Here is a 281382-nt window from a genome sequence, read left to right as displayed (position 1 = left end):
CCCACTTCTGGGGGGAAAAAAGTGCGTCTTATGGTCCGAAAAATACGGTATATTTGAAACAACCAATCTCCCCCTTCTGTTCCATATTGGTTCTGCCCATGAACAGACCCTACCCAGCACGGCGTGCTTACTTTCATGTTGCCCTTGCCCTGTGCTCTCAATCTGTCGCTTAATCGGACACAAGCTCTGCTTGACCCTTTGGGCAGTGGCACGCAGTGAGATTTGTCGGCCATTGTTAAGTTTCGACTATCGGGGGCAACAAGTCTCCCAGAAATGCCTTCCCACTGGCAATAAAGGGGATCGCTGGTGGGAAGGTATACGCATTGTTTCACTTTCCAAAGTCACGTGAAGTTTCCTTCAGGAGGATACTTGGGAAAAAGTCTCTTCAGGTCGCCAGGGTGGAGACAGGGCACTCCCATGAACCCACAGGAAATCAAGCTGAGGGATTACCTTATATCTGGTGTGGTACCCTGGCATAAGCAATAATTACTGTGTATTTTAAAATAGCAAATATACTGAGCGTAAATTGGTTTCTCCAGTACTGGTGTGGGTATGGTACCAGTAAAGCATTACTAATGAATTGCCATGCCACACCCTGGCCTAATACCTGCTCATAATGCTGAACCCCAAACATTTGCATTCTGTACAGACTGCGCCTCTGGAATTAAAGCAGCGCTTGTTTTTTCTTTCGTTTCCTGTAAATGTTCATATATTCTGCACGGAAGCAAGCATTTTATTCATATAGCGTTGCTAAACACAGATTGATCTGTCCCCCTACCCACCCCCCAAGCTGGGAGTGGCACAATGGGGCCCTGGGGAGGCAGTAAGGGGAGTGGCACAATGGGGCCCTGGGGAGGCAGTAAGGGCAGGACTCGTCTGAGGCTGCTCTCTGCACCCCATGGCACAGCTCTTGTGCCCCTTAGCTCTCTAGCACTTGCCCCCTGGGGTAAAGCTAGCCACCCTTTTCCCGAAAACCCCAGGTCCTGAGCATTCTGGATAACCGGTCCCATACCTGTATAAAATCTGGTTGTTTGTAATGAATGCAGTTGTAAAGTAGACGTATCAGTAATTATGCAGCAGCCTCTCCAGTTTCACTTACACCCAATTGCGCCTCCAGCCTTCTCTTTCTACCTCCTGGGAAATGAAACCAAAATCAACATAGAGGACTAGGAATCTTTTCTTTGTACTCTTTTTGTGTCTTTTTTGGGAATCCCCCAAGGCAGTGTCTCCAGCTGATTGCTTAGAAGTTGCTCCACTGTATTATGGATTGCCGAACAGCAGACCTGAATAAATCCCCTAGAACAATCTTGCTAATCTGGGAAGCAGATCCCATGCCTTGGGGTAGTCTGTATCCCTGCCTGCAGGGGGGCTTTGGGTTTCAAGTTAAGAAGATATAATTAAGGAAGATTACTGGAGAGAGAGCTCACTGTACAGTGGATACAGGGTAACATTTCCCAGGTTTAGCCCAAGATGGTAATAGAAAACCTCCCATTGTTGTTGAGTTTGAACATCAGACCTGAAACCACCAGGTGGCGTATGCAGGCATACAACAATGGATTAAAAGGTCAGGCCCCAGTTAATCCCATTTTTCTCCCTGGAAGTGGCCATTTGCACCCCCTGTACATTAGCGTACACACCTATTCCAGAGGTGGAAAAAATTCTCCCACCCAAAGCTAGCCATACACATACAGATATTGCAATCAGATACTAGGGTGTGTACGATTCAGAGGTCTCTTGTCTAAAGCTGGCCATACACATACAGATATTGCAATCAGATACTAGGGTGTGTACGATTCAGAGGTCTCTTGTCTAAAGCTGGCCATACACATAAAGATCTGCTTGTTTGGGAGGTCACCAAAAAAGCAAAACTTTCACCAATGTGCCCACCTTGGGGTTGGTGATATCGGATTGATCTGATTGTTCGGCACAAGGGCCAAACTATTGGATCACATTGAAGGGATGCAGGCAATCGGGATAAGGAGCACATCAAATCACCAATGCACTCCCTGCCCCGGTGGAATTTAGAAACCTGCCCGATCGTCATCTGCCCAATTTTCACCAGACATTGATTGGACAGGCTAATCTGAGGGCCTCATATATAACCATCTGCATCTTTTATCAGCCTGTGTATGGCCACCTTAAGGAACAATCAGATTCTTATAACACGGATATTGTTCATTTTGTTAGTTGGGCAGGTTTGAAAATGTTTGTTAGTTTGAACAATGGTGGCAAAGTGTGATGTTCCTGGCAGGTGGTGGTGTCTTTGGGTGCATAGTCATTCTGCTGAGAAATATTTTCTAGGCAGGATTATATATTGACCTACCCCATGTTTACATCCCACACTCAAACAATGTACAGGCAGGTTAATTGGCTCCAGATAAAACTGACCCTATTGTGAATGTGATAGGGACCTTAGATTGCAAGCTCTGCCTCTATATAGATAACATAGGAGGTCAGTTGCTCATACATCCCCACTCATTAAACCTACTTGTGCCAAAATGTGCTCCTTGCACCTCCATATATTTGTGCTCACAGCTGCTCCTGCTCCGAATCAAACCCTGGAGCTCCCAGTACCTCTAGACCAGATGCTAGCTCCAGGGTTCCCTCAGTGCCCTACACCTAAAGGATCAGGTACACGTCAATCTCTGAACACTGGAAATGATGGCAACTGAAAATTTTCAGAACAATTTTGTACATTTCAAAGTATGAGCACAGTTCATCTTGCTGGCAACCACAACAAGAATTCTAAGAAACAGCTGCATCATGGGGAAAAAAACATGGTGATTGTGCTTGAAATTGCACTTTGCTTGCTGCACTTGCCATCGTAAATGACAGTTATAGTCTTCAGCTAATATACATGGGCTTCCACATGTATGAATGTACTTAAGGTGGCCATTCACTGACCAGTCCTCTATGGTATTCAAGCAATTGGCCACAAATGGCAGATACTGTTGTGTATGGCTGCATTCTATTGATCCAAACGATAATTGGACCTATGAGACCTATCGGTAGAGGATTGCATCAATGTACCAGTAGGCCCATCCACGAGTCCCATATACAGGCAGATTATCTAGCAGCTTGGTCTAAGAAGGCTTAATCAGTACATGAAATCTGCCGATGTATGGCCACCTTAAGTCCCATTGAGGTTATAAGTGGCTGCATACTTTTAAATCCCAAATGACCTTACATTTCTCAACATTAATTCTCATCTGCCACTTAGTCGCCCAGATTGCCACATCCCGCCTGAGACTGACCTATCGTGAATGGAATTAATTGGCCTGCGTAGTTTTGTATCATCGTAAAAACACAGATACATGACTTCCAACAACCTCAAAAGTCATTAACAATGTCATGAACAAAATGAATATTTCTGTAGATGAAGAAGAAGCCAAGAACAATTCTGTTTTGCCTGCACTTGGTCGCGGCTGCCAGGTGCCCAATCTACTAAATACTGACTTGTTGGATTGGGGGGAGTCAGAGCGGCCATGTAAGAAGTAGAGAAGTAGTTGCTAATCAAAGTGTGGACATAACATGGGTTATATTTAGCCTTTGATGAATCCATGCTGCTCAGTGCAAAAGTGAAAGTGAGTTGGGTGACTCATCCCGTAGCTATGGCCGACGTCACAGCAACCAAATAAGAGCATTCTCTTTTTAATCCTTACATGAGGAAATAGCAGAATTAAGGGATCGAGTCACTGCACAAACTACGGCCAACTTCAAAGGTCTCACATAACATTTCCAAAAGTGGAAATCTATTACCGGCAAAGCCACAGAGCATGGGGATTTAATGGAGATAGCACAGCCAAACAGTGGAAGGGTTAGAGGTTTTACAGGTATCTGAAATCTCCCCAGGCATCCAAGTCATTTTAATTGAATTACATAACAAATTGGATCAAAGTTCAATTTTATATGAATTCAATTTATACTGATCCATAGGAAGGCAAAAAGGCCTTCTCATTGCCCCCCACCTACGGGTGGGCGATATTGGGCTAATTGAATGGTATAGGTGTCCTTCAGTTCGGGGACAGCATCGGCTCATTGATGCGGTTTCTGAACCGACGGACGCCGATCCGACTAAATTTCAAACCTGCCCAATCAAGATCTGCCTGATTTTAGGCCAGATGTCGGTCGGCCAGGCCCGTCGGTAGTGCCCATACACGGGCCGATAAGCTCCCGAATCGGTCTAAGGGGCCGATATCGACACCTAGAATGGGCCCGTGTATGGCCACCTTTACTTAGTAGCATGGTGCTCCTGATGGCAGCCATGACGTGATATATAGCATATGAGGGGAGTACTATCATGACTGTTATAATGTAGAAGAAGGCAGCACATACTGTAGCTTTTATAAAGACAAAAACAGTCTTTAGTTTAAATATTGTAAAAATGTTGCATATGTGGAAGTAACAGGTTGCAATACAGGCAAACGTCATAAAGGGCAAGGTCAGATCTGACTTTAAAGCTGACTATGCACGTAACAATTTTTCTTTTCTTAACGACCAATTTCAGTGCAACCTGGCAAAACGAACAATCGTACATCTAGCGATCTTTCATCTGACATCAGAAAATCGATTTGTCCAATGGTTTGCAGGACCAAGTAGGCAGCTACCCAAGGTTTTTCCCAGCTTCAACCAGACAGTATTGCTTGAAATGGTTGTTTATGTTGGTGGACAAATTGTACCTTTGTTTCAAGGTAAGCTTGGTTGTACGATATCAAACAGATCTTTTATAAATCTACACGTGTGTGGCCCTCTTAAGACTATGGGTTTGGTAGTACATGTTGCGTTCATTAGTCCAGAATGATGAACCTTATTTTGAAGCATATAAGATGAAGTTTACTGAAAAACTGTGATCTAGATGAACAATAAAGTAAGGGGCTCAGTATATGGTCTAAAGCAGGGATCCCCAACCTTTTTTACCCATGAGCCACACTCAAATGTAAAAAGAGTTGGGGAGCAACACAAGCATGAAAAATGTTCATGAGGGTGCCAAATAAGGGTTGTGATTGGCTATTTGGTAGCCCCTATGTGTACTGGCAGCCTACAGGAGGCTCTATTTGGCATTATACCAGGTCTTTATGCAACCAAAACTTGCCTCCAAGTCAGGAATTCAAACATAAGCCCCTGCTTTGAGGCCACTGAGAGAAACATCCAAAATGTTGCTCACGAACCACTGGTTGGGGATCACTGGTCTAAAGGGACAGTGGCAGATGTGGATAATAAACCACTGTGGGGTACACTGAGTGACTATGAAAGTCATGCAAGTCAAAAGGAAAGAGATTTTTTTCAGTGTGAACAATGAGGTCTAGGAAAATAATAAGGAGCTTATTTGCAATGACTCTTTCCTGGCAGAGGTCAAAAATTTCTAAAAATGGTCTAAAAATATGTGCCCTACATATGTGGAATATCAGGAAATGACGTGACTTGTTCAACAAGGGTTTGAACTGGGTCTCTAGACTATCCCATAAAAGATCTAGGCCAACAACATAAAAAAGAAGCTAGTTGAGTGAAGGTTTCTTAAGAACTAGACAGGAGTTGGCTTGTTGGTACCTGTATGCGGTGGGATGGCTGAAGAAGAGCCCAGAAGCCATAGAGTTTAGGCAGGATGTTATCAGGCAAATGGAGGAGACTTTTGTCTATTGTAGGGGGTTGAATGAACTGGGGATTAGTTTTTCACAGTCCGGTGTAGTGAGATGTCATGACCAGTCACGTGATGCTTATCCCTAAAATAATTGAAGATAATCATGGTAGGAACTAGGGAAGGCTGCAGGTCCCTGGCATTATTAAGGTACAGGTCCAGCCTCAGCCTGTTTCCAGCTGCTCAGCATTAGGCAAGAGGTGCTACTTACTCTCCACCATCAAACAGAAGCCCTCCCTTATACACAGAAAGCTAAGCTTGTGGATAACTGCAGTAAAGCAGTTTGTTCCAGTTTTGTTTTGTCTGCTCCTAATCCTGCTTTCTCTAGCTGATCTTGTCTCCTTACTGCCCTGCTTCTAATTTTGCCTTCCCTTGTGACTAACCCTAATGTCTGACCTTTATCTTTTCCTCAACTTTCACTATTCTATGCCTGTTAGGCTAACATTCAGCCCAGCACCACCAAACATAACGTTACATAATCATATAAACATCTCTATTGTTATTAAAATATATATTTATATATAAAAATGTACAAGGACATTAGACCCTAAGCATTTCGTGCTTATATGGTACTTGGTCATAGACACTAAAGCTTGCGCATACTTATGCTGGCCCTACATCTAAAGATCTGCTCAGGGGTCCCCAACCTTTCTTACTTGTGAGCCACAGTCACATATAAAAAGACTTGGGGAGCAACACAAGCACCATAAAAACTCATGGAGGAGCCAAATAAGGGCTGTGATTGGCTATTAGGGGCCTCTATGCACACTATCAGCTTACAGGGGCTTTATTTGGTAGTAAATCTTGTTTTTATTCAACCAAAACTTGCCCCCAAGTCAGGAATTCAAAAATAACTCCCTGGTTTGGGGGCACTGAGAGCAACATCCAAGGGGTTGGGGAGCAACATGTTGCCCCTGAGCCACTGGTTGAGCATCACTGGATCTGTTCGTTAGACGAGCAGATCTTTTACCTATAAGCCCACCTTGACGTATCAGCTGATCACAATGCAGTACAAGCAGCTTGTTGGAGGGAGGACTGCATCAACGAGCCAATGCTTTTCTTGTCCCAATTGGATTTTTAAACCTGCCCAATTGACATCTGGCTGTTTTCACCCATATTTTACTCAGGGAGGGCCCCATACATGGCCAATAAGTTGGCAATGCGGTCTGATGGAAGATTTTATCGGCCCGTGTATGGCCACCTTAAGTTTAAAACACACCCCAATTAACTTTTATCCAATCATTAAAACCAACAAATTGTTTCCTTATCCGAGCCATCGGTCTCAGGAACGTTCATCTTTGCACAGAACCTTCACTTTTAACCTCCGTTTTCTTAAACGTGTTCATTCCGGAGTCGCAGGCAAGTCCAGCATTCTTCGCTCCAGTTCAGATGATTTGCAACTATTTAGGCACCAATTGGTGTCAATTTATGAATTCATGTTTCTCGACTGGATATCAGTTCAGAAAGCAAATGACTGTGTTTCCTACGAGTCGGTGGGACGATGGTGACAATCCCGGTACAAATGAGGAGTGCAAGGAGGGCAGCAGAGGAATGATGCCGTGTGTATCGCTTGTACAATAGTCCCTCTGTCTCCTCTCTCTCGCAGTTCATGTGCATTGCGGAACTGGGGCAAAGGTTGTGTGAACTCCTACAATTCCTTAGTATTTGTTGGCTTTGTGCATTATAGCCCAGGGTTCTGCACGGAGTCGGTGGGACAGATTTGAGCCGCGCAAGGGTTGGCAATGCCCCAGGACTGCAAACTCTGGCTCCAGTTGTCTAACCCTAGGCTGCTGGGGGCAAAAGTTACATTTATAAACAATGAAAGCAGAGTTGCCAGAGAAATGAACCAATAAACTCTTTATTAATTACATATTTATGCTTCAAGATCTGGCTATCCATGCACTGTAAGCCATTATGGTGTCTCGCCTCTGGGCAGTGGCATAACTACCAGCAACTGGGCCCCTGCTAAATAATCTTCAAGGGGGTGTTTCTAAGCTGCACCCACCACCCATCAGTTCAGGGGATTGGAATACAGCAGACCCCGCAGTACAGGCCCCTGCAGTTATGGGGTCTCCTATATTATAGTTATGCCATTGCTTCTAGTCAATGTCAATGCTTACCCCACCACCACTGCTTACCTCTAGCGCACACTGGCTATGGGGCCTCTTGTGCAAACAGGGCTGGGAAAAGCTGGAATTTTGGTTAAATAGAAACAGATAAAAACAATAGAAATTGAGCTCCTGAAGTTACCAGGGGCTTTTGCAGCCTGAGGCCTCACAATATTTTCTTCCCTTGATTCAATACTGAATCATACATTGCACATGTAATTCCATTATGGGTGATAATAGTATTTAGATTTTACAATCCAAAATATTCAGTTTATTTACACTGCAATTTTCAGATTCACAAATTGCCATATTTTAATACCAACAATGCAACACGTTTCCCATAATTCCAGCAGTAAAGTGGCTCCTTTCTGGGGTTAATAGCTACATTGGTGATTTACTTTGCCAGGAAGTAGTGCCCAATGACACAACCTGCTAGTGGAACCCTGGAACAAGTGCCATGTTCTCTTGTGTCCAGCAGAATTCAAACCCTTTCAAACTCAGGCAAGGGGTGCACTCAGTACACAAATACCGAAATTTGAAAAATTGTAAACTGAACCCAGAACTGCACTTTCAAGTTCAGTTGTTCAGTTCTTTGGATGTGAATTCAAAGGATAACTACACCCCCCCAAGTCAAAAAGCCCCCTTAACTGGCCTATTTCGACCCCCGTCCCCCACCTCTCCCTTATCGCATAGTCTGTAACTTAAAAATCTGGCCCTATAGAACACCCCAACCTAAGAGCAGCGCAGCAGCTTACCTGGGCCCCATCTTCCGTTGAAACATACTTCAGGTCACACTGCCGACACCCTGCTTGAGCATGCTCAGTTGGGACTAGCCGGGAATCAGCTTCAACTGTGCATGCTTAAACAGGGTCCATGTCGGAGGAGAGACCTGAAGTATGTTTGAATGGAAGATGGCGCCCAGGTACGCTGCTGCGCTGCTCTTTTAGGTTGGGGTGTTCTATAGGGCCAGATTTTTAAGTTACAGCCTATGCGATAAGGTAGAGGTGGGGGGGGTCGAGGCAGGCCAGTTAAGGGGGCTTTTTCGGCCTGGGGGGTATAGTTCTCCTTTAAATTCACGTCCAAAGAACTGAACAACTGAACTTGAAAGGGCAGTTCTGGGTTCAGTTTAAAATTTTTCGAGTTACAGTATTTGTGTACTGAGTGCACCCCTTGCCTGAGTAATGCTGATTATACAGGGAAAGCCAGGAATATTGCTGAACAGAAACAGCTTAGGGCACCCTCTTTTCTGGGGCCCTTGCTTCCCTAAGTCAGCCTTTCGCCACCTCCCTTCAAACCCCTTCCTAGTGTCGCAGAGGATCGGGGGGGGGGGGGGGGGTTGCATCACTAGTGCAATTGTGCTCCCTGCACTAACAGAGGAAAAATTCCAATTTAAATTTATCAGGAGTGGCTTTTTGCCACCACTGGTAACTTGTGGGCTGCTGCCCCTGAGGTGAGTTTCTCAACTTACTTCATGGCAGTGGCGCCCCTGCTTTCCTCCAATTTCCCTGCCATTCAGATGTGGGAAGTTAGGGAGCGGGGAAAGGACACAGGCCACAAGGAAGGGCTGGTCTCAGCGGTATAACTAAGAGGTGCTAGGCTCCATGCAAGTTAGGGAGCGGGGAAAGGACACAGGTCACAGCAGGGAAGGGCTGGTCTCAGCGGTATAACTAAGAGGAGCTAGGCTCCATGCAAGTTAGGGAGCGGGGAAAGGACACAGGTCACAGCAGGGAAGGGCTGGTCTCAGCGGTATAACTAAGAGGTGCTAGGCTCCATGCAAGTTAGGGAGCGGGGGAAAGGACACAGGTCACAGCAAAGAAGGGCTGGTCTCAGCGGTATAAGTAAGAGGTGCTAGGCTCCTGCAAGTTAGGGAGCGGGGAAAGGACACAGGTCACAGCAAAGAAGGGCTGGTCTCAGCGGTATAACTTAAGAGGTGCTAGTTCCATGCAAGTTAGGGAGCGGGGAAAGGACACAGGTCACAGCAAGGAAGGGCTGGTCTCAGCGGTATAACTAAGAGGTGCTAGGCTCCATGCAAGTTAGGGGCAGGGGAAAGGACACAGGTCACAGCAAGGAAGGGCTGGTCTCAGTGGCATAACTAAGAGGTGCTAGGCTCCATGCAAGTTAGGGAGCGGGGAAAGGACACAGGTACAGCAAAGAAGGGCTGGTCTCAGCGGTATAACTAAGAGGTGCTAGGCTCCATGCAAGTTAGGGAGCGGGGAAAGGACACAGGCCGCAAGAAGGGCTGGTCTCAGCGGTTATAACTAAGAGGTGCTAGGCTCCATGCAAGTTAGGGAGCAGGGAAAGGACACAGGTCACAGCAAGGAAGGGCTGGTCTCAGTGGCATAACTAAGAGGTGCTAGGCTCCATGCAAGTTAGGGAGCGGGGAAAGGACACAGGTCACAGCAAAGAAGGGCTGGTCTCAGCGGTATAACTAAGAGGTGCTAGGCTCCATGCAAGTTAGGGAGCGGGGAAAGGACACAGGCCAGCAAGGAAGGGCTGGTCTCAGCGGTATAACTAAGAGGTGCTAGGCTCCATGCAAGTTAGGGAGCGGGGAAAGGACACAGGTCACAGCAAGGAAGGGCTGGTCTCAGCGGTATAACTAAGAGGTGCTAGGCTCCATGCAAGTTAGGGAGCGGGGAAAGGACACAGGTCACAGCAAGGAAGGGCTGGTCTCAGCGGTATAACTAAGAGGTGCTAGGCTCCATGCAAGTTAGGGAGCGGGGAAAGGACACAGGTCACAGCAAGGAAGGGCTGGTCTCAGCGGTTATAACTAAGAGGTGCTAGGCTCCATGCAAGTTAGGGAGCGGGGAAAGGACACAGGTCACAGCAGGAAGGGCTGGTCTCAGCGGTATAACTAAGAGGTGCTAGGCTCCATGCAAGTTAGGGAGGCGGGAAAGGACACAGGTCACAGCAGGGAAGGGCTGGTCTCAGCGGTATAACTAAGAGGTGCTAGGCTCCATGCAAGTTAGGGAGTGGGGAAAGGACACAGGTCACAGCAGGGAAGGGCTGGTCTCAGTGGCATAACTAAGAGGTGCTAGGCTCCATGCAAGTTAGGGAGCGGGGAAAGGACACAGGTCACAGCAAGGGAAGGGCTGGTCTCAGCGGTATAACTAAGAGGTGCTAGGCTCCATGCAAGTTAGGGGGCGGGGAAAGGACACAGGTCACAGCAGGAAGGGCTGGTCTCAGCGGTATAACTAAGAGGTGCTAGGCTCCATGCAAGTTAGGGAGCGGGGAAAGGACACAGGTCACAGCAGGGAAGGGCTGGTCTCAGCGGTATAACTAAGAGGTGCTAGGCTCCATGCAAGTTAGGGAGCGGGGAAAGGACACAGGTCACAGCAAGGAAGGGCTGGTCTCAGCGGTATAACTAAGAGGTGCTAGGCTCCATGCAAGTTAGGGAGCGGGGAAAGGACACAGGTCACAGCAAAGAAGGGCTGGTCTCAGCGGTATAACTAAGAGGTGCTAGGCTCCATGCAAGTTAGGGAGCGGGGAAAGGACACAGGTCACAGCAAGGAAGGGCTGGTCTCAGCGGTATAACTAAGAGGTGCTAGGCTCCATGCAAGTTAGGGAGAGCGGGGAAAGGACACAGGTCACAGCAGGGAAGGGCTGGTCTCAGCAGCTGGGCCCCCACAAGAAAACTTTGCAGAGGGACCCGGTGTCCACAGCCAGCCTGGCCAACCTCTCCACCCTGTCATGTCCCCTGCTCCCCTACGGCTCTCAGGTAGCAGAGGGGAGTTGGTCTGGGCCATTGGCCACTGTGCACCTCACCATTCCAGGGAGATGTTCTTGCTTTGTGGGATAACTTTATATTTTGTCCTCCAGTTTTATAATTCAGTCTCCAGTTGTATGGGGCCAATATATTAATGAAATTTAGTGCACACACCGATCCTTTATGTTTTGGTTCTGTCTCCATATGAGCGGATCTGTGGAACAAGTGAACCACCACCGCTGCCATTAATCCTCCTACTGACAAGCACCAACCTGTTCAGCCCGGGACCTGTGATCTTTTACTCGACTCACAGTTCCCCTTGACATTAATCTGCAGATACTCGCACATAGCTGTTATTGTTCCACCTCATTACTAGGTTGCCTTCAAAGAACGCACGGCTTCATTTCTAAAGGTGCCATGGCAACCAACCCAACGGGCCTTCTCATTAGCAACCTACTCAGCAGGAATTCCAGTAAAGGGGTCCTCCACCCAAAAAAGGACTTTTTTTTTTTTTTTGCATAAGCAACTTTTCAATACACATTTAATAGTTATAAAGTTGTCAGTGTAATTGTAGACGAAAGCAGCGTTTGTCCATTTTTGTTCTCTGAGTGTTAAAACAGGGGTCAGGGCTTCTTTAGGATTTTTAATCAGCTGGCTTGCAACACTGTTTCAGGAGTCAGAGCCGGGGGTGCAGAAAATGTATACGGATACTGCTTTTCATATCAATGACTGGTTCTTTTTTCACTCTTCCCCTGTACTTTGCACAAATAATCCTTAATTTTATTTTAACGGAGGCAGAGTCCTGGGTTCCCCCATGAATACAGTGCTGGTTCGGGGGGAGGCTTATAGGTAGGCCCAGATTTCTGGCAATCCCACAAAGGCCCAGGCCTAGGGCAAAAGGGACAAGGGAATTGCTCATAGAATAGCGTTATTATGTTAGTTGTGCTATATACACAAGTCCTCAGCAATATCACATGGAACCTCTCGATGTGAAGTGACCTGCACCCTTTACGTTCACGGTGACTTGGTCCGTCAGTCAGTCATACGTTCTGCAAAGGTCGGTAGTACTGACTGACTCATCCCTACTCGCACTGAAGGTCACCCTTACAGCAGCACAAATGGGTGGCTCCTACAAAAGAACTTTAGTGCCGCATTGAACTTTATGGCCCCTGGAATATGGTACAGCCCTATAGCGCTTGTTCTGCTCAGGAAATATCTATAAACAGCATTGTAAAAGCTCTCGTGGGTAGGGCCCTTTTTATCTATCAGTGTCTGTAAGCAGTCTATTCACCTGTCTGTTGTGCAGTCATATATTAAAGGGAAACTCTACCAGAAACAACTAATTCTAGGCAACTTCCCAGTATACATTTATGCATTTGATACCGTTCCCCATTTAATACCGATCCCCACAAACGACTGCTTTCTAAGCTAAGGTCTATTGGTCTTAGTGAAGTCGTTTGCACATGGATAGAAAACTGGTTACAGGATCGGGTACAGAGGGTGGTTGTTAATGGCACATTCTCTACTTGGAATAAGGTTCTCAGTGGGGTCCCTCGGGGTTCTGTACTGGGTCCACTTTTGTTTAATTTGTTCATAAATGACTTGGGGGAGGGTATTATGAGTAATGTATCAGTGTTTGCAGATGACACAAAACTCTGCAGACCAGTCAATTCTATCCAGGATGTGACATCCCTGCAGCAGGATCTTGACCAACTGGCAATCTGGGCAGCTAAGTGGCAGATGAGATTTAATGTGGATAAATGTAAGGTCATGCACCTGGGATGTAAAAATATGCAAGCCCCGTATACCCTTAATGGGACTGCACTAGGCAAATCCATAATGGAGAAGGACCTTGGAGTCCTTGTAGATAATAAACTTGGCTGTAGCAAGCAATGCCAGGCAGCAGCTGCAAGGGCAAACAGGGTTTTGAGCTGTATTAAAAGGGGTATAGATTCACGGGAGGAGGGGGTTATTCTTCCCTTTTACAGAGCACTGGTAAGGCCCCATCTAGAATATGCTGTTCAGTTCTGGTCTCCAGTGCTCAAACCGGACATTATTGAGTTAGAGAGGGTCCAGAGAAGGGCAACAAAGCTGGTAAAGGGTATGGAAAGTCTCAGTTATGGGGACAGACTGGCCAAGTTGGGTTTGTTTACACTGGAGAAGAGGCGCTTAAGAGGTGACATGATAACTATGTATAAATATATAAAGGGATCATATAATAACCTTTCTAATGTTTTATTTACCAGTAGGTCCTTCCAACGGACACGAGGGCACCCACTCCGTTTAGAAGAAGGGAGGTTCCGTTTAAATATTCGGAAAGGATTTTTTACTGTGAGAGCTGTGAAGTTGTGGAATTCCCTCCCCGAATCAGTCGTGCTGGCTGATACATTATATAGCTTTAAGAAGGGGCTGGATGGCTTCTTAGCAAGTGAGGGAATACAGGGTTATGGGAGATAGCTCTCAGTACAAGTGAGGGAATACAGGGGTATGGGAGATAGCTCTCAGTACAAGTGAGGGAATACAGGGGTAGGGGAGATAGCTCTCAGTACAAGTGAGGGAATACAAGGGTAGGGGAGATAGCTCTCAGTACAAGTGAGGGAATACAGGGGTATGGGAGATAGCTCTCAGTACAAGTGAGGGAATACAGGGGTATGGGAGATAGCTCTCAGTACAAGTGAGGGAATACAGGGGTAGGGGAGATAGCTCTCAGTACAAGTGAGGGAATACAGGGGTAGGGGAGATAGCTCTCAGTACAAGTGAGGGAATACAGGGGTAGGGGAGATAGTTCTCAGTACAAGTGAGGGAATACAGGGGTAGGGGAGATAGCTCTCAGTACAAGTGAGGGAATACAGGGGTAGGGGAGATAGCTCTTAGTACAAGTTGATCCAGGGACTGGTCCGATTGCCATCTTGGAGTCAGGAAGGAATTTTTTTCCCCTCTGCGGCAAATTAGAGAGGCTTCAGGTGGGGTTTTTTGCCTTCCTCTGGATCAACTAGTAGTTAGGCAGGTTAGATATAGGCATTATGGTTGAATGTGATGGACGTATGTCTTTTTTCAACCCAACTTACTATGTTACTGTGTTACATTAGGGAAATAGTTTTTGGTGGAAACCAAAATCTAAGAATAGAAGATTGGATGAAATCAAGGCCAAATTGATATAATATATTAACGAGTGCGTTTTATTTTTATTAATATATAAAAAAAAAACAATGTTATTTCTTATTGATTGTATGAAGAAAGTCTCAGAATGCAAGCCCAGAGATTGTTATACAAGTTAAGGAGTGACACTTTGGGATGCCCCCTGCCCACAGAGCTACTGATCACTGCAGGGATAAAGCAATACAGATTGCCACAGAAAACAGGCAATAATCCTGGGGAAGAGGGGGCTACATAAAAACGTTATTCTGTTGCTTTTCTATCTCCAATTAGTTTTATCATTTTCGCTATGCACTAAAGTGGGGGGGGGGGGGGTAAGTACAGAGGATACAGAAAGTGTTGTGGGCCCAGTAAGGCCCTGATTAATTAGTAATATCATTATACCTTGGTAGAATAGGTTAAGGATTTAGGGCCCTAAATTGATATTGCTGTGGGGCCCAGTAACATGTGGTTATGCCGCCGCACTGAATCTACCAACTCAGCATCCCAGCTGATAATTTCAGCAGAAAGGGGAGGGGCTAAGTCCATGGAGTTGACGCCTAACTGGGTTTCAGTTCTGCCCCTGAACTCACTGAACTATGAAATGTTTGCTACTGTGCTATATACAGCTTTATTTTCTCTCAGTCTATAGGCAATACCTGCTGTCCCTGTTCCTTGCATTTTCCATTACTTGATGTTTACAGATGCCCAAGCATTGACAAAGGGCACTTTCTAAACAGATTCGTTCAAAGTATTTAGGTGTTATTTTTATGTATAATACCCCCAAAACACAAGGCAGGGAAAATACAGTGGCAATTTTCATGTATAATTCTCCCATAACACTTTGCAGGATAAATGCAGTCCCAGTATCATATATATAGCGTTGGACGGGGGTGACCAGGGCCCACCAAAGCTGCCATCTCAGGGGCCCCTCATCCCACAACCCCACACCTGTAACTTTCTACTGGTGCCAACGTTCGGGGGGGGAACACTTAGGGGCCCATTTACTTACTCACGAACTGGCCGAATGCGTCCGATTGCGTTTTTTTCATAATGATCGGTATTTGGCGATTTTTCAGAAAATTGTCGCGACTTTTTCGTTGCCATTCCGAATGTTGCGCAAAATGTGGCGATTTTTTCGTAGCGTTACTACTTGCACGAAAAGTCGCGACTTTTCCGTAGCCTTCGCGCCGAGTACGAAAGATTCGGATTCATTCAAGCTTCAGTATGGTGACTTTTCTTGGGCCAGGTTGGAGCTGCAGGGTGCCATTGAGCCCTATGGGAGACTTTCCTTGGGCCGGGTTGGAGCTGCAGAGTGCCATTGAGCCCAAGGGAGGCTTTCCTTGGGCCGGGTTGGAGCTGCAGAGTGCCATTGAGCCCTATAGGAGGCTTTCCTTGGGCCGGGTTGGAGCTGCAGAGTGCCATTGAGCCCTATGGGAGGCTTTCCTTGGGCCGGGTTGGAGCTGCAGAGTGCCATTGAGCCCTATGGGATCCTGGGGGGAGCTGGGCATTGGCCCTATGGGGACTTCCTTGGCCGGTTGGAGCTGCAGAGTGCCATTGAGCCCTATGGGAGACAATCCATGGGCCAGGTTGGAGCTGCAGAGTGCCATTGAGCCCTATGGGAGACTTTCCTTGGGCCGGGTTGGAGCTGCAGAGTGCCATTGAGCCCTATGGGAGACTTTCCTTGGGCCGGGTTGGAGCTGCAGAGTGCCATTGAGCCCTATGGGAGGCTTTCCTTGGGCCAGGTTGGAGCTGCAGGGTGCCATTGAGTCCTATGGGAGGCTTCCAAAATCATGCTAAGTCTGAAAGTTTCGCCCGCCGCTTACGAGCGCTCAATACGAAAAAGTCGCGCCAAGATACGAGCGCATCATAATGGCTACGAAAAACTCACAAAAAATACGAAAAATGTTCGTTTTCCAATCGGAATTTTTCCAATTCGGATTCGGATTTGTGGGTTAGTAAATGTGCCCCTTATAGTTTCACAGGAGCAGTCCTGGGTCAGCAGGGCCCACTGGGTTTATCCTGGTGTCCCGCTGGCCCAGTCAGGCCCTGCATATATAATACCCCAGAACACATAGTAGGTTAAATACAGCACCAATTCCATATACAGTATAATGCTCCCAGAAACATGTAATATCAATACAGTGCAAGTTTCATGTACAGGTATGGCATCTGTTATGTGGAAACCCGTTATCCAGAAAACTCCAAAATACAGGAAGGCCTTCTCCCATAGACTCCATATTAATTTAAATAATTTATTTTTTTTTCTCTGTAATAACAAAACAGTACCTTGTACTTGATCTTAATTAAAGATATAATTAATCTTTATTGGTGACAAAACAATCCTATTGGGTTTATTTAATGTTTAAATTATTTTTTTTAGTAGACCGAATGCAGTTCAAGTTACAAAAAGATCCCTTATCCGGAAACCCCAGGTCCCAAGCATTCTGGATAACAGGCCCCAAAGCTGTATAATAGCCCAGAACACATAGCAAGTTAAATACAGTACAATGCCCAGAACACCTGTAGTATAAATACAGTGCCAATTTTGTGTACCATATAATAGCCTAATTAAATATAGTTCCAGTTCTATGTATACTGCCCCAGGGAATGCATAATAACCACAAAAGGTATTGGTGTTGATCTGGAGATACTTATGTTGGCCATACCAAGACTTCATTAAACTCCACCCATTTACCCAAGCCCCCAATTACATCAGGCCAGGTCTCTCTACTCTCCACATCTATCTCTTAAAAGTCCCATAATAATCTAGAAGCAAGAGGACAGGGGCGGGCCAAGCTGACCCGGCTGGCCACCTCGCCCCCTCCCCGTGCTTTGGCGTGTATGCGCAGTTCCAGGGGCGGGGGGGGGGTGCGATGTGATGGGTCATTGCCCCCACTGCTAATGACAAGTGGTGGGGGCAATGGCAAAGAAGGAGGACTAGGGTAAGGCAGGAGAGGCTCCTGCCTGGCACCCCCAATCGTTGCACCCTTGGCAGCTGCCTCTTCTGCCTACCCCTAGTTCCGGCCCTGCAAGGGGAGCACTGTGCACACTGTAGTGGATATCAGGGCAGGGGGCCTCAGCCCTATCGCAGCCACTGCACTATTCGCAAAGTGTTTTTATGTTCCCCCCCGTATCTGCGTGGGTTTCCGTCCTCCCTCCCAAAACTGACCAGGCAGCTTAATTAGCTCCTGATAAAACTGACCATTTGCATTTAGTGAATTCACATATTATGTCAGATTAATCGCCATACTTATGTAACGGTTACGTCTAGGCACCCAAGTAAGCTGCAGCTTTTAGCATGCGTGCATTGGCGAGTAAGGATATTGGCGCTCTTTAAGTGTAAGAATAAATGCACGCTAATCCACTTCTTATTACCTTAAATCCGTAGCGTTGGCAAGTGATTAGCACGCTTGTTGTCTGCACTCTCTGAACTCTGTTTGTTTCTATCACTGTCCAACAATGGAAGCCACCCATTAAGGACGAGAAGGGATTTGCTGCTCAGGCTTTTCTAATTAAGTATAATTAGGTAATGGGAATTTTCTTCCATATGCAAAATATTTGCAGCTTATTCCACGAGCTAGAGATAATGGGGATGATGAATTAGAAGCCACAGAAATATACCTTTTGTTTGCTTCTAAAGTTGTTGATCATTTTCTAAGCTGACCCTTTCCGTAGCCAAAGGCACACACACCATGGCACGGGTATTGTGGGGCGCTTCATTGTTCGTGGGAGAGGGTATTTCCTGCTGGTTGATGAAGCACCCTAAAAAAGGACATGCACTAACCCTTATCTACGTAGAATTGCCAGGATCTGGAGGTCAGTAATATTTCAGTGGTTGTTTCCCACTACAGGCAGCAGTTCGATAGTACGGTGCACAATCACTATCACAGAACTTTTTGTGTTCCGGCATATTCAAAACCAGCATAATCTGATTCTTCTAATCGCAACAGATGCAAGTGCTAAAGGTGCCCATACACCTTCAGATCCGCTCGCTTGGCATTGTCGCCTACGGGCGGGCGATATCGGGAGAATCCAGGCTAATTCGATCGTTTGGCCCAACGAGCCGATGCGGTCCCCGATCCGACTAGATTTTTTAACCTGCCCGATTGATATCTGCCCGATTTCAGGCCAGATATCGGCACGGCCCGATTAGCTGCCGAATCTGTCTAAGGGACAGTTATCGGCAGCTAGAATCGGCCTCAGATCGGTCCAGCTGCATCTGGAACAATATAGACCTGTTTCCATTATGGCCTCTCTTTACCATCTCATTGGCCCTACCAGCTTAGGCCCTTGTATGAGTCTAAATTTTATACTTTCCCAGGCGATATCCCAGGGTTTGTTTAGATATCCATTGGGCATCACTTTGTGGACACTAGCGGGAAAAACTCCAGTTGAGAAAATGCTGATATGGCGATTAATCTGACATAATATGTCAACCCCAAAAACATTTTTTTGCCTAATAAAAGAAAACATAATTCCAAGCAATTTTTATGTTTTAAAGCTTATTTGCAAATGTAATTGCTATCGACATCAGCATTTGCTGAACTTTTGCTTGTTTCTTTTTAAACAATGCAAGTGCCAGTCTCCTCCAGCAAGGCAGCTCTGTCAGTCCGCTGGCTTGTGTTACATTGTTTCAACAGTCTGAGCCACCAGGGCAGGGAATAGAAAAGGACAGGCAAATGGTACTTCTAATAGCAATTATATATACAATTAAGTCAAAAACCATTACAAGTTTGTAATGAATGCATATTGCAAAGTTGCTTAGAATTACAATGGCTTGCAAAAGTATTCGGCCCCCTTGAACTTTTCCACATTTTGTCACATTACAGCCACAAACATGAATCAATTTTATTGGAATTCCACGTGAAAGACCAATACAAAGTGGTGTACATGTGAGAAGTGGAATGAAAATCATACATGATTCCAAACATTTTTTACAAATAAATAACTGCAAAGTGGGGTGTGCGTAATTATTCAGCCCCCTGAGTCAATACTTTGTAGAACCACCTTTTGCTGCAATTCCAGCTGCCAGGCTTTTAGGGTATGTCTCTACCAGCTTTGCACATCTACAGACTGAAATCCTTGCCCATTCTTCTTTGCAAAACAGCTCCAGCTCAGTCAGATTAGATGGACAGCGTTTGGGAACAGCAGTTTTCAGATCTTGCCACAGATTCTCCATTGGATATAGATCTGGACTGTGACTGGGTCATTCTAACACATGGATATGTTTTGTTTTAAACCATTCCATTGTTGCCCTGGCTTTATGTTTAGGGTCGTTGTCCAGCTGGAAGGTGAACCTCCACCCCAGTCTCAAGTCTTTTGCAGACTCCAAGAGGTTTTCTTCCAAGATTGCCCTGTATTTGGCTCCATCCATCTTCCCATCAACTCTGACCAGCTTCCCTGTCCCTGCCGAAGAGAAGCCCCACCCCAGAGCATGATGCTGCCACCACCATATGTGACAGTGGGGGTGGTGTGTTCAGAGTGATGTGCAGTGTTAGTTTTCCGCCACACATTGCGTTTTGCATTTTGGCCAAAAAGTTCCATTTTGGTCTCATCTGACCAGAGCACCTTCTTCCACATGTTTGCTGTGTCCCCCACATGGCTTGTGGCAAACTGCAAACGGGACTTCTTATGGTTTTCTGTTAACAATGGCTTTCTTCTTGCCACTCTTCCATAAAGGCCAACTTTGTGCAGTGCACGACTAATAGTTGTCCTATGGACAGATTCCCCCATCTGAGCTGTAGATCCCTGCAGCTCCCCCAGAGTCACCATGGGCCTCTTGGCTGCATTTCTGATCAGCGCTCTCCTTGTTCGGCCTGTGAGTTTAGGTGGACGGCCTTGTCTTGGTAGGTTTACAGTTGTGCCATACTCCTTCCATTTCTGAATGATCGCTTGAACAGTGCTCCGTGGGATGTTCAAGGCTTTGGAAATCTTTTTGTAGCCTAAGCCTGCTTTAAATTTCTCAATAACTTTATCCCTGGCCTGTCTGGTGTGTTCTTTGGACTTCATGGTGTTGTTGCTCCCAATATTCTCTTAGACAACCTCTGAGGCCGTCACAGAGCAGCTGTATTTGTACTGACATTAGATTACACACAGGGGCACTCTATTTAGTCATTAGCACTCATCAGGCAATGTCTATGGGCAACTGACTGCACTCAGACCAAAGGGGGCTGAATAATTACGCACACCCCACTTTGCAGTTATTTATTTGTAAAAAATGTTTGGAATCATGTATGATTTTCATTCTACTTCTCACGTGTACACCACTTTGTATTGGTCTTTCACGTTGAATTCCAATAAAATTGATTAATGTTGTGGCTGTAATGTGACAAAATGTGGAAAAGTTCAAGGGGGCCGAATACTTTTGCAAGCCACTGTATGTTTTCTTTTATTAGGCAAAAATATTTTAGGTCGACTTTTCCTTTAATGGCAAGCAGTGCCCACTAGTTCTGGCCTTGAGGCCCAAAGAGAAGATAGTTATGCTCTTTCTAAACTTTAGAAAAATGTCCCACAATTTAGTTTGTCAGCACTGTGTATAAAGGCAAAGCAGCGTTATATAAAGGTTCTGGGCCGGGAAAAATGACTATTTCACATTAACCAACCAATTGTTTCTTTTGTGGATGCAAAAACTGCACTGTATATTTCTGGCTAAACAAACAGTTGTGTTTGCCATGCCCAAACATGCAATTTATAACTTCCTAGTGCAGTCCCACACAAAAGATCTGTATTTGAAAAGAAAACACATTACAGATGTTCCTCCCTCCATTGAACGGCAATTAATAAAATCGTACCCTAAAAAGAGACCAGTGTTAAAACTGATCAGTGAATCCTCCCGAAATCCTATCCCAAAGCAAATAAACTGTAAGGTGTGTGCATTCCAAACGATGATATTGACACAGCTTGCAGAGGATCACAGCTTGGAATGTTTATCTGCCAATCGGATCTTCCTGTTTCCCTTTTTTTTTCATTCAGAAATCTTGTGTGAGTGAATGGGCCTTGATGTAGGTTATCCTGAGCAGGACAACGGCACAAATCCTCACGTTTATCTTTCCCAGGGGTCGGACCCCCGTGGGTTTCATTGCCCTCTGCACAATCTCTAGTGTCAGCACTAATCCATTAAGGTTATTTGCAACTCATAGCGCAATTGTAAAGCAGTGATTTCTGAAACAGAATGTATAAAGTAGGTAGGGGCTGCAGGCCGCACCCAAATCCAAGCTTTGGAAGTCCACCAAGGGACCATCACTGTTGAAATGTATAACATGATACGGTTGCAGAAAGAAAAAAAAAAAGGCAGCCATACACTAAAGGTGGCCATACACTGTAAGATCCGCTCATTTGTCCATGTAGCCAAGTTAGCGGAACTTCTCCCGATGGCCCTGGGGCCAAAAGATCCAATTGAAATGGTGGGCATATGCGCCGTTGGATCAGGGACCACTTCAAGAAGAAGACAAATCAAACCTGCCCAATCGGAATCTGGTCAATTCAGTCAGGGAGACCCATCGGTGATGCCCATATACGGGCAAATAAGCTGCCGAATCTAAAGGACTGATATCGGCAGCTGAAATCGCCCCGTGTATGGCCACTTTTAGATTTGCCCATTTTGGTCAGCTTCACCCTAAGGCTGATGATCCAATGACCGGATAAGACTGTGGCCTACTGAGATCCATCAGGTGAGGATCACATCAATGCACCAATATGGTTCTCACCAATGAAATTGCCTAATTTTTGCCCCGATAAAGCCACCTTTGCTCATTTTGGCCAGACACACTCTAAATGATGCAGGCAGTGACATCCTAAGGAAATTTCCAGGTGGTCTCCATTTTTTTTTATATTTGAATTAGAAGCAGCTCTGGTTGTTTGGCTCACTGACCATAGCAACCAGCCATTCAATTGTGACTTAAAGAAGATCTGAACAGATAAACTATGCACAACAATAAGGGCGAAGACACACGGGGCGATTAGTCACCGTGACTAATCCCCGCGCCGAAATTGCGCATGCGATTTGAAGCGGCACCACAATTGTACTCTATAGGCGGGAAGTCACCGCGACTCAGTTAGTTAAAAGTCACGGCAACTAATCGCCCCATGTGTCTTCGCCCTAAGGCCTGCAGACACAGAATTGATGTGGCACTGCCTGGTAAATAAGCAGTGAATGGGAACCCCCGGCATACCCCTATATTGCACTCTATTGAGGATGCACCACGCATGAACACCAGAAAATGATATTGCAAAGTAGCCCTGAACTGTCAGTTTCCAGATGATGTCCCTGCTAGGAACTGTCAGTTTTTTTCATGGAGAAAGTACCCAGAACAAAAAGAACTGCAATTGGCCCAATAAATACAGTATTGCATTTGTGAGGTGTGGAAGGTGGGGGGGGGGGACATGGGCTAACTTCAGCGACATTCAGACATGTTAGGGAGCAGCGGTGGTGGTAAGCAGGCGCCGACGCCACAGTGTGCACTTCATGCCAGATTTTTCATCTGCTGCAAATTGCAGGGCACGGCTAGTCCCTGGGTGTGAGCGCTAAGGGATGCACTCTTGCACCCAGCGACCTCGTAAATATTTCTTCCAATGATAAATCATAGATGGCTTTCAACCTCTGGCGCCGGGCAAGGGCCACCGGAACAACTGTTTCTGCCTTGTTACCTTACGTTTCCATCTTGCTCCATAACCTCTCAGGGCCCACACTGAACCTATTGTGTACATCTGAGCAATCACAACAGCCACAGTTCACCCTCACTAAGAGTTGTATAAGAATCCCTGAACAACAGAGACAAGAAGTTCCCGACACAGGGCTAAAGAGTCCTCTCCTGCATCCTCTTCATCAATGATAAAGGTCATGGAAGCAGCCTCTTGTCTGGTTGACCTCCTCCAACTGGAGAGTCATAAATAAGGTCCAGCTGGACAGGATGAGAACAGGATAAAGTGGCTAACGTTTGCCTTCTCACAAAATGGCAATTGCCAAAGTCTCTCCCAGGTCTGTGATATATGAGGGCAGTTACTGGAATCTGCAGTATCTCATTTACAAAAGAAAAGCCCAAAGTAATTTATGTTGATTGGAATGTACAAATGTCACAGTCTGCGAATGAAAATGTTTACTTGGAGATCACAACTGATCCTGCTGAACTTGCAATGGCAGAGAGAAACACAGTTACAACATACTGGGAAAATCTGCAGCTGTAGGAACTAGAGAAATGCATTTTCCTGGCTGAAGAGCTTACAGTCGTTATGGTCTGCTTTGTTAATTCACCTCCAAGCACCTTCAGCAATAAAAAGGCAGAAAAAAAAACTTAAGCATGGGTTAGTGAATAGCAGGAAAGCATTAAAAAAGGAGGGTCGATGGATGGAAAAAGTAGAACAATAATATTTTTAGACAATTTTCTTAAAATGGGAAAACAGTAATAACTGAGACAAAACACCAGGAAATTGATCAAATTGCAATCAGGCCCCACAAAGCATTGCATAGCAAGAGCCACAGTAGATGCTGATCCCTAAAGGGGTTGTTCTCCTTTAAATTAAAGGAGAAGTAAAGGCAAAGTCACTTGGGGGTGCCAAAATGTTAGGCACCCCCAAGTGACTTAGATCGCTTACCTTGTACCCCGGGCTGGTGCCCCTGTTAGGAGAAAAAAGCACCAGCCCAGGGTAGCTGGAGCGGATAGCTTCCTCCTTCCTGCTTCCGTTGGCTGAAATGCCAGCGGTTGGCACATGCGCGGTAGAGTGAAAAGCCGACTTTAATGTTTAAGTTCGGCTTTTTACTCTACTGCGCATGCGCGCACATCGAATAACATAGGAGGAAGCGATCGCTGCTACCCCGGGCTGGTGCTGTTCCCTCCGAACAGGGGCACCAGCCCGGGGTAAAAGGTAGGCGGTTAAAGTCACTTGGGGGTGTCTAACATTTTGGCACCCCCAAGTGACTTTTACTTTATTTCTCCTTTAACCTCTAGTATGATGTAGAGAGCGATAGCCTGAGACAGTCTGCAATTGGTCTTGATGTTTCAGTCATGCAATTGGTCTTCATTACCGTAGCCACCAGCCATTAATTTGAATGAGAGACTGAAATATGAGTAGGAGAGGGTCTGAATAGAAAGATAAGTGATAAAAAGTAACAATAACAATAAATTGTAGCCTCATGGAGCAATAGTTTTAGCTGCTTCGGTCACTGATCCCAAATTGAAAGCTAGAGAGTAGCAGAAGTAGGCAAATAATTCAAAAACTATAACTAAGAAAAAATGAAGACCATTTGAAAGGTTGCTTAAGGTTAGCGATTCTATAACATACTAAAAGTTAACTTAAAGGTGACCATCCCTTTAATAATTAAGCAAAGTATAATTCACAAGGGGGGTGCTGATTTGTTAGGCTCCCCAGTAAGTACAATCAATTAATTACCGTATATACTCGAGTATAAGCCGATCCGAATATAAGCCGAGGTACCTAATTTTACCTAAGAAAACTGGAAAAATGTACTGACTCGAGTATAAGCCCCTCAATGGTGCAGCATGAAAAGCATCCATATACCGGTATACAAAATCTTTAATCCCATAACTAAATATGGCACATATTAGTGTTAAATAGACTGGTAACAGTGATGTAGATCTGTAGATCGGTAGCATACACAATGAAATAGCAGACATGGATACATACAATACTATAGGGGTATTTTACCAAAAAGTATAAAAAGACAGGCATAAGCCCTTTGCACACTGAGCACATACAAATGCAGGTCTGATACACAGTAGCCATGTTTCCCAAGTGTAGGAGTCAGCTCACATAAATTATAATTTCACAGTATTAATCTTTAGTTTATATTTTTTCTCGCTCCTTTTCATGAATTTACATATGCTGTAAATGTGTTTGGTTCCATTTGGGAAGATTTTGTCACATACCACTCTGCAAACATATTGTTCAGTTGAAGCATTACAGTCCCTTTTTTTTTTTTTTTTTTTATAAAACATAACCTCATTCGTTTCAACTGTAAAATACACAGCTTTCTAACTGATTCTCCTCATTTCCCAGGGGCTGCCTCCATATGCCATGTAATTCAAGCACATCGTATTGTACAAGACTTCTGTTTATGTACATCGTATTGCACATATACAGAAGTACATGTAACATTCAGCAATTACTCACTGTGTCCCATAATGTCAGCAGGCTACTGTAGGCTGACGAACGTTGGTGCTCCTAATGGCCGTGCCGCACGCTGTGTCTGTATGTGCAGCCGTGTGCTGCACATTATGTGTATAAGGCCGGCGAACGGCGCGATGCTCATAATGTCTATGAGGACGCTGAGCGACGCGATGCTCATAATGTCCCGCGCACGCCGCGTATACATGCCGCTTAAGGCGCGCAACAACCGTATTGCCTGTAGTTTAAGTGCAATTACCGTATATACCCGAGTATAAGCCGATGTTTAATTTTTAAGCACATTTTTAGGGTTGAAAATCTCGGCTTATACTCGAGTATATACGGTACTACCCCTGTATTACACTCCTCTTCTGCAAAACCTTCACCGCGAGCGGTACATTCCCCACAAGTGCAACTCCAACAGCTTGATTTTCCCAGGGATCCCTCTCGGGCCATCTTAGACCCCATATATGCATTATAGTAAAGTGGGAAATATCACTTTAATTGCAGGCAATAAATATAATTTGGGCTATCATGGCACTTTTGCACTAACATTTTTAATGAGCATTTAATGTAGCAATGCACAGAATCCACAATTTTGCACCTCGGCAAACACTGAACCCCTACTTAAAAGTTTCTGAACCCTACATTGTATATTCAGATTTGAGAAAAATAAGAAATACAATGAAATTATCCAAATTCTGAAAAAAAACAAAGCTGGATTAAGTGTAACCTTAATATAATGGAATTTTGCAAATAAATGAACATGTTATTACATTTAATGGCTAAAGAAGGCTATGAGTGAAGACACACTGAGCAACTAGTAGCAGCTACTTTTTCATGGCTGCTAAACTCCAGAAAATCCCCTGCCATAGACAATACTAAAAATTGCCTCTATTAAAACACACCTAGAGACAATTATCAGTAAATGATCAGAACTGTCTTTTTTTTAGTAGCCACGACAAATAGCTGCTACTGGTAGCTCTATGTGTTTTCACCCTATAAGTGCAATGGCTGATTTTTGGATTTTAAAGGAGAAGCAAAGGTGAAATCCCTGAGGGTTTCGAAGTTGTTAGCTTTCCCCAGTGGTTCTAGTTACTTACCTCTTACCCCAGGCTGGAATTCCATTTTTTCAAAAAAAATGCACCAGCCCAGGGACCTACTTTTGCCTAAGGTACTTTTTGCCTAAGGCATCTGAGGTACCAAAAAAGATGGTGGCACAGCGATCCGTGAACATTACCCCGGCCTGGTAATTTCTTTAAGCGCCAGCTGGTTACTGGGGGGTGCCTCACAACATGGTTTTTGCCAGTGATTTTGCCTGCCTTCACATTAAACAATTGTGACTGGTTGCCCTAACATGGAATTAAAGAAAAGGAAGTTGCAAAGACAAGTCCAGAGCAATTCACTATTACAGAACAGTTATAAATTTACTATATAAAACACTGTTTAAAACACTGATTACATTAAAATTCCCCATTATTGATGCAAGGGGTAGATCGGGGACCCAACTGTAGTAGGTTGGAGGAAAAGGAGGGAATATTGAATGAATATGATGGAGACTGGATATTACAGTGCTGCTTAATTAAGAGCCATACACATGGAGATTACACTTTTACGTGTACCAAGCTCCAGTTAACAGAACCTACCAAACAGAAATGACACAGCCTCACAGCAATATTATTTGTCGACCTCCCTTCATTTTGGGAATACGATATTTGTTATAAACATATAGTGACGCTCCTTATCTGCCAGTGCCCGACTCTGCCTCTTATACTCCCTGATACTTCCTGGGCCCTTCTTCTAACTAGTGGGACCCTCTTATACTCCCAGGACCCTCTCGTACATAGTCGGACAGTCTAATACTCACTCCCAGGACCCTCTTGTACATAGTCGGACAGTCTTATACTCCCAGGACCCTCTTGTACATAGTCGGACAGTCTTATACTCCCAGGACCCTCTCGTACATAGTCGGACAGTCTTATACTCCCAGGACCCTCTCGTACATAGTCGGACAGTCTTATACTCCCAGGACCCTCTCGTACATAGTCGGACAGTCTTATACTCCCAGGACCCTCTCGTACATAGTCGGACAGTCTTATACTCCCAGGACCCTCTCGTACATAGTCGGACAGTCTTATACTCCCAGGACCCTCTCGTACATAGTCGGACAGTCTTATACTCCCCAGGACCCTCTCGTACATAGTCGGACAGTCTTATACTCCCAGGACCCTCTCGTACATAGTCGGACAGTCTTATACTCCCTCCCAGGACCATCTCGTATATAGTCGGACAGTCTTATACTCCCAGGACCCTCTCGTACATAGTCGGACAGTCTTATACTCCCAGGACCCTCTCGTACATAGTCGGACAGTCTTATACTCCCAGGACCCTCTCGTACATAGTCGGACAGTCTTATACTCCCAGGACCCTCTCGTACATAGTCGGACAGTCTTATACTCCCAGGACCCTCTCGTACATAGTCGGACAGTCTTATACTCCCAGGACTCTCTCGTACATAGTCGGGACAGTCTTATACTACCCAAGACCCTCTCGTACATAGTCGGACAGTCTTATACTCCCCAAGACCCTCTCGTACATAGTCGGACAGTCTTATACTCCCAGGACCCTCTCGTACATAGTCGGACAGTCTTATACTCCCAGGACCCTCTCGTACATAGTCGGACAGTCTTATACTCCCAGGACCCTCTCGTACATAGTCGGACAGTCTTATACTCCCCGGGACCCTCTCGTACATAGTCGGACAGTCTTATACTCCCCAGGACCCTCACGTACATAGTCGGACAGTCTTATACTCCCCGGGACCCTCTCGTACATAGTCGGACAGTCTTATACTCCCTGAGACCCACTCGTACATAGTCGGACAGTCTTATACTCCCAGGACCCTCTCGTACATAGTCGGACAGTCTTATACTCCCTGAGACCCTCATTTTCCCTGGGACCCTCCTGCTCTGCCTGGGCCCCCCTATACTCCCTCAGACCCTCTTATACTCCCTGGGTCCAGCTTGTACAGTTGCAGGGTCTGTTGCTATAGTTACCCCTGCTACAGGCCCAAACTGAGACCCAAACAGACCCTACAGGGGACTGTCTATGGCATCTTACAGTAGCCCCTCTGGCATTAGCCACAATCCCCAGATTGCCAGTCCCAGGCCCTCCGGGACAGCAAAGTATTCTCTGGGGAAGGTGAAGCCCTACCTCCCACAAAACCCCCACACTAGATAGAACCTGAGCAGACCGCATAACAAATATCTGAGTGCGACCAACTTTATACTTTACACCAGAATAAAAAGAGCAGAGCCAACATGCCTCAGACTTTGGGAATGACCCAGAGAGTGGCTACAGAATAGCTCCACACAAGCCAAGCTGCTGGCACACAGTGTAAATCTCCCAGTTCACATGTCACAGGGAATGATGAAGTGCCCACATCCCGGCCACCAGAGGTGCAAGCAGCCCACCTCAGTGACCCCTCCGCCAGCCAGCCCCCCGGGTTGTGAGGGTAACCCTCCGCAGGCGCAGGCGCAGTTGAAGGGAACAGATAAGTCCCCGCCCCTTCGCCTCGGTGAGATCAGCTTTATCCATGGGCGGGGCCTGCGGGGGGGTCACGTGTTGTAGGAAAAGTTTGCGGTCCCGACGGGATGCGAGGAAAGTTTTGCGCTTGTTGTTCCTTCGAGTTCCGGAGTGAGAGGCGCCGCGGCCGCGACCAGTCTGAACCCTGCGACAGAGAAGAGCGACTCTGTGGGAATCTTTACTGAGGCGGCGAGTTCGGAGCAGTGATTGCGGGAGCGAACCGACCCTGGGGGGAGAGGGAGGCGCAGGGACCCCCACCTCTCCCTGAGATGAGCGGGAGCCGCGGGCACTCTGACTCCGAGCAACCCGCGTATATCTGTGGGGCCCATTAGTCACTGCCCCCCATAGTATCTGCCCCCAAGTCTCCCAGCGAGTCTCCCCCACACACAGCCCCCCCCGCAGCCATGGAGCCCGGATCCCAGCCTTCCGCCCCGGCTCAGCCTCCCCCTGCGGGGCACCAGATCGTACATGTGCGGAGCGACTCGGAGACCGACCTGGAGGCGCTATTTAACGCCGTCATGAACCCCAAGAACGCTAACGTACCCCAGACCCTGCCCATGCGGATGAGGAAACTCCCCGACTCGTTCTTCAAGCAGCCCGAACCCAAGTCCCACTCACGGCAGGTATATGCTCCTCTACCGGGTAACTGGGGCCCCATGGGGCTGAATAGAGTATTGGGGGGCCCCATGGGGCTGAATAGAGTATTGGGGGGCCCTGGCGGCTGTACCCTATGTACTGGGCCCCACAGCAAAGTTATTTGTGCCCCTTTGAGAACTAAATATGGAGTCTACTTATTAATATATATCCCATTGCCCCCCCCCCCATACCTTCCTTTATAGTTATTCCCCCTGCCATGGTCGGCTTTTTAAGGCCCAATGCATGGGGACTGTAGGCAAAGCAGGGGGCCCAGGGGCAGATCATTGGCCGCATTAGAGCTTCCAGCCAAAGCACAGGATCAGGTGGGGGAATTGGGGGGCCATATACACCGCCTTAGTCATGTCACTGGATGGATTTAACAGACACCTCAAGTTCTTCTAGGAAGTTGGCTTGTTTTGAGGCAAACTTGTAGGCCTGCATAGTCAGAATCGGCTAAGGTGCAGGCCTTCCAATAATGGATCAATAACTTTAAGATAGCATGTGTTGTTGGCAGGAGCTAAGCTTTGTAGTTGCCTGAAGTGCTGAAATAGACCAGTCTGGGGTATTTAAACTTTTGAGTGTGAGGCCAATAGGGGCTAAGCACAGGGAGTACATTTATGGCAGGAGTCAGAATTCAGACTCTTTAGCAATGAATGTTGTGCCTACCTGTGTCTGACACCTTTCTCCTATAATAAGTATAGAGCTTGGGCTGGAGAGTTGTAGCACCCACTGGGGCAGGAGAAAATGCCCCTGGCCTTGTCCATATTATAATACCGTAACATAGGGATGTCTAGGGCTTTAGTTGAATAACAGCTGATTGGATGTTGGTTGGATTATCCCCCCCCCGGTACTTCAGTCATTTCTGTTCAGTTGTGGGGTTCCTTGAGCTTCAATCCATATTGTTGGCCCAGTGGTCTGTCAAACCTCCCACATACCCCCAGGGCTGCTGAGGGGGGCCATTCAGCAGAAACTCAAGAACCACAGGGATAAGCGCTTTGAAGCCTATTGATAGTGACATTTTGTTATGGTTTGTTTGGTCATTGGGTCTCACTGTAACGGTTCTGTCAGTGGCAAGAATAGAAAAAAACCTTTAAAAATGACCACGTGTATTCTATTTATTCCCGAAGTTTTTAAAGGGACCGAGCCAAACACACTCCATCCCTAGTGGCGACAGCCCCAGATGCTAGGCCGGTGCTACATTCTTTCACTGGCAGATACAAAGGCTCGTGTGTTTTACCTGCGGCCATCTGACTTCAGCATTGTCATACCATCGCTGAGCATTTCTGCGACCCACACACCAATCCCTTTCAACCCATTCCTACTCTATTTTGGTTAATGTGTCTTTACAGTAACTCCTGGCTTCATATTTCTCAGCCGATTAACCAGTTCTTGCCTGGGGGGCAGCAGTAGTAGCCAATTTCTTATATGAGGCATTTGTGCACTTTGGTGAACGCTGGTGCAACTGATACATTTTATAAATCCAATTGTGAAGTCACAATGTGGCTTCTATACATGGTATTGGGTTGAAAGGTACTTTACGGATTTCTCCCAACTTTACGCCTCCCCCCCTGCTATTGAGATAAAGGCAGACTGGAAGGGGTGGAGAAGGGAACAAGTAGTGTCGTGCAACTCCCACATCTGTGGGGGAGGTGATCTCTTGCTTTTACTGCTGTGCGCTGGGTAATAATGGTGCTCTGGAAGTCATTTATTAATAGCTTTATATGGCTATTCCCTACTTGTGACTGGGCTTTTTTTTTTCGTTAAGCCTTAAAGATGTGTGCCCATTAACTCCTTGCACACTCGTTTTTGCACAACTGTTTCAGAACGGCTGAAACTATACCTTTGGCTATGTCAACAGCTTAAAATCCAGCATAGACTGCAACACAATTTCAATGTCTTCTTTCACTTTTTTTTTTTTTTTTAATTTAACTTTTCGTTTCTGACCCCAATTACTGCAGAACTATGCTTCCATTATAGCCGGCTAGGTCTGCATGCCTTCATAAAGGAAGGATTTAAAGGGTTTGGAGTTAGAAGTTGTAGCCTTGAAATAGGAGAGCAGGAACTGCTGGAGATGGAGGCATGCAGCGCTGGCAGCGATTAAAACTTGTCTGATTGAAAACGCAGAGGCTTTAGAGCTGCAAAGCTTTGTTTCCGACCCGGCCCCTCGCCTCTTTTTAATTCATTTCGTTGTTTTCTAGGAAATAAAATGCATAAATCTCCTGACGGATAATACCATTTTTTGTAACCATGTTTGAAAAGCAGTCGCAGTTCAGGAATTGTGAGATGTGTCTGATACTGTGTATGAGTTTGAATGAACGAGTGCAGGGACCTTTAGAGTTTGTTTTAAAAGGCGTTTTTTCCAATTAAATTGAATTAAATATTCTTATGAAATTGGACAAAGTAAGAGAAACATTTCTCTGCAGCAGAGATTTCAAGTTGTTTATTTTTAGACACAGTTTGTCATTTTCATGCTCAAATTCTAAGTGTAACTCACAAAGTAATAGTTTCTATGGGTCTGACAGTTTTAGCAACCTGTAGCTTGTCCGGCACTGGGACTGGGCAGGGTTCACACAGACGCCTGGATAATGTTGTTTTGCCCCTTTGTAAAAAGTTCGTACACTCAGCCCAGTGTGAAAAGAGATTTTTCGTTTTGTTTAAAAAGATTTAATTTTCCAGTAAAAAGCATTTGCGATTGTTCAGTACAGGACCAGCTCTATCTGCTGGTTTTCCCATTGATGGCCCCAGGGAGGAAGGCAGGAGGGGATGGATCTAAGGGTGGTGAGAGGGGGGGGCGTCTATTTAAAAGGACATGGAAGTGTAGGAATGTTTCCAGGCCGGGAGAGAGAACTTCGTCTGGAGTTTCTTGGCTGTTTACTTTTCTCTGTTTAACCCATTTACTATCTAAACAGCTTGCACGGCAGTGCTTGATCTGTCACCCTGATGTTGGAAGCGGCTCACATTTGGCCAGTTGAAGAGTGCCATTCCTACTTGACAGCCCGTATGGCGCAGTGAAACCCTTCCCGGCTCTCTCTAGTGCTTTTCATAAAAGGCTCAGGGAGGTGGGGTGAGAACTCCCTTCCCCCCTCCGTGAATGTTATACATTACTTTTCCTATTCTGACCACCCAGGTTCTGTACTGCAGCAAGAACTCCGTGATTTGTTTGAACGTTTATTCTTAGCCCACATTATTCTTGTGCAAAGCACCAGACGTAGGTTTTTGATCTTAACCACATATAAATTCTAATTAGTTTTTTGTTTTGTATTGTTTTTTGCAAATGTTGACAACATTTTGTTTGTTTAAATGTTGATGCTCAATAGACAGAGTGCATTTGTAATATGAATATATCACATCATGTAACATGGGGCTTGTGTTTTTGGTATTAGGAAGAACTTGACATATGGAAAGCTCTGTTTCAAGCATTGTCTATCCACTTTAATATATATTATGGCAGAGGGTTCATTTTCTCTGCTAGTTTATATATGACCCATCTGCCATTAGCCTAAAGGTCCCCATACACGGGCAGATCCGCTCGCTTGATGTCGCCAAGCGAGCAGATCTTCTCCCGATATCCCCCACCTACGGGTGGTGATATCAGGAGAATCCAGGGTAATTCGATCGTTTGGCCCTGGGGCCAAACAATCAAATTATAATTACGGGCATAGGCAAAGTCGGTCCGGGGGCCGCATCAACGTGCTGATGCGGTCCTCGATCCGACTAGATTTTCTAACCTGCCCGATCGAGATCTGGCCGATATCAGACCAGATATCGATCGGGAGTGCCCATACACAGCCCGATTAGCTGCCGATATCGGTCCCTATCGGCCCGTGTATGGGGACCAGATTTAGGCAACAAAATGCATACTCTGATGTTTCCGTGCTGATTAACTGATCAGAGCGTAGGGGCGGATCCTCAATCCCTGTTTATCCACAGCCCTGTTTGGTAGTAATGTGCGGGGGTAAACCTGTGGGACCCACTGGTTTACCCTTAGGTCAGACGGATTAGGGCGAAGACACATGGGGTGATTAGTTGCCGTGACTTTTAATTAAGTAAGTCGCGGCGACTTTTTGCACATAGAGTACAATGGCCGTCGCTGTGACTAATCGCTCTCACAGATTAGTTGCCACGACTTTTCAAAAAGTCGCTGTGACTAATCGCCCCATGTGTCTTTGCCCTTAGGGATGAAATTTGGGCAACCATTGTGAATTCAGGTTGAGTGCTTGTTGAGGTGCACACAGAGCGGAAAGATGCGGGTGCAGGTTCTACAATGACTACATTCTAGAGTTGGGTGCTGGGTTGAGTTTTATTTTCTGACCTGCACATCACTTCTCTTGTGGCTGTACCCTAAAACACAAGCAATGGCTTAATCATATGAACCCCCCCCCCTGTAATTATAATTCCTAATCTTAGACCCTGGGTCATTGTTTCTGCACCAGCCTGGTGTACAGTCGGACAGCTTCCGGTCCCTGTGATCCTCTTATAACCCAGAGCAGCAGCCAGGATCATGGAGACTGCATAAATCTGGTACCTATCAACTATCCAAACCAATATCTATGTATTATTTACATTGGTCAGTTTGTTGATGGGGTCGGTTTGAGAACTACTTCTGACTGAGCCTTTCATCCGGGGTTACGCCTGCGAGTGGAGTGGGACACCACCAGTTTCAGTGCTCTTGTAATTACATAATTATAATATTTATATATTAATAACCATCTGACTGGCTGTAGGAATCTGTGGGAGGAGTACTTGAGGATGGGCCACACAAGGACTTTCCCATGGAGACTGTACAGCTCAGGCATCAGAAACAATGTTTCCAGTTGCCTATGAAATCTCTAGAAGTGCCCTCTGTGCATCCCTAGATCCCTAGAAGTGTGCCCTCTGTGTGCTCTCTGTGCCTCCCTAGAAATGTGCCCTCTGTGCCTCCCTAGATCCCTAGAAGTGTGCCCTCTGTACCTCCTTAGATATGTGCCCTCTGTACCTCCCTAGATCCCTAGAAATGTGCCCTCTGTGCCTCCCTAGATCCCTAGAAGTGTGCCCTCTGTGCCTCCTTAGAAATGTGCCCTCTGTACCTCCCTAGATCCCTAGAAGTGTGCCCTCTGTGCCTCCCTAGAAATGTGCCCTCTGTGCCTTCCTAGATCCCTAGAAGTGTGCCCTCTGTGCCCTTCCTAGATCCCTAGAAGTGTGCCCTTCCTAGATCCCTAGAAGTGTGCCCTTCCTAGATCCCTAGAAGTGTGCCCTTCCTAGATCCCTAGAAGTGTGCCCTTCCTAGATCCCTAGATCCGTAGAAGTGTGCCCTCTGTGCCTCCCTAGATCCCTAGAAGTGTGCCTCTGACATGCTCTTTCATCATTATGTGCAAGGGCCCATGGACTTGCAAAGCACAATGCCAGGCTGAGCAGTGAATGATCTGTGGTAATTGTGTGTTGGTGAGGTTCTGTGCCTGATGTTTCTCATCATACTGCTTTGGCAATACTTCCTCCATGACTCTTAGCTTGGTGCCCACACGCTATGGGCGGGAGAAAGGTTTGGCTCTGTAATGCAGGGACCGGGCCTTACTCCTATCACGTTGGCCTGGGTTTGTGGTTCGGGCATACGCTCCAACCCACCAAAATAAGACTTGGATCTCTATGTTTTACTAAAGGACACGGATCAGTATTTTGCCTTCAGAGTGAATTAAATATCTTTATGGTCATGTCACGTCAAAGCTATGTGTTAATCATTTGCCTGATGCTTATTAAACCCCATTTTAGGGTGACCATACACATACCAATTACGATCTTTCCTGCGACGATTCTACCTCCATATCAATTGAGCCCTGAACGCAGATTTTGCTCTGGCACCTAAAATGGCGCCAGATCAAAATCTCTTAACCCAACTGATCAATGAGATGACCTACATCTGAAGCTTTTGTGATATCTGTCGTCTCGTCGATCCCCCATACACACTCTGAATATCATACGAAACAAGTATTTGTACGATAATATTGGGACGTGTATGGCCAGCTTTAGCGTTTGATGGCAATGTACCAGGCCCTTCCACTTGCGCTATGAAAGCCAATAACACAAGTGAACTAATGGATTGTAATTAAAGGTTGGATTTGTTTGTCCTGCAGGCCTGTTTGCTATGAGAAGTTTTTAGCCTGTGTGCTGTGAGCCATGATTGGCCCTTGGTCTTCTGTTTATCTCCACTTGGGTCATAAAAGCATTCTCCATAGGTGATCTGCCATGCAAATGTGTGCCCTAGAGCCCTATTAGAGCTTGAATGGCAGCCCCCCAGCTTCATGGTAGCTGTTCTAGAGCAGTGATCCCCCAATCAGTGGTTCGTGAGCAGCATGTTGGGTGTTGCTCTCAGTGCCCCCAAACCAGGGAGTTATTTTTGAATTCCTGACTTGGGGGCAGGATTTGGTTGAATAAAAACAAGATTTACTACCAAATAAAGCCCCTGTAAGTTCATAGTGTGCATAGAGGCCCCTAATAGCCAATCACAGCCCTTATTTGGCTCCTCCATGAACTTTTATGGTGCTTGTGTTGCTCTCCAAGTCTTTTTACTTTTGAATGTGGCTCTCTAGTTAGAAAGGTCGGGGACCCCTGACATAGAAACTGTATTACAGCCTCTACTCTATATTTGCCAGTGCAAAGTAACAATATATTATGTATAAATGCCTATACAACCCTTTATTTTTTTCCTCTTACTTTAGATACAACTCTGATGTCCCTTTAGAGCCAGCAATTGGATAAGTCACTTTGGCCCAGAATACGGGGAGCCGAATTGTGCCGAGATTTAAATTCTTTGCCTAAAGTTCAGCAGCATATATATATACTACAGAAGCATCTGTTACCCCATCAGATCTTGGCCGTGTAGCAACCAAAGCAATAATAAACATATTAATAAGGAACTTCCCATGAGGCAGCACTCAGAGGGCCAGTAACACCAAGGCATGAAAATTCCCTGTATGCAAGTGATGTATGCTTAGCTGATCACACAAAGGCACATGTTGTGGCTACATCTGGATTGTTTTGGCCAGGCTTGTTTGACACATGCTTGTGTGTGGGCTGAGGATCATGTTGGCCCATCTAGGTGGCCACTGGCTATATAGGCTGCCTACCCATGCATGCAATGATTGCAGTCCGCTTATTGGTCAGAATAGCTTTGCCCATGTGTGCCCCATGTGTGCTTAATGTTCACATGTTGCAGGTTAAGGCCCTGTTTTGTCTGCATCATGTACGGAGAATGTGTTCAGTTTAGCTGGGTCATCATATGTAATCAGCCGATAGAAATAACTGACCAAATGAATATATTTCATATTTTTATTCAGCTCAAGCTCTTATTAATCAGTGTTTTCTTAGTGCAGAATGGAGGGAGCGACTCCAGGCCTTCCAGCTCGGAAAGAATTGTTCCTTAGTGAGAGAAAACTGTAATGTCATGTTTGGGCAGGCACCCAAGGCGGCTTATTTATTGTATCTGACGGTAGCATTGTATGATGCGGACATATGAATATATAGGCTGAAGGGAAAACGGGTGCTCTGCCCAACGCTGGTACGAGGTGCTTCTCGTGTATCAGGGCTGCCCAATTTGATTTAATTTACCCCACAAACACGTCACATCTATGCGTACATCCCAAAATAAGTGTACCTGATCGGTTTGTTCAGCACAACTGGATTACAGTTTGAAATGTAGACTTGTACCCCAAGGGGTTCATTCATGTTTCCTTCTCTCCAGTCTCTAAAGTGGGCAGAAAACAAAGAGAACCCAGAGAATGAACACTTGTTTGTTTGTTGTGCTTCTAGGCACGTATGCATCTGTAGCCTTGGGAGAAATCTTCCATGTTATCAAATGTTAAAGTTTCTTTATTTCATACTCCTTTAGCTTGACGCAAAATGTGGTGCAGCGCATAATGCAACGCAATAGCAGAGCGCGTACAAGGCATATGGAGCATGATTGTGTCGTACGTGTCATTATGTGTGCAATCACACGTGCAATGCATGTATTAACAGGTGCCCCAGTGCGACACAGCCCAGTTGGGGACCCCTGCTCCGGTTTATCCAGGCCGGCTGTAGTGAGGCACAAACTGGCACAGCTTCCAAATGAAGTGCAGAATTGTAATATTATGCAGGGGAAATAGAAATTGTGTTTTCTCTCCCACTCTGTATTTAGCATTCCCTTTGTGCATGCAGTATTTCCAGACAGTTTTTAGAACCTGTGTGTAAGTAACTCGGACAGGTTAGGGTTGAAATTTGGAGGATTTGGGTTGGGCACAGGTCAGACTGGGAAAGTGCACTCTTCCTCTGTTTCCCTGTCATGGAACTTAAGGGGCGCACAGAGCGGAAAGATGCGGGGATGGATTGAGTGCAGGTCCTACAATGGCTTAGTGATGGTTTTAGTTCTTCCTGGCCCCCATATCACTAATGCAGTAGGTTTGGGGTGGGTGCAGCAGGGTCGCAGCAGTGTCATGGCTCATTGGCTTCAGGAGACCAGTACTGTTGTCAGTGGCTAATATGGGGTTGCTATGGGCTACTAGATCCATAGTAGCTTTGCCCCTGTTAATACATTAACCTCTCTGTTCTGCAATCATACTTCCAAGTAACATTGGTGGGGTGCGTATCAATTAGAATCATTAGCTTGTATTGTATGGAGCAATCTAGTATTTATGGCTAGAGAAGTGACATGGTTATACTCGCATGTAACTGTTTTGATGGGTCCGTTCCCCCTGTTGTTATACCCCTTCCCATACTTAGTTTTCTTTTCCCTTTAATGGAAGCGTGCAACATGAGCAAGTAATGGGACAGACACCATGCTGCCCTGTAAGGGAGTGTGATGGGAACATCTGCTAATAAATAAACTGAATGCATTGAGTCATGGCTGCTGAGAATACAGGGCTGTAGCTCTGAGGCCCCCGAGCAGCACCCGCTGGCACCCTCCCAAGCATCACTGACTCACGGAGCCTTTCCCCAAATCCAGCGTCACCCAAAGCTGCAGCCATTGATCTAAATATAAACCTTATGTCCCAAGTGCTGCCGGTTGATATTTTGGGATATTGAGACTAAAATATACATTGTCTACTGTGTCGCATAGAGGCCAATGAGAGATGCGCTGTTACCCAAAATAACTGACAGTGAGACATTTTAGGATTATAGAGCAGGCACAGCGGGGCGGGGGGAATCGTACACAGGCCGGGGCTAGATAGGAGCTGTGCAGCCCTGTTACTGGGTTCCCATGAACCTCTGCATTTAATGGGGGTGTGAAAACTGGGCACCCACACTAGGGTTTTATATCAGTGTATGCATGCCTGTGCCAACCCCATTCCAGTGTTTTTTAACCTCATTTTAAAGGGCATGTAAACTATAAAATAACATTTTGCCTAATGAAAGAAAAGGTAAGTATCATTACAGCAATATTCTTCCAGTATATATACTGTACATCCATATATCTATTCTTCCAGTATATATACCTCCAGTATAATCTTCAAGGGGTTATATAATAAAAGCACTAAATTTGCCCAGGAGCAGTAGCCCATAGCAGCCAATTAGCAGGTATCATTTACTGGTCACCTGTTTTAAAGCTAACATCTTATTGGTTGCTATAAGTTACTGCACCTTGGCAAACGTAGTGCTTTTTCTTACATATGAGGCCAATGTTACTATTGATATTAAAAGTATAATTTATCTGTCCCTGGTTATTCTCTGCACTGCTCGTTCTGACTTTTGAGACACATTAGCAGAAGCCAGTGCATTTCAGGCGATAGTTGACTGACCGAGTATCAGTGCCGTTAATTTTAGGCAATTGTCACCTGTTAGCTGGTACAAAAGCACGGGAATACAGGGTTATGGGATATAGATTTTAATACAAGTTGATCCAGGGACTGGTCCAATTGCCATTTTGACATCAGGGAGGCATTTTTTCTCAGGTTTAGATCTCTGCTGATAATTAAAATGTCAGTGTTGGCTTTACTCATATTGTCCCACTTGTTCTTTGCAGGCCAGCACAGATGGGGGATCAGCTGGAGCTCTAACTCCTCAGCATGTCCGCGCTCATTCCTCCCCGGCCTCCTTGCAGCTAGGGGCAGTGTCCCCTGGTGCCCTTTCTCCGCCGGGGGTGGTTCCCGGCCCCGCACCAGCACCCAACGCTCAGCACCTGCGCCAGTCTTCTTATGAAATTCCAGACGATGTTCCTCTACCGCCAGGATGGGAAATGGCAAAGACGCCCTCCGGGCAACGATACTTTCTGAAGTAGGTTTTTTGTTTTCTTGACTGTGTCCGTTAGGGCTCACCTTAGCCTATATACAAATACCTTCATGCTATTACATGATTTGCTTCCATTTAATTGCCTATAAACCTTATATTTTCTTGTGTGATATTGGCATCTCTGGTATAGTTTGAAGCAGACACAGCAAACCGCTTAGAGCTGCATTTCCCACCAGTTTAGGTGCCATCAGCCGCCGCTGCTGTGGGCATTATCATAGCCAAGGCTGTTCAGCAAGGGGGCAGTTGTGCCCCAATAATCCGATAATCTACTGGCTTCTGCAACATTCTTTTAGGATTCAGAACCAGCGGTGCAGAGAATATAGACAGTCAGACATGTACTGATTTCTAGAGCAATTACATTTACAAATAACTTAATGCATTTTTTTCAATGTTGAATGTTGCATTTTTTAGGCACAAAATTTTTTTTGTTTCAAAATCTCATAAATACTACAAAAATAACTCTGTTCAGCAGAGCAGGTTGGTGTGCTGCTACTGATCCCTTGTGTGAAAAAGGAAAGGCATTCTTTTGTTCCTCTACTTCAGCTATTATATTATTGGTATAAACAATCCTAGTAAGCAGGGCCCCGTGTCCCAGGCTGGTTACAGTCACCACTACAGAGGCCATTGATTCCCTGCCCTGGGGCAATACAGAAAAGTTATCTTTCTACATCACTACTCTGGTTTTCAGACTTGTTGGGTAATATAGTCTATCATAAAGCTACAACCTCTTTATCAGCACTAGGTCATAATTACTATTGTTTTACATGACGTGAGCAAATTTGAGTTAAAAGTATTTCACTCCAATTATTTAAGGGTTCTATCGAAGTTTCTGTATTACATAGGTCCCTAGGGATGTACACTGCAATACATTATTCCCACGGAAGGACCAGGCTATAATTGTTATTGTATGGATAGTTGCACTGCTACATTTCCAGGAGGTATTAGTGACGAGCCCTGCACCAAGGCATTTTGGGGTATGATTGCCTGTAGCCGTGCTATCTATTGCAGGGCTGATTTATGAACTTAGTTGCTGCATTGTGCAAATGCTAAGCCAGTCATGTCTTGGCTTTCGTTTTCCAGCTTTTAATAGACAAACTAATTTCTGATTGGCTGCTACTGGCAGGGGCACTTGTGCATTTTATCCCCTGTGTTTGTAAATCAGCCTAGTAGTGTTTTACCTCTATGGAGCTTGTTAAGGTCCCCATACACGAGCCGATTGTAGCTGCTGATACCGATGGGGACCTTTAGACTGATGGCACCTGTAATGTTTTATTTGCTGCTGGTATCTAGCAGAGAGTAGTGATGGGCAAATGTCCTTGTCTAAGGACATTAGGCTAAGATATGCACAGTGGGCAAGGTTGCCAAGGTAGTGAGTCTTTTCCTAAATTAGATGCAAACACACTGCCAGATCAGGACGCAGTGGGCCAGCAATCTGATCATAATGGGGATCAGCGTACGGCCCTCACCTAATGGCATTTATTAGCCTGCACAATAGGTTATGTGATTGATTTTTAGCCAGATATTGGGCAGGCAAGCAGGAGGGCCCAATAAGCTACCAACTCTGTCTAGAGGGACCAAGTTGGCTTTTATCAGGCGATGATAGCCTTAACTAAGTGCCCTTCCTGGCCTGGGAACACAAGCCCTACCTGAGTGTATTATGGCCGTAAATATTCCCCCGCAAGTCATAGTAAATATGAGAGGTAAGTGCCTTGCAGAGTGCATGTATCTTTCTCCTTGCAGCCCTGCTCTCTATGTTAAGGGCTCGAGTTTCAGAGGAAACAATAAGGGGCCCGAGACTGTAAAGTACACACACGTCTGGCAGTCTCATCTGCATGAGCGAGAGCGGTTGTTCTCTTGCAGCCATCCCGAGTCCTTAATTGAAAGAGCTTCTCCCTGGGAAGCATCGGCCTGATTGGTTGGGGAAGGTATGTTTAACCCTGTCCCTTCGTTTGGAAAGTGCTTTTCTTAATGGTGTAAAATTCCCCACCTCGTAAATGAAATAGATATAGGATCTGTTATCCGGAAACAGTTAACCAGAATTACGGAAAGGCCGTGTCCCTGTAGACTCTATTATGTGCAAATAATTCAAATTTTTAAAAGGGATTTCCTTTTTCTCTGTACAGGTATGGAACCGGTTATCTAGAATGCTCCGGAACTGGGGTTTTCCGGATCAGGATTCTTTCTGTAATCTGGATTGCTATGTTTTAATTTTTCTTAAGACGTTTTAACATGAAATAAACCCAATAGGGCTGTTCTGCCCCCAATAAGGGTTAATTATATCTTAGTTGGGATCAAGTACAGGTACTGTTTTATTATTACAGAGAAAAGGGAATCATTTAACCATTAAATAAACCCAATAGGGCTGTTCTGCCTCCAATAAGGGGTAATTATATCTTAGTTGGGATCAAGTACAGGTACTGTTTTATTATTACAGAGAAAAGGGAATCATTTAACCATTAAATAAACCCAATAGGGCTGTTCTGCCCCCAATAAGGGGTAATTATATCTTAGTTGGGATCAAGTACAGGTACTGTTTTATTATTGCAGAGAAAAGGGAATCATTTAACCATGAAATAAACCCAATAGGACTGTTCTGCCCCAATAAGGGGTAATTATATCTTAGTTGGGATCAAGTACAGGTACTGTTTTATTATTACAGAGGAAAGGGAATCATTTAACCATGAAATAAACCCAATAGGACTGTTCTGCCCCCAATAAGGGGTAATTATATCTTAGTTGGGATCAAGTACAAGGTACTGTTTTATTATTACAGAGAAAATGGAAATAATGTAAAAAAAAATTTGAATTACTTGATTGAGTCTGTGACAGGTGGTCTTCCTGTAATTTGGAGCTTTCTGGATAACAGATCCTATATCTGTAATAGTAAAACTGTAGCTTGTGCTTGATCCTTACTAAGCTGCATAAATCCATATTGGTGGCAAAATAATACTGTTGGGTTTATTTAATGTTTAAATGATTTTTAGCAGACTTAAGGCCTGGTGATCCAAATTACAGGAAGATTCCTTATCCACAAAACCCCAGGTTCCGAGCATTCTGGATAATAGATCCTATACCTGTACAGCAAAAGCTGTAACCTTAATAAAGCTTGAACTTTTTATTTATACAGGTATATCAAGAAATAAGGGATGAAAGGAGTAGTTCATCTTTAACTATGATATGTATGATAGTATGATATTGGCTGTATAGGGATATTCTGATATTTGGGATCCTGCTGAAATTCCAGGCATTGGATTTAAATAGCAGTAAAACTGACAGTAACAATAAAATTGAAGCCTTAGGGCAGAGCCACACAAAGAGATTTCCCAAGGGCGACAAACCTCCCGAAAATGCCTTTCCCGTTACTAACCTGTGGATCACTGCACTCTGCCATTATTCCTGGAAAATGCCTTTGTCTTTGTTTTTAACTTAATTATGCTGCATTGCCATATGTAAAGTGTTTTATAAGCGCCAATCCACCGGTTAATAACGGGAAAGGCATTTTCAGGAGAAATATATCCCATAGGTAAGGCAGTATTCCCACAGGCAACAAAGCTACCCACTTGCCATAGCCCTTACAGCAAAGGGACCTACACGCAGATCCATGTTCTGCCATCTTTCTATCTGTATGTGAAGGAACCTACACGCAGATCCATTTTCTGCCATCTTTCTGTCTGTATGTGAAGGAACCTACACCCAGATCCATGTTCTGCCATCTTTCTATCTGTATGTGAAGGAACCTACACCCAGATCATGTTCTGCCATCTTTGTTTTATAGGTGAAGCAACTTAACACCTAGAAAAATGTTTTTCTTTATTGTGGTCTCTCTATGTAGGGAAGGCTACAACCAGAAGCATAATTTGCTATCTTTCGCTCTCTGTATGTGGTGGAGCCTACAGCAAGAGCCTTGTCCCTCCATCTTTCTTTGTATCTCTCTAAGTGGAAGCCACATTTTCCATGTGGAGGAGCCTACAAGGAAGCAGCATGTAACCTGGTCAAGGTGCCACTAACACAACCTGGGTTTTTGGTTTTTAGAAGAGCAGTAAGCAATTGAATTAAATGTAATCTTGGCAATTAGTTTCCTGCACATACCTGTATATAACAGAACACTTATTTACACAGTATTCAGATGGGAAGTCACATATCATGCAAATATGATGAAACACTTGCTTGGGTTTACAGAGTATCGGCTTTCATACTAAGTATCTCTCGTAAAAAAAGGGTTTGTTGATTTACTAATTGGCCAATATAATTTCCAACTGCATTGCAGTTTATCGGAATGACAGACTCATGTTTTTGTGACGTGGGTTGTCTTGTAATTTTTTAGCTAACTGATTTGAATGTATTTAATATTGCATACCTCATCTTATACAGGGTTAAACAACTTTCTTGTTGATCCGTCTTGGCAGTGATCTAAGAAACAGCTGACCCCCTACATCCATTTTATTCTGCTCTTTTGTTTTCAATAGGAAGGAGAACAGCCCTCTTCGGGGCCATTTGTTCTCAAGCCAAATAGTAAACAGAAAAGCGGGAGTGTACTCATCAAAGGGAGGCTTAAGCCACCGGGAAGGTTAGGGAGGTGAGCTTTCATCTGGTTTGATGATGTAGTGTTGATGGAGAACCAACCTCTTGTCCTTCTAAAATCCACACTAATGAGGCCATTTGGAACAATCTGTTTTTCTCTAAAGGAAGTTGAGCCCTGTTCATATTAGCAGAAGGTTCTTAAGACGTTTGAGTAGAACGTTTTTGTTTCTGCTTTGATGGGGCAAAAGCTGGCCTAATGAATTAGCAAAGGTGTAGTACAGACCCGCCACTTCTAGGGTTTTTCCAGCACTAAATCTTGGGCTTGGGAAGGATGGGCCTTGGTAGTCTCCGTTCAGGCCAGTGATCCCCAACAAGTGACTTGTGAGCAACATGTTGCTCCCCAACCCCTTGGATGTTGCTCCCAATGCCCCCAAACAAGGTAGTTATTCTTGAATTCCTGACTTGGGGGCAAGTTTTGGTTGAATTAAAAAAAGATTTACTACCAAATAAAGCCCCTGTAAGCTGATAGTGTGCATAGAGGCCCCTAATAGCCAGTAACAGCCCTTATTTGGCTCCTCCATGAACTTTTATGATGTGGTGGAGAGGGCACTGGGACAGTAGAGTACATGCAGAACTCTTTACTGGAGAAACACAGCCCAAACCCAGTTAAAAGCAGCTACTAGAGGCCATGGTACTAAAACACCAACCACTGAAAAGAGTTTGCAATAAATACTGTGGCGCTAAATGCTGCATTACTCTTTGCATTATAAAAAGGGCCAAAACTGCTTCCAGGGCGAAGGGCTGGGCCATGGATCTGCCATACGGGACAGGTATTAAGAGTCTGTCTGTGGAGTCCCTGTACAGGGACAATCCAAATTAGCTTTGAATTTATGTACAGTTCTGCTGGCTGTTGGGGGAGGCTTGGAATTTGCAGTTTAGCAGCTGGGAGGGCTTATATGTATCCAGTGCTTCCTCCCCTAAGGGCTTACATTTAACTTTTTGGTTTGCGTCTATGTGGAATCTTTTCTGGGAGGGCATTGGCCACACAGCATGGTGCGCAAAGAACTTTATAATAAATGCCACTTCTGCCCCTTATTTTGCACTCTTCTTCCTCCCATTCCAAGGAAGCATTGTATCCCAGTTGATTTCCAAATACATAGTCTGTATTATTTGCAGACTTAAAGAAAGGAAAGTTACGTGGGGGTCAATTCTGCCCAGTAGAGAAATGCACTGTGGGGAGGGTACATAGAAGATTCAGATGAGTGCTGCTGTTTAGTATCGTAGGGTTTTGGAGGGGTTGGGGCCATCAGCCTTTGCAGGGATTAAACAAACAATGCAATGTTAAGTACAGAGTCAATTAGGCATGTAGGCTTGGCCAACTTCAGAGCAGGCCATAGCATGTGACAGTAAATATCCCCAACACAATAACACAGGATTTATAAATGGGGCATAAATCCCAGCTGCCAGCATGCATCAATCGGACTCAGCCCCAGCCTTGCTGCCCCAGCACTTTACTGTCACAAGGATTAATTCCTTTACAATTTTAAAGACATTTTCTTTCTTAACAATGACTGCCAAGGTAGTGAGAATAAATGAATAAAGGACGTGCTCTTCATACACTGCAGTTAATTAGCCCACGGTGCTGCTAACTTCAAAATGGTTTGAATGGGACCAACGGCCATTCCTGTTTTGTCTATAAAAATGTCAGCCATATTTTATCTGTTATCTAAAAAATCCAACCTGGTCTATTGGGTTCAGTGATGCCTATAGTTATGGAAAGCATAGCATTTTCTCTGCTGTTGTACAAACGCCAAGAGAGCGCCTATCCTGCCCGCCCCTGCCCTGTGTTTGTAGCTTAAAATCCATGGGACCAGCACGTTGGGCCATCCAGTTGCCCCCAGAGTGGGGTGGCCGGCTGTAGTCACCACCAGCCGGTTGCTGTCCGTGCTGTTCCGTTCCCACTAGCAATGGTACTGTGCTTATTTCTGTAACATCCCCTCCAGTGATGCCAGGTAAGGGATGGGTCGGCTGCCGTTATACAGATCGGGCCAGAAGGTGATGCTCTGGTTGGATGGGGTTAAGCATGAATTCAAAAATATTTTACCCACACACCTGTGTGCGCAGTGACAGGCGCGTCGTATTACTTCTGCCCCTACTAAGGATGCACCGAATCCTGGATTTGGTCGAATATGAGCCATTTTTAGCAGGATTTGGAATCGGCCAAAACCAAAAGCCTTGCCAAACTAAATCCGAATCCTATCTATGGGAAGTAATGTTCTACCCGTTCCAGCATTTCTCACTGCATCTTCTCCAACTTTCGCTTTTGCATTCGGTTCAGTATTTGGCTGAATCCACACCCAGGGATTCAGGGATTTGGCCAAATACCGAATTCTATGGTTTGGTCCTTAGCCTCTACACACTCAGAGAACCAGGGTGCAGGCAGAATTAGACTTTAGTGCTGGCAGAGAAAACGCCATGTGTGCCAAAGGCCTATGGGCAGTGGTACATTGTCTGTTTCTCTGCCCTGATGATTCTTAAGCTTGTAGCTCAATTACCATTCCATACAGTGGAATTACTAGGTGTTACACAGCAAGTTCAGTTTAAGCCCCCCAAAATATATAATTTGACTTATTCCAAAAAATATATTAATTAGGGCTTACTTGGCCCTCTGCGGTCATGCCCCCTCCTACAATGGCATGAATTGCTTCCTCTGTAGTTATGCCCCTGGTACTGTAGCCTGTCGTGCCTGTAATCTGACGATGCCAGCGCAGCCGTGTGTATTTTTCATTTATTGGCATTACTGGCCCTCCCATAGCGAATGGGCACTGTGTCTGTATGTATTTGAGCAAAAGTAGTAAAGGGCCCCTATACCCTAAAATGTGCTTATGGCAGGGCATAGACTTATCCCACAGTAATGTGAAGATACATCTCTGTACTGGCTATGAGCAAACACAGGGAGTTGTTGTCCTGGAAGGGGAGTATTTCATTTGTTGCTTACTTTGGCCAGTCACAGTTCTGTGAGCCCATTCCCTGTTGGCCTGTAGGCTACACTCCCTGTTGGCTCCATGTGTGAGGATTGAAACGCTATGAGGCTATTGGGGATGGAGCACTAAGCGGGGACCAGCCAATAACAGCAATGCCTTCCCCAGGCTTGTACAGAGCAAGGAGGATAATTGGCATTATACATTCACGAGAAATACAAAATTGTGGTATAAAGGGGAGAAAGAGAACATATATGGCTTTCTGTGGCTAATCGGGCCCCATGCAAAGGGGTTTTTGTCCATGGCTACAGGAAACTGCTTATTGGTGGCCGGGCAGGATGGAGACCAGGAGACCAGAACTGGGAGTGAGTGGAGTGTGGCTGCTTTATTCTTTATATGGGGAACCTGGGGAATGCATGATTAAATGTTCTAACCGTTTGCCTGGGACTGCATTATGCAAGCTCTGTGTGCTCCTATAGAGACGATTAGTGGGCCGGAACTACCTTTTTATTTTCTACATTACTCTGTCAGATTATGATAGGACTGAATGTCTTCCTCTTTAGTTGGGCTGTTACTCAGTCTCTCACACTTGCCATTGCAACAGTCAGAAGGACATTTTGGGCCCCATAAAAGCTACACAATCAGTCGGCCACATGGTATTGCCTAAATAACTGGAATTTGAATTGATATTGGAAAGTTATTTCTCAGTGTAATTGCTTTTGGAAACCATGCCTATCCCTATCCTATGCACTGCTGTTCTGACTCCTGAAGCAATGTAGAAGCCAGCTGACCTGGAGGTAAACTGACTTTCTACTACATTGTTTAAAGAGTCGGAACCAGAAAGGGGTATACAGATAGCTGTTTTTAGTTGCAGTTACATTCACAGGTAACGTTAAAACCATTAATAATGTGCAATGAATGTGTATTCGTAAAATTGCAGTTTTATTATGAAAAAGAACTGTGTGTTTGGAACATTCTAATTGCATTGGGTACATGGTTAGCGTGTGAGTGTAAGATACATTAGGGAAGGGTAACTTTGCAGATAGCTGAACTGTGTGTGTGTCCAGCGAGTAGATTATCTGCTCTTCCTTCTCCCACCCCTTCCAAAGGCCCTTCTATCCGTCTGTCCCTGAGCAGCGCTGCCATTGGCAGAGAGTAGAGTGGGAGTTCCAGTATACGGCAGGGAAGCCAAGCGATGGCGTCACAAGGAAGTCATGCTTCATGGCTTTGGATCTGGCCCCGGTGACCTTCACTGGGGGCCGCTGGAAAGGAGAGCTAGTCCTCTGGAGTATTGTTAGTCTGGAGGGGACATAGACGCTGGCTTTGTTCAGCAAAGCAGAAAAGAGAGCAGCAATAAACAAATGCCTTGTGTATATCAGTAACTGCTGAGTTAGCAACTTGCTGGGCCAATAATCCTCCGAATTTGTGCAAAAACGCATATATGGGGGTCTCAACCCCGTCGCTCCTTACCTCTCATATTTGTAACTATATAAGGAACACGCATTAGTGCACGTTCCCCAAATATATCCGTCCAACAGTGAATGGGGCCCTGTCTCATTACTCTGTGCAACTTGCCTGTTTGTTTAACAGTGAAACTATGTTTTGCCTGTGCATTTTTGTAGTTTTTGATTTTGTTCCATAGAAAACTGTCCCCTTGGTTTTTGTTGGGAAATGTAGTTTGTTGTTGGTCGTGCTTTTCCTTTGTTGGGGAAAGCGCAAACTATAGACTCTCTCCCCTTGACCAGCTCTACCTGCAGCTCCCCTTCAAAAGCACTTTAATATGATTAATATTCTCCTTTTCCATATAGCGCCAGCATATTCTGCTGCGTTCAGCATTCCCACCAGTCCCTGCCCCAGTGGAGCTAACAATCTATGTCTCTATCAGACACACAGTAAAGCTGGCCATACACACAATGATGTGGCCTTCCTTAACAACCAATTTCACAAATCAATCTGACAAAGCTGTCAAATTATTGTAAGGTTAGTGGACACCTAACGATCCTGAATCTAGAATTCTTTCATCCAATATCAGAATGTTACCATATTACCATGTAATTTAAAGGGCACCTTGCATAAATAAAATAAATAGCCGTCAGTAATTCTACAATTGGGTGCTAAGTACTCGTCAACAGTGCAGTGTGTCTGTTAGAAATTGTTTGTAAGCTTATACATGGTCGGGTTGTATCTAAAACAATGTATGTTTCTTCATTTTTAGCCACATGGAACAGACAACGACATGGCAGGATCCAAGGAAGGCTATGCTCTCTCAGATAAACCTTCCCGCTCCGACTAGCCCGCCGGTGCAACAGAATATAATGACCCCAACAGGTACATGAACACTGTGACTGTTGTAATGCTAATTTCAGATACGTGGAGTAAATGCATTTTGGCTATGTACGTCTTCCACTACATTGCACGTGTATGCATTATTAGGCTGTTGAACTGCAGAGACTGACCTTTCAGTCTCTGGCCTGTAACCAATATACTGGATATCAGGGGGCCGCATTAGCAGTGTAATATTAAGGATAAATATTTGACAAGGTCCTAATGAGTGCCCTATGCAGTGTTAGGGGGGTGTTGTACATAAGAGCCAGTTTTTCTATAATTGCGTTGTGCTTCCTGCCTGTATTGTAGCAGGGCATTGGTTACTGCCAGTACAGCGCGTTCCGCACATATCAGTATGCCCATCTCTTTGGCTCATTTTATTGTTGGTACAGTATTTGTGGATTTTAGATAGTCGCACACCAGAACCTACTGATAGTTTTACATTGCTTTTTCTTTTCCATTACAACAGTAATCTTTTCTGTAGTACAGTGCTTGTTGGACTTTCAAATTAAGCTTGCAGGTCCAGCCTTTGGTTAGGCCCCCCTTAGGCTACTGCTGATTGGGGCTAATTCTAGGCCTAAACACAGGCCCAAGAGCCAGCCCTGTTTCGCAGTCGTGTTAGCTCATAACAGGCTTTGGTGTATGAGCCTTACTGTCTTTTTCAACCTAACTTACTATGTTACTAGAACATCTAGTTTAGAAAATACATTCTGCCCTTTAAACTGGACTTTCAACTGTGTCTTAAAGCCCTCTAGGGTGCCAAGCCCCCACAGTTAAGAAAGCACTTCCTAGTGGTACTGGGTGCAAGCTATTACATTTATTTCTGTCTGTGGTAGCAAACTCCTTGTATGATCTGTTGGCCTTATTTAGAGATCTTTAGAGACAATAGATGGCATGTTCACTTCTCTTAAAAGAACAGTAGCACTAAAAAATAAAAATGTTTTACAGTGATTAAAATATAAAATACTGTTGCTTTGCACTGGTAAAAGTTGTCTGTTTGCTATAGAAACACTACTATAGTTTGAATGGCTGCCCCCATGGCTAATCATATAAAGGAGAAAAGGCACAGGCACATAGCAGGTAACAGATAAAATGCCATTATATTCTACAGAGCTTATCTGTTATCTGCTATGGAGCCTGTGCCTTCTCTTTTTTTTTTTTTTCTCAACTTGAATGGCTGCCCCCGCGGCTACACAACAGCTTTGGTTATATAAACTATAGTAGTCTTTCTAAAGCACACCCACTTTTACCAGTGCAGGGCAATAGTACATAATATATTATTTTGAGTCACTTTTATTTTTTAGTGTTACTGTTTCTTTAAAGCTACTGAAAACATTTATGCTTTGATTGCTTTGTTCCTCAATGAAACCCTTATGCGGGGAGATCTCCTTGGATACTAAACTGTCGAAATATCTTTGCACTGACTTGGTTATATGCATAAAAGTACCCGTAGCCATTGTGTCATACTTGTGCGTGCACAGAAATCTGCTCTGTGTGCCTTCGGCTAAACAGATTCTTGGTGTGAATCAGCCCCGTTTGACATCAGCCTCATAGTTCCACCTTTTAATCCCCTCTTACATTGTCCAGAAAGTGCTTTTTTATCAGGAATATTTTGGACTGTTTTGCCTATGGGTTTCTGTTGGCTGAGCTGATGGCTGATGTGTGTGTAAGTGACACAGAATACAAAGGAATCCCCTGATAGCACAGATAAAGCAATGACTGATTGACTGGAGGTCTGGGAAAGCCAGAAGTTCCTTTATCTGCTAAATGGAAACACGGTTAAGCATAACCCATCCTGAACAAAGTTATCTGATACTGGCTGATAGATTCTGTGGGGAAAAAGGCAAACACTAATCTGTGAGCATTTATTGTCTCTTTCCCTTTTTTATGGTTGTGCTTTCCCAAACGCCAGCGCCACACCAGCCATTTGCACTTCCAGTGAAGAAAGCGGCAATTCCCTCCTGAGGGTGAAGACACACGGAGCTACTAGTAGCAGCTACTTTTTCACGGCTACTAAGGGCCCTGGTAGACGGGGAGATTAGTCGCCCGCAACAAATCTCCCTTGTTGCGGGCAACTAATCTCCCTGAAATGCCATCCCGCCAGTGAGAATGTAAATCGCCGGTGGGATGGCATGCCCGAAAACTAGACAAATAACTCGAAAACCATTTCAAATTTGTAACGACTGTATATTTTGCAAGTTGCTTAGAATTTTTATTAGGAAAAAAAATTGTATTTTGGGTTGACTTTTAAAATTAAATTCTACTGTGATTTAAGCAGCATTATTATAAGAGAATTTGCAGATGATTTTAAATTGTTAAGAAGATTTCAATAGATTTTTTTTGTTGTGACTGGCCCAGTGTGCAGATACCCGTGTCTGGGATGTTACTGGCTGCCTGGCGTACAAGTGAATTTGTTTGTGCACTCGTGTGTGGCTGCCGTCAAATTCATAATGGCCCATAGTGGAATAAAGCGCAAGCCTTTTGGTTTTCAGACGATTTGAAGTATGTTAAAATTAAAAGGAAAAAGTTGCTTGTAATTAAGGGTTCTCTTCCTTTTATCCTTCTGTGGGAACACCTAACCCAGCGCTCAGTTTGTTTTATTTTTTGGGGCCAAGATTTTTTTTTTTATAGTTCAGAATTTGGACTGATTCCCCCCCCCTTAGTTTATAACAAGTACAACAAGCCTGCTGTATGAGCTCTCTAGCCATACCTCCAAGAATATGTGCAACAAAAATATTCCATCCATATCTCACCTTAATTGACCTCCAAGCTGGGCTTTCAGGTTAATCTAGAAGAGCAAACAAGCGTTCTCCTCAGATTTTGCCTGAACTTGCTTTCCAGCTGAGCTCCCTCTCCCCATATTACTGCAAAGGGCCCATCTAGGGGGGTCTGCCCTAGAATTACTGTATGAAAACTATTGATAAGCAAAGAGTATTTCATTCTAGGTTGTGGACCTGCACGTGGCTTGCAATTGCACAATTAGCTAGGGACCGCTCATCTTCAGGCCTGATGGGAAGAACTGGCATGTTTTATTAGGGAAGGTTAAGTTAAGGTAGTTCTACACATGTATATGTCTCTTGGACAGGCCTACCCAACTGGTATCTGGACAAAAATTGGCCAGATGTTGATCGGGCAGGTTTAAAAATCACCTCGAGGCAAGGAGTGCATCAGTGCGTTGATGTGGTCCTTTCCCCAACAGCCTGTATCCTGGCAGTGTGATCTGATTGGTTTGCCTAAGGGCCAACTGGTCAGATCAATTCGATATCGCCCATCTCAAGGTGGAAAGATCTGCTCGTTTGGTGACCTTGGCAAACTAGCGTATCTCTCAGTGTATGGTCACGTTTAGTCTACTTGGCGCACCACCCACAAACAGAACTCTAAAATAAGGTATGTTTTCAATAGAAATGGGATATGAGTACTTGAAAGCTTTTTTCTTTTGGTTCCTAATGTTCAGGCTGCCAGTGTTTCTTTCCTGCAAATGTCTCCTCACCAAACCCGCTTTGTCCTTCATTCACTGCATGCCTGACATCACACAGAGTGTAGGGCCATCAAGTAGAGCGTTACTGCGCAAGTGCCAAATGAAGGACTAGACCCAACATTCTCACCTCTCACCAAATGCTATGAGGGGACTTTGCCTCATCAAAGCACTGTGCCACCAACTCAAGGGACCTCCCAACTTACCTCGCTAACCATTATATTAGGCTAGTGGGTGGCACTCTGTTTTTCCACTGGAGTAGATGTGTGTTCCACTGGCTTTATAGCTTATCCATTCTCGATTTTCCTTCATCGTAACTGCCCGTCTCTTGTCTAAATTCATATTGGCATCTGAAATTAGCTGGAATGGATTGCTTTCGGCAAGATTGCCATCTTTCCTCTTTGAAAATGGCACGCTACTGAAGATCTATTATTTTTTGTGTTATAGGTCCACTGCCAGACGGGTGGGAACAGGCACTGACTCCAGAAGGGGAAACATACTTCATAAATCATAAGAACAAAACCACATCTTGGCTAGACCCACGATTAGACCCACGTTTCGGTAAGGACCTTTTCACTTCTTCAATACATACAGTAACATCACTTTTATACATGATAAGATAGTTTCCCCTAAGCTTAAAGCTTTTTAGCCCACAAAACAGTACAATAGAAAGGAGACCATACCATACTGGTATCTATCCATTTGGTCATGCCTGGTTGTCCTATGGCACCAAATGACCCCTTATAATACTGCCTTTGTAGGAATCAGAAGGAATGATACACTTTGCACACTTTCTGTTACCTTTTAGATAGCCCTCTTTACCTTTACCCCCTGTATAAATATGTAGTGTGGGTGATGCATTTACCCGTCTGTTGTACAGCGCCATGGTTTTAGGCTTTTCCCACTATAATAAGGGGATAATAATACAATATAATGCTTCCATGGGTTGCCTGACAATCTGTTATGCCCATTCCCATGGCCATAAAGAAATTGGTTAATAATTGTGAGCTGCTGGGGCTTGCAAAGTTCCTGGGGGCTAGGGAATCTGTAATTCCAAGTTGATGATCTGACTGTGCTAGCCCAAGGGTATATTGTGTAATGTTTTCAGTGGAATATTTACAAAAACAGCCATTTTGAAAAGATGGGGGAGAAAGTGCCATTTTGCTGATTTCTCAAGCTAAATAGGAAGCACTGTTGCACCGGTGACACTTTGGCACCTACTAATATAGTAGAAATTGCACATATGCTTATTTCACCAGTGTGTACATATGCAGAATGGATTCCCTTATGTATTGTCGGCCATATACAGACCAGTTAAGCCCCCTGCAGTCTGCATTAGCCTGGCTGACCAATACCAGACAGGGTACAAAATCCCATAAGATGAAGAATGCATCTGCTTATAGATGTGATCCTTTTCCCAACTGGCTTGCATAGATCTCCATTGTGGTCCATTCATTGGTTTAGAGGTTGGACATATTGGAATTGCAAAGTCCTTTCTAGGTATCCCATAACTCTTTACCCATTGGAAAAACAATAGAGAAGCACCCTAGGGAACTCCCAGGTTAGACAGCTGTTATGTTATATGTACTTATAAAAATATAGAGAATTTTTAAGAGGTTCACAAGCTTTCAAGCACCACTGTAAGTGCATATTAACAAGTGCCCCAGCTCCCTCATCATGTGCATGTTTGTGGTGTAGGATGCATAGCAATCGCTGGGTTGGATTTCTTCCAAAAATATTATTTTTCCCCCATCTGTTCTTTTTATGTGATCGGTGTCCTTTTATCAGACTTTGGGTCTCAGTTGAGGATAAGTTTTGCAGATGTTAGGATATAAGACTAAAGGTGGCCAGAAACTATCCACTTGTTTGGTAAAGCGAGCGGATCTATTCCCCAATATGCCCACCTTGGGAGGGCAATATCATGCTAATGCAGTCGTTTGGCCCTAGGGCCAAACAATCGCATTATAATGAAGGGGATACGAGCAGTCAGAGGACCACATCAAAGAGCCAATGTCCTCGATCTAACAGGAGAATCAAGCCGGCCATTTATCTGTTCGGGAGACCTGTCGGAGGGCCCCATACACAGCAGGTAAGCTGTCGAATCGGTCTAAGGGTAAGAACCCACGATAGATCGCTGCTATTGCAAGTGAGTAACTGTTTCGAAAATGCTTTCTACTGGCAACAATAGAAGTCACCGATGGAAAGCCTTTTGCATCGCTTCATTTTCGAAAGTCGCGTAAAGTTGCCTGCAGGAGGAACCTTAGCGCAACTGGGATTACCAAAGCCATGGGAAGGGCCAGGTGGAAAGCCTTTTTGGAGCAGTTACTCACCCATGATAGCAGCGATCTATTGCAGGTGACTAACTTGCGTTGTGGGTTCTTACCCTAAAGGACTAGGATCGGCAGCTTTAATCTGCCCGCGTACGGCCACCTTTACAGAGACAGTGTTGTTTCCCATTAGTTTTACTCTAATTGTGGGAGCGTTGGTTCTCTAGACTAGGCCAACGCGGTGTACTTCAGCCCTGGCTATAAAAACACAGAAAAATGTTTATTGTATAATCAGTCTTTTGGTTTGAACTTAGCCCTACATCAGCACAAACAGAAACACCCTTATTCATCCACCCCAAATAAAGGGCAACAAAGCCAGTCACCATAGCAACTACCACACCACAAAAATATTTTGGTGCACAATGTGCTGAAACTGAATACAATTGAAGTGAAATGTAATCTAAATCAAATATATGCCGATAGACAGGTAGCACCGGAACCCAAAGATATGTAGAAATAGCTCTGTGAGTATCATTTCCAGTCCAACGATTTACTTAGCTCCCATAGTATTACAGACACACGTGTCAAAGCTTTTCCCCAAGGACACCCCACACAGAGCAGCGGTTGTGCAGTCAGGCAGTTCAGCCATATTGCTACATGTGACCCACGGAGTGGTTGCATTCTGTATTATAAGAGGTTTGGGGTACTGACGTTCTGCTAAGTTTTGAATAGTGCGATTCTGTGACCCTGCTCGGCAATGTGATGTGCTCTCTATGAAAGGACAATTGTTTATTGGGTCCTTGAATGTCAGAGTTTCAGTATCTTAAAGTATGAGTGGTATTTGTTGTGTTTGTGCAAGTGAAACCGGCCTAAATTCCTATTTGTCCATAACCAAGGTTTACTCTGAATAAGTAATATATTCTATTCTATATATATTCTATATATTAAATTCTATATCAAATGTTCTGTTCGTTCATTACTGGAACTATCTACTAAAGAGAAGTGATCTTGGCAGGTTAGCAGAATTAAGCTGGCCATGCACTCACTGATATTATCATACAAGGAGGTTTTGTACCATATTCAGTGCTTGTATGTTGGATCGATGAGACAAAAGCCTTGGATATCAGGTGGGACAAAATCTGCCTTTAGGGCTGAATCGTCAGATAGGGGTAGAATTCTTATTGTTTCTGATGATTCAGCCCTGAACATCATTGACGGTTCAGCCCTGAACCAGTGGTTGCAGGAAAGATCATAATTATTACGTATATGGCCACCTTAAGAAATCTAAAAGGCGCCAACCCATTAGTGATGTTAGAAACTTTGGTTTGCCCTTGGCAATGAGTGCGGGCAGTCATTGCTCATCAGTGATATCAATCAGTGATATCCAGTGCAGACCACTGTCCAGCAGTGTCTTTTAAGGATTACAAGATGGACAGATGTGTTTTGCAAGTTACCATTTTTGGACGATAATCAAGATCAACGTTTTCAGGTGATGTCCATTCAAGTGATTTCAAGGTACAATTTGAGTGTTTTGTCTCCTTTCCATTGAGCTACAGGATGTCAATAAAAAGTTTGGATTTGCCTTATGTGCCGTTGCTTCCCAATTTGGCTCTTCTGGAGGAGCTTGGAGCAGTGGGAGGGGGCTCGGTCTGAAGGCCACTTGGGATGAGGTTTGGGGAGTATGTCTTTTCTCACCTAGATACACCTAAAAGGTCAGTTAGGATAAAGGTGGCCATTCATGGGTCGATTTGAGCTGCTGATTCAGGCTCTTCAGACTAATTTGGCAGCTTATCTGCCCGTGTATAGGGATCCCCTCATGGGCTTACCCAAACAGTTTCTGGCCTAATTGATTCTGCTCATTAATGCAGTCCCCACTAAGATGGGTCCTATTCCTGTTAAGTTGTTGTAATTTCATTACTCCAATATCGCTTACCTTAGGTGGACATATCTGTGGAAAGATCCATGCCAAACAAGCAGATTTTTGTGTGCGGCTGCCTTAGGATTTGGGGTGAAAACTTGTTTTCTTGGAACAAGAAATGAGAACAATACCCCAATGTTCCTATATTTGTAACCTTGGTATGAGCTAATGGGACACTTGGATCGCCAAGAAGGGGCTTAGACTAAAAAAGGTCGGAAATCTCTGCCTTAAGGAAAATGCATGATTCCTTGCAATGATTTGTCACCTTAAATAAAAAAAAAAAAATCAAACATAAAATGTTTATATGCTGGGTGCATTTTCCATTTAAACTGTATCTTTAGCAATAGTCCCATTGGGTAGTGGTAAAGGTGATATTTTATCACAGAAGCTGGTTGGGCCCCAGCAGGCAAGGTGCCAGAACACTGATTTACAGCCATATAAATGGAAGTAGAGACAATGGAGAAATGACTGCAGTGTTCTTTTATTTTCTGCCTGACGTCCCACTGTTTGCCCTGTTTGTGGGAGGGGTAACCCGGGAACATTTAGGGCTGAAAAGGAAAAAAGAAGTCAAATTACCTTAAATAAGAGGCTTGGCTTTATGTGATCATCGGTTCTCTCCCCCGAGCGTCTCATTTTGTCTTGCCCTTAATTGCTGTTTGTTGAAGGTTAATTATCATTGCTGGGCAGAAATGTGCTTAAATATAAAAGGGCAGATTGTTTACGGTAAGCTTTAATTGGAAACTTGTCTTTATTTTGGAAACGTAATCTTGCCCTACCCCCATTTTCTGATCCCCCTGGATGGGACAAAGCATTTGTTGTTTGTCTGCTTGTGAGGTCTTAGCTGCCTCGGCCTCAGACTCCGGTGCTCGAAACCAGCAAATCTTACTCGTGACTCTTAAATTAGGGGGCTCCCTACATATTAATGATTGAGGGTAATTTGTTATGTGCACAGAAATGGTCACTCTAACGGTCAGATACTTTCCTATGGAGCAGAACAATTAACAGCCTACTGGGCAAAATCTAGCGGCACACTGGGCAACAATACAGGGGTAATACAGTGAGGTCTATGGAGAGCCATTACATGGACCCCATAAACCTGCCTGACCTAGAGACCTGCTGTCAGTGGGCCCCATACTTGGGCCAGTCTGGAGGGGATATGTATGGGCAACTTTACTCAGCCAAGGAGCAACAGTCAGTCTTTGTACATCCCTTAAAATAGAATTACTTAAGGTGGCCATACACGGGCCGGTTGTAGCTGCCGATATCTGTCCCTTACACAGATTCGGCAGCTTATGGGCCGTGTAGGGGCAAGAAAGAGGGGCATGCCCGACCGATATCTGGCCTGAAATTGGCCAGATATCGATAGGGCAGGTTAAAAGATTTAATCGGATCGGGGGCCAAACGATCGAATTCGCCTATATTTTCCCCGATATCGCCCACCCGTAGGTGGTGATATAGGGAAAAGATCTGCTCACTTGGCAGCCTCGCCAAGCGAGCAGATCTTCATGTGTATGGCCACCTTTAGACAAGTGGATGGCCAGATTGCATTGACCAGTACATGACCATGGCGGTGGTTGATATGTGCAATTTTAGGCCTAAAGCAGTAACTCCAATTACAGGCTCTTAGGTTTGGCTCTTAGGCATTTGGCCTGGTTTTCAGTTTGGCAAATGGCTTTTCTGGTTTTCAGTGTCCAACACTGAGTGGTACTGGCTCTACGTCCATGTATTGACCATAACAATATAGGTAACCATAAAGCTACAGTTTGGGGATCGAGCAGGATTTTATTGCCTTGCTGTTCCTTTCCCTAAGCGATTGAGCAGAGCTTTCTGTGCCCCTGAGTGCTAAGCCGTCGTCTGTTAGATCAGCCATTGTGTTCCCAAGTAGAAAAGTTCATTTCCTGCCTCCATTTCAATTACCAATAATATTGTGACATTGTTAAAAATGAGAAAAAACTGCCTTGTGAACTCATCCGTGGATGTGGGAAGACCTGTTACTGAATATTTCCCGTAAATGGTTACCTACGCTCACATAAAATACTCATTAACTTTTCATCTTCCGCTATTGTTGCAAAATACAACAGTTTAGGATGTATGATTTCTTAGCTTTTGGTACCCTTGGGCTTTGACTTGCAGTAACAAAATGTACATTGGATTCAACATAATTTGACCCCAATGAATCCAGCCGCTGCATAATGCAAACGGGCAAGTCGTTTTTCAGTGGGTGTTCTTGCAATATTTGCTATTCTGTTTAGAGGGGCAATATATCCGCTTGTTCAACATGATTGCGCTATGAATAGGGCTTGGGCTGAACATAAATTTTGCCTATTTTAATTATGAAAAATCTTTGGATTTTGTTATTTCTTGATCTAAACAGGGAAACTGAAGCTCCTCCATGTTTGGTCCCTGCAAGGCAAATAATAGATTTTGCCAGTGCACGAATAAACCAGCTGCATAATTGACTATTGCTAACATAATAGTGAGAACAAAGTAGCGAGGGGTTGTACACTGGGAATCTAATTATCTACCTTACAAGGAACAAACATGGAGTAGCTTCAGATTCCCCTTTTAGCTTAAGAAATAACAGAAATCATAGATTTTTGGTGATTAAAACAATAGGCAAAAAGTATTACTCAGCATAAGCCCTATATGTTGCATTCATGTTGAACAAGGGGTTACACTGCCGCTTTATGCAAACCTATAAACACATTTTTATTGGCCACATTCCCTCTAAAGGCAGCCATACACAGTCCAATCCTTACAGTATCCCACTGACCGACCCATGGGTAAATGAGCAGAAACCATACGAAGTTCCATTTCTTCTATTCTCCTCATGCTGATAGCTGTACGAATTGGAATAGCAGAAAGAGGAGGCGGGCTAGCAGAAAGAAGAGGCGGGGCTAGCAGAATCTTACAAAATGAAGATTCATTGAAATTTTAAGCCTGTCCAAACGCCCAATATCCAGGAACATAGACGAGCATCAGGATCTTCATCCCGTTCTACTGACATTAGTACAAAACTTTTGCTCATTGGAGTTTACATGTTTGACATTTGGTTCTACATCATAAATCATTTCTAGTGGCAGGAGGGCACAGTGTGTTTTTGCTGATTTATGGCCCTTTGGCCCTGCCTGTGGCTTCCATGACGTGTTGTGTCTACACTGCCTGAACGGTTGTCGGTTGCAGGTTATCTTTACCTTTGGGCAGTTTATAGGTAAACAAGGAAAGTGGTGCACGTTGCCCTTTCCAATGTTGATGGCTTAGATGAGTTGCTCTTTTATTTGCTTGTCGGGTCCGTGCCCAATGGCCATTGTTTGGCATTTGGTCACACTGCTTACATAGAGCATCAGCCGGTCTATAGCTGCCCATACATGGGCCAATATTCGCTGCTGGCTCAGCCTATACAGATCAAGTCAGTAGATTATTGCCTGGACAGATGTGCAAATCCCATCTGGAAAGCCCACTGCAGGGACATTGACACTTTCAGTTTTAATAGGGAGGTGTCTCCGTGCCTATATATACCCTAGTGTCACTCATCTTTTCTATTGGTTGTGCCCCCTGCCACCCCCAGCTCACCACTTACTAACCTGTGTAGATCTCAAATATGGCTTAAGCTTTGAGTGACGACACACTTTGTGGTAGAGAAAGGTTCTGATTAGCTGACAGACAAATGTTATCAGTATCACTATTTCTCTATGTGCTCTTACCTGATGGGGTGCCATAAGCTCTTATATATGAACACGTCTTTAGCTAGGGGGTAAATTATTGAGTCAGCCTGAATTGACCTATCACAAGCCCCAGATCCAGCGAACGCTGTTTCTTTTATACATTTGCCAGTACTAGATGCAGTGAGATACCAGCAAATGCTACTTGCATAATCCTTTATTGGCAGATTCCCATTGTACCTACCACTGGCACCTGAGGGTAAGTTGTTGTAGGTGGGAAGTTTTACACAGACTTCAAACAAAACCCTAATCTGAGGATCTAAAAACTTGGCCCCAGTCATGATACGTTGCCTTGATAACTGGTAAAGGACAATGAAAGGTTAATTTACTAGTCGGGTGGGGGCCAAAATGTTGGGCACCCCCAGTGAATTTAATGGCAATGTTTTTCCCCCCAGGCAGGTGCTCCTTTTAGGAATGTGTTTGCAAACAAGGCTAAACTTACCATGTCCTTTCTTTTTCAGCTATGAATCAACAGAGGTTGAGCCAGAGCGCCCCAGTCAAATCGCCGCCCGCGTTACCGCCCCAGAGCCCTCAGAGTGGGGTGCTAGGCAGTGGCGGTAACCAACAACAGATGCGCCTCCAACAGCTACAGATGGAGAAAGAGCGTCTCCGGCTAAAGCACCAAGAACTGCTTCGGCAGGTGAGGCCACAGGTTAGAAACCGCCTTTTGTTTCTTATCTATGTGTTTGTCTTGTCCTATAAGAGTAGCCAAGGGGATGGTAGATTGTGCTCAACTTGGGGCGCTCGGGTACTGAGGGTCATTGGCATTCTGTAGCCAACACTAGGCGTGAAACCTATGAACAATGACTACCCCCCCAAAGCTTGGTCTCACCCACCAGGCTGCACCCCTAACAGCACCTTCCCGCTGCACTATGGGGTAACAGAGCCGGGCTGGCTAATGAAGCCCTGGCCTTGGCAGGAGTTGGGGGCTTTTGGCACACAAGGTGCATCACCCTCACAACTGGTTTGCCGGCAGCTTAACTGTAACACTTGTGGAGTCAGCGTGGCACCCTGATTCTCTGCCCGCCCTGATCCCATTGTAAATAATATCGCTTGGCTTTACATTAATCGCTTCCTTTTAAAGCCAGACAATATATTGCCGTGCAGCACCTCGCTGAATACCTGAAATAAACTTCTCTGGTTTTTCTCGTTTTCGGGTTGAAAAACCTGTCTTTGAGCAGAAACCTTCCCAGAGCTCGTCTCAGACAATATTGTGTTCTTTTTCCCCCGCGACGCAGTTGTTTCTATAACAAGTCGCTGACATGCGTTGGCTGCACGTTTTTCTTCAGGGATTTGAGCCCTTTGTGTGCCCGAGCCTTTGATCATTATTGCTGCCCACAAACCGGATATAAACTCTGTATATAAACAGCTTTTATTCCCTGTTTCTCTTAAAGGGTTGCAAGAGTTGGACCGACCTTACTGTCTTTTTAAAGAAAATGGTATAGGGGAATGATTTAGTATACAGAGCATAGAGTGAGCCGCCATATTGCTTTCACATGCCATTATGCTTATACCTGTAAAATCATCCCACGAGCCGCTGTTTTACCTTTAACTTGGTGCTTTCATACTACATAGGGGTAATTGGATGATATCCATAGTAGTGTATGGGAGATCTGAGACTGCAGCTCACATGATATCCCCTGGGTTATATTCTGGCCCCTATAGCTGCTGTTTGGGGTAAGCTCACAGAGGGCAGATAACCTACATGGGGTTGTGCCCCTATGCATTCGGGCAGTTGCCCATATATAGGGCAGATGCAGTTGTACAGTTGAAGCAGATATATTCTGCCGCTTTCCCTAACCAAACAAGCAGTTATTGAATTTAATAGTACACAGGATCCATTGTTTTCCAGGAACTCGCTCTCCGCAGCCAGATCCCACCAATGGAGCAGGACGGCGGCACTCAGAACCCAGTGTGTTCAACAGGGATTTCCCAGGAGATGAGAACAATGACAATGAACAGCTCCGATCCATTCCTCAACAGGTTTGGGCCAATTCTTATCTCCCTCTAGTGACCCCTTGTAATATTTAGCTGCTCCCGCCCGCCATGAACTTGCTTCCTAGTAACAGGCTGTATGAGACACACTGGGGCTCATTTACCAACACTGAGCAGTATATAGCAACCAATCGGCAATGAGATGCTTTTTTTTTTTTTTTAACTAGCTGAAGGAAGGACATTGAAAGCGGAAATGTAATTTGTTGCCATAAGTAACACCTCAGGTGTTGATAAATGAGCCCCAGCAATTAGTAGCACAACATCCACAGTAATCACACAGTTACACACTGGCAGGTATGCAGAGGATAATCTACATTAAAGACAACCCACAGTAAATATAAACTGTTTTGGAAGGTCTTCTTGCTTGGTAGTATATACTTTCTGAGCTTTATTTAACCATATTTCTTTCTCATCAGTGGAACATATCACTCCAGAGACGAAAGCACTGACAGCGGGTTGAGCATGAGCAGTTACAGTGTACCCAGGACTCCCGACGATTTCCTCAACAGTGTTGATGAAATGGACACAGGTCAGTTTGTCTCGCCATTAGGGGCACACAGTTACAATCTGTAGGGTTTGAACCTCATGTATAAGTTGTTTGATTAAAGGGCACTGTCCTTGAGAAGGTCTAGTTCAGTAGACCCGTATCACCATCTTTGCCAGGCTGTCGGATCCAAATAATAATGTCCAAGCTGCCATCGTAGAATGCACCACATGACCCTAGAAGTGATGCCACATGTGGGCAGATCACTGAAATTCTACAAAACAGCCCACATCTCTCCTAACTTCCCCTGCAGGGTACCCACACCCCACCTGCATAGTCAGTCTTCTTTGACTGAATCCCAACCTCTGTCAGGTACCCACGGAATACCCCCAATCTACTAAGATATGCCCCCCCCCACCCCTTTAAGCAAAACAGGGATTGTTTGCCCATATATTGCAATATATTCAAGCTGACCAACTACGTCACTGTCACCCCCGGTGTGGCCGGTCCTACACTCGCTCACCCCCGGTGTGGCCGGTCCTACACTCGCTCACCCCCGGTGTGGCCGGTCCTACACTCGCTCACCCCCGGTGTGGCCGGTCCTACACTCGCTCACCCCCGGTGTGGCCGGTCCTACACTCGCTCACCCCCGGTGTGGCCGGTCCTACACTCGCTCACCCCCGGTGTGGCCGGTCCTACACTCGCTCACCCCCGGTGTGGCCGGTCCTACACTCGCTCACCCCCGGTGTGGCCGGTCCTACACTCGCTCACCCCCGGTGTGGCCGGTCCTACACTCGCTCACCCCCGGTGTGGCCGGTCCTACACTCGCTCACCCCCGGTGTGGCCGGTCCTACACTCGCTCACCCCGGTGTGGCCGTCCTACACTCGCTCACCCCCGGTGTGGCCGGTCCTACACTCGCTCACCCCCGGTGTGGCCGGTCCTACACTCGCTCACCCCCGGTGTGGCCGGTCCTACACTCGCTCACCCCCGGTGTGGCCGGTCCTACACTCGCTCACCCCCGGCCTGGCCGGTCCTACACTCGCTCACCCCCGGTCTGGCCGGTCCTGAGGAGACATTGAAATAAGAGTATAACAATACAAAAAAATAAGTGCTAAGTATAAACTGGATATATTTAGTACAAAGAACTGCATAGCCCTAATTAAATGTTCATAAAACCATAACTGTATTGAGGAAAGGTACATTTTAGCAGCATAATGCTCCTTTTAAAGATTTTAAATAGAACTCGGAACTGACAGGTTACTGTTGCATTCTGTTTCTAGGTGAAGCTATTACCCAAAGTACAATACCTACCCAACAGAACCGGTTCCCAGACTATTTGGAAACCCTTCCTGGCACAAATGTGGACCTTGGCACGCTAGAGGGAGAAGCCATGAATGTGGAAGGGGAAGAACTTATGCCGAGCCTTCAAGAAGCTCTCAGTTCCGACATCCTCAACGATATGGAATCCGTTCTGGCAGCAACCAAACTAGATAAGGAAAGTTTCCTCACGTGGTTATAGAAGCATCTGCAAAACTGATTTCTAAATACCCGAAGGATTGTTCATGTCTGGAGGTGAAACTGAGTTTATGATATATACAGAAAAAATATCAGGCGGCGAGCAAAAACTACTTTTTTAAAAAAAAAACAAACAATTATTTTTTGATGTTTTTAGTATTCTCCACCCATTGCTGCTTCATTGCGTCTGATATATTTGAAAGAGCCTTATGAATCAACCACACCAGTCTTTTCCTGCTATAGCTGCCTTTTTCAGACATTGGTTTGGCCTACACGGATCAAGGATGCTTGGGAAGCGCTGCAGCCGACGGGGCTCATGTACATAGCACGCAAATCGTTTGGAATTCACCAGCCAATCCCAGAGACTAGAGACCACGTCCTAAACCCAATATAACATTTTGTATAAAGGTGTTTTTTTTTTGTTTTTTTTTAGAAATGTAGTGTTCTTATTATGGTAGCAGTACTGCCATACCAACGCTTCTCAGTCACTTTGTGTACTCTCAGCAATCCATTGGCTGTTTTTTTTTTTTCCATCTATACCCATGGCAACTTTCCATGGAAGTCCTTATAGCAGAATTGGAGATGGAATCTGGTGCCTCTTTGGTCAGTGTAAAAATATCTTCAAACAACGGGGGGGATTGGGTGTGTAAGTTCGCTGGCCACTTCAAGCTCTGGGTTTCACAAATGCAAAGAGAAGGGAAAAAAATGATTGGTTGGATATGTTCCTAAGCCAACATATTATTGGAATGTGTAGGGTAGCATGGACAGAGAAAGTGGCGAAGTTTGCATAAGTATGGATCAATAGATTCTGCATATAGACCACAGGGGTGTGACCATCTCAATGATCATAAGCTACAACCCCCAGTACCATCCGATAGCAATGGTTTGCTCATAGGATGTGTGTGCCTTCTCCCAAATCCCAGAACCCGTCAACCTACCTCTTGTCATTTTTCTTTTAAATCTAGAAATCCGAGAAATGCCTTTTTGACTTTTGCAATGGAAATCTTAAACCTATCGATTTTTATAATGTTTTAAGAAATCTGGTAGTTGTGGGAACTACATTTTTACATGAAAGTGTTAAGAAATGAGTCTTTTTAGAAGTGCCTGCACAAAAAATAGGTCTCTGTACTTGGTATCAAATGTCTGTCGGAAACCCTGAGAGAGAAGGTTGCTATGTCAGTGGGATCGTCTTGCCTTACTGTACAATATCCAGTGTTGATATGCTGTATTCCTGCACAAGGGCACTCCATGAAACCAATATCTTTGAAGTTATTGCCTTTAGAGGAGACCTATGAAGGTACCAGCAAGGTAGCTAATTCTTAGGGCCACCGTTCCAGCCCGGACATATGGCGGCTGGATGATAAGAGATGGTATCAGTTCTGAACTTCCTTGTCTTTGTTCAGCACCATTGGAGAATTTCCTCATAACACCAGCAAAAAGCAAAAGCTACTGGTGGGCCAACAAGGAACAGTACCCTTGATACCACTAACTCAGCCAGGTAAGGGGGTGTCACTGCGCCCTGAGTGGAGGAAGTTTGAGATGCCTATCTTCTTTGCTATATTTTTGAACTTCTACAGCAGCCCTAGGAATAAGGTACATTTTGTACAAAGCTGAATGTGCTGCTCCTCAGGTTTATAACTGAAACTTATGATTACCGTGGCGCTGCAAATGGCCCTGTGATGGATCAGAAGCTGCACGGTGAGCCACTGAGTGAGTTGTCTCAATGGCCATGAAAAAACCTTGTTGGGATGGAGGTTGTTCTGTCATGTAAACTTTTACATTGCTGTGCTCTGTAGATCTTTACAGTAGAACTGCCAACCAAGAGCAATCAGAAACATGCTGTTTTATATATAGAATTTCATTTGCCTTCTATGTGCAGAACCACTACCAATAACCTATACCTGCCACAAGTGGTGGTTGTTGTTGATGGCCATTTTTATATCTGCTGGACTGTTTGGCTGAGAATGCTGGTAGTTTAGAGGCACCCATGGTGAGAGCTATGATTAACGCCAGTTGAGTCCCCTGTAGCCATTTAACAAGTAAATACCAGGTATTAGAGTGCGTCTTTTTTTATAGAGCAGCACTTCAGGTCTTGCAGGCCAGTGAGACCCGTGACCTGTATAGGAGGAAAGTGGGCTCAGTGTGGCATTGATCTGACGCCTTTGGGTTTGTTTTAGGACTTGCCTTGATGACGGATGTAAGAATGATCAATTTCAGTTCTATTTAGTATAAACCATTACATGGTATAAGACAAGGTACCCGTGTCGGCCTCCAGAAGCAGCCCAATCAGCATCAAGCTGGACGTTTTTAAGCGCCTTCTGGTCAAATATCACCAGGATGCATATATTCCATTTGGCAGTGAAATGCCTTCATCACATGGTAACTTCTCAAGTAACTGTAAGCCTTTACCAGTATTAGCCTACTTGTGCGTGTCTGCTTAAGCAAATACCTGGCCGGCACAGGCCGAATTAGTGGCCGACTTTGCCTCTCCCGACCAAGTCGGGGACACATTGACCTGTGTTTGGCGCCAATTATGTACGGCCAGCTTTAGTTTCCCCCTAAGGTCTGATTGATCCATTTGTTCTGATAAAAACTAATATCAGTGTAGCTTTTACTAAATGTTTTTAAATGCTCGTTTTTGCTCCTTTTTATAGTTAGCGTGCAACCCATCCATGAATTCATCAGTAGCCAAAATAATGATTTCTTTTTTTAAACAATATAAAGTCTTCCTCACCGGGATGTTGGCAATAAAAGGCCCAGCTAGATACCTGTTCTCTATCCCAAATGCAGACGGAGTGGGACCATAGCGATGGAGTTATAGCGAAAGTCTCTACCACGACTAATGCTCTGGCCATTCTAGCGTTTAACTCTGAGGCCTAGGCAATGGTGCATCATGTGCATCGGCTTTTCACATTTAGGGCTAAACTTGCACTTTAATATACACACTACATGTTCTACCTCTATACCAGCTCTGCAATAGCCATAACTTTCTGACGTATTTACTTGCCAAATATCTTAGAGGAACTTAGAGTGATTTGTCTTTGTACGTTCCATTACATCACCGAGGAGCCACTGTATGTGCAGCAGATAATGTTATCAAAACACTTGTGTGTCGTTTACAGGTTGTTTGATACTGAATTTATAGCATGTGTTTGAGAAAGCGGAATAAGGTACCAGTACGTAAAGGCCGGGGAGTCATACCGACATGGATAACTGAACAAGCCAGTTTATCATTGAAACAGATTTATTATTGATTCTCACGTATCTAGCATAATCATTTCTGGTATATTACTGCATTGTTTCGTGTGTGTCCTGGTTAGGATACATTATAACTGGTGAAAAAGTCAGTTTTTACTTACTGTCGGTCAGTTTCTACTGACCATCGGTAGAAACTGACCGTCGCAGTTCTACAGTTACCTAACTGCCACCGGCACAGTGCACAAGCACGCCATCCAAATAAGTATCTACAAATCCAAAATAAAAATGTAAATCAGTTAATAACTCCTGTTTGCAGGCATTGTGGTTGAGTAATTTTTAAAATTTTATTTATTTGATGATTTTTTTAATCTTTTTGGTTAATGCACAACTGGCCTGTCTTTGACATAGACCGTGAGTGAGAGGCAGATTCTTTGGGGTTTTGAGTGCGCCCCCTATGCAAAGGGTCAGCGCTGAGCTAATAAATGACACATAATTCTACGTTGTAGAAACCGACTAACATTGTCAGCGTTGGCGCAGCCTGTGGCCCTATTACTGCTGTGGAACAGGGCTTGGGTGTCCCTCTGATGGACGCCGTCATCTCTCAAGTTAAACCCCCGGTAATTGTAAATGAATGCGAAATGTTTTTATTTTTTATGCTTTCACACTACATTATTGTATATAGATATCACTCCTTCACACTGCTGTTGAGATATGATATGTAGCATCTAGCCATCGTGTATGATATAATCATGTGTATCACAAGTGTTAGCTTCCATTATCAATGTCTTCGAGTCTCTGCTTTATCTGTTGCTCCCCGACGAGTCAGGGGGGGGCCGAGACAGAACAACACTACTCAGTTGGAGACTGCGGAGAAACTGTAAATAGATTATGATTTATCCATTGTAATGTTCAGCCAATATCCCTTGGTGTTCCCTTTCTCCTCACCGTGTCTATTTAAGCTCAGTAGATGTTCCATTAGCTCTGGGGCTCTCCCGTCACTTTCCACGTTTCTGCAATTTTTTGTTTTTCTGAATGAAATGATCGGATCCCTGACCGAAGCCAAAGACTTGTCCAAGACGCGTGTACTGGTAGCTTTCCTGTTTACACTGGTTCATCTTCAGAGCCGCAGATCAAGGGGTGCCCATGTGCTGTGCCACCCAACCGTGCCTTATAACAGCTAGAGAGTTAGGTAGGCTCCGCTGGTAGTAAAGTACGGCCGACACACGTGACCTATTTCCATCAACTAAAAAGCCTGCATTTATTGTGTTTCCATGTTACTGTAAGCTATCATACGGCTTTGCCTTGGCATCTCCCCCCCTCCTGGCTAGACATGGACTCTCCTATAGTATGTCCCATAGCTACCAAGCAGACCTGGCTCATGTAATTGTAAATATACCCAGTAAGCCATACCTTCATAATATTTTAAAGATTTATTTCCCTTTTTTATTTTTTTAAAAAACTCTCTACAGCCTCCAAAATAACATACCTCTCTCCCTACATTCAGTCTTATGCAGGTTTTATATCTGAAGCAGCTCAACTTCAGCTCTCTGAGCTACTTCCTGGTCTGGCTTGAAGCCCCACCCCCTTTGCTGTTCCTCTCTTTGACCATCTTCACAGTTGGAGAGAAGAGGAGAGCTCAGTGAAGGGGGGTGGAGCTTCACTCCAGACAGCGGAAGTTGAGCTGCTTCTGATATAGAATCTGAATGAGACTGAGTGCAGGGAGAAGGGTTTGTTATTCTGGGGGCTGTATAGAGTATTTTAGGGGCTTTTATGATGAAAAAAAGGCTTTTATTTTAGGACGGCCTACATGTAACTACTATAGTTTCCCTTTTGAGTAGCGAGCCTGTTGCATGATATCCGTATGAAATTCAGTAGACACTAAATGGTCCTAAAAGGGAAAGACAAATGGTTTTTATAAAGTATTTTATGCCTAAACCTATTAAATAATCAGTGGTGATGGAGAGGATCCCGACATGGGATAACCAATCAGTGTTGGAACACAAGCAATGCAATAACGACACTACAGCTTTGCACATGCGCCCGATCAGTACAAAATGGATTCCATAGTCGCATTGCGGTTTTACTACACAAGGGGGTGCCCCGGGCTCTTTTAATTTGTTTTTTTTTTTTAACTTTTTCATATTTTGTCTTATTGTAGAGAATTGCTAAATGCACACAGTAAATATATGTTAATCTCGTTTACTTTAGATTAAAGCATGCCAGTATATTAGGTACATGAACTCTGTTACATTTTCTTCCTGTAAAACATTTAAAAGTGAATAATTTTGTGATATAAATATATATCTTGTTGTGCTTACGTATCTTGGTTTTAATTTTTATTTTCCTTTCTGAATAAAACTGTACCCCCCCTCCCCCCCATACAATGTGCAGACCAAAAATTGTCCTTTTTAGCTTTCTATCTAGAACAAATGTGTGACAATCTCCCCCCCCCCCCCCCCCCCCCTTTTTACTTGATACCACGGTTCCGAATGGGCCGCGACTTCACACAGTGATTGTTGACTATATTTCTACCCACTTAATAAAATAAGCTGTAAATATATTTCCTGGGGGTTTTTGGTATGTTGTCAGGTCTGTTTTGTTTTCCTTTTTGTTTTACGGGTTCAGTTTATATAGATCATTGCTCTCGACTAGCGACGCCACTTTATTTGCAGTCTGGAAACTCATGGATATTGGGATTAAAGGTAGGTTTCAGGTTTGTTTTTCTTATTGGATCTACTAATGCATAATGCCCCGGAAGGCTGCTTCTTCAGGCAAATGATACAAGGCAATGTAAAACATGTCTGCCAAGTAATCACGGAAAAGGTTCATAATAAAGTCATGTCATGGTGTATATAGAGGATAATGGACGGCCTGCTCTAATGGATAATGTTATTATAAGTCACAGAGGAGCAGGGTTCATTCATTATTCTCTCACCCCATGTTCAGACTTGCAAACAGGCCCTGATAAAGTAAATATAAAGTAAAGTAAAATATTGGCAAAAATGCAGCACTGGATATGTCTGTGACCCTAGTAACCGTAACGGTGCTTGTCATAATGTTGGTGTAGTCTTTCTACTAACTGCTGTAGCTTGCCTGACTGTGCTACTATGGATGCCGCTCCATAGCCTGCCCAGCAGCGCTTCTTTATGTTATTAACGGTCATTGATAAGGATATATTTTGCGGTAAAGCTTACCCATACATGTTAGGATATTTCAAAGATCTTTTAGTTATTGTAGGACTGAGCTCATCCTGAAACGAGCGATTAGCAACCATTTTGTCTAGTTGAAATTGGGAAACCAACCTGCTTGGCCCTGCAAACATTTAAACCAGGTGTGCCCTGACTTTTCCATGGGCGATCGACTTCTGACTCCTCCCAGCGTACATATGCATAGCCAATAGACACACGGAACCGCCACATTTCCCGGCTTCAACATGGTCCACCAGAAATCCATGGGGATCGACGTTTTGGCCACCCCTGAGTTGTCAGTAGGCAAAAACCTGCCCCATTGGTTTTCTCACTGATGTCGGATGAGAAATTGCTAGATGTGCAATCATATGGTGCCCAATAAACTTATGATAATTTGACGGATTTGTTGGATCGCAATGAAATTGGTCGTTAGGGAGGGAAACTTAGTGTATGCGCATCTTTGGGTGCACTAGTAAATGGCCATTCTGTAGATAATAAGGTTCATAAATTCAGGGAACTCCTGAGGCCTCAAGCGGAGTCCCTTATACAGTTCATAGAATGCTCCGTGCCTTCTACATTCCTTGTATTTTTAAAAGAATTAAGAATTGTCATTAGAATCTTTAGCTGGTTGAGGATTGTTGATCCATAGCGGGTCTCAGAACAGACCTGAATGACGCATTTGGTCCACCGGTTTCAATCAGATTCCAATTAATCTTAATCCAGCTCATATCATTCATTTCATTGCTGTATTGGGTTTCCAACCTTTATTATGGACCTGTTGGGCAGGTTGGAGGCCATAAAAAAAAAAATCCTGGGAGAGGGTACATTTATTTATTTTTGCATTAAAAAAAAAAAAAATATATATATGCAGGTTGCTTCCCAATGAGAGCAATGGGAAACTGAATATCCTGTAGCAGGTGATTGTTATTATATTGCCATATTATTACTATTAGGTACAGGGGGTACAAGTTCAAGCACACATGCCCTGTATATGACACCGGGGGGTATCTGCCACCTATGTAAGAAGTCATAAAAGCTGAAAGAAACCGTTTTATACCCATTTATAAACAGTCTAATTTTTGTGGTTTTTGAAACCAAAAAAAACTAATTTCCCTAAAATATCTCATGATTTATTAAGACCGCTTTAAGAAGAAAAAAAAAACAAATGAAAAGAAATATGAAAAATAAGACTTTTTTTTTTTCTTCTGTCCAAAAACCCTGAAGTGTCCAAAAACCCTGAAAACCGCTAAAACAACTAAGAGGCAGAGCAGCCAATTGAGAAAGGACCCCGCCGCTGGCTTATACACAGCTTGTAGATGGGAATTTTTACTTTCAGATTTGTTTTAGCACAAAAAATGGTGAAAAAAATAGAAATGTTAGTCACATAAGCGTTGCATGCATATTTCTTAAGAAAATCGTTCCCCCCCCCCCCCCCCGCTTGTAGCCCCCCCCTCCCTCTAAGCTCAGTATTTGCTAAACATGCCGCAGCCTGCACTGCAGGGATACACTTGTACTGGGAACATTTCATTTTGTATTTGCTGAGCAACTTCAAGTCCCACACGATAAGCATATCTCATGGACACAAATGTACCCGTGTTTATCCTGAGCTCATTGTCATAAACGTGCTAGGAAAAATAATTTCACAGGCAAAACATGTCATGTAATATTGATTAAAGGGGAACTCCAGGTTCCAAACCAAAGTTTGTTAGAGCCCACACAACACAGAAACCCCTAATATACCCATCCCTGTAATCTGTTCCTTCAAAAAGTAGGAATAAATACCATTTTTATATGCTGAAATCCAGCTGCAAACCAGTTCTTCTCTTTCTGCATCATTTGAAATCCTGGCAGGGGAGGAGGGACTCAAACACTGATGTTACAAATTGTAACAACTTCTCCACAGCTTACAGACAGCATGCAGGAACTACATAACCCACAATGCATTGCACTGTCACGTTCCTTTTCTTATTGACATCACGTGTGCAGGGAATTGTGGGATTGGGGGCAGGCAGGCTGAAGCTACACCAGCACCAAACCAATGTTCTAATAGAATATTGAATCACTGGTGGTCGATAATGTTAGTGTTTCTTGGGCTGGAGTTATTACATCACCAAAGGTTAAATAGGTTTAAAAATTGTTAATATACCAATGACGTAGCAGAACGTATTATAAACTGTGTTACTAAAACTCTTTAGGAGGAGAGAGAGCTCACAGCTAACGTGCCTGCTCCTTGGGACCTTCGTGCCATCGCTTGTTGCATTTCTGAAATATGTGAACCCCTCATGATGAAGAGTTGAAGGCCGACCTGGGAGCCAATCAGACTCCTAAATCATGCGTTGTCGGTACAGAAGGTGACTGCCCAACCCTATTATTAGGTATTTATAAAGCGCCAACATATTACGCAGCGCTGTACAATAAGTGGGTTTCATACATTGGACATACAGAGTAACATATAAAGCAATCAGTAACCGATACAGGAGGGGAAGGGAGCCCTGCCCAAAAGAGCTTACACTCTACAAGGAATTACTGCATTACATACATTGGACATACAGAGTAACATATAAAGCAATCAATAACTGATACAAGAGATGAAGGGAGCCCTGCCCAAAAGAGCTTACACTCTACAAGGAATTACTGCATTTCATACATTGGACATACAGAGTAACATATAAAGCAATCAGTAACCGATACAGGAGGGGAAGAGAGCCCTGCCCAAAAGAGCTTACACTCTACAAGGAATTACTGCATTTCATACATTGGACATACAGAGTAACATATAAAGCAATCAGTAACCGATACAGGAGGGGAAGGGAGCCCTGCCCAAAAGAGCTTACACTCTACAAGGCTACTCCCATGGCTGCCTACGCTTGTCAGACTATTTAGCTCACCAACTGGGTATTTGAAGCGCACGTAGGGCGGGCACGGATCATATCTCTGCTAGAGACCAGCTCCACCCTTACTGGGGGGTTTCATTTGCACCACTGAGAATGACATCAATGCCCCCTGATATTATTGACAACTTTTTGCCTGCAGAGACCCGGGGGAATATTATATTGTTGAAGTCCCATAGAAATAGATTTCAGTAGCGGCTACATTTTCGTTAGTAGGAGATGTCTATTTGACCAGCATGGTGATTGTGTCCCTTTAACATGACCCATATAACAATCTGTATTTCTATAGGCCCCCTTGGTGTAGCTGTGCTGTGTATATATTGTTATGAGTAAGGAAATTACAGAGTGTAATATAAAGGTAATTGGTGGAAACATCACGGGTTCCGGTTAGGCCTGTATCTCACAGGTGGTGTAATTGTAGGTTTCAAAGTTAAATGTCCAAATAATAAATTATAGGTGTGAATGGTACAGAGACAGTGTAAGTGCCTACGTGTCATCATTATGGCTTATTATAGAGGGTTCAAGGTGCCATACAGTGGCTAGCATACAGACTGGGGCAGGGGGTCCCCAACTTTTTTACCTGTGAGCAACATTTATAAATTAGGTAAGTTCCTGTGGTGCCCAATATGGGCTGTGATTGGCTATTTGGTAGCCCCTGTGTCTACTGGCAGCCTACAGGAGGCTCTGTTTGGCAGTACACATGGTTTTTATGCAATCAACACTTGCCCCCAAGCCAGGAATTCAAAAATAAGCCCCAGCTTTGAAGCCACTGAAAGCAACACCCAAGGGGTTGGGGAGCAACATGTTGCCCTGAGCCACTGGTTGGGGATCACTACTGTAGGGTCTCGGGCTCAGTTCTCTCCAAACTAAATAAAGTTTATATGAGTGTGATTTAATAATGTATGTATAAATTACTACAATGCAGTTACCCATAGAAACCAATCAGCTTTTTGCTTTCATTTTCTAACTTGTAGTAAGCCGATCAGAATAAATTTCTTTTGCCCTGATGCTCTTAAGCCTTTGTGTTTGTAAATCAGCTTCCCACAGTTTGCATGGGTTTCCTCCAACAGTCAAAAAACATGTTGATTGGATATCTTAGGGCAGTGATCCCCAACCAGTGGTTCGTGAGCAACATGTTGCTCTCCAACCCCTTGGATGTTGCTCCCAGAGGCCTCAAAGTAGGTGCTTATTTTTGAATTTCTGGCTTGGGGGCAAGTTTGGTTGCATAAAACCCAGTGTAAAGCCAAACAGAGCCTTCTATTGGCTTCCAGTCCACACAGGGGCTACCAAATAGCCAATTATAGCACTATATTTGCACCCCCAGGAACTTTTTTCATGCTTGTGTTGCTCCCCAACACGTTTTCCATTTGAATGTGGCTCCTAGGTATAAAAGGTTGGGGATCACTGTCTTAGGGGATAGGCCAATCAGAAAAGGCAAGACATACCCTAGATAAACTCAAATGCGTTCTTATTTATTAAGAAACAATGAAAAATTGGCTTGAATTCCGCCGAGGACGACTCCCACTGACTTCATTGTAAACTCACAAGCTTTTATACGCCAAAGTTTCACATTCAAGTTTTTGTATTTTTTGCACTTAATCAGTATCAAACATTTGACGTTTTTGAACCATAAATCAAATATTAGGAGTTTTTCCATATGTGGAAAAAACTTGAATTCAAACATTTATAAATCTCCCCCTAAATGTCAACAGATCTAGAGAACGTATAGCAAATATGGTTCATACATGAAAAGCCTTTCTCTGTCCATCAGTTCCCCAAACAATATGGCGGATTTGGTGAATAATATAATTATGGTATGTGTAACTGGTGCCAACCCTACACCTGACTGCAGAGACAAGAGCCTCCATATACACAAATGCCAGAGGAGGAATTTCCATGCCCTGAGGGTCTCATCATTATGGAACATACCAACAGCTGAATGCGGGGTGAGAGCCTTTTATTGTCTTTCAGATAAAGACTTCCCAGAGGCCAGTGTTAGGGCTGTGACACACAGGGAGATTAGTTGCACTGGGACAAATCTCCCTTGTCGCGGGCAACTAATCTCCCCAAAATGCCATGCCACCGGCTAGAATGTAAATCGCCAGTGGGATGGCATACGTGGCGCGAAGTTTCCTCTCAAGGCAACTTCAGCAAATTGCAGCGCTGCGTATGCCATCCCACTGGTGATTTACATTCTAGGCGGTGGGATGGCATTACGGGGAAATTAGTTGCCCGCGACAATCGGCGCAACTAATCTCCCCATGTACACCTGCCCTTAGGGTGCTGATAACTGAAAGCCTGGCTGCATGGGAAGCAAAGAGGTTGTGGTGCCAGAGAAGCTCAACATGAAGCCATGTCTAAGCAGGGTAACATCACCAGACTTTGCCTTTCTCAGGAAGTTCATTTTCAGCCAACTGTAGTCAGTCAGCCGGACAGATCAGATATGTCCCTGAGGGTTTCCTGTATCAGTAACAGTGTAACCCCCTCTTTCCTCTACTCATACACCTTCCTATCCAGCCTACTGTCATTAGCTTTATCCTGCCTTCCTTTTATCCATCTGACTTGTTCACCTTTTAAACTTTTATTATGATGTAGAGTAATATTCTGAGATAATGTGTATTTGGTCTTCATTTTTTATTCTTTGTGGGTTTTTTTTTATTATTTATGATATTTATTTTGTTCAGCGACTCTCCAGTTTGGATTTTCAGCGGTTATCTCGTTGCTAGGGTCCAAATGACCTAAGCAACCAGTGAGTGGTTTGAATGAGAGACTTGATAAATGTATAGGAGAGTATCTGAATAGTTTGGATTTTCAGCGGTTATCTCGTTGCTAGGGTCCAAATGACCTAAGCAACCAGTGAGTGGTTTGAATGAGAGACTTGATAAATGTATAGGAGAGTATCTGAATAGAAAGATAAGTAATAAAAAGCACCAATAAAACTGGAGCCTCAGGGCAAGTTTTTTGGTTGCTGGGGTCAGTGACCCCCATTTAAAAGCTGGAAAGAATGGGCAGAAACATAAAAAATAAATAATAAAGACCAACTGAAAAGTTGCTTAGACTTGGCCATTAAGTTAAAGGTGCACCACCCCACAGTCAGCTGCTTGCACCCTGCAATAGACAAGGTGAGTGTTGGGAAATGCGGCTTGGGGCCTACATATGGCTCGGTATCATACTAATGGGTTTATTGACTGAAATGGACTCTCAGTTGATGGAGAGACGCCGCAGCACTCTCTGAAGTGGAACGTTCCGGAGCGTCTCATCCCACACCTGCCAGGGGCAGCACGACCCAGCTTGTTCTCTCACCCCAAGGCTGACAAGTCCTGCGCTTCTGTACGACAGTAAATCAGGACGGGTAGTTAATTTGGAAACTTGTTGAGATTTCCTGCTCCCAAGTCAGGACTTGCAGCCGATCCCCAGGCCTGGGCGGCGCCGCCCCTACCCCACAGGGACACTTCTCCTTTGAAAAACAGCAATTTTGTGTCTTTGCAGGAATCCATTTTAATGTAGGAGCACCTTGGGGATCTGATTGGAGGGCAGAGCTTGGGGTGTTGCCAAAAATATTACTTTCTGTTATGACTTGAAAATATCAGATTTACGCCAGGTCAGGAAATTTTGTTTTCCAAAGAAACAAACACAACACACGGTACAAAATGCAGTGTCCTTCCCAGAATTCCAGTGCCCTTCCCAGAATTCATTGCCGGCCCCTGCTTGGCTCTGGTCGCCACAACTAATTTAGACTCAACTTTTGGTAAATTTGGCACACGTTGCAGCAGCTGTGTCATTTCTGCTATTAGCATCCTATTCGCTGGCAAACCAGCTGTGTCCGTAGAGGCAACGCCATTGGTGGAACCTTGGCATTATCACCATGATTGGCGTGGCTGTCACAGCATTAGCTGGTCCCCAGTCTCTGCTGGGCAGAAAGAACCTCAGAGTTTATTATTGTAGGGACCCATAGGGTTAAGCTCCCCTATGGCTTTAGACCCTGCCCTGTTACTGGGCCTTTGTATCAGTTCTCAGTTATGTCACTATATCCTATTGGTTTAGTTTGGTTGTCCCCACCCCTTGCAGCCTCATATAAGGGTTGATTCACTAAAGTGCGTTAAAATTGATCCAAAAAAAAATGTGCAATTCGCTAAAGTATTATCGTATGCGTTAAGTTGCATATTGCGTGCGTTAATTAGTGCACAACTGAATGCGTTCATTTTACCGCATTGCGTTAATTCTCGTGCAGAAATAATACTAACACATGATTCACAAACACTTAGACGCGCTAAATATCGCATTAGTCTGTGGGAAGATTAACCCCTACTTGGGGGCAGGCGGTAATTATAGAAAAGTACAGTTCGTGAGCTTTTGGCAACACAATATGGACTTTGCAGTGGGATTTATTCAAGTCTGTGTTGGCCCCAGAGTGATGCAGCCGCCAGTTTGCAGGGAAATGGGCATTTTCAGAACAGTAGTTTTACGAACGCAATGCCGTGTATGGCAAATATGGCGTGCGTTTTTTCGCACGCGGCGACAATTTGTGCGTGCTGCAGTAATTAGTGCTCGTTGCGTCAAATACCACACGAAAATAGTCTTCGCGACTTAAATAAAGCAAACAGCATCGCGTCTAAATTAACGCAAGTGAATCATGCGTTAAGACGCGTAAAATAAGACCCAAAAAGTTTTTTAACGCATGCTATAAATAGCGCTCGTTTTATCAACCTTTAGTGAATCAGACCTATAGTGTCTAGCAAGGAGGTGTGGCTTCCTTTTTGGCTGCCTTCTGACTCTCACGGAACAGCTACACTAAGCCTGGGATCAGAATAGACCCCGGTAAAGCTTTATTGCCCCAAGTGTCACCATCCACTCTGGTAAAGTCGGGGGACAGGGCCCCGTGAACGAGGAATCGTGAGATCAGCAGAATCTGTAATAGCACTCTCTAGGAGAGTGAGATAGTGAGCATTAGCAAGCAATGGCAGATAAATAGCCCCACCAAGGAGATAGATCTGGAAGTACCCTTCCATCCGGCAATGTTGCCTCAGCATAGGCCCACGGAGTAGAGATAGGAGACAGGCTAGAATAAACCCTGATCCCTAGTCACACGGAGGACTCTCAAGCTAGGGGTTACCAACCTGAGGAATAAGGTATCTATCCAGACTGTCTCCAAAGGGGTAACAAGCTGAAAGGTGCATTTACCCTGCCCTGCCCTTTGTTTGTCCTAAAGGGATATTGTCATCTACCCTCTATATCTGCATGCATTGTGAGTATAACCCTGCGATTTCCATTTGTCTTGGACAATAAACTGAACTATAGTTCAACTGCAAGAACCTTCTGGTGTCCATCTTTACTAAATCTGCACTACACAGCTACAGTGAGTTGTAGTTTCACTACACCCTTGCTCCGTCTGGTCTCTTCCACCTAGCGAAGGCCCTGTAATCATACCCCCCTCTTCTCCATTGTATCCGAAGGTGTCTATCTGTGCAACTCTAACCCCTATATGTAATAAAAGGCACTAACTTTGCCCAGCAGCATTAACCCATAGCAACCAATAAGAAGCTTGCTTTAAAACAGGTGACCAGTAAATGCTACCTGCTGATTGGTTGCTATGGGTTACTGCTCCTGGGCAAAGTTAGTGCCTTTTATTACATAACCCCATATATCTGTTGGTTTGTGCCTGAAGAAGAGCACTGTTTGTGCTCAAAACATTTTTTTTATAAAATCTTTTTTTGTTTTGCCCTAAGAGTGTGCGTTTCTCTTCCTTTACATTATTATTTTCCGACCCAGGGTGCTGCTTTTGTGCAGCGTATGCTCCTCTCCGCTTGCTATAGATATATATATAGATATTCAGGTGGATATTCCCAGTTAAGCGCCAGATAACCCCTTGGGAAGCATCTGCTGTTTACTAAGAGAACAGACACGCGGGATAAATTGCAAATACTTTTCAGCGTAAGCATCAGATTCCTATGTTCTTATCAGGCGGCCCGACCCAAACCTCTGCCCCACAAGCTGTAGGATTTCGGTACTGAGCTAAACAGGAGAATTCCTGTGTCTCTGAGATAAAAGTAATGGCACATTGCTGATCATAAACTTGTATTTAAAAACCTATTTGGCAGGCAAAGCCCTATCGAGGTTTATTCCATCATAACAGTTTCCCAGCATTTCAGAATGGGATCTAAACCCAGCTATTGGATTGAGATATGTGAGATATTTGCAGTTTTAGACTGCTAATACCCAGCTTTTCTTTGAAGATCAGAGTTTTTAGCGACAATCAATCTAGGAAGTCTATGCACTTCATGTACAGTTAGTTAACCCTAAAGTTGCTGACCCTCTACCTCTCAGAGAAAGCTGCTGAGCCATAAGCCTGGTATTAGCAGCGCAAAACTGCTAATTTATTGGAGTATCATCAGTTAATTTATTAGCTTTAGATCTCCTCTGATGGGCTCATTACAAATTAACATACAACAAGGTTGTTGCAATGTTAGTTATAAAATCGTACACTCCCAGCGTTGCTATTTCCCTTTTGATTACAGTGGATAATTACGTTCATTTGGAGTTGTCTATCATAGGGTTAGCAGGGGACAATATATTATACACACACACACACACACACACACACACATACATATATATATATATATAATACACAAGAGCCATGAATATCCTGTAAATTATATCCATAATAAATGGTGCTTAGTGATGTCATTAGATAAAATCAGTTCTTAGCGATGTCATTAGTGTCACGTGTATTATAATAAATAATGTACTCTCTACTGAAAAATATGAGATTATTAGAAGTCACTTGACCTGTATAAAAGCACTCAGCTGTGGAACTCTTTGGTAATTTATAATATCCTTGTATTTTACAATATGGGGTACATAATTCACTTTATAATGAATATTCTGGCTATATCCAGCGTCGGAATGGGACACAGGGGTACCGGGAAAAACCCAGTGGGCCCCAGCGGCCCAGAACCGATCCCCCCCAGGGCGCTCCCACAATCCGCTGTCTCCCTCCCTCAACGTCATGCAGATAAGTTTCTTTTAGGAGAGCTCTGGGGAGGGGGTTGGGGGCCTCTGATGGTGGGGGGGGGGGCGATGGGGACCATTGGGGGGTGCAGGGGCCCCTGAGGCAGAAGCCTGGTGGGCCCTGCACCCCCCAGTCTGACCCTGACAATATCTAGATCAATATATCGGAAATATAAATAGAATATGTTGTCTATCTATTGCTCTTTTAGAGGTTTATGTAATAGAAGGCACTAAGTTTGCCCAGGAGCATTAACCCATAGCAACCGATTAGCAGGTAGAATTTACTGATCACCTGTTTAAAAGCAAGTAACTTATTGGTTGCTATGGGTCTAAGGGACCGATATCGGCAGCTACAATCGGCCCGTGTATGGGCACCTTAAGTGCCATTTTTTACATATGGGGGTTAGTAATGACACACAGATAGCCCAGGTAAGGGCTTTGGATCAGGTGACACACTGGTACATATACCCTACTGACTTTTCGACACTTTCAAAATATGCCTCACTTTCATACACAGCCTCGCCCTCAGCTGGATAGAAGTTGCGTCTGGCACCTACTTATTTCTGTGTGTACTATGTATCCCTCACCCTTCTGCCCTGGTTTCACCCAGTAATGAGCAGCCAATGCCATAATCTGCCCCATTTGATTGGTTCGGCTTCTTCTTGGACATCCAGTTGGTACAGATACGGGACTTTTAGTTTGAGAATCAAAGTTGGAAACTGATCCCCAACCAGTGGCTCAGGGGCAACATGTTGCTCCCCAACCCCTTGGGTGTTGCTCTCAGTGCCCCCAAACCAGGTAGTTATTTTTGAATTCCTGACTTGGGGGCAAGTTTTGGTTGAATAAAAACAAGATTTCCAAATACCAAATAAAGCCCCTGTAAGCTGATAGGGTGCATAGAGGCCCCTAATAGCCAATCACAGCCCTTATTTGGCTCCTCCATGAACTTTTATGGTGCTTGTGTTGCTCCCCAAGTCTTTTTACATTTGACTGTGGCTCCCGAGTAAGAAAGATTGGGGGGCCCTGCCCTAGCCCAAGGCTGTCCAACTGGAGGCCCCCGGGTTGGATGTGGCCCTCCTACAGGTTTTTATTACCCTCAGTCTACTCAAGAGCTCCATCGACTTCATTGTATGATATCATATATATATATATAATCTGGGCCTCAAACTAAATGTATAAGTAATAATTGGCCGACAACAGGTAAGAAGTCTTAGAGCACAGCCCTAACCTATAGGCCAGCCTCTCCTGTGGCTTATTACTGATATATATCTGTATACTAGGGTTGTACCAAATCCCAGATTCAGCTTGGCATTTGAGCACATCTGAGCCTTTTTCTGCAGGAAATATCCATATCCATATCCAAGTGTTGGCCGCACTGAAACTGAACCCTTAAAATCACGTGACTTTTGGCAACATAAAGAAAATTAGGGCTAGAATTTGGTCCAGAAAGATTTGGCATTCGGTGCCAAATGCCACAATAAAGGATTTGTTGTATCCCCAATTGATACCCAAGCTACAGTCCCCTTGCTGTTGTGATACCACCACTTCTAGCACCCTGCTGGCACTCTGAGCAGCTAGTTGGTTGCTTGGGTCCAAGTTACCTTAGCAACCAGGGAGTGGTTTGGATGAGAGGCAGGTATATGAATAGGGGAGGGCCTGAATAGAAATGAAAGTTACAAGAATAAAACTGGAGCCTCACAGAGCAATAGTGTTTTGGCTGCCGGGGTCAGTGACCCCCATTTAAAGAAGTTGCAACAAGGCAAATAATTCAATAACTATAACAAATAAATAATGAAGACCAATTGAAAAGTTGCTTAGAATCTGGCAAATCTATAATATAGTAAAAGTTAACTGCAAGGTGCCCCACCCCTTTACCAGCGGCAGTAGGGTTAAAGGTTGGAGGTCACTGATTGATGCAGTTTGTTTTTGTGTCCCTATGTGGCTCCAGATTTCCCCCATTGCCCCTCTGTTATTCCTTTCTATTCTCGCCCCCCTCGCTGTGTGCCCCACGGTGAGCCAATAGCGCCGCTGCCCAACTGCCCCCATAATGCTTTGTTGTCGAGCAGAACCCGTCAGCAATCAAAATAACCTTTATGGGACCGCACCCAGTTGACACCAATGCTAAATTGGCTGTTTTGTACTTTCAATTGAAAGTCATATCCGTTAACACTTTAGCTGCCAGGGAGGGAGGCTTCTGGGCAGAGGCTGAGCCCCCATAGCCATCCCCCCCACCGATCCCTCTGCCAATATTAACATTCCCAAAGAGAACAAAGCTCACACTTGGAGAGAGGCCAAGCGAATGAAAGGAAACAGACTGGGATGGGTGACATGGCTGCTGCCGCCGCTGGGTTTGTATGGAGAGGAATAACCGGGGCTGAGCTCCCACTCTCACACTGCTCTGTGCCTCTGTGTATAAATAGCTCCCAGCCTGCACAGCTCACATAATATTCTCATTTTAAAATATCTGTTGAAAACACTGTAACCTGAGACAGCAAAGCCCCCCCACCCCTTTTCCCTTTAAACTTTTGCACCAGCCCATCCCCCTTGCAAACACTTCAAGTGCTGGAGCTTCTCTGCTGCTTTTCCACTGATGCTGCCACCTAGTGGCAACTGCTATGAACTGCACAGCCATAAGCCCCTTTTCCTCTGTCTCTGTGCTGCACTAATCTGTGCAGAAGAAAGAGAGTTTCTTTCTAGTTATAAATGTAACTACTGATCTGCAAGCAAGAGATGCACAAAAGGGATATTATGAGTTTTTTTGGTTTCAATCCCAGCCAGGGCCCTGTCTGCAAGGAGTTTGTATGTTCTCCCTGTGTCTGTAGGTTACCTCCCACACTCCAATACATACAGGCAGGTTAATTGGCTTCTGACTTAATTGCCCATAGTAAATGTGATAGGGACCTTAGATTGTAAGCTTCTCTGGGGCCGGGAATGATAGCAATACATCAATGTGTTGGCACTATATACATAACAGGAAAGCTCGAACTATATAGAATTATAGGCCCTTTTCTTAGTGGGCAGCAGGAGCTGGATATGCCCGTATATAAGGGGCAAGTTCTGTGGGACAGGGGAGCAGGGCCAGTGAGGCCTCATATTGAACAAAAAGACTGCAGAATGCTTCATCTTAAACTGGAAGCTCTGCGGGCCAGGGATTCCCTCCTAATGTGTTTTACCACATGGCACTTGATTCCTATATATTTATGCTTATTTGTTCATTTACTATCATTTTTTATAATGTTGTGTATCCAACGCTGTGTATCCTAGTAGCGCTTTATAAGGAAAGTTATACATACATACACAATGCATCTGATTCTCTAGCTAAATCACAGAACAGAACTGGCAGCCAGGCAGGGAACAAACTATCCGGCGGTGAGATAAGTGAACACTGCTGCCCCATAGTGCTGAAACAAGGAACTGCATGCTTTCTCATGTAGATAGAGGGCCCTGCAGTTAAAGCCTGATATTAAAGGGTAAGTATGCAGCATGGGGGTGCCCTGAGCTAGGCTTAACTTGATAACTTTATTTTGCTTTGAAATGCAACAGCAGATCGGCCCTGTTGTTAAATATTTGATATTCAGTGAGGCAAGGCCAACTAATGAACTGCTTGCTTGTGAAAACTCCCAGAGGGGGCAGAGGGGTGCCCCAAATACTGCTGCTCCTTAGCAGAACCTCACTCCCAACTCCTTTGGCTTTGAATCGAGTTAAAAATGTCTTTAGGACAGGATAAATATTTAAAATGTTAATTTCCAGAAAGCTTCAAAATATAGGAATTGCACTTTCCAAAGAATCCTAGTCAAGCAGTGTTTTCTCTGTAATAATAAGGCAGAAAGGGACATTTACAATGCAGTGCAAGTACCAGTGCTTAAAAATGGGTGCAATGTAGAGTGAATATTAACCCAATTCATTAGGGTACTTCCACCCAAACGCTCTCCTGCTCTTCCACGTGGAGGGGGGACACAGTGACAAGCTACAGCCGGGGGTAAACGATCCCAGACTAGGGGTAGGCAGAAAGAGGTACCTGCCTAGTGCCCCCCCAGTTGTGCCCTAGGCAGGTGGTTCTTCTGCCTACCCCTAGTTCTGCCCCTGGTGCCAATGTGCAGGTCTGAAAATATCTGAATGATAAGATGAGCAGTGTGCTTAAGAAAGGCTATTTGTGGCCTGCAACATGTATAATAACATTTGCTTTGCAGTTTATACCTGAATTGTGACTATGCTCCTCCCTATCCTATAAATTGGCTCCTCCCTATTCAATGATTTGGCCCCTCCCTATACAATAAATTGGCTCCTCCCTGTCCTATGAATTGGCCCCTCCCTATCCTGTGCACCCCCCAGCAAGTTCCAGGGAAAATAGACACCGATGCTAAAGAATAAAAGAAAAAAACCTTGATACAAACAGGAGCTAAAGCACTTGATTCCCAGCTACTGATTGGATCAAACCAAGTAGGAAACAAAAATAAATATTCCTCCCATACATTAAATTAGAGTCAGGGTTGGACAGGCCAGGGAACACCCCAGTGGGCTCTGGTTTGGTGGGTCCTTGGCATGTTGGCATATGAGTATGACACGCCACCTGCTGTGCTGCCCCTTATATAATTCTCCATATGCCCCTCTAACCTGCGGCATTATAGCTGCTGTTTGACTTCACTACTACAATTCCCAGCATCCCCTGTGCACACTACCCTAAAGGCAGCCCTGCCCCTGAGCCATGTATTGATATAACACAGAGCTGGGGCTGCATCACTCAGTAGGCCGGCCAGCCCCAACACGCTATGTACCAAACGTTTGCACGCCTTCAGCTCCGACTTGAATTTCCATCATGAAAAGCACAGACACGCGAGCAGCTGTATGAGCTCATAGACAGACAAGCGCTTGGGTTTCCAGGTTTACTTGGAAGGAAAGAAAAGCAGACTGCTGGATTCTGCTACTCAGACAGGAAAGAGGGAAAGAAATTCAATCCACTTGGAAAGGAGAAAAGAAAATAAAAGTTGCATGAAGGATACGGAGAAGACAAAATACAGATTTTAGTGCAAAAGGCAATGTACTATTTGTACTACTAGATACTGAGCTATTTTGGCCTCGTCTGATATCAGCTGAATGCGGCAGGGTATGAGAAAGCCTATTGGGCGGGATGCCTTGACCTTGACTGGCTGCTAATGGGGAAAATGTACAGACGGCCTAATCCTCCTACCTTCCTCCCTCCCTCGCTCTTCTCACGTCTCTGCTTTATTGCAACAGCTAAAAATTGCCTTCAACTCCAGGACTTATTCTCAGGGCTAATTTAACTGTTTAACTGTATATTTCTCCCAGATTTATCCCCAAAGGAACTCACCACGGGGCAGATTTATCCAAAGCAGAGAAGTCTCAGTGGATTTACTCGAGACGTTTCAAGTTGGGTTAGTAAATCTACTCAGCAATAGCCTATGGGAACCCTGCTCAGCTCGAGAAGAACTGACACAAGAAATAGTAAATGCAAATGAAAAAAAATAGTAAGAACCCCTGCCCTGCAGAGCCCCAACCTGCCCCATCTGTCTGTAACTGTTAAAAAAATAAAGAGGAGAACAGTGGGGTTGGGCCACCATCTCTGGCCACTTCACTTGCTTCTTCCAATCTTCGGCGGCCATTGTATTTGGGAGTTGTATATGGTGCGGTTCAGGGGGTGGGGGGAGGCCTCTGCAGAGGCTGCAGCTTTAAATGGGTTGCCTTCCCCCAAAGGAGCTGGGCTGACTTTAAGATACAAGCAGCACAGTATACTGCCCAGCAGGCCTCACAGCCATACCAAGTGACTGCCAACTTAGCTTTCATAAATGCCCAAAGCAATGAAAGTGAGGCCTTTTGATGCTCTTGGGTCCAGGAGTGCAACATCAAGCGTCTCAGTATGGCCCTAGGTTACCATTAATGGTGGCACCGTGATAAACATGGCTGCTGTGGTCCACAATGTGACTTCTGTAGAGGCACAATCTATGGTGAAGTTGTATTTTCTTTTTTTTTTTAAAGGTAAATTTTTTATTGTTTTTACAACATGACAAAACAAAAATACAAACAGTGTTTAGTATATTGATATTGAAATGGTGTCGATTCAGGTTTAGGCCAATACAGACAAGGGAACTATTGCTAGGCATTGTAGTTGTCACAGTGTAGGTGGCTGTGTTTAATTTTGTCGGGTCAGTCACACTTAATGTAAGGGGATAAGCTATGTGTCCAGATTATCTTGGTTATACCAACTTTCCCAGATCTTGTCAAACTTGTCGTATGCGCCCCTTGTTTCGTAGGTTAGTTTGATAAGAGGAAGGAAGTTGTATTTTCTACTCATGTTTGAGTGTTTTTTCCAGTGATAGTAACCCAATATGCTTTGGGTTAATTTGGGGAGAATGCCTATATCCTTTCCTGGTTACAAGTGAAAGCCTAGCTTCAGCATCAATACCATTGAGATCTGGGGGTGAAACATATTTGTTGTCCCAGTTTAGGGATCCCCAACCTTTTATACGTGTAAGCCACATTCAAATGGAAAAAGCATGAAAAAAGTTCCAGGGGTGCCAAATATGGGCTGTGATTGGCTATTAGATAGCTCCTATGTGGACTGGCAGCCTACAGATGGCTCTGTTTGGCAGTACTCTGGGTTTTTATGTAACCAAAACTTGCCCCCAAGTCAGGAATTCAAGAATAACTCCCTGGTTTGGGGGCACTGAGAGCAACACCCAAGGGGTTGGGGAGCAACATGTTGCCCCTGAGCCTCTGGTTGGGGATCACTGGCCTAGACCTTAATATTCTTGAAACTATGGCTAAACAGCTAATTTACAGATATTACTCTATATCTGTAACCTTGTTATTAGCTAAGGGGATGTTAAACAAAGGCTGGGCCTTCAAGGAGTGCTACAACTGAAAAGTCCTACTGCCAGTGTTATAGCTTTATAGTAATTAGATGAGGGGTATCTTGGTCTGGTTCCTCAGCTGCAGTAACTGGCATTAGAAATGGACATGGAATGGGTAAGAATCAGATTGCACTAATAAGCAGTGAATGATAAAGGTTAGATACAGCTGTATTTATTCCAGGCTCAGACAATCCTGAGCGGCACGGCTGAATGAAGAAATAGCAGCAGACTGGAGTCTGTTATTGCAAGACGCGCACCGGGGAGACATAACAATAAGTGAGTGGGTTTATTTGTGGGGAGGAAAATGCAGGTAGCAATGCCGACAGAGACATCTAGTCTCCTTTTCTGTAAATAATCATTTTCAGCACTGAAATTGTCTCTTTAATTGTCATGCAAAGAATGAACATATGATTTAGTCATGGTACGGCTAGGCCACGCAGCTTATTCCTGTTCTGATGTGGCTGTTGGGGGGGGGGGTAATGAGCTGAAAAACAAATCTAACATGAGGAAAAGGAAAGGAAATATCCACCTTTATACGCTGTGAAATCGTTTAAGACAATTTGGAACTTACATGTGGTTGCTAGGCTCCGACTTAGTAACCAGACAGTTGTTAGAATGACAGTAAGATGATGAGGAAAGGGTCTGGACAGAAAGATTAGTATTAAATAATGGTTCAAACTCAATACAAATCCAACCTCTGAGCCTTATAATGAACCATTGTCAGTTATTTATTTAACCATCAAGGTACGCAGTACATTACTGCACAAGGCTTACAGAATAAACAATTGGCTTATAAGAGCTTACAATCTAAAGGTCTGCTTACTGGTTGCTGGGAGGCTCTGACTGGAGAAAGGCAGAACAAAAAGGCAACATATCCCTCCCCCCAAAAAAACAGAAAAAGAACAACTGCTTATTGTCTCAGCACCAGTGGGAAATGAAATAAGTCCCAAGGAGCCCAGGACAAGCAGGTAATGGCCCAATGAGTCCAGGAGAGCAGGTAGTAGCCCAAGGAGTCCAGGACAGCAGGTAGTGGCCCAAGGAGTCCAGGACAGCAGGTAGTAGCCCAAGGAGCCCAGGAGAAGCAGGTAATGGCCCAAGGAGTCCAGGACTGTAGGTAGTAGCCCAAGGAGCCCAGGACAAGCAGGTAATGGCCCAGGAAGTCCAGGACAGCAGGTAGTAGCCCAAGGAGCCCAGGAGAAGCAGGTAATGGCCCAAGGAGTCCAGGACAACAGGTAATGGCCCAAGGTGCCTAGGATGATAGCTAATGGCCAAATGAGCCCAGAATAGCAGATAATGGCCCAAGGAACTCAAGGATAATAGCTAACGGGCCAAGTACCCAGGATAATAGCTAATGGCCCGAGCACCCAGGATAGCAGGTAATGGCCAATGTATCCCAGGATAATAGCTAATGGCCCGAGCACCCAGGATAGCAGGTAATGGCCAATGTATCCCAGGATAATAGCTAATGGCCAGAGCACCCAGGATAGCAGGTAATGGCCAATGTATCCCAGGATAATAAGTAATGGCCCAAGGACCACCGTGCAAAATCTAATGCAAAGCCCTTCAGATTAGTATCAGATTGGCAACGGTGAGTAATGCTGAGCATCCCCATATGTGTATTTAAATAAATAAGAATCTGCACTGGTAATGGAAATGTTGAAATGTCTTGGGCAATATTAGGCCATATAAAGCATTGCCAAACAAAAATGAAAACTCCTGGAAACACAAGGGAACATAATGTGCCTGTGCCTATATATAGACAAACCCATGGCTGGCAGGGCTTACGCCACTAGAAGAATTATTATTATTAACAGAAATAAAAAGCCCAGGGAATTACCACTTAATAAAGGGCATAATTCATCTAGCAATCCCTTTTATTAGAGCAGTAACTTTTATTTACCTGGGACTCTGGGACAGGCCCTAAGGGTGTGCCATACTAACACGGATTTGGCATTTATATCTGAAAGGCCCACTGATCTCTCCCACGCGGATGGGCAAATAGAAGAACATGAGACTGTGGGCAGATGGGGCTAACAACTCTATATGCAGCAAATGTTCATACTCTGGCCAAGTGATTGGTTGCTTCAGTTATAGCCAACCAACCAGTAAAGTACTGTCTTTGCTTATTAGATTAATAGTGAGTTTCGTGGCTCCACCCCTGCCATGCCCCGGTCCAGTCCCTATTTGGATACTAACGTGGGAGCTGGGCCTTCTGTGGACTATGGGCCATGGCGATCACCCTCAAAATTAGAGTTGCTACCATTAGTTTTCAGGCAATCCGGGCTGGGGGGGGCAGACAGTGACATCATGGGACCAGGAAGAGGCTTGTGACATCAGGGTGGGTCTGGTGATGTCAGAGGTGGAGCTATGATGTGGTTCTTGCAGTTTGGTCAATTGTCATGTCAATCAATGAAAGTCCTGCCCAGATTCCCTTTCATTGGGAGGCATTTTTGACCCACACAGCCCCTCCGAATACTGGGAGTTCCCTACTGGGAATCCTCCACTGCCACTTGCTTCCAAGTATGATAGAAACGGTGATCTCTTGTAATAAATGTATATTGCTAAATAGAAAGTGCCCTTGGCTCCACCTCCCACTGCTCTGTGTGCGTTCGCCAGGGCACTTTTGTATTTAGTAATATTACAAGCAGTGACAGACAGACAGACACACACACAGGTGATGTCAGGACCTGCCTGTACTGGAACTCTGGACTGTATGTTAGGCAGGTTCTGCATTACCTCACTGAGCCACAGGAGACCTTGGGCATCCAGCCCTGAATATTATGTTCACCCCTTTTTGCTCCATTGTTCAGACTCGCTGCCTCCTCCTCCCTTAGTAAGCCCAGGTGGTTGCAACTGGACAATTAACAGGCTTTATAAGCCAGTTACAAGCAACCCCTGGTTACTTGTTCATTAAGCCCTTTTTGTGATCCTGTGACCGCACCTGCCTGACTCCTGCCTGGTTCCTGCACCTGTACCTGCCTGACTCCTGCCTGGTTCCTGCACCTGTACCTGCCTGGTTCCTGCACCTGTACCTGCCTGGTTCCTGCACCTGTACCTGCCTGGTTCCTGCACCTGTACCTGCCTGGTTCCTGCACCTGTAACTGCCTGACTCCTGCACCTGTACCTGCCTGGTTCCTGCACCTGTACCTGCCTGGTTCCTGCACCTGTACCTGCCTGGTTCCTGCACCTGTACCTGCCTGGTTCCTGCACCTGTACCTGCCTGGTTCCTGCACCTGTAACTGCCTGACTCCTGCACCTGTACCTGCCCGACTCCTGCCTGGTTCCTGCCTGATTCCTGCCTAGTTCCATTCGCTTCACCCCGTTCCTCGTCTCCTGTCCCTGACCTCTGTTGGACTTCCCGGTATTGACCTCGGCCTGTTTAATTGACTGCTCTCTGTCTTCAGCCTGCCCCTGACCACTGCCTGTTATTCGGACCCCCTGCCTATTTAACGGACTTGTATTGTTTGCCGCCTGCCTCTGACCACTGGCCCGTTGTATGGACTTTGTATTTCTTGCTCAATCCTTATAATAAGTGTCTCTGCATCTCAACATGCCTTCTGCTTATCTACAACAACAGTACCCTTTATATCCGTATTACACAGCATATAGGCTCCTACCTGCCAGCCACCCACCAGTGGCTGCACCTGACAGGTGACAGACAGACAGGGGCATTTTGACTGTTGCTGTTTTCTGCTGGACAAATGTGTCAGTCAATACGCCCCACATGCCATTACACACATACACGTTCCAGTTGCACAGACTTCTGGCTGCTATAAATGCCCTCACTGTACAAATGAATAAAGTCCACAAAAATCTCAGTGTAAATAAAAGTGCCCCTTTAGCCCCAATGTGTGTGTGTTTAGTGTCTGTGCCCCTCTCCCTTTGGTCACTCTGTTTCCCAGCCTTTCCCCACATTCTGCATTCTGCATTTATTTCACAGGTAACTGGGCTGTAATGGGGTCAGTGTTGTGTATTGACTGTTAATGTGTGATCACTAGATGGCGCTGTTACATGTACAAAACTGAAATGTGTCATCCGGTTCTGCTAATAATTGTTTCCCCTAGCATTGCCTGTCTATTCTTTCATTCCTCCCAACTTGTTGGCAGTTCAGCCATGTTTTGTACTAAGTAAAGTTTGTTCCACTACCAGCTGCTGGGAACCTCCTTTATAATACTGTGTCCAGAATACAACAGTCAGGTTAATAAACAGTAAGTGAATGGGACCGACAAACTGGCCCTGTTCCGCCTCCTTTCTAACACTTTGACATTTGCTGCCAGTAATAGGCTCCCTGGTTGTTTGATGTGGGGGCAGTAAATACAGACTGTGTGGGGGGGGGGTCTGGGAGAGGTGTCATTACAGGGTGTCAAATCCAACACAGAAGTGACAGTCAGGCCTTACACAGAGAACTGGCATTTGCTCAATCTCAGAATAATAAGCGCTAAACCCCCAAGCACAATATGGCTGAACTTCTTGGCACCATCCTGATTATTACGTTAATTACACGTATCCACAGCGCCGTACAATACAGCAATTACACCAGTTTCTTACATGCACAGAATTCAAGTCACAAGTTCTACAATAAAAGGCAGGGAAGAGTCACCTGACATTTCTCTGGTCAGTTCTAAGCGCAGAAACATCACAAGATGTTGTTTTTCTCAGCAAATTCATATGCAGATGACTGTTCAGATGCGAAACAGATGGTATTTATTATATTATCATTGTAAAGGCAGCTGGTAGCTTGTCATACTGGGACCCATCTCAGTGCATTGTCCTGAGTCTGACATACCTCCCAACATTTGAAAAGCAGAAGGAGGGACAAAAATGTCTGCAAACATTTTAGGCCACACCCACTTTTGGCCACGCCCCCCCATCCAAACAGGCCCATTTTACAAAACCACGCCTGAAAAGCATAACATACACAAAGCGCACCAGAAGACAGACACGGTGGCCCCAATCATTTTATGACATATTGTGGCCCTAAGGATTTCATTATGCACTGTGGCACCTGTATTTAATGACAGACTCATGACGGACATAGGTAGGCAGGGCCCCCTAAAATATTGGTAGCCAGGTGTTATATTTTGCATTGGTGCTAGAGCAGGGACCCCCTAAAATATTGCTGGTCCTCCCCCAGTGTCCCCATACTATGGGCCGCTCCCAACTGCAGCATCCTCCCCAACATCCTCCAGCTCCCCCCAGCATCCCACCCAACATCCTCCAGCTGCCCCTTACCTTCCTCCAGCTCCTCCCAGCGTCCTCCCAACATCCTTCAGCTTCCCCCAGCATCCTCCCCAACATCCTCCAGCTCCCCCCAGCATCCTCCCCAACATCCTCCAGCTCCTCCCCAACATCCTTCAGCTCCCCCAGTGTCCTCCCCAACATCCTTCAGCTTCCCCCAGCATCCACCCAACATCCTCCAGCTCCCCCCAGCATCCTCCTCAACATCCTTCAGCTGCCCCTTACCTTCCTCCAGCTCCTCCCAGCGTCCTCCCCAACATCGTTCAGCTCCCCCCAGCATCCTCCCCAACATCCTCCAGCTCCCCCAGCGTCCTCCCCAACATCCTCCAGCTCCCCCAGCGTCCTCCCCAACATCCTCCAGCTCCCCCAGCATCCTCCCCAACATCCTTCAGCTCCCCCCAACATTCTTCAGCTCCCCCCAGCGTCCTCCCCAACATCCTCCAGCTCCCCCAGCGTCCTCCCCAACATCCTCCAGCTCCCCCAGCGTCCTCCCCAACATCCTTCAGCTGCCCCTTACCTTCCTCCAGCTGCCTCCCAGGGTCCTCCAGTGTCTTCCCCAGCATCCCCCTGCTTTCTGCAGCTCCCCCTGCTCCTACCACCATCCGGCTGCTCCCTTCCCATTGTTCTGCTGATCTTCTGCTGATCGGCTGCTGGGGAGGAGGGGGGGATATCACTCCAACTTGCAGCGCAGCAGTAAAGTGTGACTGAAGTTTATCAGAGCACAGGTCACATGGCTGTGGCACCTTGGGAAATGAAGAATATGGCTAGTCCCAAGTAAAATTTCAAAATTAAATATAAAAAGATCTGTTTGTGTTTTTGAAAAACAGATTACAATGCAGGATTCTGCTGGAGAAGCTCTATTAACTGATGGGTTTTGAAAAAAAACATGCTTTCCCGTGACAGAATTCCTGTAATAAAACTGAGAAAAATGGCCTCAGCACTGGGAGTACTTGGGTACCTTCATTCCCTGGGCCACTAATTCCTACTAATGTAACAGGGAGTATCTGGGGGAGTATCCACAGTCTTCTTATCTCTTAATGGGCTTATAGCTTATGGGGAAACAAGCGGGTGGGGGGTAGAAAAATAATAACAATAATAAAAGCAATTTTAGTGAATAACCTGTATTGAGCAGGGCCCTGTTACTTCTTGTATAGGTTAGTATTGTATGTAATTTGATCTATACACCCTTGTATTGTACAGCACTGCAGAATACACAGGCTGTTTAAATATCTTCGTTAATACCAATAATTATAATAAAAAAAATAAAAATAAATCTCCTTTTTCAAACTTCATGTAGTTTCATAAACCACCACTTGAGGGCAGAGGGGCACTTGTGCAGAAGTCACAGAGCAACCAATGCCGGGGCAGGGTGTGTTACAGCTGAACAAGTCCCGCACATCCCATACATTAGGAACTACTCGGGCTTAACCCAACCCATGCCAAAGCTAAGTACTGAATGCCCTGCAAGGTACATATTATTAACCCATCCAATGCCAAAGCTAAGTATATTGTATAACCTGCAGATGAAGCCACCTACCATTAACTTATCCCATGCCATAAGTAGGTACTGGATACACCTGTTGTTAATCTCCCTACAATACTATAAGAAGGTACTAGATTCCCAACAGACACATCATTAACTGCTCCCACGCCACATTAAGCACTGGATCCACTGCAGATATATATCATTAACCTATAAAATACCATAATCAGGTATGGGATACACTGCAAACACCATTCCTTATCTATTCATTAACCTGCCCCGTGCCATATCATTAACCCGCCCCGTGCCATAGGTACGTACTACATTCCCAAGTGGCGCCTATCATTAACCCGCCCCGTGCCATATCATTAACCTGCCCCGTGCCATAGGTACGTACTACATTCCCAAGTGGCGCCTATCATTAACCCGCCCCGTGCCATAGGTACGTACTGCATTCCCAAGTGGCGCCTATCATTAACCCGCCCCGTGCCATAGGTACGTACTGCATTCCCAAGTGGCACTATAATACCCTGCCCCGTGCCATACATGCAGTAATGAAAGGACAGAGACTCCCCTGTAGTTACATTGCATGTAGTTCACACAAAGTAAGGAGAAGCCTGCATAAGGCATGGCAGCCTGAACACCTACCTCCCAACATTTGAAAATTGGAAAGAGGGACAAGAAGAAATGCTGTGGCGAAAATTTTTTGACCACACCCATTTTTTTCCAATCACACCCCCTAAATACCACTCCCATTTGGCAGGTTATTTAGAGTTTGAACACATTTATGGGGGTTAAAAAATTCCCTTTTAAGCTGTCTCAGTTCCCCCCAAGAGACCTGTTTAGCTTATTAATTACAATTATATCTAAGTGCAGGGGTTGTCTGTTAGGTTTTCTGGACTCTCTGCCAAAAGCTACTTATTTAATTAGGTTTGAGAAACATTGTATCTTTTTTTAGTATTCAGTGCAGGAGATCAAAAGGAAATGAGGCTCTTTTCAATAAGAATCGGGGGGCTGCGGGCTGAGTTGTTAAAATCTGGACTGTTCTGCGAATATCGGGACAGTTGGGAGGTATGAATATCCGCAGACATTGCCTGTACAAAGAGATACCATATCATTATTCCGGTACAGGTATTCCCCTGCCAAAAGACAAGTGAAAGAGACAAATGACTCAGGGGAAATAGGAACAGCACAAAAATTCCAAAAAGATGTTTACGCTGCAGCTCCCCTGGAGCAAGCCCAGGGCGCCGGGTTAAAGGAAAGATAAAAAAAGTAAAACAGTTAATATAAAAACTCATTGCAGTTGGGCCTGTTTATAGAGTAACTAATGCAGGGTGCAGAAACCAACTGGCAGGTAGGTGTTACCAGTGACAGTGCTACTATAGTACATGGGCTCTCCTTCCCTGCACCTCCGAAGGGGTAGAAGCTCAGTACCGGTGTAACTTCCTTCTACGCAGGTCTATATGTGGCCAACTTTGGGGTCTATTACTAATATGTATGCTCAGGCCCGAAATTGCATATTGGGCACCCCTAGGCCCTCATCTTGGCGCATTGTCCCGTCCCTCCTCTTCTTGCGTTGTCGGTGCGCGGGGGGCACTGGGGATCGGTGCGCGGGGGGCACTGGGGATCGGTGCGCGGGGGCACTGGGGTACGGTGCGCGGGGGGCACTGGGGATCGGTGCGCGGGGGCACTGGGGTACGGTGCGCGGGGGGCACTGGGGTACGGTGCGCGGGGGGCACTGGGGATCGGTGCGCGGGGGGCACTGGGGATCGGTGCGCGTGGGGGCACTGGGGATCGGTGCGCGGGGGGGCACTGGGGATCGGTGCGCGGGGGCACTGGGGATCGGTGCACGGGGGGCACTGGGGATCGGTGCGCAGGCCGCCTGCATTTCCCTAGTGCTCTGGACCCAATTTACAGACAGCTGGGTGGCATGACCTTTTCAAATGGGGGTCACTGACCCCGGCACCCAAAAACTATTGTTCTGTGAGGCTACAATTTTATTTGTTAATGTTACTTTTTATTAATAGTATTTCAATTGAGGCCCTCTCCTACTGGTATCCCAGTCTCTCATTCAAACCACTGCCTGGTTGCTAAGGTAAACATGGCCCTAGCAACCAAATATCTGCTGAAATTCCAAACTGGTGAGCTGCTGAACAAATAGCTAAATAACTAAAAAAAACACAAATAATAAAAAATGAAAACCAATTGCAAATTGTCTCCGAATATCACTGATCGATACCTCATAGTCCCAACTAAACATCACCACTTCGCCCCTTAGTATCCCCAAGATCACTTACCCCGCCCCCTGCCCAGACTCCCCTCCTCCAATAGGTTAGAATTATTTGCTTATAATGGAGCCTATGGGAGACTGCCTTTCTGTAATTTGGAGCTTTCTGGATAACAGGTTTCTGGATAACAGATCCCAAACCTGTACTATGGTTTGTACTACTGCTGTTTAGTACCCATGATAGTGAATTAGCTCCTTGTTAAGGAATGTGAATAGTACTGTATTGTATTGAACTGAAGAACTAGTAGGTGAATAACTTACAGAACACCCTTACACAATTCTAACTCATTTTTCTCCCATATTTCTCAATAATTAGGCAAACAAAGCCATTATCTGAAATAAGTGTGATACTTTGGCACCGTGTAAGCCTTTAGCAATGAAGGAAAGTCTGGAGTTTCTTTTTTCGCAATAGTTATTGGTGTTAACAAATCTTAACTGATTTTGTTGCGTAAAGAATGAAAAGAGGCTTTTTATATATATCTATATTTATCTATATAGCACAAACGTTATACAGGCATGTGTAAATAAAGTTTATCATTTATTCATTCTAATGGAAATCCTGCCATTTACATAGGCCTTAGTCATCCCTACATGCGAATAAAAGGGTTCATGGAAGGGCAATAATATTTGACATACAAAGCACATGAGTTCATTACTCAGCTGCTGTAGGTCACACGGAATTAGTGTGACAGGCAAAACTGCTTATCTGTAGTCAGAGGTAAAGGAAGTGAATAGAGAAATCCAAGTCCTATCAAATATGCCCCCCTGCCCATATCATGGACCCCTACCCGTGTAAAGGATAAAGGGTAAAGGAGAATATTGGGGTATGCATCTAGCATAAAACAATATAAAAATAATGCCCTAGTATTTATATACATGTTCATAGGTAGAAAGGTGCACACCGGGAACCTTTATCAATAAAAAAATTACTTTTTTAATCCATTAAAAAACAGGTCGACGTTTCTACGACCTTTCTCAAGACCATGTCCACATTAAAAACAAGACATATATAAATAGATAAAAGGACAGACCCCCACCCTGCAGCGCGCCTCCCCCTGATCCCATCCATCCGTAACCTTACTGGTCTGTCTTCCCATACACTTTTTACATAGTTACATAGTTATCTTGAGTTTAAAAACAAAAACAGTCCATAAAATTCAACACATCCAAATGACTCCCCAGTGCATATATATAATCTATATAGACCGGCAAACCTGATTTTCCAATTGGGTAAATGGGATCAGTGCAAATTAGAGGGCTGGTGTGCCCTAACCCCACTCCCCCTCCCAGCAGCCAATTACCTCTTATTCTTCCCCCCTGGCCGATAGCGGAAGTTAAAAAACTTCAATAATCGGCCCTGTGCCTCCGCTTACTTATCTATTAATACTATCTTACCTTATTTAAGGGATTGTTCACCTTTAAGTTAACTATAATATATCATAGAATGTCCTCTTAGCAACTGTGCAATTGGTCTTCATTGTTTATTTATTTTTTAATAGTTTTTAAATTATTTACCTTTCTCTTCTACAACTTCCCTGGTTTCAATGGGGGTCAGTGACCCCAGCAGCCAAGAACTATTGCTCTGTGAGGCAGCAGTTTTTTCATTTTTGTTACTATTTATTACTTATCTTTCTATTCAGGTCTCTCCTATTCATATTGCAGTCTCTCATTTACACCACTGTCTGGTTGTTCAGAACCGCAGAGAATATTCCAACTTCAGCTCTTACTCCCTGCCCCATTTCCTATTATTTTTGCCATGTTGTCATTTTCTCTGTATTTATTTGTATTCCTACTAGGACTGGAGATACACCTCCACCCATCATTTTCTTCTAGACATTTTCACTTGGAAAAACATATCCCAGTCATTGCTCCAGTTCTCATAAGAGAAACAATGATCTCAGACAGCGCTTTGTTCAGCACTCGCATATTGTGGCTTTTTTATTTCCTTGAGATACCCTGAGATACCCTGAGATCTCCTATAGAATCAGATGTTCAGAGGTTTACCCTACACGTCATTCCTCAGCTTCATTCTGTCTTCATAGTTCCTTCTCTCAGTGGCCACAGAACCAAAGATATAAGCATGTATTTAACTGGCTTGAGGCACGTGAGACTTCCCTAACTCACCCTCACTCCTCTTTTACTACAAGTTTTTTTGATGCCATAATACCATAAAAATGCACCCAAACTACAAGCTGAACACACAGTCACCATGAGAACTGCGTTTCTTCTTCCTCGTTCTCTTGTTAAAATTTGGTCTTTCCCACAAATTAGCAGTTACACATTACAACAAATGTTATGGCCTTCCAATTGTTCTGCAAATCCCCTGTATTTAAATTGTTATTGGGTTGACAGGAAAAACATAAAACAATAGTAAAAGGAAATACAGAGAACCATCATAGGTAAATGTACCATTTGGTAAACACAAGGGGAGCGATTCTGAGCATTTGTTGGCCAGTTGGCAGGGGGACAGCAATTGTTTGAAAATGCACCAGTGAGTGTTTGATCAAATGGTTATCCTCTGGGCGTTGCACTGGGCCCTTTCATGCAATTTCCATTCAAATGAATAAAGAGGAATAGACTACAATCCCATTGCATGCAGAAATAAAAGAAGAAAAATCCCCCACACACCCTCTATATAACACTATACAATGCTTTGAATACAATATGCAAAGTACATAACGTCTCTTTTCCCTGAAATACATATACAAAAGAAAACATGAGCTCTATTTAAAACATTCTATTGTATGAATGAGATTGAATACATACAAAGCCCTGTCTTTACTGAATAGACCAGAGCTGTTCTTTTAAACTTTTTTCCTTTTTCATAGCAGGAAAGACATTATAATGAGCCCCGGGCGACAGGTGTGCGTTCTTACCTGCTATGCGTGCCGGTCCCCTGGCTCCTCTGTGTAGGCGTGCCCCCCGCTGCGTCCATCTTCAGCGTGTTCTGGCGCGCACTGTCCATAGGCTCCCACTGACCTTTACCCGACTTTGATTCCGTCTGTACCGCGTTTCTGGAAATAACCTTGGCCGTGATAGGATCCCTGTCAATCCCGCCACAGAAAGTCCGGGGCCCCAAAAGGGTGTTGGTGAACACCATGCCAGGGCTCTCCTGCCTCACCTAAGAGGTTATTCCTGGCAGTTTTGGGCTCTGATATATTACAGTCCGTAACAGACATGAATTTTCATTTAAGAATGAATGCGTCATTATTAATGGCGTTAGCGCCCAATTCGTGTAGTGCAAGTCAGTTCTTACTACTGAAGAAACTCACTAAGGGAACTCTGGATAAATGTCCAAACTGGCAGCAGTTCCAGGGTGCTCAGTGCTTGCCCTGGTGTATAATTCAGCGGAGCATGGTGGATGGGTGGCACTATAGCAAGTTGCAGTGTGTAGCCATACATACCTATGTGAGTGGGGTCAGTGCACACTCAAATGCAACTATTTTAGCCCATTGCACATGTTCTTGCAGTTATAAATGTTGCTTTTAATGTATTATTGGCAGAGAAATAAGCACTGTTGCTTGCTGCATACTACAGGGAACCCTGGTGCAAATAGATGGGGCACATTTAATAAACAATTTTGAGATAGAAAAAATTTTGAAAAAATACGAAATTAACTTATAGGACATTTTAGAATGTATACAAAAATTTGTTAAAATTTTTGTGGTTTTCGTTAAATTTCCACGAAAAAAAACGTACTTTGCGCAAAGAACATGAACATTTCGGAATTCGTTACTGCTTTGGTTACACTTTCCTCGGGACTATCTTTTCACCAGGTTTGATCTGTCCAGTACCATTGAGTCCTATGGAAGGCTTCCAAAGCCAGACATGGAAGGCATCAAAGCCAGAAAGGTTTTCGTGGCATAACGAACTTTTCGGCACAAAAATTTTTGTGACTTTCAGAACACAATTGCGATATTTTCGTACGAACGATAAAAGCATTGTCGAGACATTTTAGAACTTCAGAAATGATCGTGGTACTAAAAGATCCCCATAACATTAAAGAGGTTATGGTGCATAGACAGGGCCTACGTCTGTTCTGTTTGACTAGAATGCAAAATCAGCAGTATCCCCAGTAGGAATTAGCACTGATATCCTGCAAGCACCTTCTTATCATATATACACCTACACAGAATGCATGAAGCAGCATTTTTGGTTTAAAGGGAAAGTAACACATGAATTAGATGTGTATATGTTGGCAAAAAAACCCACAAATCTGATCTGATGAACACTTTAGGTATATTCTGTTTTAGAAAACCCAAGTGGATTCCAGAACATGCTCATGTTTTCTAAAATCAACTACTTTGCCTTGTTGTGTTCCCACCAGTGGGTTTTTGCAAAAAATGTAAAAGTGTGTCGTGTTTTTGGTGCAGCATTCTTGCTTCATCAGTGGTGGGATTTGTTGAAGTGAAAGTACCCAAAACATACCTGAATGGCACAATTCTAGTTGTGTCTAGTTTTATCATTTTTGTAAGGGTGAGGCTCCACCAGGGTAACTGCTGATAGGGTTGCCACGTTTAGGGTTGCCTTAGGCTAATGTCCCACGGAGAGATTAGTCGCTGCGATTTTTAAAAGGTCACTTGTTTTGTTTCTATATAGAGAAGAATATCAATCGCCAGTACCTAAACTGACGATACTACTTCAATTGGCTTATTGCTCTGAATCGCTATGGGACCCTTTTTCGAGCGATTTTACAAAGAAAGCATTGTCATTCAAATCTATTGGAATCGCTGAAAGTAAAACCCACTAAGTGGGAAGTCGCTGCGATTTCCCCATTGCACTGACTGTAATTTCTAATTGTGGGCGGGGAATATGACACCTAAATTTGTGGGAAACACAGGATTTCTTGTCTCTTTTTTTGTAAACATGATGTTCCTGTGTCTGACTTCCTCTCTCAGAAACATCCTTAATTCCTGTGGCCAGAGTCTGCGCAGTTCTCTCCTCTCTCCTGCTCCCCCCTCCCACCAGAATGCTAAGAACCTGATCTGAGCTGAGCTGTGATCTCAGCTATAATGGCTAGACTGCAGGCAGGAAGCTACTTAAATTGCCAGCTGCTATCTTAAGCAAACAGAGAAAGCTTCTAAAGCTGTTTACTCAGGTATAATAATGGTTTCTGCAGAATAAATATAGAGTTCTAGGTGGCACTAATGTGGCAAATCTATTGGCAGTAAAATGGCAAAATGACTTTCCTTCTCCTTTAATGGTGGCAGAAACAAGATATAGTCAAAGGTGGTATTGGCATTGGGGGCGGCATGATGCCACAAAGGGGTGGAGCTGTGATATAAGGGACTGCACAGTGATGAGTGATCATTGTGGTGAATTTTTGTCCATTTTCATATCATTTAATCCCAAATAGGCAAAGATGAACAGAAAAACTGGAATTAGAACCAACTGTCTGGTTTAAAACCAGGCAGGTGGGAACCCTAGCTACTGATTGGATTCTACCTGCCTTTATTGTCAATTTCCTTGGGCTCATAGGAATGGGGACAGGGTTTCTTTACCAAAAGTGATGAAAAGAGCTCAAACTGACAATAACATATAACAGCAACAGAGGAGTTTATCCTCTAAAGTGTTTATTAGGATCTCATACTAATGTTGTAATGATGCCATTACAATCGTGGCATTTGTAAATGTTCCTGTTCATATGAAACTACTAGGCTGATAAGCCCCACAGAGGAGTGGAATTGGGCCAGAGTTGCAATATAAATAATAATCAGCATCTATTCATATCTTCTAACTACTGGGTGGTTTCCAATAGCCATATCCATGTGAAAACTGAAGCAACTGCTCAACATAAGTATATTGTGAGCTACACACTCATGTATAGGGAGTATTTATGAGCAAACTTTTTTGGCAGGCATGGACTTGCTGCGAAATTCCACATTTCACCATCAGCAAATTTGTTTGCAAAACGGCTGCAAAAATTTGCCGCAACAAAACTTTACCGAGTGAGGAAAATGTTGCTTCAAAAAAAACAAGGTCACGCCAAAAATGTTGCGGACTCATCGAAAAAGTTGTGTAGTAGCCACATTTCGTGAATTTTTCAGCAGTTTCGCAAAATTTTTGCTGATATTGGACAGATTCGCTCATCACTATTCATGGGAAGCAATGCAAGGCACCATCTGGCCGACACTCAGTGATCAGATTTTCTATTACTGTCAGTGGGAAGTGACCCATAGCAGACAGAGGTCAATTCATTCATTTCAGTTTTTGCATACTGTACATAACTACTTTTGGTTTTGCTGGCATGTTTGTTTAGAATATGACTTCTTGTCAATAAAGAGGAAAGTTTAAAAATTGCACAGCTCTGTGTATTGACGTGGCAGAGAAAGTACTACATTACAGGAAAATGTCTCTCTCGCTTTATAGAAATATATTTCATTTTATAATGAATTTTATTTTCATAGCTTGGAACGTTTATTGTAAAAATTCTCGTAAGGACCAAAAACATTTTGTGTTTTTCAAATGAATGTAATGTGGATGCACTTATTGGCCTATCAAAACTGATTTTGAGGTTTGAGAGTTCTTTCCTACTTCAAGTAAACTCACAAATTAATAGAAAGGAAAGTTTGAGAACAAACTTGGTTTGAAGTCACTGAATGAAATCCGATTGGCTGTTGTTGGCTCCACCCAGCTTTTCTAAACTTGGACCACAGTTATATAGTAAAAACCACTGTGCAAAGTTTGTGGGCCCTGATTTTAATAGCGTCTGAATGGCAGCAACTTAAATTTCCCCACTGAAAGTCAATGAGTGACATCTGATTTATCAGCTCATAACTTGACTAAGGATGAGTTGAGTTTACTCACACGTGGGTTGAACTATATACCGGACATGCAATGTGATCCCTTCACGGCCATTTTGGATTTGAATAAGTTTGTCCGATTGATTACTCTACAAAGACATTACTCCAATAGACGTATGGCTGGTTCACAATCTGATGTGAGTTTGAATGATAATGAAATGGTAGATACCAACCTGATTTTTCTAATGAGGAGGAAATCTAATTACTACCCTGTACAATCTAAAAGTCATTTCATTAGCTTATTTCAAAAATTGGTCCAACGAGACGTAGAATGGCAGACAGATAAAATCAGGAGCAAAATAAGTCTGTTTCTAAAAATCTGACAATTGGGAAAAGTAGGGCCCTAAAATCCTTAAATAGGAATAAAAATATAGTCATTAAGGCAGCAGATAAGGGGGGCTCAGTGGCGGTGCTGGATGCTACCACCTATGAAAATGAGGTAATGCGGCAGTTGTTACATAGTGATGCTTATACCCCCCTTACTGAGGATCCTACACAGGCTTTTCAAAAACGGCTGGATGAGCTTCTATTAGAGGGTTTTAGTATGGGCATTCTGGATAAGAGGGAATACGAGTAGTGATGGGCGAAAAGTTTCGCCAGGCATGGATTTGCGGCGAATTTCCGCGTTTCGCCATTGGCGGATTGTTTCGCGAAACGGATGAAAAATTTAGCCGCGGAAAAATTCACCGCACGTCCAAAAATTGTCGCCGGCGTCAAAAAAGAATAGTCGCGGGCGACAAAATAATAGCCGCGGGCGACGAAACAATAGCGCGCGACACAATAATAGCCGCGCGCGACGAAACAATAGCCGCGCGCGACGAAACAATAGCCGTGCGACGAAATAATAGCCGCGGGCGACGAAACAAGAGCCGCGGGCGACGAAACAAGAGCCACGCGCGACGAAATAATAGCCGCGCGACAAAACAATAGCCGCGGGCGACGAAACAAGAGCCGCGCGCGACGAAATAATAGCCGCGCGACAAAACAATAGCCGCAGGAGACGAAACAATAGCCACGCGACAAAATAATAGCCGCGGGCGACAATTTTTTTTGTTGCATGACATTTTCGCCGTTTCGCGAATTTTTCGCCGTTTCGCGGATCTTTTCAAAGATTCGCGAATTTTTCGGCGAAGCGAAACGGAACAGATTCGCTCATCACTAAATACGAGTACTTAAATTGTACACATCCTACTATCCCCATCTTTTATATATTACCGAAAATCCATAAGTCCCTAGAGGGATCGGAGCCCTTAATGAAGGTCTTTCCCAATATGTAGACAAACTACTAATACCTTTGGTTTTACAACTGCCAACTTTCCTAAGGAATACCACTATGTGTATTAATAAGTTTATGGATTTGGATTGGCAACCAACATATAGGTGGTTTACTATGGATGTTACAGCCCTGTATTCCTCAATAGACCATAGTGTGGACCTGCATTCTATCCAATATTGGTTGGAACGAGGGGATTGTATTTCCATCAATCAGGCTGAATTTATTATGCACTCAGTTCATTTTTGTTACATACTAATTATTTTCTTTTTGACGGTTGCTTTTATCTCCAGAGACATGGGGCCGCGATAGGGGCTTCCTTTGCCCCCACTTATGCCAGCCTCTTCATGGGGTGGTGGGAGAGGCTTTGGGGATTGTAACCCCTTTCGGGGACAAATAATTCGGTTCTATCATTATATTGACGATTATATTGGTGTGTGGGATGGTGACGAGACATCTTTACAGTTATTTCTAGACTATTGTAATGAGGCTATTGAGGGAATTAAATTTACCTACGAGTCTGACGGGGAAAAGATTTCTTTACCCAGAGAGGTTATGACACTAAAACCATCAAAATGGCTTATGATAAGGCAGTGGATATGAGTAAATCAGATTTGTTGAGTCATAGACATAGTGACTCTGATCGTGGACAGAATTTCAAATGTAAACCCAGATTTTGCACTGCCTATGCTGGGGAGTATATGACATACAAAGGAGTATACGTAGACACTGGGGTGTATTATTACAGGACCCGGTACTATGTAATACCCTGGAAAGAAACCCCTGTTTGTGTTTAGGAAGGGGAGGAATATAGTCTACTGGGTCTCTAGGAGTCTATATACTACAGAGAACAATGAACATGGGGCAGCATGGCTACGCTATAAAGGTACCTATATATGTGGTAGGAGCAGATGTAAAGTCTGTAGTATCATTAAGGTTTCCAAGTCTTTTACATGCACCAGCACTGGGCATACTTATAACATCCCACAATATTTTAATTGTCAATCAAGGGTTATAGTCTATTTAGCAATGTGTGAGTGTGGGGCCCAGTATGTTGGTAAGACCATTCGAAGGGCTGGTACTAGGTTTTTTGAACATATGTCTCCCATTGAACGAAACGATATGAGTTCTGCCATAGCCAAACATGTTATTGAGGTACATGCCAGTAGGGGTGTAGTCACCTTCCAGGTTATATATAAGCCTAAATGGAACATCAGGAAGGGTAATCAGGAGATTAAACTATCTGAGAAAGAGGTATATTGGATCTACCATCTTAAGTCTGTGGAACAGTATGGTGGTCTTAATAGGGAATGGGAAGTCTCTTGTTATTGCTAATTGCCATTTGGCGAATTTAGGGGATGGTGGACTTGTGGATTACATAAACTAATTCTTGTATGTGTACATGGTTGGAAAGTGTGTTACAATCTACCTGTGCATATATATAGATATATATATATTCTCCCTCTGAAAGCACTCACGGTATATAGTAAAAAAAGAGAATTTTATTTACACAAAAATATCTACGCGTTTCGATCCATAAAGGATCGTCATCAGGACAATAACAGGAAGTGAGGTGCACGGTATATATATATATAATCCCGGGGTCAGGAACCGCTCACACAGGGCTTAAGATTAATTTTTAGGTGCTTTATTGAAAACAGACGACAACTGACGTTTCGGCAGCAACACCAGCCTTTGTCAAAGTTACACAATAACATTTACAAGGACCTTATAAATTGTGTTTGGCGGGAAAACCCACAGACAATAATGTGAAAGTGTAGCACTCAATCACAAAAAACGTGATGACATCAAACCCCCACCCCCTAGTGTCAGTTGTCGTCTGTTTTCAATAAAGCACCTAAAAATGAATCTTAATATGAATCTTATATATAGTGAACAGAAGAAACTGACCTATAATATATGTAATGGTTTATGTTGTTTTTAATCTTTTTAAAATGTATTATTACATGTACAGGGTCAACACTCTGGTGATTGTGGGGCACTGTAGCAGCTTCTGATGAAGTGGCGGGAAGCCATGAAACGAGTAAAGCTGGATGTCTACGTCTCTGTGATGCTTTCAAATGGATTAATAAAAGTGACTTTTTAATCAATTTGGAATCCCAGTGCTCCGTCCATATTTTTGTTTGGACTGGTAAATTACGCCTGGATCGGGGGTGTTTGGTGATGCGACAGCACGGGCTCCAGCTGCAGTGGATTCGACTCCCCTTTAATACTATACATTTCACCACTGAACGTAAATAGGTGAAATTTGACTGCCTGTTGTTGGCTCCTCCTCCTCCGGGGTGACCCCATGATTATGTTATTCAAGTTTGGGGGGTGTAGCTTCAAAGCTGTGAGAGTGGCAGCAGTTTGAAAATCTTCCCTGTCAAAGTTAATGGAAAATTGGGGTGTTTGGAGTGGCGCCACAAAAAGATGGGGGACGGGATCGCTTAGAAAAGCACAAGCAGCCTGCTCCGCTACAGGGCAAAGAAGTGTGGGGAGTTTGGGTGTTGTACCTATAAAACTGTAGGAGAAGTAGCGTTTAGAAAATGGGGGCGCTAAGAATAAGAACTAGAAAGGGAAGTTTGAGAACAAACTTCATGTTGGTTTGAAAAACGTGAAGTCACTGAATGAAATCTGATTGGTTGTTGTTGGCTCCACCCAGTTTTTCTAACCTTGAATCACAATTATATAGTAAAAACCACTGTGCAAAGTTTAGGGACCCTGGTTTTAATAGCGTCTGAATGGCAGCAACTTAAATTTCCCCACTGAAAGCCAATGAGTGACATCTGATTGGCAGTTGGTGGCTCCGCCCAATTCTTTTAACCTGAAACTGCAGTCCCCTAGTGACCCTGGTTTTAATACTGTGAGATTGGGAGCAGGTTGAATTTCCCCATCAATAGGTGAAATCTGATTGGCTGTTTGTGCCTGTCTCAGTTTAAAAAGTACACTGATAATATGTTTATCAAACAGAAAAAGAACAGAACATCCTGACTGCCATGTTTAAAAAGTACACTGATAATATGTTTATCAAACAGAAAAAGAACAGAACATTTTGATCGACTGTTCACAATACACCAGGGTTGCCAGGTTGGCAGTTTTCCTGCCAAATTGGGCTACTAATTTAAAGCCCTGGTGGGTTTCCAAAGTACAAATGTGCCATGGTACAGTTCTGGCCTATTTTTTGGAGCCTTGGCGGGTTTGGAGACTTTGCAAAGTTTTTTTCCCCTAACGTGCCTGTCCCACTGCATGCTGGGTAATGTAGTTGTATCTAACAATTAGCCTACAGCTAGGATTAATATAAAACTACAATACCCAGCATGCAATTGGACAGTATAGCCAGAGGCTCCATTTTATATTCCTTTTTGCTCTTTCAGGCTCAACCTGTCTGCCCTACAACCTGCTCTATAGGGAATGTGATTGTACTGTTACTTTCTACTGGGATGTGGGGGCAGTTCTGCAGTTGGTCCTTAAGCTATAACTCTCAGGATATCTTAGGGCACTGAAAGTTGTAGTTCAACACACCCATATGTATATCATTTTCCTACTTGTGTCTGTAAGTTACCTTCCCATATAGATTGTAAGTTCTATGGGGCAGGGACCTTCGTCTTGTGTCTTCGTCCTCTTCTGCCGCGACTAATCTCCCCGAGTTGCCATCAGTTGCTCATCCAATTTCGGCAAATCGACGAAAATGCCTGCACAGCGTGTGCCATCCCACCGGAGACTTACATTGTTGCCAGTGGGATGGCAATTCGGGGAGATTAGTCGCCCGCAAACAGGGAGATTTGTTGCGGGCGACTAATCTCCCTGTGTGCCAGAGCCCTAAGTAGCACTTTATAAATAAAGATATACATACATACATACATGTCTGGGGTTAATGCAACATTCTGAATCCATTTCTGTAGTGACTTTCCCGCTGGACTGGGCACAGAGGGAATTATCAGCCATCCCAGTAACTGGAGAGGGGGGGGGGCACGGGGTATGGGTAGTGATTATAGGCTTATAAAGGCAGGTTTTCCCATATCTACTTTTATTTTTTTTTAAGAATTATTTTCATTGCGCATATTTGGCTATTTTATATAGATTGTAAGCTCTACGGGGCAGGGACCTCCATCCTTTTTTGTCTTTGACTCTTAACTTATTGCAGCTGTATTTATCTTGTATTTATTTGTATTTATTGTTGTACTTTGTATTTATCTATTATTATCTTAATAACCCCGTTTGTATTATTCTACTGTACAGCTCTGCGTACATAAGTAGCGCTTTATAAATTAAGATATACATACATACATTTTTGGGCTACTTTCAAAGTGGCTTTTGGCTAGTTTTGGGCTAGTTTTAGAACTGACTTTGGCTAGTTTGGAAAAATCTGGCTACCCTGCAGTACAGCCTTTCTTTTTCTCCCTCATAAATTTAAATGGAGTACTAATTGTAAGCTCTTTTGGGCAGGGCTCTCTTCCCCTCCTGTATCGGTTATTGATTGCTTTATATGTTACTCTGTATGCCCAATGTATGAAATGCAGTAATTCCTTGTAGAGTGTAAGCTCTTTTGGGCAGGGCTCTCTTCACCTCTTGTATCGGTTATTGATTGCTTTATATGTTACTCTGTATGCCCAATGTATGAAATGCAGTAATTCCTTGTAGAGTGTAAGCTCTTTTGGGCAGGGCTCTCTTCCCCTCTTGTATCGGTTACTGATTGCTTTATATGTTACTCTGTATGTCAATGTATGAAATGCAGTAATTCCTTGTAGAGTGTAAGCTCTTTGGGCAGGGCTCCCTTCCCTCCTGTTATCGGTTAACTGATTGCTTTATATGTTACTCTTGTATGTCCAATGTAATGAAATGCAGTAATTCCTTGTAGAGTGTAAGCTCTTTTGGGCAGGGCTCCCTTTCCCCTCTGTATCGGTACTGATTGCTTTATAATGTTACTTCTGTATGGCCCAACATGTATGAAATGCAGTAATTCCTTGTAGAGTGAAGCTCTTTTGGGGAGAGGCTCTCTTCCCCTGACCTGGTATCCGGTTACTGATTGCTTTATATGTTACTCTGTATGTCCAATGTATGAAACCCACTTATTGTACAGCGCTGCGGGATATGTTGGCGCTTTATAAATAAATGTTAATAATAATAATAATCAGCCATTCTGGTAAATAATTACATAGTTTTTCCCCTGTGTAAATCCCAGCTTGCACACGCCATGAGTTAGGAAACTCCCCGGACTGGAATGAAAGCCAAAGAATGACACTAGTTCCACAAATGACAGCTTCCCACGCTTGGAAAGTCCCCGGATAGATTACAATGAATAACCTTTATCATACGAGAAACGAATCGTCATGAATGTATAAAGAAATTCATGCATAGGATATTCTAAATAAATTGGTCAAAACTATTTTTAATTCGTATTAAACATTACCACGTCATATACAATTACACGTACTGCGCAAGCGCAGATCTAGTTTAGCCGGCGCCATGGTACAGTCGAGGTAAGGGAGCGCTGCGGCTGTGTTTCTCTGTGTAGCTTGTGATTCCCGCGTTTTATATCGCTACGGTGGATTTTTATTGACGATTAAGCGGAAGAATGCGGCGGTGGCAGGAAAACGAGAAAAAAAAATCGGACGCAAAGGCATAGAGAGAAAATGGTCGCGGCGTTCCCTGTTGGAGTAAGCTTACTTTAGGGAAGCGATACCAGTTGTGCTCCGCAACCGGGCATACCCGGGTGCAAGTAATTTCTTTGGGCACAGGTTTAAATGGACAGGACGTATTGGCATGCGTCACGCCCCGCCCCCGCTCACAAGGTTTTCTATAAATTGTTTGTGCGACACAGTTTCTCCCTCAGAAAGTAAGAGAGCTCTGTCTCCAGCCCGTCGCCCTCCCTCCCATCAGCACAGGGTGTGGGCGCTGCTGAAATAGTTGTTACGTAAGTAATTTCCTTGCTCCCTTCTGTGATTGGGCAGCTTGCGGGTTCCCCGCCCCTTCTGTGATAGGCAGCTTGCGGTTTTCCCCGCCCCCTTCTGTGATAGGCAGTTATGAACAATGCAGCCTGAGTCTATTGGCGGATTGGTTGTGGGAGCGATGTCAATCTTTTTTTCGCTTGTAATGGCTTTTGCTGTACCGGACGATGTTACGAAGTTACGATGGAGGCTGCTAATGAAAGAATTGTTAGCATGATATAACCGTGTGGCATTGTTTGTACAGTAGCTTCTAGCGATACGTGGCAGCTTGGCCCCTGCTCCACATGAAGGCTGTGTGTAGCGACCCCCTTGCCTCTGTGTGTGGCTGCCCCAAGGGTGACTAAACGGAATGTCTAGTTATTTTAACTACTCTTTGTGCTTTTTCTTTTTTTAACCAATAGATATTTTTGTAATACAGCTCTCTGGTTTAAAAAGAATGCTTGTTGCTATGGCTTTGTTAGGTTGGCAACCAGACTATGGTACTTATGAGGGAATAAAGGCAGAAGGTGCTAAAGAAAATCTAGCCTTGGGATTGATCTCCTTTTCTACCAATAAAAGAGGAATAATTGGAAGTTGTCTCACAGTATGGATAATACCAAATGGATTAATGCTATAATGTAATTGTATAGCTTATTTCCCCTTTAAACATCCAGCTCAGCTCATGTTCCTGAATGGTACCTCACAAGCAGTCATCTAATGGATTTCTGTCACCATAAGATCATACAAATGGTTACTTGTAATAGAATGACCTATTAGCAGCTTTTTTTTTTAATTATTTGCCATTCTTTTTCTGCTTATTTCAGGAAAGCCAAAGAACATACGCTCTGTGAGGCTAAAGTTCTAAGGTTGCTTTGTATTATACTTTTTTAAATTCAGCCCCTGTCCTATTAATCTTCCAGTCTGGCTTTCAAACCACTGCCTGGTTGCTAGGCTAAACTGAAACACTAGCTGGTTTCTAAAGTAAATTGGAACACTTACTGCTCAGCACCCAGATGGCTGCCTCAATTCTACACTGAAAAAAAACAAAATGAAGCCTAATTGCAAATTGTTTCTAAATACCACTGTCTACATCTAAAGCTGGCCATACACGCACCGATAATATCGTATGAAACCTTGTTTCGTACGATATTCGGTGCGTGTATGGCATGTTGGCGAGCTGAATGGTGTGTGGCGGATCTGGCGATGTTTCGTGCGACCGATGGTTGCATGAAAGATCGTCAGATCGCCACGTGTGTGGCCACCTTAAAGGAACAGTAACACCAAAAAATTTATATATTTTAAAGAAATTAAACTATAATGTACTGCTGCCCTGCACTGGTAAAAGTTTTATGTTTGCTTCAGAAACATTACTAGAGTTTATATAAACCCTGGTGTGTAGCCATGGGGGCAGCCATTCAAAAGAAGAAAAGGCACAGGTTATACAGCAGCTAACAGATAAACCCTGTAGAATACAATGGTGTCTTATCTGTTATCTGCTATGTAACCTGTGCCTTTTTTCCAGCTTGAATGCTGCCCCCATGGCTACACAGCAGCTTATTTATATAAACTATAGTAGTGTTCCTGAAGCAAACACACCAGTTTTACCAGTGCAGGGCCACAGCACATTATATTTCCATTACTTTAAAACACTTTTATTTTTTGGTGTTACTGTTCCTTTAAGGGTGAAGACACACAGAGCTACTAGAAGCAGCTACTTGTCAGACAATGCTGATCATTTACTGATAATTGTCTTTTTTTTAAAAGGTGTTTATTTTTCATTTTAAGAACAATACAACATATACAGACATTAGCTACAAACAATGTAGCTGTTAACTTTTGCAGTCAAATTAGCAAGGTACAGTACAAAGAATTGTTGTTGTTTTATTGTTTCAGCTGTTATAGGATCATATACATTTACCATAGCTTACTATCGGTCTGGATTCAATCATTTCTGTTAGATGGTAGTTATGTTTTAGATTGCGGGTCATCGCTACCCATTCTGCTATTGTGGGTGCAATAGGACTCATCCATTTCATGATAAGTAATTTTTTTGCGTAGAACAGTGTTGCCCTCATTAAGTTTCTGGGTTGATTTTGTGGAACTAGCTCGTCTATCAGACCTAGGAGGCATACTTCTGGGGTCCTGACTCTAGGTAGGATTAGTTGTTCGTTGAGATATTGTATGATTCCAGACCAGTAGTTAGCTATGTGGATGCAGTCCCATACCATATGGATAAATCCTGCGTTGACATTGTGACATTTAGGACATTCTGCATTTGGTGATCTGCCCATAGCTTTAAGTCTGGTTGGGGTGATATATACTTGGTGGTAGAATTTGAATTGTATAACTCTATCTCTAGTGGCTATGAGAAAATCGTATATGTGGTCCGTTGCTTCTTCCCATTGCTCCTCGTTTAGTTGTGGGAGTATCTGGTTCCATTTCATTTTAGCTTTATCAAATGGGGAGGGTGTTACTTTCAGTATAACTTTGTACAGTTGGGAGAGGAGTTTCTTCCCTCCCGGATCCCAGAGTCTTATTTCCCATGGGGTTGAGCTCGTGTCAATTGTTAGTGAACCAAATTGCGCTTTGAATACGTGCCTTAATTGAAGGTATCTATAAAACTGCAAGTTTGGCTTCTCCAATTTCTCTTTGAGTATATTGAATTGGACAAAGATACCATTAATTAGCACATCCGAGAGCCATTTTACCCCATTGGCTGGCCAGTATTGGAAATCAGGCAATTCCTTAAAGTGTTGTAAGTTAGTATTATTCCATAGTGGCATTTGTAGTGAATGACCCTTGATGTTTACTCTGTTTTGCTTTATCAATTTAGCCCATGCTGTCATTGGGGTAGTAAGTACTTCTGGAAGAGGTATTATGTCCCTCTTTTTCCTATACGGTGCATTACGGAGTGCTTCCAATGAACCAATTAGGTTCCCATGTAATGCTGTGAGTGGGTTGTCAGGATCTGGGTTGAACTCTGATAATTGTCTTTACGTGAGTTTTAGCAGAGGCAATTCTCAGTATTGTCTGTGGCAGGGGATTTTCTGGAGTTTAGTAGCCTTGAAAAAGTAGCTGCTACTAGTAGCCCAGTGTGTGTTCACCCTAAAGGTGGCCATACACGGACCGATTTTTTACTTACAAACGACCGATTCGCGAACGATCCGATGCTATCGTTAAGTTATCGTATAGTTGGTGGTGTACGAACGATCGTCGGCCCACTAAACGAGCCGACATTATCGTCCCCAAAATCGATCGGCCAGGTTTAAAAATTTTGGTCGTTTAACGATAAAATCTGCCAGTTGGTGTGAGTGTCAGACATTTGTCTTTCAACGATTGTTCTCTGCGCATGTCACGATTGCCAGCAGCGGAAGTCAACGACATTCGATCGTACGTAGATGTACGATCGTAGGTATTTTACGATAATGATGCGACAAAATCTTTCCCGAATTATCGTTGCCCGTGGATGGCATATCGTATGGGAACTCGATCGCCATACGATCGTTTGTCGATATAATCGTTCATCGCACAACGAGCGAAATCGCCTCGTGTATGTTTATAAAACCTGAGCCATTTCTACGGGCAGAGTATGGAACAGAGTAGGGTGGGTCGTAGGAGCTTGGGATCTTGTTTTTGCTATTGCAGCAGCACATTCCTTTCGTGATAGGCGTTTGCAGGCTTTCCCTTCTGGGGCCCCATAGGAAATCTGCAATGTAAAGTTGTGCTTGAGTTCTGCACTGAGAGGGGAGACATATTAGATTTTATCATCATGCCTAAAACTCTTTTCTCTGGGGGGGGAGACAGCTGTGTTTCTTATGGCAGTGTCACTCCTGTTTATTGGCAGCACACCATGGGCTGCCTGTTAAAGGGGACGTTGACCCAAACGGTAAAATTTATAGCTAGAGAGAATGCACAAAATGCATATGTGATTTGTACACTGTGCCTTTCCCCAAGCCAGGGGACTGGCTGCATTGCTCTAACAATGTATCTAAAGTTGGATGTAAACCCCTCCACCTCAACAGATAAGGGGGTTTCACTGCTCCTTTAATATTGGGAATATAAGGGATGAGATTACCTTGTAGCCTAAATGATCTCTGCACAGGCTTCTAGTTAGTTATGAGCCTCTGCACAGGCTTCTAGTTAGTTATGAGCCTCTGCACGGGCTGCTAGTTAGCTATGAGCCTCTGCACGGGCTGCTAGTTAGCTATGAGCCTCTGCACGGGCTGCTAGTTAGCTATGAGCCTCTGCACGGGCTGCTAGTTAGCTATGAGCCTCTGCACGGGCTGCTAGTTAGCTATGAGCCTCTGCATGGGCTGCTAGTTAGCTATGAGCCTCTGCACGGGCTGCTAGTTAGCTATGAGCCTCTGCACGGGCTGCTAGTTAGCTATGAGCCTCTGCACGGGCTGCTAGTTAGCTATGAGCCTCTGCACGGGCTGCTAGTTAGCTATGAGCCTCTGCACGGGCTGCTAGTTAGTTATGAGCCTCTGCACGGGCTCCTAGTTAGTTTATGAGTATTCTGACTGATAGTGGGACCAGGGGTAAAAATTACCCTTTAGTTATAACCTTTACCTGTAATTAAATATGTCCTGTCCTGATTAAATATATCATTGCAGAAAATGTATTTATGGTGAACTGCATTTTTCCATTGGCAGATTTTTTTGCGAAATTCGGTGTGGAAAAAGTTTGCCGTGTGTCAAAAAAAAAAGTTAAAAAAGTTAAAAAAGGTGTGGTTGCATGTAAAAAGTCGAGTGTCAAAGTCTTTCTTTGTAAAGGGATATTGACATTTTTCCACATTTGTTAGAAATATGTTACTATCCAATTAATAAACTATCTGACTTTCTCAGAAAACCATTACTGGCCTGTGTTGGTGACTGACCCAGCGTCTCTCCACGTGGCACTAGGAGGGTAGCACAAAGCCCTGATAGGCTGGGGTGTTGTTTACATTTGTCATCAGCTGACAGTCCCATGGTTAAACACGTGAACACTTGTGTTTAGATTGACTTTTTAATTGTGATCACAAATCCCCATGTGCAATTGCCTAAATAAGAATTGCAGCTGTTGGCACTAATACAATTAGATTGGAGCTGGAGATTGTAAATCTGATAATTTGTCAAATATATGTTATTCCAGCATTGTTAATTAATACCCTTTTATAGGACAAATATGTTAAACGTAACTAACTCAGAGTCTTTTGCCCACTCCTCTAGGTGCTGATGTCTCACCGACCAATGCGGTGATCTGGAGAAGAATTTTGTTTTTCTCTACTGCTATTTACATTATACTATGGCTTGCTAAACCCTTACAAAAGGAAGGGGGCATCTTTCTTAGGGGTACTAAATACCACCACTTTAGTTATAGTTAATACAGAAAGCGTAGCATTTATGGCCATAATGGATTATAGAGTATTTCTTACAATGAAATGTAGCAATCAACTTAAAAAAGATCTTAGCACTGAAGAGCTAGCGTTTTACTATCCTACCTGAATTGTATATAAGAGAAAGAATAGAGTGTAGGTAGAAGTAAGAGCTCCCAGTGTGCATGCCACCATAAGATTGTGCTGGCTAACTAGATGTGGTTCAGTAGCACTGAAATCTTTGCATTCACTGCATGTTTTTATTAGAACTGTGTTGCAGAATAGGAAACGTAACTGATAATATAGTAACTATCTCCCTAGGAAAGATGCCCCCTTCCTTCCCTTTCACAAACCATGGCAAATGAGATTTTGGACAGACGCCCAGACCTTGCTAAGAGGTTGAAGTCAAACCCAAGCATGTGCAAAATTACCTTGGAATTCTCATGTGAACTCTACCGTCTCTCTACATTTAGCTCCTTTCCAAGCAATACACATGTGTCTGAGCGCAACCTTGCAAAAGCTGGTTTTTATTACACCGGGCAAGATGACAAGGTCAAGTGCTTTACCTGCGGCTTGATGCTTGATAATTGGAAGAAAGGTGACAATGCATTTGAAAAGCACAAAAAGTTGTATCCCAGCTGTAGTTTTATTCAGAATGTCCCTTCAGTGAATCTTGGCGCATCTCTGTACTCTGCCTTCTCACCACCTGCCTCCAACAGTACATCCATGCCTGCTGCTTCTGCTGAAAATGACAAAGTTGAGGCAATCACTTTGAAATATAGTAGCATTCCCCAAGATCCAGTCACGCTAAGGGGCATTGAGGATCTGTCGCACGTCAGGATCAGTGAATACATGTATACAGAAGAAGCCAGGCTTAACAGTTTCCAAGAGTGGAGCAATATGTTCCTTACTCCTGCTGAACTCGCAAAAGCTGGCTTTTATTTTGTTGGGCCCGGAGACAAAGTCGCCTGCTTTACCTGTGATGGGAAATTGAACAACTGGGAGCCAAATGACAATGCCATGTCAGAGCACAGACGACATTTTCCCAATTGCCCCTTTGTGAAGTCCTCTACAAGGGTTTCCTCAAGGTTCAGCGTTTCAAATGTCAGCATGCAGGCCTCCTCGGCTCGACTCAAAACTTTTGCCAGTTGGCCGCCCAGAATTCCCATAAGCCCAACACGGCTCGCAGAGGCTGGATTCTACTACGTTGGTAGGTATTTGCCTTATTGGAATCCTATAACGGACATCCTTCCCAAACTAGTTGCCTTAGGGTTCGTTGGCCAATACATTTTGAGCATAAGTTTTACTAATTTTGTACATGCTGAACAGCCATACCTGGGTGCTTAGGCTGTCACCCTGTGTACAATGAGCCTTAGGTAGTTAACCATGTATTGCTTCCCAACCAAAGCAGTTAACCTGTGAGTGGTCGGTAGACCACAAATTACATTTATCCAAAGGACTGAAATATATTAATTATTTTTTTACCCCTGTTTAAAGGGAGAAATGACGATGTTAAGTGCTTTTGCTGTGACGGAGGCCTTCGTTGCTGGGAGTCTGGAGATGACCCATGGGTTGAACATGCAAAATGGTTTCCTAGGTTTGTGTCTGTAATATTCTCATTTACATTGATACTTGAACACTGAAACTGTATATCAAATGGAATTTGGCACGGTCAGGAAGGCTAGTTGTGTAAGCTCGCTTCATTCAGTTGGTGCAGGGGTTTTCAACCTGCTTAGGCTTAAACTCTTATTTGTTCTCAGACATGTTAAGGGCCACCATATCTCATAGCAAACAAACATATTCTAAAATGCCCAAACACCTTTTTGGTATCCATCCTGACAATTCACCGAGTGAATGGTTAGTAAGTAATTGGGAAGCAGAAACCCTTGTTATAACTTGCCAGCACTCTTGCCAACACCTCTAAATCATGTGTCACAGCCATTAGTCACTAATAAATGCCTGCAGCATACAGATAGTCAATTCTGCCTTTTACCAACATGTTCGTCTTTTAAATAGCATTTTGGTTATAACCTATAGTCGCGTTCTATTAAAACATATAATTTTTTACCTCCTTAGGTGTGAGTATTTGTTGCATATAAGAGGTCAAGATTATGTTCGAGAGGTTCAAGAAAGATATCCACATCTTCTTGATCAGGTAAAGATATTCTTATGGGGTTCTTTAAAAAGCTGTAGTATTTATCACAAATCTGGTAACGTTAGATGCATTTTGCACAGAAAAACACGAGGTTTAATGACACTTGATGGTTTTTTTTGTCTTCGTTAGTTGCTGTCATCTTCAGAAAACCAAAATGAAGCAAAGAACATACCCAGTAAGTGCATTAGTTTGATATTTATCTGTTTTCAGGAGTTGTTTATGCTGTGCTGTAATTCAGATAATGTTAGAAACTGTATAAATTGGCCAATATGAAAGCAAACTCCCTGTTGCTTAGGGCTCTGGCACACGGGGAGATTAGTCGCCCGCGACAAATCTCCCTGTTCGCTGGCAACTAATCTCCCCGAGTTGCCATCAGAGAGCCATCAGTTGCCATCCCACCGGCGAACATGTAAGTCGCTGGTGGGATGGCACACGCGGCGGCGCAATTTCGGCAAATCGCCGAAAATGCCTCGCAAAGGCAACTTCTGTGATTTGCCGAAATCGCCTGCGCAGCGTGTACCACCCCACCAGCGACTTACATGTTCGCCGGTGGGATGGTAGTTCGGGGAGATTAGTCGCCCGTGACAAGGGAGATTTGTTGCAGGCGACTAATCTTCCCCGTGTGCCAGAGCCCTTACTTTTATTCTAACCACAGTAGTGCTTGATAACAACAAACTTTAATGCTAAGTCAAGAATTACCACGAGAAATAGGAGAATAGAAATTACATTCTTTTGTTTAATATAAAAACTTGAAAGTTGGGCTATTTTCACTGATATTACCTTCCTCCTTTCATTAGAAACAGGGAAATATTTTTTCAGGGCTCCCTATCTCTCTCCTCTGAGAAGCAGCCTTTGAACAGCTCATTATCAGGGGCTTCTGAGCTGGTAATTAGTTTTATCAGGTCTTTAGGACTAGGAATTGCTGAAGTGAAACTGGCTTCATATTCTTTAGTGCCAGAAATAACAGAAACCATAGATACTGCTCGCATATGCAGTTTTGCACCAAATTCCGCTTAGTGTGACAATCTCTGTCGGGTTATTTTGAGGGAAAACAATACAATTTGCAGAGTTGCAAGTTTTTTTTTTTTTTTTTTTATTTAGTGGTGAATCTAAACTATTTTTACATTTATATTACAGTTATTCGATTGGGAACGGAGAATAGCCAGGAAGATGAAATCATGATGAGCACTCCCATGGTTCAGACTGCCTTGGAGATCGGATTCAATAGAAGATTAGTAAAACGAACCGTTCAAAGTAAAATTTTGACATCTGGGGAAAATTATAGTCAGCTTGATGATTTAATAAGTGATCTCCTTATTGCACAAGAAGAACAGACCGAGGAAGAGCGAAACAGACAGGCAGAAGAAAACTCATTGGGTAAGTGGGTACATTTAGATTTCAGCCCCAAAACACACATTTGAGCCCTTTAGTGTTTAAAATACTCCTTGGGTGACATGCAGTTGCCATTCATATCAGTGACAGGTAGCATTAGGGGGGACACTATGGTGCCATGTACATTACATTTCTAAAAGGTGTTTAAATTATCATTGTTCCTTTGCTTTTGCAGACGATATCTCTGTAATACGAAAGAGCAGAATGGCTTTGTCACAGCACATAGCTAGCCGAAGCATTCCAATCCTGGATTATCTGCTCTCTTCCAACGATATCACCGCTGCTGAATACGAAGCCATAAAGCTGAAAACACAGCCTATTTTGCAGGCACAAGAAATGATTGAAACTATAATAACTAAAGGAAAAACAGCAGTTCAGACATTGAAAAACTGTCTCCAGAAACACGATCCAAATCTCTTCAGACAACTATTCAGTAAGTTTATTAAAAAAGAAGTGGATACATATCTGTTTGAAAGACATCAACTTCTGGGTAGCTAAGGCAATTAGCAGAGTTTTGGCCTGATGAAGTTGTGTAGCACTGTGTCCAGAAAGGGTTAATGTTGTCTGAGAGGCCTTCCAAGTGGCCCCCTTTATTTGAGGGTTGGCAGTATATTTTGCCACTTATCACAGACATTTTGCAGTGGAGGTTGCATGAAGACCACCTGTACAAAATTATTAGAACTAGTCATACATCCTTCATGCAGTCACACTGGGCAATTTTGTAGTTGTGTCTTCATCCTGTTGTTTACTATTGCCTCTACACATATGTGTCCATTGCTAGACCAACTGGTTGGATTATCCATTATTATGAGATTATAACATATTACAAGTGTACAAAGGTATCATTAGTGTTCTTACAATAGAGTTTGTAATGGCTAAAGTTGATGGGAGTATAGACAAGCCTATGTATGATATGTTGCTATTCAAAAAGGAGCCTTTGATAATAAGATTATCATGTTAGATATGATTTACTGCATAGATGTCAGGCTAAAATGAAGTTGTGTGGGACTTTTTAATTTGCAACCACATTTATTTTGTTGAGTTGGTTTTAAATTCATGAAAATACTGTATGCACATGTTTGTTTATGCTTGCTTTAACATTTTATATTTTTCTTTGTTTCAGCTGAACAGTCTCTGAAATGCTTATCATTAGATGATTATTCAGGTAGGTTGATAGATTTATTAAGTTTTGTACACAGTATCTATTATTTTCCAGTTTTTTTTATTGAGCTCAGTTAGTGTTGGACCAAACATTTATTCCACTGGTGAGAAAATGTGAATACCACACAATGCAGCCAGCAACTGCACACACTGGGCTATTTTAGCCCAAGACTGTGCCCATGAGTGGGTTTGGCCAAGGTTCTGCCCCTAGGAACGGGTAGATGCCTCAGACAGTATGTGTTTTCTCTGTCGCCTGAAGGACATTCGGTATGACCTGGCGGGTTTGAAATCACGTTGGGTGGAGATTGTATCATTGTGTTGATGTGATCCTCTCAAAACTGGTCTGCATAGGGGGGCAATGATTGGATCAGCAAAGCAGATCCAACTAGTGGAACTGTTCATATATGACCACCTTACATCATACATTTTCAAACTTTAATGTTTGTTTGTTGTGCCTCAGGCATTGCTCTGATCACTTTAACTCTCTAACAACTAAATTAGACTATACATACACTTTACCTAAAAGGTTGGCTTAACGTCCTTTTTGTCTTCTAAAACAAGAACATTGTCCTTGCCATAAAGACAGTGCTGCTTCTTTATGCCAAAAATGTATGTGTGTGTATATATACCAAATTTAGTGGCAAGAAATCACTTTTCCCCTACAAGCACAGAAAGGGATTGTAAGTTTAAGTAAATTCAGAGGTTACATGTGACATTTTTTTCCTGTTCCTATTCTTTTCTCCTTTTTTTCTCTTTCAAGTCAGCATTCTGTGTCTCATTATTTTTTTTTTTTTTTTCTAAAGATTTATCTATGGAAGAACAACTAAGGAGGCTACAAGAAGAACGAACCTGTAAAATATGTATGGATCAGGAGGTTTCAATTGTCTTCATACCCTGTGGCCATCTGGTAGTTTGTAAGGATTGTGCCCCTTCGCTCAGGAAGTGCCCAATATGCAGAGGCACAATTAAAGGCACTGTTCGGACTTTCCTTTCATGAACTGGTACAGGGATCGTTCAACACATCTCGATTGCCTTAGAAGAATGCAGTTATGATCCAATTATTACCTTTATTAAAGGTATTTGGGACATTGCTTTATACAATACAATAAAACAATGTGTTTGACTATATCATACATGGCTATTGTAGCTTACAGTGTTCCTGCAGAAATACCGGGAAGTGCATTATAGTGCATAATTATGAGATCTTTCTGTAGCCCTGGTGGATGATTGCCCATTATCCATTCTAGCCGCTTGTTACAGGATTATAACATATTAAAGGGTTTACATTAATGCCCAATAGATAATTGATATTCCATGAGGGAGACTGCAAGAATGTGTGGGGGTTGCATGTCTGCCATGCACAGTCTTTATTCTGGTGTCACTTTAGAATTCAAACCTTTTGGGAGGATTGGGCTCAAACCCATAGGCAAAAGTTACAAATTAAATGTAATTGCTTTAGAACTATGATCCCCAACCAGTAGCTCGTGAGCAACATGTTGCTCACCAGTCCTTTGGATGTTGGACTCAAACCAGGTGCTTATTTTTGAATTTCTGGCTTTTAGCCAATCAGAGCCCCTATTTGTAACCCCAGAAACTTTTTTTATGCTTGTGTTGCTCTCCAACTCTATTTACATTTGAATGTGGCTCACAGGTAAAAAAAAAGGTTGGATATCCCTGCTTTAGAAGGCATTTGTATACCCAACTTGTTCTGTCATATGGACTTCTCTCTGCCGAGCACGTCCCTGCCCTTTTTTGGCTTTTCTTAAAGCTACGGACCATATAAGCTTTTTTTTTTTTTTTCCCCCCCCCACTTCATTTGGCTGAAATATTTAAAAAATAGACGGGGGGGGAAGGCAAAGAAAAGACTCCGGTTTGTCTGACTTGAGGCAGAAGCTGCAATTACTGTACTGGTCTGTAAAAGGAAAAAATGTGCACTTTGCTTTATATCCATATATATGACTTCTGAACACTCTACTGCAGGGTTTAAAGGTTTCCTGCCCTTAGGAGGAAATATGGATACTCTGAATTTTTTGAAGAGTACTTATCAGTGGGTGTTAGTTAGGGTTCATCATTTAATAATTACACTTCTAAAAATCCCATAGAAATTAAAAGGTGAATGTTTTTTTTTCTTTTCACATTTTGAAAAATCTGCCACTTAGTGTGATTGTCCTGGTTTCTTTATTCCTGTTTGTGGTTGCTAAGCCCTCTCTGCCCATGTCTTTCCAACAAGGGCCACTACCTAAATTCTTTTTCTCTAAGTTCTGTGTCTTTTGTTTGGGGGGGGGGGGGGCTACTCTCCTTTTAACTTTGCCCTTCTTGTTTGGGGGTATTTGCTGTTCTGGAACAATGCCAGGACCACAGGCTATAGGGGATTGCATATTTAAGTTCAGTTTTCTATTAGTAAGGAATTTTTCACTAGAAATCTTCAATTAATGTGGCTTACCAAATGATTACTCCTCTTTTCTCTTCTTGCACCTGTTTTGCCTTCTTCCATCTGTGCAAACTCCCCACCTCATTTCCCTTCCCCTTCTTCCCTGTCATTACTGCCATTAGAACTTTCCCCCTTGTTCCTACATGTCACTTATTATTTGTGCCCTCTCTTCCCTGTTTGTTTCAACCTCTTACCTCCTGATCAGCCTTCTACTCTTTACTTTTTTTCCTTCATTATGTTGCCCCTTTTCTACTCTTCCTCCTCGCCTCCTATTACTACTTGCCCTTGCTTCTTTCTCTTCTGGGTTTATATTTTCTCCCACCTCTCTAACTTTCTGCCCTGCACTTCTCCACAACTGCCCATTCCCTTTCTTTCTCCCTTTATTTAATTCCCCCCTCTCCCTACCTTTTATGCTTCCCATTCTCCCCACCCTCTCTTCTCTGCCAGATTCTATTCACTTTCATTTCAGCTCTCTTCAATCTACTTTCTATGTTATTCCCCTGCTCCTATATATAACTATAGGCATCCTATTACTTTCATTTTTTCTGTATTCTCCCATTTTTTTGTGCCAGCAAATTCGTAACCCCCATTTCTCATCAGTGCCAACAGCCTCACTATCGCTCCTTTGTCCCTGAATTTCCCTGCTGTGTCATCCTTTCCTCTTATCTCTTCTCCAACATTTACTGAAACGGGTCAGTACAGGAGATTAGGACAGCCGGTTAATCACCAGAATAGCACTATAACCCCCCCCCCCCAAAAAAGAGGCAGGCTCCATTTTGTGGACACTGTTATTAAGGCAAGCTGTGCATCCTGCTAAAATCTTGTTTCTGTGCCAGTATGGGGGGACCTGATACCCATGCCCATGCACAATAACACTATTAGATGGTGAGGAGGGAGGGGGAATGTGGGAGTGCAGTGACGTCTAAGAAGTTCTGAATTGAAAGTGAAAGTAACTGTCTGCCCCACCTCTATGCCTAAGTATTAGAGGCTGGTCAGGCAATATATAATTGACAGCTGAGACTTTTAAATGCTTATATAATGGCTATGGATGTGGTAATAAAAAATTACTTTGGGATACATGTGAAAAGGGCTTTTATTATACAGCTTTTTATGTGAGGGTGACAGGTCCACTTTAAGCACAGCTAAATAATAATAATAATAAAATAGCTATAACTGCATTCTGAGCCAGTAGCATCGAAACTGAGTCATTAGCACAAACTATAAGGAATAAGATTAGGAACAATATACCGTATATACTCTAGTATAAGCCGATCCGAATACCTAAGCAAACTGGAAAAATGTATTGACTCGAGTATAACCCTAGGGTGGGAAAAGCAGCAGCTACTGCTAAGTTTCAATAATCAAAATAAATACCAATAAAATTACACTAAACGAGGCATCAGTGGGGTATATGTTTTTAAATATTTGATTCAAAGAAAAACAGTAAATTAGCTCTGTATGTGGAGAAGAGGGTCAACAAAAACAATATGGTATCAACAATGATAACTTACGAGTACTACCCCCTTAGCTCAATCAGCAACCAAGCTAAAACACAAAGAGTTAAAATCCTTCAAAACTATATATAGTTTATATATTACATTACATTACATTAACATTTATTTATAAAGCGCCAACATATTCCGCAGCGCTGTACAATAATATATAGAATATAAAGTGCAATGTCTAGTGCAGAATGGGACAGGCAAGATGGTAGATGAAGATGAATTTGAGAGTGAGCCAGGGCACTGAAGGGTCTGATTGCAGGTGGCCTAATTTGCAAACAAAGGGCAGAGGGTGCTAGTCTGGAGGGACCCGACTCGAGTATAAGCCGAGGGTGACTTTTTCAGCACATTTTGGGTGCTGAAAAACTAGGCTTATACTCGAGTATATACAGTATTCAAGCAATGTTTCTGTTGCACCAATACAAACATTATACAGGTATGGGATCCCTTATCGGGAAACCCATTATCCAGAAAGCTCTGAATTATGGAAAGCCATACACTCAATTGTAACCAAATAATTCAGAATTTTAAAACTGATTTCCTTTTTCTCTGTAATAATAAAACAGTACCTTTTATAATTGATCCCAACTGAGATATAATTACCCCTTATTGGGGCAGAACAGCCCTATTGGGTTTATTTAATGGTTAAATGATTCCCTTTTCTCTGTAATAATAAAACAGTACCTTTTATAATTGATCCCAACTGAGATATAATTACCCCTTATTGGGGGCAGAACAGCCCTATTGGGTTTATTTAATGGTTAAATGATTCCCTTTTCTCTGTAATAATAAAACAGTACCTGTACTTGATCCCAACTAAGGTATAATTACCCCTTATTGGGGGCAGAACAGCCCTATTGGGTTTATTTAATGGTTAAATGATTCCCTTTTCTCTGTAATAATAAAACAGTACCTGTACTTGATCCCAACTAAGATATAATTACCCCTTATTGGGGGCAGAACAGCCCTATTGGGTTTATTTCATGGTTAAATGATTCCCTTTTCTCTGTAATAATAAAACAGTACCTGTACTTGATCCCAACTAAGATATAATTACCCCTTATTGGATGCAAAACAGTCCTATTGGGTTTAATCAATGTTTTATTAATTTTTTAGTAGACTTAAGGTATATAGATCCAAATTACGGAAAAAAACCCTATCCGGAATACCCTTGGTCCCGAGCATTCTGGATAATGGGTCCAATACCTGTAGTTGCTCTTTAAAAAAAAATGTAAAATCATTGTAAGTGTAATCATTGCAGCGCTGCACTTTGGCACAGTTCACTGTGCATGCTGTTCTTACATATAACCTGCATGACTTGTTTCTGTTCCAGAACAATTATTTTGAATACAGAGCAAAATTTTTTAGGCTTTGAACCAGTCTGGTTGAAATAGACGCTGTGCGGTTCTGTCTTTTTTTTTTTTTTTTTCGGAAAAACAGAAACCAATACATGGCAGTATTGTGGTGCCCCCAGTAGTGTGGGAATGCTGAGCATTACTGCTTTACTGTGTGCCAGCAAAATACCGAGAGAATTCCCTCACTCCGTTGTGCTCTGCAGCTGGTACCCTGGGTGCATCTCTAGGGGCAATGAGTTGCTGAATAACCTCTCTTGTACATGGGAACACACACCCATCTGTTCTGGTAGTTTCTTCTCCAGTAACTTATATGTGTGTTTGCCCAGTGCAAACCCCCCTTATTGGGGGCAGAACAGCCCTACTGGCAGAACAGCCCTACAGGGGAGTCCTGTTAGGTATGTTATTTACATTTGTCTTTGCCCATTTTAATAGCAATGGTGTATAACAGATGGAATTCATTTGTATTTGGCTTCAATGAGTCAATGTTGCATATTTATCTAAGGGTTAAAATAGAGTTCACCACAGTTTGTGAAAGAGAAACTCAGCAGCTCTCTGTATGTTCAGGATTTTTAGAGGATTATACTTTCACCCTTGTAAAAAATACCAAGAAGTCCGGGAAGCCTGTGGCATTCCCCTCTGCTGAGCTCTCTTGTTACCCTTTAATCACAAAGGGAGGGGGTGGGGTAGGGCAGCAGGAATTTACACTGTGGGTTCTACCCTTGACTCATTATGATATGTATAACTTTATTCTCCACAGACGGGTGCAGACGGGTGCAGACAGTGCTAGAGACGTAGCCGTATATACTGACAGCTCATGTAATTACTCAGCTCTGCAGGGGAATTTCCAAGGCACCCCCTCTGCCAAAGGATAAGTACTCCTAGAAATGTGTCATAGGGAGGGAATCTGTATATTGGTTTAGACATTTATTTATGAAGAATGAATACCATGCTTTAGAATGCATAAGTCATAGTTTGACAATAAGATCAGTTCCTGACTTGCATGCTATTTCACTGCAGTCACTGTAATGCTATTTATGATGAACTCATGCAGCTGGACTGCGGAGGAGACTGCCACAAGCAGCACTTTCTGGCAGATAGGAATGGCAGATACTCCATGCAGATGGGGATCCAGCTGAAGGAATGCAAAGGTTTGGTTATTTTGTTTTTCACCCACAATTTAGCGCCATCTTCCCTTCCCCAGGAATTCAAACATAATTGTGGCCACAAAAGCTCTTTTGTTTAAAGGGGAAATTCACCTTGAAATTATAGGGAAACTCCACCCAAAATACCATAACAGGCGACATGCCTATTTATGTTATGCTTGTAACCATACCTATAATTAAAAGCAGTATCGGTCTGACTGTTTACATTCTGTGCACTGTTGGCTCCGACTCCTAAACAGCGTTGGGAGCCAATGGGTTGACAGAATTGAAATTAAACAAAAAAAAATGCAGATCACTGGGGGATTGTTTTAAATGATAGATTATAGCATGCTTGCTTATTGGAAAACCCGTTATCCAGAAAGCTCCACATTAAAGGAACAGTAACACCAAAAAATCAACGTGTATCAAGGTAATTAATATATTATATACTACTGCACTGGTAAAAGTTGTGTGTTTGCTTCAGAAAGACTGCTATAGTTTATATAAACAAAGCTGCTGGGGGCAGCCATTAAAATTGAAAACTGGAAAAAAAGGCACAGGTTTCATAGCAAATATTTTCTCTTTTTTTTTTTTGCTGTAATAATAAAACAGTACCTGTACTTGATCCCAACTAAGATATAATTACCCCTTATTGGGGCAGAACAGCCCTATTGGGTTTATTTCATGGTTAAATGATTCCCTTTTCTCTGTAATAATAAAACAGTACCTGTACTTGATCCCAACTAAGATATAATTACCCCTTATTGGGGCAGAACAGCCCTATTGGGTTTATTTAATGGTTAAATGATTCCCTTTTCTCTGTAATAATAAAACAGTACCTGTACTTGATCCCAACTAAGATATAATTACCCCTTATTGGGGCAGAACAGCCCTATTGGGTTTATTTCATGGTTAAATGATTCCCTTTTCTCTGTAATAATAAAACAGAACCTTGTAATTGATCCCAACTAAGATATAATTACCCCTTATTGGGGGCAGAACAGCCCTATTGGGTTTATTTCATGGTTAAATGATTCCCTTTTCTCTGTAATAATAAAACAGTACCTGTACTTGATCCCAACTAAGATATAATTACCCCTTATTGGGGCAGAACAGCCCTATTGGGTTTATTTCATGGTTAAATGATTCCCTTTTCTCTGTAATAATAAAACAGTACCTGTACTTGATCCCAACTAAGATATAATTACCCCTTATTGGGGGCAGAACAGCCCTATTGGGTTTATTTCATGATTAAATGATACCCTTTTCTCTGTAATAATTACATTACATTAACATTTATTTATGAAGCGCCAACATATCCCGCAGCGCTGTACAATAAGTGGGTTACATACATTGGACATACAAAGTAACATATAAAGCAATCAGTAACCGATACAAGGGGTGAAGAGGGCCCTGCCCAAAAGAGCTTACAATCTACAAGGAGAAAGGGTTGAGACACAAGGTGTGGGAATGGGCATGACAGAGTTGTGAGAGGTGGGGCACAGGGTATTGCTAAACTAGATTAGGGTAAGCCTCTCTAAATAAATGTGTTTTTAGAGATTTCTTGAAGGCAGAGAGATTGGGAGAAAGTCTGACAGTTTGTGGGAGCGAATTCCAGAGAAGGGGGGCAGCCCTTGCAAAGTCTTGAATGCGAGCGTGTGAGGAGGGAATGAGAGAGGAGTTGAGGAGCAGGTCAGTAGAGGAGCGTAACAAGCGGGTTGGATGGTACCTAGAGATGAGTTCAGAGATGTAGGGTGGGGCAGAGTTATGGACTGCTTTAAATGTGAGGGTCAATAGCTTGAATTTTATCCTGGATGGTAGGGGAAGCCAGTGCAGGGATTGGCAGAGTGGCATGGCAGAGGAGGAGCGGTTGGAGAGGTGTATGAGCCGGGCAGCAGTATTCATTAGGGACTGGAGAGGGGACAGTCTTTGGAGGGGAAGGCCAATTAATAGGGAGTTACAGTAGTCCAGGCGAGATATTATAAGAGAGTGAATAAGAATTTTGGCAGCATCTTGGGTGATAAATGATCGGATTTTGGAGATATTTCTTAGGTGAAAGTGACATGATTTGATAAGTGATTGGATATGAGGGGTGAAGGACAGGGCAGAATTAAGGATAACCCCAAGGCACCGGGCCTGGGAAGATGGGGTGATGGTAGAATTGTTAACCGTTATAGATACCTCGGGAACAATGTGGGCGTTGGATGGGGGAAAGAGAACCAGTTCAGTTTTAGAGAGGTTTAATTTGAGGTGACGTTGGGACATCCAAGTGGAGATAGCGGACAGGCAGGAAGAGACGCGAGTTAGAAGCTCTGGGTTGAGATCAGGAGAGGAAAGATAGATCTGAGTATCGTCAGCATAGAGGTGGTACTGAAAGCCAAAAGAACTGATTAGTTTGCCAAGTGAGGAGGTATAGAGAGAAAATAGTAAGGGGCCCAGGACAGAGCCTTGAGGAACCCCGACAGAAAGAGGCAAGGGAGAAGATGATTCCCCATTGTAAGAGACACTGAAGGATCGATCTGAGAGATAAGATGAAAACCAGGATAAGGCAGTGTCACGAAGGCCAAGAGAGCGGAGAGTCTGGAGGAGAAGAGGGTGATCCACAGTACCTGTACTTGATCCCAACTAAGATATAATTACCCCTTATTGGGGCAGAACAGCCCTATTGGGTTTATTTAATGGTTAAATGATTCCCTTTTCTCTGTAATAATAAAACAGTACCTGTACTTGATCCCAACTAAGATATAATTACCCCTTATTGGGGGCAGAACAGCCCTATTGGGTTTATTTCATGGTTAAATGATTCCCTTTTCTCTGTAACATTAGGCCCGTCGCTAATGTTATCAGTAAACAATCGTGTATGGCACAATATATGACATTTATATTCAGTATTTATTGGGCCCCTCTGTGCTGTACCGCACTGCCCCGAACAGAGAGAACCCAGTGATACTGCAGAACAGTTCTAGGCCATAGGGGTGTCACACTATAAAGGGATTTCCAGGATGTGGCTGCCCATTGTGTCATCACATAGAAACAGTTCCTTCTAAATGAGCTTCATGTGAGTAATTTCCTCTGAAATACAATTAGGGAAGCAACTAATATAATATGAGAATGAGCTCAGATATTTCGGTGCTTGTCAGTACAGGTATGAGATCCCTTATCAGGAAACTCGCTATCCAGAAAGTTCTGAATTACGTAAAGGCCATCTCCATAGATCCCAACTAATATATAATTACTCCTTATTGGGGCAGAACAATCCTATTGGGTTTATTTAATGGTTAAATGATTCCCTTTTCTCTGTAATAATAAAACAGTACCTGTACTTGATCCCAACTAAGATATAATTACCCCTTATTGGGGGCAGAACAATCCTATTGGGTTTATTTAATGGTTAAATGATTCCCTTTTCTCTGTAATAATAAAACAGTACCTGTACTTGATCCCAACTAAGATATAATTACCCCTTATTGGGGGCAGAACAGCCCTATTGGGTTTATTTAATGGTTAAATGATTCCCTTTTCTCTGTAATAATAAAACAGTACCTGTACTTGATCCCAACTAAGATATAATTACCCCTTATTGGGGGCAGAACAGCCCTATTGGGTTTATTTAATGGTTAAATGATTCCATTTTCTCTGTAATAATAAAAACAGTACCTGTACTTGATCCCAACTAAGATATAATAACCCCTTATTGGGGGCAGAACAGCCCTATTGGGTTTATTTAATGGTTAAATGATTCCCTTTTCTCTGTAATAATAAAACAGTACCTGTACTTGATCCCAACTAAGATATAATTACCCCTTATTGGGGGCAGAACAGCCCTATTGGGTTTATTTAATGGTTAAATGATTCCCTTTTCTCTGTAATAATAAAAACAGTACCTGTACTTGATCCCAACTAAGATATAATTACCCCTTATTGGGGGTAGAACAATCCTATTGGGTTTATTTAATGGTTAAATGATTCCCTTTTCTCTGTAATAATAAAACAGTACCTGTACTTGATCCCAACTAAGATATAATTACCCCTTATTGGGGGCAGAACAGCCCTATTGGTTTTATTCAATATTTAAATAATTTTTAGCAGACTTAAGGAGATCCAAATTACGGAAAGATCCCTTATACGGAAAACCCCAGGTCCCGAGCATTCTGGATAACAGGTCCCATACCTGTACTGTGAGGTGCCAAGTCTTTGGTATAACTAGCCAGGGCTGCTATAACTGGTTCTTACAGCAAAATTACTTTATGGCTACATTAACATGGCAAATTCTTATCAATCTGGGACTTGAATGGTCTTATTTTTACTTTTGGTTCCCTCCGGCCTGCAGAGTCCAAAAGTGCAGGGGAGCTTTGTGGGAAACATAAATTAAAAGTACAAAGGCACTATATATACTGTATATATATATATATATATATTGTTAGTTACTTTCTGTATGTGCATTAGGGTCTCAGCATCTGAGGGTCTCTGAATGAACCTCCCTGAATTTCATAGTAATTTTAGTTAGTTAGTAGCCCTCATCCCTAACTCTGACCCTGCTGTTGTATAGGGCGGCATTTTTATCTGGCATTTGCCAGTCTTTGGGGTTTTGTTCTGCTGAAGCCAACAGAGTTGAATTGGCAGGAATGGTGTATAGTACAATGGATATACAGGGGCCAAATTTTTTTTGACCACGCCCATTTTTGCAACCACACCCCGTAAATACGACTCCCATTTGGGTTATTATTTGGGTTATTTAAAGTTTGAACACATTTCTGGGGGTTTTGGGGTCCTGTTTTATGTCTTATTACAGTTTTGTTAAAAAAAAGCTGAAATTGCCCTTTAAGCTGCGAGTCTCATTTCCCCCAAGAGACCTGTTTAGCTTATTAGTTACACTTGTATCTCAGTGCAGGGGGGGCTTGTTAACTTTCTGGGCTCTGTCCCAAAAGCTACTTTTTAATTAAATGTGAGAAACAATGTATCTAAGTGCAGTTGAAGCTCGATAAGATTATTGTGCTCTCTGCTTAAAGCTACTTTTTAATCAAATGTGAGAAACAATGTATCTAAGTGCAGTTGAAGCTCGATAAGATTATTGTGCTCTCTGCTTAAAGCTACTTTTTAATCAAATGTGAGAAACAATGTTTCTAACTGCAGGTGAAGCTCCATAAGATTTCTGGGCTCTCTGCCAAAAGCTACTTTTTAATTAAATTTGAGAAACAATGTATCTAAGTGTAGGTGACGCTCAATAAGATTTCTGGGCTCTCTGCCAAAAGCTACTTTTTAATTAAATTTGAGAAACAATGTATCTAAGTGTAGGTGACGCTCAATAAGATTTCTGGGCTCTCTGCCAAAAGCTACTTTTTAATTAATTAATTTAATTTTAGCTTCAGTGCAGGAGATCAAGGGAAAATGAGGGACTTTTCAGTAAGAATCAGGGACTGCAGGTTGAACTGTCAAAAGAGGGACTGTCCCGTGCAAACTGGAGGTATGCAGTAGTAACAGGGATGCAGCTTACCCAAGTCTCCTCTCTTGGATCCAAATGCCAGAACCTGCAATCTGGGGACACTTGTAGAGAGATCTGAGGGGGTACAACCCCCCTGTGTCATTATATCTGCTTTACATATGGACAGTGGGTAAGTTCTGCTCATAGGATAAGAGTTGTATGAGCTGCATTGGCAGGAATGGCTGATAGAATGACTGGCTGCTGTGCCTGCTGGCTGAGTGCTCTCTGTGGTGACTGACAAACATTGTGCGGTGGAAATCCCCTAGCCGTTTCTCACAGCAATGTAACAATGCACTATTCATCTATTAACTGCTGCCTCCGGCTAACGTCAGTGTGAAATGTGGCAGAACAAGGGCTAGTAAAGCTGCTCCAGTCTGTACCAAACTGTGTGCACAAACGAAGAACCGCACGATTTGTTGGAACTACTTACAGTTATCCTGGAGCTCACAGAAAATGTGTGATGTGTCCTAACACTCACCCACATTCCATTCAGTTTACTGTTTTCCTAAATATTTTATGGCTGTTTTTGGAACTCTGCCACAGCTCTCAGATTGCTGGGAACTGGGTAACTGCATGATTTTTTTCCCTAAAAGCAGTGATCCCCAACCAGTGTCTCCAGGGCAACAAGTTTTGGTTGTATAAAAACCAAGTGTACTGCCAAACAGAGCCTTCTGTAGGCTGCCAGTCCATATAGAGGCTACCAAATAGCCAATCACAGCCCTTATTGGGCACCCTCATGAACATTTTTCATGTTTGTGTTGCTCTGTTTACATTTCAGAGTTGCTCGCTCCTGCCAGGGTTCTGGAGTCAGATTGATGAAGTCAAGATTCAGAAGCCATTTTGGGTACCTGGAGTCGGAGTCGGAGGTACTATAAACTGAGGAATCGGAGTTGAATAATTTTTGTACTGACTCCACAGCCCTGGTTGTCACATTCAGTTGTGTAGAGATTCATAACTGAATGAGTTTAACAGCTTAGATTTAGGCTGGCTGAACAACTGGCCAAATCCAACTCTTCCAAAACTTGCTGGGCTTCAGCTCATTCCCGAACTGAATGCTTCACTGTGTGCTTGCCTATTGCTCAGATGCCAACCCACATCCAAGGTCAAGGGCATAATCAGGATAACTCCCAATAAATACAGGGGAGTGGGACATGATTACATTGTACAAGTACAATCAGCGGCACCAGAACCCCCCCCCCCAGAGACCATGACAGTTACATCCCCCTTTAGATTAGAGGAACGGAGCTTCCATATGAAGCAGCGTAGGGGGTTTCTCACGGTGAGGGCAGTGAGGTTGGGGAATGCCCTTCCTAGTGATGTTGTAATGGCAGATTCTGTTAATGCCTATAAGAGGGGCCTGGATGAGTTCTTGAACAAGCATAGTATTCAAGGCTATTGTGATACTAATATCTACAGTTAGTATTGATGTTGGTATATATGGTTTATGTATATGAGTGTATAGATAAGTCAGTATGGGTCTGTATGTGAGTGGATAGATAGGTCAGTGTGGGTCTGTATGTGAGTGGATAGGTCAGTATATATAGGTCAGTATGGGTCTGTGTGAGTGTATAGATAGGTCAGTATGGGTCTGTATGTGAGTGTATAGATAGGTCAGTGTGGGTCTGTATGTGAGTGGATAGATAGGTCAGTGTGGGTCTGTATGTGAGTGGATAGATAGGTCAGTATGGGTCTGTATGTGAGTGTATAGATAGGTCAGTATGGGTCTGTATGTGAGTGGATAGATAGGTCAGTGTGGGTCTGTATGTGAGTGTATAGATAGGTCAGTATGGGTCTGTATGTGAGTGGATAGATAGGTCAGTATGGGTCTGTATGTGAGTGGATAGATAGGTCAGTGTGGGTCTGTATGTGAGTGGATAGATAGGTCAGTATGGGTCTGTATGTGAGTGTATAGATAGGTCAGTATGGGTCTGTATGTGAGTGGATAGATAGGTCAGTGTGGGTCTGTATGTGAGTGTATAGATAGGTCAGTATGGGTCTGTATGTGAGTGGATAGATAGGTCAGTATGGGTCTGTATGTGAGTGGATAGATAGGTCAGTATGGGTCTGTATGTGAGTGGATAGATAGGTCAGTGTGGGTCTGTATGTGATGGATAGATAGGTCAGTATGGGTCTGTATGTGAGTGGATAGATAGGTCAGTGTGGGTCTGTATGTGAGTGGATAGATAGGTCAGTGTGGGTCTGTATGTGAGTGGATAGATAGGTCAGTATGGGTCTGTATGTGAGTGGATAGATAGGTCAGTATGGGACTGTATGTGAGTGGATAGATAGGTCAGTGTGGGTCTGTATGTGGGTGGATAGATAGGTCAGTGTGGGTCTGTATGTGAGTGGATAGATAGGTCAGTATGGGTCTGTATGTGAGTGGATAGATAGGTCAGTATGGGTCTGTATGTGAGTGGATAGATAGGTCAGTATGGGTCTGTATGTGAGTGTATAGATAGGTCAGTGTGGGTCTGTATGTGAGTGTATAGATAGGTCAGTATGGGTCTGTATGTGAGTGGATAGATAGGTCAGTATGGGTCTGTATGTGAGTGGATAGGTCAGTATGGGTCTGTATGTGAGTGGATAGATAGGTCAGTATGGGTCTGTATGTGAGTGGATAGGTCAGTATGGGTCTGTATGTGAGTGGATAGGTCAGTATGGGTCTGTATGTGAGTGGATAGGTCAGTATGGGTCTGTATGTGAGTGGATAGATAGGTCAGTGTGGGTCTGTATGTGAGAGGATAGATAGGTCAGTGTGGGTCTGTATGTGAGTGTATAGATAGGTCAGTGTGGGACTGTATGTGAGTGGATAGATAGGTCAGTGTGGGTCTGTATGTGGGTGGATAGATAGGTCAGTATGGGTCTGTATGTGAGTGGATAGATAGGTCAGTATGGGTCTGTATGTGAGTGGATAGATAGGTCAGTATGGGTCTGTATGTGAGTGGATAGATAGGTCAGTATGGGTCTGTATGTGAGTGTATAGATAGGTCAGTGTGGGTCTGTATGTGAGTGTATAGATAGGTCAGTATGGGTCTGTATGTGAGTGGATAGATAGGTCAGTATGGGTCTGTATGTGAGTGGATAGATAGGTCAGTATGGGTCAGTATGGGTCTGTATGTGAGTGGATAGGTCAGTATGGGTCTGTATGTGAGTGGATAGGTCAGTATGGGTCTGTATGTGAGTGGATAGATAGGTCAGTGTGGGTCTGTATGTGAGAGGATAGATAGGTCAGTGTGGGTCTGTATGTGAGTGGATAGGTCAGTGTGGGACTGTATGTGAGTGGATAGATAGGTCAGTGTGGGTCTGTATGTGGGTGGATAGATAGGTCAGTATGGGTCTGTATGTGAGTGGATAGATAGGTCAGTATGGGTCTGTATGTGAGTGGATAGATAGGTCAGTATGGGTCTGTATGTGAGTGGATAGATAGGTCAGTATGGGTCTGTATGTGAGTGTATAGATAGGTCAGTGTGGGTCTGTATGTGAGTGTATAGATAGGTCAGTATGGGTCTGTATGTGAGTGGATAGATAGGTCAGTATGGGTCTGTATGTGAGTGGATAGGTCAGTATGGGTCTGTATGTGAGTGGATAGATAGGTCAGTATGGGTCTGTATGTGAGTGGATAGATAGGTCAGTATGGGTCTGTATGTGAGTGGATAGGTCAGTATGGGTCTGTATGTGAGTGGATAGGTCAGTATGGGTCTGTATGTGAGTGGATAGATAGGTCAGTGTGGGTCTGTATGTGAGAGGATAGATAGGTCAGTGTGGGTCTGTATGTGAGTGTATAGATAGGTCAGTGTGGGACTGTATGTGAGTGGATAGATAGGTCAGTATGGGTCTGTATGTGAGTGGATAGATAGGTCAGTATGGGTCTGTATGTGAGTGGATAGATAGGTCAGTATGGGTCTGTATGTGAGTGGATAGATAGGTCAGTATGGGTCTGTATGTGAGTGGATAGATAGGTCAGTATGGGTCTGTATGTGAGTGTATAGATAGGTCAGTGTGGGTCTGTATGTGAGAGGATAGATAGGTCAGTGTGGGTCTGTATGTGAGTGTATAGATAGGTCAGTGTGGGTCTGTATGTGAGTGTATAGATAGGTCAGTATGGGTCTGTATGTGAGTGGATAGATAGGTCAGTATGGGTCTGTATGTGAGTGGATAGATAGGTCAGTATGGGTCTGTATGTGAGTGGATAGATAGGTCAGTATGGGTCTGTATGTGGGTGGATAGATAGGTCAGTATGGGTCTGTATGTGAGTGGATAGATAGGTCAGTATGGGTCTGTATGTGAGTGTATAGATAGGTCAGTATGGGTCTGTATGTGAGTGGATAGATAGGTCAGTATGGGTCTGTATGTGAGTGGATAGATAGGTCAGTGTGGGTCTGTATGTGGGTGGATAGATAGGTCAGTATGGGTCTGTATGTGAGTGGATAGATAGGTCAGTATGGGTCTGTATGTGAGTGGATAGATAGGTCAGTGTGGATCTGTATGTGAGTGGATAGATAGGTCAGTGTGGGTCTGTATGTGGGTGGATAGATAGGTCAGTGTGGGTCTGTATGTGAGTGGATAGATAGGTCAGTGTGGGTCTGTATGTGAGTGGATAGATAGGTCAGTGTGGGTCTGTATGTGAGTGGATAGATAGGTCAGTGTGGGTCTGTATGTGAGTGGATAGATAGGTCAGTGTGGGTCTGTATGTGAGTGGATAGATAGGTCAGTGTGGGTCTGTATGTGAGTGGATAGATAGGTCAGTGTGGGTCTGTATGTGAGTGGATAGATAGGTCAGTATGGGTCTGTATGTGAGTGGATAGATAGGTCAGTGTGGATCTGTATGTGAGTGGATAGATAGGTCAGTGTGGGTCTGTATGTGGGTGGATAGATATACTTTACATACCATAAGGCAGTGCAGCACTAGAACAATGCAACCTGTTATTATAAATTTGCTGCAGGTTTCCTACCCCCCCCCCCCCCGGGGAATGTGGACACGTGGGATGGGTGAATGTGCAGGTACTCAGGAAATGGGGTGTTTTTTTTGTCTGCTTCCTTACAGTAAAGCAGTTAGGGTTTGTCCCATGTACTTCTAGTGGTCGTAAGATGAGTGTAGTTTTCCTGCTCGCTGACTCCTGGTAGTTCCTATGAGTCTAGTGGCTTTATGTCTGCAGCCATTGGACTTTCTGAGTAATCTTTCAGCTTGACTTCTTCATTTTAACTGAGTGCTAAGGAATTACCCTTTAACCCCCTTCCCCCCGACCAAAGGTAATACAATCATTAGGTTCTAATCACAATGGTTCCATTGAACTTACTCAGGTAGGTGTTAGCTGGGAGGGGAGGTATGTGCTCTGAATCACAATGGAACCATCAATCTCACTGACTGGAAGTGCCGGGGTGTCCCAGGCAACCAAAGGCTATTGTTTGCTGATGGATGCCCCATCTTGGCATACATGGCCTCTGTTACACTTTTCTATGAGCGAATGTTGCAGTTGCCTAAATACCATGAGAACAGGTGACAGAATGGGGCTCATTTGCAGTGCCGGCTGTGTTTGGCAGAGCTGTATCCAGGAGGGGCCGGGAGGGGTGGTACGTAGGTATCAGGGCGGGGCTAGCCTACACCCGCTGATGCTCTGCTGTGAGCCAATCCCTGGGCAGAAGTATCCTGTGCATGACTACCATGGGGCGTGCCCTTGTTTCCAAGGCAGTTGTGCCTGGGGATAAGTGACCACTAATATGTAATATGATTTTTGCACCCAGTGTCTGCAGATCTTTGAGGTTGCTGTATCTTGTTTTGGGTGGATGTTTGTGTGGTGACTGGATATTGGATATCTCTTTGCAATGACACATTTTGCTATATTTTGATTTAGCCACATCCTTAAAGGAGAAGGAAAGGCTAATAAAGAGTTAATCTCAAGCTTCAGGCATACCTTCAGTTGGCTCAACAGTGCCCTTAAGTCTCCCCATATTTCACCTGTTCAGATGATCAGAAGCCAAACAGGAAGAAAAAACGCTGAGTTGTGTAAAGGAAGTTCCCATAATGCCTCACTCCTGCACCGAGACCAGTGTACATGCTCAGTTTGTCAGACTATGAGGAAGCTTCCTGCTGATTGGCTCAGATCCACATTCCTAAGGGGGGGGGGGGGGGGGGGAAATGAGTTCTTAGCATTCTTGAGGGAGGGGCGAGCAGGAGAGAGCAGAGAGCTGCGTGTCTCTGGCACAGGAAAACAGAGACATCAAATCTTTTGATAGAGGAGCGTTTCTGTGAGTGCTTATGGCTGTATTTACAGAGACCTTTCTGATAAAGCTTACTTAGTTTTTACCTTTCCTTCTCCTTTAATATTCAGCCAAACCGCTTGTATGTGGGATCCCGGTTACACAGTATAATAATGTGCGAGTTACATCTTTCTGTCCAAGTGGCCCTTTCTATATTGGAGACCAGGGCGACTGCCGTCTGAACCATATTCTCACTTCTGTCCTGAAAACCTTGGTGAAGTCGCTCAGTTGTGCATATGCGGATACAGAATCAAAAATACCTATATCAGGAAATCCAATCATTCAGGATAATAGGCCCCATCCTATACACAGAAACTGCCACCCTTCATACCCTGACTGCCCCCCCTTAACTCTTACACCCAAAAGAAACCTGCTGGCTCTGCTCTCTCAGGGTCCCCAGGGCCCCTCTGTTCTTCCAGCCATACATGTAGAGTCCCAGTAGCGTCCCAGTAGCGTCCCAGTAGCGTCCCAGTAGCGTCCCAGTAGCGTCCCAGTAGAGTCCCAGTAGAGTCCCAGTAGAGTCCCAGTAGAGTCCCAGTAGCGTCCCAGTAGAGTCCCAGTAGCGTGCTACTAGCTAGTCGACCACACGTGTTTACATTCCATTCCAACATGTCACATATTCTTGTTAAATTCAATAGAAATAAAGTTGGTATGTAAAATATACTATTTCCGTGTGTGTAGGCACCCATCTCTCTAACCACGTATATTGTTTTCCTGGAGCATTATATAAAGCCGGTCCTTAGGGGCCTGCATGGGGCTAAAGGTTGGCCATACATGGGCCGATTTCGGCTGCTGATATCGGTTCTTTAGACAAATTCAAAGCTTATCTGTCTGTGTATGGGCACAAACGACGGGCCGGCCTGAAATCAGTTCTCGATCGGGCCGGTTTAATTTTTCCATCGGATCGGGGGCCGTATTGGCTCGTTGATGTGGTCCCCAAACTGACGGCGCCTTATACCCGCTGTTCTAATTTGATTGTTTGGCCCCAGTGCCAAACAACTGAATTAGCTGAATATCGCCTTCCCGAAGGTGGGGATAACGGGAGAAGATCTGCTCACTTAGCAACCTTGAGCAGATCTTACAGTGTATGGCCACCTTAACTCTGGTACCTGCCCTGCCGCTCTCAACCAAACCTGCAGCTTATGACATCACAATGACATCATTATAATGTAACATTTTATTCACAGTGGTACCAAATTTTCAGACCCTGCTCACTACTGTACTCATATTGTGTTCCACTATCCTACATAATGTGGCACAATTTCAAGGAAATTAAAAAAATCAAGTATTATTCAAATTCTCAATCAAAGCCAAGGGGGCAGTGTATTCAGGTTATATATCCAAATATCTTGCCTTTGTAAGAGTAACCTACTATCATCCCCAGTAGTGAGTAAAATGAACCGCATGTAACACAAGCCATCTCAATAGTATACTACTGTCCCACTATAGTCTAATACTTACAGGTGTGACATATTTGTCTTTCTCCAGGTCATACATGTCTATGGCCCTATGATGCCCCCCCCCAGAAGATCTAACAGTGGTCCCAGGCCTTACTGGGCCCTAGACTATACTATTTGGCCCTGTCTATATCTAATCACCATAGAGAAGGAGATGGGCAACAGGTTCTCTGGTAGAGCCCAGGACACCCAGTCCAGCCCTGGGCAGGGGCAACATAAGTACAATACCAGCCTGAGTTTTGCCAAGGCAGATAGGTTGTCTAGTTTCTGGTTTAGGCAACATGGCCCTAAACTGTTTGGCCTTTTATCTAACGTCCAATAGACTTACATAGAATCCCATTAAAAGAAGGAACCAATGGGAATTTCTCATTTTATTCTTTATGTTCATTCTGTTCAGCATCTCCTATCTGTCCTTGCCATTCTCCCTTATAACTGGGTCATATACTTATTCTACAAATAAAACAAGGCTGTTTGCTTAGCTCTGGGCACAGTTACTCCCCATGCAAGTTCCTTGACTTTAAAGTCAAATCAAAATAAAAACCAAAGCCAAAACATAATATTTCTATAACAAACAACGCAGTACACAATAGCTGCACTGATATAAGGCCTCTGTATATGGTATGTACGCCGGTATATGGAGACTGCATAACCTACAAGAGAGAATTTCAGCTTGACTGCCCTGGGGTTATTCTTAAATAAATTTAAAAGAAACAGTTGTCAGTGGAAAAGTCATCTATAAAAAATCTGTTGTGTTTCTGTAAGTCATTCCACATTCAAACGCCCCCATAAGTTTCGGCTTTAAACTCATCTGTGGGGTCACAACATGCAAAATGTACAGTATTACTTCCCTCCCCCGCAGTCTTAACAGCTCAGCCGGCAGTCCCGGATTCTTACTGAAAAGTCCCTCATTTCCTTTTGATCTCCTGCACTGAGCCTGCACTGAACGCTAAAAAAATACAATGTTTCTCAAACTTAATTAAAAAAGTAGCTTTTGGAAGAAAGCCCTGAAATCTCAAGGGCAGTGGCACACATGGAGATTAGTTGCCCGTGATAAATCTTCATTACTGTGGGCGACTAATCTCCTTGACATGCCATCCCACCGGCCAAAATGTAAATCGCTGGTGGGATGGCATACATGTCACTTCGTATTCCTAAAGTCGCCCAAAGTTGCCTCTCGAGGAAAGTTCGGGCGACTTCGGGAAATCGAAGAGACACATATGCCATCCCACCGACGATTTATATTCTTGCCGGTAGGATGGCATGTTAAGGAGATTAGTCGCCCGTGGTTGCACATTCCTAAGGGAGGGCAGAGTGAGTTTTATGAATTCTTACGGGAGGGGGGAGCAGGAGAGGGGAGAGAGGAAAGAGCTGCGCAGACTCTGAAATGAAGGATTTTTCTGAGAGAGGAAGTCTGATACTGAAGAACATGTTTACAAAAAAGGAGACAAGAAATCCTGTGTTTCTTTTGACAGAGGACTCAGTGCAGCGTTTCTGTAAGTGCTTATGGCTGTATTTACATAGACCTTTCTGATAAAGCTTACTTAGTTTCTACTTTCCTTCTCCTTTAAGCTGAAACAGGGTTGTAACGGCCTACCGGTATTTCTCCCAGCATTCCAGTGGGCCAGTCTGACTCTGTAAGAAAAGCAGCCAGCCCCTTCAGGTGCCCCCGCCGGCCGTGTCCCCTAATCCCCCCCCCCCCCGCAGGGTCCCCCATTCAGGGCTGTGGGTGAGGATTTGTTTCTATAATATCCCCAGGAAGTGATGATTTGTGAGGCAATACCTTCTGTGTAATCATTGTTCCCAAGTACAGTTACATCAGCTACTGCCGGCTGCCATACTTCCCTCTCATGTCCCTGCTGGTGTCATTATATCTGTACTTCCTCTTAACTGACAGATTGCATCAATATATATATATATATATATACCCGTATATGGCGCAATAAAATAAACCGTTTGGAAAGTTTTTACTTTGTTCTTTAGAGGAAGTGAGATAAAGATGAACAAACCGACAGATAATGTGCTGATCAGGAACAAATGATAAAGAGGAAATATCACTTCTGGGGTTGGTTTCGGGAGTGGGTGGAGAGGGCACTTGCCCTTTACTCGTAGTATCAGAGGGGCCCTACAGCTAAACAGTTGTACTTGTGATTGGAAAATATGAATGAACCTGGAGCTTAGAGTCAGAGAGAGACAGAGACAGACACATGTTTATTATATGTTCCATTAGTCAGGTACAGGGGTGGCCGCCCTTGGCTCATGTGGCTTTATTGGTATCCGTGACTCACCCTGTGGGTGCCTTACTCACTTACTCACTCACAGGCCAATCACTATACTGCACCACAAAGGGGTAATTCCCCAGAGTGTCAGTAAGTACACAGTGTGGCTGCCAAATTGTATAAATGTCGTAAGCACAACAAATTCATGAAAGGTTTCTTACAAGGATTTGTCGTAATGCCACCAAACTGTGTGGTACAGGTATGTGTATGGGATCCCCTATCTGGAAACCTGTTATCCAGAAAGCTCCGAATGACAGAAAGCCTGTCTCCCATAGACTTATAATCAAATAATTCAGAATTTTAAAACTGATTCCCTTTTCTCTGTAATAATAAAACAGTACCTGTACTTGATCCCAACTAAGATATAATTACCCCTTATTGGGGCAGAACAGCCCTATTGGGTTTATTTAATGGTTAAATGATTCCCTTTTCTCTGTAATAATAAAACAGTACCTGTACTTGATCCCAACTAAGATATAATTACCCCTTATTGGGGGCAGAACAGCCCTATTGGGTTTATTTAATGGTTAAATGATTCCCTTTTCTCTGTAATAATAAAACAGTACCTGTACTTGATCCCAACTAAGATATAATTACCCCTTATTGGGGGCAGAACAGCCCTATTGGGTTTAATTAATGTTTTCTTGATTTTTTTAGTAGACTTAAGGTATGGAGATCCAAATTACAGAAAGACCCCTTATCTGGAATACCCTTGGTCCCGAGCATTCTGGATAACGGGTCCTATACCTGTATATACAATAAACTGTTGTAGTTATTCTGAGCCAAACTAACCTATCAATATTTTTCTCTGACATTTCTGATAAGGCAGAGAGATTTTGGAGTAAAAATGTTGTGGTTACAATTAATTCTCAAAAAGGTCGCTCATACGGCACAAAAATAGCCACGCCCACTTTGTAACATTTTTTTGTTATGTTGGGTTGAAAACCCCAACATACTGTTCTTCGACTTTAGCTTATTCTTCCTCTTCTTCTTCTTCTTCTTCTTCTTCTTCTTCTTCTTAGCGCCCCCTATTTTCTAAACGCTACTCCTCCTACAGGTTTAGGGGTACAACACCCAAACTCCCCACACATCTTCGCCCTATAGCGGAGCAGGCTGCTTGTGCTTTTCTAAGGGATCCCGTCCCCCGTCTTTTTGTGGTGCCACTCCGAACCCCCCAATTTTCCTATTGACTTTGACAGGGAAGATTTTCAAACTGCTGCCACTCTTACAGCTTTGAAGCTACACCCCCCAAACTTGAATAACATAATCATGGGGTCACCCCGAATGAAGCAGCAACATTTGTTGGATGACCCCAAAGTGGGAGGGGCCAACAACAGCCAATCAAATTTTAATCATTGATTTTAATGGGGAAATTGAAACTGCTGCCAATCTTACAGCTTTGAAGCTACACTCCCCAAACTTGAATCACACAGTCACAGGCTCAGCCTAAATGAAAATATGATGATTATTGGATGCCCAAAAGTGGGCGGAGCTGTGAACCGCCAATCTGATTTTACCTATTGATTTGGGGGAAATCCAACCTGCTGCCATTCTCACAGTAATAACACCGGGGTCCCCAAACTTTTTACATTTGGTCACTAGGGGACTGCAGTTTAAGCTTTGAAAAGTGGGCGGAGCCACCAACAGCCAATCAAATTTCACCTATTGATTTTTATTGGTTTGATGCCAGATTTTCCAAACTTTGCATAGTCAGTCACTGGGTGACTACGCATTCAGGTTTGTTTTTGTTAAAAAAAAAATGCAAAGTGGGAGGGGCCAACAGCAGCCAATCATATTGTACCCATTGACTTTTATGGGGAAATTGAAACTGCTGCCAAACTTACAGCTTTGAGGCGACACTCCCCAAACTTGAATCACACCATCATGGGCTCAGCCTGAATGAAAATATGATGATTGTTGGATGCCCAAAAGTGGGCGGAGATGTGAACAGCCAATCAGAGCTTACCTATTGACTTGGCAGAAATCCAACCTGCTGCCATTCTCACAGTAATAACACCGGGGTCACCAAACTTTGCAGAGTTAGGCACCAGGTAACTGTGTTTCAAGGTAAGAAAAAGTGGGTGGAGCTACCAACAGCCAATCAGAGTTTACCTATTGACTTTCAATGGGGAAATTGAATCTGCTGCCATTCTCACAGTATTAACACCAGGGTCCCCAAACTTTTCACAGTTGGTCACTAGGGGACTGCAATTTTAGTTTTGAAAAGTGGGCGGAGCCACCAACAACCAATCAGATTTCACCTACTGATTTTTATTGGTTTATTGCCAGGGTTCCCAAACTGGTCAGACACTGGGTGACTACGCATTTAAGGTTTTTGGTATTTTTGTAAGTGGGTGGAGCCACCAACAGCCAATCAGATTTTAGCTATTGACTCTAAATGGGGAAATCCAACCTGCTGCCATTCTCACAGTATTAACACCAGGGTCCCCAAACTTTTCACAGTTGGTCACTAGAGAACTACAGTTTTAGTTTTAAAAAAGTGGGCGGGGCCACCAACAGCCAATCAGATTTCACCTATTGAATTTTATTGGTTTGATGCCAGTGTTCGCAAACTTTGCACAGTCAGTCACTGCGTGACGTTGTACTCAAGGTTAGAAAAAGTGGGCGGGGCCGCCAAAAGCCAATCACATTTCTTTCATTGTTTTCAGTGGGAAAATTTTAACTGCTGCCATTCTCACATGTTTAATGTCAGGGTCCCCAAACTTTGCACAGTTTGTCACTGGGAGACTAAGTTCCAAGTTTAGAAAAGTGGGTGGGGCCAACAACAACCAATCAGATTTCACCTATAGACTTCATACATTTAAATTTAAACTGCGGCCATTCTTTAAATATTAATACTAAGGTCTCCAAACTTTGCAGAGCTAGTCACCTGGTAACTGCAGTTCAGAGTTAGAAAAAGTGGGTGGAGCCAACAACAGCCAATCAGACTTCACCTATTGAATTTTTTTGGTTTATATTTAAAATATTGCTTTGCTCACACTATTTATGTCAGGGTTCCCAAACAAGTGGGAGGAGCCACCAAAAGCCAATCCATTTCCACCCATTAGATTTCCTTGGTTTATATTTAAACTGATGCCATTATTTAAATATTAATTCCAGGGTTGTTAAAGTTTCCAGAGTTAGTCACTGGGTATTTGCCATTCAAAGTTAGAAAAAAGTGGGCGGGGCCACCAACAGCCAATAACATTTCACCTATTTACTTTCAATGGTGAAGTGTAAAATGCTGTCAGCCTCACAATGAGTCCCCAAAATTAACAAAGTTGGTCACTGGGGGACTGCAGTTCAAAAATAGGAAAAGTAGATTGGGTCACTAACAGCCAATCAGATTTCATCAATTGAATTTTATTGGTTTAAATTTAAAATGCTGTCATTCTCACACTATTTATGCCAGGGTGCCCACTTTTTGTCACTGGGTGACTTCAACTCAAGGTTAGAAAAAGTGGGCGGAACCACCAATCACAATTCACCTATTGACTTTTATTGGTTTAATTGCTGCCGTTCTTTAACTATTAATCCTAGGGCCCCTAAACTTCGCAGAGTTAGTCACTGGGTAACTGCAGTTCCAGGTTAGAAAAAGGGGGTGGAGCCACCAACTGCCAATCAGATGTCGTTGACTTTCAGTGGGGAAATTTAAGTTGCTGCCATTCAGACACTATTAAAACCAGGGTCCCCAAACTTTGCACAGTGGTTTTTACTGTATACCTGTGGGTCCAAGGTTAGAGAAAGTGGGCGGAGCCCATTCAGTGACTTCATGTTTTTCAACCCAACATGAAGTTTGTTCTCAAACTTCCCTTTCTAGTTTTAATTGCTGGTAAAACTGGTCTGTGAATAAGCAAATACAACATCTGTATAAGATATTTTCCTTCACTGACATTTTTGTGAATTCCCCCCATAGAGCAAATCTCTGCTCTTCAGGAACTTCTTTAAATATAAAAGGAATATTTCCCCTTTAAAGTGCGATTCAACTATTTGGAATTGAGCTGAGCATGAATTTCCAGGGTGATGAGGAAACTTGAGATTAAGGCGCGGGATGTGGGAGCTCGACGCGAGGGAAACGAGCGAATACTCAGAACCGGGCCGAGCGGTGACTTTATCAGAGATACAGATGGTGTGAGCAAGCGGTTCCCATTAACAGTAATGGGAGATAAACGGCATGGGGGGGGGTCCTTGTGTGGGAGGTGACCTCAGTACATAGCGTGTGTGCTGCTTAGTGTGGTTACACTGTAGGGTTTTATCTAAAAACCAACACCGTCATGGTGTGTATGTAGCTGTAGCTCATGGCGTGTGTCGCTGTAGCTCATGGCGTGTGTGTCGCTGTAGCTCATGGCGTGTGTGTCGCTGTAGCTCATGGCGTGTGTGTCGCTGTAGCTCATGGTGTGTGTGTCGCTGTAGCTCATGGCGTGTGTCGCTGTAGCTCATGGTGTGTGTGTAGCTGTAGCTCATGGTGTGTATTAGGCTGTAGCTCATGGTGTGTATGTAGCTGTAGCTCATGGCGTGTGTGTCGCTGTAGCTCATGGCGTGTATGTAGCTGTAGCTCATGGCGTGTGTAGCTGTAGCTCATGGTGTGTATTAGGCTGTAGCTCATGGTGTGTATGTAGCTGTAGCTCATGGCGTGTGTGTCGCTGTAGCTCATGGCGTGTGTGTCGCTGTAGCTCATGGCGTGTGTGTCGCTGTAGCTCATGGCGTGTGTGTCGCTGTAGCTCATGGCGTGTGTGTCGCTGTAGCTCATGGCGTGTGTGTCGCTGTAGCTCATGGCGTGTGTGTCGCTGTAGCTCATGGCGTGTGTGTCGCTGTAGCTCATGGCGTGTGTGTCGCTGTAGCTCATGGCGTGTGTGTCGCTGTAGCTCATGGCGTGTATGTCGCATGGCGTGTGTGTCGCTGTAGCTCATGGCGTGTGTGTCGCTGTAGCTCATGGCGTGTATTAGGCTGTAGGTCATGGTGTGTATTAGGCTGTAGGTCATGGTGTGTATGTAGCTGTAGCTCATGGTGTGTATTAGGCTGTAGGTCATGGTGTGTATGTAGCTGTAGCTCATGGTGTGTATTAGGCTGTAGGTCATGGTGTGTATTAGGCTGTAGGTCATGGCGTGTATGTATCTGTAGCTCATGGCGTGTGTGTCGCTGTAGCTCATGGCGTGTGTGTCGCTGTAGCTCATGGCGTGTGTGTCGCTGTAGCTCATGGTGTGTATTAGGCTGTAGCTCATGGTGTGTATTAGGCTGTAGGTCATGGTGTGTATGTAGCTGTAGCTCATGGCGTGTGTGTCGCTGTAGCTCATGGTGTGTATTAGGCTGTAGGTCATGGTGTGTATGTAGCTGTAGCTCATGGCGTGTGTGTCGCTGTAGCTCATGGTGTGTATTAGGCTGTAGCTCATGGTGTGTATTAGGCTGTAGGTCATGGTGTGTGTGTCGCTGTAGCTCATGGTGTGTGTGTCGCTGTAGCTCATGGCGTGTGTGTCGCTGTAGCTCATGGCGTGTGTGTCGCTGTAGCTCATGGCGTGTGTGTCGCTGTAGCTCATGGCGTGTGTGTCGCTGTAGCTCATGGCGTGTATTAGGCTGTAGGTCATGGCGTGTGTGTCGCTGTAGCTCATGGTGTGTGTGTCGCTGTAGCTCATGGTGTGTGTGTCGCTGTAGCTCATGGTGTGTATTAGGCTGCAGGTCATGGTGTGTATTAGGCTGTAGGTCATGGTGTGTATGTAGCTGTAGGTCATGGTGTGTATGTAGCTGTAGCTCATGGTGTGTATGTAGCTGTAGCTCATGGTGTGTATTAGGCTGTAGGTCATGGTGTGTATTAGGCTGTAGGTCATGGTGTGTATTAGGCTGTAGGTCATGGTGTGTATTAGGCTGTAGCTCATGGTGTGTATTAGGCTGTAGGTCATGGTGTGTATGTAGCTGTAGCTCATGGTGTGTATTAGGCTGTAGCTCATGGTGTGTATTAGGCTGTAGGTCATGGTGTGTATTAGGCTGTAGGTCATGGTGTGTATTAGGCTGTAGGTCATGGTGTGTATTAGGCTGTAGGTCATGGTGTGTATTAGGCTGTAGCTCATGGCGTGTGTGTCGCTGTAGCTCATGGTGTGTATGTAGCTGTAGGTCATGGTGTGTATTAGGCTGTAGCTCATGGTGTGTATTAGGCTGTAGGTCATGGTGTGTATGTAGCTGTAGCTCATGGTGTGTATGTAGCTGTAGCTCATGGCGTGTGTGTCGCTGTAGCTCATGGTGTGTATTAGGCTGTAGCTCATGGTGTGTATTAGGCTGTAGGTCATGGCGTGTGTGTCGCTGTAGCTCATGGCGTGTGTGTCGCTGTAGCTCATGGCGTGTGTGTCGCTGTAGCTCATGGCGTGTGTGTCGCTGTAGCTCATGGCGTGTGTGTCGCTGTAGCTCATGGCGTGTATTAGGCTGTAGGTCATGGCGTGTGTGTCGCTGTAGCTCATGGTGTGTGTGTCGCTGTAGCTCATGGTGTGTATGTCGCTGTAGCTCATGGTGTGTATTAGGCTGTAGGTCATGGTGTGTATTAGGCTGTAGGTCATGGTGTGTATGTAGCTGTAGGTCATGGTGTGTATGTAGCTGTAGCTCATGGTGTGTATGTAGCTGTAGCTCATGGTGTGTATTAGGCTGTAGGTCATGGTGTGTATTAGGCTGTAGGTCATGGTGTGTATTAGGCTGTAGGTCATGGCGTGTGTGTCGCTGTAGCTCATGGTGTGTATGTAGCTGTAGGTCATGGTGTGTATTAGGCTGTAGCTCATGGTGTGTATTAGGCTGTAGGTCATGGTGTGTATTAGGCTGTAGCTCATGGTGTGTATGTAGCTGTAGCTCATGGTGTGTATGTAGCTGTAGCTCATGGTGTGTGTGTCGCTGTAGCTCATGGTGTGTATTAGGCTGTAGGTCATATTTATGCCAATGGCCCAATGCTGTATCTCATTGCATCAGAGGTTGCACCCTTATCTTGGATCAAGGAAACATGAGAATGTCAATCACACACCCCCCTGGGCAGGTAATGGTGCATTCCTCTCATTTTTGATAGACAGATGGTTTCCTCCTGTACAAGATGGATTGTTCAATGGGTAATTGCACCCTATTGGTCAATCTGTCAGGTTCAGAAACGCCGCTTTAACTAGCAACCGTAACTAGCAAACGTATCCATTCCCAGTGTCATTCGACTCCAACATCGACAGAACCATCATTGTGGCAAGAGATTCAAACAGAGATGCAAATCAGTTCTTCTCTTTCTGCATCATTTGAAATCCTGGCAGGGGAGGAGGGACTAAAACATTGATCTTACAAAGTGTAACAACTTCTCCACAGCTTACAGACAGCATGGAGGAACTACATAACCCACAATGCATTGCACTGTGATGTTCCTTTTCTTATTGACATCACGTGTGCAGGGAATTGTGGGATTGGGAGGATGCAGGCTGAAGGCAGGCCGAGGACAGGCGACTACTGTTACATTTTATTTGAGTCTCCAAGTAGTCAGCAATTTGATGCTCTACCTTGCCCATTATCCACAGCACTGACACAGGGCTTAGCAATTCTTCCTTGCACTGCTGGGGCCCTAGGTTAAATTCCAGCTAAGAATATTCTTCCCCCCCCTCCACTGCTATGGGTACCTGCAGGCTGCTGACTGCAGCTCTAGCCCCAGCTGCTATTACTGGCTCTGGGTGGATAGCCACAAGCTTCCATATTGCATCCCATTGTTCTCCTATTGTGTTATAACTGCCCTAAAAGCAGGCCAAGAGGGGAAGTAGACTTGCAGGTGGCCTGGCATCACTGGAAATATGGCCCCCTGCGTTTCCATACCCCGTACAAATAAAAACCACAAAACTCTGCCAGCATAGGTACTGCCCTGTATTCATGTGTTTGGTTAAATCCGCAACCCACGGGACCCATTGGTTTAGCTTAGGGCAGGAAGATTAGCAGCATCAAATGCTTTTGGCTAATGCCACTCAGAGTGTATTCTTAGCCGAAAAATGCTCCGACCTGTGCCTGCGCCCGAGTATGGAATACACTCGGGTGCAGGCACATGTAGCCGATATCCGCCAAAAAACATAAGACTTTGCATTTTCTGCGGATATCGGCTACTTGTGTCTGCACCCGAGCGTATTCAGTTCATTCAGGTGCAGGCACAGGTAGGAGCATTTTGAAGCGTATGGAGCATATTCTCGGGAAGTGGTTTTTGGCTTGCCGAAAATATGCTCCATACGTTCCATGGGGCATTGGCTTTTACTCTCATTGTTTAAGCTACAGCTGGCTGGAAAAAAGGCAAGTCACTAATTGGTTGCAATGGGTTACTGCCCATTTGCCCAGTGCTTATAAATGAGCCCTGCTGTCTGAATTCATTATAGAAAGACGTAAGTAACCACGCCGGAAATGGCATATTTTTTCTGCCCCAATCTACAAACCTTTGCTAAAATTAGCAGTCTCCAAATTCCAAAAATGGACTCTTTCAGCCATTGGTTTCATAATGTACTAAGCATTTAATACATATTCAGTATTGGTTAATCCTCTGTTGTGCCAAACCTTTTTTTATTTTGACTATTGCATTAGTGTGTTTGAGCGCCCAGGCATAACTATTCATTGTCTTTGAAGTGCCCCACCTCAGACTGAATATATATATGAAAAATGTTCTCCCAGTAGCTCTTGGGTAAAAAGTCAAAATATTTTACGTATGAATTGGGCATTTCTCCACATTCATAGAATACCTGAGACTTCGCAGCTTCAAAGGAGCAGAAAACATTAATTGTAGATTTATGTTTTGGTTTTTGACATTTTGGCCCAATGGCTGCGGGGGATGATTTCTGGCAGCATCATCCTTCACCCCCATTGACTTAAGGAATGGGGCAGGATTCTGGGAGGGCCGTGGACCCCCTGTTTCGGCCCCTGCAAAGTAGGAGCCAAGAGCTGCCAAGGTGCATCATTTGGCAACAGTTCCTCTCTTCCACATTGGTGAATGTTTTTGAATGGCTAGCAGTATCTGTAGTTCGGCAGTAATTGGTTGGACAAGATTTGACCCTGCATCTAAGGCTGATGCCACACGTGGCGTAGGGCTGATTTTTTTCGGCAAGCGGAAAAACGCTTGCCGAAAATTCAGCCCTACGCCTGCTACTTGTGCCTTTGAGACTTTGCATTCTCTCGCGTTTTCATGTGTATATCGGCTACATGTGCCTGCACCCGAGCGTACCCCATTCATTCGGGTGCAGGCACAAGTAGCAGGCGTAGGGCTGAAAAAATCAGCCCTACGCCATGTGTGGCTTCAGCCTAATACCTAACAGATTCCGTATCTTCTTTAACCCTGCCTTACCAGATTGACCATATCAAGGTAAGTAGAACTACACCCTTGATAAAATCACACCAACCACCGCATTTACAGAGCGAATCGGCCAAGTGGGACGGGGCGGCTATGAATGATAAACAACTTATGTAACAAACTGCATAAAATGTCCAGGAGGCATTGATGGTGCAACTGTGAGCAGTGAGCAGATTATCTGAATGGCAGAGGAAGGTTGGAATACACAGAGACAGATGTTTTCTCTTTGCCATATACTGCTCATCCACATACCTCTCTCTGTGGCGAGATCCGATTGGCCAATGGGGCTCAAGTGATCTGGAAATTTAGGCAAAAAACCCCCTTCCCACGTTCAACTTGTCTAAATTATATCTTCCAGAAAGATAATTCAGGAAGTTCTGAAAATAACAAACTTTTTGGCTTTGTAAATTGAGTAACCCTGTATTCCCTCACTTGTACTGAGAGCTATCTCCCATAACCCTGTATTCCCTCACTTGTACTGAGAGCTATCTCCCCTACCCCTGTATTCCCTCACTTGTACTGAGAGCTATCTCCCCTACCCCTGTATTCCCTCACTTGTACTGAGAGCTATCCCCCCTACCCCTGTATTCCCTCACTTGTACTGAGAGCTATCTCCCATACCCCTGTATTCCCTCACTTGTACTGAGAGCTATCTCCCCTACCCCTGTATTCCCTCACTTGTACTGAGAGCTATCCCCCCTACCCCTGTATTCCCTCACTTGTACTGAGAGCTATCCCCCCTACCCCTGTATTCCCTCACTTGTACTGAGAGCTATCCCCCCTACCCCTGTATTCCCTCACTTGTACTGAGAGCTATCCCCCCTACCCCTGTATTCCCTCACTTGTACTGAGAGCTATCCCCCCTACCCCTGTATTCCCTCACTTGTACTGAGAGCTATCTCCCATAACCCTGTATTCCCTCACTTGTACTGAGAGCTATCTCCCCTACCCCTGTATTCCCTCACTTGTACTGAGAGCTATCTCCCCTACCCCTGTATTCCCTCACTTGTACTGAGAGCTATCTCCCATACCCCTGTATTCCCTCACTTGTACTGAGAGCTATCTCCCCTACCCCTGTATTCCCTCACTTGTACTGAGAGCTATCTTCCCTACCCCTGTATTCCCTCACTTGTACTGAGAGCTATCTCCCCTACCCCTGTATTCCCTCACTTGTACTGAGAGCTATCTCCCCTACCCCTGTATTCCCTCACTTGTACTGAGAGCTATCTCCCCTACCCCTGTATTCCCTCACTTGTACTGAGAGCTATCTCCCATACCCCTGTATTCCCCCACTTGTACTGAGAGCTATCCCCCATACCCCTGTATTCCCTCACTTGTACTGAGAGCTATCTCCCCTACCCCTGTATTCCCTCACTTGTACTGAGAGCTATCCCCCCTACCCCTGTATTCCCTCACTTGTACTGAGAGCTATCTCCCCTACCCCTGTATTCCCTCACTTGTACTGAGAGCTATCTCCCCTATCCCTGTATTCCCTCACTTGTACTGAGAGCTATCTCCCCTACCCCTGTATTCCCTCACTTGCTATAAAGCCATCCAGCCCCTTCTTGAATCTATATAATGTATCAGCCAGCACGACTGGGTCAGGGAGAGAATGCCGCAACCTCACAGCGGAATGAGTGCCCTCGTGTCTGTTGGAAGGACCTACTGGTAAATAAAGCATTAGAGAGGTTATTATATGGCCTCCTGGGCTGTATTTCAGTCCCCCGAAGTAGGCAGGAATGATGTCCCCCCCCCATGTTCCTCTATGAGGGGGCGGCCATATTTGTCCAGCAGGGACAGTCAGGTTTAGGATCTTCAGTTTTTTGGTGTATCACTTTAAGGTAAGACCAAGTGGATATATTGGGGCACAAATTAGATCCTTAGCTTAAGAAACAGGAAAGAGAAAAGCAGAAATATCTCCCCATTTTAGGGGCTGACAACCACAATGAACAGATTCATTTCTGTAGAAACTCCTGTTATCCACCCGAGGGAACTCTGACACAATGAAACAGTTGCTGCAAGATATACCACACTTTGGAAACTTATTGGAAATACATCTGTTGCCCTGTCTACATGTATGTTCACAAGTGCTGTGTGAATCAATATTAGGAGAGTCACAAGGGCCCAAGGACTGGCCCAGCCGGTAGTGATGTGACCCTAACCTTCTCACTCCCAATCTGAACCCTCCCTGACCTGGCTCCTCCCCTCTATTTATAGACCCGCCCCACCCTGCAATGACGCCACAAGCTGGAAGAGGCATCCGGCAAGGTTAGGTCGCGGGTGGGGAGGGTGAGCAGAAGAACTCAACCACAAACCACTAATGTGATGTGCTGAGGCTGGAATCATCTATATTTATCTAAGAGCTTTGTGGCCCTCGTAAGTCATATTGGTCTGTATTGATGGCGATGGACCAATAGCATTGGCCACTTTGAACTGGATGGTTGAAACCTGCACATTTGGAATGTCGTTAAAATGACCAAATTAGTCGCACTTGCAGTACAGGTATGGGATCCCCCATTATCCAGAAAGTTCTGAACTACGGAAAGGCCATCTTCCATAGACTCCATTATAAGCAAATAAATTTTAAAAATGAAAATGATTCTCCCTTTTCTCTGTAATAATAAAACAGTACCTGTACTTGATCCCAACTAAGATATAATTACCCCTTATTGGGGGCAGAACAGCCCTATTGGGTTTATTTCATGGTTAAATGATTCCCTTTTCTCTGTAATAATAAAACAGTACCTGTACTTGATCCCAACTAAGATATAATTACCCCTTATTGGGGGCAGAACAGCCCTATTGGGTTTATTTCATGGTTAAATGATTCCCTTTTCTCTGTAATAATAAAACAGTACCTGTACTTGATCCCAACTAAGATATAATTACCCCTTATTGGGGGCAGAACAGCCCTATTGGGTTTATTTCATGGTTAAATGATTCCCTTTTCTCTGTAATAATAAAACAGTACCTGTACTTGATCCCAACTAAGATATAATTACCCCTTATTGGGGGCAGAACAGCCCTATTGGGTTTATTTCATGGTTAAATGATTCCCTTTTCTCTGTAATAATAAAACAGTACCTGTACTTGATCCCAACTAAGATATAATTACCCCTTATTGGGGGCAGAACAGCCCTATTGGGTTTATTTAATGGTTAAATGATTCCCTTTTCTCTGTAATAATAAAACAGTACCTGTACTTGATCCCAACTAAGATATAATTACCCCTTATTGGGGGCAGAACAGTCCTATTGGGTTTATTTAATGGTTAAATGATTCCCTTTTCTCTGTAATAATAAAACAGTACCTGTACTTGATCCCAACTAAGATATAATTACCCCTTATTGGGGGCAGAACAGCCCTATTGGGTTTATTTAATGGTTAAATGATTCCCTTTTCTCTGTAATAATAAAACAGTACCTGTACTTGATCCCAACTAAGATATAATTACCCCTTATTGGGGTCAGAACAGCCCTATTGGGTTTATTTAATGGTTAAATGATTCCCTTTTCTCTGTAATAATAAAACAGTACCTGTACTTGATCCCAACTAAGATATAATTACCCCTTATTGGGGGCAGAACAGCCCTATTGGGTTTATTTAATGGTTAAATGATTCCCTTTTCTCTGTAATAATAAAACAGTACCTGTACTTGATCCCAACTAAGAAAACCCCAGGTCCCTAGCATTCTGGATAACAGGTCCCATACTGTAATATAAAACTCTCCTTGATACATATATGCTTTGTACCGTTTCAAACTCCAACAAGCACGTGCTTTATATTCCCAACATTCTGGATGGAAAAAAATGAAAACATGGAGGTAGAATAGTGAAAATTATCCTTTTAATTAAACAGAAATTCAGGATCATTGTATTCACACATTCCTTAAAGCCAAAGACACATATAAAAACTGCTTAAGGCCATATATATCTGAGCAGTTAATCCTGTGTTTCCCATTCCTTTGTGATACAAATTCAATCCATCCCATACTGTACAATGGAGGAAAAAAAACACAATAAAAACCATTTTACACACTGATTTAAAAAATACAAACTATTTTCCACTCCAAAAACAATAACTCTGTATCAATCTCCTCAATTGAAAAGGGAAAAAGAATCTTTTTACCCGGGTTTATACAAAATGTACAGAAATCCGCTGACAGATCAATCCCCGCCTCGGATCGGAAGAATGATTTGGCCTTAGCTGGGGGCCTATGGAGACATCTCTGTGGCGGTCATGTGATAAAGGCTGCCCAACAGCACCGGTCCCATACGCCACTGACTTTAATGGTATCTACCTATTACTGCGCACATTGGGCAGATTGCAGCCCAGCTGCTCAATGATTGGTGGATACACTTGAAGTCAATGTTATAAGGCACTGTTGGTGTTTTCCAAGCTTATTGGGCTTCAATTTACCCACCTCTTGTTAAAGTAGTGGATTCAGCCACAGTAAAGAGAATAAAAAAAAAAAGAAAAAGCTAACAGCGACACCTAGAGGAGCAGTGTAGAATGACAAGCTACAAATGTAAGGATAATGCAGTTTAGTTGCTACACAAAAAGGAATATGATCTTCAGCCAAATAACATAAATCATGAAAATGCCGTGCAGATTTTTTTACTAGCCATATGTGCCATATGTGGGGAGCGTATTTAATAGCAGGCCAATAAACACAATTACATGCCAGCATAGGCTCCATAAGCAAAACAACGTTTTTGATGACCGTTGCCCACTGGAGGCATGGCTGCTAATCAAAATGCCAATCTATGCCCCCAGCTGCTCCCTGGGAAAAGGGATGCCCAATGCCCATGCCCGACCCTTGCATACGTTACTAACGCCTCCTATGGCTGCACCGCACAGACAAACGCACTGATAATTATAAAACGCAGACAAAATATAAGGCAAAAGGCAGCCGTACAGAACCGGATGCAAAGCAAAAGGCAAGATTCATTTCCTTATCGTGCGACGGGTAAAAGTGCAAATATTGATTTTTCTCTTGTGAAGCAGAAGAAAAGCATTTTCCATATCATTATTATACAGACCTGGTCCGCGTGACAGCCTGAGCTCAGTGTGCTATGAATACACCATGCTACAAGGGGCTCATAGGTATGCCTAGTAACCTCCCGTCATGGTACTGACCCAATCAGTACCCAGTGGGCTTACAAACAAACAATCTTTCCGAGATACTCAGACTTGAATTCTACCCAGCGACTGTCCGTTCCAAACCGGTGCAATTATACAGAATAAAGCTGATAGAGGAGAATAGGGATCCTTTGGTGCCCTCCATATTAAATGATAGCTTCGTGTTCATCTCTGCGAAAGCAACACAAACGCAGGTGTTAGCATAAGGAACAAAAAGATGCAAATTTCTGAAAAACCAGTGAAGATAGTGTTAATAAATTTAAAAATAAAAAAAAGAGTCAGGGGCACAAAACATATGGATATAGGGTAACTGTCTAAAGTACTTATGTCTAAATATTTTCTATACTAAAGTAAAACTATACCCCCAGAATGAAAACTTAACCAAGAGATAGTTGGTTCCAAACTGGAATATATATATCAGTAAATATTGCCCTTTTACATCTTTTCCCTTAAGCCACCATTTAGTGATGGGCTGGGTGTTCCCTCAGAGATCAGCTGACAGGAAGTGATGCAGCTCTGACTGTAACAGGAAGTAGTGTGGGAGCAAAAGGCAGAACTCTGCCCATTCATTGGCTGATGGGGCCTAGCATGTATGTGTGCCTTGGCTTGTTTGTGTGCACTGTGAATCCTATGATCCCAGGGGGTGGCCCTTAATTCTTAAAATGGCAATTTTCTATTTAGGATTACCCAATAGCACATACTACTAAAAAAGTATATTTTTATGAAAATGATTTATTTAGATGAAGCAGGGTGTTTATGCAATATATTTTTTTAGAGACCTACATTGTTTGGGGGTATAGTTTTCCTTTAATGATTAAGCTCCAGAAAAAGATTTTAAAAGGACAAGGAAGCCAACATCCACCCCCCAACTTTGTTCAGCATTTTCTCAGAAGTCTGCCCCCTTTCTCTGTGCCTGCTCAATGCAAACGAGCCCTGCAGCAGGGTTGGTGGGCGCAATAGCTGTCTATAGCACATCCATCGGCCAGGCTTCCCAGTGTGATCAGCAAGCAAGTACATATATATTGGAAAACAATCCGGTCCTGGCTTTCAGTGCAAGTGTTTCTGGTCACTACTGGGAAACCTCAGCTATAAATGCAAGGCGACCAGACATGGCGGCTAGTAATCCTGCTGCACTGCATTTACAGGTGAGGTACAGAAGGGGCAAAATCTGGGGGTGTGCTTCATACAGTTGGGAGGGGGGTAGGAGGATGGGGTAAGGGCAACAGTTCCCAAACTGGAGGCTGCTCCTCCTAGAAGAATTTATAAAAGTATACTGGAGGGTCCAGATTTGGGGTGAATGGGAGTTAGATGTTTCAGATATTTTTGGAACACTACAGTAGCTTGACTGTTAGAACAGGTAGGACCTGACAAATTGTTGGGCTGCAAATGGGAGCTCAACAAAAAGTGGTCCAAAAGCCTCTTCTGAAAGTCTGATCCCAGCATATGTAGTTCAGCCACTCAAATACGAGCATCACATTACACTATAGCACATCCGCTTGGTATATTTATTGGTATCATGTGACTTACATGGTCCTGTATCGAACACCTCTCCTGGAGTTGTAAAACTTGCAGCCGAAGAAGAGGACGGCTATGATGCCCAGCGTAAGCACGATCCCACCAATGAAACTGCCCAGGTCAAAACCGGAAATCTTAGCCGACCCCGGGGAAGCAATGGAGCCTGTATTGAAATAAAATCACCATTAGTCTCTCAATGGTGAAAGGCAACGCTGGCAATGAACAAGCCAATGATCAATCCATAGTCAGCGCTGCGGAATATGTTGGCGCTTTATAAATAAATGTTAATAATAATAATAATAATAATAATAAATAATTGTTAATAGAGAGGCAAGCAAGGGGTCTGCAGGAGCAACGTGGAGGGGGATGTAAAAATCATAGTGATATGGTGAAATGGCAGTGTGGTAACCAACTGGAAGAGACGGGTAAATAACCTTAGTGACAGGTAGAGATGGGTAAATAACCTTAGTGCCGTAACCCAGAGCAACCAATTGTGGCGATGGGACTTGTGGTCCAGGGTAGAATGAGGAGTTCTTGACACTAGCCTGACACATACATAGCCGCTTTACCACTGGCAAACACAAACTCATAAAGTACAATTCCAAGCATCTTAAAGGGGAACTGTACCATTTTTATATGCTGCAAAACAGTTCCTCTCTTTCTGCATCATTTGAAATCCTGGCAGGGGAGGAGGAACTAAAACATTGATGTTGCAGATTGTAACAACTTCTCCACAGCTTACAGCATGCAAACCTAAGCTATAACATTTTTTGGTCGAATACCCATGATTTTGTACATGCACGCAGGTAGTTGAGGCTCAAACCATTACATCCCCACCCCCGCCCCAGCCATACATACTTGTCACGACAGCAGTTGCAGGGGGTGCGGAGGCTGTTGTGGCCGCTGTGGGTTTCACAGGTACAATTGTCGTCGCTGCCGAAGAGGAAGTGTTAGCTGTGGTTTTCACTAAAATTAAAAGAGAAGAATTTTTTTAAGTTGCATCATGGCAACGTATCGACCAAACACAGCAAAACAGAACTCAGGCTGAAAATAAATGTTCTGTTCTTTTATTATATTAATGGAGAATTGTTTTGCTTTGACACTTAGTAACTCCTCTGTAACTGGCCATGTTAGTTTAACTAGAGTTAATGAGCTCTGCACAAACAACCCCCTCCCTTTACCCTTTTGTTGTGACTCTTTTGGCTTACAGATAAGTCAACATTATGCCAGAGAGAAACTTTTCAGCTTTTCTGTCTCAAACAGGAGGAAAAAATCCCCCCTCCCCCCCGGAATATTAAAATAACAGGCATAAAAGCCCTTTTATTGACCTTAAGGTGAAGATATGGTGCAGAAGTGAAACTATCTGTTTTGCGGTCAGTTCCTTATGATATATATCATATACAGAGCTCTATTTTGTTTTTCCTGTTGGTTTTAGCAAACAAACACAGGTTTCCTGATGCTGACACCAATGTTCTTATCTATAATGTGGTTTTTATGCAGAAATGCTGCTCTCAGTGTAGTGATTGTGGGCCCATAAGGCTGCAGTTGCGAGACCCCCCCCTCAGGCACCCAAAGTATATTCTGTTGGAAAATAAAAAAGTACCAGGGTGCCCGGGCACTAAAGCAAACAAACATTCTAACGACTGGGGTTCCATTTGTGGAATCTGTCTTCACCTTAATGAGTAATGGCCCCATGTTTGATGCACTACTAACATGTAGAACTTAGGTAAAACAGGAGAAACCCCCTCCTGCAGCTCATCTGTATGTAAGCAAACACCAAACCAATAGACTACTCATGCAAAGTGTCCTTTTGTGGGTGGGGTACTGCACATGTGAACATTTTCTTTTCCAGGGGGAAAGGTTAAAACGTGTGCTGTATGTCAAATGGATGCCTAGTAACGAATGCAGTCTGCAGCCCTTATCTTGCTCCTTAGTAACCCATCTGTTAGAGTTGACATTTTTTAAAAGGACATTTTAGCTAAAAATGGACACTAGGGGGCAGCAATCATTGCAATGCATCAATAAAGCACATATGTATGAATGTATGTGTTTTTTATATTTATATAAACAATGTACCTGTGTATTGGTATAAAGCTCCAGAGTTTGGGTTTGGCATACACAGCTAGGGTTGTACTAATACTGGCCTTTGGGTTGGGGGGGTGGAAGGAGGGCGACATTTAGCCAATGATGTAAGGGGTAGGAAAATTGACAGGCAAGGCAGGGGAAAGGGGAGACTGGGTGGGGTTATAGGCAGAGAGGAGGTGGGCCCATAGATATAAAGGGTGATTGGCAGCAGAGAGGTTCAATGAAGGGAGGGATTTATAGGGCATTACAAATTTACCGTCAAGTACAATTTATAATACCTGTGCTGGCCCTAGCTGGGGATTTACCTGCCGGTCAAATACTGGCCATGTTACATAGGGATGAAAAAAGACCAAAGTCCATCAAGTTCAACCCTTCCAAATGAACCCTTTACACAGCCCAACCCTTTATAGTATTTGACAGCTTGGCCCGGGCTGACTGACAATGAAGGCTATGGCCAACCTATCTATTCCCTTTGATTGGGCTAACAGCCAGAATGATCGGAACTGCACCGGCCTGATGAAGGAATCAAATGTTTCTATAGTACATGGATATCTGTTTGGGATCCACCTTTGGGATTGGATCTCGGTGGGACGGGATGGGATCTCGGTGGGACGGAAAGGGATCTTGGTGGGACGGAAAGGGATCTCGGTGGGACGGGATGGGATCTCGGTGGAATGGGATGGGATCTCATGAAGGCTCTGGGGAGGCCTTATTGCTGGCAGTACGTCCTTACCTTGTAGAGTGCAATGTATCAGTGAGAGATCCTTTGGGAAGCATGTGTTAGAAAAGAATAAGACTATTCTCAAACAAAGCTAATTGACAAGACACACAGTATTATGATTTAACTCCTTTAGGAGAGCTATGACCAAAGTAAAGTAATGCATTTGTAAGTAAAATGTCATTTTGAGTAGAATGGGAGAAAGAGATTGTTGTGCTTCCTAATATAACTTCATTTGCGGTTTCCCACAGGCACCGTGGGGTTATCTCCCCCTCGTCAGGTGGCACAAAGAGACAAAACCAGTCGCCTGTAACTCAACACCCCCTTATCTTCCTGAAGAACTAAATCAGGAACCTAAATGACACAGCATTCAACTCCAACACCATCCTAGTGGAACAGATGGGCGCCAAAAATACCGCTTGGCACCCATCTAAGGTGCAAAGAAACCCTTCGGAAGTACTGAATGGATCCCAAAGTGGAAGAGAATCCATGATGGGAGGAACAATGTACTAAAAAGCTGAGTGTTACGTTGGGGGGTATACGTGAAGTTGGAGTGACTTCTTTCATGTTCCCAAGAGAGAAGGTTCATTTAATCTTCCCTTGGGCATGGAGGCAATGAATGCAAGATCTACATGGTTCCAAATGCAGATTCCAACATGGATACATCACTACCAGCTACTATGATTTGCCTGCCAGCGATACTATTGACTTTACCTTTGGGCCTAACTACAGTAGTCTGAAGTGTATGGTGAATTCCTACTCCAGGGCACACACTATGGCAGCTTCCACTCATGTATAAAAGGAAAATATCACGTAAAGGAATGTTTTCTGTACGTCATGGGCACATTACTGCAACTCTTACTTACAAATATATTTTCCCATAAAGATAACGGTAAAAGAATGTAAAAAAACACTTTTTCAGAACGTTGGTGTTTCTGTTCTTGGTCACAAGGCTCAAATCAACAGATATGATCAGTAAACCTGATAACATTCAGATATCTCCTCCCTGGCAGCTAAGAACTGGCAGCAGCAGAATCATGTATCTCTAGCAAGGCACGACATATACAGGTATGGGACCTGTTATCTAGAATGCTCAGGACCTGGGGTTTTCTGGATAAGGGGTCTTTCTGTAATTCAGATCTCCTACTTTAAGTCTGCTAATAAAATTATTTAACCATTAAATAAACCCAATAGGGCTGTTCTGCCCCCAATAAGGGGTAATTATATCTTAGTTGGGATCAAGTACAGGTACTGTTTTATTATTACAGAGAAAAGGGAATCATTTAACCATTAAATAAACCCAATAGGGCTGTTCTGCCCCCCAATAAGGGGTAATTATATCTTAGTTGGGATCAAGTACAGGTACTGTTTTATTATTACAGAGAAAAGGGAATCATTTAACCATGAAATAAACCCAATAGGGCTGTTCTGCCCCAATAAGGGGTAATTATATCTTATTTGGGATCAAATACAGGTACTGTTTTATTATTACAGAGAAAAAGGAAACCATTTGTAAAAATGTGAATTATTTAATTAAAATGGAGTCTATGGGAGATGGACGTTCAGTAATTCTTTTGGGATAATGGGTTTCTGGATAAGGGGTCAGATACCTGTACTCACCACATTATGTTTTGTGTATACAGAGGATGTTCACTGGGAACCCGAGCTCAATGGAACCCAAGGCCCATGTAAAAAAGTTACTTTAGCATTCAGCATTGCCTTCCCCTAGGTCTGGATATCCTGGGAGGGTACTTTTTCACCCAAACTGCTATGTTTTCAGGGTTCCAACCATTGAGGAATTCTGGTTGCTATTCTCCTTGGGAGTACATAGAACCCTGACTGCCTAACATTCTCCTTAGGCAGTGAAGCTTTAGGCTGCTGGAGCCCTGAAAATACAGTTAATGAAAATAAAATGCCACCCCCAGAATATCAGGTTCTACTGAAATAATGAACTTGTGTCAATGTGCCTTTAACCTGCACAAAAGATGCTTCTTTCCCATGGCATTCCTGCACTCACAGGCAGAAAGCGGGTAGCACCAGCCTCAACTTGTTATTCTCCGACACCAAACAAAGCCTGTCCTTCTGGGTTAATCAGTTGCTACATATCTATGTTATCAGTGCATCAGTAACCTAACAGATAACAAATTATTTAGTTCAGTGGCCCAGAGCACAGAGCTCAGCAGTGCTTGGCCAGCAGGAACAGGACAGGGAAGGATTTCAGGGAACCCCAGGCACATCATTCAAGTTCAGCTGAACTGGTTGGACACAACCAAAAAGAACTGCTAAGTAATAATAATGAATTCAGATTACCTGTAGCGGCAGAAGTTGATGGAGCCAATGTGGATTGGTTGGTGCTACTCACAGCCGAAGTCGGCACTACAGTGGTGGTGGTGGTGTTATCCTTGGTAGCAGGTTCAGTTACATTGGGTTTTGTGACATTGCTTCCTACGGTAGATGCCACGGGAGCAGTTGCTGTTGGTGCTTTTGGTTCTGCGTTCATCAAAAAGAAAAGGTTAATCAGGAGACAAAAGGCCACCATGTGATATAACCCTGTCCTGGCACAAATAGGTCACTTTGGGATAGCACACGTTGCCTTTTAGTTGCCCACAAATGCTAGGACTCAAGGAATTCCCTGTATTCTGCCCAGTCCATCTCTCAGCTTCCCTCTAATGGCCTGTAACATCAATATTAGACATTGAGAACCATTGTAGCCTATTAAAGCTCAGAACATGTGGATGGCCAATAGCACAGATCACTAAACTGAAAAATACCTTTAGGCGAAGACAACATTTGTCGTGGTCTGCCACTGACCACATTTCATTTATATTCCCCATGTATTTCCATCATAGACCCAAGGGCTGAACCTTAGGTTGGCTTGTTTTGGCTCATACAGTGGATAATTTGGGTAAAGCTTTCTTGTCTGGCAACTGATACAATGGCCAGGACACCCTTGTATAAACGTTGGCCCTTAACTAACCATACAGAACAGGGACCACTTGTCACAATAATATATTCTGTTATTCTGCTATTGCTCCAGACCCAAAGCAGAGACCAATATATATGTTTGGGAACCTTTACTGGCAGAACATAAAGGCAAAGGCACACAGATATTCCGTGCATTTTGGCACCACGACAATTACTGTCTTTGAGAAAAGGTTCCCAGAATCACTGATATGGTGGTTGTTGCTCGGAATGCTGACCGCTGAACAGAGCTATTCATCACCCAAGGGACAAAATGCATGGAATCTCTATATGAGCTATTGCCCTAACATGTACAGAAACACTTCTCTGTCATCTACAACTGTCAAAGGAGCAGAACAGAAATCCAAGCCGATGGAAAACCCTACGAGCAAAATAAAAACGACAGACAAATATATAATTTCTAGGCAGACTTTCCCTTTAATCAAAGAAAAGCAATATAATCTGATTGTACTGTAGTTCTGAAATACTTTATGAGATAATACTAATCTGATTAAGGCAGCACCAAGAGTAACTTATTCTAACACAATGCTGATTTTATATAACAATGCTCCTCAGCAATGCGGACAAGCCGGGCTGATCTTGCTAAAGAACTAATCCCTTGCAGGCTAGCACTTCTCGCACTTCTCAGTAACAGTGTGCAGGGTCTAGTAACTGGCAAAGAATGGAATGGTTTAATCCCATAATTATTAACCACGGTGCCAAGTGCCATGCCAAGGAATACATGTAGATAAGAGTGGGAAAAACCTTCATGCCACTCTCTATGCCTCTTTGCTGCACACGTGCTAAGAACCCAGAGATTTCATTTTACCGGAGTGGAAGCATATTGTTTTTAAACATTTTGGTTAGTTATGTTGAGGTGCAACTAAGGCACTATCTAGTTTATGCCTGTCCCATGTTTGGGTGGGCTTTCTCTGGGTGCTCCTGCTTGCACAACATACTGCCAGGTTGTCAGGGCTAATGATAAATCCAACGCCAAGATGTTTATGTGAATGCAGTGTATTTCCCCTTTATAACTATTTTGCAGCCAAAGTGCATACAATACAATATCACGGGAAGTCTCCATGCAGGGCTCTACTGCCTTTGAATAATATGGCCTCTTTGAGAAGATTGAGTGGCCTCTGTATCTCAGTAACAAAAACCATAACAAACAATTGCTTGTGTATTGCACAACATGTACGTATTGCACTCAGCTCTTGGCTGCTGGAAGAAAGCTTGTATCCAGTTTGCTATAGACACCCAGGCATGCTGTGTACAATACATTCATTATTTGCACATTTATAGATGCTGCCATACTCCGCAAACAATAGCATGGGCAGCCCTAGCAATAGTCCACAGTTGCTGCAATTGGGTGAATTTTCAGACACAAAGGTTGTTTCTTAAACTTGAGTGTGGAGAAAATGAGAATATGAGGAAAGACTTATGACCAGGGCCACCATCAGAAATCATGGGGCCCTTCACAACAAAATTTTCTGGGCCCCCCTCCCCCAGGGCTCCTCCCATCAGTACAAAGGACACACAGACATAAAAAGTATTATGGCCTCCCCACCACAGTTCCCCCTAGCGCTATGCTGGCCACGGCCCCCCCATACACAGTGCCCCCAATTGCCCCATAGACAGTACCCCCCATACACAATGTCCTCAATTGCCTCCATAGACAGTGCCCACAATTGCCCCCACAGACAGTGCCCACCATAGGCCGTGCCCTTAAATTCCCCCCATAGACAGTGCCCCACAAAGTCGTCATCGTCTTCTTTTTCGGCTTTTTCTCCTTGTGCAGTGGCAACAGGCCCTTTTATAAGATTGTGCCCCGTGGGTATGTGTGACGTCAGTACGCACGGTACACAACCTTATAAAGGGGCCTGTTGCCGCACAAGGAGCGGCACATGAAGAAGGAGCGACCAATCGGATGACAGGGCCCGGGACAACTGTTCCCCCTGTGGGCGGCCCTGCTTATGACATTTACCAGGCATTTTTCTTTATTGCTTGGCCTGCAGAAAATGGAGGCAGAGAATCAACCCCTATGCCGCCATTAGCCTTTTCATTAGTCTAGCCTGCACCCTAAACCATTGTGTTGGCTCTAGAGCAGGCGTTTTAGTGCCACTACCCAACACGAGCCAATGCAATGGTTCTAGGTGCAGGCAAGGAAGAAGGTCGATGCCAGTGTAGGGGCTTATTCTCGGCCTCCGTTTTATCACAGGTTGAGAACCAGCCCTGTGTGGCATCAGCCTAAAAGGGAGATTTCAGGCCACCATCTGGTACATCTAAAAGGTGCAAACAACTTGCATTGTTTATGACTTTCTAGTGTTTTCAGTGTTAAGTCGCCGCAACTGCAGCTAATCGCCCCGTGTTTCTTCGCCCTTAATTGTTGCATATGTCACAATGCCCTAGATTTTTTTCACCATATGTAATAAAAGGCACTACATTTGCCCAGTAGCGGTTACCCAGAGCAACCAATAAGATTCCTAGCAGTACTGTATCCCCAGGTAGATCTAGTTCAAGGCAAAACCAAAGGGCATCCTCAATAGCAACATCTCTACGTTTATATATAGGACAACTAGGTTCATTATTCTATGTGCTGTTTTGGGTGAAATATATATATGTGAAGAAGCCTGAGGGCCACGTCCTGGAAAAATACTGCCAAAAAAGTCCTTTATCTGCTTAGAATGGTCATAGTCACAAGGAATTTCTGATATGATAATAGAGAATCTAAACAAAAACACCAATCAAGGTCAGAAAAAACACAGATAAAGTTGTTTCTTTATTAGGAATAATACACACTCAGGGTGCATTTAGGAATAGTTTTAAAAAAGTTCAAAATTTGGAGTAGAATTATAAATGTTTATAAGTTTGGAACATTAAGTCTAATGCCAAGATTTCTGCTGCCATAGATTCCAATGTAAAGGGATCTTTATGCACTATAAAAAAAAAGCATACACCAGAATTTATGCCAAAACAATGCACCTCAATGTAACACTGATTTTTTTTTGTAAAATACATATACCAAAAGCAAATAAGATGCACTCACACAGTAAACACAACAAAGAAAGAAGCATGTAGGACACCAATGTTTGGTGGGGTTCCCAATGTTTACAGTAGGTCCCTGCCTAGAGAGCTCTGTCCAATTTAAGCCCATTCCCTCCGCCTGTAATATTGTGCTCTCAGCTGGTCCTGTAATGATAGCAGCCCTGACATTAACATACAGGGGCTCTAAATGGCTAATTCTTAAGGTGGCCATACACGTAGCAATTTCAATCTTTCGTGCAACCATTGGTCAAGCCGCCATACACACAACGAATATCGTACGGAAAGAGGTTTTGTGCGATATTATTGGTGCGTGTATGGCCGGCTTCAGACCTAACTTTGTCAACCATATCCCTGCCATACAAAATGTATCAGCAACACGCCTATAATTTGCCTGTTCCTAGTACTGAGTGCTCAGTCAGGCTCCTTCCATGCCAGGGGTTCTGCTATTGCTCAGTGTGCCAATGTAGATGGTGACTGGGCAAAGATACCTTTGGTTGGACCCTTTAAACCAGTGATCCCCAACCAGTGGCTCGGGGGCAACATGTCTCTCACCAACCCCTTGGATGTTGCTCCCAGTGGCCTCAAAGCAGGTGCCCATTTTTGAATTTCTGACTTTGAGGAAAGTTTTGGATGGATAAAGACCATGTGTACTGCTAAATAGAGCCTCTAATAGTCTACCAGTACACATTGGGCTACTAATGAACCAATCTAAGTCTTTATTGGTCACCTACTAGGAAAGTGTTTGTGCTTGTGTTGCTCCCCAGCTTTTTTTTTCATTGAAATGTTGCTCACGGGTAAAAAAAAGCTTGGGGACCCCTGCTGTAAACAATCAGCACAGGGTAGAATGTATTTTGTTTGTCTCTAGGTAGTGCCAATTAAAATGCCCAATTGATCAATAAAAAAAAAAAAAGCGTCAAACAGAGGTAACAGGAGTACCTTTACATTACGATAAAAATAAAATCAATATCAATATCATAGCATAGGTAACTGTTACCCTCTTATCAATTGGGTTCTTCATATCTGCACCATCCAGTTCTGGTACCAATCTGCAATAGAGCTAGTAAAACGTCAGTCCTGGGGCCATTTATAATCAATGGGCAAATTTGCATTAAGTCAGTAACTCATGGCAACCAATGAGACGTTTGCTTTCATAGTTCTACCTTCAGCTGGTTAAACTTTGCTGTTGAAGATGCCAAAGTAAAAAGGTCACGTGTCCATGTATGGGACAAAATACCCCAGTACAAAGGCTTTTGTAGAAGTCATTTTGGGTTATTTTTGGTATTTCCCAAAGGGAAACTGACTATAATGGGGGCTGTTTTTCCTGTTTAGATAGAACTTATATAGGAAAGGCTTTGTTTCCCCCAGCAAGGACCTCTGGTTCAAGGCTGGCTCATCTACCATTCCTGCTGATAAACACAGACCCTTCAGCTGACTGCCACATCCTTCCATCCCTAAAAATAGGTTTCCCGGCACACCATACCCTTTCTGTTGTGATTTAACCACAGTCAGTAGGAGGTAGCGAATATATAAATACTAATAGTGACCAACAGAAAACGGCTGAGAATGACTAAGGCCATGAGCGTTCTACTGGTTTTCCTTTGTTAAAGGTTGGGGAAAATTTTAATTAGCCCCATAAAAGACAGATGCCCTAATATGCCTATCCTGTTCATTCAAAAAGTATAAATAAATACCATTTTATATACTGAAATCCAGCTGCAAAACAGTTCTTCTCTTTCCGCATCATTTGAAATCCTGACAGGGGGGAGGGACTAAAGCACTGATGTTACAAATTGTAACAACTTCTCCACAGCTTAAGCTGACCATACATGCACCGATAATATCGTACAAAACCTCATTTAGTACGATATTCGGTGCGTGTATGGAAAGTCGGCGAGTCGACCGGTATCGCAGGAGGCTGCTGATATCGATCGACTCGCCGATTGGCCAGGTCAAAAGATTTTGATCGGGCGCCATAGAAGGCGCCTGAGCAAAATCTGCCGTCAGGGCTGAATCGGCAGAAGGAGGTAGAAATCCTATTGTTTCTACCTCCATATCTGCCGTTTCAGCCCTGAAGGTTAGTGGTGGGTCTGACGATCTTTGAAAGATCACAGATTGCCACGTGTGTGGCCACCTTAACAGACAGCATGCAGGAACTACATAACCCACAATGCATAGCACTGTGATCTTCCTTTCCTTGTTGAAATCATGTGTCCAGGGAATTGTGGGATTGGGAGGAGGAGGCAGGCTGAAGGCAGGCTAAGGACAGGCGACTACTGTTACATTTTATTTGAGTCACAAAGTAGTCAGTAGCCAGATCAGCAGGGGAACAGTGGGCGGGGCTTAGGGAACTGTTCCAACCCATATTATTACACAAAACATCATGAAAAGGCTGCAGATTTTTCAATTGATGTATATTGCAAAGTTGCTTATTTTCAAAAAGCTTAAGTTGTGTTTGGGTGGAGTTTCCCTTTAAAAAGCACAAGATTATAATTTTTTTTTTCTAGATTTCTCTCTTTGATGGCTAAAAGAGTTTTATGAATATTGTTCCCAGAAAGCACTGACGCAGGGAAGAACATTACACAAAAACCATATAAAAAAAGGGAGGAGACCCAATATGGACTTTTCGTCGTACAGCCTCTCATTAAAGACACCAGGCCACAAATAACTGAGGTTTAATTTGGCATATTAAATGCACATCAGAAGCTTGTGTTACAAGGATGAAATTGCCAAAACCTAAGTGGCAAACAAAAATAAAAGAAAAAGCAACGAGGAAAGATAAAGTAAAAACAGAGGCAACACCCTGAAGTTCCCCATCCAGCAATAGTATCTCTCCTTCACTCCTATTGGGGCAGGATTTGTTAGAATTAAATGATCTAGAAGTCTTAATTCAATCAGTAGATATTACAGAGTTGGTCGGTGCTTATTTTAACAGCCACATACAAATGGGGTTACAGTGTGTCGTGCAGCAGTGACGTGATGGACTCCTGAGCAGAAAAACTGTTTCTGTAAGTGTTCCCTTGGTACCACTAAGGGCAATGTAATGTTGGCCAGTTCCCACTTAGTTTTCTAGCCTAGCATTGAGTGGCAGACCCCTGCCTGCCAGGCACAAAACACCCCCAAAACATGACAGCAACTCAAGGACATATGCTAGAATGACTCCTGCCCTTCTGTCCTTGCACAGCAGTGATTTTTAGTCAGCTCTACAGTATGTCCCCTTCCAGCGGAAGTAGATGCTTGAAAACGCGGTATGAAAATATGGCCTTCGTCCATCACAGGTTTTTTCTTGTTGGAATTTACTCGCTGCCTTAATTTTTCCATTGATTTTAATGAATTATGCAAGGTTTGTAGTGGTGTAAAATAATTGTATCAAATCCAGGAATTGGGTCATTTTGCACAGTATAATAATTAGGCCCCTAAGTGTCTACCTACCAAATCTCACTTTTGCTAACCAACCTTCAAGCTGGCCACTCTTCCTTGCTAACCAACCTTTAAGCTGGTCAGTCTTCCTTGCTAACCAACCTTCAACCTGGTCAGTCTTCCTTGCTAACCAACCTTCAACCTGGTCAGTCATCCTTGCTAACCAACCTTCAACCTGGTCAGTCATCCTTGCTAACCAACCTTTAAGCTGGTCAGTCTTCCTTGCTAACCAACCTTCAACCTGGTCAGTCTTCCTTGCTAACCAACCTTCAACCTGGTCAGTCTTCCTTGCTAACCAACCTTTAAGCTGGTCAGTCTTCCTTGCTAACCAACCTTCAAGCTGAAAACTCCCCACCACTAGTCTTCTCAGTGAAACTGGAGACCAAACAGGGCTTTCTTCTCTCATCCCACATAAATTACCCTTCAGGACGGGCCTCTTTAATAATAGATACAGCCCATCTAGGGAATCCCCATAGTTGGTGAACTACTTTCAAGCTGAAAACTCCCCACCACTAGTCTTCTCAGTGAATCTGGAGACCAAACAGTGCTTTCTCATCCCAAATGAATTACGCTTCAGGATGGGCCTCTTTAGGGAATCCACACAGTTGGTAAACTACTGTTCAATAGGCCTACCATGTACCAAAGGCCATTAAATAACACTACTGAATGGAAGGATTTGCCCCTTTATGGCACACCATAGGGTCTAAGTGCTACTATGGAAAGTGGACATTCACCAATAAAATGGTTAGCAGCAGGCAGCAGTGGAAAAGGGCATTTTGACTAACCTTGTGCTGCCCATTCCTAACTGACGTGGCCCGCTGGATCTAACCGTCACATCCATTCCTTGGAAATGAGCCTATTAGGGGCATCTGGCTAAATCTGTGCCATCCTTGCAAAGGGTAATGTCCCATGGGGAGATTAGACGCCCGCAATAAATCTCTGCTACTGAAGACGACTAATCTCCCTGAAAATCCTTTCCACTGGCATTAAAGCGAATTACCGGTGGTAAGGCCTACACATCGTGTAGTACGTAGGCCTTTCCACCACCGATTCTCTTTTTTTTCGGGGAGATTAGTTGCCCGCAGTAGCAGAGATTTACCGCAGGAGGCTAATCCCCTGACCAGTGCTGGCCAAATACTCACAAATAAGCCTTCATTCTTTACTTATCTTCCATCTTCTTCCCAAAAGTAAAACCCTTTTTGTTGAATATATAAACAAAACTGTTTGCAATGATAACACTGCCACTATCTGGTGCTACATTGTGTACATTGTTACACACAAAAGGGGAATTGCGAAAGGGAAAAAATGTGGTTTTATAAAAGGGGAATTTTAAACCACAATGGCAGAGGAAGCCATAAACAGATTCAAATAATATATCCTATGGCAGGCGTATGCCAGATTACAAACTATAACAGGAAATTGCATGCTTAATGTAGAATCTGGAAGTTTTGATTTAAATGGCATGAAATGCGTACAGCTAAAACAATCTTCATTGTTAGCTCATTGTTCAGCTCTGCCCAGCTGAAACAAAGGTGGTTGCTCTTGGGACCACCTAAGTCAGGGATCCCCAACCCTTTATACCTGTGAGCCACATTGAAATGGAAAAAGTTTTGGAGAGCAACACAAGCATGAAAAAGGTTCCTAGAGGTGCCAAGTTAAAACTGGCTATTTGGTAGCCCCTATGTTGACTGGCAGCCTACAGAAGGCTCTGTTTGGCAATTACACTGGGTTTTTATGCAATAAAAACTTGCCTCCAAGTCAGAAATTCAAAAATAAGCACCTGCCCTGAGGCCACTGGGAGCAACATCCAAAGGGCTGGGGATGCTCACGAGCCACTGGTTGGGGATCACTGACCTAATTGTTCCCAATATTTATTTCACCATTTTATATTCTGGTTTCAGTTGGCGTAACCACTAGTCAGCTCTGCAGTTCCACCAGGGGTGGCAAAAAGCCACTCCTGGTAACGATAAGAGCCAGAATTAAATCGGAATTTTGTCTCTTCTAGTGCAGAGCTCTATTGAGCTCTCTGCAACAGTGATGTGGAACCCATTTGGCCCCCTCCAAATCAAAAACCTAAGCATGGAGGGGCAGCATTACATAGGCCGCCTCAGGGCAGCACTAGAGGCCAAAATGCACCTGAGTCCCACCTCTGTTTGCCTACCAGCTAGCCGACCTGAGTGGAACTAACAGTTACACAGCCACTAAGCACTTGGGAAAGCACATATAAATTGTTACAGTGAAATTACGATATATATATAAATATAAATTTGGCAAAAAAATTGTAGCTAGTCTAGCCCCAACAACTATATGAAATTGAGACGCAGATAAAAACAATTAAAATTCTGAATGTGGAAATTCTCAACATTCTGAATAATTTCCAGCTTGGCGGAAAAAAACCTAGGAAATACCCCTCAATTGACTTTAACGTTAATTAACTTGAACCCGACTGTGAACCTGCTGGTTAGTACAAATTACCGGTCATTTTATTTTTCACAAGTGTGAGATTTTATATGATTTCCGAATGGATTCTTGGAAATTCCCTGTTTTTCCTTCCTTAAAAAATGTTTACCAGCTCGTATGGTATGTAAAACAATCAGACTAACAGCGCACTTATTTTTTCCTCCGCTGGATAAAACGATAATCCGTTCCAATCTGTACCCTTTTCAGTAAGCACAAAGAGCTACAACATCTGCCAGTCTTTGCTCCCATAGGGTAAATCTGAGCATGGAGGGGCAGATACGGTGCCTGTTGGTGCTTACTGAATATGGTGTGGATTGGATTAGTGTTTTTGTGCTGGCAGACAACCCAGACATTAGCCTTTAGCTTTTAGGCTTTTCTGCCGTCTATAAAAATATTAATTTAAAAACTTTCCTACAATATTTTGAACTGGGAGAAACATTCCTATAACGGCTGTCTATGGGAAAGCCTTTGCTCAAGAAAAATATTTTCATGTTAGTTTTAGCACTTGAATAATGAAAGGGCCCAATAATTAACTTTCTTATTACAATCCAAAATTATACATAAGGTGAGTTTTGACTGATTTCCGCAATTTGGAAAAATTTATTTTTTCTTACTAGTGTCAAATGAGCCGTGAAAAAAAAGTCTAAAGCTACATATTCAACCAATTAGCAGTTTCAAAAACACAAAAAAATTACTGGTTACAGATAATTAAAATATAAATTCAAAAAAGAATTCCTACCAGATCAAACGCCAAAAAAGTGCATCCTAGTCGCCATGCTCTGCCCTGCTTACGCGTTCCGTGCCACTGTGCTCTTCATCAGAGCCAACGGCACGAAACGCGTAAGCAGGGCAGAGCATGGGGACCATATCACACTAGGATGCACTTTTTTTGCCGTTTGGTGTAGTAGGGATTCTTTTTTAGAATTTATATTTTAATTATCTGTAACCAATAATTTTTCTTGTGTGTGTGAAACTACTTATTGGTTGTTTGGTAAAATAACTCTTTATTCAGTGCCTTGGCAGTTTAATAACACACATAGTAGATGGCTTCCTTCTACCGATATAAAATATATTTATGTAAAGCTCCATATTCCGATGCAAATAAAGGCAGCTGCGCGTCAGTCCAGATTAAATTCATGCAAAACAAATATTGCTCCACAGAGCAGCTGCTCAGATGCAAGAAGAGGAAAGTGAGAATTGGAAACAGTTTCGTTTCTCAGCTGCCTCCTCTCTGGGTCACATGATGACTAAACTAGAAACTGCCACAGTCAGTTGAGCCTATCCCCTGTATGAGGGGTTTACACGGCCTCCTCGGCTCAGGTCCCTCACCCAGAGCTCAGTATGATCTCACTTTGCTCCATATTCCCCTGGCACCAACTTTTTATAGCAGTTTTTAGTTTCCAAGTCAGATCTCTAAGGGGATGGGGGGGTAATTTAGTAACAAATTATTAGTGGATATGTTCTGGAAACTGCTCCCTTTTCAGCCAACAAGTCTGTTGCATGCTCAGCAAGGGATAAATGCAAACTTTGTGCACTTTCGCCAATTTGAGCCTGTATGTTATCCACCTAATTAGATTGTAAGCTGTGTGGTGAAGGACCTTGTTCCTTTGTGCTCTTTCTGTGTCTCTTACCACAGAGCTCTTGATGTATATTTATACATAAAAGGAACCTATCGCAGTTAAATTGTTTCCCGCACTTAGGGTTGGGGGAAGCAAAACTATTTTGGCCAGAAAATGCTCCTAGCGAGGATTATGCTGCCCTCACGAGGAGGGAGCTCCCGGTTCAGGTGGCCATTATGGAAATCTAAGCTTGCAAGTAATGAGGAGTCCCAGTTTGCTCTCTATGCATGTGTTTGGTGTATGATCCAGGAGGAGAAACCCCCAATTTTACATCATAATGAGTGAGCCGGAAACCACACTCTTTATGAGCATGAAGTGAGGTTTCCGGCTCAGAAAATTTGTAAAATTGGGGGTTTCTGCCCCTCTGTGGGAATAAAAGTGAGCAAGACAAACCACTCACTTCTGTTTATAACATAGTACTCCATTTTCACGTAATAAAAAAAAAAAACTAATGGAATTTCCAAAAATGTTTAAGCTCCTGTGCAGCGTCAGGCCGTAATCCAATAACCCATCTCCCACATTGTGACTCTACAGGGCCTTGCCGGTGGAATGCGCTGCGGAACATGTAAGCACTATTAAGGCTAATAATAAACCTTAGATGTGTCTTAATGTAAGATAACATCGATTATCAAAATCCATGGAGTGTGCAAGTGAGTATTGAGAAACTACAGACTGCAAGCTCTCTGGGTAAGGGACCATACATGAAAAAATAGCTGTGCTCGTACACCAGGACCATCCACAGGAGTCAATTTAAATCCAATTTTATTCGCTCATTTAAAAGAACAAAGCCTTAAGGTCCCCATACACAGGCCGATAGTATCTGCTGATATGGGTCCCTTGGTCCGATTCGGCAGCTAATTGGCCCGTGTATGGGCACTTCTGACACGCCTGCCCGACCAATATCTGGCCTGAAATCGGCCAGATATCGATCGGCCAGGTTAGAAAATCTAGTCGGATCGGGGACCGCATTGGCTCGTTGATGCGGTCCCCGGACCGACTTTTCCTATACCCGCCGTTATTACCCTGAATTCTCCCAATATCGCCCACCCGTAGGTGGGGATATCGGGAGAAGATCCGCTCGCTTAACGACATCGCCAAGCGAGCGGATCTGCCAGTGTATGGGGACCTTTAGGCTTTTGCACCTGCACCTCGTCGACAGCGGTGAGTTCCTTGCTTGGCAAGTTTTCGTTTTGACTTCATTTCTACCTATGTTTGAAGCTTGCGACTGACCCCAAGTTATATAAACACCCGGGTCACAACTATTCCTAGGTACATCTGCTCTAGGTTAATGTATTCATTGTGGGTCGCTAGTGATTAACATAATCATCATTTAAAGTTTAGTTTATTACTTAGGGTTGTCCTTTTTTTGTATCTTTTTTGCTCTCTGGGTAAGGGACCCCTTATGAGATAATAAACAAAGGATAAACAACTGTTTTGTGCTGTACTGCAAGAACAAAGGCCAAGGTTTAAACTGCGGCTTCCTCCCTTTTTCAGAGCCTGAGGGAGGGAACAGGGGGCCTTGGCAATTCTTGAAAAACAATCTCACTAGGATGAAAGGCCAAATCCAACATGTCCAGCAGTCCTACCCCTACTGAAATATATAAGGATATAAGATATCACTGAGGGGTTCTGTGACCATATAAAGGCACAAGGCTGTAGGCTGAGTTATACAGGGAACTCTGAGTATCACTCATGTATTATAAGGGATAATGTACCCCCTACTGTAAATGATAAGGATATTAGCAGTCACTGAGGGGTTCTGTGCCCATATAAAGGCACAAGGCTGCAGGCTGAGTTATACAGGGAACTCTGAGTATCACTCATGTATTATAAGGGATGTGCCCCCTACTGTAAATGATAAGGATATTAGCAGTCACTGAGGGGTTCTGTGCCCATATAAAGGCACAAGGCTGCAGGCTGAGTTATACAGGGAACTCTGAGTATCACTCATGTATTATAAGGGATAATGTACCCCCTACTGTAAATGATAAGGATATGAGCAGTCACTGAAGGGTTCTGTGCCCATATAAAGGCACAAGGCTGCAGGCTGAGTTATACAGGGAACTCTGAGTATCACTCATGTATTATAAGGGATAATGTGCCCCCTACTGTAAATGATAAGGATATTACTGAAGGGTGACCATATAAAGACACAAGGCTGCAGGCTGAGTTATACAGGGAACCCGGAGTATGACTTACGTATTATAAGGGATAATGTGCCCCCTACTGTAAATGATAAGGATATTAGCAGTCACTGAGGGGTTCTGTGCCCATATAAAGGCACAAGGCTGCAGGCTGAGTTATACAGGGAACTCTGAGTATCACTCATGTATTATAAGGGATAATGTACCCCCTACTGTAAATGATAAGGATATTAGCAGTCACTGAGGGGTTCTGTGCCCATATAAAGACACAAGGCTGCAGGCTGAGTTATACAGGGAACTCTGAGTATCACTCATGTATTATAAGGGATAATGTGCCCCCTACTGTAAATGATAAGGATATTACTGAGGGGTGACCATATAAAGACACAAGGCTGCAGGCTGGGTGCAGGAAACTAAGAAAGCAACTTCTAATCCACAAATGACATCACTTGGCAACAGGGTTGTCACCTTTTCTGGGGCAAAACTTGGGCTTTCCCATATTTCCCTATTAATAACATGGGCACCAAGCAGCAGCTTTACCCGCCACAACAATTACCCCCATGACATCACTAAGCCCCATGCTGCAAGTCAGTGCTGTCCAACTTCTGTTGTACCAAGGGCCGGAATTTTTCCGACCTACGTGGTGGAGGGCCGATAATGGAAGCCAGTTTTGACCACTCCCTTTTTTGAAACCGCACCCACTTGAAACCACACCCATGTTATCACATGACCATACCCATATTAATGGTTGTAGTACAGCAAAAACCTGCCATACTCTGCCTTCCCTACCCTGCCTGTGTGTGACATACTCTGCCTTCCCTACCCTGCCTGTGTGTGCCATACTCTGCCTTCCCTACCCTGCCTGTGTGCCATACTTGGCTGGTTTGTGCCATACTTGGCCTGTGTGTGCCATACTCTGCCTTCCCTACCCTGCCTGTGTGTGCCATACTATGCCTTCCCTACCCTGCCTGTGTGCCATACTTGGCTGGTTTGTGCCATACTTGGCCTGTGTGTGCCATACTCTGCCTGCCCTACCCTGCCTGTGTGTGCCATACTCTGCCTTCCCTACCCTGCCTGCGTGTGCCATACTCTGCCTTCCCTACCTTGCCTGTGTGCCATACTTGGCTGGTTTGTGCCATACTTGGCCTGTGTGTGCCATACTCTGCCTTCCCTACCCTGCCTGTGTGCCATACTTGGCTGGTTTGTGCCATACTTGGCCTGTGTGTGCCATACTCTGCCTTCCCTACCCTGCCTGTGTGTGCCATACTCTGCCTTCCCTACCCTGCCTGTGTGTGCCATACTCTGCCTTCCCTACCCTGCCTGTGTGTGCCATACTCTGCCTTCCCTACCTTGCCTGCGTGGGCTATACTTTCACTGTGTTTGCCATTCTTGGTTGGTTTGTGCCATACTCTGCCTGTGTGTGCCATACTCTGCCTTCCCTACCCTGCCTGTGTGCCATTCTTGGTTGGTTTGTGCCATACTCTGCCTGTGTGTGCCATACTCTGCCTTCCCTACCCTGCCTGTGTGTGCCATACTCTGCTTGCCCTATGATGCCTGTGTGTATGGCACACACAGGAAGCTTACAGTGACACAATGCTGGCACTGCTCCTACAGTCTGCACAATAACTATATATTAAAAAACTTTTTAATTGCAGTACCACCTCAGTATATGTTCTTTTTGTAGAGTGCAGGGATAATTTGTGGGTTTCTACTGCTCCTGAAGTGTGAACAGGGGAACAATGGGAGTGATTACAGCCTGAGCCTGAGGTGTGAACACTGCAGGGGGTGAACAATGCAGAGATTAAAAGGTGTGAAAAACACAGGGGATTACATTTTTAAACAATACAGAGGGATTACAGCCTGAATCTGAGGTGAGAACCATGCAGGGGGGCAGTTAATCACAGTACTGATACCATTTAAAGCTTACACAGGAGTAAGCCATCAAAGCAGCCAGACAGGCGGGGGGCCACACAGAGGGGGGTCGCGGGCCGCCAATTGGACAGCACTGCTGCAAGTTATTCAAAAGTATTGCGTAATGTTCTATTATCTCTATTCCCCCTAAAGGGGCTGCTATGATGCTACACTGCCGAGTCCTTCTGCCCTGCCTCCTACACTGCCCGTAGCCCAGAGCCATAGCCATGCTTCCTGCCCCCCACCCCACTTACCTGAAACCGAGGTATCGCTCCGCACCCCACAGGAGACAGTGAGCAGGAGAAGGAGCGCTGCCCCCAGGCCCTTCCCCCCGGGCAGTCTCATTGTAGTTACAGTAATGACAGGAGTCCCGAGTGAATCCCTAAAGCGCCCACTCAGCTAACTTTCTGCCGCTCTGCACAGCCAGCCCCGGCCTGACTCCGCGGGAGCGCGCAGCGTCACGTACCCTCCCACCCACAGCGCGTCCCCGCTGGAACGCAAACAGCTACCGCTAAACCACGTGGTTGTGCGTTCCACGGCTCATATTGTATCACTGCGCTCTGTGACTTTGTATCACTGCGCTCTGTCACCTTGTATCACTGCGCTCTGTCACCTTATGTCCCAGCGGTTCTGCTCTGTGTAGCAGCAGTTCCCTGAGGGTTGGCCTGGGTGCATAGTGGCGGGCTAATTTGAAGGTTGCTCTATTCAGGCATACAGTGTACGAACGAATATGAATACCTTCCAACATTTAAAAAATGTAATGAGAGATGAAAAGTATGGTTTGACCACGCCTGTTTTTGCCGCCAAACTGCCGAAATACCACTCCCATTTGTACAAAATTTGGCAGGTTATTTTAAGTGCGAACGTACTTCTGGGGGTTTTGAGGTTTATTTTATGTATTATTACAGTTTTGCCCATTAAGCTGCAAGTCTCAGTTCCCCCAAGAGACCTATTTAGCTTATTAGTTACAATTGTGTCTAAGTGCAGGTGTAGTGTTTAGTATTCAAAAGCTACTTAGTATATTAAGTTTGAGAAACTTTGTATCTATTTTAGCGTTCTGTGCGGGAGATCAAAGGGAAAAGAGGGACTTTTCAGTAAGAATCTGGGACTGCCGGTTGAGCTGTTAAAATTGTGACTATCCCGCGAAAATTGTGACAATAAATATGTATATATATATGTATATAAGTATCTAAGTCAGGAGTTCCCAACCTTTCTTACTCGGGAGCCACAGTCAAATGTAAAAAGACTTGGGGAGCAACACAAGCACCATAAACATTCATGGAGGAGCCAAATAAGGGCTGTGATTGGCTATTAGGGGCCTCTATGCACCCTATCAGCTTACAGGGGCTTTATTTGGTAGGAAATCTTGTTTTTATTCAACCAAAACTTGCCCCCAAGTCAGGAATTCAAAAATAACTCCCTGGTTTGGGGGCAGTGAGAGCAACATCCAAGGGGTTGGGGAGCAACATGTTGCCCCTGAGCCACTGGTTGGGGATCACTGCCCTAAGCCTTATACTAGGGGCTAATAGTAAATAGTAATTTTAATACCCCTGGGAGTCTGTAACCGTATGCGTTATATAAGCTAAATGGTGTGAATGTGTTATATGTAATTTGCATCTTAAACATTTAGGAAAGTAGATGAACCTACAAAGTTTTAACATATTTGCTTTATGTTCAACGTAGCCGTTTCACTACACTAAATATATAAAAGGATAATAAAGGGGTTTGTGATTTTAATGAATTAAGAGCATCTGTGATTTTGTTAAATGCGACAACAAATAATATGGATTTAATAGATTCATTTAGATTACTGCACTAAGGTTGGTCCCTTTTCTTTTTTTATCCTATATTTTTTACTTTTTTCCCCTGATGCCAATAACATTGGTCTTTGGTCTTAGGACTAACAAACCAATAGCCGTGTTGGAACACACTCCTGGGATTCACATACTTAGGGGCCCATTCATTAAAGCACAATTTTTTTTCCGAAAACTTTTTGTAATGACCACAATAATATTGTTAAAATTGCAAGACTTTTTCGTGCTTTTCGTTAACTTCCAAAAAAAATATGTATTTTTTACAAATACTACAACCATTTCGGAATTCATTCAAGCTTCGGTATCGTGACTATCTTTTGGCCAGGTTGGAGCTGCAGAGTGCCATTGAGCCCTATGGGAGACTTTCCTTGGGCCGGGTTGGAGCTGCAGAGTGCCATTGAGCCCTATGGGAGACTTTCCTTGGGCCGGGTTGGAGCTGCAGAGTGCCATTGAGCCCTATGGGAGACTTTCCTTGGGCCGGGTTGGAGCTGCAGAGTGCCATTGAGCCCTATGGGAGACTTTCCTTGGGCCGGGTTGGAGCTGCAGAGTGCCATTGAGCCCTATGGGAGACTTTCCTTGGGCCGGGTTGGAGCTGCAGAGTGCCATTGAGCCCTATGGGAGACTTTCCTTGGGCCGGGTTGGAGCTGCAGAGTGCCATTGAGCCCTATGGGAGACTTTCCTTGGGCCGGGTTGGAGCTGCAGAGTGCCATTGAGCCCTATGGGAGACTTTCCTTGGGCCGGGTTGGAGCTGCAGAGTGCCATTGAGCCCTATGGGAGACTTTCCTTGGGCCGGGTTGGAGCTGCAGAGTGCCATTGAGCCCTATGGGAGACTTTCCTTGGGCCAGGTTGGAGCTGCAGAGTGCCATTGAGCCCTATGGGAGACTTTCCTTGGGCCGGGTTGGAGCTGCAGAGTGCCATTGAGCCCTATGGGAGACTTTCCTTGGGCCGGGTTGGAGCTGCAGAGTGCCATTGAGCCCTATGGGAGACTTTCCTTGGGCCGGGTTGGAGCTGCAGAGTGCCATTGAGCCCTATGGGAGACTTTCCTTGGGCCGGGTTGGAGCTGCAGAGTGCCATTGAGTCCTATGGGAGACTTTCCTTGGGCCGGGTTGGAGCTGCAGAGTGCCATTGGGCCCTATGGGAGGCTTCCAAAATCATGCATTGAAGTTTCAAAGCCAGAAAGGTTTTTGCGCCGTTTACAATAGTTAGGATACGAAAATTTCGTACCTTTCGGATCGCAACCACAATCTTTTCGTACGACCAAGAAAATAATTTTCATGACATTTTCGCACATCAGAAATTATCGTGGTTACTCCAAATTTTTTCCAGTTGTGCTTTTAACAACCAAAAATTCATGCTTTCATGAATGGGCCCCTTAGTGTGTTAGTTTAAAGAGATGCCAGCAATGCATATTGGCAATGCCCAGTTACACCCTGGCAGCTTTACCCCTCGCCGTGCATCTATTTTTGTCCCAAGCTGCTTGTTTTCCGAGGTAATTTGGTTGTGTTTTCAATGGCAGGTAAAGGTTTTGCACTGTGTTAGCCAGTCGCAACATTATAGGGTAAAATTTGTTTGAAACATTACAACTTGGCTAACTTAGATTAAAATTACAGCAATCTTTAATAACATTCCAGTTTCTTCTTCCACAATTTACAGGGAGCATGTAACTGGGCTGTTACCGTGGGTGAGACAGGACTGTACAGAGGGACTCCCAAACAATCCATGTGGATGTGATTCAGTTCAGCTGAACACTTAGGGGCTGATTTACTAACCCACGAATCCGACCCGAATTGGAAAAGTTCCGACTTGAAAACGAACATTTTGCGACTTTTTCGTATGTTTTGCGATTTTTTCGGATTCTGTACGAATTTTTCGTTACCAATACGATTTTTTTCGTATCCATTACGAAAGTTGCGTAAAAAGTTGCGCATTTTGCGTAGCGTTAAAACTTACGCGAAAAGTTGCGCATTTTTCGTAGCGTTAAAACTTAACGCTACGAAAAATGCGCAACTTTTCGCGTAAGTTTTAACGCTACGCAAAATGCGCAACTTTTTACGCAACTTTCGTAATGGATAGGAAAACTCGCGTTTTTACGCAAAAATCGTATTGGATCCGAAAAATTCGTAAAGAATCCGAAAAAATCGCAAAACATACGAAAAAATCGCAAAGTACCGATCATTACGAAAAAAACGCAATCGGACTCCATTCGACCCGTTCGTGGGTAAGTAAATCAGCCCCTTAGGATTCAGCCAATTCCAGATCCCACAAAAATTGCAAGGAATCCTTAACCGTATCTTGGTTTCTCTGCATCTCTATTAAAAAAAATCCACAAGCTCTGTTTATAATTCTTTGACACTCCAAGTGCAGCGAAAGAGTTAAAGTGACACAAGCAAAAAAAAAAAAATTATAATAAAATACTTATACACTTATAATAATAATAATATTGATTGTATTTTTATTAGAAGATACAGCTATTTTTCCTAGTTACATTAGGGAACAGCTAGAATGCTATGATATCCTTCCAGTAATAGTCTTTATAGCAGAAAATTTGGCATAACCAATGATCCTAATTGCAATAATATATCATTTTACAACCCTGCAGCCCAGGTAGGTATAAAAAGATAAAGCAATCCATTATATGCACTCATTTGTCTTGTGTAAACAAATCATTTGACTGCAAGGCTGTAATAAACAAACAGGGCCATTTTGACACCATGAAAGATTTCTTATAAATCTAAGAGAAACTGGAAAGTCTTTACCCATTCCCATCCCTTACAAGGTACCACTAAATTGAAAATAAAATGGAAAATAGCTATTTTTTCTCCAAGGTGCTATTTTCACTCTGTTTAGATAAATTTCTTTTGCATGATCTCTGGTTCCTTCTTTCCTGTTCTGTTCCTTCCTAGTGTTTACCTTTGACACATCATCAAGGAAACGTACTGAAAACCTTTGTAAACCGTAACTTTTGTCTTTCACCTTTTGCAACTTCATCCCGAGGGAAAGCTTCAAATTTATGACTCCTATTATGAGCCAGAGCTTAGGAAGCACATGCATTTCCATGTAGAAAACGGCCATTAATCTAGAGTGCCACGTAGTTCCTGCCATTAGCCTAGAGTTATAGGACACGCATTCCCTACACTTCAAAAGGGCCTCCTGGGGGCATTATTCTCATACACAACAAACTTCAGGCCATCTTAAAGATAAGGACTGTGTCCTGGGAATTTTTAAGCTTCTTACTAGTGATGGGCGAAATTTTTAGCCAGGCATGGATTCACGGCAAATTTCCGCGTTTTACCATTGGAGGATTGTTTTGCAAAACGGATGAAAAAATTTGACATGGAAAAATTCGCTGGACGTCCAAAAATTGTCGCGAGATTAGTCGCGCATCAAAAGAATAGTCGCGTGTCCAAAAATTGTCACGAGATTAGTCACGCGTCAAAAGAATAGTTGCGGGCATCAAAAGAATAGTTGTGCGTCAAAAGAATTGTTGCATGCATCAAAAGAATTGTTGCGGGTGTCAAAAGAATAGTTGCAGGCATCAAAAGAATAGTTGCGGGCGTCAAAAGAATAGTCGTGCATCAAAAGAATTGTTGCGGGCGTCAAAAGAATAGTTGCGGGCGTCAAAAGAATAGTCGTGCATCAAAAGAATTTCTGCGGGCGTCAAAAGAATAGTTGCGAGTGTCAAAAGAATAGTCGTGCATCAAAAGAATTGTTGCGGGCGTCAAAAGAATAGTCATGCATCAAAAGAATTGTAGCGGGCGTCAAAAGAACAGTTGCGGGCGTCAAAAGAATAGTCGTGCATCAAAAGAATTGTTGCAGGCGTCAAAAGAATAGTCGTGCATCAAAAGAATAGTTGCGGGCGTCAAAAGATTAGTTGCGGGCGTCAAAAGAATAGTCGTGCATCAAAAGAATAGTTGCGGGCATCAAAAGAATAGTTGCGGGCGTCAAAAGATAGTCGTGCATGAAAGAATTGTTGCGGGCGTCAAAAGAATAGTTGCGGGCGTCAAAAGAATAGTCGTGCATCAAAAGAATAGTTGGCGGGCATCAAAGAATAGTTGCGGGTGTCAAAAGAATAGTTGCGGGCGTCAAAAGAATTGCATCAAAAGAATTGTTGCATGCATCAAAAGAATAGTTGCGGGCGTCAAAAGAATAGTTGCGGGCGTCAAAAGAATAGTCGTGCATCAAAAGAATAGTTGTGGGCATCAAAAGAATAGTTGCGGGCGTCAATAGAATAGTTGCGGGCGTCAAAAGAATAGTCGTGCATCAAAAGAATAGTTGCGGGCATCAAAAGAATAGTTGCGGGCGTCAAAAGAATAGTTGCGGGCGTCAAAAGAATATCGTGCATCAAAAGAATAGTTGCGGGCATCAAAAGAATAGTTGCGGGCGTCAAAGATAGTCGTGCATCAAAAGAATAGTTGCGGGCATCAAAAGAATAGTTGCGGCGTCAAAGATAGTCGTGCATCAAAAGAATAGTTGCGGGCATCAAAGAATAGTTGCGGGCGTCAAAAGAATAGTCGTGCATCAAAAGAATTGTTGCGGGCGTCAAAAGAATAATTGCGGGCGTCAAAAGAATAGTAGTGCATCAAAAGAATTGCTGCGGGCGTCAAAAGAATAGTTGCGGGTGTCAAAAGAATAGTCGTGCATCAAAAGAATTGTTGCGGGCGTCAAAAGAATAGTTGCGGGTGTCAAAAGAATAGTCGTGCATCAAAAGAATTGCTGCGGGCGTCAAAAGAATAGTTGCGGGTGTCAAAAGAATAGTCGTGCATCAAAAGAATTGTAGCGGGCGTCAAAAGAATAGTTGCGGGCGTCAAAAGAATAGTCGTGCATGAAAAGAATAGTTGCGGGCATCAAAAGAATAGTTGCGGGTGTCAAAAGAATAGTCGTGCATGAAAAGAATTGTTGCGGGCGTCAAAAGAATAGTTGCGGGCGTCAAAAGAATAGTCGTGCATCAAAAGAATAGTTGCGGGCATCAAAAGAATAGTTGCGGGTGTCAAAAGAATAGTTGCACAACATTTTCACTGTTTCACAAATCTTTTGAAAGATTTGCAAATTTTTCGGTGAAGCGAAACAGGACATATTCGCTCATCACTACTTCTCACCAGATTGTTACTATTGCTTGGCTTGCACGCAGTTTAAGGGGTGGTTTTGGGTGCTTTGGTTTCTTGTATTCATGCTAATGCCAAAAAGCACCACATGTTTCATTACCATTCTAAATTTAAAGTGTATTGAAGAAAAAATGACCTTAATTGTATTTAGGTTTTATAATATTTGTTATATGAATGTTCAGTAAATATATAATAATGTGCACAAATATTATTCATTTTAATATGATGCTGCTATACAGTGTGCAGCAGGTTACTGGGGTCGGTGGCATTTTTATTTAGCAGCCGTCCAGTTTGGAGTTATAGCAGCTATCTGGTTGCTAGGGTATAAATTACCTTAGCAAAATCTATGTTTAGGGCTGAATTGGCAGGTGGAGGTAGAATCCCTATTATTTCTACCTCCATATCTGACGATTCAGCCCTGAACAACAATGAGGGAAACAAACGACCAATAGTCGCAGGAACGATCGTAATTGCTTCATGTATGGCCACCTTTGGCTCTGTCTATGTAAGAGGCGGCCATTCTGAATTATTCCCTGCAACTTATAATGGATCTTTCTTGTATCCTGTAGTTACAGTTTTATTCAGGCACTTTTAGTGGTAGAAGATCGCTTGTTATATTTTTAATATATATTATTTAATCACATGAATCTTCAGGAATGAAAGTCACGCATATTTGTATTTGCGCTGTATAAATGTTTTTATAGAGTCTATGGTTCACTGTTATTTTGAAAAAACAAACATGGTGCAACCTTGAGGGAGAATTATCTGTAAAGCTGCCAAGTGAGACTACAGAACGGTGACCTGATATGTTACACAACTGCAGACTCGGGCACTGAAGCAGGGTCAGACTGGGCGGCCCAGACCTGACCCTTGCCGGTGCTCCCTCTTCCCGACTAGGCCAGAATTTATGGCGAGGCCACAAAGGCCCGGGCCACAATTTTAGGGGCGGCATGCCATGGGTGGATTTGAAATCCGGCGATGTGTCCGACCGCTCCTCCCCTGACGCGTTAAATTTACGAGGGGGGTTAGGGGGGCCCCTGCGGGGGTGGGTTAGGGGACGCGCCTGGCTGGGGGCACCTGCAGGGCCCCTGGGACAGGAGCCTCGGTGGGCCCTTCACCCCCCCAGTCTGACCCTGCACTGAAGCATAATACTTATATTTGTACAGCACATTGCATTGCTCATCTGTAGTGGCCAAGGAAACAAATTGTCAATTAATTCTAGTAGTGCCCAAAAAGTGCACATATGATCGGGTAAAAAATGGACACAAAGGAAACTATACCCCTTAAACAATGTAGGCCTCTATAAAAATTTGTAACCCTTATTTGGCTGTAATAGTCAAATGTGTCCAGCTAGTGAATAGAGCATGGGGTACATGTGACTCTGCTTCAGCAGGATGGGCCTTCGCTATATGGAAGGTGTTTATGGGGGATGTTGCAGAACTATACCTCCCACTGCCACTGTGTAGTGCAAAGCTTAAATAAATGATGAAATGGACACCAGGAGCTCTTCCAAACCAATATTTAACTGTTTATTGTCCAAGACAAGTAGTAGTAGTGCAGGGAAATCAATACTCACACAGAGGAAATAGCAATAACACATCTGAGGATAGAAGAGAGGATGCCACCGGTTTATCCCACCTCTTTGGGAGACTGGGCAGGGAAAGCACCTGGTCAGCTCGACACCACTATGGGGGCAGTCTGGATAGATACCTCAGTCCTCAGGAACAGGGTTTAGGTACTAGCCTGCATCCTGCGTCTTAACCGTGGCCCTGCGCCTGTATGGAAGAGTACTTCCAGCTAACCTCCTGGTTGGAGCCAGAAACTGCTCTTACTATCTATAGCTATTTATCTCACTCTCCTAGAGGGTGCTATTAAGGTGTTCTTCTATGCTTACTATTCCTCATTCATGGGGTCCCTATCCCCGACTTCTCTAGAGTGAATGGTAACTCTAGGGTAGGCTTTGGCTTTACTGGGGCCTATTTCTGACCCCAGGCTCAGTGGACCTTCCACCTGAGACAGCCAAAGACGAAGACCTCCTTGCTTAACACTATATGAGAGTGCAAAGTGTGTGGTCAACCGAATAACCAATAAGGCATAAGTGCAAAGGATAACTAGATACATGGGTCTTTGCCCAGTAACAGCATAAACTAGGAAGTTGTAGGGTTTAAAGCCATAGGGGCATGTTAACCCTATGGGTCCCTACAAATATATTGCATAAAACAGCTCATATGTAAAACCCTGCTTCATCTAAATAAACCATATTCATAATAAATATTCTTTTTTAGTAGAATGTGCCATGGCACACATACATGCTAGGTCAAAGTTCTTTTCATGCCTAGCAGCTGAATTTCCAGTTCACAAAGTAGGGACCTTTTTTAAAGATAAAAACAGACTTTGTTGTTGATACGCATCGACAGAACCCAAAGTCTGTTGCCATTTCTGCAATTTCTACATAACTGTTAGTAATGTATAAATAAAAAAACAGAGTATAACAACTTTTGAACTCTCATACTGTACATGCCAACATCTGAAAATAATGTACAGGGACAGTCTATCTCTGGCCTTTGTCTCATAGGCAAAGGGATCATAGTGATAGCCATGGGATTTTATTTCAAGCACATACTCTTCAGAGCACTTTCATTAATTTCATAGTTTTAGTGGTTTCTAACAAAAATAGCATTTTTAGATTGCTAATATCAGGTTCGGCAGCTGTCTTCGAAAGTCTAAAACTGCAAATATCCCAGAAACCACTAAAAATAGAAACGGCATGCAGTGAAAAAGTGCTTAGATCAGCACTAAGTATTTTTTTTTTCAATATATTTGTTGGGTTTAGGCCCCATTTATTAGGTGGTGAATGCAGTGACAAATGACAACAAACATTTGAAAATTGTCTTTCTAGCCCCAGGTTTCCTATAAAGGTGTCAGGTGTGTTGTCCTACATTGTACCCATTGTTTTCATCCTGAGACCTCAAATGGGCACTGAAATGGTTATACCAGGGATCTCCAAACTTTTTTTACTTGTGAGCCACACTCAGATGTAAAAAGTGTGTGTGAGCCACAGAAGCATAAAAAAAAGTTCTTTGGGGGATGCCAAATAAGGGCTGTGATTGGCTATTTGGTGGCCCCATGTGGCCTGCTGGCCTGCAGGAGGTTCTTATTGGATTAAAACTGTGTCTCTGGGCTTCCAAAACTTGTCTTCAAGCCAGAAATGTAAAAAGGGCACCTACTTTGAGGCAACTGGGAGCAACATCAAAGGGGGTAGGGAATGTAACCACTGTGTGACTTTTATGTGGCTATATAAGGAATAATCAGTCAGATTGGAGCCCTCCCCTATCTAAGGAGCTGTCTGGGCACCAGGTTTGGAAGAAATTAGCAACATGGGAGACATATATTATGAAGCAGATGTAGCGTAGCGAAAGGAGCTCCTCTTACAAGATAGGCCATTGTATATGCTATTACTGTGTCATTATTCCTACCCAATAACTCCAGTGTATTTCAGCAAATGCAGTTTTGCTCTTCGCTAATTACAATTCTTTATTTATAGAGTGCTGACATTTAATGAGATTTATATATTATAATAATATAGTATAATTCATGTACAGCAGTTTATTTACCCTCTGTAATTAGGCCATTAAAATGTAAGGTCACTCCCTTGGGAGGAGTCTGTGAATCAATTGTTTTGTTGGCTGCTGACCCCTCCCATTTAATAAAAAATGCAGATTTACCAAGAAAGGATATCTGATGCCTGCAGCATTTACTGATGGCCGCTAGCCTACACCCAGCAAGATCAGTGCAGTAAAACAATTATTAGGAGCCACCAGAAGGCAAACACAAGCTGGTAGCCACATTGGGCATTTCTGCACTACAGGAGGCTTTGCTAAGAGAGGAGACTGCTTGGGGGGTGAGCCATTCCATCTACTGCTTTTGCCTGGGGAAGGGAGGAAAAATGCATGATCACTATTTAATGTATCTACTGGAGAGAATGGAATGTATCTACTGGAAAGCAATGCCCATAACTGGTACTGGTGAATAATGGATCAGTTTCTTATATATTTGTACACCAATGGCATATTCCACTCACTTTAAGCCTCCATCAGCATATGGTCTTGTAAGGCTTGTTCTGGACATGCTGTTTGATTAAAATGCTTGTTTTTTTTTTTATAGTACTTTGCCAGTCCATTTACAAATGTATTTATGATCACCCATGCATTGGGCCAATATGGGCCAGATCAGCCTGATCTAAATGTTTAGCCACCACGTCAACCAACAGATCATAAGGGAGCCTATGGTGACCCACTGGGACAGGAGCACATCAGTGCAACTGCAGTCCTTATCGTGGGCTGATTAGGTACCGGCTCAGTCTGGAGTGGCCTGTGTCTAGAGTCATAAAGAAGGTTTAAATATTTTAAAGTGAGTGGAATATCACTCTGTGTGTACAAATATATAAGGAGGCCATACAGGAGACTGATCTATTATACACCAGTAGATGTTATGGGCATTGCTTTCCACTAGATACATTCCATTCTCTCCAGTAGATACATTAAATAGTCTACAAAAGGGATGGATGCTATTGTTTATTTAACCTCAACTACTACTGCATGTAAGTATGATAATGCAGGAAAAGGTGATGTACTGTGTTAGCCAGTCATAATGTTTACAGGGTAACCCTTTGGAAATAAAAAATAACAAAAGTGGTATAAAGGCGATACCTTTATTGGCTAACTAAGATAAGCATAGCAAGCTTTCAGAATGTTTTAGTTGCTTTTTCAAGTTGATTACAATGAAGCTGTGGTGCTCTCTGATATCTGTTTGTCCCTTGCAGCCCCCCCCCCGTTTATATGACTTTGTTAACACCTTCCACACAGATATTCCTTTTTTCTGGGTATTTGATCTATGAGCCGAATGTTGTATATAAATCAGAGAGCTCCACAGCTTCATTGTAATCAGCTTGAGAAACGAACTAAAATGTTCTGAAAGCTTGCTATGATTATCTTAGTTAGCCAATAAAGGTATCGCCTTTATACCACTTTTGTTATTTTTTATTTCGAAAGGGTTACCCTGTAAACATATGTATGATGAAGGAGCATGAAGAGAGACTAAAGGGAAAGGGTGGTGGGAAGAACTAATTATAGTGAAAAGAGCAAGCAGGAGGACTAAAGAACTGTCGGGGGCAGAATAGTATAGGGAGGGGGTAGAAAGAATGAAAAGCTGAAATGGAGAAGAAATGAAGATCAGAAAGGAAGAGCAGAAGTGAAGGGGGAATAAGGGAGAGTATCAGTTTGTCACTAAGTAGGGGAGTCATTCAGCGCCTGTATCTCCAGTTGTGTTTGTTGCCTTGTGGCAGTGGCCTCGGCATGATCAGTCATGTTACCTGCGCCTGTTGTGACTTGTGTACACCAATAAATTACATTCCTGCCCTGACATGGGCTACGATCTTCTGCATAAAAGGAAAAAGGCACATTAAATAAACATACCAACGCTATCTCACAGGCCTGGGAAAATAATTATTTCTTAGCTTTGCTGTATTTGTGCTCAGTATTGATGAATGATAAGTATATCCGTGTGTAATATAGGTGCTTTTTGTGGATACAGTACAGTCTACAGATGGGAAGGAAAGGGGTAGAATAAAATGGGACCTTGTTTCCTTATAATCGTCCTTGGGTCACCCCTCTGATGCTGCCAGCCAAGGCATGGGTCTTTGGGTGCCTGTATAAAAAAACCTGCCTTGTTACTGATCTGCAATAGGTTTTTTCACATCTTTGCTTCTAGCTCCCTCTAGTGGTGACACCTGGGAGATATGCAAGTTTTCACGGAAACTGTTCCAAGCAGAAGGTCTCTGTTGGAAGATGGACTGGGAAAGCATGGGGGACGCAGGAAGAAACGCCTGTGTGTAAGAGCCCTATGAAAGTTTTCAACTGGTCTTTATTTCTAATTATCAGCCTTCCCGTGCTGCCACTTTCCAGCTTACAACTGCAAATACCATCAGGTTGCCAGGGCCACTGATCTCAGCAACCAGAAACAAGGCTCTCTATGAGGCTTGTGTTTTATAGTTATTGTAATACTGTATTGCCTATCAGTCTGTCCAGGCTTCTACCTTAGGCTGTTACTGCCAAGGCCACATAAAATGTACACCCTCAAAAACATTCATGTTTCTAAGCACTTTTGCAACTGACATCTTTTTTTTTTTTAAGTTTTCAAGACATTAGAAGCATTTTAAGCTGCTAATATAATACATTTTAATGAACAGCCCCACCTGCTGTTCATTTAGGAGAAAAGCAACATTTTGCATTCAGCAGTTGTGTCTAGAATACAAAGTTAGCGGCAGAGAAGAGTCCTACAGCATTTCTCTGGTCAGTTCTCTACAGCAGTGTTTTTCAACCTTTTTTGCGCAAAGGCACACTTGTTTCATGAAAAAAATCACGAGGCACACCACCATTAGAAAATGTTAAAAAATTTAACTCTGTGCCCAGCAGCAGTGCCCCCCTAGTACACTGGTGCCAAGAGCAGTGCCCCCCTAGTACATTGGTGCCAAGAGCAGTGCCCCCCTAGTACATTGGTGCCCAGCAGCAGTGCCCCCCTAGTACATTGGTGCCCAGCAGCAGTGCCCCCCTAGTACATTGGTGCCCAGCAGCAGTGCCCCCCTAGTACATTGGTGCCCAGCAGCAGTGCCCCCCTAGTACACTGGTGCCCAGCAGCAGTGCCCCCCTAGTACATTGGTGCCAAGAGCAGTGCCCCCCTAGTACACTGGTGCCCAGCAGCAGTGCCCCCTAGTACATTGGTGCCAAGAGCAGTGCCCCCCTAGTACACTGGTGCCAAGAGCAGTGCCCCCCTAGTACATTGGTGCCCAGCAGCAGTGCCCCCCTAGTACATTGGTGCCCAGCAGCAGTGCCCCCCTAGTACATTGGTGCCAAGAGCAGTGCCCCCTAGTACATTGGTGCCCAGCAGCAGTGCCCCCCTAGTACATTGGTGCCCAGCAGCAGTGCCCCCCTAGTACATTGGTGCCCAGCAGCAGTGCCCCCCTAGTACATTGGTGCCAAGAGCAGTGCCCCCTAGTACATTGGTGCCCAGCAGCAGTGCCCCCCAGTACATTGGTGCCAAGAGCCAGTCCCCCTAGTACATTGGTGCCCAGCAGCAGTGCCCCCCTAGTACATTGGTGCCAAGAGCAGTGCCCCCTAGTACATTGGTGCCCAGCAGCAGTGCCCCCCAGTACATTGGTGCCAAGAGCCAGCCCCCCTAGTACATTGGTGCCCAGCAGCAGTGCCCCCATAAGTCAGTGTGCCCCGTGGCCCCCCCTAATACATTGGTGCCCAGCAGCATTTTACTTCTGCTCTTCGGCGGCTTCAGCAGCATCTTCCCCTCACGCGCGCCGCCTCTGCACTTCTGCCTACACGCGACCGCACACAGGCCCTTTTATAACGTTGCGCCCCGTGCGTACTGACGTCACCGGTACACACGGGGCGCAACCAATGACAGGGCCCGGATTTTATTAAAGGGGGCCCGAGCTACTAAGAAAAACTGTAGCATCGCCGAGCCCCCTTTGAAAGTAAAAATTGCGGCCCTGCCTACGGCACACCAGTCAACATCTCACACACTAGTGTGCCGCGGAACAGTGGTTGAAAAACGCTGCTCTACAGAACAACATTTCAAGAAGTCACTTTTCTCTCAAAGTAATTTTCAATTCACTGTAACCTGTTGGCCGCAATGAGCAGCAGGTGGCGCTGTTGTTTCAAATGCATTCTATTAGCACTTTATATAGCGCTTGCAGCAATTTTTGTATTACAGGTATGGGACCTGTTATTCAGTAAACCACAGGTCCCAAGCATTCTGGATAAGGGATCTTTCTGTAATTTTAATGTTCATACCTTGTCTGCAAATGATCATGTAAACATTATATAATCCCCACAGGGTTGTTTTGTCTCCAATAAGGGGTAATTATATCTTAGTTGGGATCAAGTACAGGTACTGTTTTATTATTACAGAGAAAAGGGAATCATTTAACCATTAAATAAACCCAATAGGGCTGTTCTGCCCCCAATAAGGGGTAATTATATCTTAGTTGGGATCAAGTACAGGTACTGTTTTATTATTACAGAGAAAAGGGAATCATTTAACCATGAAATAAACCCAATAGGGCTGTTCTGCCCCAATAAGGGGTAATTATATCTTAGTTGGGATCAAGTACAGGTACTGTTTTATGATTACAGAGAAAAAAGAAACAATTTGTAAAAATCTAAATTGAAGTCTATAGGAGATGGCCATCCTGTAAATCCAAGCTTTCTGGATAATACTTGTTTTGAGGGTTTATATTTTCTTTAATGTTTAATCTCATGGTAATCTAGTCTTTACATTTACTTATGTAGGGGATCAGAGATCCTTTTACTCTGTTTTTCTGTCTGCGAAATCATCCAGCCATTTTGCTAGGGACTGAACTGAGCAAAATCTGCTTTGTCCATCCAGAATGGAGTGTGGGACTATGGCACCTTGAGATACTGTGCCAGGGGTATTACTATTTATAATAAATGTTGGTTTTTGCATTATTTCTCTTTCATTAAAGTTCACCTTTGTTACTGCAAACGTGTGTGTGATATATTTTCCTAGTGGAATTCCCCTGAGGAGTACTCCTCACTGCCCACTAGGTGGAGGCACTGCGCTGTAAATCCCAGTTCCCAGTATCTTTCCTGCAAAGGGGACCAGGCTACTGGATTCCAACTACAGGTAAACAGCCAAGAAAAGAGAGTGTGATCCGATTCTACAGCAGTGTGCCAAGATAGGTTACACCTACATAAAAAAACCTTTGAAATAAGTTGCTTTTCCAAGGAATACCATTTAAGCATCATTCAGACACAGAAGTTTATTCAGCAGTAGAAGCCATACATTGTGATTATATTCAGCATCCGATTAGCATAGCTCCCCTTTAATAACTGTGCAAATACAGAGACTGTCACTTCCAGGGCCACACAGATCCGAGGAGGCAGATAATAAGGAATCATCAATGCTTTTAGGAATTTTGGTTCCTGTTATATAGATTTCTATCGCGTCTTATGATGGTAAAAGGATTGCGTCTGAGTTTCATACCAGATACTGCTATGTTTATATAAGATTTTGCGGCTTAATCTGCAATGGAAAATCCAAATTACATGATAATTAACCATCCCAACACTGTGCTATTATGGAAATGTATCTATGATGTGTGTTGGCACAATGTCTGCGGGCAAATCCCCCTGCTGCCAAGAGCTATGGAGGCACCTTGTCTTTTTATTTAATGCGCCCAGTTGGCAGAATCAGTTGAGAGGGTGGGATTCTGTGGCCCCTCAGAAACATGTATAGGTGCTCTATAATAGGAACGGTTATGAGTCAGTTCCTACAAAACATTATGTTACAGCGAGACTCGATCCGTTTCATTTGCAGCTCATCCATCTGTAGTTCTGCAGGTAACGCACCACCTTTTTCCCTCTGTTATCAAATTCAGCTTGTCTGGCTCCATCAGAGAAGTAGAGATATCCTGCAACACAGACAATGTATTAGATTCAGAGAACGCAACTGATTTTTTTTGTAAAGGGGTAGTTTACCTTTAAATTAACTTTTTGTATGATATAGAAAATGATATTCTGAGGCAATTGGCAATTTTTTGTGGTTTTTCGTTATTTAGCTTTTTGTTCAGCAGGTCTCCAGTCTGGAATTTCAGCAGCTAGCTGGTTACTAGGCAGGTGCCCCCGCTGGCCGTGTCCCCTAAACCCCCCCTCGCAGGGACCCCCTAACCCCCCTCGCAGGGCCCCCCACCCGACGTCCTCCCCCAGCACATAAATTTAACATGTTGGGGGGAGCGGTGGGCAGGGGTAGTGCCTGCAAGGGTCGGGTCTATGCCGCCGGGGCCCACTAGAGCCGAGGCTAACCGGGATTTTTCCCGGTATCCTGGCGGCCCAGTCCGACCCTGTTACTAGGGTCTTGTTTGCCTTAGTTTACCTTAGCAACCAGGCAGTGGTTATAATGAGAGACTGGAATATGAATAGGAGAGGGACTGAATAGAAAGATAAGGAATAGAAAGTAACAATTATAAAACTGTAAGCTCACAGAGCAATAGCATTTGCCTGCCGGGGTCAGTGACCCCCATTTGAAAGCTGGAAAGATGTAGAAGTGGAAGGCAAATAATAAATAAAAATAAAGAAGACTAATTGCAAAGTTGCTAGAGCATTTTATAACATACTAAAAGTTAATGTGAAGGTGAACCGCCCCTTTAAGTTAACAAACTCACATATATATTCCCATACTTCCTGGAACCAATATTAAATACCTAAGGCATCAACTTTAATTTAAAAATACAAACCTTATAATATACAGGCAAACAGTGGTTGCAAACCTGACCCATGTATTAGCCCAAATAATTCCTTTTTACATATCACTTGGGAAGGATTTGTCAAGGACCTCTGTCCCCTTTGTACTCCATTGATTGTGCCCAAGGGATACATGATTGGATCTGCCCTAGTTGGCTGAGTTTTAGAGCCAGTGTTTCTAAATGCTACATAGCTGTGCCCAAAGTGCCCAAAGTTTGCTTTACAAATGTCGGCCTTATTAGTCTTATGCTGATGCTTCCCGTGCAATGGAATAATTTAGAACTCTTATTTAAGTGCAATTAAAAAAATACCCTTTCTGGAACAATAACCTGGGGGGGGATAACATAGGATAAAGCATAGGATATTGCTAACATAGTGCAATAGGGTGATTCATGAATGCACAATGGCCTGTGGGCAGAGAATATGACAGACTGAGTTTTTTATTTTGGCACAATACTTTTAAGGAGGTACTTTTGCCCACAAAGGGGGTTAAAGCATCTTCTCCAATTATGAACCCCATCTGATGACCAAGTCATTTCTTCTGTTATATTTGGCGTATGGTAAATGTTAAATATTTATATATATATAATGGACCCATGCTCTTGCTCATTATATTCATGGCAGGAGTGCCAGCTATTTTTAGCCAGCATAAAGTATTAGTGGCAGAGTGCTAGTGGATAACATGGTGGGCTTAGGTATTAGTGGCTTCAGCCAATTCCCATCAGCCCTTTCTTATTTCCAGCATAGCACCTGTAACATTTAGTACCATCTACATCTAATTATTGTAAGTTTGGGCCCTTGGTATCAGCTTCTCCAGTGGGACCTAGGTAACATTCTTACCGTTTTGAAATGCTGCATCAACTTTCTTTCCAATTCCAGGAAAATCTGATTTAATTTTTTTAGGTCTCACGAAATCCATGGCGGACGTTCTGTGGCTGTAGCTGTGCAATAAGGAGAGAAGCAGAAATTCATTTCAGGGGCAGCACAGCTTTGAGATGGATACAAACGTCAGCTTGTACAGGTATAGGACCCATTATCCAGAATGCTCGGGACCAAGGGTATTCCAGATAAGGGGTCTTTCTGTAATTTGGATCTCCATACCTTAAGTCTACTAAAAAATCAATAAAACATTAATTAACCCCAATAGGATTGTTTTGCATCCAATAAGGATTATTTATAACTTAGTTGGGATCAAGTACAGGTACTGTTTTATTATTACAGAGATAAAGGAAATCGGTTTTAAAATTTTAAACTATTTGATTAAAATGGAGTCTATGGGAGATGGGCTTTCCGTAATTCGGAGCTCTCTGGATAACGGGTTTCCGGATAAGGGATCCCATACCTGTACTGCTGAAAAGCAAAATCAAATGACTCCTTGGGTGAAGGAGAAATGAGAATCCAATCAGGATTTTTTCAGTTTTTTTAAAAAAATTGCATAATAAACATCAACCCCACTGAGATTTAATGTTCTATTCATTTTGATATGAAATTCCTCTAGGAAGACTGTAAACAAGACAGTAAAGCCTCACTAGGGCGGCCAAAGACTGATGTAAATGATAATGAAGGCTCCCCAACCCAACACCCATCCATTTCCTACAACAAACTGGATGGAAGTATTCTACATAGATTTGGCACTGAATGTATCCTTCCATATAAATATAAATGTAACACTATATCCTACCATGCACTCTGGGGTTATTATACATAAAATTGGCATCGCATGTAAAGGATCTAAGGTTTTTCAGATCACTCTGTAATTTAGTATACTAAAAAATATTTCAACATTAAATAAACCCAATAGGATTGTTTTGCCTCCAATATGGATAAATACATTACTATCAAGTACAAGGTACTGTTTTAATATTACCAATTACTTGAAATAGGTTCTATATATGGAATTGGCACTGTATTCATCCTGTTGTGTGTTCTGGGGTATTATACATGGAATTGGCACTGTATTTATCCTACTGTGTGTTCTGGGGTATTATACATGGAATTGGCACTGTATTCATCCTGTTGTGTGTTCTGGGGTATTATACATGGATTTGGCACTGTATTTATCCTGCTGTGGGTTCTGGGGTATTATACATGGATTTGGCACTGTATTTATCCTGCTGTGTGTTCTGGGGGATTACACATGGATTTGGCACTGTATTTATCCTGCTGTGTGTTCTCGGGTATTATACATGGATTTGGCACTGTATTTATCCTGCTGTGTGTTCTGGGGTATTATACATGGATTTGGCACTGTTTTTATCCCGCTGTGGGTTCTGGGGTATTATACATGGAATTGGCACTGTATTTATCCTGCTGTGTGTTCTGGGGTATTATACATGGATTTGGCACTGTATTTATCCTGCTGTGTGTTCTGGGGTATTATACATGGAACTGGCACTGTATTTATCCTGCTGTGGGTTCTGGGGTATTATACATGGAATTGGCACTGTATTTATCCTGCTGCAGGTTCTGGGGTATTATATATGGAATTGGCACTGTATTTATCCTGCTGTGGGTTCTGGGGTAATATATATGGAATTGGCACTGTATTTATCCTGCTGTGGGTTCTGGGGTATTATACATGGAATTGGCACTGTATTTATCCTGCTGTGTGTTCTGGGGTATTAAACATGGAATTGGCACTGTATTTATCCCGCTGTGTGTTCTGGGGTATTATATATGGAATTGGTACTGTATTTATCTGCTGTGTGTTCTGGGGTATTATATATGGAATTGGCACTGTATTTATCCTGCTGTGTGTTCTGGGGTATTATATATGGAATTGGTACTGTATTTATCTGCTGTGTGTTCTGGGGTATTATATATGGAATTGGCACTGTATTTATCTGCTGTGTGTTCTGGGGTATTATACATGGAATTGGCACTGTATTTATCCTGCTGTGTGTTCTGGGGATTAAACATGGAATTGGCACTGTATTTATCCTGCTGTGTGTTCTGGGGTATTATATATGGAATTGGTACTGTATTTATCTGCTGTGTGTTCTGGGGTATTATATATGGAATTGGCACTGTATTTATCCTGCTGTGTGTTCTGGGGTATTATATATGGAATTGGTACTGTATTTATCTGCTGTGTGTTCTGGGGTATTATATATGGAATTGGCACTGTATTTATCTGCTGTGTGTTCTGGGGTATTATATATGGAATTGGCACTGTATTTATCCTACTGTGTGTTCTGGGGTATTATACATGGATTTGGCACTGTATTTATCCTGCTGTGTGTTCTGGGGTATTATACATGGATTTGGCACTGTATTTATCCTGCTGTGTGTTCTGGGGTATTATACATGGATTTGGCACTGTATTTATCCTGCTGTGTGTTCTGGGGTATTATATATGGAATTGGCACTGTATTTATCCTACTGTGTGTTCTGGGGTATTATATATGGAATTGGCACTGTATTTATCCTACTGTGTGTTCTGGGGTATTATATATGGAATTGGCACTGTATTTATCCTGCTGTGTGTTCTGGGGTAATATACATGGATTTGGCACTGTATTTATCCTGCTATGTGTTCTGGGGTGTTATACATGGATTTGGCACTGTATTTATCCTGCTATGTGTTCTGGGGTATTATACATGGATTTGGCACTGTATTTATCCTGCTGTGTGTTCTGGGGTATTATACATGGATTTGGCACTGTATTTATCCTGCTGTGTGTTCTGGGGTATTATATATGGAATTGGCACAGTATTTATCCTACTGTGTGTTCTGGGGTATTATATATGGAATTGGCACTGTATTTATCCTGCTGTGTGTTCTGGGGTAATATACATGGATTTGGCACTGTATTTATCCTGCTATGTGTTCTGGGGTATTATACATGGATTTGGCACTGTATTTATCCTGCTATGTGTTCTGGGGTGTTATACATGGAACTGGCACTGGGATACTATGAAGAAATCTGTGTAGAATATATTAATTAGCCTCCCCAAACACAAAAAACACCCTGTATTTATGTATGGTTTCCTCCACAATCCTAGTTCCTAGTCTACCTTGCTGAACATGTGTGTATGGTTGGGTGGGGTTGGGGGGAGAACAAGGCTGTAAAGCTTCACTAGGGCAGCCAAAGACGTATGTAAATAATAAAATATTCTCTATAATGTTCTGCACAACAGTTTGGCTCTGAGCCTTCTTCAGACCCTATGGTGCCCAGAATGTACTCAAGCCATGAGTTGGGTTGTGCAGTTAAACTTACCTGTAATATCTATCTCCGACAAAGAAAATGGCTTTCATTTCTTCTCTGATGAAGGTTGCGGCATCTATTTTTTTTACATCCTTTGGAAACCCAAATGAGGCGATGTCCTTTGGATATCCTGGAAGAATCGTCCATCCTCTTGTGGCCCAGTGTTGCCGACCTGTGCAACAGAAACACATTAATGGGCATGGCAGGAGTTTGCCAACTTTTGTGAGCATTAGCTGCTATTGAAATGAAACTATGAACAATCTCTTTGCTGGTTATAGGCAGCCACCTTGGACTCTACACTTTAAGGTGTCCCAGAGAATGCTTTACCACCCAGCCAACTGTTGAAGCCACTTGGATGAGCAGAGATACATTGTTAAGGTTACTCATCAAGTCCAGTTGCTTTAGAGTCTAGACGTATCCCTGCTAGAAACCATTGCTTACCTTTGAATAGATATACTATGTCTCTCCCTACAACTTCATAAGCCGCATCCACTCTCCCCACACTCGGCCAGATAATACTAATGGGGATAGTTTCCACCTCAGGAAACCGTGCGCTTTTTCTCCAGAACACCCTTAGGGAAACAAAATGTTTATTCGTCATTTCCATCTGCAAAAATATAATTGGCAATGAAATTTTACTATAAAGAGCAGTTCACCGATATTAATGTGTTATTGAATGTCCTATATGTATCTTGTACGTTGGTCTTCATTATTCATTTCCTTGTCTGTCAGTTTCCAGCTTTCAAATGGGGGTTCACTGGGGGTCATTCTATTTCGGCTCCTGCTTATATTACAGCCCCTTGTTCATACCATTGGCTGGTTGTTAGGATAAAGGTTGCCATACACGGGCTGATTAAAGCTGCCAATATACCACATTAGCAACTTATTGGCCTTGTATGGGTCCTAAGTTGGGCCTACCCAAATGAACATTGGGCAGATATTGATCAGGTAGGTTTAAAAATTCTGTTGGGACAAGAAATGCATTAGCTCGTTGATAAGGTCATCATCCTAACAGCCTGCATTATGTCAATGTGATCTGATTGTTTGGCCCTAGGGCCAAAGGGTCAGATCGATCTGATATCACCAAAATCAAGGTGGGCATATCAGGGAAAGATCCGCTTGTATGGCAACCTCTCCAAATGCAGGTTCGGACTGGGGGGTGCAGGGCCCACCGGGGCTTTTGCCTCGGGGGCCCCTGCACCCCCCAATGGCCCCAACACAGCCTTTCAACCCCCTAAGGCCCCCCACCCGTACAAACCCCTCCCCCGAGGCGGGAGGGAGACAGGGTCTGGGCCGCCGGGGCCCCACCGGCCCATCTGACCCTGGTTGGTTGTTACTGGCACTTATGTTAGTAAATGAGCACCCTCTATTGCACCACAACAGGGAGTAAAACCAATTCCCACAGAGGGAGTATCCCCTACCTAGAGCTCAGATTAGGGTTACACATAGGAACCAAATACAAATTGTTTAAATCTGATTGGCTGCTGTGGCTAACTGCACTGATGCAATTGAGCACTTGTTAGCCAATCAGTTCCACTGTCTTTTAGAGAGGCTATCACAGAGGCTATTCCATCATTGCAGTCTGGCCCAAGGCTCGAGTCTCTGATATCATTGGTTCTGAATCTCTAATGTGCAAGATATGATATAAGATTATAACAGGGGATATTTTTCTGAGAATATCCACAATTTCATGACAGATAGAACATACCAACAAATATACTTGCTCTTCATGTATTAGTGAGTTTTACAGTAGGTAGCCTACTCAGGTCGCCCAGAGCCTTTGGTACCCTATAACATAATTGATTATGGCATATAATCAGGTTTATTGGTTTTGGAAAATAGATGGAAATTTGAATTAAAAAAAAAACCAAAATTTTATTTTAAACTTGTCTTTGTTTCCTGCAAGATAGTCCATCTTCTCTCACTGTAACTGGGACAAAACGGAATTACACATAAACACAATGAATAAGTGCTGAGCTTACTCGTCTTTGAAAAAGAGCAGATCTCCTCTCATGCTTGTAACGGCATCAAACGTTAGGTTGGGGTCACACTTGTTCGGCTGGTTCTTTGGGGGCGGCGCTGGATTGGGCTTGCCCACGGGTACTTGACTGGGATTTCCTTTTCCTTTATTAAACAATCACCCAAAGAAATAAGAAGGATATAGAAACCATAACAAGTAAGAGAATGTTTAAGGACGGACTAGCAGGGTAGGTGCCACGTTGCACAGGTGCAGTTATCCATGGACACCAGGCAGCTTTCATTTTTCCAAACTGTGGAAGATTTAATAAAACTAGATGCTGATTGGCCTCTATACCCCAGGGCAGAACTGCCTGCTATAGGGCAACTCATAATACAGGGGCACCTTGCGGCCTGCGCCTACATATGCTCTCTAACATGCACGTCTGGATGACACACAAATTAGTGGCTGGGATTGGGGCCACGTATATGCCTACCCCTTCTGGCCCTCATGAATACAGTGCTACCGAACACAGGCAACACTGTATAAATGGGGATGGCTGCAGGTCTCTGTGCTCTGCGTAATGGGAGAATAATGACTCCTTATGAGTAACTGCACTGATGCTCTTTAGCACCTATGTTAGTAAATAGTAACTACAGTGTGTAAGCTATCCATACACAGGATTGATGCTGACTAAGCTTTGTGGCCCATATATGGGGCCGAATGGTGAACCCCCCGATTGTTATCTGATGGGAGCTCAGACAGATACTGATTAGGCTGGCTGCGCCATGACTGTGCCCTTGTCCAGTGGGTCTGCACAAGTTCCACATAGTCCACATTTCCATCATTTAAGTCAGTGATGTCCAACTGCCGGCCACAGGCCTCATCCGGTCCGTGGCCCCCATCTGTGTGGCCCCACACCTGCTGTGACTGCTTACCTTGCCATACTCTGCCTGCCTTATGCTGCCTGTATATGCCATACTCTGCCTGCCCTACCCTGCCTGTGTGTGCCATACTCTGCCTGCCCTATGCTGCCTGTGTGTGCCATACTCTGCCTGCCCTACCCCTGCCTGTGTGTGCATACTCTGCCTGCCCTATGCTGCCTGTGTGTGCCATACTCTGCCTGCCCTACCATGCCTGTTTGTGCCATACTCTGCCTGCCCTACCCTGCCTGTGTGTGCCATACTCTGCCTGCCCTACCCTGCCTGTGTGTGCCATACTCTGCCTGGCCTATGCTGCCTGTGGGAGGTGAACCTGGCAGGGGTTTGTTCTGGAAGTTTGTTAGCATTTGGAAATAGTCATTATATGGTCCCTAAGATGTGTAATTATATGCTGGGGGTTGCTGTGCTATACACAGGGATAATATAATTCTTTTACATATGAATGAAGGGTGATATCCCTACAGTGAGCACCAACCATTTGGGTTTTTGCTGCGGTACCATCATTTATGTGGGCATGGTCTTAAAAGCTGTTGTTTTAACATAGGTGTGGTTTGAAGTGGGTGTGGTTAAAAAGGGGGAGTGGCCAAAACTGACCTCCACCATGTAGGCCAGAGAAATTTCTGCCCTCAGTACCACAGAAGTTGGACAGCACTGATTTAAGTGAATCTTAGCAATTTGATAGCTCTGCTTATACAGCCTGCTCTTCTATGTGATTGCATTTCTAAACATAGCAAAGTTATCATTCAGTTTAACAAAGGCTGTCAAATTTCTATTGAATCTTGTGGCAAAAAAAGTTTATATACAATTTCTGATCTTCAGACTGTGGGCTGTAGAAAAACTATGTATAAATCGTCTCAAATACTGCCGTACCATATAAAGTCTGGATGCCTGCGATGTCATCCGCAGAAAGCTTATACTGAGCCGGGTCAATGGTTACACCGAATGAGACCGTTGGATACATCAGAGCGTTGGTGTCAGTGGAATGAGACATCCCAAGCGAATGGCCGAACTCATGAGCAGCAACGTGAAAAAGATTAGCACCTGAAAAAAAAAATATTATTTTATTACTTTTGGCAATGAGAAGGGAAAATATGTAGGGTACGGGCTCTAATAGGAATGTATTGAATAGAAGCAAAAGAACTGATGAGATTTGGTTTAACTCTCATGTCAACTCCTTGTCACCTAAATGTTATATTTTCTTCAGCTTCATTTAATGTATTTGTTCTGGAGGTAATACAACCTTGGTAAATAAGAAGGCTATACATTAACTGATGTCTGATTTACATTTCTGTAGCACTCGATCCACAGACGTGATTATTTATGTTTGAATGAACTATGAACTAAGTTTCTGTTCCTTTACCTTCTCTAAATGAATTACACTCTCACCTGTAGGTCCCAATGTCCATTGTTCATCCTCATCAAAATGGGCATCTCCCCCAATGCCATCGCTGGGGGCATAGGCGTGGGCCAGGACTCCATTTGGGCCGTCGAATGAATCAAAATCCCCATGAGCTTCATATGAAAATAAAAATAAAATCTGGGTTATTTCATGTTAAATTGCACCTTCTGTAGTTGAAATGAAATCATGCGTGATTGCTTGGTAATATAGTAATATAGATAGTAATAATACATACCTCTAGTGTTAAAAGAGATCATGATATCAGCATCCCCACTATTCAGCTTCTGGAAATTTAAAGGGGTAACGTCGCTCCAGACTCTGAACGCTTGGGCAATGGCATAGTCTACTTCTGATTTTGTGATATCCGGCGTGTAGTTGAGAATTCTGTGATAAAACAGGCGGCAGTTACACAGGGCAACATCAGGCACCACTGGCAGCAGCATATCATAAATGACCTATCAGGTCCTCCAAGTAAACTTGGCCATACCAATTACTACTACTCAGAACAAAATGCAAGCCATATGGTCCATGTATGGGGACAAACCAATTGCCTGTCTGACCATTATAGGGCAGAGAATAGGTCACATATACAGGGTTGGACTGGGATTTCTGAGGGCCACCACCTTAAGCACCCACCACTCTCACACCCATTGCAAACTCCCCCCAACAGCTTATCCTCTGTCCTCCTGAAAACTTGCTCCTGCTCTAATATGATGGTGGGGGGCCTGCAGATCCTGGCTGGACAGTGGTTCTGGGCCAGTGGGACCCTAGTTGGATTTCTTCCAATGCCCCTCCGGCCCAGTTTGACCCTGCAAATATCTATCAGGCAGGATTAAAAGTCCTATTGAGCAGTAACCACACTGGCCTATTGATGCTCTGCCATTGTGTCTGCGGAGACCCTCTATTAAAAGCCAATCATAGGCCAGATTGAGTAAATATCTACAGTTTTAGTGTCCCCACTAAACAAATGAATTGTTCTGTGTGCCCAGCTTAATTCATAACTAAACTAGATGATGTTTGTTTCACATGTAGGGAACTGGTAAATTATGCCTTTTCCCACCCTGTGGTCCCCTAGTTCTCTAGACAGCTATAAGGGTCCTTAATATAATGGGAAGTAAGTCCCTTGTTCCTGGGTCATAGCATGACCCCTTGTGCATTTCCACAGTTTGGCCATAAGGTGGCACTGTGGGTATAAAAGGCTGAGCAGCCATGAGGCTTGAGGCCATTTGGTGGAGCTCTCTCCACAAGAAGAGAGCTCTACTGTGAATAGGTAGCTTTAGAAAGAATAGGCAGTTCCTGTTATAGGTCACACTAGGTGTGATAGACAGGCAGGGCTATTTAGTGAGCCGCATTTGCTCCAACCAGGATTGTAGAGGCATTATAAGCCGGGTATAATACTACCCAGAGTAGGGTTAACAGTGTACAGACCTAGGGTTAGATAGTGATCACCCAGGTTCCACTGGAAGCATATACCTGAAAGCTGGGAGTTAACCCCTTGTGCCCTGCAGCTAAAGGGTTATTGTGACTATTCCTTGTAAGTACTGCCTATGCTGTGAAATGCTACTACCTACCTATTCTATGCTGTAATTACTCCTAAGTGGCTGTGTAAATAAACAGTTCCTGGTTTCAAGGTTAAGAACCACTGGCGCCCATTTATTGAGAAATACAACACATATCCACCTGGCATCCATACAAAGCCAGGGCTCACCCCTGAAGGATACAGTCTCATCCTGGGTAAAATACGGTGTAGCTTGTGGTAATTAAAGGGCTAATTTACTATAAGCTTACACACATGTTATGACCCCAAATGATCATTTGGAATGATTACCCTCTAGGTCCATCAGCACATGGATGAGATCATTGGGCCATTAGATCCCAGTTCTGTTGTGATCCAAACATATAGCCCATTAGTTGGCTTATGGGCTAATTCTTCAAATCTCTACATAACTGGCCAGTGGTGATCCTTAGTTTTATGTGTAGTGTCAATATTTTACCTGTAGGTTACTGTTGTTTTCCCCCACTTTGGATTTCCAGCAAAATGGCTAAATCTCTCAACGTCTGGGACCCCACATCTGGGTTTCTGTATAACCGTCATGGTATTGGAATCAATTTTCCCAGTGACTTCCAAGCCAAGGAACTTTTGCATGGCCTTTATCTTTTCTGCAACTGAAGATGCCTTTCTTCCGATGGCTGCAACCCCTCTGTAGAACAGATCTAGATATTTCTGAGACACACAATGCACAGCAGGTTAACAACGGAAGCAACACTTTTATCTTTGTTGTTTTAGACTCTTTATTCAGGATTTTGGCCATCTAAAATTGTTCCTAATTATCTCCAATTATCATGCTATGTTTCTACTTTCCTCAAGGCTGATGTCCGACGGGGGGCGGGTTCAGTCGACCATGATACATCTCTGCTATCGGCGGCGAAAAAACACTCCAAAATTCCTTTTCACCGGTAACAATAGGAGTCACTGATGGAAAGCCCTTTGCATCGCTTTGGTTTTCCGAAGTTGCACAAAGTTGCCTGCAGTAGGAGACTTCACATGACTTCGGAATACCAAAGCGATGCAATGGCCTTTCCACCGATAACTCCTGTTGTTGCTTATGGAAAGGCATTTCAGAGCGGTTAGTTGCAAAGATCTATAGTGGCCGACTGAACTACTCCACTGAACTACTCCATTGGACATCAGCCTAGAAGCGCAATAGTGCGCCCCTTAGTGCTCTTCCACTTCTTGGGTCTTGGGTAACTGATCCCTTAAGGTAGTGACTATAACTTCTAATATAGAGTAATAGAAAGAAATCACGATGCTTAAAATAGGTCTGCTAACCCATAGCAACCACCAAATGTTTGCATACATACCATCAACCCATAAATGGTACCGCTGTGTGATTGGTATTAGTTAATGGGTTGCTATGGGCATTCTTGCTTGTACATTTTCCTTGTCCTGTAGTGCTCTGTACACTTGCAGTAATATATAAATTTAACAGCTTTTAACAGCGACCTATACTGGATATTTTTGTTAATTGTTCAGCCTTATTGCTATACACATTGCTGCCATTAGAGGGCTCCCTCTATAGCAGGACAAGCTTTGCCCTTTTGATGAGAGAGCCATATGGAGCAGAACCGAGAGCTCCTTATTTTGTTAATAATATATTTTGTAAATACATTCTTCAACCAAACACTTACAACCAAATTTTAGACTGCCAACACCAGGTTTTTAGCACAGGACAGATATAACTGAAGTTCACCCACCTCTCATAGGTTTTTTTCCATCTACAGTTGCACTTACAATTTCCATCCAGACCCACTGAGCTATTGAAACAACTGTCTCAGAAACTGCTAAAAAGAAATTAGAAAACCTTTCTGTCTAGTTTTTCCCTAATGCATTTTTTGAGTTTAGATTTCCTTAATAATCTGAAAATATAAATTGTTTGCTGGTTGCTAGGGATCAGTTTACCTTAGCAACTTGGCAGGGGTTAAAATTGCTGACTCCTTTCTGATCCCAGCAGCAAGGCTTTATATTTCAGATTAGGAAGAAACAGAAAAGGTAGAACAAATGCAATTTTTGTCAGCATATCGGAATGTTTGTATCCTATTAACAATTACATCTAAGATGAACACCCTTCAAAGGGCACTAAAGCCTGGAAATGATGGGCTATTGTACCATATGTTTAGCACACATGGGGCAGATTTACTAAAACTCTAACTTTTCTCATTTTTTTCTTTTTAAAAATGCAAATAAACTCATTTCCATGAATGTCTGACATTTACTAAAAAGTCTGAATTGAAAAAGTACCCGTGGGAAAAAGTTGCAGAGTCACAAAACTGTGACTTTTTTTGAATTGTCGCTCTGAAACCTCTACTTTTTTGAATTACTGAACAAAAAAACAGTGTAAAAAATCCGGAAAACCTCCAAAGTTTCAAAGCAAAGTAGGACCCTCCAGGGAAGGGAAGGGACATTTGCCAGTGACTTGTATGTATGTATGTATAACTTTATTTATAAAGTGCTACTTATGTACGCAGCGCTGTACTGTAGAATTCATTAATACGAACAGGGGGTTATTAAGATCATAATAGATAAATACAAAGTATAACAATAAATACAAATAAATACAAGATACAGTTGCAATAAGTTAAGAGTCAAAGACACAAGAGGATGGAAGTCCCTGCCCCGAAGAGCTTACACAGAGTGACTTCTACATGTTCTTATCAAGTGTTAGGATTTGGATTTGGATTTTTAGCTGTTTTGTCACCCAGTAAATCTCGTGATACTGTGACTTTTAGTGCTAAAAATCCAAATTGGGAAAAAAACCCCACCATTAATAAATGGCCCCCATAGAATCCCCAGTCCTCTTACCCTAATAGGACAGACTTGAGTCACCGAGACATCCCGGCATGTTGCACAGATGATATGGAATAAATAAAATAGAGAACATATATAGGATATTTGTTACCTGAACCTTTATCTGGTCGTGTTCTGTAACTTGTGTAATCTCCAGGGTGAGTTCAGAAAGCTCTGGAGCTGCTGGTACGTCCCCGTGGGTCAGGTATGTGGGTTCTTCCGGCAGCGGTACCAGAGCCACCATATTAATGTGCAGCAGGACACTCAGGGTGAGGAGCCAGGAGAGAACCATCTTGCTCTCCCCTCAGCCTCTCTCTCTGGACTTCCTTTCCCTTTTCCCTGAACTATTTCTTCTATAATCCTGGGCTCAAATTGCCCATAGCGTGCCACTGCCTAATCCACAATATAAACAAGCCCTGCCTTTCATTTACAAGGCACCATGATGTGTATGTTTGTACATGTTCCGATTGCTAAGGCTTCAGGGCACACATTCCTGCTCTTTTGTTTCCTAATTATGGGGCCCCTATTTAACATCAGTCTGTAAAGTATTTACATTGGGAAGAATGGGTTGTCCTAAAATCTTCAAAGTTATCTTGGTACAGTCATTAATACTAAGTCCCCAGGGGGGCCACCTTTCGGTAACTCTTATCTCAGTATGTGGCCAGTTTGTCGCCAATATGTCAGAAAGTCATGTGTCATTCTCTACCCTTGTACTGGAGACTGGACTTGCAATGTAGATGTTTGCTACACACACACACATATATATGTTATCCTCATTTCTATTGTTTTTGAACCTGGATCGATTTGGTGCTGAAGCTGGTTCTAGTCCTGCCCAGTTCTACATTGCTTACACACAGGCAGCAGAGCCTAAAATCCAATTAGGTTAGGTGTTAACATCCCAATGAGATGTGCAATGTAAGTATTGTTTGCTCTAAAACCTAATTTTATATTATTTACCCTTTGTCTCCCACCCATGGAGCCACTAATTGCTGCAGGGACACAACTCTCTGAATCAACCCTAAGCCCTAAGCTGGCCATACACCCATACACACTGGCCTGATCATTTTCATACCATGGTGATCGGTCTTGGCTATTTGGTAGCTCTTATGTGAACATCACCCACCAGATGACTTGGCAGATGCCTTCTTTTGGTTTAATTTTATTGCTACTGGGGCTCCTAGACACTTTTTTGGGTGGGGGACAGGGTTGGGGAGGGGGAGTGGTTGTGGGATAAACCAAGCAGACATTTATGGACTTGGATTGAGTGTGTATTTTGTGTGGGTTTGTTGTGGGAGGGGGTGGGAATGAGAGCCATCATGGACAGAGGAAAGATGGTTCTCTTCTGTTAGGAGGAAATGGGTGGGTTTTCGTGAAGGTTTATCACCTTTTAATGGACAGCCTCATCTGAACTATTATGTTATGTTAGTTATCTGATGTGATGTTTGCTATCTTTATGTTTGTTTTTTTTAAATTTATAAATAAAGAAAATTTCCTATGTGGACTGGAATCACTATGGAGGGGTTTCACCCTCTAGAGTCCAACCTGTGTTATGTTGTACTGGTCAGTTTTGCTTTTTGCTTTTGTTTTGCTGCTGTTTCTCTTTTCTTTAGGTTCATGTATTGGAGGAATTTATTCATCAGCGCTTTGGCAGATGCCTACAATATCATTTGTTTCCTTGGGGTTTTATTTCATCTTCTTTGGGTGGGGGACAGGGTTAGGGTGGGCTGTGGCCTGGACTTGGCCTTTTCTGTGGGAGTGTGAAGGAAGCCAACAAGGACAGAGGATGGACTGTGGCAATCGGTTGTCTTTATGAAGGGTGAGTTTATACGGCAGGGGCAGAGGTGGTGTGGTCATATTGTAAATATATACATATGGACTGACCCAAGGACTTTGCTCATTTAGTAGCAATTTGATGTTAGTTTTTGTTTGATTGAGGTGTGTACTTATTTGTGAACAGTGTTTCTTTTATACTAATAAAGAAAAATCCCCATGTGGACTGCAGCCTATAGAAGGCTCTGTTTGGCAGAACATGGGGTTTTTATGCCTCCAACACTTGCCTTCAAAAATAAGCCCCTGCTTTGAGGCCACTGGGAGCAACATCCAAGAGGGTTCGGAAGCAACTTGTTGCTCACAAACCGCTGGTTGGGGATCACAGGTTTAAACCATATGATCAATATCAGAATGTTTGTCACAAGAAGACTAAAATCTGAACGTGTATGGCCAGCTTTGTGCACATTGCAGTCTTTTCCTGGACAAAACCTGGATCTAACAAACCCAACATTTTGCTATGCACCATGGGAAGTCATTCCAGCTGTGGCACACTGCTTTTGTTTTGAAATACAGGAGCTGATAGGACATTATTGGAGGGGATTCTGATCAGTTAGATCCACGTAGGCACATGTAAGCTTTTAATCATCATTTATTTATTTACACGGTACCAGCAAGCTATACAGCACTTTACAATAATATAGCGCCAAAATAAAACAGAAGGATTAGAAGGTCCTGCATACAAGAGCTTACAATGTAGCAATTAAATGATGACCAAGCTAAAGCATGTGACTTTGCACCTATTGCCTTCTTCCATATATTGACTGTATTCCGTTGATGTCATCTTGGGACAAACGAAAGGCCTGCGTGTCCACATAATGGTAGGTCGGGAACATCAAGGCTCGTGGGTCAGTAGAATGATCGAGTCCCAGAGAATGGCCAAATTCATGCGCAGCCACTAGGAACAGATTAAAACCTGCCAAAAGAAAGGACCATCAGGGATATGTATGGCTGCATATATACAGTCTATAGCAGGGATCCCCAACCTTTTATACCCGTGAGCCACATTCAAATGAAAAATGTGTTGAGGAGCAACACAAGCAGGGAAAAAAGTTCCTGGGGTGCAAATAAGAGCTATAATTGGTTATTGGCCCCTATGTGGAGTGGCAGCCTATAGAAGGTTCAGTTAGGCTTCACACTGGGTTTTATGCAATCAGCACTTGCCTCCAAGCCAGGAATTCAAAAACAAGCACCTACTTTGAGGCCACTGAGAGCAACATCCAAGGTGTTGGGGAGCAACATGTTGCCCCAGAGCCACTGGCTGGGGATCACTGATCTATAGTATATGTCATTCATTCAAATGATTAGCTGCAGTCAGAATGACCTGCTGTATGAATACCAGCTCTGTGCAACTGTAACTAACAGCCTTGCTATTCTCTGTTGCATATTAAACCTGTAAAAGTTTATGACTTAAGGGAGTCTTATATGCAAAACCAGCCAATATGTACAGGGAAACATTTGTATGTTGCACCAAAATATACTCAGTGTTGCCCCAGTTAAAAGCTGTCTCAGTAAAATCCCATATCCCACCCATGTGCCTTTTCCCTTGCAACTGCCCATTTGTACACAATTTACTAACTAGTGCAAAACTTTGCATAAGTGCAGTTATTGCTGTAGCTGGAAACCCAATAGGAACCCATCATAAACCCACAATGTACATCCCCATTATTCATTGTTCAGTAGCAACATGATATTATTCAGGGCTCTGGACATTTGCAGTGAAATGACATGATACCTGTTCTAGAACTTGTCCATCTTTCATCTTCATCAAAATGGGCATCACCTCCAATGCCGCGCCCTGGACCATAGGCATGAGCTAGAACTCCACTGGGGCCATCAAACGGGCTGGAATCTCCATGCGCTAAACACAACCAAAATGTAATTAATTCCTTACATTAGGATCATGAATCTTTTTCAGCAGTTTGCTACTCGGACTGATGCCAGCTACAAGCCCTTTTAATTTTTATTATCTGATTGCTATAAGTTGATTACCTAGCACCCAAGTAGCAGCTTTGAAATATTAAAAAAAAACAACTAAATAAACAATACAATAAACCTAAACTCGCAGGGTTGGTTTGGTTGCTCGGGTCAGTGACCCCCTGGCAACGAGAGGGCATGTTCAGATGCAGAGCTTGAAGAGAAAGGCTAATTAAAAAAAAAATGTAGAAGAGATGAAAGCTTAGTACAGGTATCCAGAATGCCCGGGACCAAGGGTATTCCGGATAAGGGGTCTTTCCGTAATTTGGATCTTCATACCTTAAGTCTATTAAAAAATCAATAAAACATTAATTAAACTCAATAAGATTATTTTACATCCAATAAGGATTAATTATATCTTAGTTGGGATCAAATACAGGTACTGTTTTATTATTACAGAGAAAAGGGAATCATTTAACCATTAAATAAACCCAATAGGGCTGTTCTGCCCCAATAAGGGGTAATTATATCTTAGTTGGGATCAAGTACAGGTACTGTTTTATTATTACAGAGAAAAGGGAATCATTTAACCATTAAATAAACCCAATAGGACTGTTCTGCCCCCAATAAGGGGTAATTATATCTTAGTTGGGATCAAGTACAGGTACTGTTTTATTATTACAGAGAAAAGGGAATCATTTAACCATTAAATAAACCCAATAGGGCTGTTCTGCCCCCAATAAGGGGTAATTATATCTTAGTTGGGATCAAGTACAGGTACTGTTTTATTATTACAGAGAAAAAGGAAATCAATTTTTAAAATCTGAATTATTTGCTTATAATGGAGTCTATGGGAGACAGGCTTTCCGTAATTCAGAACTTTCTGGATATCGGGTTTCCGGATGAGGAATCCCATACCTGTATTAAGTTTAGACCAATAGGCAGTAATGCCATTCAGACATAAAGAGAAGTTGCTGTGTTTAAACTTTTACTATAATAATATTGAGTTTGCCCTAAGTTTAACCCCTTCCCACCTACCTGCCCCTGCTCTGGCTGTCATTGCTTGATATGGATGCTACATACCTTTTTTGTATAAGATACGCAAAAAAGTTTAGGGGCCAAGTAATCTTGCTGTTGGGCCCAATAACTAGCCAGTAGTTGTTCATAAAAATAGTACAAATAATTAGTGTGCCAATAAGTCATTATTTTAATTCGGGGGTCAGTGGAGTTTATATGTAAGTTAGGTAAGTTTCTTTGAAACTACATAAGTTTTTGTGTAAGTTATGTAAGTTAAATAAGTATAGGGAACCAATGATGTTGCTGCGGGGCCCAATAACCAGTCATTCTCCTGCTGCAAGTTCATGTAAAAGATGCTGATATAATTCAGTAAATGGCTCCCAATATAAACTGCTGTCGTTACTCTAGAATAAGCAACTCATATAAATAGTTAAAATGCACAATTAATGAGCTAATAAGTCCGTCAGTTCATTGGGGGTCAGTGGAATTGATGTTAAGTATTTAATTAATTGGGGGTCAGTGGAGTTTGTCCCTGCAAAGCTTCTCTGCATTGGCTTTTGCTTGATACGCAAGATATTTCTAGGAAATTTAAGTAGTTTTTGCATCATTTACGCAATTTGCGTAACTTTCGCAATGCGACTGGGCCCCCTTATGGAAGAAGATTTCATGGGACCTGGCACAGTTGTACCCCCTGCCCCCCCTGTTGGTGGCCCTGTGTAGATGTGATATTCTAAACAAAATGCAATTGGTCCTCATTTTTTTATGGTTTAATGGATGATTTAGCATGCTTTCCAAAAGCTCTCCAGTTTGGAATTTCAGCTGCTATCTGGTTGCTGGGGTGCAATTTACCCTAGTAACCAGGCAGTAGTTTGAATGAGAAACTGGAAGATCAAAAGGAAAGGGTATGAATAAAAAGATAAGTAAAAAAATTGACAATAATAATAGTGTAACCAATAGCCGATAGCTTTTTGGCTGTTGGGGTTAGTGACCTAACTAAAGACTAAAAAGAGGCAGAAGTAAAAAATGTGTTCAACACTAGGACTGTGGGTCTAGGGGATACAGTGTTCTTCTGTGTCTAAATAATGTCATGGCTGTAAAAGTGCAGTTATATTATTCATTTTAAAAATATAAAAGCTCATTGCCAGAATATAACTTACTGCGAGCTCCAAATCGGATCAATATGTCAGCATCTCCAGAGGAAACCTTTGTGAACTGCAGCGGGGTGACGTTACTCCACACCCCAAACGCCCTCTGTATTGCGGTGTCTACCACTTGGCGAGACAGATCGGGGGTGTAGTTCACAATGCTTTGATACAAAGAAGACAAAATGAACAATTCCTTGTTTCTTTCTTTGGGATCTCCATATCTGTCTGTCCAACTGAAATCATCTGATATTGAACTATATTACAAGTTATTATGTTATCAACCAGCATTCAGTCTAATGGAATATTGTGAGGAAAAGGAACTGATTTACTGCACAGCCAACACCCATATACAGATATATATACAATATAAATTCTGTAGCAATGCATTGGGTGAGCCCATACATATTTTATGTATGTATATCTTTATTTATAAAGCGCTACCTATGTACGCAGCGCTGTACAGTAGAATTCATTAATACAAACAGGGTGTTAATAAGATAATAATAGATAAATACAAAGTATAATAAATACAGATAAATACAGCAGCAATAAGTTAAGAGTCGAGGACACAAGAGGAAGGAGGTCCCTGCCCCCATACAGCGCCACCAATCTGGCAATATGCCAAAAGCTTGGGCAGCTGTGGGTACTAGAGCCAATGAAACAAATTGCCCTAAAACATCTCAGTCCATAACACATTATACCAGAAAGTTAATTATGGTTAGTGCCCTCTTTACCTACTAGACCAGCGGTTCTCAACCTGTGGGTCAGGACCCCTTTGGAGGTCGCCTAAGACCATTGGAAAACACATATTTCCGATGGTCTTAGGAATAATTTTATGGTTGGGGGTCACCACAACATGAGGAACTGTATTAAAGGGTTGCAGCATTAGGAAGGTTGGGAACCACTGAACCTAATACTTTGCATACATGTCACCATCACATTGAGTGGTAAGGTGGCCATTCACAGGCCAGTCAGATAGTTATCCAACTACTGGGCTATGGGATAAATGGACAGACATTTCTTTTTGGTGCCATTGGTGCCATTTTTTTTGGATGACTTTTATGCAGTGTTACTACTACATTCCTTTTATCTTTTGTATATATCGGCATATCTGTCAGCATATCTATATGTATAGTAACAGCCATACTAGTTACCCTGTAACCACAAAGAGTGGTCAGATATTGGAGGAACTAAACACTTCTCAGACATGGGTGCATATTTCCTATTTTTAAATCCTATAATTAGAAATATAACATCAATTTAGTTTCTAAGTTTCTAAAGGCAACACTATTGGGCAGTAACCCAGAGGGGCCAATCAGTGATTGGCTTTTTTTTTAGCCAGTAGCAGTTAGAACAATGAATGCAACAGTGTAATTGGTTGTCATGGATTACTGCCCACAGGCAAATTTGCTCAGCGTTGATTAATGACCCTCAGACTAAAGGCCCCCATACACGAGCGGCCTGGCCGACCGATATCTGGCCTGAAATTGGCCAGATTTCGATTGGCCAGGTTAGAAAATCCAGTCGGATCGGGGACTGCATCGGCTCGTTGATGCGGTCCCCGAACCGACTGCCCCATGGCCGCAAATGTAATCCGATCGTTTGGCCCTAGGGCCAAACGATCGGATTATTATTTTTTAAGGCCACTTGCTACCCGATATCGCCCACCCGTAGGTGGGGATATCGGGTGAAGATCCACTCGCTTGGCGACATCGCCAAGCGAGCGGATCTTATAGTGTATGGGGACCTTAAGGCTAAATCATTATAGTATGGTTGCAACTGTTGCAATAGCGCAGGGCACAGCCATGCCAGAGTGAGGGGGCACAGTGTAGGGCAGATTAGGTGCACTATTGTAACTGTTATTACTCACAGTGCTTTGCATTTTTTTAAAAAAAATTAATAAGCCTTATTATTTTGATTTGTAAAAAACCTTCGGGATGAATGAAAATGAGACAGCATTGCATGATAACCACAGGCGTTGCACAGTTCCTGCCCTATGTCATCCCCTTGGCTGCGTTCCATATAGCAATGTGCAGAGAAAAGCTGAACATGCAAGTCTGACTGTATTGGTAATTCTAACCTGTATGTCAGCCGGGTTTTTGTCCATTTGGGATTCCCAGGGAACTGTCTGAACTCTGCAATATCGGGCATTCCGCACCGGGGGGTCTTCATCATCGCCATGGTGTCCGAGTCCAACCTCCCTGTCACCGACATCCCAAAGAACTTCTGCATCTCTTTGATTTTTTCAGCAAATGTGTTCTTTGATTTGGATCTCATCAGATAGAACGTGTCTAAATATTGCTAAGAAATTTGAAAGAATAATTACACATATACAGTATATATATATATACACATAACTGTGCAATTTGTTCTTAAGGCTTTCTGTAGTTCAGTTTGACCATTTCTTGTTGATTTAAAGGCTTATCTACTTCAGCAATTTTATGTATATATTTAGGTGCAGTAAACTAGTGAAAACTAATTAGGACATACAATTAAGAAAGGTTGGCATGGTAGCAGCCATTAACTTAACTTATGGTATGTTACAGAATACCCCATTCTTAGCAATTTTTCAAGTGGTCTTCATTTTATATTTGCTATAGCTTTAGTATTATTTTCTCTTCTGCCTTTTTTACAGCTTTCAGATGGGGGTCACTGACCCCAGCAGCAACAGAACTATTGCTCTATGAGGATACAATTTTAGTGTAATTGTTACTATTGCTACTCTCCTATTCCTTTCTTTAGTTCTACAGCCCAGTTGCTAGGGTAAATTGGATCCTATCAACCAAATAGCTGCTAATATTACAAACTAAAAAACTTCTAAACAAAAGCTAACTCATTCAAAGAGTTTAAAAAATAGACAAGTTGCAAGTTTTGTTCCCTAGGCCTGCATATGCAGAAAATATTGCAATAAATAAATGCATTTTTACATATCATTCCTCTTCCTGCACTTGTTAAAAAGAAGGTAAAACAGTGCCATACCTCTGCAAACATACGGTCCGAAGGGCTGATAGGATCTTGAGGTAGGGGCGCGGGCATGGCCTGGATACAGGACAGTGATACGATAACTAACAGGATTGCTTGAAGCATGGTGGCAGTGGGAAATTAGACAGTCATGTATCACTGTTTTGTGCAGCCCCATATATATAGTGAGGCGGCACAATTGCCACATATGATAGTCTCACAATACAACCCCTCTTCCCCATTTCATGTACCCAGCTCACTGTCCAACGCTTGTGAAACATTCTCATTGCAGGGTAATGTGATTCAGGGAAATATCATTGCTATAATTTCACATTTTCTCCTTTAAAGACCAGCAATCAATAAAGAGTATACTTGCTCTGTAAATGCGAAGGAAACTGGGAATGTAATCCCATTTTAGGCACAATTGGCACCAACATTTTTAAGCAGCCTGAGGCAGGACCCAATCACCCCAAATTGCACCCACCTGCCTGCCCTGCAGTTCTTGTGCCAGTGACTATCACAAGGAAACATGGACTGGCAAGTATCAAAGCAATTGCCTGACAAGCCCTTGCCATTGCCATACCTACCAATGGAGAGAGATTTGGGGCAAGTGTTCCTATGTAGCCCTAAGGCTGATGCCAGATGTGGCGTTTTTACGCTTCGTATTTTCTCCGCCTAAAAACACCGCACAAGCCACACAGCCCCTGACTATGGGGTTTTTCAGCCTAGTACTGGTGACGTAGCAAATCCTGTTTCCCATGGTGCTAATAGTGCAAAATAGTAAAAAACACTGCGTATTTCCACAAGGTCTGGCAGCTGCCTTTGTGTATACATAGGAATAGCTTGCTGGCGTATTTGCGCATAGTGTGTTTTCCATCGAGACTGTTTAAGTTATTTCTATGGTTGATGATATCGTACATTTTTCAGCCGCCGAGAGAATTAGAAAATACGCAACGTAAAAACGCCACGTCTGGCGTCAGCCTAAAGTGCAAAGAACTTGTTCAGCATCTCCCATTGACAGTGCGCCTCTTCTACAAGAAAATGGCCCTGGGCACATGGCTAGGCATCACCTTCCTGGCACTTTTCCTTCCCTTTCAACAGGGAGAATTAAAGCTCTTCCTTAGCCAAATACTAAAGTGCAATATAGATAAATTGTGGACGGAGCACAGGAACATCCTTCCATAAAATGTCACTTTTATTCAAACACTTATTTTTCGATGTTTTCTAACTTCTGTTTTTAAAGGGATCGATTGGGGTTTATATAGGGTTAACTTATGTAGAGAGTTTGGGCTGGGGGTGTGTATTTAAATGCAATTGTGTCATGGCACCTGTGTAGCTTCTGATGAAGTGGCGAGAAGCCATGAAACGCGTAAAGCTGTGGGTGCCTAACTCTGTGAAGGTTTTAATCGTTTGAATAAAAGTGATATTTTATGGAAGGATGTCCACAATTTATCTATATTGCACTGAGTTTTGCCTGGATTGGGGGCGTGTTTGAGACATTGCAGCACGGAGTGCCTAGTTGCAGTTCAACCCATCTGGTGAGTGCTCCCCTGTTTTGCTATTCCAAATACTAAAGCAAAAAATACAGAGGTCTTTCAAACAGCCTTCAGAGGATCTATTCTATAGGGAACAGCCTTCAGAGGATCTATTCTATAGGGAGCAGTCTTCAGAGGATCTATTCTAGTCTTCAGAGGATCTATTCTATAGGGAGCAGCCTTCAGAGGATCTATTCTATAGGGAACAGCCTTCAGAGGATCTATTCTATAGGGAACAGCCTTCAGAGGATCTATTCTATAGGGAGCAGCCTTCAGAGGATCTATTCTATAGGGAGCAGCCTTCAGAGGATCTATTCTATAGGGAGCAGCCTTCAGAGGATCTATTCTATAGGGAACAGCCTTCAGAGGATCTATTCTATAGGGAGCAGCCTTCAGAGGATCTATTCTATAGGGAGCAGCCTTCAGAGGATCTATTCTACAGGGAGGAGCCTTCAGAGGATCTATTCTATAGGGAACAGCCTTCAGAGGATCTATTCTATAGGGAACAGCCTTCAGAGGACTTCTCCCTGACCTCCCATATAATCTTTGTGTGTGTGTGTATATCTGTCTGAGTGTGTCTGTGCGTAAGAGCTTTACAAGTTAAGGTGGCCATACACAGGCTGTAGCTGCCGATATCGGTCCCTTAGACAGCTCAACGGCCCGTGTAGGGGCAGCAATGACTGGCCTGCCCAACCGACATCTGGCCTGAAATTGGGCAGATATTGATCGGGCAGGTTAAAAGATTTAGTCGGATCAGGGACCGCATCAGCTCGTTGATGCGGTCCCCGAACCGACTGTGCCCATTGCCGTCGTTTGGCCCCAGGGCCAAACGTTCGAATTAGCCCAAATTTGCCCGATATCACCCACCCGTAGGTGGGGATATCGGGAGAAGATCCCCGAGGTCGCCAAGCGAGCAGATCTTAACGTGTATGGCCACCTTTATACTATTAGGGCTGTGACACATGGGGAGATTAGTCACCGACTGATCTCCCCACAATGCCATCCCACCGCCTACAATGTAAATCGGCGGTGGGATGGCATACGTGGCGCTGCGATTTGCCGAAGTTGCCGAAGTTGTCTTAGAAGAATTTATTCTGATTGGCAAGATAATCAAGTATCATAATCTTGTTGTGTTAGTCAGTCAGGTAGTTTCCATAAGGATGTCGTTTCACCATAAACAGCTGAACAACCAGTTTACTTTGAAATGCTAAAGACCCTCCAGTTCGCTTCCTGTGATATCTTGGTGTTGATCATCCCCCCCTATCCAGGGCCGCCATCAGGGGGGCACAGCGGGTACAACTGTCCCGGGCAATTTTTACTTTCAAAGGGGGCCCGGCGATGCTACAGTTTTTCTTAGTAGCTCGGGCCCCCTTTAATAAAATCCGGGCCCTGTCATTGGTTGCGCCCCGTGTGTACCGGTGACGTCAGTACGCACGGGGCGCAACGTTATAAAAGGGCCTGTGTGCGGTCGCGTGTAGGCAGAAGTGCAGAGGCGGCGCGCGTGAGGAGAAGATGCTGCTGAAGCCGCCGAAGAGCAGAAGTAAAATGCTGCTGGGCACCAATGTATTAGGGGGGGCCACGGGGCACACTGACTTATGGGGGCACTGCTGCTGGGCACCAATGTACTAGGGGGGCACTGCTGCTGGGCACCAATGTACTAGGGGGGCTGGCTCTTGGCACCAATGTACTGGGGGGCACTGCTGCTGGGCACCAATGTACTAGGGGGGCACTGCTCTTGGCACCAATGTACTAGGGGGGCACTGCTCTTGGCACCAATGTACTAGGGGGGCACTGCTGCTGGGCACCAATGTACTAGGGGGGCACTGCTCTTGGCACCAATGTACTAGGGGGGCACTGCTCTTGGCACCAATGTACTAGGGGGGCACTGCTGCTGGGCACCAATGTACTAGGGGGCACTGCTGCTGGGCACCAGTGTACTAGGGGGGCACTGCTCTTGGCACCAATGTACTAGGGGGGCACTGCTGCTGGGCACCAATGTACTAGGGGGGCACTGCTGCTGGGCACCAGTGTACTAGGGGGGCACTGCTGCTGGGCACCAGTGTACTAGGGGGGCACTGCTGCTGGGCACCAATGTACTAGGGGGGCACTGCTGCTGGGCACCAATGTACTAGGGGGGCACTGCTGCTGGGCACCAGTGTACTAGGGGGGCACTGCTGCTGGGCACCAGTGTACTAGGGGGGCACTGCTGCTGGGCACCAATGTACTAGGGGGGGGCGCTGGCACCATGTACTAGGGGGCACTGTTGCTGGGCACCACTGTATTAGGGGGGCCCTGGCTACCAATGTTTTAGGGGCACTGGCTACCAATGTTTGTGTGTCCCTTATACTGATGGGAGGGGTCACTGGGGGAGGGGCCATTAGGGGGCAGGGCGTGGGAGGAGGAGGAGGAGGGCCCTGAAAATTTTGTTGTGAGGGGCCCCGTTGATCATCCCCCCCTATCACATGGTGTTGATCACCCCCCTATCACATGGTGTCGATCACCATATCAGTTAGGGATAATAAATATCAAGGCAACAACCACAAAGGCACTTCAAAACATTCCCAACTTCAGCAACTTAATTAACATCTGACTGACTCCCTGCTTAAATCTGTATAGTAGTGATGAGCGAATTTTTTTGCCGGGCATGGATTCGCAGTAAATTTCTCCATTTCACCATTGGCGATTTTGCAAAACTTCAGCGAAAACTCGCCACGGAAAAATTAGTTGCGTGTCAAAATGGTTGTGGTGGTTGTGTCAAAATGGGTGCGGTCACATTAAAATAGCTGCGGACGACAAAAAAGTTGCATTACAAACGCATTTTACTTATGTTTGTGAATTTTTTGTCAAAGCAAAATGGGACAGATTCTCTCGTCACTACTATACAAATATCTTGTTCACTGTATATTCATACAATTAAATGATATTAATATCATACACTTGCAGTTATGTATGCATAGTTCCCACACATGATGAGCGAATCTGTCCCATTTCGCTTCGCCATAAAATTTGCGAAACTACAAGAAAATTAGCGAAATGGTGACAAATCAGCAAAACGCATGACTTTTTTGTCGCCTGCGTTTTTGTTTGTCGTCTGCGTCTTATTTGATGCCACCGCGCCCAATTTTGACGCGACCATACTCATTTTTGACGCACAACGAATTTTTCTGCACAAATTTTCACAGAAATTTCACAAAACAATTCGCCAATGGTAAAATACAGAAATATCCTGCAAATCTGTGCCTGCCATCTACCCACACATATTACTACACTATTACTATTATTATTATTATTATTAACATTTATTTATAAAGCGCCAACATATCCCGCAGCGCTGTACAATAAGTGGGTTTCATACATTGGACATACAGAGTAACATATAAAGCAATCAGTAACCGATACAAGAGGTGAAGAGGGCCCTGCCCAAAAGAGCTTACAATCTACACTAGGTTCGGAGTGGTATAATAACAAACTTTTATAAACAGGGGAATGGAGGGGTTTCCATAGGAAAAATGAAGGGAAACTCTGGGGTTTTTTGAATGCTTTGTAGACACTTTTGAAATATCCATCCAATTTTGTGCAGATTTCTGTCTGTTATTTTGTGCTGCTTAACACACAACAATAGGGAACTGACCAACGCTACTGTATTCATTTGTTTTGCTCTAACTGTAAATTACCCAATATGTGGTTAGTTTACTCAAGTTATTGTTTGCTTTTTAGGGTCTAAAGATTTGCAATTCTGCATGTGTCAGTTACATCACTGTAGGACTAAGCGTTCTTCTAGCAGGGTTAGAAATGCACATAAACATCATTTAGAATCACCTTCTTCCTTAAAAAATAACATTCTCAACTAGTCAAATTTTGTTTAATCCCATATAAACATTATATATACCCATTAAGGTATATACACAATGAATTTATAAATATTTTAACTGTAAGTCTGGTTCCTTGTAACTGTTGACCTTACTTGACAACTTCACTCAACCCCAATGTCCATTGTGAGTAGTAAGCAGACTCCCTGCCCCACTGTGTATTGAATGTGTGTCTATGAACCATTTTAGTTGCAGCTGGAAGACAGAGCGAAGATAATTAAGATTTATAAGATGGCCCTGCATGCCCCTATTGCCCCATTGCTTATTTCATTTTGGTAATCAAGTCTGCGTTTGACATTCTTATATTAGTTAGAATGAATAGGAATTGAACTGGTGCTTTGGCTATTGCTGTCTATAGATATAGTAAAGGGATTCTGTCATGATTTTTATGGTGTAGTTTTTATGACTAAATTACACTGTTAACATAGCAATTAATTCATTACACTTTTTTTTAGCTGTAATATTGGTGTGTAGTGCATCTCAGTGCATTGTGCCTGAGTCTGAGCTTTCAGAAGGAGCCGGCGCTACACATTAGAACTGCTTTCAGCTAACCTATTGTTTCTCCTACTCCCATGTAACTGGAGGAGTCCCAAGCCGGACTTGGATTTCTTACAGCAGAGCAATGGGAAGGGAGCAAGATAGCAGCTCCCAGTAGGTATCAGAATAGCACTCAATATTGAGTTTTGAGTGCTATTCTGATAGTTACTGGGAGCCACTATCTTGCTCCCTTCCCATTGTTCTGCTGATCGGCTCTTGGGGGGGGTTGATATCACTCCAACTTGCAGCTCAGCAGTAAAGAAAAACTAAAGTGCAACAGAGCACAAGTCACATGGCTGAGGGCATCTGGGAGATTAAGAATAAATCCACATCAAATTTCAAAATTAAATATAGTAAAACAGGTTTCAATGCAGGATCCTGCTGGAGGAGTGCTTTTTACTCATGCATTTTATAAAAACATGTTTTCCTGTCCCAGAAGATTATAAAGATTTGCCCGTGCCACCTTAGCAACTCACAGTGTTATAAACAATCGCAGAGAAAATATTAGTCCCAAGGAAAAAATATTAATTTTAATAAATAGTGTTTTAGCCCTTTACGTGAGATACAGTTACATCACGCCTGGTGTTTGTACAATTCCTCTTGCTTTGTTGCCAACACCCCATTGCCTCATCACTGAGAGGTAAATGTACCAATCTCCTAAGCTATTTCTCAGCATCCGGTCTGGAACTGACTTTCACAATGTTGAACCACATCATCACATGTTTACCAGCCTTTGGACTACTGAAACAAAATAATAAAATCACAGGAAGAAATATAGTTAAAATTGTTCTTATAAGACAATGTGCTTGGGTTTATACTGATTGTAGAATATTTCTGAATACAAACATGCAAATTATACATTTCAAAAGTGATCAAAGAATGCATGGCCAATCAAAGTTCTAACTCCAAACGCTCCATATACCTGTATATAAATGAATATGGACATATTTTCTATACTAAACTCAATGGGCTGGCCTAAAGTTTCAGTATCTCTATAGTAGCAATGATATAGGTCTTTACAGTTATCACAGGAGCTCCCCATCTTGGATTCTGTTAGAAAGGTCTGAAAGTGCACCCAAGGGTCTTTTCCCCAGGGAGACCACGGTCCAACTACCTGAAATCCTTACACCGTACATAATTATAGTATATAAATGACTGAATGTGAATGATCTATTTAATTTCCTAAATCAGGGTTGTCTGTAGCAAACACTTTAAAAATGAGAAGCTTTTGGCAAATCACTGATTTTATTTGAAAAACAGAAGCAAATAATTAGTAATTAATATCATTATGACCAGTGGGGTCCATAGAAGATGTCTTAAACCTTTGCCGATTCCAAGTTCCACTCTCACGTTGGCCAATCACTGTTTGGAAAGCTGGATTCATGCCATGACCAACTAGAACCCTCCCGTGTGGTTAAATGTAGGTTATTATTGCATTCTCTTTGTGTAGCTGCTGAAGGATTATTGCCATACTAAAATAACAAAGCATTGCATACTGATTTTGTTTGCCAAATACAATATGGAGATCCAGCTCATGTTATTTTGCCTATTTCTTCCTCCCATATATGGACTGTATTCCTTTCACATCATCTTGGGGTAGACGAAAGTTTCCGGTGTTCCAATAGCGATAGGTTGGATACAATGACCAAATTCATGTGCGGCAACAAGAAACAAATTATATTCTGTAAAAAATGGATGTGTCATGTTAAAATATGTGGCTAATGACTTTATTCTAATAATATATATATTTTAATTATAGCAAGAAAAGCAAAGGATCCTGGAGGAAACCTACACAAACACAAGGGAAAAAGCAAATTCCTCACTTGTGCCTGTCCCCTAACTTGTGCATCAGTAAGACCAGCAAGTTAGGGAGCGGCAGAAGCTGTAGGCTGCAATGGGGCACAAGCTGTAGGCTGCAATGGGGCAGAAGCTGTAGGCTGCAATGGGGCAGAAGCTGTAGGCTGCAATGGGGCACAAGCTGTAGGCTGCAATGGGGCAGAAGCTGTAGGCTGCAATGGGACAGAAGCTGTAGGCTGCAATGGGGCAGAAGCTGTAGGCTGCAATGGGACAGAAGCTGTAAGCTGCAATGGGACAGAAGCTGTAGGCTGCAATGGGGCACAAGCTGTAGGCTGCAATGGGGCACAAGCTGTAGGCTGCAATGGGGCACAAGCTGTAGGCTGCAATGGGACAGAAGCTGTAGGCTGCAATGGGACAGAAGCTGTAGGCTGCAATGCGGCACAAGCTGTAGGCTGCAATGGGGCACAAGCTGTAGGCTGCAATGGGGCACAAGCTGTAGGCTGCAATGGGACAGAAGCTGTAGGCTGCAATGGGACAGAAGCTGTAGGCTGCAATGGGGCACAAGCTGTAGGCTGCAATGGGGCACAAGCTGTAGGCTGCAATGGGGCAGAAGCTGTAGGCTGCAATGGGGCACAAGCTATAGGCTGCAATGGGGCAGAAGCTGTAGGCTGCAATGGGACAGAAGCTGTACGCTGCAATGGGGCACAAGCTGTAGGCTGCAATGGGGCACAAGCTGTAGGCTGCAATGGGGCAGAAGCTGTAGGCTGCAATGGGACAGAAGCTGTAGGCTGCAATGGGGCAGAAGCTGTAGGCGGCAATGGGGCAGAAGCTGGAGGCTGCTATGGGGGGTGTACTAGATATACATTGCAGATTGAATAACACCCAGATGTATACAACTAAGATGTACTATATAAAATATATGGTCTTTTTATACTCCATCATACATGGGAAATGGCGCACAGGGCAATTACAAGCATTTTACAGCTTGTATGGTGGGTGAAAAAATGCTCAAAATCAACCTTCACAAAATTCCTGTGGAAGTTGCCTGGCCTGTTAGTGCACCTACAGGAGCAGGTAATTCCAGTGGTTATGTTGCTTGCCCCTTAAGCCGAAAAGCACTTGGGTGACAAAATGCTTGGCTTCACTCTGTATTTAAGTTCTCTTAGTATTTTATAGACAGGCTCAACTGACTCATGGGAATGTGAAGAGTTGCAAGGGTGACTCTATATTAATTACAGGGAGGGATTCTGTAGGGAGAAGGGTGCCATCAGAAATCTTTGGAGCCCCTACCAACAGGTGGTTACAAACTACTAGCAAGTAATAAGTACTCTGCACCATGCAGAATATTATATTCTCTCTGTGAGCAAGGTAGAAAAGAGGCATGCTGCTTTGTTTAGCTGTCAGTGCTTTTTATAAAATAAAACTTTAGCTGTGGCCTCTTACATTTTTGCCCATAGGAATTCATTCCCTCCACTGACGTTCAGAGCTGAATTGTCAGATATGGCGGTAGAAACAATAGGGATTCTACCTCCAACTGACGATTCAGCCCTAAACACAGATTTTGCTTGGGTGCCTTCAACGGTTCCCAAGCAAAATCTTTCGCCCAGCCCGATCGATTAGATGACCCATATCTGAAGCTTTTGCGATATCCGTTGTCTCATCAATCTGCCATACACGCACCTCCTGCTTATTTTTCAAGTTGTTGCAGGACCCATACAATGTATGTCGTTAGAATACGGCACTGACCTTGCCCAAGGCAATTACTTCTTACTGACGTGCTTAGTGCGCACTGGAGCCAGTTGTTTGAGGTTGTTTATAATTCAAATAACCAGCTATTTAATCATTACATCAACTCCTTGGATCAGTGAAAGGCATTCTTCTGTATTGGCGGAAATAGTTTTGGTCCAGTAGCATCATCAGTATTGGAGTTCATACCAAAGGGGTCTGCATCTTGGGTTACTTTTATTGAGCCAAAACCAAGGAGTCCATTTCCCTGACTTCTTTTTTCACTTCACCTTTGAGGTCTAACATTTGTACAGCGTCCCTTCTTGCACGTAATAAGGATGCACATAATTGACCTTGAAGTGGTGCTTTCAGTAGAATAAGTAAGAACATGCTCCCCTGATCCCACCCTAACTGACTGGCCCCCCCAGAAAATGCTCCAGGCCACCTAAAAGTTGCAGCCTAGCAGTCTGAGAAACCACTGACTTAAAGTGATATTGGCCATCAAACATCTGTAATGGGTAGAAATATTCTCACCAGTAGAGAGACAACATAGTGAAATAGATTTCCTCCAGGGGAGGCATTTCAGGGAAGTAATTAGCCCCTTTCCAAACTCCCTTTACTTAGGGGGAAGTATAGGGACCACACTTGGTGGAGCAGATGCTGTTCTTGCCAAGGCATGTCTAATTCACAACTGTGAGTGTATTATGACAGAAACTGCTTCTCTAGGGTTGGTCACCTTAGGGCTCGAATCTTGACTCCGGGGCCTTCTGCTCCAGGCTTCCCAGCATTTGCACCCTTGGTACGACGTAAAGTCCAAAGGGGAACAGCCATGTTCTCTTTCCCACCATATAAACTATGGATAAGAACTGGCGCCACTACCTCTTGCCAATGACAGAATAATATATTTATAGTAAAACTCCTGGGTATTTGACTCACAAACACAAAAGCACAGATAGAAATATTATCATTACACAACTAGGGAACAAATAGACCAGCTCACTGGGTTAAACAAGCCTTGCAAGCAAATTGCAGCCTAATAGCAAATCAGTAGTGTTTAGATGTTGCAGAGCGCTGCCCTATGGTGTGTTTCCGATAGATTTGGTTCCCCAACATATTATAATACATACAGCAAAGACTACATTTATAGAAATTTTAGAACTGACCACATATTTGGAAGGCATCAAAAGTCAGACTCATTTTGATGATATGAGGTCAAACTACATAAGAGAGCTGGCCAAGGCTATTGGCTTAAGGCACAAGGGTGTGACTGCCAGCTCCCAGCGTTTCTATCAACTAACTAAACTCATGGACTCCATGCATGAAGTAAGTCTAATCTGTCTTTTCCAATCATTCATTCCTGAATGAAGTGATGAGCGCTTCCATTCTTTTTAAATGATTGCTTTTTATGTCAGTGTTTCATAAATGAAGCACAATGATTTCAATAACCCCATCCTCCTAACCAGCTTTGATTAAGGAGAGCTGTAAAGTTTTAAATAAAACATATTTTTATTACCAAAGGGCACATGATTATAAAGTGGTAGAGACCGAAGAGACAAGTTCAACCCAAATAAGGCTGCCAATAAGCTTAATAAGGAAGAGACCACATGACTGAAGGCTAGTTAGAGGTGTTATACCCTATGTATAGGTGCTCTAAAGACACAAGGTGCTGTAGCTTTTGAGCACCAGGTGAGGAACCCACAAGTGAAGGGAACCAGGTACATGCTCGCAGGTAGAAGATGTTCCCTGAAGGCAACTAAAGAGATGCCCTGTAATGGCTGTTATTGGAAATGGGCCCTAAGTGCTTCTTACATATAACTATTGCAGAGCATAAGGAGTCAGCCTACAAGCTCTGTAGGAACCATTTGAGTTCTTTGTATCCATACTTACCATGCCTGATGTTTGTTTGGTCCCACCAGCTTGTAAAGCAGCTCCACCTGTATTGTCTCAACACCTTCCTGCAGTCTCGATCGCTTAGTGTGGAATTTCCTGAAATGATGTCGGAAGTGATCTCTGACCAGTTACCCAAAATCCTAGCGGGGATGGTAAAACCAATTATATTTCACAAAAAGTGAATATCATATCTCTTTCATCACCCCATCACCCTTAAAATAATTTAATTTATATGTTACTTGTAATAAAGATGATCTAATGGACATTTCTATTTGTTTGGGTGCAACCTGCATGCAAGAAAGCATTTGATTTCTTACCACTTACAGTTGCTTCAGTTCTCCATTTTGCTTAGCAGGAGATTTTTTCTTTTTGTCTGAGGAATGTCTGAACCACAGACCAATGCAGTGTGCTTCTTCAATTTGTGGACTGTTGGCATCAAAAATCTCTAAGCTAAAATGTTGGAGTTTGAGAAGATGGAAGTCCGTTCTTAGTACAGCTGAACTTCAGCACACCACATTCCATTGTTCATCAAACCCAGGCTGCTCCACCCCAATTTTAGAACTACAGACATTGATGGGAAGAGCACATGGACTTCTGTTGTGTGGGATACTTACTAAGACAGAAGTGTAGCATAGTCTTGTAGTTTTTCCATTTGCTGACCCACACAGTTGCCCTGTAGCACACCATTTACTTCACACGCTCATCAATCTCACCCCAATATTAGAACTACAGATACTGAAGATAAGCAAACATGGACCTCTTTTGTGGACTGCTGTCATCTAGCATCTCTACACTACACTGTAAGTGTTTGAAGAGAAGGAACTACTCACTAAGCACAGTGGGCCTTTATCACACCATTTACTTCTCATGTTGGTGCTTCTCAAAACTAGGTTGATCCGCGCCAATATTAGACAATAGACATTAAAGAAAAGGGCACATAAAGCGGTAGAAGTCCATGTACTTTTTTCTTTAGTGTGTGGAATATTTGAACGATAGAACAATGCTTGTGCACCATACATTTGTGGACTATTGTTATAAGATAAACTGTAAATGATTGAGGAGCAACCAAGGCTGCTCTATCCCAGTTTTAGACATTGAAGGGAAGGGCACATGGAGCACTGTTATGTGGGTGATTGGTCGCATGAAATGAAGTCCTTTTGTCTTTTCTTCAGTATCTGTAACATCATGTTGAAAAACATAATTCCTTACCTGAAGAACATCTTCTAAAGTTTGCTCTTACCTGACCAGCCTCCCTACACAAAGGGTGAAGGTTGAGTTGAAGATAGACTACAAGATGTCAGACATATTAACATGCATAGGAATGGCAGTTTAAATGGTTTTGAATTCTCTAGTAGTTGCTTTGGCTTCATGTACTGTGGCTGTATTATAGTATATGACTTGTTCCTGCTGTTCCATATGTCATAGATACAATATGGCTGTCCTCACAGTTGTACATTAAATATGGATATTGTGCTTACAAACATATTGCCCTCCTAGAAAGCACTTCTTGCTCTAACGCATTGTTCCAGTTCCTTTTGCTGTGCAATTAAAATGATGCAGTTATTTTTTCCCATGTATTAATTAAATAACCATGTAAATAGGTCTGAAGGATAGATATGAAGAACATTTTATTTTTCTGTACACGGTTTCTGAGAATATGAAATGTTTTTCCCAGTAAGTACTTTTTAAGTCGCTGTATGTTAAAAGAGTAAAATAAATGCCAGAATGATTATGTTTTGACTTTGTTTCATTAATACGGTCATTATTTTGACATTTCTTTACAAAAATCCCTCCAATAACTTATTATTAAATGGTCCCCACCTTTTGTCACAAAGGAAAGAACACCAAATGTAGTTTCTGCTATCTCTGCTACTTTTGGCACAATACATCACCATTTTGTATGTGGTATAAGCCTATAGTTAAATGGAGGTGCTGTGTCTGCCAGAAACTCTTTCACATTTGCCATACGTTGTTCTGGGTCATTAGCGATCAGTAGATCCAATATGGTTCCTGGTTGGCTCCTCAACAACCTGTGACATAAAGTTGCCATGCAGCAAGTTTATAAACTTGTTCCCATTTACTGTCCTGGCAGTACTATGGCTCCAGTCAATGTCAGGATAATTATCCCCCATTATTATCACTTGCCCCAAACAGCTATCTCCCCGGCCACTGTAACAAATGACAGGGGTTGCCAGCTGTGCTCTGGGTTTTGTTCAAACTCTTTCAGCCAAATATTTATTTCTCTTGGCTTATTAGTACCTAATGTGCCTGCAGTCGGCTTCATACCAGGCTAGAGTCATTGCTGAAAGCTCGGCAATGTCCAAACAATACAAAGTGGAACAATCCTTCAATGTGCCGGTATTGTGTCTCTCAGGAATACAGTTCAGCTCATAAACAAACAGTTCAGCGTATCAGTGGAACCAAATCTGAAATATCTCAGATCTTAATGTACATCGAGCTAATTGCCCATGAGCATTATATCCAAGACACATGTTTATTAAAAGGAGGTTAATGCCAATTACAGGCCACAAAGGTCTGGGCCTAGGACTGCAAATATAGGGCATCTTCATTGGGGTCTGGGCAGGAAATTTCGGCAGCCATTTAAATCTCCAGCCACCCAGTCCCCAGAGAAAGGAATCACACTGGAACCGTGGCGGCACGAGGGACCAGCAGATTGGCAAGAGGGGGTGCGAGTGCCAGGGTGTGTGAGCAGGGGGGAGGGGGTGCTAGTGGCAGGGGGTGTAAGAGGCAGGGGGAGGGGGTGGTAGTGGCAGGGGGGTGCTATTGGCAGGGGGCTGAGAGGGGGTTCTAGTGGCAGGGGGAGGGAGGTGCTTACAACAGAAAGGCCTAGGGGCACAAAAAAAGTTTAAATCTGGCCCTGGCCAGTTACACTTAAGCCCTCGTACATCCGAAGTTAAGTCCTTGTATATAATAAAGACTGGGATGCACATTTATTAATTGTTTCAATAAAAAAAATTTGAGATTCAATTAGACAAAACAAATTAACCTTATGGGTTTTTATCCTTCCCCTGTGCTGAGGTCTTGATCTCTTAAGTCAGTTGCTGCTACAGATACAGCGATGAGTTACTGACAGGTTGCTATGCTTACAGCTCAAGAGCAATCTCTTGTTTCCCATAGAACAAAAAGTGCTTAAGACTAATTGCCCTTATTTAAAGGGTTGGTTCACCTTTGGCACCAGGTTGCACTATATGGCTCTGTACTTTATTTACACCTGTTTGACTGGGATCTCACACAGCACCATACGGCTCAGCTCTGTATTTAGTAAATAGGGCCCTCCAAGCTGCAGTTAAAGGGTTTCTGTTACAGGCAGGGACTGTGGCACAATTTAGCTTTAGTCTGGAAAAGTGACTACCAATGATTATTAGCGGCACAGTTGTAGGGAGGCTTAACACAGATTAGCGAATGGGAAGCGAAATATGCAAATTAAGATGGAAGTGACCCCCCCCATGCGCAGATGCTGTGATGCTTAGACTGCCCAAACGCTTTGTTACATTAACTAGCTGTGCACTGCTGCAATGAAGTGTTGAAAAGGGTCAGCAACCCATACCTCTTCATAATCTTTCCATGTGCACTATGTTGGTATATATGGTTTATGTATGTAAGTGTATAGATAGGTCAGTGTGGGTCTGTATGTGAGTGGATAGATAGGTCAGTGTGGGTCTGTATGTGAGTGGATAGATAGGTCAGTGTGGGTCTGTATGTGAGTGGATAGATAGGTCAGTATGGGTCTGTATGTGAGTGGATAGATAGGTCAGTATGGGTCTGTATGTGAGTGGATAGATAGGTCAGTGTGGGTCTGTATGTGAGTGGATAGAGAGGTCAGTGTGGGTCTGTATGTGAGTGCATAGATAGGTCAGTATGGGTCTGTATGTGAGTGGATAGATAGGTCAGTATGGGTCTGTATGTGAGTGGATAGATAGGTCAGTATGGGTCTGTGAGTGTATAGATAGGTCAGTGTGGGTCTGTATGTGAGTGGATAGAGAGGTCAGTGTGGGTCTGTATGTGAGTGGATAGATAGGTCAGTATGGGTCTGTATGTGAGTGGATAGATAGGTCAGTGTGGGTCTGTATGTGAATGGATAGATAGGTCAGTATGGGTCTGTATGTGAGTGGATAGATAGGTCAGTATGGGTCTGTATGTGTAAAGGGATGATGGGTATGAGCCAACAGTGGGCTTGGAGGTGATTCTGACTGGCTCCCTAATAAGAAAATAAAGCACAGGCCAATGTCATTTAAAGATGGAATGTTTATTGTATATATTTATTAATATACAATAAGCAAAGCATTTATGCCATAAATACATTCTTCTTTGAAAATGTAAACAAAGAATAAAACATGACAATAAATGCCATACTAATGCCAATCTTCTAAAGCCGCTGTTTCTCAGATGCATTTGTTAGAAGATGCTGTTGTTCATCAAGAAGCCAACACAAAGGGCTGCCAACGGGACCAAGATGTTATGCAGGGGTCCAAAGATGGTATTTAGGACCGCTGTATGTGCCCCCGACCCTCCCCCGTTGGCAGCCAAGTTGTTTTATGGATTCGTGGATTCAGGCCTAAGGAAAGATTAATATACAATAAATAAAGCATTTATGCCATAAATACATTCTTCTTTGAAAATGTAAACAAAGAATGAAACATGACAATAAATGCCATACTTACGTCAATCTTCTAAAGCCGCTGTTTCTCAGATGCATTTGTTAGAAGATGCTGTTGTTCATCAAGAAGCCAACACAAAGGGCTGCCAACGGGACCAAGATGTTATGCAGGGGTCCAAAGATGGTATTTAGGACCCCTGTATGTGCCCCCATCCCTCCCCCGTTGGCAGCCAAGTTGTTGTATGGCTTCGTGGAGTCAGGCCTAAGGAAAGATTAATATACAATAAAGCATTTATGCCATAAATACATTCTTCTTTGAAAATGTAAAAAAGACTAAAACATGACAATAAATGCCATACTTACGTCGATCTTCTAAAGCCGCTGTTTCTCAGATGCATTTGTTAGAAGATGCTGTTGTTCATCAAGAAGCCAACACAAAGGGCTGCCAACGGGACCAAGATGTTATGCAGGGGTCCAAAGATGGTATTTAGGACCCCTGTATGTGCCCCCGTCCCTCCCCCGTTGGCAGTCAAGTTGTTGTATGGCTTCGTGGAGTCAGGCCTAAGGAAAGATTAATATACAATAAAGCATTTATGCCATAAATACATTCTTCTTTGAAAATGTAAAAAAGACTAAAACATGACAATAAATGCCATCCTTAGGTCAGTCTTCTAAAGCCGCTGTTTCTCAGATGCATTTGTCAGAAGGTGCTGTTGTTCATCAAGAAGCCAACACAAAGGGCTGCCAACGGGACCAAGATGTTATGCAGGGGTCCAAAGATGGTATTTAGGACCCCTGTATGTGCCCCCGACCCTCCCCCGTTGGCAGCCAAGTTGTTTTATGGATTCGTGGATTCAGGCCTAAGGAAAGATTAATATACAATAAGCAAAGCATTTATGCCATAAATACATTCTTCTTTGAAAATGTAAAAAAGACTAAAACATGACAATAAATGCCATACTTAGGTCAGTCTTCTAAAGCCGCTGTTCCTCAGATGCATTTGTCAGAAGATGCTGTTGTTCATCAAGAAGCCAACACAAAGGGCTGCCAATGGGACCAAGATGTTATGCAGGGGTCCAAAGATGGTATTTAGGACCCCTGTATGTGCCCCCGTCCCTCCCCCGTTAGCAGCCAAGTTGTTGTTCAAAGGGTGAGAAACACCCAAAATACTCAGCGCTTCTTGGTGAAAGTCAGTTTATGTATTGTCCTCAATCCAATATAACAAATAGTGAAGATATGCTGCCTCCTCTTGATGTCAGCTCCCCTTTTAGATGAGCCTCGAAATATGTGTACAAAGGTTGATGGAAGCGCATGAAAAACAAAATAAAAATATATAGTGCAGATCAATAAGAAAAAGAAAATATATAATGGCCACTGCCGTGAATAACTTAAATGAAACACCGCTGTAGAGTGTAACCAGAACTATGTGTATATTATAACTGCTCACCAGAACGATTCAAATATGGAACAAATAGGCCAACCCAGCTGAACCTTGATAGGAGTGGGAATCCGTTCAACAATGTATATAGGATAAAGGATATAAAGCAGATATAGTGTAAATCTGTTTATTGAGAATAAAAACCCTGCACAATGCAGGCTACTTACAATGTAGTAGTATTGTAAAAGCAGAAAAACAAATCGTGGCTCAACACGTTTCGCGTGCCTCCTGCACGCTTCCTCAGGAGCAAATAAAGTGAAGTGTGTAGATGGCGTTACTATAAGTGGTATTTATAGACCTGCAATCAGGGTATAAAACGAAGACACCAGCGAGATACCGGAAGCGCATATATGACGCGCTGGAAGTGAAGGCGCGTAACCATGGGAACCGGTAAACACGCGCACTCGGCGCGTTCAGTTGGCTGCCGGTCACCATGGGAACGCGTCGGTGCTAATGTCGGCAGTATCACGGAACTCCATTGTAGCGCGCTTGCGCTGATGGTGTCAGTGATAGTGTGGGTAAGGTCTGGAAAGGTTATATTATAATACTAAGCACTAGATCAATAACTGTGGGTCAAAGTCCGCAAAAGGTAAAGTGAACACCATTTGAAGGGTTAATAGGTCAGGAAAGTCTATGAAATAGAAACTGGATCATTAAACACGGGTCATGATCCACAACAGATAAAAGGAACACCCGTTGTTAAATGGACCCAACACCAAAAATCAAAGGAAACAATGTATGAATGTACACAGTATGTCAGGAATAAAAATATAAATATAGATATATAATATGGAAAAATAAGAATATTGCAATAATAAACCGAGCATAAATAAATGTCAAAAAATAGGAACAAAGATATCAATACTTAAAATATCTATATATATTCTATCAAAATTCTAAAATATAGATTAAAAAGCTGCCAGATCCAGATCAATATTGAGACCCAGAGGTTGTAGGGTGTTAAGCTTAAAGATCCAATAGGTCTCACGTTGTCTGAGTTTGATGAAGCGGTCTCCACCCCTAATGTTGGCCGGTATTTGCTCTAAACCTATATAGGTTAGGCCCTTAGGGTCACTGTTGTGTTTGTGTTTAAAATGCCGAGAAACTCCATGGTTCATCTTGCCTATTCTGATATTGCGTACGTGCTCACTGATCCTGGTTCCAACTGCTCTAATTGTCCTCCCAACATAAAACATTTCACACGGACAAATCAATAAATATATAACATAAATAGACCGGCAATTAATAAAAGCATTCTTTAAAGGAATATCTAAAAAATTAGATTTTTTGGGAGCGACAAAAGCACAAGACGCACACCTTTTTTTGCCGCACTTATAAGTTCCCTTCAAACCAAATGAATTCAAATGTTTTGTATGTCCTTCACGATCCCAAACCTTAGAAGGTGCCAACATATTACTCAGTGTTTGTGATTTTTTAAAACATATTTGTGGTTTTAAATTACAATGTCCTTTCAACACAGGATCGGCCAAAATTACATTCCAATGACGTTGGACGATATTTCTAATATTGTAAGCTGCCGAGTTAAACTTCGTATAAAAATTGCAGTTGTGGGATATGTTATCCCTGGATCTTTGTGGCTGAATAAGCTGCTCTCTATTTATGTTGTCTACTGTGTATCTGGCTTCCTGGAGCCAGGACTTTTTGTATCCCTTCTCTATAAATCTGCTTTCCAAGATAGAGCACTCCTGCTCATAATCCTCTAACTTCGAACAATTTCTTTTTGCTCTCATGAATTGTCCCTTTGGAATATTCCTAATACACTGGGTATGATGACTGCTGGAAGCATGTAGAAGACCGTTCCGGTCTGTCGGTTTCCGGTAAAGTCTTGTCTCTATCTTATTGTTAGTACAAAATAAAGTTAAATCTAAAAAAAACACGATAAATTTTTTAGATTTAACTTTATTTTGTACTAACAATAAGATAGAGACAAGACTTTACCGGAAACCGACAGACCGGAACGGTCTTCTACATGCTTCCAGCAGTCATCATACCCAGTGTATTAGGAATATTCCAAAGGGACAATTCATGAGAGCAAAAAGAAATTGTTCGAAGTTAGAGGATTATGAGCAGGAGTGCTCTATCTTGGAAAGCAGATTTATAGAGAAGGGATACAAAAAGTCCTGGCTCCAGGAAGCCAGATACACAGTAGACAACATAAATAGAGAGCAGCTTATTCAGCCACAAAGATCCAGGGATAACATATCCCACAACTGCAATTTTTATACGAAGTTTAACTCGGCAGCTTACAATATTAGAAATATCGTCCAACGTCATTGGAATGTAATTTTGGCCGATCCTGTGTTGAAAGGACATTGTAATTTAAAACCACAAATATGTTTTAAAAAATCACAAACACTGAGTAATATGTTGGCACCTTCTAAGGTTTGGGATCGTGAAGGACATACAAAACATTTGAATTCATTTGGTTTGAAGGGAACTTATAAGTGCGGCAAAAAAAGGTGTGCGTCTTGTGCTTTTGTCGCTCCCAAAAAATCTAATTTTTTAGATATTCCTTTAAAGAATGCTTTTATTAATTGCCGGTCTATTTATGTTATATATTTATTGATTTGTCCGTGTGAAATGTTTTATGTTGGGAGGACAATTAGAGCAGTTGGAACCAGGATCAGTGAGCACGTACGCAATATCAGAATAGGCAAGATGAACCATGGAGTTTCTCGGCATTTTAAACACAAACACAACAGTGACCCTAAGGGCCTAACCTATATAGGTTTAGAGCAAATACCGGCCAACATTAGGGGTGGAGACCGCTTCATCAAACTCAGACAACGTGAGACCTATTGGATCTTTAAGCTTAACACCCTACAACCTCTGGGTCTCAATATTGATCTGGATCTGGCAGCTTTTTAATCTATATTTTAGAATTTTGATAGAATATATATAGATATTTTAAGTATTGATATCTTTGTTCCTATTTTTTGACATTTATTTATGCTCGGTTTATTATTGCAATATTCTTATTTTTCCATATTATATATCTATATTTATATTTTTATTCCTGACATACTGTGTACATTCATACATTGTTTCCTTTGATTTTTGGTGTTGGGTCCATTTAACAACGGGTGTTCCTTTTATCTGTTGTGGATCATGACCCGTGTTTAATGATCCAGTTTCTATATCATAGACTTTCCTGACCTATTAACCCTTCAAATGGTGTTCACTTTACCTTTTGCGGACTTTGACCCACAGTTATTGATCTAGTGCTTAGTATTATAATATAACCTTTCCAGACCTTACCCACACTATCACTGACACCATCAGCGCAAGCGCGCTACAATGGAGTTCCGTGATACTGCCGACATTAGCACCGACGCGTTCCCATGGTGACCGGCAGCCAACTGAACGCGCCGAGTGCGCGTGTTTACCGGTTCCCATGGTTACGCGCCTTCACTTCCAGCGCGTCATATATGCGCTTCCGGTATCTCGCTGGTGTCTTCGTTTTATACCCTGATTGCAGGTCTATAAATACCACTTATAGTAACGCCATCTACACACTTCACTTTATTTGCTCCTGAGGAAGCGTGCAGGAGGCACGCGAAACGCGTTGAGCCACGATTTGTTTTTCTGCTTTTACAATACTACTACATTGTAAGTAGCCTGCATTGTGCAGGGTTTTTATTCTCAATAAACAGATTTACACTATATCTGCTTTATATCCTTTATCCTATATACATTGTTGAACGGATTCCCACTCCTATCAAGGTTCAGCTGGGTTGGCCTATTTGTTCCATATTTGAATCGTTCTGGTGAGCAGTTATAATATACACATAGTTCTGGTTACACTCTACAGCGGTGTTTCATTTAAGTTATTCACGGCAGTGGCCATTATATATTTTCTTTTTCTTATTGATCTGCACTATATATTTTTATTTTGTTTTTCATGCGCTTCCATCAACCTTTGTACACACAGCAGCCAAGTTGTTGTATGGCTTCGTGGAGTCAGGCCTAAGGAAAGATTGCTCAGTGTTAGCCATGGAGTAGCTGTTTGTAATAATTCTGCAATTTGTTCATTTTTACTATTTGTATTTACAATTTTTGCCATTTCATGCTCTATTACATGCTAATTTAAAGGCCAACTACAACTATTTAATACCATCACAGCTTGTTTGACTGTCCCCTAGATTTGGCTTAGTTTAGTAACCTCTGCTCTAATACAATCTAAGCCTTACTGGGGCTTTAGTTACAGAATGATTGTGTATGTGGGAAAGCCAGAGAATATTATATAAATAATAGCAGTATTTGGTTATAGTCTATACATCAAGGGAACTATAATGAGAATGAGGGGTTCCCCTACCTCACTGCAGATGTCTCATGAGGCTCCTCTTTACACCCCTTTCATCCCAGAGCTCCAAGATGAAGGGGTGCGCAAGAAGCTGCCTCGCAGTTGGCCGTCTCTCCGCACTCTTCTGCAGGCAGTCACTCACAAAAGAATGGAAGTTGTTACTCCTGGAAAAAATGAAACAAAGGCAAAATTATATTATATCTAATTTTATAGAATCAGCACAGCCAAGTGCCCAGACAGAAGTGGACAGAAACCCAATAATTAATGACCTGTCTATGGCATCTTATAGCAGCCCCTCTGGCCATTTCTGCCCTCACTCCTTTCCCATTTATCCCCCTTCCTCACTTCACCCCATATCACAATGTCCTCCCTCACCATAACTTCTGCCATGCCTATTTCCCCACATTCCCAAACTTTCCCATTTACACACCCCCTCACTCCTTTTCCATTTCCCCACTCTCTCCCCCCTCACTTCCTTGTCCATTTCCCCACCCTCTCCCCCTTACTTCCTTGTCCATCTCCCCCCTCACTTCCTTGTCCATTTCCCCCCTCTCCCCCTCACTTCGTTGTCCATTTCCCCCCCTCTCCCCCTCACTTCGTTGTCCATTTCCCACCCTCTCCCCCTCACTTCCTTGTCCATTTCCCCACTCTCTCCCCCTCACTCTCCTTCCCTGTTTCAGTGGAAATGACTCACCATTTGTCCCGTGATGATGTTGGCGCGGGACCGTGAATGACACGCCTGATCAGTTTTGCTCTGGGAAGCTTGCTGAACGCTAGGTTAGAAGAAAACACAGCATGAGAATATGATGATTGACAAATACAACTTATGGAGGGTGATTTACTTTAATTTACATTTTCAAGCAGTTTTGAATCCTGATAAAACTCAATTGTGTTTTTTTTCCTTGTGTTTTCAAGGAATCAGAAAATAATATGTAATTAAAATCTCGATTTTTCAAAACGTGCATTTAAAACAGCATGACGATGGAAATTACACCACTCATTGACTTACACAGGAGCTCGCCAGTTTTTAGCTAATTTATTTCATTCTTGTTTTCTAGATTCTCTAAATTCCCACAATTGTTGAGCTCAAAAAATCAAATACTTTTTGTGCCTCAAACAATTGTGTATATATTTTGTGGAAATAATGCAAATTCAAATTTTAGTAAATCAGACCCTTAGTTGTTAATATTTAATAATATTTAATGTTACAACATAACACATACACGCCCTCTGACCCTTCTACTAACAGTTATGCAGTATAATACACACACACTAGGGTTTACTTACGGAGATGTCCTTCAGCCATATAGATGGCCGCGATCCCCAGAGACCAGATGTCAGCCTGGATATTAAATTAAGAGGAAAAGACAAATATTAGAGAAGAATATACACAGGGGCACATGATAATAAATATTAGAGTTGTGTGTGTTACATGGAGTTGAAAACCCCCATAAGGTGTAAGGAGTGTCTTATATTCTTATTCCCTGCACTTTAAATGCATTTCACTCTCTTACTTCAGATTTCACTCTCATATCTTGGGAACCACATTACAGCTTTGGATTTGCTGTTATGAGAGGGGCATGTAAGTGAGTGAGCAGAACATTCCATGCAGTTTACCTTGTGTAAGCTACATACATTTTATATAAAGGTGACATTAGCTCTAAAATAAAAAGCAAGAGAGAAGACATCACAATACCTTGCAATCGTATGGAACGCTGGTGTCTCCAAAATTAGCAAGCACTTCTGGCGCCATGTATGGTAAAGGGCCAGACGTGCTACTGCTTCTTCCTCCCAGCGTGGCAAAGGTAAACTCACCTGAAATTGTATGGCAAAAGCAGGAATGTTAATGTTCATATATAAATACAACCCCAACAATAAACAACACGAAGAAAAAACGTCCATTTTTTTCAGATTCTAAGCATCACTTACAGATTTTCACATCTGCGCTTGAAGTGATGATGATATTCTTCAAGCTCAGATCATGAAGAATTACCTCCTGCCTCTCCAGATGATACAGGCCCTGGGAAAAGAATAAAGCAAAAGTGAAAATATATATATTTTTCATGTTTAATTAGTTAGATATATCCAGAATAGCACAGAGGAGCACTGCATGTGACATACCTTTAATATCTCCTTACAAATGTAGGAGATCCATCCAGGACCAATGGATTTCCTGGTGTTAATCAGAGACTGCACTGTTTCACCAGTACAAATCTCAGTAGAAACCTACAACACAAATAAAGAATATTTGGTACATAGATTTGCGTAGGTCTGTACTACTATTTTTTTTGTGGCTGCAAGTGAGATATAGGCAACACAAACATTCTGGGTGTGACTGCAGCATCAGGTGCTACTGAGAAGTGGTCACATGTGCTGGACCCTTTTTTATAATAAATATATTAGGTGCATAAATGTGTAACCTATCTGAATAAATCTGTACTTACCCATAGTCCTTCATATGGTGATGGTCTTACAGAGGCATTAAAATAAAATGCCCCATAAAAGTCGCAGATGTTTCTGTGGCCCGATATCTTCTGAAGTACCTCGATTTCATTGAGGATTTTTTTCTGCTTCTAGTTTCAAGCAAAAGAAACAAAGTAAATAAAATGGACCCATTTACCATTTCAGATACCCCAAACTAATTTATAGCTGTGAAGAATGAAGATTTGTAATACTCCTACATGAGAATTTCCCAATATGACTGACTCTCCCTGTTATTTTATTTCCTATATCCCATAAAGTATTCAATCAGTATTTGCTACTTATTTTTACATTTACATAGTTATTAGGGGTCGGGTTATTTCATTGATTGGTGCCAAAATGGGAACACACTGATAGCTGGTTAGCAAGTTCTTCTAATGATAACCATAATGTTGGTGTAACAAAAGGCTAATTAGTATCTAATTAGAGTAATCATATAAGGACACATTACCTCCACGTCCTGGATGATGGTAATGGCCACCTCCTTCTTTTGGCTGCGGAGCCATGCCTGTAACAAAAAGTAGGGAAAGAAGCTCTGTGATCATTACTAATGGAACAGTATGGGAAAGCAAACAGATATAGTGTGTGGTAATGGGAACTTTTATTGGCAGCTTCAGACAAAAGCATGAAACAAAATACACAATTTTAACACTGAGTAAAATTTCTTACAACGTAAATGACTCCATTGGGGTCCTCTCCTACAGGCTCCCCTAATTTCAGGAATCTTCCTGGTTCCTAAAAAATAAAATAGTATTTGAAAGCACAATAACTACAATATTACACTAATAAAATGCAGTTGCACCTTTCCAACATGAGGGAAGCACAGGAGGTGTAGGAGGAAACTGGGAAATGGAGGGGAGAACAAGGGCTGGAATATTTAAGTATCCATGACAGTTGTGCTATTGCATCTTTTAATGTTCCAAAATACAGTTTTACAGCTGCTTACTGGAAATTTGTCCGCAAGTGAGGGTGTTTCATGCTCCTGGGAAGAAAAAAAAAAAGTTTAATCAGATCAAAAATAAAGTTTAATCAGATCAACATATTTTGCTGATTTTGCATATTCTGCTAAAATTTTCCTTGAAGGACAAGGAAAGGTTAATTTACTGAGTGGCACCAATGTTAGTTAATGCAGCCAGGCTCACATATTGAGCTGAAGAATCATGTGTATAAACAATCCCCTGTCTCATCCCAAGCTGAAGAATTAGATGAGATAAGAGTAGCTTATTATACAGAAGGATAAAAAGGGGATACAGGCCCTTGAAATATAATCTGATACAAATTATTAATTAGATCTTTCTGCTCAAACTTCATTAAAGGCTTTGAGGCTCACCTTGGTGTTCTGAGCATCCACTTGCTCTGCCTTAGGTACTTCAGGCTGGCAGATGGTAGAGCCAGATTCCTGTGGTGTCTCCTATTTAGGAGAAAGAAAAAAATGATTGTTAGATAAAATGAACCCTTGATCTTAAAAAAGCACTGCAACACCCAAACTTTCATGTTGGTGCCCATAAATAAGGGGAGAAAGCAGAGCTGTGGAGCTGGGTAGGGGGTTGTTATGTTTGGCTGTGTCCTTTATACTTGGCTTCATATTCAGTTTTAAAAAGTATTTTGGGATTTTGACATATGATTTCTTCTTACCTGGCAGGTTTCAGGAGTGGGGACCTCTGGAGTCTCCTGGTTATGAAAGGGAAAGAAAAACATGTTGAACATTGTATTATTTCTGTTGTAAAGCAGCTAAAATACAATGTTGTATAAAATATACTTTTTTATTTCCCCCTTCTCTCCCTCTACTTACCTGGCAGATGTTAGTGCCCAACTCCATGGCCTCCTCTGGTGTTTCCTCCTAAAAGTGATAAAGTTCATTATCTGATTAACTGCCTGAGGAATGCTCTGTATAAACAAACCACTCTCTTCCCCAAGCTGAATCATTAGGCTTTGAGATAAGAGCAGCTCATTATACAAAAGGATTGTAAAACAGGTATACTGCCCCTTTAAATGTTTATTACTAAAGATTTAGTAATATCTCTGCTTAAATATCATTAAATACCTGAAGGTGTTCTTCACTGACTTGCATCAGGGCCTCCTCCCTGATGCATCGCTCATACCAGGAATTGTAGTCTGGGTCCAATTCCTAGTTAAAAGAAATACAATATGTTGTTATATAAACGTAAACCTCTAGCTTGAAAAAGAAAGCCCTTAAAGACAGAATTAGCCCACTGCTCAGGCTCATATGATTTCTCCTTACCTGGCAGGTCTTAGGATCGGGGACCTCTGGAGTCTCCTGGTTAAGGAAAGGAAAGTAAAACATGTTGAACATTGTGTTATTTCTGTTGTAAAGAAGCTAAAAATACAATGTTGTATAAAATGTACATTGATTTTTATTTGCCCCTTCTCTCCCTCTCTTATGCTTACCTGGCAGATGTTTGTGCCCAACTCCATGTCCTCCTCTGGTGTTTCCTCCTAAGAGAGATAAAGTTCAATATCTGATTAACTGCCTGAGGAACCCTCTGTATAAACAAACCACTCTCTTCCCCAAGCTAAATCATTAGGCTTTGAGAAAGGAGCAGCTCATTATACAAAAGGATTGTAAAAGAGGTATACTGCCCCTTTAAATGTTTATTGGTAAAGATTTACTATTATCTCTGCTTAAATCTCATTAAATACCTGAAGGTGATCTTCGCTCATTTGCATCAGAGCCTCCTCTCTGATGCATCGCTCATACCAGGAATTGTATTCCCAGTCCAATTCCTAGTTAAAAGAGATACAATATGTTGTTATATAAACGTAAACCTCTAGCTTGAAAAAGAAAGCCCTTAAAGACAGAATTAGCCCACTGCTCAGGCTCATATGATTTCTCCTTACCTGGCAGAGTTCAGGAGTGGGGACCTCTGGAGTCTCCTGGTTAAGGAAAGGAAAAGAAAACATGTTGAACATTGTATTATTGTATTATTTGTAAGTTAAAATACAAATTTGCATAAAATGTACAGTGAATTCAATTTGCCCCTTCTCTCCCTCTCTTATGCTTACCTGGCAGATGTTAGTGCCCGGCTCCATGGCCTCCTCTGGTGTTTCCTCCTAAGAGAGATAAAGTTCATTATCTAATTAGCTGCCTGAGGAACCCTCTGTATAAACAAACCACTCTCTTCCCCAAGCTAAATCATTAGGCTTTGAGATAAGAGCAGCACATTATAAAAAATTATTGTAAAAAAAAGTATACTGCCCCTTTAAATGTTTATTGGTAAAGATTTAGTAATATCTCTCCTTAAATCTCATTAAATACCTGAAGATGTTCCTCGCTCATATGCATCAGAGCCTCCTCTCTGATGCATCGCTCATACCAGGAATTGTACTCCCAGTCCAATTCCTAGTAAATAAAGAGATACAATATGTTGTTATATAAACGTAAACCTCTAGCTTGATAAAGAAAGCCCTTAAAGACAGAATTAGCCCACTGCTGAGGCTCATATGATTTCTCCTTACCTGGCAGAGTTCAGGTGCAGGGACCTCTGGAGTCTCCTGGTTAAGGAAGGAAAAGAAAAACATGTTAAACATTGTATTATTTCTGTTGTAAAGAAGCTAAAATACAATGTTTCATAAAATATGCAGTAAATTTAATTTGCCCCTGCTCTCCCTTCTTATTTGCCCCTGCTCTCCCTCTCTTATGCTTACCTGGCAGATGTCCGTGCCTGACTCCAAGTCCTGCCCTGGTGTCTCCTCCTAAGAGGGATAAAGTTCATTATCTGATTAACTTTCTATGACTTTGTAGTTCAGTATCTATAACAGACCTTGTATAAAGCAAATTATCTCAACTTTAGAAAATCAAACCATGTCTGTTTGTTTACTACTTACCTGGCAGGTGTTATATCCAGGGTCTTCTGGAGGTTCCTGGTTAAAAGATAAAAGTTATCAAATCAGCTCAACTCTGAAAAAGTGAACATATTTTCCTTGTAATATTCAGGTGTAGTTTTTTATTTTGGCAGCATTGCCAAATCCACCTGATGTAACAAGTTAAGAGGAAAATAGTTCAAACCCACCCATCTCTGGTAAGTGGGGGGTAAGGGTATAACTATACTATGCACAGATTTATATGTGAATGTCAATCATATCTATATCCAACATTTAGGTATCCAAAAATCTCTGAATTGCAGGTAGGCCATTGCCCGTAGACTCCATTTTAAACAACTAAAACATATTTGTGATCTAACTTGTACAAGGTAAAGACCAATAAGCAACAGATGCTATTAAGTTAGCACCTACGTTGGTAAATAAGCTATAATCATAACCCTTTACAGAGATTATTCATGAACCCTGTGGCTTAAAGAGAAACTAAGTTCATTTGGGGCACTGCACAACTCTTTGCTAGTTACCTCACAGGTGTCGGAGTGAGGGTCTTTTTTTTCAGTGATGTTCTGGTTAAGCGTGAAAATATTATTTTATAAGATCAGCTCAGTTCACAAGAGAATATGATAAAATAAATCTTTTTCATTTATTTGTTATTTTCTGCTTACCTGGAAGTGGCAGGGGCTGGTGTTCATGCTCTCCTGCCTTATAGTTGGTTCTTCAGCCTGATTAAGACAGAAAAAAGGTCACAAACCAATAGTATAAAGCTCAAAGTAATACAATGGTTGAAAGTTGTCTTTTTATTGTATCTGTTCTGTTCAATAATAAAATATTCTGAAATAAAAATTGCATATTAACAACTCAGGCCCTGTCAATTTAAAGTAGTAATAAAGTCATAATTTTAAAGGCAGGGTTTTTTTTCTACAATTCCAGCTCAGTGTCAAAATATTGCCAAATTTGTTAGGCACAAGTCCACTACATGTATTTGGGGGGGGGTCACTGGGGAAACCTTGGCGCTACCACCAGCTTGAGGATGGAGGTAACACCAGGGTTCCCCTGAATCAATATAAAGTTGCTGTTACTTTATGGTATGAAAGGCCTATCATCCAATGCAAGTTATCACTTAGGGCTCTGGCACACGGGGCAGACGCGGCAGGGCGATTTCAGAAAATCACCGAAAAAGACTTGCAAGTCTTGCGCGAAATCGCGTCACCCATCCCGCCGGCGACTTACATGTTCACCGGTGGGATGGCAGGGGTAGGCAACTCAGGGAGATTAGTCGCCCGCGAACAGGGAGTTTTGCCGCGGGCGACTAATCTCCCCGTGTGCCAGAGCCCTAAAAGGTGAGAGTATGTTTAATCTTGAAACAAAATGACTTTCAGAAGATATAATTAAGCACAAACCTCATCACAGGCTGTTGGATCCTCCTCGATGGTCTGAGGATCCTCTTGCTCAGAGAGCTCAGGCGGGCAGCTGTAATCACCACACTCCTGAGGTCTCTCCTATTTAGGGGGGAAAAAATGGTTGTTAGATGAGCGGAACCAACTTGATTAAAGCAGAACTGCAAGACCCAGACTCCTAAGTTTCCCCCCAAATTAAAGAAATCAGAGCTACATAGCGGGGTCAATGGTTGTTATGTTTGGTTGTGGCCTTTCTGTTAAAACCCTCACTGCTCTGATCATTGCACAGATTTATGTACAGTAAAACCAACTAGGGCCTTGGGTTTCAGTGGGAATGTTCTAGAAGGGCAATGGGATCTGTGGAAGATCTGAGAGGATGTAACAGAGGTAAAACATGGTGACCAACCATCCTATTAAGTATTTGTCAGGGGAATGGGGGCTACATGGGAGTTTGGGTGATGTGGTTGGATAGGGGTCCTGTGCAGGGGCACAAATAGGTTTAAAAGGGTTTAATTGTTATTCAGAAAAAACAGTTAATACATAATACAATTCATTGCTGGTTACCTCGCAAGTCTCCTGCTGAGGGAGGCAGGGGCTGGTGTTCATGCTCTCCTGCCTCATAGTTGGTTCTTCAGCCTGGTTAAGACAGAAAAAAGGTCACAACCCAATACTGTAAAGCTTAAAGTAATACAACGGTTCTGCTCAATCAATATAAAGTTGCTGTTACTTTATGGGATGAAAGGCCTATCATCCAATGCAAGTTATCACTAAAGGTGAGTGCATGTTTAATCTTGAAACAAAATGACTTTCAGAAGATATAATTAAACACAAACCTTAATACAGGCTGTTGGATCCTCCACGATGGGCTGAGGATCCTCTTGTTCAGAGAGCTCAGGCGGGCAGGTGTAATCACCACACTCCTGAGGTCTCTCCTTGCAGGTCTCCTGCTGAGGGAGGCAGGGGCTGGTGTTCATGCTCTCCTGCCTCATAGTTGGTTCTTCAGCCTGGTTAAGACAGAAAAAAGGTCACAACCCAATACTGTAAAGCTCAAAGTAATACAATGGTTGAAAGTTATCTTTTTATTGTATCGGTTCTGCTCAATCAATATAAAGTTGCTGTTACTTTATGGGATGAAAGGCCTATCATCCAATGCAAGTTATCACTATAGGTGAGTGCATGTTTAATCTTGAAACAAAATGACTTTCAGAAGATATAATTAAACACAAACCTTAATACAGGTTGTTGGATCCTCCTCGATGGGCTGAGGATCCTCTTGCTCCGAGAGCTCAGGCGGGCAGGTGTAATCACCACACTCCTGAGGTCTCTCCTTGCAAGTCTCCTGCTGAGGGTCATCACAGATCTCCAAGGTTTCCTAGTTAATATAAAAAACAGAATTTTAGAAGATCATCTTATTTCAGTAGAGAATGAAGAAAAAAATAAAAAATAGTTTACAGCATAAAACACTGCAAAGTTTCCATTTCTGCTTACCTTGGAGCTGCTCACCTCAGCTTCCTTTTGAAATTCCTGGTTAAAAGACAAGAAAATACTATTACCTCTAATAAATGGCTTTAATTTGTGCTTCAACTGCGCCCATTTTTGCTCAGCCCCAAATTACAGTTGTAAATGAGCCCTTCTGTCTGCATATCACAAAGTGACACAGTGGTACAAATTTACTAATATATGGACTGAATTGTGTGTTTTAACCATAGCAACAAATCATATCTATGTTTTAACTTGTACAAGGTAAAAACTGATAAGAAACAGATGCTGATTGGTCAGTATGGGCAAGGGCATTTGAGCAAGTTAGCACCTATATTGGTAAATAAGCTATACTGTTGGGTAAATATTATCTTTATCCCTTATATGTATGTATGTATGTATAACTTTATTTATAAAGCGCCACAAGGGTACGCAGCGCTGTACAGTCTTACAGAATACAAAATTACACACAGGGAGGACAAGTGATATAATAAATAAATACAATAAATATATATATATATAAGTGCCATGTGGTATGAGACACAGTAGGAAGGAGGTCCCTGCCCCGTAGAGCTTACAATTATAGAGATTATTCATGAACCCTGTTACTTAAAGAGAAACTAAGCCCTTTAAAAACCTTGGGAAACTACACAATTCTTTGCTAGTTACCTCACGGGTCTCGGTGTGAGGGCCAGTACATCCTTCCAAGGTGTTCTGGTTAACAGAGAAAAGGTTATGTTGTAAGATCAGCTTAGTTCAGCAGAGAATATGAAAAAATAAATTGTTTTCATTCAATCATTATTTTCTGCTTACCTGGAAGTGGCAGGGGCTGATGTTTTTGCTCTCCTGCTGTACTGGCTGCTCTTCCTCCTGAAAAATAGTGAAAAACCAATACTGTAAGGCTCAAAGTAATACAATGGTTGAAAAAAATAAACAAGTGAGGCAATGCCAGTTGCATATGGTAATGAATTTACCATGTTTTTCCTACAGTTCCAACTCAGAGTTAAATTATTGCATTTACTCAGTTTGTTAGGCACAAGTTCACTGTATATATTCGTGGTGGCCAATAGGGAAACCTCGGCGTTACCATCAGCCTGAGGATGGAGGTAACTACTGGATTCAGAACATGCGGTGGAACAGACTCACCAGCACCAAAGTCAGTGGTGCCCAACTAATTGCCCCCCTATAATGAATCTGGGTTTTATATTATTTAAAACAATTTTGTATTATGAACATATTATTTCTTCTTACCTGACAGATGTCCGTATCAGGGGTTACTGGAGTCTCCTGGTTAGGAAAAAAGATGTTGCACAATTAATTATTTCTGTTGTAAAGAAGCTAAAACACATCTTGCATGTAATATATAGGGTGATTTTTATTTGCCCTTGCTCCCCCTCTCTTGTATTTACCTGGCAGATGTCCGTGCCTGACTCCAGAGTCTGCTCTGGTCGCTCCTCCTAAAAGGGATAAAGTTATCTGATCAACTTCCTATAACCTTGTAGTTCAGTATCTAAAATGCACCTTGTATAAAGCAAAGTCTCTCAACTTCAGAAAATTGAACCATTTTATGTAACTACTTACCTGGCAGGTGTTATAGCCAGGGGCTTCTGCTGGTTCCTGGTTAAGAGATAAAAGTTATCAAATCAAGTCAGTTTTGTTAAAATAAAAAATGGTGAAAACAAGTGAGATGTCATATTCAGGAACTGGTGCTTTATTTTTATTGCTTTGGTACTTACTTGGCAGATGGAATTGCTGGAACTAACAGAAGGTACCTGGTTAAGAGAAGAAAATAGATCACAGAGAGCCACAGATCAAGCTAACAGCGCTCATGTTAAAAATGTGGTCAAAAATTTGTGTAGCTGCCACACTAGAAAGGGCTCGGAACTGAAGGAATCTAATCTAATAACCACTGCCTAAGAAAATAGAACTTTGGTAATGATAGTGATAATAGTAAAAAGACCCAAGAGGCAAAATGTTACTGGGCAATGGGATAGTTAAAGGCAACACAACACTTAAGGAAAGCTAATAATATACGGACTGTATGATACCAACTCCTTTATTACTTACCAGGCAGATGTTTATTGGGCTCTATAGTGGGCTCCTCCTGTTTGAGTGATAAAAAGTTTTCATTACTTTATGGAATGCAAGTGTCATGTATAAATAAATGCAGGGTCAGATTTATCGTGATGATAATGCAAAGGCCAAAGGCTATCCCTTTGCCAGGAGAGAGAAAGTAGATTCATCATCAACAAAGAAAGGGGTTTTAACAATAACAATAATACATTTATTATATGGGTCATCTATGGGGCTGGTAAGGGATGATACTGCAGCTGAACTTAAATATGAAACAGGTGTAAAAGTAGTTTTCAATTCATGGACACATTATTTTTATTCAAAAGAGAGGGGGTGTGGCCAACTATAAATATATGAATAAATTGGCGTTTCTATTCGACCAGTAAGAACTGGATATATATTGGTGCAGCTTCATCAAGGCTTTTGTGCATATAAATCTATAGGCAAGGGAATAACATGGCTTTGATAACACAAATAGTTAGGAAAATGGTGTTTAGGAAATGATGTTGCACAATTCTTCTCTGCTTACCACAACAGATTCTCTGATTGAATGATCTGTTCTTTTCTAATGAAGAAAAAGAAAAAAATCTTATCACAAAAAATACATGAGCAAATAGAAAAACCATAATTAAACTCATCTGAAATCTGATTGGCTCCACCCAGTTTTTCTAACATTGGACCACAGTCATATTGTAAAAAGACACTGTGCAAAGTTTGGGGGCCCTGGTTTAATAGTGTCAGAATGGCAGTAATTTAAACTTCCCTGCTGAAAGTCAATGAGCGACATCTAATTGGCAGTTGGTGGCTCTGCCCACTTTTTCTAAAGGACTGCAGTTACCCAGTGACTTACTCTAAAAAACTTAGGGTCCCTGGCATTAATAATTAATGGCAGCAGTGACAAACTGTGCAAAGTCTCGGCACCCTGGCATAAATAGTGTGAGAATAACAGCATTTTAAATTTAAAACAATAAAATTCAATGGGTAAATCTGATTGGCTGTCGGTGGCTCCACCCATTTTTACTAATTTTGAACTGCAGTCCCCCATTGACTACCTGTGTATAGTTTGGGGACCCTGGCATTAATGATGCGAGAAAGGCAGCAGCTTAAATAAAAACTAATGACATTTAATGGGTGAAATCTGATTGGATGTTTATGGCTCTGCCTACTTTTTCTAACTTTTAACTTTAGCGCCCCAGTATCAGCTGTGATAAGTTTGGGGACACTGGTGTTAAATGTGTGAGAATGGAAGCAGGTTAAATTCTCCCATTGAAAGTTGATGGGTGACATCTGATTGGCTGTTTGCCTCACCCACTTTTGGGCACTTGGTCTTCATTTTTTATTACTTGTAGTTATTTAATTATTTTAATTTTTGTTCAGCATCTCTCCTGATTGCCTTTTTGGCAGCTATCTGGTTGCTAGGGTCCACATTACCTTAGCAACCAGGGAGTGGTTTGAATGTGAGCCTGGTACATGAATAGGAGAGGAACTGAATAAAAGCAATGTACCAATAACAGTAAAATTGTAGCCTCACAGAGCAATCGTTTTAAGGCTGCCGGGGTCAGTGACCCCCATTTGAAAGCTACAGAGTTAGAAGAAGAGGGCAAATAAATAAAAAACCATAATAAATAAAAAACGAAGACCAACTGAAAAGTTGCTGAGAATTGGCCATTCTATAACATACTAAAGTTAAGTTAAAGTTAAGATGAACCTCCCCTTTGAGGGTTTGGTGCAAAAACCAATGTAACCCAGTGTATCCCCTGTACTGACTCATATAACAGATAGGGCTCATTCTGAAACTGCAGCAGTGATTGCTGGCAGCACAATACACACATATATTCCGGCGCAGTCAGGGGCTTATTATCAGCGTTCCTATTTTTATTAAGTTTATTTGCCCTAAAAACCATTTAAATATTGTTTTTAAAATGCACATTTAAAAAAAAAAAAAAAACCCCCACAAAAAACTCAATTGTAAAAAGCTGCCATGTAAAAGCCTGCAAGGGCATGTAGGAGTTAATGGCCAGGGTCGGACTGGGGGGTGCAGGGCCCACCGGGGCTCCCGCCCCAGGGGCCCTGCAGGTGCCCCAGCCGCGTCCCCTAACCCCCCCCAAGGGCCCCCCTAACCCCCCCGAAGGGCCCCCGCCTGACGTCCTCCCCGAGCGCCTATAAATTGAACGCGTCGGGGAGGAACAGTCAGTAGCGGGGAGCGCCGGCAAAGGTCGGACTGGGCCGCTGGGGCCCACTAGGGCCGGGGCCCACCGGGATTTTTCCCGGTGTCCCGGCGGCCCAGTCCGACCCTGTTAATGGCGGCTGCCCTAGTCAAGATTTTAACTATTTTTGCTACACTTTAAAAATGATGCTAAAATGACAAATTGGAGGTATTTGGTATCTATTAAGTATCAGGAACTCAGGTTCCATTTCCATTGGTCACAAACAGAACAATCTTTAGGGATCATCAGTAGTTACGCACGAATCTGTCCCATTTTGCTTTGGCGAAAAATTAGCAAAACTATGGAAATATTTGTGAAACGCGGGTGCCATGAAGCTATTTTTCACGTGACCCTTTTTTATGCGACCGCGCCTATATTGATGTGACCTGCTTTATTTTGGCGGGACCGCACTGAGTTTAATGACAAGTTTGTCCCTCGGTGACGTTACCCACAGGATGAAATATATCATGTTACAGTAGAGAAAATGAAGTCCTTACCTTGCGAAAACAAGAAAAGGAGAAACAATTGCGGAAAGATTTCCGCAATTGACTTCTAAATGATCTCAGCACTCTAAGGGCGCTCATCGCTGAAACGTCTTTCTATGGACACAAAAAGAAACATCATTTTAGTAATCCCAATACTGTCTTCTATGTACAGTCCATATATATATATATAAAAGGGCAACCATATGGGGGTTTTAACCTTGAAAGCAAGAAAGTTGCAGGTAAAACTGAGTCCCTTGGCTAAATGTATATTGAAGCAGTAGAATTCTTAATGAATCGCATAAGTCAGTGTAGGAACTGGTCAAAAGGGATGACTTGACGCAGTTGGCCAGCTTGAAGTATATTGCAATATATGGACAAACAATCCCTGTTTTGCTTAAAGGGAAGGGCATTTCTTAGTAGCTTAAATGCACCGAATGTCTTAATGTTCTATATATTGATAAAGGGTGAGTGCAGAGGATCTCTTGTTGTTGTTTCTATATATATACATACATACATACATACATACACAGGTATATGTATAATGTACAGGTATAGGAACCATTATCAGGAAACCCATTCCAGAAAGTTCTGAATTAAAGGAAGGCATCTCCCATAGACTCCATGCTAATCAAATATTTCTAATGTTTCAATGATCCCCTTTTCTCTGTAATAATAAAATAGTACCTGTACTTGATCCCAACTAAGATATAATTACCCCTTATTGGGGGCAGAACAGCCCTATTGGGTTTATTTAATGGTTAAATGATTCCCTTTTCTCTGTAATAATAAAACAGTACCTGTACTTGATCCCAACTAAGATATAATTACCCTTATTGGGGGCAAAACAGCCCTATTGGGTTTATTTCATGGTTAAATGATTCCCTTTTCTGTGTAGTAATAAAACAGTACCTGTACTTGATCCCAACTAAGATATAATTACCCCTTATTGGGGGTGGAAAAGTCCTATTGGGTTTATTTAATGGTTAAATGATTCTCTTTTCTCTGCAATAATAAAACAGTACCTGTACTTGATCCCAACTAAGATATAATTACCCCTTATTGGGGCAGAACATCACCATTGGGTATTATTTTATGGTTAAATGATTCCCTTTTCTCTGTAATAATAAAACAGTACCTGTACTTGATCCCAACTAAGATATAATTACCCCTTATTAGGGCAGAACAATGCTAATGGGTTTATTTAATGGTTAAATGATTCCCTTTCTCTGTAATAATAAAACAGTACCTGTACTTGATCCCAACTAAGATATAATTACCCCTTAATTGGGGGCAGAACAGCCCTATTGGGTTTATTTCATGTTTAAAATGATTCCCTTTTCTCTGTAATAATAAAACAGTACCTGTACTTGATCCCAACTAAGATATAATTACCCCTTAATTGGGGGCAGAACAGCCCTATTGGGTTTATTTCATGTTTAAATGATTCCCTTTTCTCTGTAATAATAAAACAGTACCTGTACTTGATTCCAACTAAGATATAATTACCCCTTATTGGGGGCAGAACAGCCCTATTGGGTTTATTTCATGTTTAAATGATTCCCTTTTCTCCATAATAATACTAAACAGTTCCTGTACTTGATCCCAACTAAGATATAATTACCCCTTATTGGGGGGCAGAACAGCCCTATTGGGTTTATTTAATGGTTAAATGATTCCCTTTTCTCTGTAATAATAAAACAGTACCTGTACTTGATCCCAACTAAGATATAATTACCCCTTTTTGGGGGCAGAACAGTCCTATTGGGTTTTATTTAATGGTTAAATGATTTCCTTTTCTCTGTAATAATAAAACAGTACATGTACTTGATCCCAATTTAGATATAATTACCCCTTATTGGGGCAGAACAGTCCTATTGGGTTTATTTCATGTTTAAATGATTCCCTTTTCTCCATAATAATACTAAAACAGTTTCTGTACTTGATCCAATTTAGATATAATTACCCCTTATTGGGGCAGAACAGTCCTATTGGGTTTATTTAATGGTTAAATGATTCTCTTTCTCTGTAATAATAAAACAGTACCTGTACTTGATCCCAACTAAGATATAATTACCCCTTATTGGGGCAGAACAGCCCCATTGGGTATTATTTTATGGTTAAATGATTCCCTTTTCTCTGTAATAATAAAACAGTACCTGTACTTGATCCCAACTAAGATATAATTACCCCTTATTGGGGGCAGAACAATCCTATTGGGTTTATTTAATGGTTAAATGATTCTCTTTTCTCTGTAATAATAAAACAGTACCATTACTTGATCCCAACTAAGATATAATTACCCACTATTAGGGGCCGAACAATCCTAATGGGTTTATTTCATGGTTAAATTATTCCCTTTTCTCTGTAATAATAAAACAGTACCTGTACTTGATCCCAACTAAGATATAATTACCCCTTAATTGGGGGCAGAACAGCCCTATTGGGTTTATTTCATGTTTAAATGATTCCCTTTTCTCTGTAATAATAAAACAGTACCTGTACTTGATTCCAACTGAGATATAATTACCCCTTAATTGGGGGCAGAACAGCCCTATTGGGTTTATTTCATGTTTAAATGATTCCCTTTTCTCTGTAATAATAAAACAGTACCTGTACTTGATTCCAACTAAGATATAATTACCCCTTATTGGGGGCAGAACAGCCCTATTGGGTTTATTTAATGGTTAAATGATTCCCTTTTCTCTGTAATAATAAAATAGTACCTGTACTTGATCCCAACTAAGATATAATTACCCCTTATTGGGGGCAGAATGGCCCTATTGGGTTTATTTCATGTTTAAATGATTCCCTTTTGAATGTAATAATAAAACAGTACCTGTACTTGATCCCAACTAAGATATAATAACCCCTTTTTGGGGGCAGAACAATCCTATTGGGTTTATTTCATGTTTAAATGATTCCCTTTTCTCTATAATAATACTAAAACAGTTCCTGTACTTGATCCCAACTAAGATATAATTACCCCTTATTGGGGGTGGAACAGCCCTATTGGGTTTATTTAATGGTTAAATGATTCCCTTTTCTCTGTAATAATAAAACAGTACCTGTACTTGATCCCAACTAAGATATAATTACCCCTTATTGGGGCAGAACAGTCCTATTGGGTTTATTTAATGGTTAAATGATTCCCTTTTCTCTGTAATAATAAAACAGTACCTGTACTTGATCCCAACTAAGATATAATTACCCCTTATTGGGGGCAGAACAGCCCTATTGGGTTTATTTAATGCTTAAATGATTCCCTTTTCTCTGTAATAATAAAACAGTACCTGTACTTGATCCCAACTAAGATATAATTACCCCTTATTGGGGGCAGAACAGCCCTATTGGGTTTATTTAATGGTTAAATGATTCCCTTTTCTCTGTAATAATAAAACAGTACCTGTACTTGATCCCAACTAAGATATAATTACCCATTATTGGGGGCAGAACAATCCTATTGGGCTTATTTAATGGTTTAATTATTATTTTATTATTAACATTTATTTATAAAGCGCCAACATATACCGCAGCGCTGTACATGATTCCCTTTTCTCTGTATAGGGAATGGTACCATTACAGCATGTAAAATATATCAGTACAAGGAGTGCTGCCATTACTGTACAAATGACACATTAATACAGAGATTACTAGAATGCTGCATTTAGAGTGTGTTTGCCCACGGCAGTGTCCCTTTAGCCAGAGCATGACAGTGATGCTGGGAAGCACACTCACAATACATTACATAGATAGAAAACCAAGAAACAATAAACTAGTGATGAGTGAATTTGTCCCATTTCACTTTGTCAAAAAATTCATGAAACTGCAAAAAATTTGCAAAACAGAGAAAGTTTTGTTTCACGCAAATTTATTGTTTTTGTTGTGCATCAACTTTTTGCACAAAGCATTTGGATGAAACTAAATTAGATTCTGGGGTGGTTTGTTTGTGGGGGGGCTACTTTTTCAGCTTTGGGACTACAAATGAAACATTTTCCCTTAATTTCAAGCTTTGCTTCAAGCTTATTTATTTATAAAACGCCAACATATTCCGCAGCGCTGTACATGATTCCCTTTTCTCTGTAATAATAAAACAGTACCTGTACTTGATCCCAACTAAGATATAATTACCCCTTATTGGGGCAGAACAGCCCTATTGGGTTTATTTAATGGTTAAATGATTCCCTTTTCTTTGTAATAATAAAATAGTACCTGTACTTGATCCCAACTAAGATATAATTACCCCTTATTGGGGGCAGAACAGCCCTATTGGGTTTATTTCATGTTTAAATGATTCCCTTTTCTGTGTAATAATAAAACAGTACCTGTACTTGATCCCAACTAAGATATAATTACCCCTTATTGGGGCAGAACAGCCCCATTGGGCATTATTTTATGGTTAAATGATTCCCTTTTCTCTGTAATAATAAAACAGTACCTGTACTTGATCCCAACTAAGATATAATTACCCCTTATTGGGGGCAGAACAATCCTATTGGGTTTATTTAATGGTTAAATGATTCTCTTTTCTCTGTAATAATAAAACAGTACCATTACTTGATCCAACTAAGATAATTACCCCTTATTAGGGGCAGAACAATGCTAATGGGTTTATTTAATGGTTAAATGATTCCCTTTTCTCTGTAAATAATAAAACAGTACCTGTACTTGATCCAAACTAAGATATAATTACCCATTATTAGGGGCCGAACAATCCTAATGGGTTTATTTCATGGTTAAATTATTCCCTTTTCTCTGTAATAATGAAACAGTACCTGTACTTGATCCCAACTAAGATATAATTACCCCTTAATTGGGGGGCAGAACAGCCCTATTGGGTTTATTTCATGTTTAAATGATTCCCTTTCTCTGTAATAATAAAACAGTACCTGTACTTGATTCCAACTAAGATATAATTACCCCTTAATTGGGGGCAGAACAGCCCTATTGGGTTTATTTCATGTTTAAATGATTCCCTTTTCTCTGTAATAATAAAACAGTACCTGTACTTGATTCCAACTAAGATATAATTACCCCTTATTGGGGGCAGAACAGCCCTATTGGGTTTATTTCATGGTTAAATGATTCCCTTTTCTCTGTAATAATAAAATAGTACCTGTACTTGATCCCAACTAAGATATAATTACCCCTTATTGGGGGCAGAATGCCCTATGGGTTTTATTTCATGTTTAAATGATTCCCTTTTGACTGTATAATAAAACAGTACCTGTACTTGATCCCAACTAAGATATAATAACCCCTTTTGGGGGCAGAACAATCCTATGGGTTTATTTCATGTTTAAAAGATTCCCTTTCTCCATAATAATACTAAACAGTTCCTGTACTTGATCCCAACTAAGATATAATTACCCCTTATTGGGGGCAAGAACAGCCCTATTGGGTTTATTTAATGGTTAAATGATTCCCTTTTCTCTGTAATAATAAAACAGTACCTGTACTTGATCCCAACTAAGATATAATTACCCCTTTTGGGGCAGACAATCCTATTGGGTTTATTTCATGTTAAATGATTCCCTTTTCTCCATAATAATTCTAAAAACAGTTCCTGTACTTGATCCCAACTAAGATATAATTACCCCTTATTGGGGGTGGAACAGCCCTATTGGGTTTATTTAATGGTTAAATGATTCCCTTTTCTCTGTAATAATAAAACAGTACCTGTACTTGATCCCAACTAAGATATAATTACCCCTTATTGGAGCAGAACAGTCCTAATGGTTATTTCATGGTTAAATGATTCCCTTTTCTCTGTAATAATAAAACAGTACCTGTACTTGATCCCAACTAAGATATAATTACCCCTTATTGGGGCAGAACAGTCCTATTGGGTTTATTTAATGGTTAAATGATTCCCTTTTCTCTGTAATAATAAAACAGTACGCTGTACTTGATCCCAACTAAGATATAATTACCCCTTATTGGGGGCAGAACAGCCCTATTGGGTTTATTTAATGGTTAAATGATTCCCTTTTCTCTGTAATAATAAAACAGTACCTGTACTTGATCCCAACTAAGATTTAATTACCCATTATTGGGGGCAGAACAATCCTATTGGGTTTATTTAATGGTTTAATTATTATTTTATTATTAACATTTATTTATAAAGCGCCAACATATACCGCAGCGCTGTACATGATTCCCTTTTCTCTGTATAGGGAATGGTACCATTACAGCATGTAAAATATATCAGTACAAGGAGTGCTGCCATTACTGTACAAATGACACATTAATACAGAGATTACTAGAATGCTGCATTTAGGAGTGTGTTTGCCCACGGCAGTGTCCCTTTAGCCAGAGCATGACAGTGATGCTGGGAAGCACACTCACAATAACATTACATAGATAGAAAAACCAAGAAATAATAAACTAGTGATGAGTGAATTTGTCCCATTTCACTTTGTCAAAAAATTCATGAAACTGCAAAAATTTGCAAAACAGAGAAGGTTTTGTTTCACGCAAATTTATTGTTTTTGTTGTGCATCAACTTTTTGCACAAAGCATTTGGATGAAACTAAATTAGATTCTGGGGTGGTTTGTTTGTGGGGGGCTCCTTTTTCAGCTTTGGGACTACAAATGAAACATTTTCCCTTAATTTCAAGCTTTGCTTCAAGCTTATTTATTTATAAAGCGCCAACATATTCCGCAGCGCTGTACATGATTCCCTTTTCTCTGTAATAATAAAACAGTACCTGTACTTGATCCTAACTAAGATATAATTACCCCTTATTGGGGGCAGAACAGCCCTATTGGGTTTATTTCATGGTTAAATGATTCCCTTTTCTCTGTAATAATAAAACAGTACCTGTACTTGATCCCAACTAAGATATAATTACCCCTTATTGGGGCAGAACAGTCCTATTGGGTTTATTTAATGGTTAAATGATTCCCTTTTCTTTGTAATAATAAAAACAGTACCTGTACTTGATCCCAACTAAGATATAATTACCCCTTATTGGGGGGCAGAACAGTCCTATTGGGTTTATTTAATGGTTAAATGATTCCCTTTTTCTTTGTAATAATAAAATAGTACCTGTACTTGATCCCAACTAAGATATAATTACCCCTTATTGGGGCAGAACAGCCCTATTGGGTTTATTTAATGGTTAAATGATTCCCTTTTCTCTGTAATAATAAAACAGTACCTGTACTTGATCCCAACTAAGATATAATTGCCCCTTATTGGGGCAGAACAGCCCTATTGGGTTTATTTAATGGTTAAATGATTCCCTTTTCTCTGTAATAATAAAACAGTACCTGTACTTGATCCCAACTAAGATATAATTGCCCCTTATTGGGGGCAGAACAGCCCTATTGGGTTTATTTCATGGTTAAATGATTCCCTTTTCTCTGTAATAATAAAACAGTACCTGTACTTGATCCCAACTAAGATATAATTACCCCTAATTGGAGGCAAAGCAATCCTATTGTTTATTTAATGTTTAAATCATGTTTAAGTAGACTATTGAGATTCAAATTACAGAAAGATCTGGAAAACCCCAGTTCCCAAGCTTTCAGCATAGGGAAATAATGGCATGTAGGAGCAAAATCAATTTCCCTGTATTTTCACACATTTTAACATAATTACAACATCATTACTGGCGCTAAGGCCGCAACAAACCAGCATTAAAATGATTATTTTTATCCATGTTTTCCCCTGAACTAAAACAGCTCCACTCACCTCAGTTGCCTGACTAAGACTGAGCCAGTCTGGGCTGCTACCCGACACCCTGGCAGTTAATTTATGACATCAGAGGAATAACTGCCACTGAGAGATTCACATACTGTGACACCACAGGTGCAGCCAGAGGCGGGAAATCTGTATCAGCAGCTCAGATGACTGTTGGATTCAGCCATTTTCCAATAAAATGCAGGGGGTTTTGTTGCCATGACGAGCGCGTGTTTATTGTGTATCCATTCTCAGTATAGGGAATGGGACCATTACAACATGTATAATATATTTCTATAAGGAATGGTACAGAGACTCGCCCATTATTGTATGTAATGTATATGTGTATAGGGAATGCAGTGTTGCCCTGTACCTGATATTCACTGAGTTAGTAGGAATCTCTGCTAATTGCACAACAATCCTATAGTTTCAATATTTAAATGTATTTTAGCGCACAAGTATCCATAGAGAACGAGCTGTTATTCTATGTGCATAATATGAGTATAGGAATTGCTGCCATTATAGGATGCAGATTAAATCAGCATAGAGAATGCCCCACTATTAAATATATAAAATATCAGCATAGGGAATGGCACAATTATTGTACGTAGGGACAAGTACAACATCCCCCTTCAAAATCAAAATCTCTGTAATTATTACTATAATCATTCCAACATATTCACATCATTAGCGTCACTAAAGTCGCACTGTACCAATATTAAAATTATTATTTTTATCCATGTTTTTATCTGAACAAAAGAAGTGATGGGTGTGTATATTGTGTATCCATTCTCAGTATAGGGAATGGTACTATTACAGCGTGTATAATATATCAGTACAAGGAGTGCTGCCGTTATTGTACAAATAATACATTAATACAGAGATTACTAGAATGCTGCATTTAGAGTGTGTTTGCCCACGGCAGTGTCCCTTTAGCCAGAGCATGACAGTGATGCTGGGAAGCACACTCACAATACATTACATAGATAGAAAACCAAGAAATAATAAACTAGTGATGAGTGAATTTGTCCCATTTCACTTTGTCAAAAAATTCATGAAATTGCAAAAAATTTGCAAAACAGAGAAAGTTTTGTTTGACGCAAACTTTTTGTTTTTGCTGTGCATCAACTTTTTGCACAAAGCATTTGGATGAAACTAAATTAGATTCTGGGGTGTTTTGTTTGTGGCGGGCACCTTTTTCAGCTTCGGAACTACCAATGAAAAATTTTCCCTTAATTTCAAGCTTTGCTGAAAGTTAATCTGCCATGTTTTGCTTTGTGTCAAAATTTGCAATTTGCTGAATCACATTGGAGTCAATGGGAAGCCCAATGCACATACGTTTTACTTAGTATACTCTCTGCTACACACATGCCCTACAGTGCCCTACTCCTCCTACAGTTTTACACTCTCCACACTTCTTCGCCCTATAGCGGAGTAGGTTTTATAGATAACAAGTTGTCTAATTCCTGGCAATGTCATTCTGTGGCTACTAAAGCAAATAAAGTGCGGTCTTGGATTAAAAAGGGCATTGACTCAAGGGATGAAAACATAATTTTGCCCCTTTATAGGCCCCTGGTAAGGCCTCGCTTTGAGTATGCAGTGCAGTTTTGGGCTCCAGTCCTTAAGAAGGATATTAATGAGCTGGAGAGAGTGCAGAGACTGCACTAACGGTAAAGGGATGAAGGGTTAAACTATGAAGTTGACTGTTGAGCTTGTTTCTCTGGAAAAGAGGCACTGTACAGGTACATTAGAGGGGGAGTTTAGATTAGAGGAATGTAACTTTTATATGAAGCAGCGTAAGTGGTTTTTCACGGTGAGGGCAGTGAGGTTGGGGAATGCCCTTCCTAGTGATGTTGTAATGGCAGATTCTGTTAATGCCTATAAGAAGGGCCTGGATGAGTTCTTGAACAAGCATAGTATCAAAGGCTATTGTGATACTAATATCTACAGTTAGTATTGATGTTGGTATATATGGTTATGTATGCAAGTGTATAGATAGGTCAGTATGGGTCTGTATGTGAGTGGATAGATAGGTTAGTATGGGATTATGTATGTGAGTGGATAGACAGGTCAGTATGGGTCTGTATGTGAGTGTATAGATAGGTCAGTATGGGTCTGTATGTGGTGTATATAGATAGGCAGTATGGGTTTGTATGTGGGTGTTATTAGAATAGGTCAGTATAGGTCTGTATGTGAGTGTATAGATAGGTCAGTGTGGGTCTGTATGTGAGTGTATAGATAGGTCAGTATAGGTCTGTATGTGAGTGGATAGATAGGTCAGTATGGGTCTGTATGTGAGTGTATAGATAGGTCAGTATGGGTCTGTATGTGAGTGTATAGATAGGTCAGTATAGGTCTGTATGTGAGTGTATAGATAGGTCAGTATGGGTCTGTATGTGAGTGTATAGATAGGTCAGTATGGGTCTGTATGTGAGTGTATAGATAGGTCAGTATGGTCTGTATGTGAGTGTATAGATAGGTCAGTATGGGTCTGTATGTGAGTGTATAGATAGGTCAGTATGGGTCTGTATGTGAGTGGATAGATAGGTCAGTATGGGTCTGTATGTGAGTGGATAGATAGGTCAGTATGGGTCTGTATGTGAGTGGATAGATAGGTCAGTATGGGTCTGTATGTGGGTGGATAGATAGGTCAGTATGGGTCTGTATGTGAGTGTATAGATAGGTCAGTATGGGTCTGTATGTGAGTGTATAGATAGGTCAGTGTGGGTCTGTATGTCAGTGGATAGATAGGTCAGTATGGGTCTGTATGTGAGTGGATAGATAGGTCAGTATGGGTCTGTATGTGGGTGAATAGATAGGTCAGTATGGGTCTGTATGTGGGTGAATAGATAGGTCAGTATGGGTCTGTATGTGGGTGGATAGATAGGTCAGTGTGGGTCTGTATGTGAGTGTATAGATAGGTCAGTGTGGGTCTGTATGTGAGTGGATAGATAGGTCAGTATGGGTCTGTATGTTAGTGGATAGATAGGTCAGTATGGGTCTGTATGTTAGTATTTACAAGATGGGGAGCTCTTTAATCATTACTGCTATTGAGATGCTGAACCTTTATGCTGGTGCGGTAAGTACAGTAAAATTTAAGTACATTTAAAATAACACTAGCACTGCTCACTGGGTCATTAGATTGTAAATATAGTGGAATCAGCAGCTTAATTAGGCAACAAAATGGAACCCACCGCTCTCAGTTGGGGTCCTGGTGCCCCGAACCTGTAGCCCAAGGGGAAATCCATAATCAAATAAGCTCACGCACACCAAAGCTCCTTCCTGAGGTGGAGCAGTCTGAAAATATAGAATAAAAGTTAAGTTTATAGGTCAATAAGCTATAAAATTGCTTTATTTCATTCTAGCTCTCCTTATTGCAAGTTTGGAGGTTCCAACAAGTCAATCAGGTGATCCCTGGGATCTCTGAAAGCACAGATGTAAGTATGATCCACATACTGTTCCTTAGTGGCAGTGTTGTGCCCATGGGCAAGCCCTGTATCGTTTGCCATGACAAGGTTTGGATCCAGTCTCTTTGGATCCAGTGTGGCGTTAAAGCACCCAAGCCTACTGGATGGAAACAGACATCATAGAGATATGAAATACCCATTTTATATGATGCAGCTTTGCCAAAACCTTGTCATGGCAAACGATACAGGGCTTGCCCATGGGCACAACACTGCCACTAAGTAATACGACACCGTTCTGAGTCTCTTTGCAAAAATTGAGTATATTTATGTATAGTTTTGCCTAAGATCAAGGGAATGAATTAGAATGTATTGCTGGGGAGCAATATGTATCAGGCTGGGGAGCCTTGGTAAATAAAGGACTGTTACAACTACTCAGGGGGGGGGGGGGGATTATATTCCAATGACTTAAATATGCTATGGAACCAAGAATCTTTTTGAACCTTACGTGTTTGTGTTAGAAAGAACACTCTGATCTTGGCATGGGCCCTGTTTCTTTAGTTATTTGGGGCTGTTTCGTTTCTGTGGAATGAAGAAGAGACATAAAAGTGTCATTGCATATGCTTCGGCCAACCCCAATATCATAGTCAGATAAATGATCAGTTTTACTTTCAAATGTCATGTCACAGAGAAGAGCAGCTAGCAGACTAAACCCCATACCTGCCAATTGTGCCATTTTCCCTGGTTACTGAATTAGAGTTGTAGGTGACTTGATCGCCCTCTGGTGGCCAAAATTAAACTAGAATTGTGGATAATCTCTGGGTAAAAAACTCAGCACATTGCACCAACAGTAGCTCATTGCACTTGTGCAAGTCACTTACCCCTCATGTCTGGAACTTCTGTACCAGCCCTACGGGCCACAGCGGCCCTTTATCAGTGATGGTCTGTGCCCCCCAAAGCTGCCCCTAGTGGCTCCCCATCCACTCCTCTGTTAATTCATTGCACATACTCTGTGCTGCTATCGCTTACTTGCACTTAGGAACCTACTCACAATATACTGAATATAGAGAAAAATGTACCCCTATTGTAAAATATAAAGATACTTGACCAGCCCAGCAGGTAAATCACCAGGTAGAGCTGGGGTCAGAATTACAAATGTATAAATTAATAATACCCTACAAATCCTTCCCTTTCTGCTAAAGGACTAGGCCTTATAAGTACAGACCCGTCTATCCCTTTGCCCCAAACTTCCCATTTCCCTGCCCTGTGACATCATAGCCCCACCCCATGTTACACCCCACCCACTCCCCAGCCAAAAGGCCAGAGGCTTAACTACAGAGGCAGCAGGCAGGGGGGGCAGTAAGGCCCTAAATTAATAAACATTTTCAATATGTTTTGGTAAAATTGGGGCTCTAAATTGCATTTGCTGTGGGGCCCAGTACTTACTGTAGAAGGCAAAAGGCTGAGTGCTTTTATAACTTTTATATATACGTTAAATCACTAAGCATGGACTGTAACTAATGACATTGCTATGTGCCATTGTTAAGGATATCATTTACAGAATGTTCATGCCTTTTATATAAAATATACAATATAAAATGTACAAAGGCTGCTTAGTAACTAATTAACATTGCAGGGCAGGGTATAATCCAGTGTAGTCTGCATCAGACTAATCACCAATAGCATCAGCTGCTATAGTGAATATACCCTAATGTTTTGATGACAGACAAGCTAACTATCAGAAGAAAGGGACTTGCTATGTGTGAAGGCCTGGATCATTACTGTGCTGAACCTCTAGGTTGGTACGGTAGATTCAGTTTATAAAACATCTTTTTTAGCCATATTTCTTTTTTTATTTTTTAGACTTATAGACTTTTCTTGTCCTCCTTTAAAGGATAAGTAAGTCTTCTACTTTAAAATCACATAATATTACTATAAGCAGCCCCCAGCATAACATACCTTTCTTTCTGCATGCAGAATTATTTTGTTTGTCTATTACAAGCAGCTGAACGGCAGCTCTTTTACCAACTTCCTTGTCTAGCATGAAGCTCCACCCCTTTTTGCATTCTAAGCCCTCCTTCTCTTTCCAACTCAAAGAGGTTCCAACTGGGCATGCTCACTGCCTCTGCTCTAATTAAAGCCAATCGAGCATGGGCAGTAGGCGCCTCTTTGAAGTTTTCATAGTCGGAGAGAGAAGGAGGGCTTAGAAAAAAAAAGGGGGGCGTGCTGAATAATGAAATCAGTAAAAGAGCTGTAGTTGAACTGGTTGTAATAGAGAAACAAAATAAATCTGTTCAGAAAGTCTGCTCAGTATATAGAATAATGGATGCGCTAGCTCGTACGGCTTCTGCTTCTTCTGCGGTTCCTAGTGTGGCGGTGACAGGCCCTTTAATAAGGTTGCACCCTGTAAGTATTGACGTCACACGTACACACGGGGCGCAACCTTATAAAAGGGCATGACGCCGCCGCACAAGGAGCCGCATATGGAGCAGAAGCCGCTGAAGAAGGAGGAGCGTCTATGGGGGGTACGGTGTATGGGGGGCACTGTGTATGGGGGCAATTGGGGGTACTGTCTATGGGGGTCATTGGGGGCACTGTGTATGGGGGGGCAAAACTGGTACATAGTTATAACTCACTTTCCATAACTGCTTTCTCTCTATATTTGTATTTAATCTGTAGGAGTTGCTATATTGTTTTCCTTAGGTAGGACAGTATGAGGGTATAGCACATTTGTGTCTGATCCCACCATTTCAACTATATAAAAGGAGTATTTTTTTAAACAAATGGGGTGTGGCAATTGGGGCATGGTCACAAAAGTGGGCGTGGTCAAAGAAAATTACCTTTTGTCCTTCTTTTCATTTTTCAAATGTTGGGAGGTATGCTGTTCTGCAACTATACAGTATGCCCTTAAGTACACGTGGATGCCGGCCTCTTGGAAAAGCCATTGTAAGCCGTGGTAACAAATGCCGTCAGGGGTTGGGCCCCCTCGCTTTCCCCCATTGTGGTGAGATGAACTTGCAGATCATATACCTGTTCCGCAGGATCTGTGGGTAAATCTTACGCAGGGACACATTAGCGCACTACCGCCGGGGGTTCCAATCCGCTGGAAGCAACGTTTGTATTCACTGACGCTGGAGAGAAGTATTAGGTAAATAAGTAACTTGCATAGGAACTGGGTATTATATGGCACAGATCTATTTCAACTGATGGGAACGGAGCACTTCTGTCACAAACAGGAAGTTTGATGCACTGTGTTATATCTATGACGTACCGCCACCAAAGGGTTAATGCATATCAACATGAACATAATGGGATATCCCAATGTAACCCCTATTTGCCTGTGAGACCAGGCAGCGCCAGCTAGATTGGCTGTAGAGCGCGGGGTACATAGGACTCTACACACCAGATGGGCTTTCTCTATGTGGAAATATCCTTGGGGAGTAGTGCAACTACAACTCACTGTGTGCAGAGTAAACGGCGCCAGAAGGGTTTTTTTGTGCTAAACCAGAACGTGTTTATTGCCCACAAGGGTTATGCAATACTCACACAGAGGGGATATCAGGCAATTGCAAACAAGCAGAAAAATATAGTGTCCACCCGTATAGCCCACCTCAGCCGAGGGTGGGGAAGGGAAGGCCCACCAACCTGCGGAGAGTAGCTGGCCCAGTATCTGTATCCTCAGGGTGTCCCTTAGCAACCAAGGATCCCTCACAGCGACTATGGAGAGAAGTGCTGCTATAGATTCTCCTGATACTCACTCCCCCTCACTCACGGGCCCCTGTCCCCCACTTCACTAGAGCCAGATGCAGCCTGTAGGGTATAATGGCTACTGGGGCCCTGCTGGTCTCACAGGAACTCCCACACATGCAGCCAAAGAGGGAGCCCCACCCCTTTACCCAGCACTGTATCAGAGTGCCAAGGGAGGGGTCTCCCTGTTAGCCAATAAGGCGCAGATGCTAATGGCACACTAGATACATGGGCCTCTGCCCAGCAACAGGAAGCTATAGGGGAATGGTAGGCTTAAAGCCATAGGGAAGTATTAACCCTATGGGTCCCTACACCAATATATCTAATTATCCACTTCATTTGTGGCCCTAAACATCCAGCTCAGAGTTGGAATCACTTATATCACTTATTGAATGTGTAAGTGAGGGGCCCGCTCCGCTATTGCTATTGTATGTTGGGTTAATGGGTTGGGGGTTATTAATCACGCTGGCAGAATTGCACAATACAGGATATCATTTCATTGTTATATTTATCTATGTTATTGCATTAGAGGCAAACAAATCCCTATTTAATTGATTAATAACTGCACAGCACCTTCATTCATTCACCGCCCCCAATCTGCGCCCCCCTATCCCCCCGCACGCAGTGCTACATTCAGTTTGCTCTGAGCAGGGGCCATCGCAAATTATCAAGCAGAAAATTAGGCTGGCCTGTCATATAAACTGAAGCTACAGGGCTGATTATAAAATCCTGATGCTAATTGCACCGGTTTCAAAGCTGCCATGTAATGTGAATGAATTACTAATCAGACATATTGTGACATTAATATTCTATATATACAGTATAGTGTGACATTTATATTCTAATATACAGTACAGTGTGCCTTTATATTTCTATATATACAGTACAGTGTGACATTTAATTCTATATATACAGTATAGTGTGACATTTATACTCTATATACAGTATAGTGTGCCCATTTATATTCTATATATACAGTATATGTGTGACATTTATACTCTATATATACAGTATAGTGTGACATTATATTCATATATTACAGTATAGTGTGACATTTATATTCCTATATATACAGTTATAGTGTGCCATTTATATTCTATATATACAGTACAGTGTGACATTTATATTCTATATATATACAGTATAGTGTGACATTTATACTCTATATTATACAGTATAGTGTGCCATTTATATTCTATATATACAGTATAGTTGTGACATTTACTATCTCTATATATACAGTAAGTGTGACATTTATATTCTATATATACAGTATAGTGTGACATTTATATTCTATATATAAGTATAGTGGGACTTTATTCTATATACAGTATAGTGTGACATTTATATTCTATATATACAGTATAGTGTGAGTGGGCCCCTAAGCTCAGTAAGTGACAGCAGCACAGAGTATGGGGCAGGGAATCAGCAGAAAAGAAGATGGGGGGCTACTGGGGCATCTTTGGGGGCACAGATCTTCCCTGCTAAAGGGCTTGTGGGTGCCTTGGGCTGGTACAGAAGCACAAAACATAATGAGCAGCATTTCTAGCCAATTAGTTAGGTTTAAGTTCTCCTTGAAGCTTAAACTACTTGTACACTTAGCAATACTGATCAAGAGGTAAGGCAGTTTCCAGAATCTGTTGTAAGAGAAGCCCTGGGAAACAAGTGGATGCAGTGTATATTTCCCCCAGATTCCTGTCATACGTGGGGTAACTTCAGCAAGTGTCAGTTTTGCAAAGGTAAAAATAAAATGTTTATTTTACTATTGTTCTGCTTGAGGAAAGCTGGTTTACAGAGTCACTGGGGCCAATGGACAAAAGTGGCTGAATACTCCATTCCAGTAGGCTGCTCCAGGTGACTTGGGGTTCCCAGACAGTAGCTGCGAGGTGATTGGTCTTGCCACTGTGCAGGGGTTGGCTCCCCTGAGAGAGAGAGAACCTTAGTAAGAGCAAGAGCTGCTGTTTTGGGTGATCTTACATCCCTGTAAGTCTGAAAACTTATTTGTGCATATGGCTTTGTAAGGGACCTGGGGTAGTGAGGGAAAAAGATCTGTGTATTAGTAACAGCCGGACAGGCTTAGGATTGTTGTTTTCTGTATTTCTTTTTTTTTTTCTATTTTGTTTAGTATCTCTCCTTCGAAAAGCCTTAAATAAACTCACCAAAGACCAGTTATATTGAATTGTACTGTCTGTGCCCCTGCTTTGAAGTGTTTGAAAGTGCACCCAAGTCTTTTCCCCAGTGACTACCTGAAACCCTTACACTGCACATAATTATAGTATATAAATGACTGAATGTGAATGATCTATTTTAATTTCCTAAATCAGGGTTGTCTGTAGCAAACACTTTAAAAATGAGAAGCTTTGGCAAATCACTGATTTTATTTGAAAAACAGAAGCAAACAATTAGTAATTAATATCATTATGACCAGTGGGGTCCATAGAAGATGTCTAAACCTTTGCCGATTCCAAGTTCCACTCTCACGTTGGCCAATCCCTGTTGGAAAGCTGCATTCATGCCATGACCACTAGAACCCTCCCGTGTGGTTAAATGTAGGTTATTATTGCATTCTCTTTGTGTAGCTGCTGAAGGATATGCCATACTAAAATAACAAAGCTTGCATACTGATTTTGTTTGGCAAATACAATATGGAGATCCAGCTCATGTTATTTTGCCTATTTCTTTCTTCTCATATATGGACTGTATTCACATCATCTTGGGGTAGACGAAAGTTTCCGGTGTTTCCAATAGCGATAGGTTTGGATACATCAAAGCGTTTGGGATCACGAGAATGACCCAAACCAGCGAATGACCAAATTCATGTGCGGCAACAAGAAAACAAATTATATTCTGTAAAAAAATACAAGTCATGTTAAAATATGTGGCTAATGACTTTATTATATATAATGATTTTGAATTATAGGAAGAAAAGCAAAGGATCCTGGAGGAAACCTACACAAACACAAGGGAACAAGCAAATTCCCCCACTTGTGCCTGTCCCCTAACTTGTGCATCAGTAAGACCAGCAAGTTAGGGAGCGGCAGAAGCTGTAGGCTGCATGGGGCAGAAGCTGTAGGCTGCAAAGGGGCACAAGCTGTAGGCTGCAATGGGGCACAAAGCTGTAGGCTGCAATGGGGCACAAGCTGGAGGCTGCAATGGGGCACAAGCTGTAGGCTGCAATGGGGCACAAGCTGGAGGCTGCAATGGGGCAGAAGCTGTAGGCTGCAACGGGGCAGAAGCTGTAGGCTGCAATGGGGCACAAGCTGTAGGCTGCAATGGGGCAGAAGCTGTAGGCTGCAACGGGGCAGAAGCTGTAGGCTGCAATGGGGCACAAGCTGCTGCGCTGCAATGGGCACAAGCTGTAGGCTGCAATGGGGCAGAAGCTGTAGGCTGCAATGGGGCACAAGCAGGCTGCAATGGGGCAGAAGCTGTAGGCTGCAATGGGGCAGAAGCTGTAGAGCTGTAGGCTGCAATGGGCAGAAGCTGTAGGCTGCAATGGGAAAGAAGCTGTAGGCTGCAATGGGGCACAAGCTGTAGGCTGCAATGGGACAGAAGCTGTAGGCTGCAATGGGGCACAAGCTATAGGCTGCAATGGGGCACAAGCTGTAGGCTGCAATGGGGCACAAGCTGTAGGCTGTAATGGGACAGAAGCTGTAGGCTGCAATGGGGCAGAAGCTGTAGGCTGCAATGGGACAGAAGCTGTAGGCTGCAATGGGCAGAAGCTGTAGGCTGCAATGGGCAGAAGCTGTAGGCTGTAGCTGTAGGCTGCAATGGGGCACAAGCTGTAGGCTGCAATGGGACAGAAGCTGTAGGCTGCAATGGGGCACAAAGCTGTAGGCTGCAATGGGACAGAAGCTGTAGCTGCAATGGGCACAAGCTGTAGGCTGCAATGGACAGAAGCTGTAGGCTGCAATGGGGCACAAGCTGTACAAAGCTGTAGGCTGCAATGGGACAGAAGCTGTAGGCTGCAATGGGGCACAAGCTGTAGGCTGCAATGGGACAGAAGCTGTAGGCTGCAATGGGGCACAAGCTGTAGGCTGCAATGGGACAGAAGCTGTAGGCTGCAATGGGACAGAAGCTGTAGGCTGCAATGGGCACAAGCTGTAGGCTGCAAAACAGAAGCTGTATGCTGCAATGGGGCACAAGCTGTAGGCTGCAATGGGGCACAAGCTGTAGGCTGCAATAGGGCCCTGTCTTTACCACTAAGGGGCTCCTTAGTAGGGATGCCCCGAATCCCGGATTCGGTTCGGGATTTGGGCCAATTCCAGCCTTTTTTTGAAGGATTCGGTTTCGGAAGAATCCACGGTCCCGGGCCAATCGAATCCGGATCCTAATTAGCATAAATTCACATATGCTAATTAGCATTTGGAAGTTAAATGGTAGGGGGAAAATCGTTTTCGCTGCATGTGGTAATTTTTAACCCTTCACATATTAGCATATGCTAATTAGGATTCGGTTCAGGATTCGGCAGGGTGGGTTAAGAGGTTTGGACAAACCTAAAAAAGTGGGTTCGGTGCATCCCTACTCCTTCTGCCTGGAGGATACTCAGGGTTGGACTGGGGGGGTGCAGGGCCCACCATGGCTGCCGCCCCAGGGGCCCTGCAGGTGCCCCCGCCGTCTGCGCCTCCCCCCCTAACCCCTCCCCGCTGAACCTCCCTAACCCCCCACAGGGTCCCCCACCTGACATCCTCCCCTGAGCGTGCATAAGTTTAACGCGTCAGGGGAGAACCAGTTGGCCGGGGGAGAGCCGGCAAGGGTCGGGTCTGGCCGCTGGGGCCCACCGGGTTTTTTCCCAGTGGCCCAGTCTGACCCTGAGGATACTTAATGTGTAACTTTAGAATAACATATGTTGCATGTATAGAAAAAGAAATACCTGCTGCACTATTTGTCCATTTTTCATCCTCATCAAAATGAGCATCCCCACCTATTCCATTTCCTGGAGCAAATGCATGAGCCAAAACACCATGGGGGCCATCAAAAGGGTCAAAATCTCCATGTGCTTAAAAAGAAAATCAACAAAACAGAATGAATGGCTCATATTACTTTACATTATGACTAAAGTAAAGCTTTGTAATTACAGGCAAATATTTAAATGATGTGGAATCTTGGTAAATCTTTATTAAGTCATTATTGGTCATTAATGCACACACCTGCAGGGTAGGGCAGGCAGAGTATGGCACACACAGGCAGGGTAGGGCAGGCAGAGTATTGCACACACAGGCAGCATAGGGCAAGCAGAGTATTAGGCATAGGGCAGGCAGAGTATGGCACACACAGGCAGCATAGGGCAGGCAGAGTATGGCACACACAGGCAGCAGGGCAGGCAGAGTATGGCACACACAGGCAGCATAGGACAGGCAGAGTATGGCACACACAGGCAGGGTAGGGCAGGGAGAGTATGGGGCAGCATAGGGCAAGCAGAGTATAGCATAGGACAGGCAGAGTATGCAGCATAGGGCAGGCCATGCAGGCAGGGTATGGCACACACAGGCAGCATAGGGCAGGCAGAGTATGGCACACACAGGCAGCATAGGGCAGGCAGAGTATGGCACACACAGGCAGCATAGGGCAGGCAGAGTATGGCACACACAGGCAGCAGAGGGCAGGCAGAGTATGGCACACACAGGCAGCATAGGACAGGCAGAGTATGGCACACACAGGCAGGGTAGGGCAGGGAGAGTATGGCACACAGGCAGCATAGGGCAAGCAGAGTATGGCACACACAGACAGCATAGGACAGGCAGAGTATAGAGGGCAGGCATATTAGGGCAGGCAGAGTATATTATTATGGCAGCATAGGGCAGGCAGAGTATATATAGGGCAGCAGAGTATAGGGCAGGCAGAGTATGGCAGGCAGCTTTAGCATAGTATGGCACACACAGGCAGCATAGGGCAGGCAGAGTATGGCACACACAGGCAGCAGAGGCAGGCAGAGTATGGCACACACAGGCAGCAGGGCAGGCAGTATGGCACACACAGGCAGCGGCAGGCAGAGTATGGCACACACAGGCAGCATAGGGCAGGCAGAGTATGGCACACACAGGCAGCATAGGGCAGGCAGAGTATATTATGGCCAGGGGCAGAGTATATGGCACACACAGGCAGCATAGGGCAGGCAGAGTATGGCACACACAGGCAGCAGGGCAGGCAGGGTATGGCACACACAGGCAGGATAGGGCAGGCAGAGTATGGCACACACAGGCAGCATCAGGCAGCATAGGGCAGGCAGAGTATGGCACACACAGGCAGCATAGGGCAGGCAGAGTACACACACAGGCAGCATAAGGAAGGCAGGGTATGGCACACACAGGCACCTAAGGGCAGGCAGAGTTTGGCAAACACAGGCAGCTAAGGCAGGCAGAGTATGGAACACAGTGGCAGCATAGTGCAGAGTATGGCACACACAGGCAGCATAGGGCAGGCAGAGTACTGCCCATGTGTGCCAAAATATACCTGCCCAATGCTGCTGTGTGTGCCATACTCTGCCTGCCCTATGCTGCGATCTGATAAAGGCGCACACACCAGACATGTAATACTGAGTTCAACAGAAGTCAATGGATGTGATTTCTTAGTATCTGTGTAACATATTCCTTGTACCAGTCAGTCTAGTTCCATTGCACAGATATTATTAGCACTCCTAAAGAGTAAAACTTACAGCGTTTTGCAAATTTGATCATGATATCTGCTGTTCCCGAAGTTAGTTTTCTGAAGGTCAGTGGGGCAACATCACTCCACAGCTTGAGTGCCCTTTGTATCGCTTCATCTACCTTTTGGCGAGGGAGATCATTCTGAATTCTTAAGGAGAAAAAAATAACGTTTTGATTTTTTATTCTGTTTTTTAAACATATTTGTGATTGAAAATTTTTGGTGACCAGAGTTGCCTTAATGGGACTCCACAAAAAGGACAGCACGGACAGCTTTAATGTGATGCTTACCACCAGCAAGAATTTGTAGCAGAGAATCACATGAAAATCTCCAGTGCTATATTTCTTATGTGATGAAAAACTATACAATTTGGGCAAGACCAGAATGCCATAAAACTTTTAATGCCATAGGCTTTCAGCACTCCATAGTGATAAGGACTACTTCCCATGGCTTCTACTCCCCGACTGGGAGATGATGGTGCCTAAGATTATTTTCTCCATTAACTGATTCTCAGGATTTAGAGAACCTCATTTTTTTCTAGTTCAAATGGAAAATGTCACTTTACCATTAACTGTTTTTATTTTTTCATATGACATTTGCTATATCTAGGCTGTGGGCAGGCAGAGTATGGCACACACAGGCAGCATAGGGCAGGCAGAGTATGGCACACACAGGCATAGGGCAGGCAGAGTATGGCACACAGGCAGCATAGGGCAGGCAGAGTATGGCACACACAGGCAGCATAGGGCAGGCAGAGTATGGCACACACAGGCAGCATAGGGCAGGCAGAGTTTGGCACACACAGGCAGCATAAGGAAGGCAGGGTATGGCACACACAGGCACCTAAGGGCAGGCAGAGTTTGGCAAACACAGGCAGCTAAGGGCAGGCAGAGTATGGAACACAGTGGCAGCATAGTGCAGAGTATGGCACACACAGGCAGCATAGGGCAGGCAGAGTACTGCCCATGTGTGCCAAAATATACCTGCCCAATGCTGCCTGTGTGTGCCATACTCTGCCTGCCCTATGCTGCGATCTGATAAAGGCGCACACACCAGACATGTAATACTGAGTTCAACAGAAGTCAATGGATGTGATTTCTTAGTATCTGTGTAACATATTCCTTGTACCCAGTCAGTCTAGTTCCATTGCACAGATATTATTAGCACTCCTAAAGAGTAAAACTTACAGCGTTTTGCAAATTTGATCATGATATCTGCTGTTCCCGAAGTTAGTTTTCTGAAGGTCAGTGGGGCAACATCACTCCACAGCTTGAGTGCCCTTTGTATCGCTTCATCTACCTTTTGGCGAGGGAGATCAGGGGTGTAATTCTGAATTCTTAAGGAGAAAAAAATAACGTTTTGATTTTTTATTCTGTTTTTTAAACATATTTGTGATTGAAAATTTTTGGTGACCAGAGTTGCCTTAATGGGACTCCCACAAAAAGGACAGCACGGACAGCTTTAATGTGATGCTTACCACAAATGAATGAATCAGCAAGAATTTGTAGCAGAGAATCACATGAAAATCTCCAGTGCTATATTTCTTATGTGATGAAAAACTATACAATTTGGGCAAGACCAGAATGCCATAAAACTTTTAATGCCATAGGCTTTCAGCACTCCATAGTGATAAGGACTACTTCCCATGGCTTCTACTCCCCGACTGGGAGATGATGGTGCCTAAGATTATTTTCTCCATTAACTGATTCTCAGGATTTAGAGAACCTCATTTTTTTCTAGTTCAAATGGAAAATGTCACTTTACCATTAACTGTTTTTATTTTTTCATATGACATTTGCTATATCTAGGCTGTGGTTTGTGAATCCTTCATCTTGTGATGTTGCCAGGGTTGGACTGGGGGGTGCAGGGCCCACCGGGCCTTCTGCTTCAGGGGCCCCTGCACCCCCCAATGGCCCCTGTCGCCTTCAGACTTCCCCCCCGCAGGGGCCCCCACCACCTGTCTGACCCCACTCCCCGAATGCGTGTACCTGCAGCGTGTCGGGGAGGGAGACCGGCGGATCGGTGGAGGTCCCTGCGGGCATCGGGTCTGGGCCACCAGGGCCCACCAGGACTGGGGCCCACCAAGTTTTTTCCCGGTGGCCCAGTCCGACCCTGGATGTTGATCTGCTTAGAACTGTCCAAATAAAATCAGATGACTCTTACGTTATTTCATTTTCTCACAAAATAATCTTTTAGCTGACAGCCAGACCACTAAAAAAAACAACTGACAATTTAAATTCAATATATGAGCAGTTTAAACACTGGATTATAACAGATCAATATATATATATATGATGGATTCTAAATATTTGGGGGACCTTTTTTATTGTGAGATTGTTCTGAAAACAAATAAGTTAAGAAACAAATAAGTAAGAAATAAGTTCTCTGTGAGTTTATCATGACTACATGTATGAATCTAACCTGTATGTCAGTTTGGTGTTTTCCCATCGTGGATTTCCAGGGACTTGCTGTATTCTGACACATCGGGCATTCCACATCGAGGAGCCTTCATCATAGCCAGAGTATCTCTGTCCAGCTTCCCCGAAACTGTCATTCTGAAGAACTTTTGCATTTCTTTGATTTTCTCCACAAATGCGTTTGCCTTTAATTTTGGGTTCATCGGATAGAACTTTCCTAAATAATCCTAAGCAATCAAAAGAACATAGAATGACAGAGTAACATTAATTATCATCATCAGCATTCAGGCGCAATATGCAAAAAAAACATGGCGGATTGCCCTGAACTTCATAAATGACCCATAATATATTCTTCATTTTTACTAACATTAAAGGAGAATTGCAAGTCAAAATGTAAAAAGCATACTGCCCAATAGCCCTCCTATTGTTTTAGGTACAAACGCCACACTTTTGGCTCACCTAATCAAATATTACTCAGTCACACTTACTGCACATTTTCTAGAACAGGCAGCCATCTCTAAAAAGGTATATGCTTCCCTTCCTTTCCCTCCTTGCTTCATACTGCACATGTGTTTTCATTCCCTCCCCCCCTCCCCTCTGACAGATCCGCTTCTGATTGGCTGGTGGGCATGTTGTAGCTCAGAACAGGAGACAGGATCAAGTTACACACATGCTCAGAGAATAGGAAGGCTGCCGCTGGCACCTACAGGAAGGGGAGAGAGATTTCAGTGATGTCACTGTAGGCTTCACACTGCTGTAGGCTGCCAGCACCATATCTCAGAGAAGCAAGCAGGGATCTGGGAATTTAGATATGCAGTAAGTACTTAATAAGATGGCTTTTAGACTTACTTTTAATTTACATTAACCTTTCATTGTCCTTTTAATGGTATAAATGCACAAAGACAACGTGGAACATGGGGTAATGCATAACAGATTTATGTTTAATAAAGAACTCCCAGCATGCAATGCTAACAAAGGTTCTAGAATTTATGCAATTACAGGGTCTGCTTGTCTAAGCCAATTACATTTACTTTTAGGGCTCTGGCACACGGGGAGATTAGTCACCTGCGACAAATCTCCCTTGTCATGGGCGACTAATCTCCCCGAGTTGCCATGACCCGCCATCCCAACCGGGCGAACATGTAAGGTACATGCAGCACAGAGTATTGTGCAGGGAATCAGCAGAAAAAGAAGATGGGGGCTACTGGGCATCTTTGGGGCTCAGACCTTCCCTGCTAAAGGGCTGTGGGTGCCTTGGGCTGGTACAGAAGCCCAAAACATAATGTGGTTTAAGTTGCTTCCTTGAAGCTTAAACTACTTGTACACTTAGCAATACTGATCAAGAGGTAAGGCAGTTTCCAGAATCTGTTGTAAGAGAAGCCCTGGGAAACAAGTGTGATGCAGTGTATATTTCCCCCAGATTCCTGTCATACGTGGGTAACTTCAGCAAGTGTCAGTTTTGCAAAGGTAAATAGAAAGTGGTTTATTTACTATTGTTCAGCTTGAGGGAAAGCTGGTTTACGGAGCCACTGGGGCCAATGGACAAAAGTGGCTTGAATACTCCATTCCAGTAGGCTGCTCCAGGTGACTTGGGTTCCCAGACAGGTAGCTGCGAGGTGATTGGGCCTGCCAACTGTGCAGGGGTTGGCTCCCTGAGAGAGAGAGAACCTTAGTAAGAACAAGAGCTGCTGTTTTGGGTGATCTTACATCTCCTGTAAGTCTGAAAACTTATTTGTGCATATGGCTTTTGTAGGGACCTGGGGTAGTGAGGGGAAAAGATCTGTGTATTAGTACAGCTGGACAGGCTTAGGATTTGTTGTTTTCTGTATTTCTTTTTTTTTTTCTATTTTGTTTTGTATCTCTCCCTTCGAAAAGCCTTAAATAAACTCACCAAAGACCAGTTATATTGAATTGTACTGTCTGTGCCCCTGCTTTGAAGTGTTTGAAAGTGCACCCAAGGGTTTTTCCCCAGTGACTACCTGAAAACCTACACTGTACATAATTATAGTATATAAATGACTGAATGTGAATGATCTATTTAATTTCCTAAATCAGGGTTGTCTGTAGCAAACACTTTAAAAATGAGAAGCTTTTGGCAAATCACTGATTTTATTTGAAAAACAGAAGCAAACAATTAGGTAATGTAATATCATTATGACCAGTGGGGTCCCATAGAAGATGTCTTAAACCTTTGCCGATTCCAAGTTCCACTCTCACGTTGGCCAATTCACTGCTTGGAAAGCTGCATTCATGCCATGACCCAACTAGAACCCTCCCGTGTGGATTAAATGTAGCGTTATTATTGCATTCTCTTTGTGTAGCTGCTGAAGGATTATTGCCATACTAAAATAACAAAGCTTGCATACTGATTTTGTTTGGCAAATACAATACGGAGATCCAGCTCATGTTATTTGCCTATTTCTTCCTCCCATATATGGACTGTATTCCTTTCACATCATCTTGGGGTAGAAGAAAGTAAACATTGTTACATATAGCGGTAGGTTGGATACATCAAAGCGTTTGGATCACGAGAATGACCCAAACCCAGCGAATGACCAAATTCATGTGCGGCAACAAGAAACAAAATTTATATTCTGTAAAAAATGGGATGTGTCATGTTAAAATATGTGGCTAATGACTTATTCTAATAATATTATCTATTTTTAATTATAGCAAGAAAGCAAAGGATCCTGGAGGAAACCTACACAAACACAAGGGGAAAAAGCAAATTCCTCACTTGTGCCTGTCCCCTAAACTTGTGCATCAGTAAGACCAGCAAGTTAGGGGAGCGGCAGAAGCTGTAGGCTGCAATGGGGCACAAGCTGTAGGGCTGCAATGGGGCACAAGCTGTAGGCTGCAATGGGGCAGAAGCGTTGTAGCTGCAAGGGGCAGAAGCTGTAGGCTGCAATGGGACATGAAGCTGTAGGCTGCAAAGGGCAGAAGCTGTAGGCTGCAATGGGGCAGAAGCTGCAGGCTGCAATGGACACAAGTG

The 281382-nt window shown here is 43.0% G+C and overlaps 5 protein-coding genes, 1 long non-coding RNA gene and 1 pseudogene across 13 annotated transcripts; 3 read left to right on the top strand and 4 right to left on the bottom strand.

Moving 5' to 3' along the window:
- Positions 1–29289: 29289 nt before the first annotated feature.
- yap1 (Yes associated protein 1) lies at positions 29290–71123 on the top strand. 4 transcript variants are annotated; one of them, XM_012956606.3, is made up of 8 exons: positions 29291–29913; positions 39897–40147; positions 49880–49992; positions 53912–54025; positions 61833–62011; positions 63224–63354; positions 63783–63895; positions 65132–71123. In XM_012956606.3, the coding sequence occupies exons 1-8, from the start codon at positions 29695–29697 to the stop codon at positions 65368–65370; spliced, it is 1359 nt and encodes a 452-aa protein (XP_012812060.1). In that variant the 5' UTR covers positions 29291–29694; the 3' UTR covers positions 65371–71123.
- A 39943-nt stretch (positions 71124–111066) lies between these two features.
- On the top strand, positions 111067–122729 carry birc2 (baculoviral IAP repeat containing 2). 4 transcript variants are annotated; one of them, NM_001005449.1, is given in 10 exon segments: positions 111456–111524; positions 116745–116826; positions 117218–118100; positions 118388–118487; positions 118967–119045; positions 119175–119220; positions 120183–120422; positions 120613–120870; positions 121561–121602; positions 122402–122726. In NM_001005449.1, coding segments are annotated over 8 exon segments (1815 nt in total). In that variant the 5' UTR covers positions 111456–111524; positions 116745–116826; positions 117218–117244; the 3' UTR covers positions 122596–122726.
- Positions 122730–134212: 11483 nt separating this feature from the next.
- LOC116408902 lies at positions 134213–140434 on the top strand. Its single transcript, XR_004221400.1, has 2 exons — positions 134213–134376; positions 139840–140434. It is a non-coding gene; the product is annotated as an uncharacterized LOC116408902 (long non-coding RNA).
- Positions 140435–156644: 16210 nt separating this feature from the next.
- tmem123 (transmembrane protein 123) lies at positions 156645–180332 on the bottom strand. Its single transcript, XM_004912094.4, has 5 exons — positions 180092–180332; positions 164591–164770; positions 160336–160443; positions 159490–159640; positions 156645–158133 (listed from the first exon to the last, which is right to left on the bottom strand). Exons 1-5 carry the CDS (start codon positions 180180–180182, stop codon positions 158109–158111), a joined length of 555 nt encoding a protein of 184 aa, XP_004912151.2. The 5' UTR covers positions 180183–180332; the 3' UTR covers positions 156645–158108.
- A 15225-nt stretch (positions 180333–195557) lies between these two features.
- On the bottom strand, positions 195558–210376 carry mmp3 (matrix metallopeptidase 3). 2 transcript variants are annotated; one of them, XM_012957070.3, is made up of 10 exons: positions 210053–210376; positions 207584–207813; positions 205825–205973; positions 205577–205702; positions 205061–205231; positions 203275–203416; positions 201734–201864; positions 201305–201464; positions 197925–198025; positions 195558–196255 (listed from the first exon to the last, which is right to left on the bottom strand). In XM_012957070.3, exons 1-10 carry the CDS (start codon positions 210224–210226, stop codon positions 196152–196154), a joined length of 1488 nt encoding a protein of 495 aa, XP_012812524.2. In that variant the 5' UTR covers positions 210227–210376; the 3' UTR covers positions 195558–196151.
- Positions 210377–212335: 1959 nt separating this feature from the next.
- mmp7 (matrix metallopeptidase 7) lies at positions 212336–218946 on the bottom strand. Its single transcript, NM_001005043.1, has 5 exons — positions 218820–218946; positions 217921–218141; positions 215853–216001; positions 213497–213622; positions 212336–212677 (listed from the first exon to the last, which is right to left on the bottom strand). Exons 1-5 carry the CDS (start codon positions 218925–218927, stop codon positions 212502–212504), a joined length of 780 nt encoding a protein of 259 aa, NP_001005043.1. The 5' UTR covers positions 218928–218946; the 3' UTR covers positions 212336–212501.
- A 7128-nt stretch (positions 218947–226074) lies between these two features.
- LOC101734720 lies at positions 226075–278609 on the bottom strand (annotated as a pseudogene).
- Positions 278610–281382: the final 2773 nt, after the last annotated feature.

The sequence above is a fragment of the Xenopus tropicalis genome, chromosome 2 (genome assembly GCF_000004195.4).
Source record: "Xenopus tropicalis strain Nigerian chromosome 2, UCB_Xtro_10.0, whole genome shotgun sequence".
In the NCBI taxonomy this organism is placed as follows: Eukaryota; Metazoa; Chordata; class Amphibia; order Anura; family Pipidae; genus Xenopus; species Xenopus tropicalis.
This window is presented reverse-complemented; position numbering and strand designations above follow the sequence as displayed.

Excerpts from the sequence above, each read along its gene's own strand:
- yap1 (XM_012956606.3), top strand. The coding sequence starts at position 29,695 with ATGGAGCCCGGATCCCAGCCTTCCGCCCCGGCTCAGCCTCCCCCTGCG. Across the intron at positions 49,993-53,911 it reads GAATATAATGACCCCAACAG|GTCCACTGCCAGACGGGTGG; the intron begins GTACATGAACAC and ends TTTGTGTTATAG. Across the intron at positions 54,026-61,832 it reads ACGATTAGACCCACGTTTCG|CTATGAATCAACAGAGGTTG; the intron begins GTAAGGACCTTT and ends TTTCTTTTTCAG.
- birc2 (XM_012956701.3), top strand. The coding sequence starts at position 117,245 with ATGGCAAATGAGATTTTGGACAGACGCCCAGACCTTGCTAAGAGGTTG. Across the intron at positions 118,488-118,966 it reads CATGCAAAATGGTTTCCTAG|GTGTGAGTATTTGTTGCATA; the intron begins GTTTGTGTCTGT and ends TTACCTCCTTAG. Across the intron at positions 119,221-120,182 it reads TGAAGCAAAGAACATACCCA|TTATTCGATTGGGAACGGAG; the intron begins GTAAGTGCATTA and ends TTTATATTACAG.
- tmem123 (XM_004912094.4), bottom strand. The coding sequence starts at position 180,182 with ATGAGACTGCCCGGGGGGAAGGGCCTGGGGGCAGCGCTCCTTCTCCTG. Across the intron at positions 160,444-164,590 it reads ATCAACTTCTGCCGCTACAG|TGAAAACCACAGCTAACACT; the intron begins GTAATCTGAATT and ends TTTTAATTTTAG. Across the intron at positions 158,134-159,489 it reads GGTGTTCGATACAGGACCAT|AGATGAACACGAAGCTATCA; the intron begins GTAAGTCACATG and ends TTGCTTTCGCAG.
- mmp3 (XM_012957070.3), bottom strand. The coding sequence starts at position 210,226 with ATGGTTCTCTCCTGGCTCCTCACCCTGAGTGTCCTGCTGCACATTAAT. Across the intron at positions 201,865-203,274 it reads CTGCTCTTTTTCAAAGACGA|GGTGTTCTGGAGAAAAAGCG; the intron begins GTAAGCTCAGCA and ends TGTTTCCCTAAG. Across the intron at positions 201,465-201,733 it reads CATAGTATATCTATTCAAAG|GTCGGCAACACTGGGCCACA; the intron begins GTAAGCAATGGT and ends TCTGTTGCACAG.
- mmp7 (NM_001005043.1), bottom strand. The coding sequence starts at position 218,927 with ATGCTTCAAGCAATCCTGTTAGTTATCGTATCACTGTCCTGTATCCAG. Across the intron at positions 218,142-218,819 it reads CGGACCGTATGTTTGCAGAG|CAATATTTAGACACGTTCTA; the intron begins GTATGGCACTGT and ends CAAATTTCTTAG. Across the intron at positions 212,678-213,496 it reads ATGGACAAGTTCTAGAACAG|GTTTTAATCTGTTCCTAGTG; the intron begins GTATCATGTCAT and ends TTCTTTTGGCAG.